This window comes from Sus scrofa, chromosome 2 (assembly GCF_000003025.6).
Source record: "Sus scrofa isolate TJ Tabasco breed Duroc chromosome 2, Sscrofa11.1, whole genome shotgun sequence".
Lineage (NCBI taxonomy): Eukaryota > Metazoa > Chordata > Mammalia > Artiodactyla > Suidae > Sus > Sus scrofa.
The window spans coordinates 83733068-84021425 of NC_010444.4; the positions used below are offsets into that span (position 1 = coordinate 83733068).

The window sequence follows — 288358 nt, forward strand, 5'->3', positions numbered from 1 at the left end:
ACATCAGGGAACCCAGAAACAATGGAGGGCCGAATAATTCTTAAGGATAAATTCATAGCTCAATCAGTGCCAGATATATGGAGAAAGCTCCAAAACTTGGCTTTTGGCCCTGATCAGGACCTGGAGCACCTCCTCAGAGAAGCAACTCAAGTATGCTATAATCAGGGCCAGGAAGAATGAAAGGAGAACAAGAGGAGAGACAGAGAAAAGGCTGAGGCTCTAGTTATGGCCCTACAGGGAGTCAACCTGGGAATTTCCAAGGTGAGAGGACTAGGGCAGAGACCTATGCCTGGAGCCTGTTTCCTCTGTGGAAAAGAGGGACCCTTTAAATGGGAATGCCCCAAGCCTCAGACCACAGCACCTAGGCCATGCCCCATGTGTTGGGGAGATTGCTGGAAGAGGGACTGCCCCGAAGACGAAGGTCTCTGGGGTTAACCCCCTCAGGCCCAGGATCAAGGCTGACAGGACATTTCCATAATGGCTCCTGTCCTTATCACCACTCAGGAGCCCTGGGTGACTCTAAATATAGGAAGACAGCCCATTGACTTCCTCCTGAATATGGGAGCCACTTTTCAGTCCTCCTCTCCAATCCTGGGCCCCTCCCTCATGAATCTGCCACATTTATATTTCTGGCAAGTCGGTTACAAAATTTCTTACACAACCTTTGAGTTGTGACTGGGAATCCATTTTCTTCTCTCATGCCTTTCTGATTGTTCCAGAGAGTCCAACTCCTCTTTAGAAAGAGATATTTTGTAAGAGGTTAAAGCCTCAATTCACATGGCAATGGAGCCTAATCAAGGTTTATGCCTGCCTTGGATGGAAGTATATATTGATCCAGAAATCTGGGCCATAGGAGGAAACATAGGAAGAGAAAAGAATACTCAGCTGGTGGAAATAAGTCTTAAAGACCAGAATTTATTTCTTTGCCAAAAGCAGTATCCTCTGAGACCCAAGGCATGACAGGGACTTATCTCAATTATAGGAAGCATAAGAGAACAGATTTTTAATTGAATGTAACAGCCCTTATAACACTCCTATATTGGGAGTGCAAAAACTTAACAGGGATTGGTTCTAGTACAAGACCTCCATCTAATAAATGAGACACTGGTCTCATTACATCCAGTGGTGCCCAATCTCTACACTTTTCTTTACAAATTCCAGAAACACAGCATGGATTACTATATCACATTTAAAAAATGCCTTAATTCTGCATTTCCTTGACAAGGCTTTGCATATATAAATTCTCAAAATATGGAAGGTAACTAACTGACCAGAATTAATTTTAGGTTCAAGTAAACTGGGAAATATTCAGTATTAATACCTTAAATTAGAATTGAAGTTTGCTGATCTAATTAAAACACATGTAGTTACAGCTGTCAACATTAGGTATAATATCTTATTGTACCTAGGTTTAACAGAAGTCAAATGAGACACTGAGACATCAGTTACTAAACAGAAACTAAAGGTATTTAGAATAATTAATCAATAGGATCGGTGCCACCCTGAATGGTCTCCATTAGAAAAACATGTGTTTTTAGACATTATAAAGGATAGTCTGTGGTTGCTTTAGAAAAGTAGAATGTGTGTGCTTTCAATATAGAAGGAATGAGGGATGGAACTGCATTTTATTAAGGCAAAAGAAAGTCTATCTTCAGCTGACTGCTCTGGTTGGAAAATAAGGGACAGACTAATATGGATACCGAAAGTGATAAAAGGTGTATGGGAAGTGGACACTGAGAAAAGAATTTTGTGCATGGTGGGGATTGTCTAGAATATATTTGAGTAAGTTAACTTTAAAAGTAAGGTGGTGCCATAAATCATACTGCTCACAAGGACATAAGGTAGCTTTCAATTACATGTTGACCAAGGCATACAAATATGTCATAACCAGCCAGAGAAATCAGAAAAATCATACAAGTTATCTGTGCTGTTATAAAATCTAAATGTTGTATTCCTGATAGTTCACAGAATGTGTCTAATTCCCTGCTAGATCTTCAACAGTAGATTCATGAGCTGTCCTATCCAGCTCCAGCTTTTGGAGCTGCCCTGTGGAACCAGATGACCTCCTCCTCCTGGTGAAAATATTTCTTCACCATATCCTTTTATTCAGACCCTGTATAATTAACTGTATTTCTTGCTTCATTACATCCTGATTAAAAGCTATCAACCTTCAAATGTTGATAGAAGGAGTACCCAAAGCAATGTATCAAAGCCCACTTGACCGTCCCATGAGTGGAGACCTAACTGCTTTCCCTAACAAAGCCCCTTTTCAGCAGGAAGAAGTCAGAGCAGTCCTCACCCCTTTTCCCCACAGTTAGAGTCTCCAACTCGCAGGGGGAATTGAGGCAGAATATTAACTCAGGTAGTCAGTGTAGGAACATGGGCTTCGATACATTCTTTGATGTGGCTGTTGGTTAACATTTGTGAATTAAGGGTCGCATAGCAACCCCAACTGCTATAAAGGTTACAGGTATTACCCCATGGATCATCACACCAGAATAAAGAAGGCTGCTCCCACCACTGACACAGATAACTGGGAAGCTGTCTGGCACCCTGAGAACCGCCCCCCTCCTCAGATCAAGTTCCAGAGACATTTGGCACCGGAAGATGGCAGGCCCTGCTCTGGTCACACCCAGAAGCTGGCCAGTCTACACATGGCAGAAACTTGAGGAATCTACAGCACTGCCCCAGCCACATACTGGAAGTTGGTTGGTTTGTACAAGTGGAGGCCAGAGGATCTCCATGCAAACTTGAACTGAACTCATGCTCTGGTGGGGAATATTGGTAATTGAAATTGCCATAGCCCTTATATTTGGAGTGGGGCTATATGCAGTATCCCCTTCAGAATGGGGACAGGGAGCTCGGCTACTCATCTGTGTGATGTGTCTGACTGTCAGTTTACTAGAATCCCTGTTCATAATGGGTCAGTGAAAAGGATTAAGGGAATCATAGTTCTGCTAACACTCACCCTGCTGCTTACTCCAGGGGCAACAGACTGGGATGATGATCTATGGGATGGGACAGGATTAACAGATGTTTACCAGTGCCTCCCTGCTAATTGGACAGGGACCTGCACACTAGCCTTTGTCACTCCTCAAACAGATATTGTCCCTGGGAATCAGTCTCTTATGGTGCCCATAGAGGCACATGGCAGAACAAGACAGCAATGCAAATTCTGGTTTGGGAATTTCAGCAGGGACAGGAGCAGGAGTGGGAGGAATAGCATCCTTCACTGCTTATTATCATCAGTTATCTAAAGAATTCACAGATGAGTGGAACAAGTAGCCCCTTCCCTAGCAGCCTTACAGGATTAGGTAGACTCTCTGGCAGAAGTGGCCCTTCAAAACAGGAGAGCACTGGACTTATTCACTGCTGAAAAGGGGGGACTTTGCCTGATGAAGAATGCTGTCTTTATGCCAGCAGATCTGGAATAGTCAGAAACATGGACCAACAACTAAAAGAACACATAGCAAAGAGAAGGGAAGAATTAGATAAATCCTGGTTAAATTGGGGTAACTATTGGAGTTGGGTGGCATGGCTCATGCCTTTGGCTGGGCCCCTCCTCATGCTCTTCATGGCCCTCACATTTGGCCCCTGTATCCTGAACTGTCTTGTCAAGTTTGTCTCCTCACGCCTAGAATCTATAAAGCTACAAACGGTGGTGATGTCTGGGCTACACTTATATTGGCCCCTGGGCCAAGAGGACCAGGAAGGTTGATGCTTGTTCCAAAAGTGTGAAAAAGCATCAAGAGGGGGGAATGTAGGAGAAAATATCCCAATAAAAATGTAGAAAGGAGAGACCCCGGCCATGGTGACTAAGCAAAGTCTAGCCAACTGTCCCAACCACCCCTCCCCCACACATCTGCTTCTGTCAATTTGTTTCCACATCGACTACCTTGCCGGATGTCACTCCAATCCAACTAGCCAAGCTTGGACCCGGAAGACGTTGCCCATAAAAGCCTTATGAAACCCTTCTTCCAGGCTCAGACTCTGGAGCTCGATCTCCTCCGAGCCTGCCGGCGTCATAAACCTGAGTTCTTCACCTCTCCAAGGGCTCGCTTGGTTTCTCACCAGGTAAAAGAGCTGATCCACTACAGCCACAAAGCTGCTGGAGCTGGTACACTAAGGCCACGGGGGTGTCATCAGAGCTGATATACTGCAGTGCAGGGCTGCTGGGTATCTGCCGTAACAATATTAGTAAACATTTCTAAAAATTCCCAATGTCCTCAGATAAACTAGTTCAATAAAAATGGTCTTTCCATCAAGACCTGTATTTTGGAGTTCCTGTTGTGGCTCAGAGGTTAACAAACCTGACTGGCATCCATGAGGACTCAGGTTCCATCCCTGGCCTCTCGCTCAGTGGGTTAAAGATCCAGCACGGATGTGGGCCTGATAATAGAAAAAGACAAAAAAAAAAAAATTACATATATATATATATATATATATATATATGTCTTTTGTCTTTTTAGGGCCACACTAGTGGCATATGGAGGTTCCCAGGCTAGGGGTCGAATCAGCCAGTGGCTACAGCAATGCCAGATCTGAGCTGCGTCTGCGACCCACACCACAGCTCACGGCAACGCCAGATCCTTGACCCACTGAGCAAGGCCAGGGATCGAACCTGCAACCTCATGGTTTCCAGTCAGATTCGGTTCCAGTGTGCCACGCCGGGAACTCCAACGACCTATATTTTAAAAGAACATTTAATGAAAGGAAAAATGTTTGTGGTATTTGAGATGACAAAATAGTATATAGAGCAGCATTGTAATCTTATAAAATGAAAAATACCACCTATGTAAGCTGTGGTAATAGCTGGCTATGGTTACAGATGATTTTTTAGTTTTCTTCTTGTACTTTTGTTTTCCAGACGTTCTAAAATAAATGTGCGTGCATGTTTACGTGTGTGGGTGGATGGAGGGGTGTGTGTGTCTTTGGTGGTGGTGTGTTCTGGGAGATTTTTGGAATAGTAGCCTAGTGGACAGTGTTCTAAATAATTCCGTCCCCCTCCCCCCATACACACACATGTTGAAAACATCTTGTCGGAACCCCACAAAGGGCCTATAAAATGGAGACTACACAGGTGGGTTACCAGCTAAGCTTTCTTAATGAGAAATTGGGAAGAAGTGAACAGCAAGTTTGATGAAATCATTTTTTCATACAGCTGTAAATATTACAGAAGACAGATAAGAACTTAAACGATGGCAAGATCAAAGCCCATGGAACAAATCCACTAGGAGAGAAGGTAAAATTTATAGACTGAATTCTTTTTCTTCAGCCAGTTCCCTGTGAGTGTCCAGTTTAATGACTGTTTAAATTATATCTGCAATTTTCTGAGCGATTCGCTTACTTTTCAAGTTTGTAAACCGACACATCAACAATTCCCAATCAATGGGATAGCATTTCCCCAGGGAGCTATGAAAGTATACCTTGCATTTAAATGCAATAAAAAGCATGACTCAACATGCCTCTGTTCTTCATAACTCAGAAGTATCACATCTGGTCATAAAAAAAAAATGTATTATACGGAGTTGTAAGGATGCCAGATACTTATTATAGAGAACTGTTTTATCCATTGAGCCCAATTTTCCAGATGTTTTATTACTTGGAGACAGGACAATTGTTGAAACTGGTGATTGAAGCCCATTTATTTCAAGGGGCTCGTCTGCAAGCCATAGGAAGCATTTGAGGGACAAGTAATTTATGCCAGGCTACAAGGCAGTGATTGAGGAGGGCTGTCAACTCACTGGGTCACAGATAATCCCAACAAAGGACAAACTACCCAATTTTGTTAACACCCAGCTTCATTTGCAAAAATTGCCTCTCAGGCAAGCACTTAGTTGTTCATTTCACATGCAAATGTTGTGCCCATAATTGGAACAATCTCCATAATAGTAGGTCAAGTTGACTGTGACAGGAAAATGGCCTAGGAGGCCTGGTTCTCATTGTTTACAGGCAACAAAATTCTCACTTGGCCCCAGTTGGAAGTCTTGTCCTCAAAAAGACCTTGGGATCGGGTTCCAGGAGAGCAGGTGTTGCTTCCCCTACCCCTTCCCCAGGCAGGTATCCAACCCCCCTTTCCTCCCCATGCCCCTGACACTGTCAGAACCTGCAGAGCACTAGCCTTGGGACAATAGCAAGCTGGCCCTGGCAGCCACAGTCACTGCAGCTAATTAGAAGGCAACTTCCTGCCATCAGTCTGTCCACCTGTCAATCAAAATAGGGAACTGAGCCGGGAGGGAAATCCTTTTTTAGCTTCGCATCTCTGAAGTTAGCATCTGTGTCTGCTTCACACACATATGTAGGAGATCTCGGGGTATCACAGGAATGTGCTTTTAGGTGAAAAGGGCCATGTTGCAAACCGCCCCAAGCCAATGTGTTCACAAGCCAGCCAGTGTTGGGCAATTTACCTGTTGTTTCATTATTCTTGTAAATGCCAGTAGCCTCTGGCATTACAGAGAGCTTGGAGACCATACCTCTTGCCCCTGACAACTTTGCTACCAGGTTGTTTATTGCAATGAAAGGGAGTCTGAGACCAAACTCTGCTAAATGCTCCAGTGTTCATTATCAAGCAGGTATAAAAATGATCGTACAGTGCACTCTTGTGAGTGGAGGAAAGGTTTCCCCCCCCCTTCCGGCATTCCAGCTAGCTCTTTGCTTGAGAGGTTCACTTCAAGGAGGAACAATTATTTTTTAACCAGACTAACCAATTTACTCGTTGGGTCAGGAGGCATTGGGCACAGGAATTTGGAAGAGTCCAAGGTCAAGTGAACGTCTGAAGGTCAAAGGCTTTGAACTGGGCTGGCTGGTTCCTCATCCTGGCTCGGGTGTGGGCAGTCTTCCCAGACAGCCGCAGATTTCAACTCTGCATTTCAGTGGGGAATCATTCCAGTCACTACTTCTGCTCATTAACCAACCCACTATTGAAATGCCCACTTCGGGAGCTTCTCTTCTTGATGAGGGTACTTCGTGTGGGAAGGAACATAATGTCTTTTCCATCAAAGGAAATCGTGGTTACTCCATTTTGCTCCGGTTTCCGCCTTCCTTCGACCCCCGCTCCTCTTTCCCTCTTCTCCGGTAACAATTTGTTTCACATTAGCCAACCGGGAAGAATGTGCACCCTGACCTGACCCATGGAAAGGGGACAGGTACATCCCCTGCATTAGGGATAAATAGGGGAGGGTCCTTGTTGAGCGCATGCACTTTTTGGAGCGCCCAAGCCCTCTGCAGAAGTAAAGAGACTTGTCGAGATCTCCCCGTGTTCATGTGTCTCATTTTTTGACACTGACGATCCGAGCCATGTCCCCAACACTTCGGAGGCTCGCTAATCATCCCTGAGTGTGGGTTCCTGATTAGGGGTCTTCAAATGCTAACTGGCCACACCAAGACGCGGTTTACAGTGGATAACATTAAATGATCTCAGGTTATATGACATCCACCATCCATAAGGAGTGGGGTGGACAGGGACAAACCAGAGAACGGACAACTAGTCCTATTGCTCCACAGAGGGATGGGGCCTGGCTCTTTGATATCCAGCCATAAAATGCCTTGATTGTGATGTATTCAGAGGCTGGACCCAGCCCAGGCAGGGTTACCTGTCGGAGATAGGAAACAGTTTGCAGGCCTTGGGGGGAGGGGACATCCCAAGAGCCTAGCAGCGTGCCTCCTCCAACAGCTTGTCTTGTTTTGTGTTTTTCTCTGCAAAACGTGTCCTTTGATTTTGAATTCTGCTTTTCTCAGAGGCTTCATTATCTTCCACTGTGTGCAGACGTTCTTCCGAGTGGTTGGTGGGGAGGTAGCACGGCAGGGCTCCAGGAATCTGGTGCTCAGCCTGAAGTTGCCATCCTCCACTTAGGGGGCAGGAGGTGGGGCTTAGTTCCTGCGGAAGAACTCAAAGATGTTGTTATGTGTATTCCTTGAGAAGGAACCAGGACCCTGCCCCGTCTCTGCACTATTGTTTCTTGACCACTGTCCCTTTATTTCTGCATTCCCTCCCTTCCCTGATAAGCAACTGTTTTTGAATCTGCCCTTTATTCCTCAGGGAAGGTCAAGGAGGCTGGATGAAATCTATTTTCTACAAATAAGAAATGAGGGACAGGGGAGTTCCCGTCGTGGCGCAGTGGTTAATGAATCCGACTAGGAACCATGAGGTTGCGGGTTTGGTCCCTGCCCTTGCTCAGTGGGTTAACGATCCGGCGTTGCCGTGAGCTGTGGTGTAGGTCGCAGATGTGGCTTGGATCCCGTGTTGCTGTGGCTGTGATGTAGGCCGGCGGCTGCAGCTCCGATTAGACCCCTAGCCTGGGAACCCCCATATGCCTCGGGAGCAGCCCAATAAATAGCAAAAAGACAAAAAAAAAAAAAAAAGAAAAGAAAAAAGAAATGAGGGACAGGGAAAGGATTTGTACTGGTGGGGGGGTGGGGGTTCGGGGACCTGCGTGGTTTCACCAGCACTGTCCAGAGCACTTCTATGAGTGCCAGCTGCCTACAAGTCCTATCAAGAAGTGAACCCTCATTCTATGTCTTGGTTCCTCCCAGCCTCTGAAGCTACAGACAGACCAAATGCTAGTTCCTAACCCCCAAGAACTTGACTTTCCCAAAGACAAACTCCTCATCTCTCTCTAGACCTCTTCATGTGAAGGGCAGGACAGGCTAACATGCAGGGCTGGCAGCAGTGCCCTCCTAGCAAACCCTGAACTGGGTAGCTAGTGCCATTTCTTCTCACTTAAGAGTTGTCCTCTGACAGGCCCTGGTTCATATCTATACATACATCAAATCAAATTCTTTGGTCATTACATTTCTCAGTCCCACTTCAAATTCTTCCATCATGACATCTCACATTCCATGAGAAATTGGGGATAATGGGAAGAGGATAAAATAGACACATTTTTAGGAGAGGTAGGAGATGTGTAATTGCCACCATGACCTTTGCCCTCAATCTGGAAATTGTGGTTTCAGAAGTCTTACAAGTTTACCTTCTTGTGGATCTTTGCATTTTGTGGCATCACAGCAGCCTTTGGTTCCCAAAATGTTTCCAGATGGATTTGAGGGGTTTTTGGGTTTTAGTTTTTAGCATCTTGGTACTTGGTCTGCATGAACAGATTAAATGAACAGTCACATTAAAGAACTATTATTCATCGATCAAGGAAGGTGGACGTGGAATATTGAAGGAGAGCTGGGGTTCCCACCAGGTTGCACTGGGTAACAGATAAGGGAGTGAGACAGTTGTTTCTAAGGCTAATCTGAGCAAAATAGGGAGAAATGCTTTCCAGTTGCTGAACCAGATTTAACTCCAAACCCTCCTGCCTTCCTGGGGAGCCCAGTTTAGTACTACTGTGCCAAGTGGCGCTCAGTCTGTTTCCATGACTGCAGTGTCAGAATGTGCAAATATTTTAGGATTGTTTACGGATATGCTATGAGATCAGGGGAGATCCACATCCAGTAACAGGAGCTCCCTCCCTCCCTCACACAGGCTCCCCACACTTCCTCAGGAGTTAGGCTGTTTTGCCCACCTGCCTGCCTGGGTCCTTGGCTGTCCACCCATTTCAATTGATTATGTCATATTCTGTGAGGATGCTGAATTTGCTTACTCAGCATCCATCCATTTCAACTTCCTTTTAGTATAAACTACCCTTCCCAGACTCCTTTGCTGCTGAGATTCCATTTTCATTTCTGTCATTACACGTAGTTACTTGAGAGTGGAATTAAGAAGTGAGTTAAGCAGGGACAGAGACAGTGAATGCGGTTTCCCTTTTCTTGGTGCAGATTGGAGCCAAATGGGGGTGATTCTAGAGTTAGCAGCCGTAGTAGAGGCTTCTCTAATAAGTGGTTGGCTTCTAGTCACAGTGTGATCAGTCGTTCAGGGAATTTCAGCCAAGAGTCAGGTACAGGATTCTGTGAGCTACTTGATATTCTGTAGTTAATTCCTTTTTGTTCAAACTACAGGGAGTGGATTTTCTTCTCTGCGACTAAGCCTTAAATGACTGATAAATAATCTATCCACAAGCCTGAGCTAGAAATATGATAAATTTCCTAAATGCTCCCTTCCCTCTCACTCCTCATGGCTAACTGATCTATAAATATTGTATGAATAAGTTGTTTATTATTTATTTTTATTTTTGGCTGCACCTGCAGAATGCAGAAGTTCCCGGGCCAGTGACCCCAGCTGCTGCAATGACAGTGCCGGGTACTTAACCCACTGCTTTACAAGGGAATTCCTGGGTAGGTTGTTTGCAGAAAAAATTATTCTGACACTTTTTAAAACCATAAGACTTTATTCAGGACTATTGCAATAGGTATCCAGACAATCACAACAAAGGAGAGAGATTGGGCAACTCTGAATACAAGAAAGACAGCTGGGGAATTTATAGCCAGCGAGCAGACAGGAGGGTGGTCAGTGAATGAAGCCTTATGAAGGAGACATCAAACTAGGGTAGGTTCTTGCCAAACCAGCTTAATAGGGTGCTTGCTGAAGGAGGCCAGGGTGATTGGATACCAAGGGTGGTGGGCTTCTTATCAGGATTCTTGCTAGAACTGGGTTGTGTTAGTGCAGAAGAGGGCTTAGGGGAGCCTGACTAAAGTTTGGTAAAGGGGAACCTCTTTGTCAGTGTAGACACTAGGCTGCACTCGTTCTCTTTCCCTTCCCTACTTCGCTAACACCTTAGATCAGGCTGTGAAGGAGGAAAATGCTCGGTGGATTCAGGTCACTGAAGGCCAGGGTGCTGGAACAGGGTAATCAAAGGGAACAGGGAAGTGATGTAGTCAGAGAGCTGGGCAGATGCCAGATTCTGCCATACCATGTAGATCAGGTTAAGGAACTTGTATTTTTTCCTGGGGACAGTGGGAAAGAAGCCTTTGACATGTATTGAGTAAGGAAGTGGCAAGGCCTAGTTTATGCTTTACGAGGAAGACTTTGGCAGCTGAGTTTTCACGCTGTTTGAGGTAGGGGTGAGGTCGGTAGAATATGCAATAGGTGGGAAGATCTTTCCAGGCCAATACCTAAAGGTCTCCTCATTCTTTTATAATTTCTGGGGGAAACTCAGGGTCAGGAGGGGTTTTATTAACATTGGCAACAAAGAAATGAAAGATCTAGGAGTTCCTGTTGTGGCGCAGCGGAAATGAATCCAACTAGGAACCCATGAGGTTGCAGGTTCGATCTCTGGCCTCACTCAGTGGCTTAGGGATCGGGCATTGCTGTGAGCTGTGGTGTAGGTCGCAGACATGGCTTGAATCTGTCTTTGCTGTGGCTGTGGTGTAGGCCAGCTGCTATAGCTCCAGTTGGACCCCTAGCCTGGGAACTTCCATATGCTGCAAGTGTGGCCTAAAAAGACAAAAAAAAAAAAAAAAAAAAAAAAGATCTAGGAAGTTACATAACAAGAAATAAGAAAGCCCATGTAGACCTCAGGGACAAGCATAAAACAACTTTATAAATTACGATATTATTTCTAAATTGAAAGATTCACTATTGCACATTCTCTCACAGAGTATCTTCTGCCTAACGTGTGTGTACGTGTGTGTGTGTGTGTGTCCGTCCCCCGTCCTTTTCTAGGGCTGCACATGTGGCATATGGAGGTTCCCAGGCCAGGGGTCTAATCAGAGCTGTAGCCACTGGCCTACACCACAACCACAGCAAGGCAGGATCCCAGCCGCTTCTGCAACCTACACCACAGCTCATGGCAACGCTGGATCCTTAACCCACTGAGTGAGGCCAGGGATCGAACCCAAAACCTCATGGTTCCTAGTCGGATTCGTTAACCACTGAGCCACGATAACTCCTCTTCTGCCTAATTTTTAACTTCCCATCTGTTCAAAACTCTGCCGTAAGGCGTTGTGATGGGAAGCTTTAATAATTAGAGGTGAACTGTGTTATAGAAAAGTCCAGACTGTGGGGCAAATAACCACGCAGGTTATCTGGTGGTAGGGTGGGAGGAAGTTGGATGTTCTGTGGCGGGCACTCTCCAGTTTCACGAGGCCAGTGTCCCAAAGAAGAGCCCGACTGCTGCAAGCCGGAGGGCGGTCAGCATCCAGCTCTGCGCCTGGAGGAAGGAAGCCGGCTGGGGGTGAGTGGAGAGGGGAGCCAGAGACTGGCGCCGGCCCCTGAGGCGGTCCCACTGGCTTGGAGGCGTAGCCAGGGCGGAGCGGTGCCCCAGGGGCGGCCTCACTGGCCTGGGGGCGGTAGCGGGGCGGGGCGCACAGTCAGCTGATTCCGTGACTTGCGCCCTCCAAGCTCCCTCCTTCCCGTCTGGGGGTGGGAAGTAGGTACCGAGCCAGCCCCGGCAGACAGCGGTAGGATGGCTATGGAGCGCCACGGATGGAGGTGGCTACCCGGCCTCCTGGCGCTGCTGGCGGCTCTGGTGGTGCCGAAAGGGTGGGCCAGGGACACCTCTGGCGCGGAGAGCCTGGGTCTGTGGCCCTTGCCCTTTGCCGTGGATATATCCCCGCGCTCGCTTCACCTCTCTCCCAACAACTTTTTCTTCGGCCACAGCCCCACTTCCAAAGCCGGCTCCTCCTGCGAAATCCTTCAGGAAGCGTTTCGGCGGTGAGCCCTCCTGACGGGCAGACGGGCGTGGAGGGAACCCCGGGGGGACCCCAGGACGGGGGTGCGGTGGGACTACCCCGGGACTCAGTGCAGGCGCGGGGCGAGTGGAGGAACGTTGGAGCTCCTCTTTATCACTCGCACAGTCTCGGAGCCGGCCAGTGATCTGACCAAAGTTACAGGTCTAGAAGAGAGCAGAGCCGGCTCGAACCTACACGGACTGAAACCCAGGCTCTATACCCTTCCCCTCCTGCCTCCTAAGGGACTTCCTTCCTGGTGCTCTGGAGTCCTGGTTTGCACTGGGGATACTGAATGGAAAGAGTAGGTTGGTCAGAGTCTGTAGCCCCGACCCCGTGGGAGGGGAGACTGGGGTGGATGGAGAGGAAGGAGGGAGATGGCATTTTATTTGAAGGGAGTTCTAGGAGGAAGTTGAGTGCTTAAAGCTTGGGGTTCCCCAAAGTTGCTTGCAAGTTGCTATACCGTCTCCACCTCCGCGCGCCCCGCCCCGCCAGTCAGCTAACAATTCAGATGGCAGAAAATCCTCAGGTTGGGGCGCTGCTGGAAACTTGGCTTCCCTTCCAAATTCTCTATTCAGGCAAAATGTTGGATATTTTCACCTAACTACTTTGATATGGTCCCTGCAGTATCTCCTTCTCTTTTTCGTTTTCCAGAACCATTGGTGTTCTTTTCTCCCAGCTTCCTGTTTAGTTCTTGAGCATCTCAAGATTTCCAAAGCCCTCATATCTGCAGCCTCTTTGGCCATGGGGTGAACAGTGTAGTGAGGAGGCAGCCCAGAGCGCTAGCTTGTTTTTAATTGAAATATAGTTGATTTACAGTGTTGTGCCATAGCGCTAATTTTGTTGACTACACCATGCACAAGGCAGATTGCACTTCAGAAGCTATTTCACCATGCCACCTGCTGTGCCCTCACTCTGAGACCTGCCTGGGCAGGACTGTCCTGAAGGTTTGTGGTACCCTGAGGCTTATAAATTGATGCTGACCCTTTCTTCCCTCGGATTTTGGCCTCTGGTCCTTGTAGTCATTGTAGCTTAATTGTGCCTGCAGAATACAGGCAGCTGATGGGAAAATGCAAAACGAGTTTAATAGCACCTGCTGGTCCCAGGTGGGCCTGGAGCTTAGGCGGGGAGACTCAAGATGGTGATGGCAGAGGTGGTTTTTCTCCTTCAGTTGTGTACATTGTTAGTCTCATTTCAGATGCATACTGTAAGAAGCCTTTGATGTTGAATCTGCTAACGTGTCAGGACTAGAATTTGGGTGAAGAAGTCAAATCTAGGCATTTGGTTGCCTTGGGCTATTGAGGAGGAAAAAGTCCCTGAAGGTCATCTAGTGGAAGATCATGCCTGACTAGGAGATCTTTTCAAAATAAACACGCTGTACCTGCTTCGGGGCTCACTCTGCAAAATTGGGTTTTCCTCCTGTGCCATACTGCTAGTAAAACAGGGACTCGGTCATCAGCTGAAGGGATAGGAGTGTGGCAAGAAAGCATGGAGGATGTACAGGAACAGTGGTTAACTTGAATCAGCTGTGAGGTGGTGTCCAAACAAGGCTTGGCATCTCGAGGAGGACGTGCAGGCAATTATCGGAAGAGTTTGCCTAATTGGTGCCCTTTGTGTGAAGCAGCATTAATTGCACCCTGCATTGTTAGGAAGCAGGTTATAAAACATTAGCCTAGCCCGTGTGGCTAAGACTTGAAAGCATTCAGGTGAGCATTCTAGGAACTCAGGAGGGGCAGTATCACTTCAGAATAAAAGCGTGATTTAGAGGTGATGACGGTGTTCCAGAAGCTCTAGGCCTTGGGGAACACATGTAGCCTAGGCCCCAGTTGGTTCAGAATCTCCTGGTTCCTGTCTCTAAAGAGCCCAGCTTCTATCTCAAACTCTGCTTTGAAACAGTATATGTACGTTTCTTACTGTTTGGTGCATCGCTGCTTCCTCAGCTTCTGGAACAAGATCTGTCACATGCTAGTTACTCATTTTTTTTAACCAGTGAATAGCTTTGCTCCCTCAGTTTCTGAAAGCTAAATTAACCCAGAGACCTTGAACACCACTGCCTCAGAACTCTTGGAGTTTTCTGTTAGAGTTTAATATCCAGGGCCAAGATTTTCCTTACTTGGAACAAGCCAGCACCTAACTCAAATCTCAAAGCTGCTGGCAGCTTTAGTTCTCTTAAATTTTTTATTTTTTATTTATTTATTTTTATTTTTTTTTGCTTTTTTAGGACCACACCTGCAGCATATGGAAGTTCTCAGGCTGGTGGTTGAATCGGAGCTACAGCTGCTGGCCTCCACCGTAGCCACACGGAATCCGTCTGCGACCTACACCACAAGTCACGGCAATGCTGGATCCCCGACTCACTGAATGAGGCCAGGGATCGAACCTGCATCCTCATGGGATACGAGTCAGATTTGTTTCTGCCGTGCCACATTGGGAACTGCCTAAATTTTTTTATTACAGTTGATTTATAATGTTTTGTCAGTTTCTGTTTTACAGCAAAGTGGCCCAATCATACATGCATATGTATACACTCTTTTTCTCATATTATCTTCCATCATGTTTGGTCACAAGTGACTAGACGTATTTCCCTGTGTTATGCAGCAGGACCTCATTGCTTATCTATTCTAAATGTAATAGTTTGCATCTGCTAACCCCAAACTCCCCATCCATTTGACTCCCTCCCCCTCCCCCTTGGCAACCACAAGTCTTTTCTCCATGTCTGAGTCTGTGTCTGTTCTGTAGGTAGGTTCATTTGTGCCGTATTTTAGATTCCATATAAGTGATATCATATGGCATTTGTCTTTCTGACTTACTTTAGTATGAGACTCTAGTTCCATCCATGTTGCTGCAAATGGCATTATTCTGTTCTTTTTAATGGCTGAATAGTAAAAAAATTTTTTAATTGGAGTAAAATAGACTTCAGAAGATTGGCTTAACCATTTTTTAGCACACAGTTCAGCGCTTTAATTTCCTTTTGAGTCTGTCCGGTTTCGCCATGAAAAAGGCCCTCAGCACTTTCCACTGTCTCTTGCTGGTTAACTTCCATACACTTAGGATCAAGGTCTTTGGAATTTTCCCAGCCCTCCTTACTTCCCTGGAAAAACACAGGATGTTCTTACATATAGGTAGCATACACAAACTTTCGGCTTATTCAAATCTATTAAATAACACTTCACCAATTGCTTTGAGGCCTGCGTGACTGTTTATCTTTTAGCACCTTCACATGTTTATTTAATATCCTCTTTCTCTGATACTTGGGTATCAGCAAAAGGTCAGCTTTCAAGGCCATAGTGAGAACTCTATGGTCTGGTGACCTTTTGGGGTGTTTTTGTATTAGCTAGGATACTTTTGTTAGATGGTAGCAGGAACCCTGACTCAGTCTGGCTTAAGGGGAAAAAAAAAAACAAAACAACAGTTATCTCACATGTTAAGTCCAAAAGCAGGGAGAATTTCAGGGCTCGTTGGCCAAGTGCCTCAATGGCGTGATTAGGGAATCTTTATTCTTTCCATCTCTGCTCTGCCATCTGTTGTGTGGCTGCAGCTGGTCCAGATACCATAATGTACTCACTTAGAAGAGAAAGCTTTGTCTCACCTTTCTCTACATCCGCCGCATCACTGGTCAGAATTGGCCTGCGCACCCAGGATTGTTGGTTTTACTACTGGTTTTTAACGGGGCCTTCCTAGGAGTCACTGGGAACCGTGGCAGGGGGACTTTTAAAATTCTTACACCTTAAAAAAAAAAAAAAAAATGAGGGGGGAGTTTGCGGGTGGTTCAGTGGGGTAAGGATCCGGCGTTATCAGTGCCGTGGCTTGGGCTGCCCCTGTGGTGTCAGTTCACTCCCTGGCCCTGGAACTCCTGCATGCTGCAGGCACAGCCAATAAATAAATAAAGTAATTAAATGTCTTGTGCCTGGATCACATTCTCAAGAGATTGTGATTCTGAAGGTCTGGCCATCAGTATGTGTTTGTGAAAAGCTCCCCAGGTGAGTCTGATATACAGCTTGGGGCAAGAGCCTCTAGTTGGTTAATATGAGGTAGCAGGGATTTGAGGAGTCAGCGACAGTGGCCACCACCACATATGTATCTGCAACTTGGCTACAGTGCCTTAAAAATGTATTTGAATTTTTTTCTCACACAGATATTATGACTTTATTTTTGGTTTCTACAAGTGGCATCAAGGCTCTTACCAGTTATGTTTTGGCACGGAATTGCAGCAGCTTCAAGTCCACGTGGAGTCGGAGTGTGACACTTTCCCCAGCATCTCTTCAAATGAGTCCTGTGAGTACCTGTGTTATGCGAATGGATTATATTCACAGCTGCTTGTTACAGACTCGAGCGCTGGAAGCTGGTCCCACGCCATGAACTATTGTGAGCTCTTGGCCACTGAGTTTATAATTCCTGTTTTTAAAATGACTCTTAAAGTCTGATGGTACAACTTACTCATAATTGTTGTAGGAAATCTCGAAGTACAGTAAGTGAAGAGGAGGAAGTCAGTCACACGTGACCCCAGCACTCAGAGTGGACCACGGTTATTTCAGATTTTTGTTTCTTTGCTGAGTAATACATTTCAATATTTTACATAGATATAAATATAAGCACACAATAAACAGTGGCATGACAATGGGGTAATTCTCTGCATGTGGTTTTGGTATTTTTCTTTATTACATAACAATGCATTGTAAGTATATTTCACGGAGTGTTTTTTGTGACAGCATTTTTTTTTTTTCCCACTGTACAGCAAGGGGATCAAGTTATATATTTTTTTTCCCCACCCTTTGCTCTGTTGCAACATGAGTATCTAGACAAAGTTCTCAATGCTACTCAGCAGGATCTCCTTGTAAATCTATTCTAAATTGTGTCTGATAAACCCAAGCTCCCGATCCCTCCCACTCCCTATCCCATCTCGGGCAGCCGCAAGTCTATTTTCCAAGTCCATGATTTTCTTTTCTGTGGAGATGTTCATTTGTGCTGGATATTAGATTCCAGTTATAAGTGATATCATATGGTATTTGTCTTTGTCTTTCTGGCTCATTTCACTCAGTATGAGATTCTCTAGTTCCATCCATGTTGCTGCAAATGGAATTATGTGTGACAGCATTTTTAATGGCTAAGTAATGTTTTGCCAACCATATGGATGTGCCATAACTCAACTCGGCTTATCCCCTATGTCTGGACTTCTGGGTAGTTTATTTTAAAGATAAAGTCTATGCTTAGAGCCAAGATCTGTATTTATAATTAATTTGACACAAAGATAATACAGAACTGGGAGAGGCGAAGCTTTTTATTTTCACTTTTGTTTATATTTCATTTTCACTTATATCAGTTGACAACATAATCAGCATTTAGCAACATGGGTTTGTTTTGTTTTGTTTTTTTGGTTGCCTAAAACATTATTCTCTAAGGCTTTTCCTCAGTTGTTCCAGAGGAATAAACAAGTGGGCAGGCCTTTTCCATAGGGCATACTGACTGGCAGTGTGGACTTGTACCAAGGAGTGGAAGAAGAGCATTATCAGGATATGGGTGGTAGATTAGTGCATAGCCAGCAGACTGGTGAGTTGGGTGTAAAAATAGAAAGGAAACTATCTTAGAGAAAAGAGTGACTCCTTTGTCCTCAGACTGCCTCATAGATGGTTAAGTACCTCTTTTCATCCTCTTGATATAGATGAGATTTCTTTTTCTTTCTTCTTTTTTTTTTTTTTTTTTTTGTTTTAAGGGCCACACCCATGGCATAGGGATGTTCCCAGACTAGGGGTCAAAACGGAGCTGTAGCCACTGGCCACAGCACTGCCAGATCTGAGCTGTGTCTGTGACCTACGCCACAGCTCGAGGCAATGCTGGATCCTTAACCCACTGAGCAAGGCCGAGAATCGAACCTGCCTCCTCGTGGATAGTAGTCATGTATGATCCCAGTGGGCCGTGATGGGAACTCCTAGATGAGATTTCTTAATACATCTCTTTGAAAAAAAAGTCACTTCTCTGTAGTTTTGTAGCTGTTCTTAGACAAGAAACAGGATGATTTGCCAGCATTAGCCATGTGATTGTCTCTGACAGCCAACACTCAGACACTGTGTGAATTAGGCTTTGCAGTCTGAATTGAGAAATGGTCACTAAACTACCAAGGAATCTGGCTGCAATACAGTGACATATTGTAAATTCCCCAGAATGGAGTATTTGGATTCTGGGGAGTTATATCCTATTTTCCATTCAACTTGGCAAATCTGCTTTGTCGTGAAAGGGAAGCTTTGTGAGACACGCTGATTGTGAACTTTTCTGGTTGAAGGATGAACTAGTTTATGATGATGAACATAAACATAACATACAGGAAAGAAGATACCAGCTGTTGTCCCAGAGTATGAGGAAATCGTGGAGGAAGTGACAAGTGTTACAGCAGCATCATCAGTTAAATATAAAAATATGCATACCTTCAACACCGGAAGTGGACTAATTTCTACTGTAGAGGAATAATTACTTTTATTAGGGATGTTCCATGCAGTTTGCCTGCAACATTGAAGAATTGGAAGCACAACTAAAAGTCTAAAGGATACTCTGCAACAGTTAAAAATAAAGAAGCAGTTACAAAGAACAGATAGAAACTTGCCAGGTTAAATTGCTGAGTTGGATAAAGGAAGTTGTATAATAACATGTACAGGAGGGTACCAGTTACATACCAACCTACACACAGGAAGGTGCACATAAAATGATACTGTATTTTCTTGTTACACTTACATGTATAAAAATGTCTAGGAATGGAGTTCCCATCATGATTCAGTAAATAAATCTGACTAGCATCCGTGAGGACACAGGTTCAATTCCTGGCCTTGCTCAGTGGGTTAAGGATCTGGTGTTGCTGTGAGCTGTGGTGTAGGTCACAGATGCAGCTCAGATTGCATGTTGCCATGGCTGTGGTGTAGGCCAGCAGCTACAGCTCTGATTCAGCCCCTAGCCTGGGAACTTCCATATGCTGTGGGTGCGGCCCTAAAAAAACAAAACAAAACAAAACAAAAAACCCAAAACCAAAAAAACCACATTTTTTCCTCGCAGTTTTATTGAGATAGAATTGACCTCCAGTGCTGTATAAGTCTAGGTGTACAGCATAATGAATTGAGTCAAATACATCATGAAATGATTATCACAGTACGTTTAGTGAACATCCATCATCTCATGCAGATAACAAAATAAACGAGAAAATTTTTTTTCTTGTGCTGAGAACTCTGAGGATTTATTCTCTTAACTTCCATATATAACATACAGCAGTGGTGGCTCTATTCCTCATGTTGTCCATTGTAGCCCTAGTACTTATTTATAACTGGAAGTTTGTACCTTTTTTATCTTTTTGGTAGCACTCTGCAGTATGCAGAAGTTCCTGCGCCAGGGATCAAAGCCATGCCACAGCAGTGACAACGCCGAACCCTAAGTTTTGTAACTTTTTTTTTTTTTTTTTTTTTTTTTTTGTCTTTTTGCTATTTCTTTGGGCCGCTCCCACGGCATATGGAGGTTCCCAGGGTAGGGGTCTTATCGGAGCTGTAGCCGCTGGCCTACGCCAGAGCCACAGCAACGCGGGATCCGAGCCGTGTCTGCAGCCTACACCGCAGCTCACGGTAACGCTGGATCGTTAACCCACTGAGCAAGGGCAGGGACTGAACCCGCAACCTCATGGTTCCTAGTCGGATTCGTTAACCACTGCGCCACGACGGGAACTCCTTTTTTTTTTTTTTTTTTTTTTTTTTTTTGAGTTTTGTAACTTTTGACTGCCCTCATCCAGTTCCTTCTGCCCATCACTCGCCCCTGATAATCACAAACCTCATCTCCTTTCCTATGAGTTTGTTTGGTTTTGAAGTATGATTGACTTACGGCACCATGCTAGTTCTGGTTTACACAACATAGTGACTCGCTATTTCTTTTCATTTAAAATAATCACTGCAGTATATCTAGTCACCATCTATCACCACACAAGAAACTTTTCTTTGTCTTCAATACAGATGTTTTACATGTAAAAGGACCAGAGGCCTTGCTCAGGGCCAACACAGTTTGGGGAGCTTTGCGAGGTAAGTTCTATGTAGTTTCATTGTTATTTTTTAGTATAAAAAATATTTCAGCTGTCACTCTGGGAAATCAAGCATAGCAAAACTTTGCTTCCTTGGATCCTTTATAGGATGATTTGTTGGGTATTTCCAAAGGGATTTTCATTAAATATATGCCACTAATGCATGGGAGACAGATCATTTGACCTTTAAAAATGCTTGAAGGTTATTACATTTATAATGCTGTAATTCATTGATGTTCTCGGGACTATAATGTTTATGGTTATAAATGGCCCCAACCTGCTCTGATTAGGGGATTTCATTTCATCACTTGCTCCCTTTAGGAGTAAGCATCTCCCTTCGTTCATTTTGTTTATTTATTCAAACAAAAGTTCATGCGTATTTTTTTCTAAACTAACCTTTTAGTGCAGAGGCCTAATAGCAAAGAGAAAAATCATTTTCCCAATAAAACATATCTAATTGTCCCTGTAGTGGTGATATTTTCAGCTTGATGTGGTAAGATGCTCATGACCTTGGTATAGCATAAGGGCATGTGCCCCCTCAGGGGAGAGTCCTTAGTGACTCACTCCCATTCTTCTCCAGTGTCTCTTCTTGGAGTTGTACTTGATTTTATTAGCAGTTTTCATCTGAATCTATTGGGACATGGAACCATTCTGCTGCTGTTTCTTGGCCAGGAATGGTTTGATCCTAGGAGACTAGTAAAAATCCAGGGTCAGGAACAGAGCCATCCACACGTACCATAATAGCAAAGAAAGTTTTAAAACCCTGTCCCCCATTTGAAATTCCTGTGGAGTTAGAAATAGAACTAAGTTTGCAGGGACAGTGGGAAAAGATAAAAATAGACTCTGGACTGGTTGGAGGCAGTGGTCAGAGGGGAACCTTAAAAGCTTTTCCTGTGACTTTGAGTCTGAACTTCAAAGTTTGGGCCTTGGGACATTTGTTTTTGCTGTTCAAAAGCTGCTTTTTATCTCTTAAGTAAATAAGATTTTATTGTACTGACCTACACGTCGGGTATGGTTTTTAAAAAGGAGAAGGACAATTTTCTTTATTTTATTTTTCTTTTTTAATTAATTTTTTTGTTTTTTTTTTGTTTTTTTTGTCTTTTTGCCATTTCTAGGGCCACTCACGTGGCATATGGAGGTTCCCAGGCTAGGGGTTGAATCAGAGCTGTAGCCGCCGACCTACGCCACAGCAACTCAGGATCTGAGCCATGTCTGCGACCTACACCACAGCTGACAGCAATGCCGGATCCTTAACCCACTGAGCAAGGGCAGGGACCAAACCCTCAACCTCATGGTTCCTAGTCGGATTCGTTAACCACTGACCACAACGAGAACTCCAGGATAATTTTCTTTAATGTGAGTTAGTCAACCAAAGTTGCAGTAATTAAAAATAAAGGCTTTGGATTTGACTCAGGTTGAGTGTTATCTCAAATAAAACCATCATTGTTAATACTGTGTATTTTATAGTCATAATGGTATGATTATGATCTTGTTTCAAAATATAACATGAAAATAGTTATAGATATTTACCACAAATGTAGCTGCTAACATTATTATCTAAATCATTTATGTATGTTATGTGATTTTAAACTTTTATCAGTTTAATCTGCCTGTCTTGTCTGGGGCATGTTAGGGACAATAGAGCTTTATTGATGTTTTCTCTGATGCATATCAAAATGATAAGACCTTTTGAGAGCATTTCATGATTATAAATATAGTCCAAGAAGTCCTTATTTTCTGCTTACCATCACACTTTCAAAGTAATGTGCTCTAAGGGATAATTGAATGTATTGCCACTTAAAAGAAAATTTCAAAGTTATGCTTCATGATATGGCCCTGTATTTGGGGGTAGGAAGGAGGCATAGCAAAAATGCCTTTGAATTTTCGTTTCCCTATTTCCTGTATCATCTTTTTTTTTTTTTTTTTAGGTATAATTGACATTATATTATTTCAGGTGTACAACATCATGATTTGGTATATTTGTATATATTACAAAATGATTACCACAATAAGTATAGTTTACATCCATCACCAAACATAGACAAAAAGTGGTTTTCTTATGAGAACTTTTAAGATTTACTGTTAGTAACTTATAAATAGACCAACACAGTATCATTAACTCTAGGTCACCATGCCATCCCCTTACATCCAGAGAACTTAATTATAAGTGGAAGATTGTACTTCTTGACCCCCTTCACCCATCTTGCCCCACCCCGTGCCCCCGACTCTCATAACTACCAATCTATTCTTTATGGGCCTGGTTTGGTTTTGTTTTTTTTGTTGTCATTTTTTTTTTTTTTTTTTTTTGCTTTATGCCTTAAGTTTTATTTATTTATTTTTTAAATGATTTTTATTTTTTCATTATAGCTGGTTTACAGTGAACTGTCCAACTGTCCATTTTCTCCTGTACAGCAAAGTGACCCAGTCACATGTACACGCACACACACACACACACACACACACACACATTCTTTTTCTCACATTATCCTCCATCATGCTCCATCACAAGTGACTAGTTATAGTTCCCAGTGCTATACAGCAGGATCTCATTGCTTACCCACCCATTCCAGATGCTTTGCATCTATTAACCCCAGATTCCCAGTCCACCCCACTTCCTCCCTCTCCCCCTGGCAACCACAAGTCTATTCTCCGAATCCATGAGGTTATATTTGTGAAAAGGTGCATTTGTACTATGTATTAGATTTCAGATAAGTGATATCATATGGTACTTGTCTTTCTCTTTCTGACTTACTTCACTTAGTATGAGAGTCTCTAGTTCAATCCATGTTGCTGCAAATGGCATTATTTCATTCTTTTTTATGGCCGAGTACTATTGTATTGTGTGTATATATATTTACATCTTCTTAATCCATTCATCAGTGGACGTTTAGGTTGCTTCCATGTCTGGCTATTGTGATGGTTTTTGTTTAAGATTCCACATGTAAGTGAGATCTTTTGGTATTTGTCTTTCTCTGTCTGATTTTACTTCATTTAGCATAATGCCCTCAAGTTCCATCCATGTGGTCTCAGATAGCAAGACTTCCTTTTTACTATACTGAATAATATTCCTTTTTTTGTGTGTGTGTATGCACACACACATATACACAACACATCTTTATCCATTCATCCATTGATCTTATTTCAAAGAATAACATGAAAATAGCTATAATGTTTACCAAGTATTTGGACAGGTTCTTTCCATATCTTGGCTATTGTAATTAATGCTGCAGTGAACATGGAGGTGCTTATATTTAGGAGGTTTGTGGTTTTGTTTTCTTTGGATAAATACCCAGAAGTGGAATTGCTGGATCATGTGGTAGGTTCTGTTTTTACTTTCTAAAGGAACCTCTATACTGTCTTCCATAGTGGCTGCACCAATTTATATTCCCACCAACAGTGTTCAAGGGATCCCTTTACTCTACATCCTCACAATTGCTTGTTATTTCTTGTCTTTTTGATAATAGCCACTTTAACAGTTGTGAGGTGATATGTCATTGTGGGGTTTTTTTTTCCCCACTTTGGGGTTTTGTTTTGTTTTTGTCTTTTCTAGGGCCGCTCCTTTGGCATATGGAGGTTCCCAGGTTAGGGGTCTAATCGGAGCTGTAGCCTCTGGCCTACGCCACAGCAACTCGGGATCCGAGCCATGTCTGCAACCTACACCACAGCTCATGGCAACCCCGGATTCTTAATCCACTGAGCGAGGCCAGGGATTGAACCCACAATCTCATGGTTCCTAGTCGGATTTGTTAACCACTGCGCCACAACGGGAGCTCCTGGGGTTTTTTTAAAATGCATGTTTACTTCATATTTTATTTTACTCACTTATTTTTTGGCCATGCCTATGGCATGCAGATGTTCCTGGGCCAGGGATTGAACCTGAAACACAGCAGCGACAACATCAGCTCCTTAACCACTGGACCACCAGGGAACTCCTCATTGTAGTTTTTTTTTTTTTTTCATTTCCCTTATGGTTAGTGATGTTGAGTATCTTTTAATATATCTGTTGCCTATATGTCTTCTTTCAAAAAATATCTATTTACATCTTCTCATTTTTTTAATGGGATTATTTGGGGGTTTTTTGGTGTTGAGTTGGGTGAGTTCTTTATATATCAACTCTTTATCAGATAAATGATTTGCAAGTATTGTCTCCCATTTAGTAGATGGCATTTTCATTATACTGATGAGGTCCTTTGCTGTACAGAAGCTTTGTACTTTGAAGTAGTCCCTCTTGTTTATTTTTGCTTTTGGTGTCACACCCCAAAATTATCAAAACTAAGAGTTTACCACCTTTGTTTTCTTCTGGAAGCTTGATGTTTCTAATCCATACTTAAGGTTCAAGTCTGTAGTCCATTTTGAGTTATTCTTTGTGTATGGTGTTAGAGAGTGGTAGTTCTTTCACGTGCAACCGTCCAGTTTTCCCAACACTACTTTTTTTTTCCTTTTAGGGCCACACCCACAGCATAGGGAGGTTCCCAGGCTAGGGGTCGAATCTGAACTGTAACCACTGGCCTACTCCATAGCCACAGCAACTCAGGATCTGAGCTGTGTCTGTGACCTACACCACAACTCATGGCCCATGGCAACACTGCATCCTTAACCCACTGAACAAGGCCAAGGATTGAACCCGCGTTCTCATGGATACTAACTAGTCAGGTTCCTTAACCACTGAGCCATGATGAAAGCTCCCCAACACTATTTATTGAAAACACTGTCCTTGCCCCATTGTATATTCATGGCTCCTTTGTTGTAAATTAGTTAACCATAAATGCATGAATTTATTTCTGTGTCCTTTGTTAACTTCTGTTGATTTTTGTGCCTGTTGTTATATTAATACCATACTCTTTTGATGCTATAGCTTTGTAATATAGTTTAAAATTAGGGAGCATGATGCCTCCAGCTTTATTCTTCTTTCTCAAGTTTGCTTTGGCTATTTGTGATCTTTTTTGATTCAGTAAGAATTTTAGGATTGCTTATTTCTGTGGAAAATTCCATTTGATAAGTTTACATGAATCTGTAGATAGCTTTGGGGCCTATGGTTATTTTAACAATATTAATTTTTCCAATCCATGAGCATAGAAAATCTTCCATTTATGTATGTCTTCAGTATTGTTCATAAGTGTCCTAAAGTGTTCAGTGTAGAGGTCTTTTCAACTTGATTCAACTATAAGTGGGATTGTTTTCTTAATTTATCTTTCTCCTAGTTATTGTTGTATAGACATACAACAGAATTTTGTATATTGATTTCATATCCTGCAACTTTACTGAATTTGTTGATTAGTTCTGACAGGTTTTTGGTGGTCTCCTTAGGGTTTTTTACATAATAGGTCATGTACAAATAAGTGACAGTTGTACTTCCTTTCTGATTTGGATGCCTTTTATTTCTTTTTCTTGACTAATTGCTCTGACTAGGACTTCCAGTAGTTTGTTTTTAAGAAGTCACAAGAGTGGGCATTCTTTTCTTGTTCCTGATCTTAGAGGAAAAACTTTCAGCTTTTTACCATTAAGTATGATATTAGCCGTGAGCTTGTCATAAATGGCCTTTATTATGCTGAGGTGCATTCTTTCTGAACCCACCTTGTTGAGAGTATTAATCGTAAATAGATGTTGAATTTTGTCACTTTTTTTGCATCTGTTGAGATGACTTTTATGATCTTATGCTTCATTAAAAATTTTTTATTTCTGCTTTTGAGGGCCACACCTGTGGCATATGGAAGTTCTCCTCAGGCTAGGTGTCAAATTGGAGTTGCAGCTGCCATTCTACACCACAGCCACGGCAACACAGGATCCCAGCCCAGTCTATAACCTGTACCACAGCTCATGGCAATGCCAGATCCTTAACCCACTGCATGATGCCAGGAGTCAAACCTGCATCTTTACAGGTACTAGTTGGATTCACTACCACTGTGGCACAGTAGGAACTCCATGCTTCATTTTGTTAATGTGGTGAGTCATGTTTTTTGATTTGCAGATATCAAACCATCCTTACATCTCTGACTGCTGTATCTTATATGATCATTTCAGTGTATTTTTAAATTAGGTTTACTGATGTTTTATTGAGGATTTTTGCATCTGTGTCATTAGCATACCAGCCTATAATTTTCTTTTCTTGTAATGTCCTTGTCTAATTTTGATATCATAGTAATGCTGGCCTCAGAAAATGAGTTTGGGAGTGTTCCCTCCTTGTCTGTTGTTTTTGTTTGTTTGTTTGTTTGGTCTTTTTGCTATTTCTTGGGCCGCTCCCGCGGCATATGGAGGTTCCCAGGCTAGGGGTTGAATCAGAGCTGTAGCCACCGGCCTACGCCAGAGCCACAGCAACGCGGGATCCGAGCCACGTCTGCAACCTACACCACAGCTCACGGCAATGCCAGATTGTTAACCTATTGAGCAAGGGCAGGGACCGAACCCACAACCTCATGGTTCCTAGTCGGATTCGTTAACCACTGCGCCATGACGGGAACTCCCCTCCTTGTATATTTTGTGGGAAGCTTGAGAATATTTAATATTCTTTCTTATAATTAATTAATTTAATTTATTTACTTATTTTGCTTTTTAGGGCCACACCTGTGGCACATGGAAGTTCCCAGGCTAGGGGTCTACTTGGAGCTGTAGCTGCTGGCCTACACCACAGCCACAGCAACACTATATCTGAGCTGCATCTGCAGTCTACACCACAGCTCACAGTAATACTGGATCCTTAACCCACTGAGCAGAGCCAGGGATCAAACCCATGTCCTCATGGATACTAGTCGGATTCGTTACCACTGAGCCACAATGGGAACTCCCTTAATATATTTTTTATTTTATATTGGAGAACAGATGATTTTGTATTAGTTTCAGGTGTATAGCAAAGTTATATATATCTATCTGTCTACACACATGGACGTTCTTTTTCAGATAATAATATAGGATATTACAGAACATTGGAAAGAACTCCCTGTGCTATACAGTAGGTCCTTGTTATTTATCTATTTTATGTATAATAGTGTGTATATTTTAATCCCAAACTCCTGACTCATCCCCCGCACCCACCTGTCCCCTTTGGTAACCATAAATTTATTTTCAAAGTCTCTGAGCCTATTTCTGTTCTGCATATAAGCTCATTTGTATATTTTTTTAATATTCCACATATAAGTGATACATGATATTTGTCTTTCTCTGTCTGACTTCACTTAGTGGGATAATCTCTGGGTCCATCTATGTTGCTGCAAATGGCATTTTTTCCATTCACTTTTATGGCTGTTGTGTATGTGTACCACATCTTCATTCCTCTGTTGATGGACGTTTAGGTTGCTTCCATGTCTTGGCCACAGTAAATAGTGCTACAGTGAACATTGGAGATCATGTATCTTTTTGAATTAGGGTTGTCTCTGGATAGATGCCCAGAAGTGGGATTGCTGGATCATGTGGTAGTTCAGTTTTTAACTTTGTGAGGAACCACCATACTGTTCTTCAAAGTAGTTGTACCAGTTTACATTCCCAGCAACAGTTGTAAGAGGGTTCCCTTTTCTCCACACCCTTTCCAGCATTTATTGTTTGTAGATTTTTTTTTTTATTGTCTTTTTAGGGCCCCACCTGCAGCATATGGAGGTTCCCAGGCTAGGGGGTGGAATCAGAGCTGTAGCCACCAGCCACAGCCGTGCCACAGCAATGCTGGATCCAAGCCGTGTCTTTGACTTACACCACAGCTCATGGCAATGCCAGATCCTTAACCCACTGATCGAGGCCAGGGATTGAACCTGTGTCCTCAAGGATACCCGTCAGTTTGGTTTCTACTGAGCCACCAGCCACCGTGGGAACTCCTGTTTGTAGACTTTCTGATAATGGCCATTCTGACTGGTGTGAGAAGATACCTCATTGTAGTTTTGATTTGCGATTCTCTCATTAGCAATGAGAATGATTATGATAAGCTAATCACTAGCAATGTTGAACTCTCTTCTTGAGCCTGTTGGCCTTCTGTATGTCTTCTTTGGAGAAATGTTTATTTAGATCTCCTGCCCATGTTTTTGATTGGATTGTTCATTTTTTTGTTACTCAGCTGCAGGAGCTGTTTGTATATTGGGGGGAATTAATCCCTTGTTGGTAAATAACTTCATTTCTAAATATTTTCTCCCATTCTGTGGATTGTCTTTTCATTTTGTTTGTAGTTTCCTTTGTGATGCAAAAGCTTCTAAGTTTAATTAAGTCTCATTTCTTTTGTGGTTTTTGTTTTTACTTTTAATTACTCTAGGAGGTAGATCCAAAAAGATAATTGCTGTGTTTTTTGTCAAAGAGTGTTTTATGTTTTCCTCTAAGATTTCTGCAGTATCTGGCCTCATATTAGGGATTCAATCCATTTTGAGTTTATTTTTGTGTATAGTGTTAGTGCTTTAATTTGATTCTTTTACATGTAGCTGTTCTGTTTTTACAACACCACATATTGCACTTACTGAAGACACTGCCTTTTCTCCACTGTATATTCTTGTCTCCTTTGTTGTAGACTAGTGTTTATTTTTAGGCTTTTTATTCCTATTCCACTGATCTAAATGTCTGTTTTTATGCCAGTACCATACTGTGTTTGTTTGTTTTCTTTTTTTCTGGCCACCGAGTAAGGCCAGGGATTGAACCTACATCCTCATGGATACTAGTTGGATTTGTTACTTCTGAGCCACAATGGGAGTTCCACCCTACATTTTTTTTTTTTTTTTGGCTTTTTAAGGTCACACCTGTGGCATATGGAGGTTCCCAAGCTAGGGGTCTGATTATTGGAGCTACAGCTGCCAGCCACAGTCACAGCCACGCCAGATGTGAGCCATGTCTGCAACCTATACCATAGCTCACAGCAATGCCAGATCCTTAACCCACTGAGCAAGGCAGGGATTGAAGCCACACACCTCATGGTTCCTAGTCGAATTTGCTTCCGCTGCACCACAACGGGAACTCCTCCACCCTACTATTTTAATGACTGTAGTTTTGTACTGTAATCTGAAGTCAGGGAGCCTGATTCCTCCAGCTCTGTTTTCTTTCCCAGGATTGCTTTGGGTATTTTGGGTCTCTTGTATTTCCATACAAATTTAGAAAGCTTTTTGAGTTCTCTGAAAAATGCCATTGCTAATTTGATAGGGGTTGCATTGAATCTGTAGATTGCTTTGGGTGGTATAATCATTTTGACAATATTGATTATTACAAATCAAGAACATGGTATATCTTTCCATATGTTTGAGTTATCTTCAGTTTCTTTCATCTGCATCTTATAGTTTTCAGAGGACAGGTCTTTTGCCTCCTTAGGTAGATTATTTCCTCAATATCTTATTGTCTTTGATACGGTAGTAAATGGGATCATTTCCCTAATTTCTTTTTCTGCTCTTTCATTGTTACTGTATAGAAATGCAGGAGATTTCTGTGTTTGTATCCTGCAACTTTACTGAATTCATTGATGAGCTCTAGCATTTTTTTTTTTTTTTTTTTTTTGTCTTTTTGTCTTTTTGCCATTTCTAGGGCCGCTCCTGCGGCATATGGAGGTTCCCAGGCTAGGGGCTGAATCTTAGCTGTAGCCGCCGGCCTAAACCAGAGCCACAGCAATGCAGGATCAGAGCCTCATCTGCGACCTACATCACAGCTCATGGCAACACCGGATCGTTAACCCACTGAGCAAGGGCAGGGACCGAACCCACAACCTCATGGTTCCTAGTCGGATTTGTTAACCGCTGCGCCACGACGGGAACTCCTGAGAATTCTGTTTGCTAAGAGAATGTATTGCTATAAACTTCTCTTAGAACTTCTCAGGAGTTCCCGTCGTGGCGCAGCGGTTAACAAATCCGACTAGGAACCATGAGGTTGTGGGTTCGGTCCCTGCCCTTGCTCAGTGGGTTAACGATCCGGTGTTGCCATGAGCTGTGATGTAGGTTGCAGATGCGGCTCTGATCCTGCATTGCTGTGGCTCTGGCGTAGGCCAGTGGCTACAGCTCCAATTAGACCCCTAGCCTGCGAACCTCCAAATGCCATGGGAGCGGCCCAAAGAAATAGCAGAAAGACAAAAAAAAAAAAAAAAAACTACTCTTTCGGCATCCTATAGGTTTTTGATTGTTGTGTCTTTGTTGTCCTTTGCCTCTAGGTATTTTTTAATTTCCTCTTTGATTTCTTCAGTGATCCATTAGTTTTTTAGTGGCATGTTGTTTAGTCTCCCATGTGTTTGTGTTTTTTGCGGGTTTTTTTTTCCTTGTTATTGATTTCCAGTTGTATAGCATCATGGTTGGAAAAGATGCTTGATGAGATTTCACTTTTCTTAAATTTACTGAAACTTGACACAGTCCCAGAATGTGCTCTATCCTAGAGAATGTTCTGTGTGCACTTAAGAAGAATGTGTATTCTGCTGCTTTTGGATGGAATGTTCTATAAATATCTTTTAAGTCCATCTGGTCTAATGCATCATTTAAGGCCTGTGTTTCCTAGTTGATATTCTGTCTGGGTGGTCTGTCCATTGCTCTAAGTGGGCTATTATCTTGTTACTGTCAATTTCTCCTTTTAGGTTGTTAGCAGTTGCCTTGTGTATTGAGGTGATCCTATGTTGGGTGAATTTATATTTACAATAGTTATATTTTCTTCTTGGTTTGAACCTTTGATTATTATGCAATGTCTTTGTCTCTTGTTCTTTATTTTAAGGTCTGTTTTGTCTGATATGTGTATTGCTACTGCAGCTTTCTTTTGATTCCTTTTTGCATGGAATATTTTCTTCCATCCTCTCACTTCCAATTTGTATGTGTCCCTAGAACTGAAGTGGGTCTCTTGAAGACAGCATATATATGGGTCTTGTTTTTGTAAACCTTCAGCCAGTCTGTGTCTTTTGGCTGGGGCATTTAGTCCATTTACATTTAAGGTAATTTTTGATATGTATGTTCTTATTGGCATTTTATTAATTGTTTTGGGGTTTTTTTTTGTTTGTTTTTTTTTTTTTTGGTCTTTTTTCTTCCCTTCTCTTGTGGTTTGATGACTATCTTTAGTGTTGTGTTTGGATTGCTTTTTCTTATTTGTGTATGTATTTATGGTGGATTTTTTTTTGTTTGCAATTTCCATGGAGTTTTGATATAGAAGTTTATATATATACAGATTGTTTTAAGTTGTTGGTCTCTAAATTGCATGTGCATATCCAGTCTCCTGCATTTGTACCCTCCTCACAATTTCTGGTTTTGTTAACATATTTGTGTGTGGATGATTCCCTACCTTTCCTACCTATATATTTGCCTTGGCTGGTGAGCCTTGTCATTTGTAATATTTTTGTTTCTAGTTGTGGCCTTTTTTCCACCTGCAGACGTTCCTTTAGTATTTGTTGTAAAGCTGGTTTAGTGGTGCTGAATTTTCTTAGCTTTTGCTTGTCTGCAAAGCTTCTGATTTCTCCTTCAAATCCGAATGAGAACCTTGCTGGGTAGAGTAATTGTGGTTGGAGGTTTTTTTCCTTTCATCACTTTAAGTATATCATGCCACTCCCCTCTGGCCTGCAGAGGTTCTGCTGAAAAATCAGCCAATAACTTTATCAGGGTTCCCTTGTGTGATTCGTTTCTTTTCCCTAGCTGCTTTCAATATTTTCTCTGTTTTTAATTTTGGTAAGTTGGATTAATAATTGTTTCAGGGTGTTCCTCCTTGAGTTTATTTTGTGTGGTACTTGTGCTTCCTGGATTTCAGCGAGTGATTCCTTTCCTATGTTAGGGAAGTTTTCAGCCATTACCTCTTTAGACATTTTCTCTGGGCCTTTCTTTTTTCTCCTTTGGGCACCCTTATAACACAGGTGTTTGTGCATTTAACACTGTCCCAGAGTTCTCTTAGACTGCCTTCATTTCTTTTCAGTTTTTTTTTTTTTTTTTTCCTCTTTTCTGTTCCATGGCACTGATTTCCTCTAGTCTGTCTTCCACTTTCAATCTTTGTTCTTCTATCTCCTATATTCTGCTCTTGGTTCCTTTGAGTGAATTTTTTATTTCAGTTACTGTATTTACATCTCTTCTTGCTTAATCCTTAAATTAAATCTTCTATTTCTTTGCTCATTGTTTCTTGTAATTTATCAGTCTTTGCCTCCAGTTTATTTCCAAGATCTTGAATTGTCTTTATTATCATTAGTCTAGTCTTTTTCATGGAGGTTGGTATCTCCAGGTCACTTAGCTGTTTTTCTGGGTTTTTTCTTGTTCCCTTATCTGAGTCATAATTCTCTGCCTTTTCATTTTGTGTAGATTTTGGTTCTGGTCTCCTTTTTGTAGACTGCAGGGTTGTAGCCTCTCATGCTTCTGCTGTCTGTCCCCCTTGTAGCTGAAGTTGGTAGAGGGGCTTGCTGGTTTCCTGATGGGAGGGACTGGTGCCTGCCCTCTGGTAGATGGAACTGATTCTTATTTCTCTGGTGGTTTGGGCTTTGTCTCTAGGAGTGATTAGATGCAACTGTTTGCTTGGGAGGTCTTTAGGCAGCCTTTTTGCTGATGGGTGGGGCTGTGTTCCCACCTGGTTTGTTGTTCAGCCCTGATGGTTGGGGCCGGATTTTTCCAAAATGGCCATCTCTAGAGGAGTTCATACTGATGATCATTCCTGAGATCTTTGCCTCCAACCTCCTTCCCCCATGATGAGCCACAGTCACCCCCTATTTTCCCAGGAGATCCTCCAAGAACTGAAGCAGGTCTGACCCACATTTCTATGGAGTCTCTACTTTGCCCTGGGACCCACTGCACATAAAATGTTATGTGCATCTTTCAAGAGTGGAGTCTCCATTTCCCCCAGTCCTGTAGAGCTCCTGTGCACAAGCCCCACTGGCCCTCCTTGCCAAATGCTCTGGTTGCTCCTCCTCTCAATGCCAGATCCCTAGGCATGGGAACATGACATGGGGCTCAGAACTCTCTCTCCCATGGGTGAGCCTCTGCAATATAGTTACTTTCCAGTCAGTGGGATACCCACCCAGCAGGGATGGGGTTGCTCCTCCTACATCTCAGTGTGGCCTCCTCTTTGTCTTCTGGAGTAGGCTATGTTTTTTGATAGTATCTAGTCTATTTTGTTGAAGATTATTCAGTAGTTGGTTGTAATCTTGTTGCTTTTATCAGAGAAGGTGAACTCCAGTCCTTCCTTCTGCCATCTTAATCCCGTTTACAGGGTCCTCTTGTTTAGAGGTTTTTCTCTTTCATCTCTTTAAATGTACTAAGCCACTCCCTTCTGGCCTGCAGTGTTTCTGCTGACAACCTTATGGAGATTCCTTTGTACGTTATTTATTACTTTTCTTTTGTTGCTTTTAATATTTTTCTTTGTCTTTTTTTTATCAATTTGATTAATATGTGTCTTGGTATGTTTCTTCTTGTGTTTATCCTTGTATGGGACTCTCTGTACTTAGTAAACTTGACTGTTTCCTTTCCCATATTAGGGAAGTTTTCAGCTGTAATCTCTTCAAATATTTTCTAAGGCTCACTCTCTCTCTTTTCTTCTGAGACTTCTATAATGTTAATGATAATGTGTTTATTAATATTGTCCAAGAGGTCTCTGAAACTGTCCTCACTTTTTTTCTTTTTTTTATTCCATGGCAGTGATTTCCACCAATCTGTCTTCCATCTCACTTATTCGTCCTTCTGCCTCATTTATTCTCCTTTTGATTCCTTCTAGTGTGTTTTTCATTTCCGGTATTATATTGTTCATCTCTCTTTTAAAATCTAGCTTTTTGTTAAACATCCCTTGAATCATTTTGGTCTGTGCTTCCATTCTTTTTCCAAGATCTTGGATCATTTTTACTATCAATACTTTAAATTATTTTTCAGATAGATTACTTATCTTCATTTCTCTTAGTTGTTCTTCTGGGGTTTTATCTTGTTCCTTCATCTGGAATATATTTCTCTGCCATGTCATTTTGTCTGACTTTGTAGTCTCCTTCCTTAGGCTGCATGATCATAGTTTCTCTTGCTTCTGGTTTCTGCACCCTGATGGGTGAGGTTGGTTCTTGGGCTTGTGTAGGTTTCCTGGTGGGAGAGACTGGTGCCTGCCCTTGGGTGGGTGGAGTTTTGTATTGTCCCTCTGGCAGGCATGGCCATGTCAGGGGTGTATTTAGAGGCACCTTTGGGCTCAGGCTGACTTTAGGCATCCTGTTTGCTGATGGGTGGGTCTGTATTCCCACCCTATTGGTTGTTCAGCCTGAGGCCTCCCAGCATTGGTGCCTGCAGGCTGTTGGGGTGGAGGGGTGGGGGAGCAGGGTTTCAGTGCCAAAATGACAACCTCCAGGAAAGCTCACACCAGTGAGTATTCCCTGAGTTCTCTGTCTTCAGTCTCTTTGTACCCAGTGAGTCACAGCTGACCTCTGCCTCCCACAGGGACCCTCCAAGACCTGCAGGTAGATTTGGCCATAGTTTCTATGGAGTCACTGCTTTTCCCTGGGTCCCAGTCAGTGTATGGGAAACCTTGTGTGCACCCTCCAGGAGTGAAGTCTCTGTTCCCCTAGTCCTGCAGAGCTCCTGCACTTAAGCCCCACTGGCCTTCAAAACCAGTTGCTCTAGGGACTCTTGCTTTTGGTGCCAGCCACTTAGGCTGGGGAGCCTGATATGGAGCTCTGAACTCTCATTCTGTGAGAGAAAGCTCTTCAATTCAGTTTTTTTCCAGCTTGTAGGTCTCCCACCCAGCAGTTATGGCATTTGATTAGATCGTGAAAGTGCCCCTCCTACCATCTCATTGTGGTTTCTTCTTTGTCTTGAGATGTAAAATATCTTTTTGGTATAATTCACCACTGAAGCCCAGTGATTGGACATTTGTTTGTTGGGAGATTTTAGATAACTGATACAATCTCTTACTAATAATCAGTCTGCTCACATTTTCTGTGTCTTCATAGTTCAGTCTCTTTTTTTTTTTGGTCTTTTTAGGGCCACACTTGTGGCATATGGAGGTTCCCAGGCTAAGGGTCAAATTGGAACTACAGTTGCCAGCCTACACCGCAGCAACAGCAATGCAGGATCAGAGCTGCCTTTGTGACCTACACCACAGCTCATGGCAACGCCGGATCCTTAACCCACTGAGCAAGGCCAGGGATGGAAACTACATCCTCATGGATGCTAGTTGGATTCATTTCCACTGAGCCATGGCAGGAACTCCCCATAATTCAGTCTTTGTAGGTTTTCTCTCTCTAGGAATTTATTCATTTCTTCTAAGTTGTCAAATTTGTTGCAGTATAACTGGTTATTGTAGTATCTTGTGATCGCTTATATTTCTGTGATAATGTTGTCACATCTTCTCTTCTATTTGACTTTGAACTACAGGTAAAACCTGGCAATATTGTGAGTTTGGTTTCATACCACTGCAAAAAAAATGACTATCTCAATAAAGCGAGTCACAAATTTTTTGTTTTCCCAGTGCATGTAAAAGATATATTTAGACTCAACTGTGGCCTTTTAAGTGATCTAATAAAACAGCCAGTGTGCATATATTAATTTTAAAATACTTTATTGCTAGAAAAACAATCATCTGACAATGTAGGGTTGCCAAAAATCTGATTTGTAAAATGCAGTATCTGTGAAATGCAGTATAGTGAAGTGCAATAAAATGAGTTATGCCTATATTCTTAAGTTAATATTTTCCTTGGCAATATAGTTGTCAGCTAGAATGATAAACTTTGGTAAAGTCAAGACCAGATAGAGCAATTGGCCTGTAATATAGGGAACAGTCCTCTTGAATAAAACAGGGTCAGAAGATAGTCTTTGTGGGTGTGAATAAAACATTAGGTTGGGCCTTATTTATAATTTCATGGTGTTTCTGAGCTTCTTTGCTCTATATTAAGTTTAGGTACTTTCTAACATGCCTGTGATATTTTATCATAAAAATTCTTTTAATGCTATTAAGGGACTAGTATTTTGTTTTTTTTTAAATCACTATTTTTGTGGGTGTGTTTATCATTCAGACAAAAGCTGGGATATGGGTGGGTACAGTGAGGTAAGACATTTTTATAAGATGGCAAAAGGGATTTTTTTTTTTTTTTTTGGCTTTTTAGGGCCACACCCGCAGCATATGGAGGTTTCCAGGCTAGGGGTTGAAATGGAGCTGCAGCTGCTGGCATACACCACAGCAACGCTGGATCCTTAACTCACTGAGCAAGGCCCAGGGATCAAACCTGCAACCTCATAGTTCCTAGTCAGATTTGCTTCTGCGCCATGACAGGAACTTCGAAAAAGGGATTTTTTTTTTTTCAATTTTTATTTTTGGCTGCACCCATGGCTTGCAGACATTCCCAGGCCAGAGATCAAACCCATGCCATAGCAGTGACAATGCCAGATCCTAAACCACCAGAGAACTCCAACAGGGTTTTTTTTAAATTGAACTTTGATGTTAGAAACTATGGTACAAGGTATATACATATGTAACATGATAGTTTTGTTTTTTCTGATTATGGTTCTGTGTTTAGATAGTACATCTTTTATTGTTGGTTTTATAAATTAATTAAATAAATTATAAATTTTATTTTTGCTAGGTTTAGAGACCTTTAGCCAGTTAATTTATCAAGATTCTTATGGGACTGTAAGTATGATTATATGTTACTACTATTGTTGGTGGGTAGACATAATACTGTAGGAAAAAATGTAAATTTTTTAGCTGTTTATTGCATTATTTACATTGTTGAATGTTTCCTCTCCTCAAGTATTCATCTTAGGTGATAATTGTGTATTTTATATTTTTTGTCCTAAATTACTTTTGTATGCAGTACTTGCATAGATAGAGTTCATTGAGCTCAAATTAAGAGAAAATTCTAAAAATAAATCAAAATTTTATTTTGTCTTTTAGTTCACCGTCAATGAATCCGAAATTATAGATTTTCCGAGGTTTCCTCATAGAGGAATTTTAATTGACACAGGGCGACACTTCCTGTCAGTAAAGACCATTTTTAAAACTCTGGTAGGTAATTATTTTAATCCATCGTCTATTCTGAGGTTGTATCTTTTTCTGTTATTACTTTATGTTGGTTCCATCTGCTCTTGTGCAGGTTGGAACAGGGGATTCATTGTCCGTATACTAAACAGAAACACTGGGCTTTCTTCTCTCCTTCCCCTGGGCAGTATAGTTCCTCTGCTGAGAAGTGGAGGCTCCCCTAGGGAATCACCCTTCTGTTTGTATTGGGGGGGGGAGCGGGCGGGGCTCAACAAAGTATCAGCCTTGTTAAGAGACTCAGTTTTAATACTGCCCTTGGCTGTGTATACACATCATGGGTCTAGACTTTTGGTAGGAATACAGGGTCCTTGTACCTCTAGTTAATGTCTTTTAACTTTGTGACCGCTACTTACTGTTTTTTTAAGTGGTCTGGAAAGGAATCTGAGAGCAGCTCTATACAGAGGGAAGTGTTCCATAGGAATATGGAACCTCAGGTGGTGGGAGTTGGGGGCAAAAGTACAATAATGCTTTTCTCTTGTGGACTTTTTATTGGTTCACCTTCATCATCGCTGCCAATGTTTAGGGGCGGGGAGCTTTTCCACGTTTTCGTGTACCTTCATCTGATCATTTATGAACACACCGTTACTAGAAAATTATTTTTACATGTATAGTAAAACTGAATTTTTTCCTCCAAAAGACATTATAATTTTTTATGAAATAGGTGCTCAGTGTAAAAAGTGGGAAAGTAGATATGCATAAAATGAGTAGTGATCCTATAATTTCATTTATCAAAGGTTGATATTAATTTTTATGTCCCACTTATCTTATTGTAGACTTAAACATGAATATCTTAACAGTAGTGATTTTACATTAGCAGACATTGTGAAATGATCACAATTAGTCTAGTAATCATGTCCCCATTCAGAGCTATTATCTCGCATTGACCAGGTTCTTTATGCTGTGTGTTACCTTCCCATAGCTTATTTATGATATAGCTGGCTTATTTATTATTTTATTTTGAGGACTCCAGAACAGCTCTTGCCACCACCAGTGTACTCATGGCAGAACAAGCTCCTCAGAATGGCTCCTGCCAGTGTCACTGTCCTTAGGAGCAGTCTCAGTGGTCTCCTGCCTCTCTGGGAGGCTAAGATGAGTAAATGGGTCTGACCCAGACTTCGTAAAAAAACTACTGCCTCTGTCTTGCAACTTGGAGCCTATGAAGTTTTACATGTACTTTTTGAGAGCAGACTCTCTGTTTCCTGCAGCCCTCCAGTTCTCCCATATGCAGGCCCTGCTGGCTTTCAGAGCCAGATGTTTTAGGGGGCTCCCAGCATTGGGCCCCCAGGCTGGGGAGCCTGATGTGGGTTCACATCCCTCACCCCCTGCGGAGAACCTCCACAGCTGTGATATCCTCTTTTATTTGTGGATTGCCTACCCATGGAGGTAGGTCTTGACCCATCTACCTATTTCCTTGGAGTTTCTTCTGTATGTTTAGTTTGGGAAAATCTTTTCTGCTAGTTTTCAGGTCATTCTTATCAAAAATTGCTCTGTTAATAGTTGTAATTTCAGTGGATCCATGGGAGGAGATGAGCTCCAGGTCTTCCTACTCTGCCATCTTGACCAAATCATAATGTGACTTCTTAAAACACTTAATGGGATTAATGTACTTTTGCGCCCTTAAAAAAAAAAAGAAAAAGAAAAACAAGTTTGGGGCATTGTTTTAATGAAAGCATATGTTTTTCCTGGATCATCATGTTAAGCATTGACCATTCCACTCTGTATACAATGACATGTATGTAACCAGTGTTAATTTGATGGACATTTAGGTTAATTGAGCATGACAAACAACACTGCAGAGTAAGCTTAATATTTGCATACTCATAAGGGTTACTTTCTGACTATACATTCTTACAAGTGAGTTTCTGAGCTTAAAAGATATATATATTTCATCTTTGGGTACATTGTGTCTTTGGTCCACACTGTCTGACTGCCTTCTAGGGAGGGCATACCAGTGACCAACAGTGGGGCTATACCTTTGCCCTATTTGCTAATCCGGGGATAAAGTCTCTTTGTTGTCGATTGTACTTTGATTTCTAATGAATGTAAGCCTCTTTTACTTACTAGCTCTTTGTATTTTTTACATTGCAAACTGCAAGTTTTTTATCTTTCGTAAAAAATTATAGTTGACTTACAATGTGCCGGTCTCCACTGTACAACAGTGACCCAGTCATACATGTACATACATTCCCTTTCATATATTATCATCCATCATGGTCTATCCTAAGAGACTGGATACAGTTCCCTGTGCTGTACAGTAGGACCTCACTGCTTATCCAGTCTAAATGTAATAGGTTTGCACACTTAATAAACTACACTATGGTATACACGTAACTTTTATACATGCTGAGAAACAAAGTTCATGTGACTCGTTTATTGCAGTATTTGCTTTTATTGCAGTGGTCTGGAACTGAACTCGCAGTATTTCCAAGATATGCCTATAATTTCCCCACTGCTCTTCATATCATGACTAGCAGATACTAAACTCCCATAAACACACAAGTCAGTTTCTGGACTCTCAGTCTATCCTAGTTACCAATTTATCTGCTTGGACTAGTACAGATGGTTTTAATTTCTGTAAATTTAGGTATTTTGTGTGTTTGTCTTTTTGTCTTTTTCAGGGCTGCACCTGCGGCATGTGGAGGTTCCCAGGCTAGGGGTCTAATCAGAGCTGTAGCCGCCGGCCTTTGCCACAGCAGTGTGGGATCCAAGATCTGCGACCTATACCACAGCTCACGGCAATGCCAGATGCTTAACCCACTGAGCAAGGCCAGGGATCAGACCCGCAACCTTATGGTTCCTAGTCGGATTTGGTAACCACTGAGCCACAAGGGGAACTCCGGATATTATTTTCTTTTGAAGTAATTTCAAACTTACAGAGAAGTTATAAAAAGAGTACAAAGAATGCCTATGTATTGTTTACCCAGACCCTCTAATTATAAAATTGTATCATATTTGCCTTAGTCTCTTTTCTATTTAAACATTTTTTTCTAATTCATGCAAGTTGCACATATGATGCCCTAATACCCCCTTAATATTTCCATTTGGCTTTCCCACAAAATAACACTTATCTCAATAAGTACAATACACCCATCAAAAATCAGGAAATTGACATAATACTACGACCTACTCCACAGGCCTCATTCAGATTTTGTCATTTGTTCCCATAGTCTTTATAAGCTTAGCATCAACATGGGATATGGGATCAAGTTTTGTGTTATGTCTCTTTAGCCATCTTCAATTGGAACCATTAACCTTTTGTCTTTCAAGACCATGACAATTTTGAAGAGCACAGGCCCGTTACTTTGTAGAATAAAATACCCTTCAGCTTGCCTGTTTTCCACAGGATTCAATTCAGGCTCTGCATTTTTGGCCAGGAATGCTCTGTTCTCTGTGCAGATGCAGTGGCACAGTGCTTTATTCCACTATGGGTAATGTGAATTCATAACTTGGCTAAGATGTCATCTGCTGGGCTTCTCTATTGTAAAGTTAATTTAAAAAGTATTTTGGGGAGTTCCCGTCGTGGCGCAGTGGTTAACGAATCCGACTAGGAACCATGAGGTTGTGGGTTCGATCCCTGCCCTTGCTCAGTGGGTTAATGATCCGGCGTTGCCGTGAGCTGTGGTGTAGGTTGCAGACGCGTCTCGGATCCCTCGTTGCTGTGGCTCTGGCTTGGGCCAGTGGCTACAGCTCCGATTCGACCCCTAGCCTGGGAACCTCCATATGCCGCAGGAGCGGCCAAAGAAATAGCCAAAAAAAAAAAAGACAAAAATAAAAGTATTTTGTACTTATTAATAAAGAATTAAGTACTGTTTTGAGACTGCAAAAATTCCAGTCACTTCTCCATTCCGGTCACTTCTCCAGTGTTTACCCCCTTAGTTTTTGCACACGCAAATGATTCTTGCCTAAATCAGTTATTAGTAAGATGGATGCCAGGTGGTGACTTTTCTAATTCCATTTATTAGTTGGCATTCATTATTTTTTATTAGTATGCACTCGGGGATTGCTGTTTTACTAGTGGGTTATAATTGGCTGCTCTTCCTATTTAATGGTCAAACTGTCTCAGCAATGGCCAGCCCTACTCCTTCCAGATGGCTCTTGCATCCTTTTGACAGGTGCCCTTCTGTCTTTGAGATTCTAGGCTCTTTCCCAACTAGACTTTTCTCCAGGGAACCCTTTGGATAGTGTGTGATACTATTAAAGCAAAATATGGGCTGCCAAGTACCCACTGCTCCTAAGCCTGGTCTCAGGTGACAGAGCTAGAAATATATGTATGTCCTTACACATTTATATGGTCACATACCCACCGATCCTTACCTATTTTCATATCTGTCCATGTGAGGAGTTGGCAGACTATATATCCTAATGACCAAATCTAATTCGTCATCTGTTTTCACTAATGAAGTTTTTACTAGAATCTAGCCACATCCATTAGTTTGTATAGCATCTCAGTAACGAACAGCCAGATCATGTTTGACAGGAATCATCTGACTCACAAAACCAAAATATTTACTATCCAGCCCATATATAAAAGTGTACTAATCCGTTTTCTATTAAGATCCATGAGGGACTCTCTTGTCTGACAGTGAAAATCCTGCCATTATTCTCAATATATTTACATTTACTTCTTTGGACTATTCCCTTGTGTATAAGCTATTTCCAAAATGCATCAGCAAATCTCTTCAGCCTTGATAAAGGAGAATGGAGGCAGTAAGTTTTGACTGTCAGGTAGGGTAAATCCTTCCCCTTATGATTTTTTATCTTTGTCATGTAGTCTTTTATACTCTTAGATACATATTGTTTCTTCCTACAGAGTATCTATAAAATCAATGTCAGTTTCCCTCAGAACTTATGACACTTTTAATGAGCACTGTAAGGAAGGGCTGGCACGCCAACCTCAGAATTGTGGGAATTATGTCTCACTTTCCCTCTGCTGTTCCCAAACACAGTAGTAGCAACCAAGAAGTATTATCCATTCTTCCCTAACCTCTAAATTCTTGGAATTTTAAGCTTCCCTCCACTTAGGGCAAAGCTAGAACTGTTTAAAATAAATATGAATTCTGCATAGACCTTTGTCTTTTTGCCATTTCTTGGGCCGCTCCTGCGGCATACGAAGGTTCCCAGGCTAGGGGTCCAATCAGAGCTGTAGCCGCCAGCCTACACCAGAGCCACAGCAACTCAGGATTTGAGCCGCGTCTGCGACCTACACCATAGCTCACGGCAATGCCGGATCCTTAACCCACTGAGCAAGGTCAGGGATTGAACCAGCAACCTCATGGTTCCTAGTCGGATTTGTTAACCACTGAGCCACAACGGGAACTCCTGCATAGGCTTTTTGAAGACCAACATGCCATATAAATATTTAAGATAAATAATTTATACTTTACATCCTTTCCTTGCTAAAAAGAAAAATTTAAAAGGAAGCAGAAACATTGGAAACAATCCTAGATGTAGATCAGTAAATTAGATTGTATAATATATATGGTATGTAATTTTTTTCCTTTCCTCTCCCCATTGGTAACTGCTAGTTCTCTGTATCTGTGAGTCTGCTTTTTGTTGTTGTTGTATCCACAAATTTTATTTTTTAGATTCTGTATAAAAGTATTACCATACAGCATTTCTCTGCCTTACTTCGTGTGGCATAATGCTCTCCAAGTCCAGTCACCTTGTTGTAAATGGCAAATTTTCATTCTTTATGGCTGAGTAGCATTCCATTGTATATAGACATACCACATACTGCTTATCCTTCCTTCTGCTGATGGACCCTTAGATTGCTTCCATATCTTAACATTTGTAAATAATGCTGCTATGGGCATTGAGGTATCTGGATGTTTTTGAATTAGTGTTTCTGTTTTTTTCTAGATATCTACTCAGGAGTGGAATTGCTGTGTCATGTGGTAGTTATGACTTTAGTTTTTTGAAAAACCTTTATACCCTTTTCCACAGTGGCTGCACTAATTTACATTCCCACCAACAGTACAAGGGTTTCCTTTTCTCCACATCTTAGCCAGAATTTACATTCTTTTTGATGATAGCCATTCTGACAAATGTGAAATGATAATCTCACTGTGGTTTTAAGGTATATAATTTTTTAACATGTTTGCTTCCAGGATGCCATGGCTTTTAATAAGTTTAATGTTCTCCACTGGCACATAGTTGATGACCAGTCTTTCCCTTATCAGAGCATCAATTTTCCTCTACTAAGCAGTAAGGTGAGTGATTCCTATTAAAAATGTCTGTATACAAAATTCTGGAGTATAGTTTCTTTAGAAGTTTGCAGCTTAAGTGTTTCTTATGGATAAAATTAAATGTAAAAGTTAGATATTTGTGGTTTTAGATTTTTTTTAAATAGGCTGTCTGAGCATTTTAGATCCACAAAACTGTTACGGTTTTAAAATCATAATGTTATTGTAAATGTGTATGTATACAATGTACATATAAATGTATACAAACACACATATATATATTTATATATTTCTACCTTGAGAAATGTGCCACAGTAACACCTTTAATGGACCTTTATCTTTAGTTACCACCAATATTGAGTTCTGATTTTTTTAAGGGCCATTAAAAGGATCAAGGGTAATCTTTAAAAAAAAAAAAAAATCATCATCATCAAGTCACTTATCAGAGCATTGTCGGGGGGATTTTTTAAAGTTAACAGTAATTAAAGTAATTTTGAAAGACAGCACGTTACGCTTTATAGTAATGTGTGAATTTTGATTCTAAAACTGATAAGAGCACTGTAAGTAGAATTTTCACTTTGGAGTCAAACATTTTATTGCTCTCTGCTGTATGATTACCTGAGACTGAAATAGCGTGATGGTAGACATTCCTGAAACAAGAGGTGCCGGTAGAGAGAGTTCCATCAGTACATCCAGAATCAACCCAAAGTGTGCTGAGAGCTTATTAAGATACAGTAAACAATTTAAATGAGTCATCCACCATCACATGGAACTATTTAATACTTTGTGGTCCTTGAAAAAATCTGCCAGCAGATATCAAACAGAACTGTAAATAATGTCTAAGTACACTTCGTACATTTTAATGTTAATAAATGTGACTTTTACAGGGAAGCTATTCTTTGTCTCATGTTTATACACCAAATGATGTTCGGATGGTGATTGAATATGCCCGAATACGAGGGATTCGGGTCATGCCAGAATTTGATACCCCTGGCCATTCACGGTCTTGGGGAAAAGGTAAGGAGTGGATTTTTGAGTTGCAAAAAGTGAACATTTGCGGTCCTGCATCTCTTGACTTGGTGTTTATGTTTGCTCCTTTTGTTCCTGCGATTTGTAGGAAGGTAGTACTCTTGATAATTGTAATTCAGTAACCATTACGTGTCTGTGGGGAGCAAGTCACTCTTACCTAGGCATTGCCTGAAGCATAATCACAAGGGATAAGGGATGATCAAAAATGGTTACAACTAGAAGGTAGTAAGTGAACTACACAGTATCATGAATGACGTCAATCTGGTAGAGGGAATAACAGGAAAGGCATTTATTTGGAGTACAGCACAGCAAAGAGTAGGAGGTATGGAGTTCCCATCCTGGTGCAGTGGTTAACGAATCCAACTAGTATCCATGAGGGTGCGGGTTCGAACCATGGGCTCACTCAGTGGGTTAAGGATCTGGCGTTGCCATGAGCTGTGGTATAGGTTGCAGACACTGCTCAGATCCTGCGTGGCTGTGGTGTAGGCCAGTGGTTATAGCTCCGATTCGACCCCTAGCCTGGGAACCTCCATATGCCACGGGAGCGGCCCTAGAAAAGGCAAAAAGAAAAAAAAAAAAGTAGGAGGTAGGGTAGGGTGGCAGAGAACTGGCTCTGGAGTTCAGCTGCCTGGGTTTGAATCCCACTTCTGCTATTTAGAAGCTGAGTGACCTTGGGCAAGTTACAGAACATCTCGTTCTCAGTGTTCCCATCTTTAAAGTGGAGATATTTGCAGTAGCTATCACGTAATCTTTTCTGAAGATTAAAGAATGAATGAATTTTTTTTTTTTTTTTTTTTTTTTGTCTTTTTGCCATTTCTTGGGCCACTCCCACGGCATATGGAGGTTCCCAGGCTAGGGGTCTAATCGGAGCTGTAGCTGCCAGCCTATGCCAGAGCCACAGCCACGCAGGATCCAAGCCAAGTCTGCAACCTACACCACAGCTCACAGCAACGCCGGATCGTTAACCCACTGAGCAAGGGCAGGGATCGAACCCGCAACCTCATGGTTCCTAGTCGGATTCGTTAACCACTGTGCCACGACGGGAACTCCTAAAGAATGAATGAATGTAAAGCACATAGCAGCACACCTAGCATTTATAATTGTTAAATAAGTATCATTAGACATGAAGAGTGGGAAGTGAGTCTGAAGAAATACAGTGTAGAGGGCCCTGGTGAGGAGTGTGGGCTTCATCAGGACACAAGAAAACCAGTGGAAGTTTGAGGGGTGTGATAGGCACCACACTTCAGGGAAATGTATATACAAGTGGTGGATTGGAAGGGGAAAGAGATGGAAGGTCCTAGCTGGAATGCTGATTGCAGGGATGGAAAATAATATTCAGAACTGAGAGATGTTCTGGAAATAGACTCCACAGAACTTGACAAATGACTAACTCCAGGAGGAGAGGGAGGACTGGCCTACTGGAATAAGAAAATCAGGAAAAGCAACAGGAGGAGATCGGGGAAGAGAATTTGGTTTTTATTAGGTCGTATTTGAAGTGAAGCTAGGATGTCTAATTGTGTTCGATAGGGAACTAAAGACTGAAGCTCAAGAAAAAGGATTGGAGCAAGTTGAAAGATCTCGGAGTCATTAATATTTGAAATAATTATCTGAAATGGGTAAAATTCAGAGAGAGGCTGATGGAAGGGAAGAGAGGGGTACAGAGATAGTATTCAGGAAGCAATTCTCTCTTTTATTTGGAAGAAATGACATAGTAATTCTTAGTAAACATGCTTATCTTTGTATAAAGTCTCTTAGAGCTTCCACAAAATAAAGTAGTATAATCATGCAAAGCCATTTCTTTGTGACGGAAAATACTTCTTTACAACAATTCTTCATGTTTTCCTCCAGGCCAGAAAGACCTCCTGACGCCATGTTATAGAAAACAAGTTCTCTCTGGGACTTTTGGACCTATTAACCCTATTTTGAATACAACTTATAACTTCCTGTCTAAATTTTTCAAAGAAATTAGTACCGTGTTTCCAGATGAATTCATTCATATTGGAGGAGATGAAGTAGACTTTGATTGTTGGTACGACCACTTGTTAAAACTTTTTTGAACTGTGGCACACGAAGTAAGGTAGAGAGGTCTCCACGTGAAAGGGGAAGATGAGGGGGTAACATCTGTAAGGTTTTAACTTGGCAGCACAACTCCTGAGATGGTGAATTTTTGCAGAATGTACATACGGGTTATGTGACAAGGTAAAAGATTTTAGGAAGGAGAATTAAGATGAAGAAAAAAACGGGAGAGTTAAAAAAAGGCTACATATAAAATTGTTTTGCAGTGGAAAACTAAGATATCTCAAGTTTTTAAGCTTACTTTACTCTCTACAAACCTAATAGTTTAAAATCTGTACAGATAATGTGAGGGGTATATGTTGCTTTAAGAATACTGGGCATATTAAACTTTTACTGAAATTTTCATCACTATTTTTGTTTAAGGGCATCCAATTCAGAAATCCTGCAGTTCATGCAGGAAAAAGGCTTTAGCAAAAATTTCACTAAACTCCAATCTTTCTACGTGTTCAAGTAAGTTACTTAAAAGCTTCCTTCTGTTTTTATTTCATCAGTGCCTTTTGTAGGAGTTTGAGCTGTTACTTAGTACTATTTTAATTTCTCATTTTCTCTTTACCCACTGCCAAAGTAAAGGTGTTACACTCTTTGTCATACATAGATGAAAAATCATAAAGGAGGGAGCAGTAGCCACTCTTTTCTTTAAATCAGTAACACGGTGACTCGGATCCTTTTGCAGTAACTGTTGAAACATAGGACAGCAGTCATCTTTTACAAGAACGCAAAACCCTGACTTTAAGCCTGCAATTCTTCGTCACCATCCAGCCCCTAGAACACATTCCCTTTGTCAACTCCAGCAGCTTCTCTTTTACTTTATACATATCCTGTCTGGTACAGGAGCCACAGCCACTGTTCCTATTTCAATTAAAGAAAATTAAAAATTCAGTTCCTTAGTCCATATGCCACATTTCAAGTGTTCAGTTAACATCCCCATGAGGCTAGTGGCTCCCATGTCAGAATGTACAGAAGGACATTTCCATCACTGCAGAAAGTTACACTGGGCAGTGCTACTCTATACTAGGAAGCAGTAAACTCATCCTGTAAAGGGCCAGACAGTGGGAGTTCCCAGTGTGGTTAAGAACCCAACTTAGTGAACGTGAGGGTGTAAGTCTGATCACAGGCCTCGTTCAGTGGATTAAGGTTGCAAATGCAGCTCAGATCCTGTGTTGTTGTTGGTGTAGGCCAGCAGCTCTGATTCCACCCCTAGCCCAGGAACTCCGTATGCCCCAGACCCAAAAAGAAAAGGTGGGGGGCAGTCCCAGATAATAAATATTGGGGACTTTCTGGGGCATATATGTTCGTGTATTTTTATATTCTTTTTAAACAATATTTTACAAATATAAACAGCATTCCTAGCTCCTGAGCCATTCAAAAATGGGCTGCAGACTCTAGTTTGTGAACCCATGCATCGAACAAGCCTAGATTCTAGCTTTTTCCGTTAAGCTCTTTGTGTGATAGTCTAATTGTTATTATCCTGCAGAGCACCTGCCATTGTCTGAATATCAGGGAAAAACTGTGGATTGGTTGTCACCACTGTTGGAAGTTATTTAGGTGACATCTCAAGCTGGTTTCTAGTTTCCTTTATTCTAAGATACCCATGAGATCACCAAACACTGCTTTTGTACACTCTTCGGAGTTGCCATATCTACCTGTCTTTGGGGCATGTGTAGCTCATTCATTCAGCAAATAACAAACTCATCTGCTGGGTCAGGTTCTGAGCCATGTGCTAGAAAGAAGGACCCAAGTGGGCCACCACCCAACTTTAGCTAGATCTGTTGTAAAGCTGATCTGAAAGGCACTACTCCGTGTTGCAGTCCTTGGTATAAAATGCGCATCCCTTGGACATATCAGTAAGCTTTTGTGATCTGGAATAACTTTGTGATTTTTTTTCAATGGTAGGATTTCAAATATGATTTCAGCCATGAAGAAGAGACCCATAGTCTGGCAAGAGGCTTTTGATGGCAGAGACAAGGTGAGACAAATGAAGACTGAATTTGATTCTGAAGATATGTGAGAGATGTAATACTCTAACATCTTACATGGCCAGAACCCTAATGAGGCTATCCTCATAATGTTGGGGCAATGAGCTTACTTATTAATTTAAGCTTTTGTTAGGCAAGAGCTGTATGCTGAGACCAGTGATAGGGTATCTGTTGCATTTCTTCCATGTACTTCATTCTTTAGTGCCTATCCTGACTATCTCATGAATCACAAATTGAAGGGCTGTGAAGAGCATTCCCTTTCTCAGAAGGGCAGAACAACTATGTCTTTATTGCTGTTATTTTAAATGGCATTTCTGACATAGAATTCTTTTTCCTCTAGGGCAATTTTCTAAAGTAGATAAAACAATACAGAAGAAATGGGACTAAAGCCTTAATTCATTATACCTGTATGGTATCACATATGGACAAAAGTTAAATATCCAACTTTCAGGATATTTATTTTTGGATAATTTTAAGTCCCTATAACAAATAGTGTTTGACATTAAGAGGAAAGGAGGAAATGTTGCTTTTTTCAAGGATCTTAAGTTACTTTCTTAGCTACAGTGCCTTTGAACTTTTAATTTTTTTCCACTGTAGTTGCTAGACCTAATAATACATATTGCAATTTTAACAGTTTATGCCCGGCACAGTAGTTCAGGTATGGAAAATAGAAGACTATAAATGGGAACAAAGTCTTATTACGAAAGCTGGCTTCCCTGTGATCCTTTCTGCTCCATGGTACTTAGACTTGATCAGTTATGGACAAGATTGGAAGAATTACTATGAAGTGGAACCTCAAGATTTTCCTGGTAAGTGAAGCAACAACCATCATTACTTCATTTTTAGGTTTTTTCCCCTATCTTCCTACCAGGAAATCCTTCCTAGATACTGCCTACTAACTATCCTTCCTTTCAAATTTGATCCTTGATTTTGCTTGTGTATACTTAAACAGACTGACCTCAGTCTTGTTTTAAACTTTATGGAAGAACTTCCCTTAGATTTTAGCTCCATTTTTACTAAGACTTGTTATCACTCAACATTTAAAGACACGTGACTGCATTAACCTCTTATCTCCTGAGCTCCATCTCTCAGGTATGATACCTAAGCAGGGATCTCGTCCTACTCAGCGATTTCCAGGCTCTCAAACCCCTTTCATAATAGAGCAGTTCTCTTTGTCTAGTTTTGTACACTAGACTTTTATATAAAATTTCTTTTGAGGAACAGGATTCTGTTAAAAGTTTCAAAACTGGAGTTGTCACTGTGGGTCAGCAGTATCCATGAGGACAGGGGTTTGATCCCTGGCCCCACTCTGTGGGTTAACGATCAGGCATTGTGGTGTAGGCTGCAGGTTTTTTTTCTTTTTTTTTGTTTTTGTCTTTTTGCCATTTCTTGGGCCGCTCCTGCGGCATATGAAGGTTCCCAGGCTAGGGGTCTAATCAGAGCTGTAGCCGCCAGCCTATGCCAGAGCCACAGCAATGCAGGATCCGAGACGCGTCTGCGACCTACACCACAGCTCACGGCAATGCCAGATCATTAACCCACTGAGCAAGGGCAGGGATCGAACCCACAACCTCATGGTTCCTAGTCGGATTCGTTAACCCACTGCGCCACGACGGGAATTCCTAGGCTGCAGTTTTGATTCGACCCCTAGCCTGGGAACCTCCACTAGCCTTGGGTGTGGCCCTAATTAAAAAAAAAAATTGTAGGCCTATTAGGAATTTACATAACTCTTCCTCTAAAAAAGCATTTGCTGAGAATCAAAAAGTCATAATTACTCTAAGACAAAGTATTAGATACTTAGTCTCTTTAATACCAAGAGAAAGATTTTGAAGGCAGGAGTGGTGGTTACTAGTAGTCCCTGCCATACTATACACAGGCAACCAGGGGATAAAGGTTTCTGCTGTCCAAATAAGTTTGCATAAAACCAAAATACAGTGGTATCTTTAACACTGGCCCACCCTCTTACTTGACATATACTGGCTACTGGTTCAGTGTGGGAATAGCTTCTCACCTTTTTTTTGTGCCATACCCATGAACATCTCCCAAGGTCCTGTTGACTACACAGGAGAAAAAATTGTCACCCTAGGATAACAAGAGAAATCAGCATTGCCTCATACATAAGCCTCAAGTTGCAACTTCCTAACAATGGTTTTAATGTAGGTTCTGACAAAGAGAGAAAGCGTGTCCTTGGCGGAGAAGCTTGCCTATGGGGAGAATATGTGGATGCAACCAACCTTACTCCAAGACTATGGTATGAAATTTAAGTGATAATATTTGAATTAAGGTGCCTAAGCCTTGCGTTTCTATCCACTAGGAATTTCCCAAGCATCTGGTTTGCCTATTTAAGAAAAAATGCATTTAAATTGTGTTGGGAGACATGTGATTTAAATTTTAGGCCTCGAGCAAGTGCTGTTGGTGAGAGACTCTGGAGTCATAAAGATGTCCGAGACATACATGATGCCTACAGCAGACTAACCATTCACCGCTGCAGAATGGTCAGGTAAGACGAATTCATTTTTCAAGCTAGGCTATGATGAAATACAGCCTGGTTTTTAACCTTATTTAGTATTAGCTAATATAAACAGAAAGAGTGATTTAATCAAGAGAAATTGGGAGCTATTTTTTGTAGCTGAGAGAACAGTACCTCCAAGGAGAACATGTTTGGACTTTCATCTGTTTTTTTCAATAATTATTAGTATGGTTTAGTGATTCTGAGTTGAGCTACTAAGTTCCTCAAGAGATGAGTTACATCAACCAAAAACATCTTTTGTATTTTATCTGTCCTACAGGCGAGGAATAGCTGCAGAACCTCTCTTTACTGGCTACTGTAACCATGAGCACAGAATGTAAAAATGAGCTGAAACAGAGGAGGGAGAAGCCCACAGTAATCTGTACTACAATCAATATGAATGTAATACCATGTTTTTGAATAAAATATCTTTTTTGTTGATTAAACCTCTGTCTTATTATATATAAAGACTGACACCTTTCTTGTGAGAGAAGCTTAAAATCAACCAGCTAAAACGTTGTGCTATTACTCAATATATTCTAAAGGACCGAATCTTGACTACTGACAATAATAACTGCATAGATATACAAACCTTCACCATCTGTGCCACTGTCCATTTGCAAGTTCTATCATTTAAACTGTTCTCACTGGAAGGAGGTAGGGGTGCTCCTGCGTTTCTCTCCAAGGACCTCATGTACTTAGGTCAAGCCACTTCTCCGGCTGAGCAGCGTACTTTGGTCTTGAGGATTCATGGCTTGATAATTAGACAGCTCTAAGGCAAAAGTAGCCGAGCCTGATGTTAACGTCCGAAGCACAGTAGAATAACCCTAATCAAAATAATTGATTTTAAGTCAGTTTTCTCAGCAAAATTAAGCCTTAAGTCTCTCTCCCTCCAGATCTTTTGTCCATTATCAGGACAGGTCATGAAAGTGCGCAAAAGGAGAAGTAAGATAAGTGCCTGGAATGGGAAAAGTGGTCGTTTCGGCTGGTGGCACCTTTTGGTACAGCTCACCTCAACCTTTGTGGTGGACTGGAAAGGACTCCCAGCAATTTATGTCCAAAGTCACAACATTTCCCAATGACTAAAACTTTGCATCAGAGCTTTGATGCTTCTTTCAGGTTTACTTATTATCTTTTTGCTAAGCATATATATATGTACCCTTGATATGAGAAAAGGGGGGGAGTACTTTTCAGTCACAAAGTACCTACCATAATTTCTGCTAAGGGAACAAATCCAATAACAACTTTGTTGTCCTGACGAGTCTGGATTTCCTGAATATTCCCTCTTCTTTGTGCCAGATCTGCTAGGACAGGGCTGAGATAATCTCTAGGTACTGTAACCTCGAGATTCATCAGGGGCTCCAAAATTTGCTTATCAGCTTTCTTCAGAGCCTATAAAGAAATCACTGAATGTTAACCCCTCTTCCTTAAATTGCAGATCAAATTTGTTACAAAGGTAAGATGCATAAAAACAAATATTGTTCATACCCCTAAACCCAAACCTTTAGCAAAAAGATGCAAGCCTGCTTTAAAAAATCCAAAACTTCACTCATTATACATGCATGATAACAGCAATATATCTCCAGACCTCTTGTATGGTGTGTTGTAAGGGCATGCTTGGCAAATTCTGAATATAAAGAGCACCTGTGAACATGTGCCCAGAGATAAAGGGAAAAAAATGTGTTTGCCCCTTCAGAGACATTTCTTCATATTTAAACTTTGTTTTGTTTTTGATGCTTATAGTCTGTGCTACAAGTCAAGGCAACCAAAAAGAGAAATAAAGGGGATAGCTAAAAAAGACACTAAATTTAGAAGCACATTCTCCTTTTTAAAAAAAAGATTGGAATCTAAAATTCTGAACAGATATCTAAGGCCAAGAAGAACAAGCACATGGAAAGGAAAGAGCTAAAACACCGTAGGGGTGGATAGGAAGTGAACAAAACCTGGGGAAGCAGCAGAGGTACAAGGATTATTGGAGTCCCAGGCAGATGCACCATTACATCAGGCAAGGTGGTAAATGGGTTTTGGATGGCATTTGTAAGCACCATACTAACTACTGGTGGGTTTGATTTTAAAAGCTATCTAGCCTACTGCTCCAGCCTGTCAGAGTCAAAAGTAAGTAAACAATTTCCTATAAATTCTAAGCCTTTGTTTGTCAGGTGGAGGTAATAAATTTACTTAGGAATGGAAACCAGATAAAATAGCCAGGGCTCTGGAAAGTGCCCTCTGCTTTCTCTGGGTTTGGCTGATCATGTCTTTCTGCTCCCTTGCCACTTACTCACTTATAAAGTCCCAAGGGCTTTAGAACTGGGTGTTATCATTGCCTATATTGCCAAGTAATGCTTTTTCACCACCTCCTCCTTCCTCCCTGCCTCCTACCCTCACTATCATGAAAAATGGTCAAATTAGTAAAAGCAACAGTATATGATGCCCTCTATCATAGAAGCTTCAAAAAACACAGCACACATACATGGTCAAAACAGCTATGGTATGAACAAATGGTAATCTCTCAGTTCTTCATAGCTGATGAAGCCTTTGAGATCCCTAACAATAGAAACAACGGAATTATAGAAAAAGTATCTAATAGTCCTTGAATGAAAAGATTACTAATAAATGACAGGTACCAGTAAACAACTAAACATATCCTCGGTATTTCTGCAATTCTTTCCAAAAGCTTTGTGCTGCTTTACATAGTATCTTTTAGAAACAACACACTAACGTGGGAAAGAGTTAAAAATTAAGAGGGAACATGCCACAACTAAGGAAAGAGCAGAGTTCTCTGTTAGTGAACGGGACATAATGTGCTCCCGGGTCTGTCCTTAGTCCTCTTTTTCCACGGCACCACCGCCTAGTTACAAAAATAGCTTCTCCACAAAAAAATATATGAAGCATTATTAACTTCTTCCAGGTGGAAGAAGCTTCCCCACTAGATGAAGTTTAACAGGAGCCACAGTACTTCTATTGGTAGCATTTTACTTAATGAATTAAAGAGTATTCTCCTCTATGACTTTTTTTTTTTTTTTTGACCACACCCACAAGATGTGGAAGTTCCCAGGCCAGGGACTGAACCCATGCCACAGCAGTGACAATGCCAGATCCTTAACTAATAGGCCACCAGGGAACTCCTATTATGATCAGATTTTGAAGACTGGCCCATACCCTGGGGCTTTGGGTTAATTGAGAAACATCTCATCATCTTTCAGGTTACTGTTATTTCAATATTAAAACCAATGTCAGGAAAAACTCTTAAGAACTACTGGAAGGTAAATATTTTCAACAATTTAATCATGACCACAGGTGAGATTTCTAACTATATGCTTAGGAAAACAAAACTTAAATAATTTTTCTTGTGGCTACACCTGTGGCATATAGAAGTTTCTGGGCCAGGGATCAAAACTACATTGCATTTGCAGCCTGTGCCACAGCTGTGGCACCACCAGATCCTTCACCCATTGTGCCAGGAGAAAACTTCCAAATAATTTTTCAAAGTGTAGGTTTTTTTAAATCAAAAAAACTCGTTAAGAAATATGAATTTGAACTTACATGAAAAAGCCATTAAACTTCAGCCTCCCTAAGTCTAGGGCTTAGGGTGTCTAAATTAACTTTATAACTATGAAATCAGATAAGGCTATGGGAAAATCAAGTCTCAAACACAGTCCAAAATACTAGACAATAGTTATAAAACCAAGTGTGTTAATGTAAAATCAGTCACCCAGAAAACTAGAATATTCCCACACTGAGAACGCACGTAATCAGCATTCATCACCCTGAGGTCCTGGGGGTTAGTCCAGCTCCAGTAAATAACTGGGCAAGATACTCAAGGACATATCCCAGGTAACCACACCAAGATCAGACTCCTTTATGCTCAGAAAAGGAAAATGCTTATCTGATCTGTCATTCAGCAGGACTTACTAAACATGAACTTCTACATTGGAACTAACATTAGACCTTCAATATTCTTTATATTATAGCCTATTTTGGGCCAAGCTGACCCTAAAAATGTCTTTTACTCAAATCTACCAAGCCTGCCTCTAATGGCTGTGTACCCAGGATGGGGAAAGCAGAGATAGCACTGAAGTTTTTAATATCTGTGTATTAAACAGTAATTTCTTAGATACTCTTTTGAGTAAAATCCTAGTGATTAAGAAATTAAAGATTCTCTACAGTAAAAACTCGTGTTGACTATAAGGCTCAGGATGCAACGATAAAAACAAGGTCAGGCACTGCGAGCACAGCTGTCTGTGGATCAGTAGTACACTACTGTCCAGAGAGTCAGCTTAAAGCAAAAAGGGATTGGGACACTTGCATACCTTTTGCATGCATCTTGAGACACAAGCAGAAATCATAGTTGTAGAGGTACCAGGATGAATTACCAGTGAATGTAAAGTAACTGCCACATCTTGAATTGGGGATCCAAGCAATGGTCCTATGTAAGGGAGAAGAATTGTTTTGTGTTAGGACTCAATATACAATGAGGAATAAGTGATAAATGTAAAGACATAGGCAGAGGAGTTCCCATTGTGGCTCAACGGAAACGAATGTGATTAGTATCCATAAGGACGCGGGTTCGATCCCTGGCCTTGCTCAGTGGGTTAAGGATCCAGCATTGCCGTGAGCTGTGGTGTAGGTCGCAGACACGGCTCAGATCTGGAGTTGCTGTGGCTGTGGTGTACGCTGTTGGCTATAGATCCGATTTGACCCCTAGCCTGGGAACCTCCATATGCCCCGGGTGAAGTTTCCAGTTCCACACATAAGGAGCTTGGAAGTCATCCCTCTGTCCTAGCAATAAATAAAAAGCAACAACTCTTACTGGATTGGTAAGAAATGGGAAGACAAAGGGCAAACCACTACCCCCAAGACTAGAGGGACAGACAGGTGACTGCAGGACAAGTCAGAGTTCAAAACTCTAGGGGGGGTCCCAGTCTTGGGAGTGGGAAAGGGCACAATTTTGTGAGATTTACCTCTAGGAGCGCAAGCAGGTTCTCAGAGTAAAATCAGATATTCAGGGGGTGGGGAAAGTAATCCACTCTGAAATACTTCAAGGCACTTGTTACTAACACGGCATGCCCTCAGAAAACTAGTTAATCACAGCCTGACTGACTTGGAAGTACCCAATTCCAGTCTACTCTGGCCATCCTATCCTACCTAAGGGGGATGAAAAAAACTGAGTAATACTTGCACAGTTCTAAGTCCAGAGGCACAGGCCCACTAGAAGACCGAGACCTAATCCCAGGAACACAGACTGCTTCCCTCCCCCCACACCTCACATTACTAAAGGCGGTTTATAGTAGTTCCTTTTACCTAGTACATCATATCTAGCTATCCAGGAGAAATGATAAGGCACACTGAAAAGCAAAAACCACAATTTGAATACACAGAGCAAACATCAGAACCACACATGGCAGGGATGCTGAATGATCAGACTGGGAATATAAACAACTATAATTAGTATGCTGGGGCGCTAATAAAGTAGAGGGCACACAAGGACAGATGAGCTGTGGTAGCAGAGAAAAGTCCTAAGAAAGAAACGAAAAGAGATGCTTGAGATTAGAAACACTGTAACAGAAAGGAAGAAAGCCACTCATGGGCTTAGATGGGACATAGTTCAGGAAAGAGACTGCGTTGGAAGATGTATCAGTAGAAACCTCCAAAACTCAAGTGCAAAGTGAACACAAGACTGAAAAGGACAAAACATCCAAGGACTGTAGTACAACTATAAAGGTGTGACATATGCAATGATGGGAAAAGACAGAGAGAAACCACTACCAAACTTAGAAAAGAAGAATAGGGATTAAATCCCTGCGTGTGATACTAAAGGCTTCCTGTGATTTGGGTACCTTACCTTGGAGGCATGCACTATGAATGCCGTTTTCAACGGCCTCTTGAGAGGCCTGCGAAAGGTCTTGGGTAACGCTTTGGGCATAATCGATCACTGGCTGAAGGGATGATGTTTCAAGTGGCTTTGCTTCCAGTTCCACAGTCACAAGATGCCGTTTGTCTCCTAAAGTTCTATCTAAGGCATCTATAAACAAATTGAATATAGAATCTCAGAGATTTGTGCTGGAAAGGTGTCAAAGTGCCATAACTGGCAAAATTACAGTAAACAAATTCAAGGCCTCGTGGAGAATAAAGCAGAAGAAAATAACAACAATGTATTAAAATGTCAGAGTAAATGTTCTACCAACAAAGCATCTGTTTCTCTGTTTACCAAATTCAAAAACCTGCTCTCAATCACCTATTAATGCTGTTTTACTGTTAAAATGTGTTGAGGCAGGCAATCACACAAGTTTTTCTATGTGGATTACACTTTTAAACATCTCTTACGTGACTGAAATTCTCTTAATTACAAAATTTCCTGTATTTTTTTCACAAACCGTATCCGTGTTTTCTGTGGGGCAAGAGTAATAATTATCATGTTCTTTTGATTAAAGGAATTAAATTGAAATTATATGTAGGGGAGTTCCTGTCATGGCATAGGGGAAACGAATCTGACTAGGAACCATGAGGTTGCAGGTTCAATCCATGACCTCACTCAGTAGGTTGAGGATCCAGCATTGCTGTGGCTGTGGTGTGGGCTGGCAGCTGCAGCTCCAATTAGACTCCTAGCCTGGGAACCTCCATATGCCATGGGTGCAGCCCTAAAAAAAAAGATGAAAGAAATTATTGTATGTAAGAAAAAAATGATTTCTTACAGTCGGGACAGAAATATAAAAACTGCACTTTCTCAAGAATATGAGCAGCATAGGACTACCATATTTATTAAATAGTGGAAATTTCCACCTTTTAATTTTTTTTTAATTATATCTCTAACTTTGAGATATAAGTGACATACAGATAGCACTGTATAAATTAAGGTGTATAGCATAATGATTTAACTTACACAGATCATGGATTGATTACAACAAGAGGTTTAGTGAACATCCACCATCTCAAATAAAATGTTATAAAGAAATAGAGAAAAAAAATTTTTCCTCGTAATGAGAACTCTTAGGATTTACTTTTTCATTTATAATGTATGCGGTATTATCTTTATCATGTTGTATATTACATTCTTAGTACTTACTTATCTTGTAAGTGGACTTTATACCTTTTGATCACCTTCATCCATTTTCATCTTCCCTACGCCCATATTCCACACTTTGTAGAGTAAAAATAACACACTGACTTCAAATTCTAATACTCATGGGAGTTCCTGTCGTGGCTCAGTGGTTAAGGAATCTGACTAGGAACCATGAGGTTGTGGGTTCGATCCCTGGCCTTGCTCAGTGGGTTAAGGATCTGGCATTGCCGGGAGCTCTGGTTTAGGTTGCAGACACGGCTTGGATCCCATGTTGTTGTGGCTCTGGCGCAGGCCGGCAGCTATAGCTCTGATTAGACCCCTAGCCTGGGAACCTCCATATGTCACGGAAGCAGCCCTAGAAAATGCAAAAAGACAAAAAAAAAAAAAAAAAAAAAAACCTCATTCTGGTAGTGAGGGCTGGGATAAGGCATCTACTAACATGGCTCATCCCACTGCACACTTGCTTGATGAGTGGCTCAGCCAATAGGATGTAATGAGTGGTAATGAAATAGGGCTATGATTAAAACAAAACAAATCCTAAAAAGCAAAAACACACAACATAAAACCTGTCTCCACTGATGGAAGACACTAAACTTGCTTTACACAAAAGTAAACGAAGAGATTTAGAAAACAGATACTGGAGAGAAAGACAGAAACAAAACCAGTGAAGTCTAAATGTTGTATTTACCTGTGGCACGAACTGAATTTAGGATGGTCTCGCGGTATGCTACCTGCAGGGGTCCTAGATAGGTTTCCAGTCCATATTCCCTCTTGATTCGGTCATGAATAATTTCAATATGTAACTCTCCCATACCACAAAGGATAGTCTGGTTGAAAGAGGAAGAGAACAAAGATCAAAGAAAAAACTTAATGTTTATCACAAAATACTATTAAAGGTCTGATACAGGAGTTCCCATTGTGGCTCAGCAGGTTACAAACCTGACTAGTTTCCATGAGGAAGCAGGTTTGATCCCTGGCCTCGCTCAGTGGGTTAAGGATCCGGCATTGCTGTGAGCTGCAGTGTAGGTCACAGACGTGGCTCAGATCCTACATTGCTAGGACTGTGGCATAGGCTGGCAGATGTAGCTCCAATTCGACCCCTAGCCTGGGAATGTCCATGTGCTGCAGGTGCAGTCCTAAAAAGCTTTAAAAAAAAAAAAAAGGCGTATCAATATATTTTATCTTTCACTACTTACAAACTTTCTTCTGTAATTTTCTTTTACTCTTTTTTTTTCTTTTTAGGGCTATGCCTGCAGCACATGGAAGTTCCCAGGCTAGGGACTGAATCGGAGTTGCAGCTGCTGGCCCTACACCACAGCCACAGCAACATCAGATCCAAGCCGCCTATGCAACCTAGGCGATGGCAGATCCTTAACCCACTAAACGAAGCCAGGGATCAAACCTGCATCCTCATGCATGCTAGTCGGGTTCTTAACCTGCTGAGCCACAATGGAAACTCCATTCTATAATTTTTTAAAAGCAGTAAAACAATGTTTTTTAATTTTTTGATTGAAATAATAAAGCAATTAACAGTGAATTACGAGATGATTCTCTTATTCCTTGATAGCTGAATTATCAGTTGGGTAACATCTAACTAGAACTACACTTCCCAACCACAGAGCTAAGTTCTGGCCAACAGAATATAAGTATAAATGTTGTTGCCAACTTCTGTGTTATGTCTTTAAGGAAAGGGTAGCTACAGCCCTTCTCTTAATGAAGATGTAGCCTTCTTGAAACATGAATGAGGGCAACATCTTATAAATGGGAGGACTAACCCCTTGGTCAAGCACTCCTATGCGGCTATTTCTCAACCATTCTGGGTACCTTATAGTTCTGGGGGCACTCAGAATTTCCAGAGTAGCTTGGACCTTGATGTTATAGAGAAATTGACTTTTATCTTCTTTGAACCAATGTTATTTGGGTCCTTGTTAGAACAGCCAAATTTGCATCAAAACATTTTTTTTTTTTTAAAGCAACAGTGGTTATTCCTGAAGGTCTTCGTGTATGAAAGAGTACAGTGCAAGGAATCCCTGATTGCCCCATCTTATTCATATGCCATCTGTGCAGTAAAAAATTAACTTTACCCCAAGAGAGATCTGGCCCCTGCCTTCAGCTACCAGCAAGTTATCTCTAGGCCGAGATGCTGTCTGATAGAAGTGTCTTCTTGTCTGAGGCCTTCGTCCACCAGATAGTCTAACAATGGGATTTATGATGTAGGCTTTGGAATAGTCATATCCATTTACAACCTAGAGAGTAAAGGTAGTAGCCTAATCCTACAGGAGGCACTAGAGATTAAAGGTCAACCACATAGGCAGTATGTGACTCTACTCCAGTAAAAACCCTGGACGCCAAAAACTTGGGTCAGCTTCCCTGAAAGGCGATACTCTATGCCAGGAGGGTAACACATCTCTGAGGTTGAAGAAAACTCTGCATTTAGAACTCTCCCAGACTTTGCCACATATGCATCTTTTTTTGGCTAGTTCTGATTCATACCCTTTCACTGTAATAAAAATGTAATTATAAGGAACAACAACAAAAAATTGGTGCACGATTGCTAAAGATTTAATATAAAGTTAAAGAAGTGGATTATTTAGGGAAAAAGCAAGGACCAATTAAACTAAATTGCTGCCTCATTTAGCTGGACTTTGGGAAAATAAAGTATTTCATATTTTTCAAATTAATCAGTTTATCCTTTTTAAAGACAAATTTACCATCTTTTAAAGTAACTTTTTCTATAATCTTACATAAACTATATCCTGCCCTCCTAAAAACAAGATACAGAATGAACATCTGTTCTTTTACTGTACTATAATATTCAGTAAAGTCCTGTATCTTTATGACTCTGTTTCCTCCCACATTGTTAGGCTGTAATCTCTCAGTTTCAGTTCTCACCCATTTTATCTGTGTTATCATCATGAAGATGATAGCATCCTCCCTTTAGTAAAGCTGCTTCTATAAGTTTTAGCACAAGGGTCTCAAGGCTTTATCTTGGGGTTGAACCTTATTTCAAAATCCCACAAAAGGCTGTATTCTATAATGCAGAAATGTTGGAGATTATTTAAATAAGTGAGGTATAATTATACTGAGGAACTAAGGAGAATTTAACTTCAGTCAACATAATAATCAGAAATTTAAATTACAAGAGAACTGAAAAAAGAAAGCTTTTTTTTTAGAGGCAGAGGCCAGTCAAAGGTTAGGATATATGCACTTAACCACTCTCTCTGTCTCACACACATACCAGTGTTATTATTCAAAAACTTTGAGGATTAAGTAATATGTGCATACTTGTCCAGAGTCAGGATCTAGCTTCACTTTCAAACTGGGATCTTCGCGCTGAAGGCATTTCAATGCATGATCCAAATCTGGAAGATAAACAATATCTTCATATTTGTGGGAAAAATATTTTAGTGGGAAAAATAGATGAACGAGCAAATGAACTTTGAAAAAGAAAATCTCAAACAACCAGAAATGTTTGGAGAGAATGGAACAAGGTGACGAGAGCGATGGAAGATGACTTAGACTGGGTAACGTGGGAGGACCTCTCCAGGATAATTTGGATAAAGACGCAAACCAAAAAGAACGACCTTTTAGGTAAAATCCTGAAGTAGAAGAGTTTCAGACAGAGGAAATGGCTGTGCAAGGAACGGTTTCTACTCAAGAAACAAGAAGGGCAGTACAGCTGGATATTGGTGGGCAAAAGGAAAGTAGCATCAGGTAAGGAGGGAGATGTGTGGTGGGGCCTTAACGGCCACAGTGAGGAGTCTGGATGTGGCCTTCACAGGCAAATTCTATCAAACATTTAGAGAAAAGTTAACACTTCCTTCTGAAATTCTTTTAAAAAACTGAAGTGAAAGGAACACTTCCAATCTATGAGGCCACCATCACCCTGGTCCCAACTCAGCAACACCACAAAAAAAATTACAGGCCAACATCACTGATGAACATAGATGTAAAAATCTTCAAAAAAATACTAGCAAACCAAATCCAACAGTACATTAAAAGGATCATTCAACATGATCAAGTGGGATTTATCCCAGGGATGCAAGGATTCTTCAATATTCACAAATCAATTGGTGTGATACACCACATTAACAAACTAAGGAATAAACACCATATGATCATCTCAAGAGATGCAGAAAAAGCTTTTGACAAAATCCCACACCAATTTATGATAAAAACCATCCAAGAAGTGGGCATAAAGGAAACCTACCTCAACATAATAAAGACCATATACGACAAACCCACAGATAACAACATCATTCTCAACAGTGAAGAGCTGAAAGAATTTCCACTAAGATCAGGAACAAGACAAGGATGTCCACTCTTGCCACTTTTATTCAACATAGTTTTGGAAGTCCTAGCCATGGCAATCAGAGAAGAAAAAGAAAAATCCAAACTGCAAAAGAAATTAAACTGTCGCTGCTTGCAGATGACATAATACCATACCTAGAAAATCCCAAAGATTTTCTAGCAAAAAGTCACTAGAGATCATCAGTGAATCAGTTGCAGGATTCAAACTTAGTACACAGAAATCTCTTGCATTTCTATACACTAACAACAAAAGATCTGAAAGAGAAATTAAGGAAATAGTCCCATTTACCATCACATCAAAAACAATAAAACACCAAGGTATAAACCTACTTAAGGAGGCAGAGGACCTGTACTCTGAAAACTATTGAGATGTTCATGAAAGACATTGAAGAGACACAAACAGATGGGAAGATATACCATGCTGGAGTTCCCGTCGTGGCGCAGTGGTTAACGAATCCGACTAGGAACCATGAGGTCGCGGGTTCGGTCCCTGCCCTTGCTCAGTGGGTTAATGATCCGGCGTTGCCGTGAGCTGTGGTGTAGGTTGCAGACGCGGCTCGGATCCCGCGTTGCTGTGGCTCTGGCGTAGGCTGGTGGCTACAGCTCTGATTCAACCCCTAGCCTGGGAACCTCCATATGCCGCGGAAGTGGCCCAAGAGATAGCAACAACAACAACAACAAAAGACAAAAAAAAAAAAAAAAAAAAAGATATACCATGCTCTTGGACTGGAAGAATCAATATTATCAAAATGACTATACTACCCAAGACAATCTACAGAGTCAACATAATCTCTATCAGATTACAAATGGCATTTTTCACAGAACTAGAACAAAACATTTTTTAAAATTTGTATGGGAACACAAAAGACTGAATAGCCAAAGTAATCCTAAGAAAGAAAAATGGAGCTGGAGAAATCAGGCTCCCTGACTTTGTAGACTATATTACAAAGCTATAGTTATCCAAACAGTATGGTGCTGCCACGAAAAAAAATATAGATCAATGGAGCAGGATAGAAAGCCCAGAAATAAATCCACATACATATGGTCAACTAATCTATGACAAAGAAGGCAAGAACATATAGGGGAGGAAAGTCTCTTCAATAAGTGATGTTGGGAAAACAGGACAGTTACATGTAGAAAAATGAAACTAGAATACTTTCTAACACCATACACAAAAATAAACTCAAAATGGATTAGATCCCAGAGTTCCCATCGTGGCACAGTGGAAATGAATCAGACTAGGAAACATGAGGTTGTGGGTTTGATCCCTGGCCTCACTCAGTGGGTTGAGGATCCGGTGTTGCCATGAGCTATGGTGTGGGTTGCAGACGCGGCTCGGATCTGATGTTGATGTGGTTGTGATGTAGGCCAGCAGCTGTAGTTCTGATTCGACCCTAGACTAGGAACCTCCATATGCCGTGGGTGCGGCCCTAAAAAGACAAAAAAAAAATGGATTGGATCCCTAATGTAAGATCAGATCTATAAACCTCTTAGAAGAAAATATAAAACATTCTTTGACATAAATCAAGTCTTTTATGTCATATCTTTTATGCAATATCTTTTTGAATCCATCTCCTACAGTAATAAAAATAAAAACAAAAATAAACAAATGGGACCTATATTAAACTCAAAAGCTTTTGCACAGCAAAGGAAATCATTAAAAAGAAAAAGAAAGAGATAAAAGAAAAAAGCAAAGAGAGAAAAAGAGAAAAAGAAAATCAAAAGAATGGGAGAAAATATCTGGAAATGAAGCAACTGACAGAAAATTAATTCCCCAAATATACAAACAGTTCCTATAGCTCAATATCAAAAAAACAAACAACCCAACCAAAAAATAGGCAGAAGATCTAAATAGCTATCTCTCCAAAGAAGATATATGGCCAACAGGCACATGAAAAGATTCTCAACATCACTAATGATGAGAGAAATGAACATCAAAACTATGAACATCAAAAAATGAACATCTACCACCTCACACTGGTCAGAATGGCTATCATCAGAAAGTCTGCAAACAATAAATGCTGGAGAGGGTGTGGAGAAAAGGAAGGTCTCCTTACACTGTTGGTGGGGATGTAAATTGGTACAACCACTATGGTGAACAGTATGGAGGTTCCTTAAAAGAACTAAAAATAAGACAACTATATTATCCAGCAATCCCACTTCTGAGCATCTACCCAGAGAAAACAGTAATTTGAAAAGATACATGCATCCCAATATTCACTGCAGCACTATTTACCATAGCCAAGACATGGAAGCAACCTAAATGTCCATCAACAGAGGAATAGATAAAGAAGATGTGGTACATAGATACAATGGCATATTACTCAGCCATAAAAAAATGAAATAATGCTATTTGTAGCAACATGAATGGACCTGAAGATTATTATACTCAGTGAAGTAAGTCAGACAAAGACAAACACCATATGATATCACATATATGTGAATTCTAAAACAATTATATCAATGAACAAACAAAACAAAAACAGACTCACGCTTCGAAAACAAATTTATGGTTACCAAAGCAGGACATATGGAGGGGAGAATGGATTGGGGGTTTTGGGTTGGCATTATGCACACTGTGGTTTACGGAATGATTGGCCGAGGACCTGCTCTATATCACAGAATACTGGAAATAGTTCCCTGTGCTAATCTGTTTCAAGAAAAGAATCTGAAAAAGAATGGATATGTGTATATGCATAAATGAATCACTTTGTTATATAGCAGAAATTAACACAACATTGTACATCAACTATACTTCAATAAAATTAGAAAAAAAATCAGGGAAACTAGGGAGGGGAGGGTTTTGACTGGGTATATGGGAACTCTTTTATGCTCAATTTTTCTGTAAACCTAAAGCTTCCCCTCAAAATAAAGTCTATTAATTTGAAAAAAAATTTTTTTAAATGATGATGGGAAGCTGAATAAGTTATGAATTGGTTACTATCTAATCTAATATAATAGGAGGGCAATCCTAAGGTCAATTACTTAGAATCCCATAGTTAGCACCATAGGAGCAAGAGTATAAATAGGATAAAAGAAAAACGGCCAAGATACAAGAAAAAATGAAATTTTGTAAAAGTGAAGACATCTCAAATAAAAAAGTAGGCCATCACAAAAAATACCAATAAATACTGATAAAATTGAACTCAATGAGGCAAAAAAATCTTTAGCAGTTAACTACGTAACTATTTTATCTAAATTATCAGACCACCTATTAATTGATACACCAAGACCATTTGTACCTGGCTGCTTAGCCACTGAAGGAGGTTCTATGGTACAGAAGAACACAGGCTCTGGAATCTCTACCCCAGCCAATAAAAGCCTCTCTGCTTCATTGTTTTCTCTATGCTTCTTTTCTCCCTTCCTCTCGGCTCGACGAGCTGCAGCTAACGCGCTGGACTTGGATGAGACGATGGTGTCTCCAGTGGCAGTCTGCAAGCAAACAAGATGCCATGGGTCAAAGTAAGCTGTTGGCAAGCACTCAGCTTCCACCAAAGAAAAATTTTAACGTGGCACCATCTTTTCATCAGAGCTTGAAAGAGAGACAAATTCATAAAGCTGACTATAAATTTACATAGGTAAAGCTAATTAAACTTGTAGAAGAAATTCTATCCAGCTGCAGGCAAGGCCAAAAAAAAAAAAAAGATTTCTATTCAAAATACTGATGTAATAAAATCTAACAATACAACACATACATACAAACTATATCCAAAATTCATTCAGCAAAACAAGAGACAAAAAATCCTACCCCTTACGAAGCCTTCCTCGGGAAATATCTTCACTTTTTACCTGATAAAGTTAAATTTTCTGCAATAATCCAGATGGAAAAAAAAACCCCAACAGGATACTCATTATTTTATATAAACTTAAAACATGTATATAACCATAAATATTGTATTATTTTACTCGGATTTAAATTTTATATGAATACAATCCATACTATTTATAACCCCGTGCAATTTACTTTTCTTGAGATTCAATCATACTGATAAAGATGCTACAATATTCATTATTCCAATACTGATCATTTTTGTATTGTCTGTCGGATTTTGCTATTACAAAATACCTACTTTTGGAGTTCCTATCATGGCTCAGTGATAACGAACCTGATTAGTATCCATGAGGATGTAGGTTCCATCCCTGGCCTCGCTCAGTGGGTTAAGGATCCGGCATCGTTGTGAGCTGTGGTGTAGGCTGCAGATGTGGCTCGGATTCTGTGTTGTTGTGGCTCTGATGCAGGCCAGCAGCTATAGCTCTGATTCAACCCCTAGCCTGGAAACATCCATATGCCACAGGTGCAGCCCTAAAAAGACAAAAAACAAAGACAAAACCTACTTTTAATTAAACATTTAAGCTGTTACTTCCTAGAGGAACCATTTGGTCACTTACATGTTTAAGCCCAACAGTCAAAGCAATGTTACCAGCAGTCAGTGAAGGAATTTCTACATGTTGATCAGCAAATGGCAAAAGCAGACGACTTATTCTCTCCCTGTAAAACCATGATTTGTATTAGTAAAAGTTTATTTACAGAAATGAGTGAAGCTTTAGAAAATAACCTAGGTTTCTACTTACGTGCAGTTTCCATTAATATTATGGATGGCCAACTGGGGTTTTATCATGCCTGAGTAAATGCGCATAAAAACCAGTGGTCCTCGCTGTTTGTCATGAAGAACTTTAAATGCCAATGCACATAAGTCACCCTTATACCACTGCCTATAAATAAAATTAAGGAGAAATTCCAGAAAAGCCGTTAAAATACACTTCCTAAGTATCTATATAGATCAGGTCAGAATCACCACACAAACCTAACCCTGCTTTCCTCCAAAGATTCTTCAAATCTACTTTTGCTACCCAGGCCTACTAAATAATGTATTATGTATCTCTCTTCCTCCACTGGACTAAATTATTTAATAGCGATCATACCATTAATTCCTCAAAACTAAAAACAATGGAATCTCCTCCAAATATTACCCCTATTAGCAAATAATTCTTTTTTTTTTTTTGTCTTTTTGCTATTTCTTTGGGCCGCTCCTGCGGCATATGGAGGTTCCCAGGCTAGGGGTCCAATCGGAGCTGTAGCTGCCAGCCTACGCTGGAGCCACAGCAACGTGGGATCTGAGCCGCGTCTGCAACCTACACCACAGCTCACAGCAACACCGGATCGTTAACCCACTGAGCAAGGGCAGGGATCGAACCCACAACCTCATGGTTCCTAGTCGGATTCGTTAACCACTGCGCCACGACGGGAACTCCAGCAAATAATTCTTGCTGAGACTTCCCTCCTCAAAAAACATACCTACGAACATCACATCACTTTATTTATTTATTTTTTTTTTTTGGCTTTTGTCTTTTTAGGGCCACACCTGAGGCATGTGGAGGTTCCAGGCTAGGGGTCAAATCAGTTGTAGCTGCTGGCCTACACCACAGCCACAGCAACTCGGGATCCAAGCCACATCTGCGACCTATACCACAGCTGATGGCAATGCTGGATCCTTAACCCACTGATCAAGGCCAGGGATCGAACCTGCATCCTCATGGATACTGGTCAGGTTCATTAACCACTGAGCCATGACAGGAATTCGCCATCACTTCTTAAAACCCTACATGGGGTGAACAAATAGGTACTTTCCAATTACTGCTTTCACTGTCTCTGACTTTCTCTTCAGTTGCACAGCTGCATACATCTACACTACAGACTTGAATTTATTTACTTACACAGCCAACACTTAGAGAATGATACCCTTAAATTGGTATTCAATGACAGGTTTCAGAAAGTTTAAATCTCTCTGAAATTGCCCTATTTTGTACATAGGTACATTTTTTCTGAAAAAAGCTCTACATTTTCATTAGTTGCAAAGGAGTCCATGACTCAAAGTAGGTTAGACACTTCTATTACAGAGTTTCTCTAATCTTACTACTGTTCTCTCCAAGTTTTAACTTTGACAAATCCTTATACAGAGTTGATCATATACTAGGCAGTGTTCTATGTGCTTTTATAAATTTTAGCTCATTTCATTCTTATTAACAATCCTATGAGAAGTCCTATTCTCTGCCTCTTACAGATGAGAAGTTAAGCAACTTGGAAGACCTGAGATGTCAACCCAGGTAGCACATGGTCCATAATCCAGGGAGTACACCGTCCATGCTCCTAATGCTTCACCATATTGCCTCTCCAATTGAGAGGTATGAAAAGTGACTAAGGTCCTAGCTAAGAGGATGAATGTCTACCTCTTATGTGCCATGTTGCATGCAACTCACTCAGATTTTTAGAGGATTTATTACCAAGGACAAAGCTATTAGGGGACAATTGTAAAACAACAGTAAAACAAAGGACCTTTCCTTATAGTCACAAAATATTTTAAGCCTATGAAAAATCTTGAAATTTAGAATAAACATATCTATAAATTATTTAGCAAACATCCCCAGTATACTACTTTTTTATTTTTCAACTAAAATGGCAGGATCAACACTTACACTTTTACACAGCAAAAGAGCCACATATTCTTAGGTCCCTCTGTGAACACAGCAGGTTACAAGAGATGACAAATGTCCCTTTCAGGCAAAAATTACTACGGCTCCATATTATATTATTTACAATAATATCCTTTAACAATGTAATTAAAAAGCAGTAATTCAACTACTCTTTGTGAAACAAGATCTACTGCCTACCTGTCTTTTTCAAGGCTTTTCAAGAATTTAATCTATGCACTTGCATACTTACAAAAATTCATAGTTGCGCTCTTCAGGTGAAGGCAAATACATGGTGATAGCATCTAACAAGGGCTGGACCCCTTTGTTTTTCAGGGCACTTCCACAAAGCACAGGCACTGCTGTCTGAGCAAGCGTTACTCTGTGTATTGCAGTTTGTAGCTACAAGGCAGAGGTATAAATAAGTGTTTAACGTGTTGTTTACTGGTCTCAGCCAAAATACCTCAGAATTAGGGAGTTCGAGTCATGGCTCAGCGGTTAACGAACCCAACTAGCATCCAAGGAGGATGCATGCGGGTTTGATCCCTGGCCTCGCTCAGTGGGTTAAGGATCTGGCATTGCTGTGAGCTGTGGTATAGGTCACAGACATGGCTCAGATTCCATATTGCTGTGGCTCTGGCGTAGGCCGGCGGCTATTGCTCCAATTGGACCCCTAGCCAAGGATTCCACATGCCACGGGTGCAGCCCTAAGACAAAAAAAAAAAAAAAAAAAAAGGAATTAGATGCCTTCCCTAATCAACAGCACTCCTCAGCACACTTCCATCATTCTTTACGGCCTTATTCTTCATTTGTCATTGCAAGTAACATTAACCACTAGCTGGTATATTAGATGCATATTTATTGGTTTACTGTCAACTCACCCACTAGAATGTAATATTCATATGAGCATGACAATAAGTCCTATAAAAATATTGCTAAATCACCACAAATTAGAAATGCTTAAAATAAAGGAGGTGCACAAACATAATTCTTGAATATTGTGATTAATTCTGATAGTCTAATAGAGGAACTTGTTGGAAATTAGACACATGACTTACAGTTTCTTCAAATGAATTAAATGCACATTAAATAAAAGCCAAAGGAAAGTGAGATATCAAAGTAAAAAAAATGTTAAAAAGACCTCAAAAACCAAAAAAAGCTTAGGTGTGCTTGTAAGCTATTAATAAGAGAGGTGGTGGGTCAATTTCATTTTAGATTGTAAGCTCTTTTAAAATAGAGGCAGTTCCCATCGTGGTGCAGTGGTTAACGAATTCGACTAGGAACCATGAGCTTGCAGGTTCCATCCCTGGCTCGGTGGGTTAAGGATCTGGCATTGCCGTGAGCTGTGGTGTAGGTCTCAGATGCTGCTCAGATCCCGTGTTGCTGTGGCTCTGGCGTAGGCCGGTGACCACAGCTCTGATTAGACTCCTAGCCTGGGAACCTCCATATGCCGCGGGAGCGGCCCTAGAAAAGGCAAAAAGACAAAAAAAATAAAAAAATAGAAATCACATTGTGTGACTATGGGGCATAAGAAACATCACATTTATGCATTCAAATACTAAACAAGAAAAAAAATTCAAAATTCTGGAATTTCACTTAAAAGAAAAAAATCACTTTTTGCACCTCTAACTTCAAATGGCTTGAAATTAATCTACAGACCTTGTATTTTCCTTTAATTCTTTTCATGAAGAAGAGCCACGTGAATTTGCTGGGCTCATCTTGAACCCCGTTATGTACATTACCCCTTAAAAACACTTTTCATCTGGGAGATGTCTGGCAGAAAAAAACCAGAAGTGCCTTGAAGAAATCTGTCATAACTCAAATATTATCAGTATTTTACTTGCCTATTCTCTGGTTTAATGTATTTCAAAATAAAACTAAAAAAGGGAAGACCTGGAATGAGTTTCTTCTTATTAAAACAGATTCAGAAAAAATGATCATTGTAGTAGCCTGAAAAAAATGAGTAAATTAAAAAAAAATCTATCTCTGATTTACCTAAAACTAGGCAAATGATCACAATGAAAAGGCTGCAGAAAATGAACAACTACCTTATCCTGACTCATTATAAGAAAAAAGTTCCAGTTTCTATTTTTGTAATGCCTATCTGAAAAGAGTAAATCACTGCCATTATTTAAATACTTGTATTTGCAGTAACTTTCTTTGCGTCCTCCTAAACTTAAGTCTGCATCTTATAATGGAATGCAAAGTTGAAGGAAAAAAAAAAACCACCCATGATAGAATCAAAGCACATCCAATAAGTAAAATATAGTCAAAGTAAATGAAAAATAAAATTTACCTTTTCAGCTGGTAGTAAATCAAAATTTTCACTAAATTCTCCTAAAACCAAGTTAGCAAATTCATCATCCAAATCTGCAACCTATAAAGAAAGGCTTTAGTTCTATAACTTGCATTCAGTGTCACAACTCTGAAGTCTACATACCACAAATATATACTATCCAAGTATTTCAAGACAGTTACATGATCTAATTATGCAGGGCAAGCAACTCTTCACATCTTTTAAAGAAACACGAGTTTTCTTTCAAAGGAAAGGATGTTGGAGACCATGAAACAGCAGAACTCTGCAGAAGGCAAATAACTGGACTCAGAGTCCTAAAGCACAGAGTCTCCTTCAAAGATGAAGGACTTGCATTAACCATGTCATTCTATAAACAGTTGCACTAGGTCCTAAGGATACCCCCTTTTGATATTATAAAGAAGAGAATCATTGCCTATGCCTGTCCCTGCTCACTTATCTTGTCACCTTCATTACTGCCATCAATAATAATCTCACCACCTTCCTTAACAAAAAGATAGGGGTGAAAGCCTAGTGGCCTTTTTTCTGCGGAACAGAGTGCCTCCTGGTCCCCTACTTTCTAAATTTAAGAGTCTTGTGTGTTCTGTTAGGCCGCACTGTCCCTCTTCCAGGATTCCCTGTTTCCCTTCAGCGCTGGACACAGCAGAATGGCACCCAACGTGGGGCTGGAAGAGAAGGTCTGCCACAAGCAGGAAAAGGTGAAACTACAGACGGCAGAAACAGTAGCCTTGCACTCGAGGATGGAGTCGACCTCACCTCGAGTAGGCAAGCAGAAACTTTAAACCAGGATAACAATGGGGCAGAATCAATCACAGGAAACTAAACACTATATTCAATTGCTTAAATGTATGTTAAGACAGTCAGAGGTTCAGGTAGCAGAGCCTAAAATAGAGGAATTGTTAGAAGCCGTGATCAAATATAAACTTTGTTTTCCAGGCGAGGGTATTGCGGACCTGGAATGTTGGGATCTCGTGGGAGAAAATTTAAACCGTGCCCCTCAGTCTGGGGCCTATCTTTCCGTTTCTATTTTTTCTAAATGGGAATCTGTCATTCCTGGAGGCAAAAGGAGACCGAAGATATGCTCTCCTGAGTTCCCTAAACTCATGCAAAGTCAGAGTCAGATAAAACACCTCAATAAAATGCTACTACTAGGAATGCTCAAGAGCAATAAAACCCACAACTTACAACCAATGATAATATACAAAACGAGGTACTGTTTTTAGATAAATTTGAGGGGCCTAGTTCATTAAAAAAAGTTTCATTTGGTAGTCCTCTAATATTCTGAATGTTTACCAGATCTCCTAAGACAGTCAAAGAATTCTTACTGAGGTAATAAGTTTAAGTTTAGAGTACCGAGGTGTTATTTCAAAAATAAAAACGCAATTATCCAATTCACATTCTTTTCATAATCATCTTCCTATATGACAGAATTTAACTTACAATAGAAATAAAAGAGTTTCAAAAGTTTATAATGGTACAAGGGAGCAAAAAAGTCAAACTTGGTGAGAAAAAAACACATTTAAAAGCTAACTACAGGAGTTCCCGTCGTGGCTCAGTGGTTAACGAATCTGACCAAGAACCATGAGGTTGCAAGTTTGATCCCTGGCCTTGCTCAGTGGGTTAATGATCCGGCGTTGCCGTGAGCTGTGGTGCAGGTCACAGATGCGGCTCGGATCCCGCATTGCTGTGGCTCTGGCGTAGGCTGGCGGCTACAGTTCCGATTAGACCCCTAGCCTGGGAACCTCCATATGCCACGGGAGCGGCCCAAGAAAAGGCAAAAAGAAAAAAAAAAACAAAACAAAAAACAAGCTAACTACAGCAGAAATGTACTCAATCATCCTCTCAAAAAGCTGCAAATATGATGGTTAAGCATAGCTTCTTGAGTTAAATTGTCTGGAAATGGCTCCACTACTTATAAACTTGTTCAAAATAACTTTGGTCAAGTTACATCATCTTTCTTTATCGTTGTTACTCATGGAGATACTATTACTTACCCCATTTGGGCTGCTGTGAATTTTAAATTACCAATTCAAATTATGTTTCCAAAACATACAGTAAGTATATAATCAGTATTATTTTCATCATGGTTCACCTTTAGAACAAAGGCAACTGATTCTAGTCCACACTAATCTTACTAATTATAAATTTTTTAATTGTAGTCAAATATAAGAAACATAAAATTCACCAACTTAACCAATTCTAAGTGAAAAGTTTAGTGGCATTACGTATATTCATATTGTTGTAAAACTAATCTCCAGAACTCTTCCACATCACAAAACCAAAACTCTACACCCATCAAACAACCCTTCCTCATTCTCTCCTCCCCCAGCTCTATCATTCTACTTTGTTTTTATAAAATCAAACACTCTAGCTAACTCATGTAAGTGAGATCAGACAGTGTTTGTCTTTCTATGATTGGCTTATTTCAATTAGCATAATGTCCTCAAATTTCATCCATGTTGTAGCATATGTCAGAATTCCCTTCCGGAGAGTTCCCATTGTGACTCAGTGGTAATGAACATGACTAAGATCCATGAGGATGCAGGTTTGATCCCTGGCCTCGATCAGTGGGTTAAGGATCTGGCATTGCCTGAGATGCAGTGCAGGAGCTGCAGTGCAGGTTGCAGATGCAGCTCGGATCTGGCATTGCTGTGGCTATGGTGTAGGCTGGCAGCTGTAGCTCTGATCTGAGCCCTAGAGTGGGAACTTCCATATGCCACAGGTGTGGCCCTAAAAAAAAAAAAAAAAAAGTCCTTGCTTATTAAGGCTGAATAATTAACATATACATATGTGTTTTATATATATATATATATATATACATATATATATATACATATACATATATATATATATATATATATATACCTGCAGCATATGGAAATTCCCAGGCTAAGGGTTGAATCAGAACTGCAGCTGCTGGCCTACACCACAGCCACAGAAACATGGATATGAGCTGTGTCTGCTATCTACACCACAGCTCACAGCAATGCTGGATCCTTAACCACTGAGCGAGGCCAGGGATTGAACCCATGTTCTCAGGAATACTAGTCGGGTTTGTGACTGCTGAGCCACCACGGGAACTCCCAAGGCTGAATAATGTTCTACTGTATGTATGTAGCACATTTTGTTTACGCATTCATCTGGTGGTGAACATGTGGACTGCTTCCATCTTTTGACTATTTTGAATAATGCTGCCACGACCATTCATGTACAAATACCTTTTCGAGACTCTGCTTTCAATTCTTTTGGATATACCCAAAAGTGGAGATGCTAGATCATATGATAATTTTATTTTCGATTTTCTGAGGAATCATAATATTGTTTTCCACAGTATTTGCACCATTTTCATTCCTACAAACAATGCATAAGGGTTCCCATTTCTTCACATCCTTATCAACACTAATTTTCTGTGTTTTGTGTTTTTGGGGGTTTTAAAATTTTGGGGGGGGTCTTTTTTTTTAGGGCTGCACCTGTGGCATATGGAAGTTCCCAAGCAAGAGGTCAAATCAGAGCTATAGCTACTGGCCCAGGCCACAGCAACACCAGATCTGAGCCACACCTGTGACCCATACCACCCATGTCCTCATGGATATTAGTCAGATTCATTACTGCTGAGCCATGACAGGAACTCCCAGTTTTTTATTTTTTTAATGGTAACTATCCTAGCAGGTGTGATGCCGTCTTATCCTCTGTATGTACTCGTTGTAATTAGCATTTCATAACTATCTACTGATAGTTTCAAATTTTCTTTGTTTTCATTATATACTACCGTGTCCCAAAACAACGTGAATGAAATATGCATTCAAGTGTGTGTTGGCTCTTCAACTAGACGACAAAAATCACTTAGGTTTATTCTGATAGCCCTTTTTTATAAAACAAAACAAAAACCCTCAAAGTTGGAAGCAATTATGTACACAATTACTGATTAATAAATGTCAATGCCACTTGTATTCTCTTTATGTCCCTCCAAATTAGAGAAGCAGTACAGCAAGTACAGGTAAGAGCTCTGGCTCTTAACTGAGAAAGACCTGGAATCAGATTCCGGTTCTGCTGCTTATGAGCTGTGTGACAACTATTTAAGCTTTCAAAGACTGTTTCCTTACCTATGAAATGGGGATACAGCAGGCTGTTATGAGAATTAATATATGTGAGGCATTTAAGCTAGATCACAGTAAGTCTTTGATGACTACTATCCATTAATAAAAAATAACAATGAGGAGTTCCTGTCATGGCTCAGCAGAAACAAATCTGACTAGCACCCATGAAGACGCAGGTTCGATCCCTGGCCTCGCTCAATGGCTTAAGGATCCAGCATTGCTGTGAGCTGTGGTGTAGGTTGCAGATACAGGTCAGATCTGGTGTGGCTGTGGCTGTGGTGTAGGCCGGCAGCTGTAGCTCTGATTAGATCCCTAGCCTGGGAACCTCCATATGCCACGGGTGCAGCCCTAAAAAGACCAAAAAAAAGTAAATAACTATGAACATTACGTTAAATGATAACGTTAATGATGACTATATATTAAAATTGGAAAAAGATCACTTCAAAAATAACTTCATACAAAAGGTGGGCAAAAAAATTAATGAGAAGAGGATCCATTTTTTTTTTTGCTCTTCTTGGCTTCAAAAGTCCTAGGCCAGGGATCAAACCCTAGCCCAATAGCGACCTGTGCCACAGCAATGAGTTTTGAGACTCAGGCTTTTCTCTACCATAAGATTCTAGCACTATATTTAAGATATATATTTACTTGGAGTTCCTGTCGTGGCTCAGTGGCTAACGAATCTGACTAGGAACCATGAGATTGTGGGTTTGATCCCTGGCCTTGCTCAGTGGGTTAAGGATCCAGTGATGCTGTGAGCTGTGGTGTAGGTTTCGGACGAGGCTTGGATCCTGGGTTGCTGTGGCTCTGGCATAGGCCGGCAGCTACAGCTCCGATTAGACCCCTCACCTGGGAACCTCCATATGCCATGGGAGCGGCCCAAGAAATGGCAAAAAACAAACAAAAAAAAAGATATATATTTACTTATTACTCTATACACTACTAATACCATATAGATCTTATAAATATTAACAATGCTACTATTTCTTTATTAAAATTTTGAAGGTGGCTAAAGTCCAGAGTTATAAACTATAAAATTGATTGTTTAGAGGCGAAATCAAGATGGTGGAGGAATGGGACATGGCTCTCACCTTCTCCCACAAACACATTAAAAAAAAAACCCATCTACATGTACGATTTGCACAGAACAGCTACTGAATGCTGGCAGAAGACCTCAGATTTCCAAAAAGGGAAGAAACCCTCCACAAAAGTAGGTAGAGAAAAAAAAGAGAGAGAGGGAGAAAAAGAAAACAAAAAAAGGAAACAGGACAGGACAAGGACTCTTGAGAGAGAGCTGTGAAAGAGGCAAGAAATTAGCACCATGGCAGGCCCCCTAACTGAAGGGAGATCAACCTGAACAGAGGGCTAACATCAAAGCCTTGGAGCAAAGCAGAGCGGCTGGTCAGAGGAGGGCAAAGCAGAGAAAGAGCCGTACAGACAAAGGGCACCACAGTCGGAAATATTCATGACAGGGGCTGAGCGCTGAGACTCGGGGTACAGAGGTCAGTTCCAGGGAAAGGACTAAAGGTGGCTGTGTCGAAACAGCCTGAGTAGGCTAGAGAGTGGGACGCCATGGCTAGGGAGTGGATTGCCACAGCCCAGAGAGTGCAGGAGGAGGCCTCGGCCTTCACGGAAAGCAAGGAGCCACTGTCGGGGAGGGTGAGAGGAGGAAGGGTGAGACCACCACAGAAACTTCTTTCTCAGTTCACACCTAGGCTCTCAGGCAGTGATGTGCTTCTTGTACGGTCTAGGAGAGCTGGTGCAAACTGCCACAGCCACTTCGGACTCCTGAGGTGGGCATAGCCCCCATCACTAAAGGTCCTGTGAACTGGCACTGCTTGCAGCCCAAGTCACATCAGGGGTTACCACAGCAGAAGGCCCTGAAACTGAGCACTGCCCTTTGCCCTCACTTCCCTGGGAACACAGACTCCACCACTGCCATTGGCAAAGCCCCTGAGGGTCCCTGCTGCTGCCCAGGGCCCTGTAGCCAAGAACAGCCCACCACCCCGATCTCCCTGTAGATCCTTACCACTGCCAAAGGCCTGGCTGTCAGGCACTGCCTGCCAGCACTGTCCATTGCCCCCCGTCCCTGGAGGCACACACCCAGGCCCATACACCTGCACCACCTCTGTCAAGAGGATAACAGCCTGCACACACTAAGGAAAAGAGACAAGCAAGTTTCCAAACCAAAAGCAGCCCTCATGCCAAAAAAAATAGTAAGCCCTCACAAAATACCTATGGATCAGGAACACTCCCACATATAAATTGCCCTCCAAGACTACGATAGATTACTATCTTCCCCAAACTGACAGAGTAAGAAAAATATAAGCAAAATTAACAAGCACAGGAAACATTCCCAGTGAAAAGGAGAATTCCCTTGAAGGAGAAAGCAATGAAACAGACCTCTGAAGTCTTAACAGACACACCCTTAAAAAAGGGTGTAATGAAAATACTGAAGGAATTAAGAACAGATAGCAACAGTAACACAGATTACAAAAGGAACTAGAAATCATGAGGAGCAGAGGAAAATTAAAAATTCATTTGCAAAGACAAAAGCTGAGTTAAATGATGATAAACACAAGGAATAGCAAAAGGATAAACATGAAGATGTAAAAAAGGATAGCGAAAAAAGCATAAAATGTGGGGAAGGGGTGTAAGAAAATCTAGACTTTTTTTTTAGTGTTTTTTTTTGCTTTGTAGGGCCACTTCCAAAGCACATGGAGGTTCCTAGTTGAATTGGAGCTACAGCTGCCAGCCTACACCACAGCCACAGCAATGCCAGATCCTTAGCCCACTGATCGAGGCCAGGGATCGAACCTGCATCCTCATGGATGCTAGTCAGATTCATTTCCACTGAGCCATGATGGAAACTCCTAGACTTTTTTTTTTTAGAATGTGCTTAAACCTATATGACTATCGGTCTAAAGCAAGCAGATACAGGAAGGGGTTAACATACTTGAAAAACAGGGCGGGAGTTCCCATTGTGGCTCAGTGGTAACAAACTCAACTAGTATCCATGAGGATGTGGGTTCAATCCCTGGCCTCGTTCATTGGCTTAAGGATTTGGTGTTGCCATGCACTGTAGTGAAGGTTGCAGACATGGCTTGGATCTGGCATTGCTGTGGCTGTGGCACAGGCCAGCAGCTGCAGCTCTGATTCAACCCCTAGCCTTCCATATGCCATGGGTGCAGTGCAACAAAAAAAAGAAAAACAGACCAACCGCAAATCAAAATCAAACAATACATTCACAAAAAACAAAAAGAAGAGGACACAAGTATAAAAGGAAATCATCCAAACAAAAAAGAAAAAGAAAGGAAGGAGAAACACAGAATCAACTGGAAAACAAGGTTTAAAATGGAAGTAAGTTCATATTTGTCAATAATTACCTTAAATGTCAATGGAATGAATGCTTCAATCAAAAGACACAGAGTGGCGGACTGGATAACAAATAAGAGCCTACAATATGCTGCCTACAAGAGATCCACCTTAGGGCAAAGGACACATATAAATTGAAAGGGGATGGAAAAAGATATTTAATGGAAGGGAAATAACAGGAAAGTGGGATTTGCAATACTCATATCAGACAAAGGCCATAAAGAAAAAGGATACAATTTAATGATAAAAGGATCAATTCAAAAGAGGAATTTACACTTAATATCCTAATTATATGCCCCTAATACAGGAGCACCCGAATACATACAAATACTAAAAGACATAAAAGTAGAAATTGGAGTTCCCGTCGTGGTGCAGTGGTTAATGAATCCGACTAGGAACCATGAGGTTGCGGGTTCGGTCCCTGCCCTTGCTCAGTGGGTTAACGATCCGGTGTTGCCGTGAGCTGTTGTGTAGGTTGCAGACGCGGCTCGGATCCCGCGTTGCTGTGGCTCTGGCGTAGGCTGGTGGCTCCAGCTCCGATTAGACCCCTAGCCTGGGAACCTCCATATGCCGTGGGAGCAGCCCAAGAAATAGCTAAAAAGACCCAAAAAAAAAAAAAAAAAAAAAGAGTAGAAATTGATGGGAACACAATAGTAGGAGACTTTAACACCCCACTCACATCAATGGACAGATGCTCTAGACAGAAAATTAATAAAGCAACAGAGATCCTAAATGACGCAACAGAAAAATTAGACCTAATTGATATTTTCAGGATATTACATCCAAAAAAAAGGCCCAGAATATACATTCTTTTCAAGTACACAAGGAACATTCTCCAGGATTGCCCACATATTGGGGCACTAAACAAACCTCAACAAATTTTAAGAGTACAGAAATCATTTCAAGCATCTTTTCTGACCACAATGGCATGAAACTGGAAATCAATCATAAGAGAAAAAATGACCTCATGGAGACTAAACAACATGGTACTAAAAAACCAATGGGTCAACAAGGAAATCAAAAGGAAATTAAAAATACCTTCAGACAAACAAAAATGAAAACACAACCATACAAAATCTATGGCATGCTGCAAAAGCAATTCTTAGAAGAAAGTTGATAGCAACACAGGCCTTCCTCAAGACAGAAGAAAAATCTCAAATCAACAACCTAACCTGCCACCTAAAAGAATCAGATGAGAAGAACAAACAAAAACTAAAGTCAGCAGAAGGAAGGAAATCATAAAAATCACAGAGGAAATCAAGAAAATAGAGATTAAAAAAAAAAAAAAACAATAGAGGGAGTTCCTGTTGTGGCTCAGCAAAAATGAATCCAACGAGTATCTATGAGGATATGGGTTTGATCCCTAGCCTCACTCAATGCATTGAGGGTCTGCCGTTGCTGTGAGCTGTGGTGTAGGTTGCAGAAGTGGCTAGGATTCTATGTTGCTGTGGCCATGGTGTAGGCTGGCAGCTGTAGCTCCAATTTAACCCCTAGCCTGGGAACTTCCATATGCCACAGTTGTGGCCCTAAAGAAAAGAAAAAGAAAAAGAAAAAAGAAATCAATAAAACCAAGAGCTGGTTTTTTGAGAGGGTAATAAACAAAGCACAAACCTCTAGGCAGACTCACCAAGAAGAAGAGAAAAGAGAACCCAAATAAAATTAAAAATGAAGAAAAAGAACTCTCAATGGATACTGCAAAAATACAAAAAAAAAAAAAGAGAGAATATTATGAACAATTATATGCCAACAAATTTGACAACCTAGAAGAAATGGACAACTTTCTACAGATATATAGCCTACCAAAACTGAATCAAAAATAGGTAACTTGAACAGACTGATGACCAGAAATGAAACTGAGTATGTAATAAAAATACTCCTACAAACAAAAGTCCAGGACCAGATGGCTTCACAGGCAAATTCTACCAAACATATGAAGAACTTATACGCATCCTTCTTAAACTCTTCCAAAAAAATGAATAAAAAGAAACATTCCTGGAGTTCCCGTCGTGGCGCAGTGGTTAACGAATCCGACTAGGAACCATGAGGTTGCGGGTTCGGTCCCTGCCCTTGCTCGGCGGGTTAACGATCCAGCATTGCCGTGAGCTGTGGTGTAGGTTGCAGATGCGGCTCGGATCCCGCGTTGCTGTGGCTCTGGCGTAGGTTGGTGGCTACAGCTCCGATTCGACCCCTAGCCTGGGAACCTCCATATGCTGCGGGAGCGGCCCAAGAAATAGCAACAACAACAACAACAACAAAAGACAAAAAAAAAAAAAAAAAAAAAGAAACATTCCCAAATACATTCTATAAAGCCACCATCACCCAAATACCAAAACAAAAGATAGTATCAAAATAGAAAATTATAATGTCTGATGAATACAGATGCAAAAATTCTCAACAAAAATTTTAGCCAACCGAACCCAACAACATATAAACAAGACCACACACCACAATCAAGTGGGATTCATCCCAAAGTCACAAGAATGATTCAACTTATTCAAATCAAACAATGTAATGTAAAAAGAAAAGTCAAAAACCACATGATTATCTCAATAGATGCAAAAAAAGCATTTGACAAAATCCAACATCCATTTATGATAAAAACTCTTTTCAGAGAACATACCTTAACATAATAAAAGCCATTCATGACAAACCCACAGCCAATATAATATTCAACAGAGAAAAGGTGAAAGCTTTCCTGCTAAAATCTGGACGAAGACAAGGATGCCCACTCTTACCACTTTTATTCAACATAGTATTGGAAGTCCTAGTCACAGCGATCAGAGAAACAGAAGAAATAAAAGGTATTCAAATTGGAAGAGAAAAGGTACAATTTTCAAGCTATATAGATGGCACAATACTATATATAGAAAACTCTAAGGACTCCACACAAAAACTACTCAACCTGATCAATGAATTCAGTAAATTAGCAGGATATAAGATTAACATTCAGAAATCGGTTGCATTTCTGTATTCTAACAATGAAATATTAGAAAAGGAATATAAAAATACAATACCTTTTAAAATTGCACCCCCAAAAAAACAAATACCCGGGAATAAACCTGACCAAGGATGTGAAAGACTTACATGCTGAGAACCATAAAACGTTAATCAAGGAAATTAATGAGGATTCTAAGAAATGAGAAGATATTCCATGCTCCTTGACTAGAAGAATAAATATTGTTAAAATGGTCATATTACCCAAAGCAATCTATAGATTCAATGCAGTCCCTATCAAATTACCCAGGACATTTTTCATAGAACTAGAACAATCCAAATATTTATATGGAAACATAAAAGACCTAGAATTGCCAAAGCAATCCTGAGGAACAAAAACCAAGCAGGAGGCATAACTCTCCCAGACGTCAGACAATATCACAAAGCTACAGTAATCAAGACAGTGTGGTACTGGTACAAAAACAGACATACAGACCAGTGGCACAGAAGAGAGAACCCAGAAAGAAACCCAGACACCTACGGTCAGTTAATCTTTGACAAAGGAGGCAAGAATATAAAATGGGAAAAAGATACCCTCTTTAGCAAGTGCTGCTGGGAAAACCAGACAGCTGCATGTCAAGCAATGAAACTAGAACACACCCTCACACCAAGCACGAAAATAAACTCAAAAGGGCTTAAAGACTTAAACATAAAACAAGACACCATCAAACTCCTAGAAGAGAACGTAGGCAAAACAGTCTCTGACATAAACCATACGAATGTTTTCTTAGGTTAGTTTCCCAAGGCAATAAAAATAAAAACAAAAATAAATCAGTGGGACCTAATCAAACTTGAAAGTTGTGCACAGCAAAGGAAACCATAAAAAAAAAAACAAAAACAAAAAGACAACCTACAGAATGGGAGAAAATAGTTGCAAACGATGCAACTGACACAGGCTTAATCTTCAAAATACACCAACTCATACAACTCAACAAAAAAACAACTCAAAACATGGACAGAAGACCTAAACAGACATTTCTCCAAAGAAGACATATAGATGACCAGCAGGCACATGAAACGATGCTCAGCATCACTAATTATTAGAGGAATGCAAATTAAAACTACAATGAGGTGCCACCTTACACCAGTCAGAATGGCCATCATTAGTAAGTGTACAAATAACAAATGCTGGAGAGGGTGTAAAAAAAAAAAAAAAAAAAAAGGGAATCCTTCTACACAGTTGGTGGGAATGTAAACTGGTACAACCACTATGGAAAACAGTATGGAGGTACCTGAGAAAACTAAATACAGAACTACCATATGATCCAGCAATCTTACTTCTGGGCATATATCCAGACAAAACTTCAATTGAAAAAGATACATGCACCCCTATGTTCACTGCAGTATTCACAACAGCCAAGACATGGAAACAACCTAAATGTCCATCGACAGACAAATAGATTAAGAAGATGTGGTACACACACAAACAATGGAATACTACTCAGCCATAAAAAAGTATAAAAGTAATATTTGCAGCAACATAGATGGAACTAGAGATTCTCATACTAAGTCAGTCAGAAATAGAAAGATAAATACTGCATGATATCATTTATATCTGGAATCTAAAATAGGCACAGATGATCCTATCTACACAACAGAACAAACTCATGGACATAGAGAACAGACCTATAGCTGCCAAGAGAGAGAGAGGTGGGAGGGAGTAGGATGGACTGCAAGTTTGGGTTAGTAGATGCAACCTACTGCATTTGGAGTGGATAAGCAATGAGGTTCTACTGTATAGCACAGGGAACTATATCCAATACCTTGAGATAGAACATAATGGAAGGATGTATTCATATATATGTATGACTGTATTGCCATAGGGCAGAAATTGGCACAGCACTGTACATAAACTATAGGTTTTTTTAAAAAAAAAGAACAAAAGAAAAAAGAAAATAAAAAACTGTTTAAAAAATTTCTAGGAGTTCCCATTGTGGCTCAGCATAGTGTTTGTAAGGATGCAGATTTGATTCCTGCCCTAGCTCAGCGGGTTAAGGATCTGGCATTCCTGCAACCTGCAGCATAGGTCGCAGATGCAGTTCATATTCGGTGTTGCCATGACTGTGGTAATATAGGCTTGCACTACAGCTCCAATTTAACCCCTAGCCCAGGAACTTCCATATGACATAGGTGCAGCTGTAAAAAGAAAAAAAAAAATGTTGTAAATAATTTGACACCTGCTAATGTAAAAGATGGACATAGCCTTTGACCTAGCAATTCCACTCCTAGATTTAGTAAATTCTTGCACATGTGCACAAAAAGATACCTCCTAAGATGTTCACAGCAACCTTTTTTATAATAGCAAAAAAGAGGAAACAACCTCAAAGTCCATCCACAAGAGAACAGACAATAAGCTGTAGGAAAATCATATACTGGAACATTATTCAATATTGAAAATGAATCAAGTATAACCGCACGTACCACATAAATAATCTCCAATATAATGATGAACAATGTAATAAAATACAAACAGTATCATTCCATTTAAGTAAAATTCAAAAACATGAAAAACTATGTTCTTTAGATATCATACACATCTGTAATAAAGTAAAGCAAATGAAAGATAAACACTGCAATTAAGGTAGCAGGGTGGTGGGGCTAGATGATTAGTGGAAGGGAGAAGAAAGAATAGAAAGCAGCACACAGAAATTCAAGACTATTAGGAGCTCCCATTGCGGCTCAGTGGTTAGTGAATCCAACTAGGAACCATTGAGGTTGCAGGTTGGATCCCTGGCCTTGCTCAGGAGTTAAGGATCCGGCATTGCTGTGAGCTGTGGTGTAGATCACAGACACAACTCAGATCCCGCGTTGCTGTGGCTCTGGCGTAGGCTGGTGGCTACAGCTCCGATTTGACCCCTAGCGTGAGAACCTCCATATGCCACAGGTGTGGCCCTAAAAAAGACAAAAAGACCAAAAAAAGAAAAAAAGAAATTCAGGAGTATTAATAATATTCTATTTCTCAAGCTGGGTGGTAATTATAATAGTGTTCACTGTATTTATTCATTACACTTTGCATTTTCCATACGTAATTTTATATGAAACTTCACAATAAATCTTTCTTCAAGTTTCTAAATATTTCTGCAATTTTAAACTCAAAGTATTTTTTTTACTTGTTCAATTAAGGCATTCCTTGCTTCTGTTGTCTCCTTCAGCAATTGAGGATCGCTCACTTCCAAGAGGGGTTTTCTCTCAAAGTTTTTTCCATCATCTGAATTGAGATTCCAAAGAAGTTTTTCTTTGTTTACTACATCCACCACTCCTTTGAAAGTTTTGGCTTCACCAATTGGTAACTGTAAGTCCAGAGTGAGAGTAACATTTTATTAAATGATCATCAGATCTCAATAGAACTGCACTGGTAATAAAACTTATCTTTCCCCCACTTCCTCCCAAATGTCTCATAATCTATGTCTATTTTTATTTATATCCTAACTTCTTTGAAAAGGAATCTGAGATACACCTTCAAAAATGTATTCATCACAGTAAAATAAGTTTATGAGGAAATTGAGGAGCTGTTTCTATTAATCAACCAAAAATTAATCAACCAACCTGTAAAAGTAAAGGTTTTGCCTTCAACTTCTCTCTGATGCTTTCAACTGCATAGTTAAAACTGTAGAAAGTAAAATAGTTAAAAATGTTAAGATTCTTAAAACAGGACTTCAGGATGTTCTCTAAAATTATAACCCTTTTTACTGTCCCTAACAGTCACCACTTAACAGTTTTCCACATAACATCTTCTCTAAAATTTTAACATTAATTTCAGATAACAGTGATTGAGTTTCTACCATAATTCTGACACACAAGTAATATTCTGACACAAGTATTTAGAGTTTACATTATTGTGAGCTTCATTTAACTAGAGTTTGAGGTTAAGGTTGAAGGAATTGATTAAGGCCACAGATAATAAACTGGAGTTGGGATTCAAATGCAAGATTCATGATTACAAGTCAGAGATTCTTTCTCCTAACAACTGCATTTGTTATCACACATCGCTATCCACTTTCTTCCAAGAGCCAACCTGACTAATTTTCCTATACTTTTACCTTAGGCATTCTTCATATCATATGCTGTGCTGTTCATTCCCGTGCTAACTTTAGGGCACACATGCCATCTTTGGCACATGGGCTGATTCATACAAACATGCAGTTCATTCTGCTCCCAATGTCTTTCCCTCAGTCATCATTAGTCATCTCCCTCCTCCTTGTCACCGGTGCTATCAATCAGTATAGGCAGAACTTCCATCCACCTCAAGGAACTCCAAACAGAAAAGGTCAGAACCTGAGCCTAGCACACTTTGAAGGCTGCTATGCTTTACTAATCAAAACAAAGGTCCTTTAATCCAGCAGCCCTAGAATTACTGTAGAGAGAGGTATAGAAACACAAAACATACTGTGTGGTTCTAGGAAAGACAGTTTGTTTTCTCATTGCCACTCTCATAGCACACATCAGGATCTCTCTGTATCACATTCCCCGAGATTTCTTTGTATCTTAGTTCTCACCACCTTCCACATTTTCTCCAAATCCTTCATATATTCTTGATACTCTAAATTCTGAATTCTGTTCTCAGAAGAACCTATCCATTTTCAATTACCAGTCTTTAAGTTTGGAGTATTATCACCACATCTCAGCATTACCTCTTTTGCCTATATGCCAGTCTCAAAACATCTGTGTTCTCCTCTCCTGGTGTCCCGTCACTGAGACCAGGTATAGACAATGAGGAGACAAGGAAGAACACTGTTCTCTGAGGCAACTACAGGAAATAATTCTCTACCCTCTACTGTCAGCAATGATGGGGGGGCAATGAAACATTCAGCAATAAAAGGACAGCTCAAAACAGAACCAGGCAATCAGCAAGAATCACTCTGTCAGAATGATTCATCATCTACCAGCTCTCTGTTAACCCCACTCTGTAACTTTACCTAGGAGTTGGCTGCTTGGAAATTTATTTTAAATGGGAATGAATTGGGATTCCATGGAATATGTATACCTTACAAGGAATAGCTATTTATAAATTTAGGTTATAGGAGTTCCCGTCGTGGCTCAGTGGTTAACGAATCTGACTAGGAACCATGAGGTTGCAGGTTCGATCCCTGGCCCTCCTCAGTGGGTTAACGATCTGGCGTTGCTGTGAGCTGTGGTGTAGGTCGCAAACGCGGCTCGGATCCTGCGTTGCTGTGGCTCTAGCGTAGGCTGGTGGCTACAGCTCTGATTGGACCCCTAGCCTGGGAACTTCCATATGCTGCAGGAGTGGCCCTAGAAAAAGCAAAAAAAAAAAAAAAAAAAAAAAAAAAGACAAAAATAAATAAATAAATAAATTTAGGTTATAGTGCATTAAAAGCTCAAATTGTACTCTTACTTTGATAAGCCAAAGAAACACTCTAAATACCTTGCTCCAGTTTTGTCCATCTTGTTTAAAAAACAGATTCGAGGTATCTTGTGTTTATCAGCTTGCCTCCATACTGTGAGAGTTTGTGCCTAAAGCAAAGATCAGGAAAATAAACCACTTACTTGACAAAAGCAACTATGTTACTACACATGGAATAAGCAGACCTAAGAACCTATAACAACATGAAATTGGGTCCTATTCTAAAATAGAATTAGTGCCACTGCATTAGGCCTAGTACCTGTAGGCCCACTCTAATTCTATCAGGTTAAAATAGCTAAGAAAATGATCATGTATGACAGAGGACTGTGCTTCAAACTGAGAATAATACTTTGGGTGAACTCCCTCAGAGAATTAACAACTGAAAAGTACTGGGAGTCACAGAAAAAGGACTTAACCAAAAATTACAGGACCTTGGAGTTCCCGTCGTGGCGCAGTGGTTAACAAATCCAACTAGGAGCCATGAGGTTATGGGTTCGATCCCTGTCCTTGCTCAGTGGGTTGGGGATCCAGCTTTGCCATGAGCTGTGGTGCAGGTCGCAGACGAGGCTCGGATTCCGTGTTGCTGTGGCTGTGGCGTAGGCCAGTGGCTATGGCTCCGATTAAACCCCTAGCCTGGGAATCTCCATATGCCGTGGGAGCTGCCCTAGAAAAGGCAAAAAAAAAAAAAAAAAAAAATTACAGGACCTTTTTGTTTGGTTCCACCTTACTTAGCACATCACATAATACTGAACTCTTCAGTTTTCTGATCTGTGAAATAGAATCTTTCGCCTTAATTCAGACAGCTGTGATGTAAAAATAGGTATGTACTATAAAAATGTTACTATGAAAAAAATTATGTAATTTTATTCTGAATATTTGAATATTCATATAAACTGAAGAGGATTTAAGGGGGAAAAAAAGAAGCCAATACCTGTATTTCTAAGTTGCAATTCTCACATGAGTCTCCATTTGGCTTGGCTTCTTTTAATTCCACTTTCTGTACATGTTAAATATAGTTTGCCCAGGGGAGTCCCCAAAGCCCTCAAGTGGAGCATTAAAAGCCTAATGTGAAGACATTAGTTAAAACAGAAGCCAGTTTGTCATCTATTTTATTAAGTAAAATGTATATAATAAAATACAGTTGACCTTTGAACAACACAGAGGTTGGGGTGCCAAACTCTGCAAAGTCAAAAATCCACTTATAACTTTACAGTTGGCCCTATCTGCAGTTCTGCATCTGTAGATTCAACCAACCATGGATTGTGTAGTTCTGTAGCCCATTAAAGAAAAAAAAAAAAAAATCCATGTATAAGTGGACCCACAATTTCAAACCCATGCTGTTCAATGGTCAATAGTATATAGATTTTAAGTGTATCACTCAACGAATTTTGATATTGTATATATCTGCATAATTACTACTCCAATCAAGAGGCAGAACATACAGAACATGAAAGATTTTTATGTCTCACTCCCCAGAACTACCTGTTTTGATTTCTGTTGCCATAGACTCAATCTGCCTATTCTTAAACGTCATATAAATAGCATGGCTTCTTTCACTCAACATGTTTTTGACATTCATTCATGTTGTTGGGTATACCAGTTCATTCAATTTTATTGCTGAATTCCTTTGTATAAATGTGCCAGTTCCTCTATCCATGTGGGGATGTGCACTTGGGTTGTTTCTAGGCTGGGGCTAGGAATTTAGCTGCTATAAATACTCTGAACAAATCTTTGGTGCACAAGTGTTTTCATTCCCTTGGACAGAGGAGTAGAATTGCTGGGTTAAAGATCAAGTGTATATTTAACTCTATATAAGAAACAGCCACCTACTGTATAGCACTAGGAACTATTAGCTAGTCACTTATGATGGAGCATGATAATGTGAGAAACAGAATATATATATTTATCTATGTGAGACTGGGTCACCTTGCTGTACAGTAAAAAATTGACAGAACCCTGTAAACCAGCTATAATGGAAAAAATAAAAATTATTTAATAAAAAAGAAAAAAGACACTGCCAAATAGTCTTCCAGAGCGGTTATAATATTTTATAGTCCCACGAACAATATACAGGAATTTCAGTTACTCCACACCCTCAACCAAGATTTGCCATCTTTAACTTTAGCCTTTTCAAAAAAAAAAAAAAAAAAAAGAGTTCCTGTGGTGGCGCAGCAGAAACAAATCCAACTAGGAACCGTGAGGTTGAGGGTTCAATCCCTGGCCTTGCTCAGTGGGTTAAGGATCCCTGGCATTGCCCTGAGCTGTGGGGTAGGTCACAGACACGGCTTGGATCTTGCATTGCTATGACTGTGGCATAGGCTGGCAGCAACAGCTCCAATCAGACCCCTAGCCTGGGAACCTCCAAATGCCACAGGTACAGCCCTAAAAAGACAAAAAAATAACTTTAGCTATTCTTGCGGGTATGAAATGGTCTTTCTTTGTAATTTTCATTTCTCTAACGGCCAATGAGACTGAGCTTCATGTGCTTAATGGCCGGCCATTCACATGTCTTTGGTGAAGTAGCCATTCAAGTCCTTTGTCTATTTTTTAATTGGGTTGCTAGTTTTTATTATTGATATGCAGTTCTTCATATAGTCTGGATTTAAGTCCTTAGGCATACTCATATGCTGTGACAATAAAACAATGACATTCTTTTTTTTTTTTTTTTTTTTGCTATTTCTAGGGCCACACCCGTGACATATGGAGGTTCCCAGGCTAGGGGTCAAATCGGAGCCGCAGCTGCAGGCCTACACCAGAACCACAGCAAAGCGGGATCCCAGCCGCATCTGCAACCTACACCACAGCTCATGGCAACGCCAGATCGTAAAACCCACTGAGCAAGGGCAGGGATAGAACCCGCAACCTCATGGTTCCTAGTCAGATTCGTTAACCACTGCACCATGACGGGAACTCCCAAAACAATGACATTCTTTACATAATCAAGTGTTACTGCACTCTAGAAGTTTAACATTCATATAATATTTTATCTAACATTACAATTTTTTCATAGCTTAAGCTTGCCTTTTTTTCCCCTTTAATTGCAAATACATAATTTTGAAGGGGCCAATGAATCATTTTTCTTTGTTTTACGCTTGTGTATTCTCAAAGAAATCGTCACCTACCTCCTCTCAAGACCGTGAAAATATCTTTCCCATAGAAGGTACGTAAATTTAGCTTAACACCATCATCCACCTCAAACTAATTCATGTGTATGTATGGCGGGGGGGGGATATATTATAAATTTCACAAGAACAAAACATATTAAAAAATAAAACTCCCATCATCCCACTTGTTAGCTAAAAGCTCACCTACTGTTTTAGCAAATAAAAGCCTCCTGCTTCACAAATTCAGAAACTTCCTATTTGAACATATTTCAGTCTTATAGATAATTCAATCTGTCTGAATGACTGTGTCAAATTTATGTCAAGAAATTATAATGACAGGAAGGATACAACCATTAGGAAGTGAAATGACTCAAAGGAACAGAAATAATAGTATATAGTCAACCTCAGACATCAGTGTCAGGCTTTCTATCAAGCAATTGTCATTGTCAGGGGTCCTCAGGTGGGGCTTTCAGTAACTGTATTATTTCCCCTCCAACTTTTCATTTTGAAAAACTTCAAATCTACAAAAAAGGTGAAAGAATAGTACAGTAAATATCTATGTACTCTTCACCTAGATTCACCAAATATTAATATTTGTCACACTTGCCATTTCTCACTCCCTGTAAACACATGCATATGCACACATCATGTGTGTGGCAGCTGTGAAAACGTGCCATTTGGAACTACATGAAGAGCAATGATCAACTGATGGCTACAACTGTTACTCTTCCAGATCTACCATCTTGTTCTCTCAAGGCCCAGCTTCTTGGGGGCTGTTTCTAGCTAATGACTGAGCTCAGCAGAAGTACTAACCTAGGTGTGTTTCCACAAGACATGGGTTTTTCTAACATGTAACTTTGGCTTGAGGACTCCCCATGAATAGAGCCAAACCCGTTTTTAACTGTGCTGCAGCCTGAGATGATTCCTGCCCAATCCCCCCCTCGCTCCCCTCCTCCTTCACAGGTGTCAGCCGGCCCTGTGGTCTGAACACTCCCTCCCACTTCGCTCTTTTCTCCCTTATTCTTCACAGTCTTTTCTCCCCAATAAATCCCTTATACATCTAATCCCATCTTAGCATCTACTGCTCAAAGTACCCAAACTAATACCATGCATGTGTGGGTGGATGGGTGCTGAACCATGAGAGCAAGTTGCAGATACCATGGCTTCAATCTTAAGCACTTCAGCACACATTTCTAAGAATAAGAATATTTTCCAACAAAATCAATTACAGAGACTATGTTCAGAAAAATCTGACAATACTTTAATGTAATAATACAGTCCATACTTAAATTTCTGATTTTTTCCAATGAAGTTCTTTTAATATTTTCCTTTTGATCCAGGATTTAGATGAAGAGAATGTTACATTTAATTTTCCTATCTTTTTAGAATCCTTTCATCTACAACAATTCTCCAGCTTCCCTCCAACCTCAATTATTCATTTTCATTACATTACCACATTTCTTTCAATTTCTAAAAAGTCTTGGCTAGCTGTTTTGCAGGACGTCTTTCAACTTAGATCTATTTGTTTTCTCCTGGTTTGGATCAAATATTTTTGCCAGGGAGTTCCCGTCATGGCGCAGTGGTTAACGAATCTGACTAGGAACCAGGAAGTTGCGGGTTCGATCCCTGGCCTTGGGTTAAGGATCCGGCATTGCCGTGAGCTGTGGTGTAGGTCGCACACGCGGCTTGGATTCCGAGTTGCTGTGGCTCTGGCGTAGACCGGTGGCTACAGCTCCGATTAGACCCCTAGCCTGGGAACGTCCATATGCCGTGGGAGTGGCCCTAGAAATGGCAAAAAGACAAAAAAAATTTTTGCCAGGAATACAACATATGTGACGTTGTACCCTTCTTAGTGCATCATTATCAAGAGGCCCATGGTGTCCACTTGTCCCATTTGGGGGGATTTTGATTTTGATCACCTAATTAAGTATCCTTTTAGCAATTTAAAGATTAGGAGAACTAATGTGGGTTCTATATTCACTATAGAGTCAATCCTCAGATTACATGACAAACAAGGTATCAGCTAATAACTGACCCTAGTTGCAATAATTTATTATAAACTCATTCTCAGGGGAGTTCCCATCGTGGCTGAGCAGAAACCAATCTGACTAGCATCCATGAGGACACAGGTTCGATCCCTGGATCTGCTCAGTGGGTTAAGGATCCGGCACTGCCATGAGCTGTGGTGTAGGTCTCAGATGCAGCTTGGATCTGGCGTTGCTGTGGTGTGGTGTAGGCCAGCAGCTACAGCTCCAATTCCACTCCTAGCCTGGGAACCTCCACATGCCGCTGGTACAGCCCTAGAAAGACAAAATAAACAAATAAATAGAATAAAATAAAAATAAACTCATTCTCAGGATTTATTCAAGGAGCTTTAATATTAAGTCTTAGGAGAAATTTCTTCAAGGGTCACTCACATTTCTGCATGTTTTGTTAGAAAAGGCACTGACCGTTCTGGACTATCCTTTCAAAGACGTTTGTATAGTGAAGAGAGACAGGGTCTCCCTCCAGAGTAAAAAGTAGGCTGGCTTACAGTACTGGAAGATGCTTCCCTCCAGAGCAAAGAGCAGGCATGCTTACTGCTCATTATACAATACCTGCTTTCTTTAAGCACAGAGTTCCAGCTGCATGTACAGCTGGTACCTGACCTCCCTCTTGTAACTCTATGGGAATTAGGGCTTGGGGAACCAACACAAGTAAATGCTGAGACTTCAGATATTGCTATTGCAATGACTAAGAAAAGTCCTTTGTCTCTGACTCAGGAATCTCAAGTCCTCTGTCAGAATCCATAAAACTATGGCACACTAACTTCCTGGCTTGAAAGTAAGATGAAATCTCAGGCTCTTCACAGTTCTCAAAACTAGTGTTCATATTTCCTATAGGAAAGCAAACTTTACTTTCCTATTATATGTGAAGAATCTCATATGCAGTATATATAGGTCATAGCTCAACATTCAATTCCAAGTCCCTTTAACCATAATTTGATTTATAAGAACTTACCAAATAAAAGGTTATGATTAAACCAATCTGATATATTCTATTTTTTAAAAAATTATGTTGTTCTATCTTCACTTTACTTGGGCACTATTTTTTACCTCTACACCAGCAGAGGCATCAAACACAGCCACTGCACCATCCAACACTCTTAGGCAGCGCTCAACCTCCAAAGTAAAGTCCACATGACCTAAGAAAAAGATGAGAAATACATCACTTAAAATCTTTAAACCACCACCACATGATCCAGGAGAGCCCACACTTGGGTATGTACCCAAAACAATTCAACAGAAGATCTCAAAGAGATATTTCCACCCCCATATTCATAACTGCACTATTCACAACAGCCAAGAGGTAGAAGTAACCCAAATATCCATCAATGGATGACTGGTATACACACAACATTTTTTATGTATACAAAATGTGGGGAATTCCAGTCACAGCTCAGAGGAAATGAATTCTGATTAGCATCCATGAGGACGCGGGTTTGATCCCTGGCCTCGCTCAGAGGGTTAAAGGATCTGGCGTTGCCCTAAGCTGTGATGTAAGTTGAAGACACAGCTCAGATCTGGCGTTGCTATGGTTGTGGCGTGGGCCGGCAGCTACAGCTCCGATTGGACCCCTAGCCGGGGAAATTCCAGATGCTGGAAGTGCAGCCCTAAAAAAGCAAACACGAACACATACACAAACAAAAAAACCAAAATGTGTTGTATATGTGCAAAGAAAAACTAAAGAAGAAGGAAAAAGGAAGGAAACCCTATCATGTGCTACAACATGGATGAATCTTAAACTGTTAAGTGAAAAAAGACAGTCGCAAGAGGACAAACTGTATGCTGCTTCTTAAAAGAGGTATCTAATGTAGTGAATATTATAGATCTAGAAAGTAAAATAATGGTTACCAGGGGTTGAGGGAAGGGACTAAGAAGTCATTGTTTAACAGGTATAGAGTTTCAGTTCTGCAAAATGATAAGTTCTAGAGATCTATTTCACGATAATCTAAGTGTATTTAACACTACTGAACTACACACTTAAAAACGGTTAAGACAGTGAATTTCATGATCTATAGTTTGGGTTTTTTCAACCATTAAAAAACACACAAAAACATACACAAACAAAAACCTCAAAGAATACAGCACCTCTGCATGGCTAAAACAGAACCATACCTGGTGTATCAATTAGATTGATTCTATACCCCTTCCAATCGAATGTAACAGCAGCTGATTGAATAGTTATGCCTCGTTCTCGCTCTTGAGCCATGAAATCTGTCACTGTATCTCCGTCATCAACATCTAACCAAGAAAAAGATGATGTAGTTAGGCTTAGTAGCAAGGGTATTTTATCGGTATTTGATATCTATCCAACAAAGTTTAATTTGCTTAAGAAAAGCTGTTCATTGGAATTCCCGTGGTGGCTCAGTGGTTAACCAACCCAACTAGTATCCATGAGGATGCAGGTTCGATCCCTGGCCTTTCTCAGTGGGTTAAGGATCCCTGGCATTGCCCTGAGCTGTGGGGTAGGTCACAGATGCAGCTCAGGTCCCAAATTGCTGTGGCTCTGGTATAGGCCAGCGGATATAGCTCTGATTCGACCCCGAGCCTGGGAACTCCATGTGTGGTGGGTGAGGCCCTAAAAAAACAACAACAAAAAAATTTTAAATATGTATATATATATTTGGTTTAATATTTAGATCCCTTAAATCTTTCTCTAAATAAATCAACATTCTAGAAAAAGCTATTTTTAGCAGGAGTAATTTTTCCATAAAAACAATTTTTCTGCAAAAACTAAGATTAATTTAACTATTTTAATTTTACTGAAACATACTTTTTTCATTTTTTTCCTAGTTTAACTTTATCTGACATTCCTCACACCTGATCCCTTGACAGGAGGCAGAGTAGTGTGATCAAAGAGTATAAACAGGAGTTCCAGTTGTGGTGCAGCAGAAATGAACCCAACTAGGAATCATGAGGTTTCGGGTTCAATCCCTGGCCTCACTCAGTGGCTTAAAGATCTGACATTGCTGTGAGCTGTGGTGTAGGCGTGGCTCAGATCCTGTGTTGCTGTACCTGCGGTATAGGCCAGCAGCTACAGCTCCGACTGGACCCCTAGCCTGGGAACCTCCATATGCCATGGGAGTTTGGCCCTAAAAAGCAAAAAAATAAAATAAAAAAATAAAAGAGTACAGACAGACCAAATTTAAACCCCAACTTTATCACTTACTTCTTTATGATCTTGAACAAGTTACTTAACCTAGTATGGAAAATAAGGCTAATAAAGCCAGTCTTGCTGGGTTGTTAGAAGAATGAAATGACTAGAAAGATCAAGATGGCAGAGGAACAAGATGTGGTGTTCACCTTCTCCCACAAAAACATCAAAATAAAAAAAAAAATGTACATGTAGAACAATTTGCACTTATTAGCAACTGAATGCTGACAGAAGACCTTAAACCTCCAAAAAGGGCAAGAAACCACCCATATAACTAGGTAAAACAAAAGGAAAAAAGAGAGAGAGAGAGAAGGGAATCAGGATGGGACTAGCACTCCTGAGAGGGAATCGTCAAAGAGGAAAGGAACCTAGATCCTGGGAAGCCTCCTGACATGGAGATCAGCACAGATGGGGTGATTGCAAAACCCCAGAAAAAAGCACAGCACCTGCGCTGAGGAGGGCAAAGCAGAAAGAGAGTTCCACAGACCACTGGGCCACTGCCCCCAGACACCACAGCCTGAAACACTCAGGTGGGAGCTGGGCACTGATACTCAGGCTACAGAGGTCAGTTCTGGAAAGAGGACTAGGGCCAGTGGTGTGGAGACAGCCTGGGGAGCTAGGGAGTGGTGTGCCACAGGCTGGGGATTGAGTACCACAGTTGAGGGAACCAGGAAGAAGGTCTGGGGCTGCAGGAGAGGCAAGGTGCCATTGATGGGGAGGGCAAGAGGAGGAGGGGTGGACCATCATAGGAATATCTTTTCCTGCATGTGCAAACTCTTGGAAGGTGGGGCTACAGGCAGCAAGGCACCTCTTGCATGGGTTACAGGTGGTGGCACATCCTGTGTGGGATAAGCACAAGAGGACTCCTCTTTTTAAGAGAATTTTTTGTTTTGTTTTGTTTTTTTGCCTTTTTTCTAGGGTTGCTTCCACGGCATATGGAGATTCCCAGGCTAGGGGTCAAAACGGAGCCAGAGCCACCGGCCTATGCCACAGCCACAACAATGAGGGATCCAAGCCACATCTGCAACCTACACCACAGCTCACGGCAACGCCAGATCCTTAACCCACTGAGCAAGGCCAGGGATGGAACCGCAACCTCATGGTCCCTAGTCAGATAAGTTAACCACTGAACCACAACGGGAACTCCAACAGGACTTCTCTTGCATGGTCTACAGGCGGTGGGAGCAAGATCAGTCATCTCAGACTCCAGAGGTGGGTGTGGCCCACAACCAAGGGAACAGGAACCACCTACAGCCAGAGTCACCTCAGAGATCAGCATAAAGAAGGGCACTGCAACCAAGTACCACCTGTTGTTGCTCTCACTCCTCTAGGAACACACAGGCCTTGCCACTGCCCCTGCCAAATGCTCCAAATGCTGCCTTCATCTGCCTGAGGGTCAGCGCCACCTCCAAGGGCCCTGCAACTAGGAGCAGCCTGAGCCACTTTCCCATGGGTCCTTGCCACTGTGAAGGGCCCAGCAACCAGGCACTAGCTATTAGCCCTACCCACTGCCTCCATCTCCCTGGAAGCACTTCAGCACCCTAAAAACAAATAGTAAGCCCTCACAAAATACCCAGAGGTACTCTCACATTTAAATAGCCCTCCAATATTGCAGTAGTTGGTTTCCCTAAACTCACAGAATAAGAAAAATACATAAGCAAAATGAAGAAGCTCGTAACCATTAAATAACAGGAGAATTAACCTGAAGGAGCCAACAACGAAACAGACCTCTGCAGTCTAACAGATACCAAGTTCAAAAAGGAGATAGTGGAGTTTCCATTGTGGCTCACTGGAAACACATGTGACTAGTATCCATGAGGTCGGAGGCTCAACCAACCAGTGGGTTAAGGATCTGGTGTTGCCTTGAGCTGTGGTGTAGGTCACAGACGCAGCTAGGATCTGGTGTTGCTGTGGCTGCTGTGTGGGTCAGTGGCTGCAGCTTCAATTTGACCCCTAGCTTGGGAATCTCCATATGCTGTGGGTACAGCCCTAAGACAAATTTAAAAAAGAAAAAGAAAAAGAAAAAGAAAAAGAGAAAGAAAGAAAGAAAGAAAGAAAGAAAGAAAGAAAGAAAGAAAGAAAGAAAAAGAAAACCAAATGAAAGACCAGGAAAGCAATATAAGAGATCTATGGGATAATATAAAGCAGGCCAATATACATATAATAGGGATTTCAGCAGGAGAAGGAAAAGAAAAGGGAATTGAAAATATATTTGAAGAAATTACGGCTGAAAACATTCCAAATCTAAAGGAAAGACACATCAAGATACAGGAAGCAAAAAGGGTCCCAAATAAGTTGAACTCAAACAGGCCCACACCAAGACATATTATAATAAAAACGGCAAAAGTTAAAAGAGAGGTTTCTAAAGACTGCAAGAAATAAAAAAAGACTTAACTATAAGGGTACTCCCATAAGGCCAGCAGCTGATTTCTCTACAGAAACACTACAAACCAGAAGACAGTGGCAAAATATATTTAAAGTTCTAAAAGGGAAAAATTTGAAGCCTAGAATACTCTAGCCAGTAAGAATATAATTTAAAGTAGAAGGAGAAATAAAGAATTTCTCTAACAAACAAAAACTAAAGAATATAGCAATTCTAAACCCATTCTAAAAGAAATACTGAAAGGGCTCCTCTAAATAAAAAAGAAGAAACAGGATTGACAAAATCACTACTGGAAAGTAATTACTTAAGCCAGCATAAAGATTTAAAAGAAAAAAGAAAAATCTACTGTAAAAGCAACAATAAACACAAGGAAGGGCAAAAGGATAAACACAAAGATGTTAAAAAGGACATCACAAATCATAAAATGTGGAAAAGGACAGTCAGGAAATCTGGACTCTTTTTTTTTTAGAATGGGTGTGAGCCTGTTTGACTATCAAGCTAAAGCAAGCAGGTATGGGAAGGGGTTAACATACTGGAAATTCAGGGCAACCATAAAACCAAACCAAACATACATTCACAAAAACTAAAAAGGTGAGGACACAAGTGTATCACCCAACAACAAAAAGAAATGGAACAAAGGAGAAACAGAATCAATTGGAAACAAGGTTTAAAATGGCAATAAATATATAATTATGAATAATTACCTTAAATGTCAATGGATTGGATGCTCCAATCAAAAGATAGAGTGGCAGACTGGATTTTTAAAAAAAGAGCATATAATATGCTGCCTAAAAGAGGCTCACCTTAGGACAAAGGACACCTAAATTGAAAGTGAGGGAATGGAAAAAGGTATTTCATGCTAATGGAAAAGATGGGAAAGGAGGAGTTGCAATACTCACATCAGACAAAATAGACTTTAAAATGAAGGCCTTAAAGAAAGACAAAGAAGGACACCATTTAATGATAGAAGGATCCATTCAAAAAGAGGATATTATACTTGTCAATATATATGCCTTTAAAATAGGCGCACCCAAATACATACAGCAAATACTAACAGATATAAAAGTAGAAATTGATGGGAATACAGTAATAGTAGGAGACTTTAACACCTCACTCACATCAATGGACAGATCCTCTAGACAGAAAATTAATAAGACAATGGAGATCCTAAATGACACAATGGAAAAGTTAAACTGACATTTTCAGTACATTACGTCCAAAAAAATCAGAATATAATTTCTTTAAGTGCACGTGGAACATTCTCAAGGACTGGCCACATACTAGGGCACAAAACTAACCTCAACAAATTTAAGAGTACAGAATTATTTCTGGTAACTTCTTTCACCACAATGGCATGAAACTAGAAATCAACCACAGGAAAAGAAATGAGAAGAAACTGACTACATGGAGACTAGGCAACATGCTACTAAAAAACCAATGGGTCAATAAGGAAATCAAAAGAGACATTAAAAAATACCTCAAGACAAATGATAAGGGAAACAGAACCATTAAAAAATCTATGGGATGCCCCAAAAGCAGTTCTTAGAGGAAAGTTCATAGAGATACAGGCCTTCCTCAGAAAAGAAGAAAAATCTGAAATCAATAACTTAACCTAAGACCTAAAAGAATTGGAAAAAGAACAAAACCTAAAGTCAGCAGAAGGAAGGAAATTATAAGATAAGAAACAATAAATCAGAGATTTAAAAAAAATTAAAAAAACGAAAGATAGGTCTTTGAAAGGGTAAACAAAATTAACCAACCTCTGGCCAGACTCACCAAGAAGAGGAAAGAATTCAAATAAACAAAATAAGAAATGAAAAAGGAGAAATCTCAACAGATATTGCAGAAATAAAAAACAAAAAACAAAACTATTAGAGACTACTAGGAACAATTACATGTCAACACATTTGACAACCTAGAAGAAATGGACAACTTCACAGGCCGCCAAAACTGAATTTAGAAGAAACACATCAACTGAACCGACTGATCACTAGAAATGAAATTGAGTATGTGATAAAAACATTCCCTACAAACAAAAGGCCAGGACCAGATGGCTTCGCAGGCAAATTCTACCCAACACACAAAGAACTTACACCAATCCTTCTTAAATTTTTCCAATAGGTTGAAGAAGGAATACTTCCAAAGACATTCTATAAAGTTACCGTCATTCATACCAAAACCAGACAAAGACACTACCAAAAAGGAAAATTATAGGCCAGTATCTTTGATGAATATAGATACAAAAATTCTCAACATTGTAACCAACCAAATCCAACAACATATAAAAAAAGATCATACACCAAGGACCAAGTGGCATTCATCTCAAGTTCACAAAGATGGTTCAACATATGTAAATCAATGTCATACATCACATTAATGAAAGAAAAGCCAAAAACCATATGGTCATCTGAAAAGATGCAGAAAAGCATTTGACAAAATCTAATATTCATTCATGATAAAAACTCTTACCAAAGTGGCTACAGCGGGACTATACATTGACATAAGAAAAGCCATTTAGGACAAACCCACAGCCAATATAATACTCAAAGGGAAAAAGCTGAAAGCCTTCCCACTAATATCTGGAACAAGACAAGGATGCCCACTCTCACCACTTTTATTCAACATAGTGTTGGAAGTCCTAGCCACAGCAATCAGACAAATAGAAATAAAAGATGTCCAAATTGGAAGGGAAGAGGTAAAACTGTCACTCTGTGCAGATGACATCATACTATATATATAGAAAACCCTAAGGACTCCACACAAAAACTACTCAACCTGATGGATGAATTCAGCAAGTAGCAAGATAAAAAGTTAACATTTAGAAACCTTGCATTTCTGTATGGGAACAATGAAATACTACGAAAGGAATATAAAAATACAATACCTTTTAAAATTGCATGCAAAAATACTAAATACCTAGGAATAAACCTGAATGAGGAGGTGAAAGACTTATATGCTGAAAACCGTAATATAAAACATTAATCAAGGAAATTAATGAGGATTCAAAGAAATGTAAAGATATTCAAGTTCCTTGATTGGAAGAATTAGTATCATTAAAATGGCCATACTACCCAAAGCAATCTACAGATTCAACGCAATCTCTATCAAATTACCCGTGACATTTTTTAAAGAACTAGAACAAGCAATCCAAAAATTTATATGGAACCATAAAAGACCCAGAATTGACAAAGCAATCTTGAGGGACAAAAAACAAGCAGGAGGCATAACTTTCCCAGACTTCAGACAATATTACAAAGCTACAGTAATCAAGACAATGTGGTACTGGTACAAGACTGGGGGAGTCCCTTTGTGGCTCAGCAGTTGATGAACCTCCCTAGGAGCCATGAGGATGTGGGTTCGATCCCTGGCCTCGCTCAGTGGGTTAAGGATCCAGCATTGCTGTGAGCTGTGGTGTAGGTTGCAGACACAGCTTGAATCCCATGTTGCTGTGGCTGTGGTGTAGGCCGGCAGCTGTAGCTCCAATTCAACCCCTAGCCTGGGAACTTCCATACGCTGTGGGTATGGCCCTAAAGGGAAAAAAAAAAAAAAAAAAGACTGTCACTGGTACAAAAACAAACATACTGTAGCCCAGATAGTTTTGTGAGTCTGAATGTTTACTTGAACCTAAAAAGACTCTTTGATGAGTATTGCAACTACCTTATGTTGTGGTTTAGATTTCAGTGCCTCCATGCCACACCTGAGATCTTCTAGATTGATTTTTTTTTTCCCCTTTTCTGGCTGCACCTGCAGCATATGAAGTTCTTGGGCTAGGGAATGAATTCAACCCCATCTATAACCTACGTGACAGGTGCTGCAACACTGGATCCTTAACCCACCACGCCGGGCAGAGGATCAAACCAGCAACCCCAGAGACAAGTGGGGACTTGTGTAACATTAACTCGGTGTACCACAGTGGGAACTCCTAAGTTGACTTCATTTTTTTCTGGCCACGCCCACAGCATGTACAAGTTCTCAGGCCAGGAATCAAACGTGCACCATAGCAGCAACCCCAGCCACTGCAGTGACAGTGCCAGATCCTTAATCCATTGAGCCACATGGGTACTCCCTAGGTTGACTTCTTAATCAAATTATCTTCCAATATTTTCTCTAATGAAGCAGTGGGGTAGGGAGAGGAGGAATCATTCTAACCTCCCAGTGATCTTGTGTATCCAGAATAATACAGTATTCTTTCTGTGGTGGTAGTTTTGCCTGCATCAATATGAGCCATAATTCCAATATTACGGATTCTGTTTAAAAGAGGAAAAGATGACATATATTACATTGTGAACATTACTAAAATTATAAAACCAAAATATCTGTTGTGCAAATTTCAAAGTTGGTTACTATTTCAATAGTTTATAAAATAGTGTAAAAACTGGAAAAATGAAAAACCTCACTATCACATTAGTCTAACAAAACAGCTAAGTTACAAAAGAACTAACTACAATTTTGTGAATATCTTGTATTTATATCCATGAAAAATGTGCTGTTGCTAAATTAAAAATGTTTAGCACTCAATTGATACAAAAAAATAGCTTTTAAGATATATACCAACACCTATTTATAGTTAATTAGCTAGAACTGAAGGTTACAGAAATTAGAGCATTCACTAAATGCTGAACTAAGCCTTTGTGAGAAAGCTCTTACTTTTCATGGAAGCCTCTAGAAAAGACAGTATCAGTGACAGTACTTACTTAGTAATAGGAGGACTGATGATGGAATGAAGGGACTTGACATCATTTCCTATTATACCTAATGGAAAAAGTGTTAAACTGTGAAATTTAAAGAAATTTTCCATTAATTTACAAACAAAAGAAATTAAAATAATTTTAAGCAAATAGTGTAATTCCAATTAAGGTAAAATTCAAGCTAAATGAAACTCATTTACCTAAAACTTATTTTCTTGCAATCTCTAAATAATAGGCTGTGGATGGCAATAATACAAGGTAAAGTTTTTAAACATTCATTTCTAGATAGTCTTAGATATAGATAGATTTACCCCAATCTCTGCCATGTTCTACAATTATATAATAACTAAATAGAATTATAAAAGTGGAATTAATGTTTATAACAAGAATCTTAAGATCTTGAACCAAAATGAAAAAAAATTTTTTTTTTTTTGTCTTTTTGCTATTTCTTGGGCCGCTCCTGCGGCATATGGAGGTTCCCAGGCTAGGGGTCGAATTGGAGCTGTAGCCACCGGCCTACCCAGAGCCACAGCAACGCGGATCCAAGCCGCGTCTGCGACCTACACCACAGCTCACGGCAACACCGGATCGTTAACCCACTGAGCAAGGGCAGGGACCGAACCCGCAACCTCATGGTTCCTAGTCGGATTCATTAACCACTGCACCACGACGGGAACTCTGAAAAAAAAATTTTAAAGAGCACAGTCCGGGGGAGTTCCCGTCATGGCTCAGTGAAAGTGAAACTGACTAGCATCCATGAGGTTGCAGTTTCGATCCCTGGCCTCACTCAGCTCAGTGGGTTAAGGATCTGGTGCTGCCATGAGCTGTGGTGTAGGTTGTAGACTCGGCTCAGATCTGGCATTGCCGTCACTGTAGCATAGGCTGGCAGCTACCGCTCTGATTCGACCCCTAGCCTGGGAACCTCCACACGCAGCAGGTGCAGCCCTAAAAAAAACACACACAAAAATAAGAAAATAAATAAAAAGCATAGTCCTATAATTCTACATCATCAAGCCTTGAAGAGCTAACAGTGATACTCATATCAGCTGATAATGTTTCTGTACAACTTGGAACCTACCTTCCCTCAGGAATTCTAAGGATGCAACACCTTTAAAAATAGCCTGGGAGGGCATTCCCGTTGTGGCGTAGTGGAAACAAATCCGACTAGGAACCATGTGGTTGCAGGTTTGATCCCTGGCCTCGCCCAGTGGGTTAAGGATCTGGCGTTGCTGTGAGCTGTGGTGTAGGCTGCAGATGCGGCTTGGATCTGGTGTGGCTGTGGCTGTGGCACAGGCCAGCAGCTACAGCTCCAATTGGACCCCTAACCTCTATAAGCCTCGGGTGCGGCCCTTAGTATAAAAACCAGAAATGAACGAGGAAAATCAACATTTTACAAGAGCAGTCTACAAGTAGACTCACCTGCTATAAACTTTTGAGCCAGCTACTCAAGCCGTTTACCCTTCCCTTTCTTTCATTCATGGGGATGACTAGCAGGTGAGGAGCTTAAGTCTCCTGGTATCACCTCCTAGCATCAGAATACTCCAACTCCTAATAATCTCAAGGAAATAGCTAAGAAACAAAACAGAGCCACTACTTTCAAAATGTTTGGAGACCTCTAACAAGGGAGATGCTTGCAAATGAGAGAGGGATAGAGAGGGAGAAAGAGAGAAAGGCTAAGAAACAAAACAGAGCCACTACTTTCAAAATGTTTGGAGACCTCTAACAAGGGAGATGCTTGCAAATGAGAGAGGGATAGAGAGGGAGAAAGAGAGAAAGGAGAAAGCAAGCAATCAGTTTATGTAAACGAGAAAAAGCTAACATGTGTACCTGGTAGGGAACTATAATTTCTTCCATGAGGCAGATGTAGCTTTAATCTTCTTAGATTTGCTCTTATTTTAGAGCAACACACATTCTAGTGAGGGGAAAAAGAAACTTGATATTAAATTTATTTTACCATGACTTATTACTATAGTTTTAACATCATAATTATGTTTTGTCAGAGGACAAAATAATTTCAATCTCTATAAAGTAGTCTCAACTTAATAACTCCAATTCTTTTAACAAGCATGACACAAAATTATACTATGAGAATGCTGATTTGCTCTTTTGAGCTGACCTTAGATGATGGCTCTCTTAGACCTACAGCATTAGCATTATAAGAATCTTATCTGGAGTTCCCGTTGTGGCGCAGTGGTTAACGAATCCGACTAGGAACCATGAGGTTGCAGGTTCGGTCCCTGCCCTTGCTCAGTGGGTTAAGGATCCGGCGTTGCCCTGAGCTGTGTGTAGGTTGCAGACGCGGCTCGGATCCTGCGTTGCTGTGGCTCTGGTGTAGGCTGGTGGCTACAGCTCCGATTCAACCCCTAGCCTGGGAACCTCCATATGCTGCGGGAGCGGCCCAAGAAATAGCAACAACAACAAAAGACAAAAAGACAAAAAGACAAAAAAAAAAAAGAATCTTATCTGAAAGACAAGTTCTCAGGACCTGTTCCAGACAAGAGAATCAGAAACTCTAGGGATAGGGTCGAATAATCTTTTTTTAACAAGCATCCCCAGGTGATTCTGATAGCTGCAGTTTGAGAATCACGACCCTCAAGTTTCCAGAGAGTCAGGAGGTTAAATAAGGTCACTCATCCTGGATACTCCTGGGTTCTCCCTTAAAGCTGTTAAGAGCTGGTGGGGGTCATGAACTCTGAAACCATTAGGTGTTTTCACTTAGATTTATAACAGAGGCTACACATTAGAATCAACTGGAAAGCTTTTTGTAAAAACATTTGGGAAACGAGAGTAAGGGGGATATTGGAGGAACTAGGAACCAACTGTTTTTTTTTTTTTTTTTGGCCATGCCTGCAGCATGCAGAAGTTCCCAGGCCAGGGATCGAACCCTCGCCACAGCACCGACCCCAGCTGGTGCTGTGACAAAGCTAATCCTTAACCCACTGCACCACAGAAGAACTCCAGAATTAGCATTTTTATAAGTTTCCTAGGTATCTTCTCCTAATGTTCCCACATAGAGGTTGAACATTCTCCATCAATTTGTCCCTAGACCACTAGAGACACATTTAATGGCTGCCAATACACTTGGAACTGTTGAGTAAGTGTATGTCATGATTTGGGGCTGCCACCATCTTTCTTTCATTAAGTCACTGAATGTCTAACCATGTCTTCTCTATTACCTCTATATGAGCTACTGAAGTCTCTAGCAATAAAACATTCGTATCCTAAGTACAGTTTTAAGAGTAGAGACACAAACTATCTAAATTTTCACTTCATAATGACCAGGGTAAGACAGTATCATCTGTCACAGGGAGTGTAGTCTGAAAGCATCACAAATGAAAACACTGAAGAAAAAGTGTGTAACTCCTTGGGCCACTAATGGAATAGAGTCTCAAAATGCTGCACAGGTGATTCTAAAGCAGCAAAATGAATTTACAGACTAATAAAGGATAAGGCATATTTGATTATAGGTTCTTCCATACTCCCCATTAAGAAACGGCTGATATACTAGTATATGAGATATACAAGGCCTTCAGGGAAGTCAGGCAACTGACGCTGCTGAAGTACAATTAATTTTACAAGAAAAGCTTACGTCAATGTGCAAGCTGGATATTTTCTTATGATTCACTGCAAATATTCTCAGGTTGGACATCTTGGCCCTCTCAACTGTTATTCTCTGAAAAAGAAATATAAAAAATATTAAAAAATAAAGAAATATAAGAAATATAAAAACTTATAAAACTAAGTTTATGTATTGCATAAACTTTTGTAAAGCACATGCAATACATATGGTAAAAATGCATTACTTTTTTAAAGTATTTTTAGCTATCAAAAGGTCAATGCATTATTCAGAAAATGTAAACAAACTAAACATGAGAAATATGGTTCTCAAGCTTAAAATGTCCCATATTATCTCAACATCCTTTAATTAAGATATGAATACATTGTAGAAAAAGATATATTGAAATTACAAAAATACAGCATACGAACAAAAGCGCATTTTTAAGTAAAAATTTAAAAGAGAAATAAGTATAGAAAGGTAAGCATCTACATGTTAACTTGGTAATTTTTCATTCGTAGTACAACTTTTGGTTTATCTGTATATACTGTTTTTTCTATCATGATGAAAAAATAAAATCACGTAAAAAATACACAACAACAAGTCCTCTTCTATGATCTTAGCATCGGGCACATTTAGTTTAAAGACATTTATTCTTCAGACAATATTACAAGGCCACAGTAATCAAAATAGTGTGGAACTGGTACAAAAACAGTCATATAGACCAATGGAACAGAACAGAGAGCCCAGAAATAAACCCAGACACCTATGGTCAATTAATCTTTGACAAAGGAGGCAAGAATATAAAATGGGGGGAAAAAAAGTCTCTTTACCAAGTCATGCTGGGAAAACTGGACAGCTGCCTGTCAAGCAATGAAACTAGAACACACCCTCACACCATGCACAAAAATAAACTCAAAGTGGCTTAAAGACTTAGACATAAGGCAAGACACTATTTCTTCATACACTTCAACCAAAAACAAATAAGTAACACATTACAGAAGCAGATGTAAGCTGGTTTCTATTAAGGCAGACATTAAAAAGACTTGTAAAACTGTAAAGCAATGTAAAACACCCTTAAAACTAAATCATTTTTTAAAATGTAGGCAGTTTTCATAAAACTGTATTACTTACATTAATATTTGATACATTATTTTTAATGAACTACTAAAACATTTAACCTGATGTGTGGCTCATCAGGTTAAGGACCCAACCCATTTTTTCTGAGGATGTGGTTTCAGTCCTTGACCTCACTCAGGGGGGTAAGCACTCAGCATTGCCCAAGCTGAGGAGCAGGTCAGATGCACCTGGGATCCTATGTTGCTGCATTACAGGGCTCAGCTGCAGCTCTGATCAGACCTGATTAGCCCCGTGGCTCAGGAACTGCCATATGCCACAGGTGCAGCTGTTAAAAATTTTTTTTAATTAAAATGTTTTAATTTCCAATATTTGAACGTTGATTATAACCCACATAAACAAAACTGAAGTTCTAAATCTTTTTTTTTTTTTTTTTTTTTTTTTTTTGTCTTTTTGCCATTTCTTGGGCTGCTCCCGTGGCATATGGAGGTTCCCAGGCTAGGGGTCGAATCGGAGCTGTAGCCACTGGCCTACACCAGAGCCACAGCAACGCGGGATCCGAGCCGCATCTGCGACCTACACCACAGCTCACGGCAACGCCGGATCGTTAACCCACTGAGCAAGGGCAGGGACCGAACCCGAAACCTCATGGTTCCTAGTCGGATTCGTTAACCACTGCGCCACGACGGGAACTCCCTGAATCATTTTTAACAGTATGAAGCATTCCTATAGACCAAACTTTTTTTTTGTCATTTCTTAGGCCACCCCCGCGGCATATGGAGGTTCCCAGGCTAGGGGTCGAATCGGAGCTGTAGCTGCCAGCCTACAGCTAGAGCCACAGCAACGCCGGATCGTTAACCCACTGAGCAAGGGCAGGGATAGAACCCGCAACCTCATGGTTCTTAGTCGGATTCGTTAACCACTGCGCCACGTCGGGAACTCCTAGACCAAACATTTTTAAAACTTACTCCAACGCTGCTTCCCAAAGTCAACACCTATAATTACTTTAGGTTATAGACCCCCCCCCCAAAAATCACTTAGTAAATAAATGTTAGAAAAAACAGCCAACAAAATCTGTGATTCTGTAGATAAGTGCGGCTTACAATGATGTTAAAGTTATTTACATTAAAATATGAACTTAAGGAGTTCCCGTCGTGGTGCAGTGGTTAACGAATCCGACTAGGAATCATAAGGTTGCGGGTTCGGTCCCTGCCCTTGCTCAGTGGGTTAACGATCCGGCGTTGCCGTGAGCTGTGGTGTAGGTCGCAGACACGGCTCGGATCCCGAGTTGCTGTGGCTCTGGTGTAGGCTGGTGGCTACAGCTCCGATTCGACCCCTAGCCTGGGAATCTCCATATGCCGCAGGAGCGGCCCAAGAAATAGCAAAAAGACCGAAAAAAAAAAAAAATGAACTTAAGGAAAACTATTAAGTAATTAATAGCACAGGTGACATTAAGCTGTCAGTCTTAAAAAGGTAGTACTCAGATCACTCAAGTGGGAAATACTGTTTTAATCTATATTTGACCTATACCTTTCAATTAAATAACCTCATCTCATCAACTCCCCACTTAAAAACCTGTAAAGCTTTTTTGTTTGTTTTTGGCTGCACCCAGAAATTGACTCCAAGCCCCCTGCTAAGACCTATGCGGCAGCTGCGTCAACACTGGACCCTTTCGACCCACTGTGACTGCTGCCAAACTCGGCCTTTGTCTGCCACTGCCGAATAGAAACGTGGAGTTAGGATTGTGGGTGAAGGAGGGAAAAAAAAAAAAAAACCCAGCTTTATTGCTTTGCCAAGCGAAGGAGGGTAACAGCAGGCTAATGCCCTAAAGACTGTGCCCCCCCCCCCCGTTAGGAAGAATTTGGGGGAGTTTTATAGTAAAAAGGAGAAAAACAGGTTTTCATATAGGAATCAGGATTGGGGCAGACATGAATTCTTTCTTTCTTTGAGGGAATCAAAGCTGACATCAGGGGCTCATGATGGTGGTCTTCTGGGTTATTGCCTAAAATAACAGTATTTGCAAAAAGGGCATATTTACATTGTAAATCAAGTACAATCAAAAAAAATTTTAAGGCACTATTGATCAGAGATTAAAACTGGAAAAGTTCCAAAAAAACACCATGTGCTAATGATTTTTAACCCACAGGCAACTGTGCTCAGGGTGCCTAATCTTTAGCTTACAGGTGACTGTGTTCAGAATGCAATCAAGCCAGTGAGAAGGACAAGGAAGGACTTTAAGCTGTTCAATTTTAAAGTATTCACTTCTAAAAAAAAGCGGAAGGAATATAACTTTTCTCTTCGGTATATAAGATCCCTATATAATTATGTGTATCCCTTGAGAGGGAACCAGGATCCTGCCCCAAGGCTAATGTTTCTTGATTGCTCCTCCCTTGTCTTTGTATCCCTTTCCTTCCCTGATGATCAACTGTCTGAACCTGTCCCTTGGAACTTAGGGAGAATCAGGGGAGGCTGAATGAGGCCCATTTCCTAAAAACAAGAAAGGGGGGATAGAGAAAGGCTTTTGTGCCCAGGAGCCCCACAGGGACATGCTCAGTGACATGACTGGCTGAGAATAAAACCGTAGCCTCAGAGGGCCACCCCACACTGCAGTCAAGTCCCTAACCCACTGCACCACAGGGGGAACTCTTGTAAAGTTTCTTAATATAACAAATCTGATCCAAACTACCTTCACAGCCTTGTACCCTACCTTATACCAGCAACTCCCACCAAAATTCCCCAGATACACCATGCTCTGACATCTTGACACCACTGCCTGAAAGCAGTCCTGGAATTGACAATGCCACACACCTGGTAAATTTCTATTTGATCTTCAAGGCCCAGCTTAGAAGACTTTGCTAATTTCCTACAAATTTACTTCCTTCTCTGTGCTTCATAACACTTGGAACTTATATTTACTCATGCCAAATACATTTCCAAGTTTTCTCCACTACCATCAGCTCCCCAAAAGAAGGGATCTTCTTAAAACAAATCCACTCAACATCGTCCTGTGCACCAAAAGTCCTCAGGATTTCAGAAATTAGTCCCCGAAAACAGGACGTTGTCTTTTCTGACAGTAGAGACCCAGTAATTTTACTTTCCTCTACAATAAGTTTTCATTCCTCGTCATTCTTCTCAATCATGAACACATTACACACGCCGACAGGAGCAAAGATCAGTCGCTCTCGCTTAAAAGAGAGAAAAGCCTACACGTGGGCGGACACAGGGCTGGGGAGTGATAAGGGCGAGACCTTGCTGTCCTCATATTTTCCTGGCTATAGCATCCTAGAAGGTCGCCGGTGGCCACTGTGGGGCATAGTCCTAGGCACGCTGGAGTAGCAATAAGCGGCCCGGTACGCACCTGGCATTCGGTCGCATTCCGTATTTCCGCCTTTCCCCGCCGGGCTGGTGAGAGCAGAGGTGCCGGTGGCACTCACGCCTGCAAAGGCCTCACGTCACTATCTCCTACCTGCCTGAACGCCGGAATACCGGTGAATGGAACCTCAACCTTTTTTGCTCCGCCTCCACAGGCGTGGCACTTCACCACTTCCGGCGGTACCTCTCCCAAATGCCGCCGGCCAGCAACTTCCGCCCTTCGAGCTGAAACTGAAGAACGACGGCTCGGAACGGCTGCTTTGTGCTTTCTGTGAGGTCGGTCGTTCTAGAAGCGACCCTTTCCTGTCGCGGCCGGCGTGGAGTCGGCTGGTGAATCTCTGAGATCCGAAAATTAAGAGTTTCTTCTCGTCCCCGCTGCTCCGCCGGGTGGCTCGGCGGCCGTCACCATGGTGAGGAGGTCGCCTCCGGCACTCGCACTCTTGTCCTAGAGCCTCAGAGGTGGCGGGGCCCAGGGGCTCGGGCTGGCGGTGAGGGGTGGTAGGCGGAAGTGAGGTGCTGCTGAAGGAATGAGGGTGGACTTTGAGGTGCGCTCTGTGCAGCGAAAACTTCACTTTTGGGACAGAGTAGAATTTTTACCAGAGAACGAGCTGTGGAGCCTGACAGGTTTCACTGTGTTAAATTCCTGGCTTCGCCCAAAGTTGTGTGGCCATCAGTGCCAGAGACTTGTGATTCCTCTATAGGAATCACTTTAATCGGGCTTTAATCGCGCATCACTCTTCAGCTCTAGCAGCTAATGAATTGCAGAGCCAGGTTTACAGGCCGCAACAGACTGCCAGAGACTTTGTTTCTGCTCTGTGTTTAATGTTTTTCTCTACAAAATGGCATTCCACATACCTTTTTCACGGTTGCTGCGAAGTTTATGTGACAGAAGTAAAAATGTACAAATAGCGATGATATTGAAAACACCACACCTGATAACGTAGTACTTTGTTGATTGTTACTTACTCTCCGTGCTGGAGTCGGGTATACACCTTTTATTTTTTAGTCTTAAAATACAAATGGACTCTGGTGGTGTGTTTAAAATAAAACAAAATTGGCATGTGAAATTAAAAATGCACTTAAAAAGCAAAAAGGGATCCCATACATTGCTAATGAAACGTAGCAATAATACAGCCACCTTGAAAACAGTTCAGCATAGGTCTGCAGAAAGACTTATGTGCAAATATTTATTCACTATAAACTGAGAACAGCCAAAGTATCCATCGGTTGACAAATGAATAAACAAATGGTGGTATATCCTCCAATGATTGCTTGTCAGTAACAGGGGTTGAAATAGGATACGTGCAACAACCTGAGGGAATCTGACAAGCCTTGGGGTAAGTGAAAGAAACTAGATGCAAAAGTCTGTACTGTAGATTCCATTTACATTTCATTCTGGAAAAAGGAAAACTAGAACAATAGGTATCAGGTTGGAGGTGGGAAAAGAGGACTGATTTCAAAGTGACAAGGGAAATTTTAGGAGTGTTGGAAATATTTTTAATCTTGATTGTGGTAATACAGAGCTGTACAGCTTGTCAAAACTTATATAACTCTATACCTACACCTCAGAAGGGCACATTTCATTGTATGTATGTAAATTATGCTTCAGTAAACCTGAATAACATTTTAGATTTTCAAATAAAGTATACAAATAATGATGGTATTGAAAAGCCAGGTTACTGATGTTCAGAAAAGAGAGATTCTGGCATCAGATCGTCCCATTTGTGGTCCATTGGATTTCAGACAGTTCCCTTCACAGTAACTTCCACTGAGATTATTACAGATGTTAATCCTGATGTGTCATGTTATCCAGGATCAAAATTTATGTAACCTACATCATGCGAATTGGATTAATAGATTAATTTAATCAAGTGAACAGTGGATGCCATAGGACTTTCTATACTTCTTATGCTGTTCAAGAGAAAATATTTTAGAATAATTGTCATTAATTTTTTTAAAAAGTAACACTTCTTTCATCATTATAGCCACAAAATGAATATATTGAGTTACACCGTAAGCGCTATGGATATCGTTTGGATTACCATGAGAAAAAGAGGAAGAAGGAAGGTCGAGAGGCCCATGAACGTTCAAAGAAGGCAAAAAAGATGATTGGTCTGAAAGCTAAGCTCTACCATAAACAGCGCCATGCTGAGAAAATACAAATGAAAAAGACGTAAGTGATCATTTATTTGTTGTACCAAGTTAATGTCTCTTGAGTAATAGTTATTAAAACTGATAATCTTGAATCTTTTTCTTTCTTGGTAGTATTAAGATGCATGAAAAGAGAAACACCAAACAGAAGAATGATGAAAAGACTCCACAAGGCGCAGTACCTGCATATCTACTGGACAGAGAGGGACAGTCTCGGGCTAAAGTACTTTCTAATATGATTAAACAAAAACGAAAAGAGAAAGCGGTAAGCCATAAAAATTGAAGTCTTTGTTTTTGTTGTTCTTGTTCAGGAGAATCATTTAAATTCAAATTTGAGGTTCTTGGTTTGTTTCTTCAGTTAAATGGAAAATTGAAGTCCAACTCTTTGTATTATTTAGATGTTGAAGCCTTTGTAAATTTTATTTTTAATAAAATGTTTACATAATTTAAAGAAGTGCTTTCTCATCACCAGAACATTCAGTGGCACTTAAAGAAATTTTTTTTTTTTCTTTTTTGGCCACTCCAGGACGTATGGAATTCCCAGGCCAGGGATCAGATCCAAGCTGCAGTTGTGGCCTAAACTGCAAGTGCAGCAAAGCCTGAACCTTAACCCACTATGCTGGGCTGGGAATTGAACCTGCATCCTGGTGCTCCAGAACGCTAGCCCATCCCATTGTGCCACAGCAGGAACTCCAAAAAAAATTTTTTTTTTTTTAGAATTCCATGCATCTTTAGTTTTAAAAAAATATTTAGGGAGTTCCCACTGTGGCATAGTGGGTTAAGGATATAGTGTTGTCTTTGCGGTGGCTCAGGTTGCTACTGAGGCATGGGTTTGATCACTGGCCTGTGCAGTAGAGTAAGGATACACTGTTGCCTCATATGTGGCATAGGTCACAGCTGCATCACAAATTCAGTCCCTGGCCTGGGAACTTTTATATGCAGTGGGCGCAGCCAAGAAAAAAGAAAAAAAAAATTTAAAACAGCTTTTTATATTGATAACTTTTTCGGCCCTTCATTGCCATAACTGGTAGGATAGTGGAAAGCATCGTAAGTGCTTTGACTTAGATAAAACTTGAGCAATTTTTATTTGTTTTGGCTGTAGCATGCAGTAGCTTGATGCAGGATCTCAAGTTCCCAGACCAGAAATTAAACCCAAGCTACAGTGGTGAAAGCATGGAATCCTAACCACTAGATCACCAGGGAACTCTCAAAATTCAGATTAAAGAAAAAGAAAATACTTCTGGGTTGCACTTGGTGTGAAATTAAGTTAAATTCTGCTAAAAGCAGAGAAAAAGACATAGACACTCTTTTTAAACACCTATGGATGACAGAAATCTAGGTAGCCGCAGAATATGCTGTATCATATTCATGAGTTTAAAAAACTTAGTCTGCAAATTTGGTTTTAAATATCTTATTGCTTGTTTTTTGGTATGTAATTATCAAAATTAGAATGGTAGAATTTCAGCATCAAAAGAAACTTTAGAGGTTATCTACTTAACGCCTTCATTTTACAGATGGAAAGGCTGAAGTCCAGGAGGTTGGAAATCACTTTCACAGGCACCTATCTGAGTTGCTTCTAGAAACTCTACCTTAATATTAGCTCCAGTGATTTTTCCACTGCCTTGCACTGCTTACATTTTCCATGGAATTTGCATTCTAGGCAGGTACAAAATAGCAGGTGACAATTTTATATTACTAGTAACATAATATAAAAATCCATTCATGGCAGAAATACAAAGATATGTTAAAGAAATGGAGACACTCTTCCAGTTTTACACTATTAACTATTTAGTAGCAAGCATGTATACTGCTTAGAGAAATTACTGCCTTATTACAGGTGGTATTTGTTGTCCACAACAAGGCATTAAGATTTTAGCTTAAGCAAATCACTTAATGTACTCATCATATGTAAACTTAACTAGTTCGAACTAATTTGGGGCTTGTGAAGAGACAGTGCACACCTCTAGAAAACAATTGAGCCAAAATCTTTTTGGTTAAGAAAAATAGGGAATCTGCTACTTTGTACAACTAAAAAATATTGGACTTTGTATACTCATTATCTATCTTTTACTAACAATATAAATTTTAACTGTGGTCTATTTTAGGGAAAATGGGAAGTCCCTCTGCCCAAAGTTCGAGCCCAGGGAGAAACAGAAGTATTAAAAGTTATTCGAACGGGAAAGAGAAAGAAGAAAGCCTGGAAAAGGATGGTCACTAAAGTCTGCTTTGTTGGAGACGGCTTTACTCGAAAACCCCCTAAATATGAAAGATTCATTAGGCCAATGGTAAGTCCCTGCTAGAGTGCAGTGGCTAAAATATCAGGTCCTGGGTTAAAGTGGATCAAGTACTTGACATTTTCCTGAAATTCCTAAAACTGAAAGATGTTTTTAGGCTATTCTTGCTTTTTAATTGTGGTTACTAAAGAAAGAATCTTAATGCTTTTGAAAATACTTAGTACGCAATCACTGAAAAAAGAGAATATAACAGTAAAATGGGACTTTAATTTCTGTTGACAGCAGTGATGGTCAAAAACCAATCTCCTTACCTCCCCAAATATAAGTGAAGATAGATTTTTGCAGAATCCCTTTAAACAGACTGAATTAATCTCTCAACTGGATATCAGCCTGCTTAGGAAAACAAAGAATCAGAGGGGAAAGTTGGCAGTTACTCTCTCAAACTGAATAATTTTCAGTGGATTAAAATGTTGTCAAACAGCTTGCTTCTATAAACAAAGTTCTGTTGGAACACAGCCATGCCCATTCATTTACACACTGTCTATGGCTGTTTTCCAGAGTTTGAGTATTTGTAAGACCATGTGGCCTCCAAAGCCTAAAATAAAATGTTCATTTACAGAAAATGTTCACCCATCTCTGGATTCCATCGTGGACTCCCCTTGTTTTGATTTCATATTCATAATCTTCTGAATATGTTTTTCTTAATCTTCCCAAGCTCCACAAGGAGAGAGTATGCTAGTTAAGCTCTTCTAGGCTTTCTGTAGCTTGGCAGATATGCTTCTAATCGAGAACTATAAGGCATTCTGAATAGTATATAAACTTAATTAATGACTCTGTTACTAAGAATTTGAGTTACTGCTATTTGCCCCCTACCCCCATACAGGCAAAAATCAAATTTAAGAGACTGCAAAGTGTTGTGGCCTCTAAAGTGCTACGCCCCAAAAGACTGTATCTAGGTGACTGGGTGAAGCTGAGAGGTCTGTAACAGAGACGTCTCTGGGCTCTCCAGTTTTAGACCAGTATTAACCATCAATCAACACAAAGGAAGTTGTCTTTTTCATCATGGAAGGTGACTGAAATATATAAAGACTTGAAATCAGGATAAATTTGATTCCATCCTCAAGCCTCTTAACCTGGGAACAAGTCCTCTAACCTGCTGATCCTTGTTTTGGCATTAAAAAAAAAAAAATAGGGGGAGTTGTTAAGGGTATGTTTATTTTTTTTTTTCAAATTTGAATATTTATCTTCCCAAGACTCTTTATTTTTTGTTTGTTTGTTTTCTTTTTAGGGCCACACCTGTGGCATATGGAAGTTCCCAGGCTCTGGGTCAGATAGGAGCTACAGCTGCTAGCTTACACCACAGCAACACCAGATCCAAGCTACATCTTTGACCTACACCGCAGCTTGGGGCAATGCTAGGTCTTTAACCCACAAGCAAGGCCAGTGAGAGAACCCAGTCAGGTTCCTAACCAGCTGAGCCACCACAGGAACTCCCAGGTTATCACATTTAATTCGCAGTTGGTGAGCTCTTGCATAGTGCTTGGCATGCAGCAAGTCCTCAGTAAGTACGCATATGCGGACAGAGGAGAACCTGAGTATGACACTAGGTAGCTAGGTTCTGGTTTTCAGGAGTCCATGTTTGGGGTTTTTCCCCCACATACTTTCCTATAACTGTCCGATTTTTAGTCTGTAGAACTAATTCTAAGTATTTCCTTTGATCCCTTAAGGTTCATCTAGGTATTATTCAATCCTGTTTTAGGGGATAAGGTAGGGAGATGATTGGGAAAGATCAGCAGAAAGAATCATTATTCATCACTGTTAACATTTTCAACTCAACATGTTCTTGTATTTGCCTTATCAGGGCTTACGTTTCAAGAAGGCCCATGTAACACACCCTGAACTGAAAGCCACCTTTTGCCTGCCAATACTTGGGGTAAAGAAGAATCCCTCTTCCCCACTGTATACAACTCTGGGGGTTATCACCAAAGGTACTGTCATTGAGGTGAACGTGAGTGAGTTGGGCCTTGTGACACAAGGAGGCAAGGTCATATGGGGTAAGTAAAATTTTGAACATGGGGCTGCTGGTGTTACAGTCCTGAGGTAGAAATTTTCAAGCTGACATAAAGTACATGGCAAATTTTAATGTAATTAAACTTGATGTGAATCAAATTTAAATCTTTAGAAGAATATTTTTTGTAGAAAGTAGTTGTGAATACAGTTTTTCTTAGTTTACTGGTTTAAGTTACATAAGGTATACTGCATTGCTAGATATTTTTTATGCTGTTTATTTAAAAAGCAATTATGAGGAAAGCAGATGGGAAGTTAAACAACTGTAACTGAAAAATATTGGAAGAAAATACAAATTAACCATGAATGAGGGAAGGCATACATCCAACATAGCCACACTCATTTCAGTAATAATTAAAACGTAAAATGTGAGTCATGTAGCAATCTTAATTCTTTTCATTAGTTTTTTGCTTTTAGTACTCATATTTCTAAACTTTGATGTTCTTTGTAAGAATACCCACTATAGCCACTTGACTGAATCTTCCTGAGTCATTAGTACATACTCATGTTCGCTGACCTCAATTTTAAAATAGGTTGTTGGAGTGATTTGAAACTTATTTAATACTTAGATGCTTTTTCTAGTAAGCATTTTGTAGAAATGTAGCTGTGCTCAGGTCAGTTTGCAAAAGCTTGTTAATAGAAAATAGTAACAGAATGGAGCTGACCACCATTTGTAAAAACAGTATTTATATAAAAATTGTATTTGGAACTCAAGTTTGGTCTTGAGTGATTTCATTTTATAAAATCTTATGTATACTACTATTGTTCATTTAAAAAAGTGGTAATTATAAATACCTTGGGCAAAGGTTAAATGTATTTTTTAAAGTTCATTTTTATTAGTTAACATCCCTCTTCTTTGTCTTGTTTTCCTTAGGAAAATATGCCCAGGTTACCAACAATCCTGAAAATGATGGATGCATAAATGCAGTCTTACTGGTTTGACAGCAATTGAATATAGACAACTGCTTGTAATTAATGAAGACTACACACCATCAGCAAACTATTAGTCTCATGTTTCTGAATCCTACCAGTCAGCCTTTCAAGTCTGCTGTCATCAAGAAAACTATTTATTGTTTACAAAAAAAAATTAAAACAGCCTCGTTTTACAAATTGGTCTTTTGTGTCTATTTAGTGTCTAAGATGTTTATGAAACTGAATGATTAAAAAAATCAGCTACAGAACTACCCTACTTCTTCAGTATCTGCATTCATCAGTGGTACTGAGTAGTACAGAGCTGTAATTAAAAATATCTTTTATCATAAAGGTTCGTGCACACTGAAATGTGAGGGATAGGCCAATAAACCCATATCGAAGACCTTACCTGAGGTCTCTTCCACCTCACAGATTATTAATCCTAAATTAATACAGCATTAACACAAAGTTATAATGAAAATACAGAGTATATGAACAAAGGCACATTACACTATAAAGTTCAGAACTTAGACAACTTTTTACTGCTTAACTAATCCTTAACTTCTTACAGTAAGGAAATTAGTATTTTAAACATTTTCCCCTTCTCATTCATCATATATAATATTCTATACTTGAAACTGTATTTTCTACTCAAGACATGAAAGCAATATTTACAATTTTAGCATTTTCTATATTCTAAACTTGGGTTTTTTGTTTCAACTTGTTTTTGCTTTTTAGGGGCACGCTTGCCACATACGCAAGTTCCCAGGCTAGGGGGTAGAATCGTAGCTACAGCTGCTGGCCACAGCCAACACCAGATCTGAGCCTCGTTTGCAATGTTCACCACAGTTCACGGCAAGGCTGGATCCTTAACCCCTGAGTGAGACCAGGGATCGAACCCCACATCCTCATAGATACTAGCTGGATTTGTAACCCACTGAGCCATAACAGGACTCCCAAGTATATATTTTTAAATGGTAAAAATGTGTTTAAATGATTCTAGGTAAAATAGTTTTAAAAAGACTGCACTTACACCATTAAAGAGAAATGTATTTATAGTTACTTAAATAATATTTTAAAAGCCATGTTTTAGAGTTGTCAAAAGCAAATCTGTGATCTGAGTTATGTTTGTGACTTTGAGCTTTAAGATGTCCATATTACATTGATTTATAATCACATTAATTGCTTTAAATTCTGTTTATTTGTTAAATTCTGTCTTGAAAGTACAACCAATGTGATTAATTGTGCCTTTAACAAAATCAGTGTCTAAACAAATTCAACATCTCAACATATCTTCACCAATGAAATTAAGGAAAAGGGAAGGAATTTCAAAACACCAGGAAACAATCACAAAATATAGATTTAATCACTACTGTTAAACGTAAAAACTACCAAGAAAACAAACGTCTTAGGTTAAGTCTTGCCATTCTGAATAATGTAAGATCTTTTCTAAATTCTATAAACATAGTAGAAGTTTTAGAATACAGAGACACTTAGGAAAAGCAAGGCTAGTTCCTTGGGAATAACTATCCTTTACGATACAATTATTTCAGGATAACAGAAACTGAGCCTTCCTTACAATTAGATTTTAACAAATGATTTTGCCACTAATAAAAATGGGTAATGTGTGAATGACAAGTATTTGGAGGGTGAAAGAAAAAAAAATCAACTAAAGGTAATAAGCACTGGATACAGAACTGAGGTTAGCTTATTTTTCAGAACCAGAAATAAGCAAGTTAACTATCTTGTACAAATAAAGCTTGATACTCGTCGTATAAACAGAAGCACAAACATTTGTGTAACTAATCACACCCATAAAAGACTGGATAACACTTTAAACACCATATTGCTACTAGTGGACATACAAGGCAGAAATTTCTAAAATACTGTTATACAGATGAGTAATGTCAGTATAAATTCTTTATTTACATTAAGATCTGTTTCAGTTTGCTGGTGTGACCAAACCTTAGAAGGTAATCCCTAAGGGTAAAGCAGAATGTAAGAGCAGATGTGTAGGTACCAGGTAAAGGCTCAATTGATGCAATCATAAACCTTCAAGGTATTTTTCTAAAGTCACTGAAACCATTTTAGGTGATGTTCTGGTGGTCAGCTAAAAGTGAATTTTAAATCACTAGTAATTTTTATCCTTGCCAGAATTCTCTGCACTGAATGGAAACACCATGAATATAGACACATTTTAAGTAGTAGAAGATTGACATTCTGTCATGCTATTTGATTTTATAAAAAATCATAATAGACCCTCTCACTGTTAAAAGTTGTAGAGGAACTTTATAATAAATTCTTAAATATATTTCTGTGATATCTAGCAATTGAATAATTTAAACTTGAAAGTAGAACTAAAATTCTGCTAGTATCTGTCTGCTTTATATTACACAAGGAAATATATATGTATTTACACAAACCGAAGTGAACGCCCTTCTCCACGAATAAGACTTCTAAACAAAAAAACAGTTCACAAAGGACTCTAGAATGTGACTGGACACTCAACTAGACTACCTGGTTGAAATCAAATTTCAGTCCTCTGCAATTCTCAAGAGTTTTTCTAATAACTTTGCAAAAAGTAGAAGTAATCAGATTTTTATTTAGATTCCTTATTGAGGATAAATTTTGTTACAAATTCTGTACTCATTATTAGAACCCATTGTTACTGAACAATAGGTTGTTCCATGGGACCTAACTTTTTTGTCTACTATCTATAAACGCTAAAACATTTTGCCCGAGAAAATATATGACAAAAATTTTCTTGTGTGCTGAACCCAAAGTTTTAAAATTGCTTAAAATGCACTTACTGTTTACCAAACAAGTTTACCAAGTATAAATTGATACTGTTAGTCATCAGTGCTCACGTATGAAGTCAACATTTCTTTTTTGTAAACTCAGAGGCTATATTCACACATCAAGAGTTGTCAGTGAGCTCAGTCTTAAACTAAAAAAAAAAGTATTTTAAAGAGAACAAGGAAGAATCCAAGTAAAAAATTTACTATCTAAACGTTAGGGGTTTAAATCTATTTTAAGAAATTAAAAATGGAAAGGTTAAGAATTTACTACATCTTTATTTCCCTAATTGTGGTATGAACAAAAATTGCTCACAAAATGTATAAAACAGCATAAACATTTCATAGATACACTAGTATTAGTCACACTTATTCTTTCACTTGATTAGCATCTGTTAAGAAAACAAATGGCCCAAGTGCTTAATTTTCACACAGAATGAAATAATCTGGCTTACCTCTGACCAATAACAAAGAAAATGTAGGGGATACAAATATTCAACATTTTATGTGAATAAGGAGGGTTTGCTATTTTGCCTGCTGAAGATTTTACCTCAACTTTAAATCTCTAATATGCCAACATCTCAAAATAAAACTTAATGACATCACAACTGCAGACTGAATAAACCTTTAACATCAATCTTTAGCACCTCAAACAATGAAAAGTCCTAACACCTTTCTTTTCATGTAAGGACCAAGTAGTTTAAAAAATAATGGTCTCAAAGTTCAAACTTAAATGAAAATCTGAGTACACATAATACTTCCAAAGAGGAGGGCTGTTTCAAGATTCGCTTCGGATTCTAAAAATAACCATTTTATTCACTTTTAAATAAACTGCTATACAAAAATAAAAAAATTGAGTTTTTTTGTTTGTTTGTTTTTAGTTTTCCCAGGCAAAGCCTTTTGCTGTAGCAACACAATGTACTCACCTAGGATAGCTTGGAACCTGTCCTCACAAAACAGGTCAAGCCCAAAGGGAGAAACAAGACTCCAACCTGACTTAAGTTCTTACAATCATAGGTTAAGACCTGCTCCTCGGGCAGGTTTTCCTGCCATCCAGGTCTAAGATTGGGGGCGCAGTTTCAAACCTACCAAAAGAAATGGAAGCCAAGGGCATAAGCTGACAGGCAGGCTGATCTTTTCACAGGAATCACTACTCCACGTGTTAAGCGAAGTGGAAGAAAGCGGAGGGGAATATAAAGAAGATTCTAGAATAAAGGCAGTGGCAGGATTAAGGAGAAGCCTTAGGAAGGGTTCTCACCTGTGGAAAGTACTACGCATGTTAGCTGGAAGAGGACGAAAAGACAGTTCCCAGCTTCAAATGAAATATTAAATACTAGTGCCTACATGCCAGAGTTAAATCTCTAGTGGTGCCATTAACATCAGATGTTGTAAAGAGTGAGCTGGAAACAGCTTTTGTTTGGATCTTTCCACAGCCATTGAAGTCAAAGGAAGAAACTGCACCTCAGCTAAGAATTAAGAGGCCAAAATACCACCTTCATGAACCTCTGACCATAGATTTCCGAATTTGTGCTCTCATTTAGCTGAGGTTATATTTATCCTAATTTACTGACCTTTCTGCTTAAGCATGCCTACAATTTAAAAAACAGTGATTAGTTTTGATATTTAAGATAAAACTTCTAGAACCTTCACCAAGTTTACTATTAAAACCCTTAGTATAAAAGATTTCAGTGATCCTTACAATTGATGGAAACCCTATGACTCTCATAGTATTTTCATTTATATTTTCTGAAATATTAAGGGTCAGATATCCCCAACTGCTAAAGAAAATATAGTATGATCTGGTTTCCCAAAATTGAAACATGGTTAATAAAAATTAAAAAAATTGTACTTACACAAAATAGCCTGAAAAATTAAAAAGAACGGTGACTCCTAGGTCCTACTGGGGAGGGTGGGGTGGGAAACGGCATCACAAATAAGTTCAAATTGAAAATTTGGAATTTTTGTCCTATGCCCCATGCTATTTATTAATTGCCATATTTTAAAAACAACAGTTAGGTTACAAAGAGGAGGATTTATCATCTGCCTTTCTTCTTCATTCAAGTCAGCTTGGCTTTCTTCTTGGCAGGTCCTTTGTGCCCTTTGGCCTTTCTTCTTAAATTCCGCCTGTCGACCACAGGCACTTCCACTTCGATCTCCTCGGAGCTGCTATCCACAGTCTTCTCTGCTGATTGTGTAAACTGATCCAGCTGCTCAGAAGATGCTTCAGACTGCTCCTCCGACTGGTTCTTCTGTCCCGCGTTCTGCGAAAACGGCACATCTTCGAGTTCGACTTCTATCAGAGAACTCTGAGGAAGAGCCGTGGATGTTTCCTGGGACTCAGCGACCCCCTCCTCACCCTGATCTTCCAATGAGGAAGTCGTGTTGGGCGACACATTTTCAGAGATGGACTCTTCAGAGAATTCAGCTATCACAGAGTTTGGAAAACCACTGTCGGACCGTTCTTCGTTTGGGATGGTAGTAACATTGTCTGAACTCCCAAAATGGGCTTTCTTCCGTGAGACTAGAGGCAGCTTCTCCTCACTGTGCCCCTTGTCATCAGATGGGCCTTCATCTAGCAACATTTCTGAGTCAGTTATATGTGAGGTCTAAAAACAAAAAGCCCGATGAACAACTTTTGCAATCTAGTTCTTACGTAAATTATTCTCAGCCGCTAATATGCAATGACCCTGAATGCATTTTAAAGAATTCAGTACTCATTACTTTTGTTAATCATGTGTGTTCATATTCTGAACGCAGCTCAACTTTTGCAAAAGAGTCTTAGATTGTAATATGGATACGTTAAGTTCTTAATTTAAAGGTACAATAAAAGTAATGATATTACCTCAAAGAGTACTTAAGGCATGTTAAGATACTTCAAGACCATAAATCAATTCAGATTTTACTTTGTTGGTGTTAATGGTGCCACAACCAAGAATCCTGGGACTTTACCTTGTGCCATCCCACTGAGGCTGACTATTACGTGTCAGGTGAGGGCAGTGCAAACTTTAGTCATATAATTATGTGAGACACTAATAAAATAATGCTATACAATAGTTTGTTAGCCTTAAATGAAAATATTCAAAAATAAAAATGAAATTTCTTTTTTGAAGTGGTACATATATATAACAGAATATTACTCGGCCATAAAAAAGAATGAAATGATGCCATTTTTCAACAACATGGATGGACCCAGAGATTATCATACTAAATGGGGGAAAAAAAAAAGCTTAATTTATAAGTGAGTCAGACAAAGACCAACTGATTTCATTTACATGTGGACTCTAAAAAATAAAACAGGGAGTTCCCATTGTGGCTCAGTGGGTTAAGGACCTAACATTGTCTCTGTGAGGTTGTGGGTTTGATCCCTGGCCTCACTCAGTGAGTTATGGAGCCAGTGTTGCCATGGCTGTGACACAGGCCTGCAGCTGTAGCTCTGATTTGACTTCCTGGTCCAGGAACTTCCATATACTGCAGGTGTGGCCATAAAAAGAAAAAAAATTAAAATTAAAAAAATTGTTTTTAAATTAAAAACAAAACAGAACAACAACAACAACAAAAAAAAAAAAAAAAATGAAAAAGAGACTCAAAGAGAACGAATGGGTGGTTGCCAGAGGGGAGGGAGATAGTGAGGGGACTGAAGCAGGTAAAGGAGATTGAGAGGTACAAACTTTCAGCTATAAAATAGGCAAGCCATGGAGATATAATATACAGCACAGGAATATGGTCAACAATATTGTAACTCTGTACAGGGATAGATGGTTACTGGACTTACCGTGATCATTTCATGTGTGCAAATCCAAATCACTATGTAATACATGTGAAACTAATGTAACATTATACATCAACTATATTTCACTAAAAATAAACAATTAAATTTCTTTTAAAACACTCTATCTACTTTTCCCCGCTAATATGATCTGTTCTCAATTAAAACAAATGAAAATGACTGTATTGGTTGTAGACTATGTAAACAATAAGTATTCAAATACTTGATGAATAATGCTTTATCCATTTTTCTAAGCATTTCCTAAATCTATAAAGTAGATTTGTCACCAAACTCATTTTGTCACCAAAAGCCAGATATGAATGAAGTTACAAAGATTTGAATTATTACTGACTACATCTTCTTAAAATACCAATATAGTTTAATTTTGCAGAAAGTCTGTACATGTTCAAGTAGAGGAAAATATATATCGTACATGGCCCTGGCCAAGTCCCCAACATTGGACCACTTTAACTATAAAAAATTAGGTTATTTCCCCATTACCTTATCCTGGGCAACAGCCTCAGGGGGTTTTGAAGATTCTACCACCAGTGGAACAAGATTTGTAGAGTCTTCACTGGAATTAAAAGACTGCAATTTTAATTCTTCATCTAAAACTTCACTAGTGGAGTCCTCCTCTTCTGTTATAAGTGAAGTCTTAAGAGTGTCATCCATTATCTCACCATTCATAGGCTCTAATTCAGATTCCTACACCATCGAGGGCAAAAAAATCAGGACACAATTACAGATTAACTCACTTGTCAGGCAAGATGGGTCCATTCTCAGTACCTCCCTGTCATGCACCAGGACTCTACATTCTACCACATTATTGAGCACAGGGTAAGGAAGAGTAAAGTCGATAAGAGAAAAGAATCCCTCAGGGTCCAACTGCCCCTGTTCTCGTGGAGAGAGGACAAGACCAGGATGCTCTGTGGACTCAGTGTGGGTCTGAGATTCGGGGAAGGGAACCTAACTCTTTCTTGCTTTTCCTAATTACAGGGTAATCACAGGAAGCACCCTTTCAATAAAAAGGCACCAGGTAAAGTCTAGATTTGGTGCCAGATTTACCAGGTAAAGCCTAGATTTGGTGGCAGCTCTTTAGAGAACACATTGGCTGTTCAGCACTTGGAACCTGTGGGGACTGTGGGAAGGAAGTTACAATTCACCCCACCTGGGGGAGAAGGCGCTACTGGCCTTGGGAGATGCTGAGTGTGGGCACAGCTTCTTGCTAGGAGAAAAGTGCCCCAGTCTCAGTTAACTTATTGTCCAGTCAACACAGGCTCATTTTTCAACATAAATCAGATTAAAATATGGGAAAGCAACTTGATAACACAAACTCTCCAATTTCTGAAACTCTTCCTTCAATGTTTCCTCAATTTACAAGACTTCCACCTAGTGTCTAATACTTCTAAATAATCCTAGAGATATTCTAATAACTAGAGGTCATTTTATTTTATTACCATTTTAAAAATTGGAACACAAATGCACTCAAATTTTAATAAACAGATCTGGCTGGATTACATAGGACCCCTGAAATCATATAAGGAACATTTTCCTGAGAGATATCGAAGTCAGTACCTTAGAAATAATTAGAAAAGTTAATCTGGCCACACAGTATAAAGAATAAATAGCACACAGAAGGAAGTTATAATAAAACTCACAAAAGGATCTGCTTAGGGTAGAAGAAATGTTAAAAAGAAGCAAAAGAAACTACATCACAAAAGTTTTTCTTAAAAACCAGAGCAGAATTTTGGTGACTACAAGTGAAAAGCAACAGAGGAAAAAAACTCAGTGCTTCAAGTTTTGAGTACAGAAAGACAAATAAGAAACAGGAAAAAGGGCTTCACTGAGAAGTGACAGCAAAGAACACACATGTTGAATTTAAGGTGATAAAGACACCTGTCTAAACTGAAATATTCAGAAGGCAGTAACAGTAGGGGACTACAGCCTGGATCGATATTCAAAATCTACAGTTATTGGTCATCCCCACAAAGATGAAAATTGAGCTATCAGACTGGATGCAATTTCAAAAGAGAGAGCATCACCAAGAAGCAGAAAGTCAACAACTTAAGTTTTCCAGAATGTCCACAAATACAGGGGGAAACATTCAAAAAAACAAATAAATAAAACCAGAACAAAACTTCAGACAGGAAACCAAGAAACCAAAGAATCCTGAGGAAGACACAGTTGTCAGTCTAGGTAAGAAAAGCCAATGGTACTGAATGAAAGTGTCAGTGGTGACCTCCAAGAGTAGGTGCTCAGTGTATTGTTGAACAAAAGAAATGGGTCTTTAATAAAAGAGAAAAAAACAGCATAAATATACATTCCCATAAACATCTAGAAGCATATAATCCCCTTTGTAAAATATATGTTTATTTCTCAATTTTCTACAAGAAAAAAAATTTCCATTTAAAAATAGAGGAAAGAGGACCTAAATTAGAGCAAGTTAAGGAAACAAAATGGATAATGCAGTTTTGTTTGCTTAGCTCCTAGCAGGACCTGACAAACAGGTAAAAGGTTTTTAAAGAACTTAAGCGCATTTGAAAAAAGAAATAAGGAATGGGTTTACAGGAAGGACTGAAGATATTAAGAGAAAGAAGTGCAGGAAACAGAGAAAAATAAGAAAGAAAGGGAAAAATAATTAAGACGCTACAGAAATCAAGCCAAATGAAGAGTTTCAGTCACAAAGGATTTTCCTATTTTCTAGTGTTTAAAAAAAATGAACTTATTTTTCCAGGAATTTATAAATCAACTGTAGTTAAATAAATACATGTATTTCTGGACAACTAATTATATTCTTCTCTCCAAAATAGGGGTTCAATTGAGGGCTTCTTGGACCTTACTTAAGGCATTCTAACTGGTTTTATAAGGTAAACCTCTTATAGTCACATCATTTGTGTCACTTCTTAAGTATTTTTTTCGTTTTTTTTCATTTTTATTTTTTGGCCACCCCAACGGCATGCAAAAGTTCCCAGGCCAGGAACCCAATCTACGCCACAACAACCTGAGCCACAGCAGGGACAACGCCGGATCCTCAACCTGCTGACCCACAAGGGAACTTCAAATTAATTTCTATTTTATTTTAGTTTTTTGTTTTGCTTGTTTATTTTTAGGGCCGCACCTGTGGCACACGGAAGTTCCCAGGCTCAAGTCAAAACTGAGCTGCAGCTGCCGGCCTATGCCACAACCATGGCCACACAAGATCTGAGCCGCATCTGCAACCTACACTGCAGCTCATGGCAATGCCTAATCCTTAACCCACTGATTGAGGCCCAGGGAGCAAACCCACATCCTGGTGGATATGTCGGGTTCTCAATCCACTGAGCCACAATGGGAACTCTTTGTATTTAAACACATTGAGAGACATTACTTTCTAAACATCCTCTTTTTTATCTTTGCAGTAAGATAAAAAACTTTATAGACTCAGTTTGAAATAAAAAATATATGTAACTTTAACCTCCACTACCTGACCTTGCTTAAAACAAACATGTATGCTTTTCAATATTAACTACAATTTCTACTAAGAGTCTAAAACAATATATCATTACACTTTTCTAATAATACATGATGGAGAAAGTTAAAATTCACTCCGTTCATTGTATTTAAAGGTGACTCTCATACCTTTTCACCATCTTGCTTTTCCAGCTGTGGCTGGGCTTCTGGTGCTGGCCGAACATCTTTATCACTACTTTCATCCTCAAAGTCAATCACACTCTGTTCAGGTTCTTCCAAGAATTCTTCTGAGCTCTCTGATGTGTGTGCCGTAGACTCCAATCTAGAAAACCAAAGAAAACCATTCCTGTTTTATTAAAGAGGAATATAAAATATGAGGAATCTGTTAATAAAGTTCACATAATCAACTAAGTGTTTTCAGTAACAACTTCAAATTTTACAAGTCCAACAACCCATCTCTTCATCTTCTTACAGGTATATTCTCATTCCCACCATGTTCTCCACTTCAATCTCCATCTTTTCAATTTTGTAAGCTAGATCTTTCTCTTACACTACCCATACTGATTGGATCTTACTGTCTTAAAATAAACGTATTTTTCAGCTTACCTACTACAGTCTAGTTCACAGCTTTTATCCCAGCAGTGGAATAATTCTGGGCATCTCTCATTTTATTGCCGTTTGCAGATATTGTGTTTTTACTAACTGAAGGTTTGTAGCAAGCCCACGCTAAAGCAAGTCTATTGGAGTTATTTTGCTTTTTTTTTATTTTTCTTTTTGTCTTTTTAGGGCCACACCCACAGCACACAGAGGTTCCCAAGCTAAGGGTCCAATCGGAGCTATAGCTGCTAACTACACCACAGCCACAGGAACACCAGATCAGAGCCAAGCCTGTGACCTACACCACAGCTCAGGGCAACACCAGATCCTTAACCCACTGAGCAAGGCCAGGGATCAAACCTGCATCATCATGGATGCTAATCAGATTCACTTCTGCTGAGCCACTACAGAACTCCTGGCGTTACTCTTCTAACAGCATTTGTTCACTTCACGTCTGTGTCACATTTTGGTAATCCCTGCAACACTTTAAACTTTTTTTGTTATTACTACATTTGTTATGGTGATCTGTGATTAGTGATCACTGATGTTACAATTTTCATTGTTTTCAGGCACCACAGGCTACACTCATATAAGATGGCAAACTTAACTGACAAAGGTTGTATGTGTTCTGACGACTGCAACTGACAGGCCGTTCCCCATCTTTCTCCCTCTCCTTGGGCCTCCCTATTCCCTGGGACACACCAGTGTTGAAATTAGGTCAATTAATAACCCTGTAAAGGCTCTAAGTGTTCAAATGAAAGGAAGAGTCACATGTTTCTCACTTTAAATCAAAAGCTAGGAATGATTAAAGTTTGTGAGAAAAGCAAGTTGAAAGCTGACACAGACACAAAGCTAGGTCTCGTGTGTCAAACAGTTAGCCAAGCTGTGAATGCAAAACAAAAATTCTTAAAAAAAAAAAAAAAATTAGCAGTGCTACTCTAGTGAACACATAAATTATAAGAAAGCAAAACAGCCTTATTGCTAATATGAAGAAAAAGTAGTGGTCTGAATGGAAGATCAAACCAGCCACATTTCCTTAAGCCTAAACCTAACCCAGAACAAAGCCCTAACTCTCTTCATTTCTATGAATGTTAAGAGAGGCGAGGAAGCTACAGAAGAAAAGTGTGAAGCTAGAAGAGATTGGTTCATGAAGTTTAAGGAAAGAAGCTGTCTCCATACCCGTACCACACCAGTGCTGATGGAGGAGCTGTAGCAAGTTATCCAGAAGATCTACTAAGACAATAAATGAAGGTGGCTACACTAAACAACAGATTTTCAATGCAGACAAAACAGCCTTCTATTGGAAGAAGATGCCATCTAAGACTTTCAGAGCTAGAGAGAAGTCAAGGCTTGGCATCAATGCCTCAAAGGGCATGCTAGGTGCTATGCATCTGGCGACTTGAAGCCCATGCTCATTTATCATGCTGAAAATCCTAGGGCCCTTAAGAATTAAGCTAAATCTACTTTGACTATCCTCCAAAAATGGAACAACAAAGCCTGAATGACAGCACACCTGCTTACAACATGGTTTACTTAATATTTTAAGTCCACTGTTAAGACTTACTGCTCAGGAAGAAAAAAAAAAAAGTCCTTTTAAAACATGACTGCTTATTGACAATGTATCTGGTCACCCAAGAGCTCTGATAGAGATATACGATGAAATCCATGTTGTTTTCATGCCTGCTAACAAGCATCCATTCTGTAGCCCATGGATCAAGCAGTCATTTCAACTTTCATGTCTTCTTATTTAAGAAATAAAGTTCGTAAGGTCCCTATCAAATTACCTGGGACATTTTTTACAGAACTAGAACAAACAATCCAAAAATTTATATGGAACCACAAAAGACCCAGAACTGCCAAAGCAATTCTGAGGAACACAAACCAAGCAGGAAGCATAACTCTCCCAGACCTCAGGCAATATTACAAAGCCACAGTCATCAAGACAGTGTGGTACTGGTACCAAAACAGGCATACAGACCAATGGAACAGAATAGAGAACCCAGAAATAAACCCAGACAGCTATGGTCAATTCATCTTTGACAAAGGAAGCAAGAACATAAAATGGGAAAAAGAAAGTCTATTCAGCAAGTGTTTCTGCGAAAACTGGACAGCTGCATAGAAATCAATGAGACTGGAACACACTCTCACACCATGCACAAAAATAAACTCCAACTGGCTTAAGGACTTAAATGTAAGACAAGACACCACAAAACTCCTGGAAGAGAACATAGGATAAACATTCTCTGATATCAACCTTACAAATATTTTCTCAGGTCAGTCTCCCAAAGCAACAGAAATAAAAGCAAAAAGAAACCAATGGGACCTAATCAAACTGACAAGCTTTTGCACAGCAAAGGAAACCATTAAAAAAAAAAAAAAAAAAAAAAAGGCAACTTACAGAATGGGAGAAAATAGTTTCGAACGATGCATCTGCAAAGGGCTTAATCTCCAAAATATATCAATAATTTATACAACTCAACAGCAAAAAAGCCAACAACCCAATGGAAAAATGGGCAAAAGACCTGAATAGACATTATTCCAAAGAAGATATAGAGATGGCAAACGAGAACATGAAGAAATGCTCAACATCACTTATTATTAGAGAAATGCAAATCAAAACTACTATGAGGTACCACCTCACACCAGTCAGAATGGCCAGCATTAATAAGTTCACAAATAACAAATGTGGAGAGGGTGTGAGGAAAAGGGAACCCTCCTGCACTGCTGGTGGGAATGTAAATTTGTACAACCACTATGGAAAACGGTATGGAGGTATTTTAGCAAACCATACACAGAACTACCATACGACCCAGCAATCCCACTCTTGGGCATATATCCAGACAAAACATTCCTTGAAAAAGATACATGCACCTGCATGTTCAATGCAGCACTACTCACAATAGCCAAGACATGGAAACAACCCAAATGTCCACTAACAGATAAGTGGCTTAAAAAGATGTGGTACATATACACAATGGAATACTACTCAGCTATAAAAAAGATCAAAAGAATGCCATTTGCAGCAACATGGATGGAACTAGAGACTCATACTAAGTGAAATAAGTCAGAAAGAGAAAGACAAATACCAAATGACTTTACTTATATCTGGAATCTAATATAGGGCACAAATGAACCTTTCCACAGAAAAGAAAATCATGGACTTAGAGAAGAGACTTGTGGTTGCCAAGGGGAAGGGGTAGAGAGTGGAATGGACTGGGAATTTGAGCTTAATAGATCAAACTACTGCCTTTGGAACGGATTAGCAATGAGATCCTGCTGTGTAGCACTGGGAACTATGTCTAGTCACTTATGACGGAGCATGATAATGTGAGAAAAAAGAATGTATACATGTATGTATAACTGGGTCACCTTGCTATACAGTAGAAAATTGACAGAACACCAACTGTAATGGAAAAAATAAAAACCATAAATGAAAAAAAAAGTTCATAAGGTATAGCTGCCATAGGGATGATTCCTCAGCTGGATCTGGGCAAAGTCAACTGAAAATCTTCTGGAAAGGATTCACCATTCTAGATGCCACTAGATTCATGACTCATGAGAAGAGGTCAAAATAACAACTTTAATAAACAGGAGTGTGGAAGAATTTGATTCTGACCCTCATGGATGACTTGAAGGACTCAAAACTTCAGTGGAGGAAGTTACTGCTGATGTGGTGGGAACAGCAGGATACTGGAATTAGAAGTGGAGCCTGAAGATGTGACAGAATTGCTGCAATCTCATGATAAAATTTTAATGGCTGAGGAGTTGCTTACTATGGTGAGTAAAGCGATTTCTTGAGATGGAATCTCATCCTGCTCAACACACCATGAAGACTATTAAAATGACAAAGAATTTAGAATATTATGTAACTTTAGTTGGTAAAACAGCAGCAGAGTTTGAAAGGAATGGCCCCGATTTTGAAAGAATGCCTACTGTGGGTAAAATGCTATCAAACAGCACCATAGCCTACAGATAAATTAGTACAAGGAAGTCAGAATTTGTCAATCTGTGTGACAAATTCGTGGCTATCTTATTTAGGAAATGGTCACAGCCACCCCAACCTTCAGCAACCACCACACTGGTCAATCAGCAGTCGTCAACACTGAGGCAAGACTCTCCACCAGCGAAAAGATGACAACTCACTGAAGGCACAGATGACGGTTAACACTTTTTTTTTTTAATCCATTAAGTTTTGGATTTGTTTTTTTTTTTCTTTCTTTTTTCTTTTTTTTTTCTTTTTAGAGCCGCACCCGAGGCATGTGGAGGTTCCCAGGCTAGGGGTCTAATCGGAGGTACAGCTTCCAGCCTACGCCACAGCCACAGCAACACAGAATTCGAGCCACATCTGTGACCTACACCACACCTCATGGAAACACTGGATACTTGACCCACTGAGTGAGGCCAGGCTTGAACCCACAACATTACGGTTCCTAGTCAGACTCGTTTCCACTGCACCACAACAGGAACTCCATAAAGTATTTTTAAATTAAGGTATACACTTTTTTCCTTGGACATAATACTACTGCACACTTAATAGACTACAGAATAATACAAACATAACTTTTATGTGCACTGGAAAACCAAAATATTCATGTAACACACTTTATTGGGATGTTTGCTTTATTGTGGTGGTCTGGGAGTGAACCCACAACATCTGAGGTACGCCTGTATTAATAAAGCCCCTTTCAATTTCAAAAAAATTATCTGTCTGGACAATAAGTGATATGGATCAGTTCAACCTCTGAAATCTTTTCAAACATTCATTCCCTCTCTCACCTTCTTACTTTAGGCCCAATTCTATCTGGACACTTTAACTTTTTCCAAACTCATCTTCAGACTCGAAGTACATACTTATTTTTTTTTTTTATCTTTTTGTCTTTTTAGGGCTGTACCCACAGCATATGGAGGTTCCCAGGCAAGGGGTCGAATCAGAGCTGCTGGCCTATGCCACAGCCACAGCAATGTGGGATTCGAGCCACATCTGTGACCTACACCACAGCTCACGGCAACGCTGGATCCTTAACCCACTGAAAGAGGCCAAGGATCGAACCTGCGTCCTCATGGATACTAGTCAGATTAATTTCCGCTGAGCCATGATGGGAACTCCATACTTATATTCTTTAGTGAGATTTTCAGAGCTGAGTTTCTAATACCTGTGCCAATCCAGCTCAGAAAATTCTGATGGTTCTCTACAGATTGGAGGATAAAGTGTACCTCCTTTCCAAAGCCTAACATGATCAGACCCTTACTTTTTTCTCCCCTACTAGATGCTGTTTGCCTTATGTATCAGTAATCCTTAGTAACACTCCTCCTAGCTTTCTGCCTTTGCCCCTATTATTCCTGTAGTTTAGAACTACTGCATAGTTCAAGACAGCAGCCACAAGACATGTGTCATTATTTAATGGAATTAAAACAAAGTGAAATTAAAAACTGAGTTCCAGAGTCCCCCTCGTGGCTCAGCAGTTAACGAATCTGACGAGGAACCATGAGGTTGTGGGTTTGATCCCTGGCCTCACTCAGTGGGTTATGGATCTGGTGTTGCCATGAGCTGTGGTGTAGGTCGCAGATGCGGCTCGAATCCTGAATTGCTATGGCTCTGGTGTAGGCCGGTGGATACAATACACCAGATATAAATAATCTAAATAAAAATATATATGGAAACAAACATAAAAGACTCAGAATAGCCAAAGCAAACCTGAGGGGAAAAAAATGAGGCAGGGGGCATAACTTTCCCAGGCTTCAGACAGTACTACAAAGCTAGACTAATCAAAACAACATGGTATTGGTACAAAAACAAACAGGCAGATGAACGGAACTAAATAGAGAGCCCAGAAATAAACCCAGATGCCTACACTCAATAAATCTTCAACAAAAGAGGCACGAATATAAAATGGGAAAAAACGAGTTACCGTTGTGGCACAGAAGAAACAAATCTGACTAGTATCATGAGGATGTGGGTTCGATCCCTGGCCTTGCTCAGTGGGTCAGGGATGTGGTGATGCCGTGAGCTGTGGTGAAGGTTGAAGACACAATTCAGATCCTGAATTGCCTTGGCTGTGGTGTTGACTGGCAGCTGTAGCTCTGATTCAACCCTTAGCCTGGAAATTTCCATATGCCGTGGTTATAGCCCTTTAAAAAAGCAAGCAAAAATAAAATAAAAAATAAAAATAAATGAAATGGGAAAAAGACTTAAGCAAGTGGCACTGGAAAAATTGAACAGCTGCATGTAAATCAATGAAAGTAGAACACACACTCACACAATGCACAAAAATAAATTCAAAATGGCTTAAAGATATAAACATAAGACATGACACCATAAAACACCTAACAGAGGAGTTCCTGTTGTGGCTCACAGGAAAACAAATCTGACCAGCATCCATGAGGATACAGGTTCGATCCCTGGCATTGCTCAGTGGGTTAAGGATCCATCATTTCCATGAGCTGTGGTGTAGGTCACAGACATGGCTCAGATCTGGCATTGCTGTGGCTGTGGTATAGGCCGTCAGCTACAGCTCCAATTCAACTCCTAGCTGGGCAATCTCCATATGACAGAGGTGCAGCCTTAAGAAGACAAAAAAATAGTAATAACAATAAAAAAACACTTAGCAGAGAATATAGACTAAATATTCTCTGACATCAATAGCACAAAAGTTTCTACATATCAGTCTCCCACACAAGAGAAATGAAAACAAAAATAAACCAGTGGTACCTAATCAAACTTAAAAGCTTTGCACAGCAAAGAAAAGCATAAAAAAAAATAAATAAAAAGACAACCTAAGGAATGGGAGAAAAGAGTTTCAAAAGATGCAACTGACAAAGTTTAATCTCCAAAAGACACCAACAACTCATAAAACTTAACAACCACAGGAGTTCCCATCATGGCGCAGTGGTTAGCGAATCCAATTAGGAACCACGGGGTTGCGGGTTCGGTCCCTGCCCTTGCTCAGTGGGGTTAAGGATCCGGCATTGCCGTGAGCTGTGGTGTAGGATGCACACGCGGCTCGGATCCCGTGTTGCTGTGGCTCTGGCGTAGGCCGGTGGCTATAGCTCCAATGTGACCCCTAGCCTGGGAACCTCCATATGCCGTGGGAGCGGCCCAAAGAAATAGCAAAAAGACCAAAAAAAAAAAAAAAAAAAAAAAAAAACAAAAACAAAAACAAAAACAAAAAAAAACCTTAACAACACAACAGCAAAAACTCTAAAAATGGGCAGAAGATCTAAATAGACATTTCTCCTAAGAAGACATACAGATAGAGAGTAGGCACATGAAAAAAATGCTCAATTATTAAGAGATATGAAAATAAAAACTACAATGAAATAGCATCTCACACCAGTCAGAATGGCCATCATCAGTAAGTCTACAAATAACAAATGCTGGAGAGGGTGTAGAGAAAAGGGAACCCTCCTACAGTGTTAGTGGGAACATAAGTTGGTACAACCACCACAAAAACTAAATATAAAACTACCAGACGATCTAGCAATCCCACTCCTGGGCATCTATCCAGACAACACTTTCATTGAAAAAGATACACGCACCCCTATATTCATAGCAGCACTATTCACGATAGTCAAGACATGGAAGCAACCTAAATGTTCATCAACAGATAAATGGATTAAGAAGATGGGGTACAAATACACAGTGGAGTACTACTCAGCCATAAAGAATGAAACAATGTCATTTGCAGCAATATGGGTGCAAGTAGAGGTTATCATACTAAGTGAAGTAAGCCAGAAAGAGAAGGACAAATACCATATGATTATCACATATATGTGGAATCTAAGGTACAAATGAAACCACCCACAGAACAGAAACATACTCACAGACATAGAGAACAGACTTGTGGTTGCCAAGGGGGAGATGGGAAGGGGAGGGATGGACTGGGAGTTTGGGATTAATAGATGCAAACTATTACATTTAGAAGGGATAAGCAATGAGATCCTGCTGTATAGCACAGGGAACAATACCCAATCTCCTGGTACAGACTATGATGGCAAATAGTATTTTTTAAAAAAAAAACAGTGTATACATTAAAAAGTACAAAGACAAAAAAAAAATTTTCAAAGTTGACAATAATGACTCATTTGGGATAATATAATCATTAGAATATTGGATTTTCATAGAAGAAACTAAATCATCTTTTATTTTTCTTTTAGGGCCACACCCGCACATATGGAGGTTTCCAGACTAGGGGTCGAATCGGAGTTGCAGCTGCCAGTCTTGCCAGCCTACACCACAGCCACAGCCACAAAGGATCAGAGCTGCATCTTCAACCTACACCACAGTTCATGGCAAGGCCAGACTCTCCACCTACTGAGTGATGCCAGGGATCGAACCAGCAACTTCATGGTTACTAGTCAGATTCATTTCTGCTGTGCCACAACGGAAACTCTTAAATCATCTTTATTCCATTATCTCACAAGCAACTTCCCCTATAACACTGTCAAAGTGACAGTTAGCAAGGGTAATCAATAATCTTGTAGAACTCAAATACCAGTATCTATACCAAGGTCATGTGCTATACAAACAATATAATAACCTTCACCTTAATGTATAACTGAGTGACTTTGTTGTACAGCAGAAATTGGCACATTGAAATTAACTATACTTTAATAAAATTTTTAAAATAAATTTCACCTTAAAAATAATATGAAAATAAGAGTAAACAAAATAATGAGAGCAAAATAAACAATACTTGTTTACTGAAGCTGTAGGTGAAGTCTGGGGAGTCTTTTCATCTTCCCCTTGAGAACCGCTAAATTCAGAATCCTGAAATCGCTTTCCAATCTTTGGCCGTTTTAAATGGCTACTTCGAGTACGAGTGGAAACAGGTGTTTTACCATGACCTGAGGCAAAAAAAAACCAGCAAAATTACAAATAGTTGATTATGTATAAACAGGATTACCCACTGAAATACAAAGAAATGGAAGAACTAAGCAAGTTTACCTATATCCCCATCATTACACATTTCTTCCCTCACACATCAAGCTAAGAAATCATGTGTCTTTTTCTAAATTATAAATATCCTGATGTATAGCACTGGGAACTACATCTAGCCACTTAGGATGGAGCATGATAATGCGAGAAAAAGAAGGTACATATGTATGTTTCTACTTGCTGTACAGCAGAAAACTGACAGAACACTGTAAACCAGCTATGATGGAAAACATAAAAATCATTAAAAAGCAAAAAAAGGAGTTCCTGTCGTGGCTCAGTGGTTAACAAATCTGACTAGGAACCATGAGGTTGAAGGTTCAATCCCTGGGCTACTCAGTGGGTTAAGGATCCGGCGTTGCCGTGAGCAGTGGTGTAGGTTGCAGACGTGGCTTAGCTGGCGGCTACAGCTCCGATTCAACCCCTAGCCTGGGAACCTCCATATGCCCTAGGGAGTGGCCCTAGGAAAGGCAAAAAGACCCCCCCCAAAAAAAATTAAAATAAATTATCAAATAAGTTTGTCAATATTCACTCCTCACATTTCTGTGTTCCCTTGAGCTTTGCATTTATATCCTCCCCCAATAATACTGGGAAAAAACAAGGCAGGCATTCCTGGCCTATTTTACAGGTAAGAAAATGAGGGAGAGAGAGGTAGCAGAGCTTACCTATCTGTTTATACACCAAAAGCAGTGGTAGTAGTGCTATTAGAATCCAGATATAGATTTTAGAGCTGGATAAGCTTCATTTCTTCGAAGGGACACACACACACAAACACACACTTAATTCTGTCTCAAACACTTACTGACAGACCAGCTGAATTTCTTACCTTCAGAAGTGCTTGCAAAGGCATCTTTTAAAGAATCAATCTAAAATAGAGATAAGGATTAAAACCAGCTTTAGATCCTTTTTGGTCTCTATGGATCTATTTCACTCAGTGTCAAAGAAAATCTTTTAAAAGGTTTTTCAAATAGTACCATCATCAATTAAGAAATAAAAAGGCCAGGAGTTCCCATTGTGGCTCAGCGGGTTACTAACCCAACTAGTACCCACAAGGATGCAAGTTTCGATCCCTGGGCTGGCTTAGCATGTTAAGGACCTGCTGTTGCCGTCAGCTGCGCTGTAGGTAGCAGATGTGGCTTGGATCCAGCATTGCTGTGGCTGTAGCATAGGCCAGCAAATGCAGCTCCAATTCAGCCCCTTAGCCTGGAAACTTCCATATGCCTCAGGTGTGGACCCCCAACAAAAAAAAAAAAAAAAAAAAAAAAAAAGAAATAAAAAGGCTTTATTGTAGCCTGTTTATTTATTTTTTTTAATTACTCAAATGAATTTATCACATCTGTAAGTAGCCTGTTTATTATAAGCCTAAGAACTTATGAAGCCATCTAACACATTATAGTGATATACAATGGAGTCTGAGTGTTCTGTCCTCAGCTACCTCCTCTTCTCAGTCCACATCCTCTTCCTGTATAATTTTACCTACCATTTCAGCATCTATTCGCTGATGAATCCAAATATATAATTTAATCTCCCCAACTTTCTCCCTCATTTCCAAAGCTCTATTTCCAATGAAATATCTAGCCAGTGGCTACACCACTCAACTTCACATCCAACCCGTCCCAAACTCAACTCCCCATATTATTCTCTGTCTTGGTTAATGGCAGTAACAGTTAGTATGCCATTCTAACTAAAAACCTGTGAGGCAATAATGACTTCTTCCTGTTCCTCATTTAATCAACCACAAAGCCTGTCAACACGGACTCTGACGAATCTCTCAAAATTGCCCCCTCTCAAAGGAGTTCCCGTTGTGGCTCAGCAGTTGACGAACCCAATTAGTATCCAAGAGGACGTGAGTTCAATCCCTGGCTTCGCTCAATGAGTTAAGGATCTGGCACTGCCATGAGCTGCAGTGTAGGTCACTGAAAAGGCTCGGATCCCATATTGCTGTGGGTGTGTCATAGGCCAGCAGCTACAGCTTCGATTCAACCCCTAGCCTCGGAATCTGCATATGCCACAGGTGCAGCCCTAAAAAGACAAAAACAAAAAACAAAAAATAAAAAAATATTGCCCCCTCTCTTTTATTACCAATGCTTTAGTTCAGGCATTTATTATGTAACATGACGGTGTACACCTTAAATATGTGCAACTTTTGTTAATTATACCTCAATAAAACTGGAAAAAATACACAGCTAAAGTAAACAAAATCATTTCCCCTTTTAGTTACTTATAAAAAGAGGAAATACAGTTTAATTAGAGAAATATTTCCTTGAATTAAGTAAAATATTAACGTAACATGGAACTATGAATTCTTAAAATGAAAGAAAATCTAATTTATGCTGCTAACCTTATAATATATTGCAATTTCAATATATTCTCATTGAAACGACATATTTAAAATTATCTGGCTTAGGAGTTCCCGTCGTGGCTCAGTGGTTAACGAATCCGACTAGGAACCATGAGGTTGTGGGTTCGATCCCTGGCCTTGCTCAGTGGGTTAAGGATACGGCATTGACATGAGCTGTGGTGTAGGTTGCAAAAGCAGCTCGGATCCTGAGCTGCCCAAGAAATGGCAAAAAGACAAAAAAATAAAAAATAAAAAATAAATAGGAGTTTCCGTCGTAGCGCAGTGGTTAACGAATCCGACTAGGAACCATGAGGTTGCGGGTTCGGTCCCTGCCCTTGCTCAGTGGGTTAATGATCCGGCGTTGCCGTGAGCTGTGGTGTAGGTTGCAGATGCGGTTCAGTTCGGATCCTGCGTTGCTAGGGCTCTGGCGTAGGCCGGTGGCTACAGCTCCGATTCAACCCCTAGCCTGGGAACCTCCATATGCCGTGGGAGTGGCCCAGGAAATAGCAAAAAATAATAGTAATAAAAATAAAAATAAATAAAATAAAATTATCTGGCTTAATATTAAATCATTGCTCTCACTACATGTATGAAAAGAGTAATTTTTCTACTTTCCTTGGTTTTATGGTTTCTGATCAACATTAAATGAATCTGAGCATATCTGAAGACTTTAGACTGCAATACGATGTAACAAGGGATTATTTACTGTGAAGTCTGAAATTCCAAAGACAGAAAAACAAAAAAAATTGAACTAGATTTTTTATTGCATTATTATTATCCTTAAAAATGTTTTTAAAAATGTTTACGTAAGTCAATACTCACACTAATTAAGAGAAAAGAGGCACAAATAACTCCTCAAAGCACTTGTCTCTGAATGAAGATGCACCTAAGTAGACATACTCAACACTCACTAAAAATACATTCAGATATCTGTGTATACGACAAATGACTGTCATAAACTCCATCACGACAGAACACTGCATAAAAATAGATTTCTAGAAACCCATCAATGAATGCATATTTTAAGTAATATCAAGTAGATTCTAGAAAAGTACCTGGTAAATCCTCACAAATTCAGTAATGGGACCTACTCTTCTGCTTCCAGGTGACCTAGTGTTTGCAAAGTACATTACATTCTACAAAGTCCTAACATATAAAGCCTCAAACTTTCCAAAATAACTTCTTAACTTTTGACATATTACTAATTCCACTTCTAGAAATTTATCTGTGCAAGGAAATAATTACATTTGCACAAAGAAATATGGATAAATGTGTTCACAGCTGGGCCACTTATAAAGAACTTAAGTATACTATATTAAGGGAAAAAATGATGGTATTTCCTCCAACAGGATAATGTGCTATTTAACGATCATGTTTTAGAACAGTAAAGCCATCAAAAATGCTTTCAATATTCTGTTAACAGAGAAAAACAAATTAGAAACAGCATAAAATAAAAAAATAAAATAAAATGAATGCAGACACATGTTTTATAATACACATTAAGTATATACACAAAAATGTTACTTGCTATATCTAAGGTACTAAGATTACACATTTTTATTCTCTTCTATATTCATTTGTGTAACCAACTAACGGAAAATGCCAAATATCTAACACAGTACAAATTATGTAAGTTTACTGAGTGATCAATGACAATGAAAAAATTAAAATTAAATATGAACTGAACCAATTTTTTAAAAATAGCAAAATTATGGAGTTCCCGTCGTGGCTCAGTGGTTGGCGAATCCCACTGGGGACCTCGAGGTTGCGGGTTTGATCCCTGGCCTTGCTCAGTGGGTTGGGGATCTGGCATTGCCATGAGCTGTGGTGTCGGCTGCAGATGTGGCTCTGATCCCGCATTGCTGTGGCTCTGGCGTAGGCCGGTGGCTGTGGCTCTGGTTCGACCCCTAGCCTGGGAGCCTCCGTATGCTGCGGGAGTGGCCCAAGAAATGGTAAAAAAAAAAAAAAAAAAACCAGGGAGTTCCCGTCGTGGCGCAGTGGTTAACGAATCCGACTAGGAACCATGAGGCTGCGGGTTCGATCCCTGCCCTTGCTCAGTGGGTTAACGATCTGGTGTTGCTGTGAGCTGTGGTGTAGGTTGCAGACGCGGCTCGGATCCCTCGTTGCTGTGGCTCTGGCGTAGGCCGGTGGCTACAGCTCCGATTCAACCCCTAGCCTGGGAACCTCCATATGCCGCGGGAGCGGCCCAAGAAATAGCAACAATAACAACAATAACAACAACAACAACAACAACAACAAAAAGAAAAGACAAAAGACAAAAAAAAAAAAAAAAAAAAACCAGCAAAATTATTATTATTTCCTATAGCAAACACAGTGTACCTACAGTTAGCTGCATCTCACTTGGCTGATTGTCTTCGGTTCCTACTTCATATTCTGGAACAGATGCAAGCGCATACTCTCCAGGCACAGGTCTTTTAGCTTCATTCTGAGAAACTGCTATGTGTGAAAGAATTTTTAAAATTGTAACCCAATTAGCATTTGGTTTTATAACACTCTTTGTACTGATTTTTACAAATGCCTCAAGAGCAGCCTAAACAGGGTGTTGAAAAATCTAGGTGTTAGGATATCCCTGTCATCAACATCTTAAAATAAAGCCCTGCAATTGCAAAGAGTCTTAATTAGTTATCTCTACTTAGTGACTTCAAGGAGGAATGCAGAAGACTGGATGCCACCTTTGACCCCTAAAACCTAGTCTATGCTGAGTTATCTGTCTATCTGAGTTATCTGTTTCTTTCTGACCCAACAACTCCTACTGGACTGTTACATTCTCCTAGGCTATTCTAGGTCCTCCTATTATAACTGATACAAATGGTTACACAGAACAAAAATTCAAACTTTAGAGAAGAAGATCTGCTACTGGAGAGATCACATTACAATGTACCGCTACACTGGACTATAAGACACAACCACTAAGCACTGCTTTTAAGCTGGACTTGTGTCCAAACTGAAAACATTCTTACCAGTCATTTTAAGTGCTTCTCTTTGCAATGCTCTGGTGACTGGTATTCGCTGGTACCAGTGTCCAACACCTTCAACTTCCCAAAGGAGTTCATGGTCTCCTGGATACTTTTCAAAGTACTGCTTGCAGGCTAAAAAACACAAGAATTTTCTAAAAAATCCCAAAAATCAACTGGGCAAACAGAAGATGAAAATTAAAACTGCCCAACTCAGAGTTTCCATCGTGGCTCAGCAGAAACGAACCTGACTAGCATCCATGAGGACGCAGGTTTGATTCCCTGGCCTCATTGAGTCAGTTAAGGATCCAACGTTGCCGTGAGCTGTGGTGTAGGTCGCAGATGTGGCTCGGACCCCACGTTGCTGTGGCTGTGATGTAGGCTGGCAACTGTAGCTCTGATTCGACCCCTAGCCTGGGAACTGCCATATGCAGTGGGTGCAGCCCTAAAAAGCAGAAAAAAAGGGGGGGGATAATATTCAGGATAATTTTGAAAGAAAAAAAAGAGAGAGAAAGACTTACCCTAACAGATATCAAGAATGATCATAAAGGAACAATAATTTTGGAGTTCCTGTTGTGGTGCAGTGGCTAACGAATCTGAGTAGGAACCATGAGGTTACAGCATCCCTGGCCTCGCCCAGTGGGTTAAGGATCTGGCACTGCCGTGAGCTATGGTGTAGGCCCCAGATGTGGCTTGGATCCCACATTGCTGTGGCTGTGGCATAGGCCAGCGGCTACAGCTCCAATTAGACCCCTAGCCTGGGAACCTCCATATGCTGTGGGAGCGGCCCTAGAAAAGAGCGGAAAAAAAAGGCACAATAATTTAGAACAACCTGGTATTGCAATAAGGATATGGAAGACAAGGAAGAGGAAGAAGAAAATTTAATACCAGAGAGAAAAAAACACACCCAGAAAGAACGACACATACACAAGAAACACGGCAAATGACAGAGGAGGCATTAAATCTCAGTAGAGAATGAATAAACGATTAAAATGATGACGTTAGGGAGTTCCCGTCATGGCACAGTGGTTAACGAATCCGACTAGGAACCATGAGGTTGAGGGTTCGGTCCCTGCCCTTGCTCAGTGGGTTGACGATCCGGCACTGCCGTGAGCTGTGGTGTAGGTTGCAGATGCAGTTCGGATCCGGTGTTGCTGTGGCTCTGGCGTAGGCTGGTGGCTGCAGCTCCGATTCGACCCCTAGCCTGGGAACCTCCATATGCCTTGGGAGCGGCCCAAGAAATAGCAAAAAGTAAAAAAAAATAACAATAATAAATAAATGAATAAAATGATGATGTTAGAATATAAAGGTCATGTAGACCTCACATTAACATCGTTCACAAATATAAATTCTAGATGGAGTCTAAAACCTATCATTAAAAACAAAACATTTAAAGGAGTTCTGCTACAGCATAGCAGATTAAGGATCTAGTGCTATCTCTGTGGTGCTGTGGGTTTAATCCCTAGCCCCAAGCAGTGGGTTAATGATCTGGCCTGGCTGCAGCTTGTGGTATAGGTTCCAACTGCAGCTTGGATTCAATCCCTGGCTGGGGGACTTCCATGTGCCACAGTTGCAGCTGAAAAAAGGAAGAAAAAAAAAAAGTTTAAAGAAAACATAAGAGAATACACCCAGGATATTAGGGTTCTGTAGGATTTCTTATAAAAGATACAAAAATCACAATTCATGATGGAATATTATGAAAACCTCACTGTCAAAAGTTTTAAACTTTCTGGAGTTCCCGTCATGGCTCAGTGGTTAACGAATCCGACTAGGAACCATGAGGTTGCGAGTTCGATCCCTGGCCTTGCTCATGGGTTAAGGATCCAGCGTTGCTGTGAGCTGTGTTGTAGGTTGCAGCCACGGCTCAGATCCCGCACTGCTGTGGCTGTGGTTGAGGATGATGGCTACAGCTCCAGTTAGACCCCTAGCCTGGGAACCTCCATATGCCACAGGAGCGGCCCAAGAAATGGCAAAAAAAAAAAAAGTCTTAAACTTTCTACATAGGACTATACAACAGAAGTTCCTGTAGTGACGAAAATGGCCGAGACCAGCACTGTTCAATACAGTAGCCACTAGCCATATGTAGCTACTGAAGAACTGAATTTATATTTTTATTTAGTTTTGTAGTTCCCATCATGGCTCAGCAATTAACACGAACCCAACTAGGATCCATGAGGATATGGGTTCGATCCTTGGCCTCGCTCACTGGGTCAAGGATCCAGCGTTGCCATGAGCTGTGGTGTTGGATCTTGCATTGCTGTGGCTGTGGCGTGGGCCAGCAGCTGTAGCTCCAATTCGATCCCTAGCCTGGGAACTTCCATATGCCATGGGTGCAGCCCTAAAAAGCAAAAAAACAAAAAAACTTAATTTTAACTAACTTATATCTTAATTTATATTAGTGGCTGCTTTATTGGACTACATGGTTTATATTAAAAAGATACCATGAAGACAAAGATTAGGAGACATTATAAAATAAAGGATTAGTATTTGGAGCACATGATAAATTCCTAAAATTGAATAAGAAAAACAAAACAATCCCAAAGAAAAACTGGCAAAAGTTATGAACAGGAAATTCACCCATAATGAAATGTGAATGGTCACTAAACAAAGATAAAGATAATTTAGCTGCCAAGGAAATATAAGATGAAACAGCAAGACAGCCATGAGATAACAATAAGCATTCATAAGGGAAACGGAAACTCCCACACTGCTGGTTTAAGAATGATTTTAAAGTGGTTAGGAAAGTTGAAGAGGAGTATTTTATGATCCAATTCTAGTTTATACCACAGTGATTTATACATACACAGAAGATGACATGTACAATTTTCATTACAGGACTGTTTTTGAACTGGGGTGGGAGTACAAGCTAAGTGCCCATCATTGGGGGATGTATGAATAAATTATAACACGTGTACAATAAAATACTATACATTAACTACAACAACTAAACTAAAGCTACGTATAATCAACATTGATAAATCTAAAAAAAAGTAAAAAAACAAATCTATACTGCAAAATGATGTCATTTTATAAGTTTAAAAAGACATTAAACAGGAGTTTACACTAAAGCACAAGAAGATCACAGCATCTCTGCAGCACCAGGATGCAGGTTCGATCCTTGGCCCCTCACAGTGGGTTAAAGGATCTGGCATTGCCGTAGCTGCAGCACAGATCACAACTGCAGCTTGGATCTGATCCCTGGACCAGGAACTCCACACCCAGCAGGACGGCCAAAAATAAATAAATAAATAAGCCACATTAAACAAAATGATGCAGCCTCTGTGGAAAATAGTTCGACAATTCCTCAAAGTTAAACACAGAATTATAACCCTACAATTCCACTCTTGTTTACATCCGTAAGAATTGAAAGCAAGAACTCAAACAGGTATCTGCACACCAATATCTACAGCAACATTATTCATAGAAACACAGAAAGGTAGAAACAACCCAAGCATCCACCAATAGATAAGTGAAATGTGATCTGTTCACACAATAAAAATCTACTCGGCCATAAAAAGAAAGTAAATTCTGCTTTATGCTATAGTAAGAATGGACCTTAAACATCATGCTATGTGAACTAAGATACAGAGGGGCAAATGCTATATAAATTCACTTAGGTGAGGTGTGTAGAGTGGGCAAATTCATGACAGAGACACAAAAAAAGTTAGAGACTGGAGGGAGAGGAGAAAGGAGAATTACTGTCTCAAGGGTACAAGAGTTCAGCCTGGAGATGATGAAAATGTTTTAGTATCAACGTGATGGGTGCACAGCACTGGGAACATGATTAATGCCACTGAACTATACCCCTACAAATGGTTAAAGTGATAAATATTATACATCTTTTATCACCAGAAAACTGTTTAGGAGACACTACTGCAGAGAATAAATCCTTCCTTCTTCTACTCTCTGGCATGTTAATGTCTTTTGGCTTAACAGCCACCAAGAGATGACCCCAGTTTTCAGGTAACACCTCTGATGGGGCAAATGAGGGGAACTTCCATGCTATTTAAGTTATATCCATATTTTGAAAGTGTCAAAATTTAATGTAACTCTTTAAATATAAATATATACAAAATAAATCTAAAATTATTACCTAAAAAACTGTATATACATTTATTAAAATAGAAAATCATACTAACTAAAGATTCAGAGTGTTTATGGACTCAGACTGAAGTATGAAACCATGGGCGGGAAGGCGATACACCAATTGAAGGAACACACTTTCCTCTGGTGAGGAAGCGGGAATGGAATTAGGGCAGCATCCAAAGAGAACATCAACTGTATTCACAGTGTTTTGTTTAGGTCTCCCGAAAAACAAATGAAAACCAATATGGCAAAGTCTTAACATTTGTTCATCTGGACACTGTACACTAGGACACCAGGATACCATTCTCTCACTTTTTTCCCATCTATTTGACAGTATTTCTCATGTTTTCTGGTTGTATTTTCCAAACCTATTAGGAAGGGAAAGCTGGAGAAAACCAGCCGGCCATACCAAGTCCTTTCTCTGACATACAATGACTAAAATAGGAGTGAATATCTTACATAATACATATGCACCTTTGGTTAATTTGGTATTCAATTTATTTATCATAGAATCCTAGAAAAGGATAAGGGATAAGAGATTCTGCCTGCAGTATATGTGTTTGCATTTTTTCCCAAATTCAGTAAAACCATAATTATATTTTAAGAGGAAAATCCATTTTTAGATTATCCAAGGTTATACAAGGTTTGTTCCATTCTCATGTATGGGTCCAGAGAGAAATATGATTCCAGATGGGCATGCAATATTTGCTCCTTGTTTTCTGGATTTTTCATATTAAAAAGGGGAAGGAAACTTAGAACAAAAATATTTTCTCAGTGGAAATAAATATCTGATGTTTGATTAAAATCAACGGTAAATTATATTTTATAAATGTTATCAAATAAATTACTTTCCAAGGTTAAATCTTACTTAAGAAAAAAAATAGTGCTATGGCCTCTACATAAATGCAAATATAGATCCACTAATAGTTTTTAAAACACAATATATTCACACCATGGATACTAAACAGCATAGATAAAGAATAGAGCTACATGAATCCACAGGAATGAATCTCATAATCATAAAGATGAGCAGAAAGAGCAAACAACAGAAGAATTCATATAGTACATATCATTTACATAAATGTTTCTAAATATGTAAAGCAATCTGACATTGTTGACAGATATACACATATATATTAAAAGTCTAAGAAATGCATTGAGGGGACTTCTCCTGTGGTACAGTGGATTAAGGATCTGGTGTCACTGCAATGGCCTGGGTTCGATCCCTGTCCCAGGGAACTTTCAAATGCTGCAAGTGGGGCCAAAAAGAGCAAAAAATAAAAAGAAAAAAGAAAATATTTATGTAAAACCAAAGAAGCTAGACACAAAGGGCTTTCAATGTAATTATATCATACAATTCCATTTGTATGAAATGTCCAGAATAGGTAACTCCAAAAGAGAGAAAACAAATTAGTGGTTGCTCAGGAATGGAAGAATGGGGGAATTCTACTAATTGGGGCAAAATTTCTTTGCGGGTTAATAAGAATATTTTGGAATTAGAGCGTGAATATGATTGCATAGCTGTGAATATAATTTTTAAAAAATGAACTGTATACTTTAAGAGGGTGAATTTTATGGTATGTGGATTATATTTCCTTTTTTTTAAAAAACAGCTATCACACCCACAAAATGCCATATATGTAAGTTAAAGGCATATTTGCAAAATTAAGCCCTAGAAAGCCAAAGAATATGATTTATTTAATACTGATCTATGTACATTTATAATATTTTGCAGAAACAAATCAGAAGTGACACTGAGACAACCATAACTTACAAAAATGTAATCTAATTACCTGTGTACATGAGAGAGGTCAGTGGATACCGCAAGCCAAGTGCATCTTCTGTAAAGGAATCAACAAAGTCCTCCAGCATATGAAGGCCAAAGTCTTTGCCTCTGTATTTCTTTCTTACAAACATCGTATCAAGAACTGGCAATTGGTAACTTTGGGTAAGAAACGAGGCACATATGCTTCCTGTAGTCATAAAACAGAAACCCAACAATTTTCACATTTAAAGGGCCATATATGTATATACATTTAGAGAACATGAGTTAAGTGTTTCTAAGATAAATTTTTCTTTTTTTGTCTTTTCAGGGCCGCACCCACTTTTTCTTACATTTAAAATGTTAAAGAAATATATATAAATTGCATAATATAAAATACTTTCTAGATATTAGATATACTGTATACAAGATGATAAGAGCTATACATCTTCTACATTTCAATATAAGACAAGATGATAAGAGCTATACATCTTTTACATTTTAATATGATTACATTTTAATGGTAATATAACTATTACCATTTGATGAACTATATATCTGAATACATGTCATTGTCCACAGACCTGCACAACTTTGAAGCTCATTGACTACTAAGTTTTCAAATTTAGGAGTATTTGATGATTGGATATAACATAATACACAAAGCACCTAATTCCAACCTTAGCACCTGAACAAACACCTTTTTCCTTTTACATTTTTCCTGAGTGAGTACAGTCTCATTTTTAGCTATTTAATGACAGCAAAGAAGTGAATTATTTCTCCAAGATTTTAAGGGCCATGGATTAGGACTAAATGGATACATCTGTTTTAGAAATGCTGGTCAGCAATCTTTTTGCTGTGAATATACTTTTAAAAATATCTCATCCGTGTGAGGTTTAAGAGACTAGGCTCAGATCTGGCATTGCTGTGGCCGAGGTGCAGGCCAGCAGCTATAGCTCTGATTAGAGTCCTAGCCTGGGAATTTCCCTATGCTGCAGAAGCAACCCTAAACATAAATAAATAAATAATTAAAAAAATAAACAGAGATCAACAGAAGTTCCAAAAACAAAACCTGTTATTTATGGTCAATTGATTTTCTTTTTTTTTTTTTTCCTTTTTGTCATGTTAGGGCCACACCCATGCCATATGGAGGTTCCCAAGCTAGGGGTCCAATTGGAGCTGTAGCCAACCACCTGTGCCAGAGCCACAGCAACTCAGGATCTGAGCCATGTCTGCGACCTATACCACAGCTCACAGCAACATTGGATCCTTAACCCACTAAGCAAGATGAGGGATCAAATCCACGTCCTCATGGATGCTAGTCTGGTCTGCTAATCACTGAGCCACGATGGGAACTCCTATTTATGGTCAATTGATTTTCAATAGTAGTCCCAAGGCAACTCTATGGAAACAGAATCGTCCTTTCAAATGAATGGGACAACTGGATATCCACACATGCAAATGAATGACAGTGGACCTCCTTTCCTCAGACCAGATACAAAAATTAACTGTAAATGGATCATAAATATAAATGTAAAAGCTAAAACTACAAACTCTTAGAAGGAAAAAAAGCAGTAAATCTTCATCACTTTGGGTTAGGAAAAGCCTCCTCAGCTGCAACAACAAAAGCAAAAGTGACACATAAAAACAAGATACATTGGGAATTCCCGTCGTGGCGCAGTGGTCAACGAATCCGACTAGGAACCCTGAGGTTGCAGGTTCGATCCCTGGCCTTGCTCAGTGGGTTAAGGATCCGGCATTGCCGTGAGCTGTGGTGTAGGTCCTAGACGCAGCTCAGATCCGGAGTTGCTGTGGCTCTGGCGTAGGCCGGTGGCCACGGCTCCAATTAGACCCCTAGCCTAGGAATCTCCATATGCTTCGGAAGCGGCCCTAGAAAGGGCAAAAAGACAAAAAAAAAAAAAGTAGATACACTGAATTTTATCAAAACTTTAAACTTGGAGTTCCTGTTGTGGTTAAGAACCCAACTAGTACGCATAAGGATGCTGGTTCCATCCCTGCCTTGCTCAATGGGTTAAAGATTCGGTGTTACCGTTACCTTCGGTGTAGGTCGCAGATGCAGCCCTGATCTGGTGTTGCTGTGGCTGTGGCAGAGGCTGGCACCTGCAGCTCCAATTCAACCCTAGCCCAGGAACTTTCATATGCCGCAAGTGCAGCCCTAAAAAACAAACAAGAAAACCCTAAAAACTTTTCTACTTCAAAGGGCACCATCAAGAAAGTGAAAAGGTAACCCACAAAAAGAAAATACTTTCAAATTATATATATGATAAGGAATTTTTATCTAGAATACATGAAAAATAATTGTAATTCAATAATAAAGAGACAAATAAAACCCAACTTAAAAATGGACTAAGGGGAGTTTCCATCGTGGCGCAGTGGTTAGCGAATCCAACTAAGAACCATGAGGTTGCGGGTTTGATCCCTGGCCTTGCTCAGTGGGTTAAGGATCCGGTGTTGCCATGAGCTGTGGTGTAGGTCACAGACATGGCTCGGATCCCGAGTTGCTGTGGCTGTGGCGTAGGCCGGTGGCTACAGCTCTGATTAGACCCCTAGCCTAGGAACCTCCATATGCCACAGGTGCAGCCCTAGAAAAAGGCAAAAAGACAAAAAAATAAAAAAATAAAAATAAATAAAATAAAAAAATAAAAATGGACTAAGGATTTAAACATTTCTCCAATGACATACAAATGGCCAATAGGTACAGAAAAATATTCCATAGCAGTAATTATCAGGAAAACAGCAAATCAAGTCACAATGAGGTATCACCTCATATCTGCCAAACTGAGTACATCAAAAAAAAAGAAAAAAGACAACATATGTTGGGAAAGACATGGAAAACTGGAACACTTGTATACTGTTAATGGCAATGCAAAATGTACAGCTACTATGAAAAATAGTGTGAAGGTTTTTCGAAATACTAAAAACAGAACTACCATATGATCCAGCAATCCCACTTTTGGATACTTATCCAAAATAATTGAAATCAGGATCTCAAAGAGATATTAGCAATCTATTGTTCATTAAAGCACTATTTACAACAGCCCGGAAGCGGTAACAACCTAAATATCCACTGATGGATGGATGAATGGCTAAAGAAAATATGATACATGCACACACCAGAATAATATACAGCCTTAAAAAAAAAAAAAAAAAAAAAAAAGCAAATTCTGCAGTATGTGATGAAACAGATAAACTTTGAGGATATTATACTTAGTGAAATAAGCCAGCTACAGGACAAATACTGCATGATTCCAATTATATGAGGTATTTAAAACAGTCGAACTCATAGAAGCAGAGAGCAGAACAATGGTTATCAAGAGTACAGTGAGGGGTAAATGAGCTGTTAATCAATGAATTTAAAGCTTCAATAGTGAAAAATGAGTTAAGTTCTGCTAGGTAACATTACAGCTATAGTCAACAATACTGTAGTCTACAGTTACCATGGGCGCAGCCAAAAAAAAATTGAAATACATAATCCAGACAGGAGTTCCCATCGTGGCGCAGTGGTTAACAAACCCGACTAGGAACCACGGGGTTGCAGGTTTGGTCCCTGGCCTTGCTCAGTGGGTTGGGGATCCAGCGTTGCCATGAGCTGTGGTGTAGGTCACAGACTTGGCTCGAATCCCATGTTGCTGTGGCTCTGGCTCTGGCGTAGGCTGGCAACAACAGCTCCAATTAGACCCCTAGCCTGGGAACCTCCACATGCCTTGGGAGTGGCCCTAGAAAAGGTAAAAAGACACACACACATACACACACATACATACACACACACACACACACACAAAATCCAGACAGAAAATAGATTAGTGGTTTCCAAGGTAAGAGAAATGAGGAGTGATGAATACTGGGTACAGGAATCCTTAAGGTGATATCCTGGAATTAGACAGTAGTGACAGTTATGCAACTCCCAATATACTAAAAATCATTTCAGGAGTTCCCGTCGTGGCGCAGTGGTTAACGAATCCGACTAGGAACCACGAGGTTGCGGGTTCGGTCCCTGCCCTCGATCAGTGGGTTAACGATCCGGGTTGCCGTGAGCTGTGGTATAGGTTGCAGACGCGGCTCAGATCCCAAGTTGCTGTGGCTCTGGTGTAGGCTGGCAGCTACAGCTCCGATTCGACCCCTAGCCTGGGAACCTCCATATGCCGTGGGAGCAGCCCAAGAAATGGCAAAAAAACAAAAAAAAAACAAAAAAAAAAATCATTTCAAAAGAGTGAATCTGATGATATACGAATTATAACAGGATGGATCTCAAAATAACTATACTAAAAGAACCCAGCTCCCCCCGCAATGTACCTACTGCAAGATTCTATTTTATAAATTTCCAGAAAAAGTAAGCTAATATATAATAATAGACAGCAGAGAAGGGTCTGCTTTGGGGACAAATAAAGAGAAGGGATGGTTACAAAGTAGCACAAAGAAACTTCTGGAAATAACAGATATGTTCATTATTCTTGACTGTGGTGATGTTATCATAGCTGTACACATAAGTCAAAACACATTAAACTGTAAACTTCAAATATGGGCAATTTTTTGGTTATGTCAGTTATACCACAATAAAGCTGGGGTGAAAATATTAAAAAAAAAAAAAAAAGATAACCCAATTTAAAAATGGGCAAAGGCATACTCAAAAGAGTCTCTTTCTCAGACTCGCAGATGTAGAAAACAGACTTGTGGTTGCCAAGGAGGAGGGTGGTGGGGAAGGGATGGATTGGTAGTTTGGGATTAGCAGGTGCAAACTAGCATATTGATAAATTACAAAGTCCTACTTTATAGCACAGGGTTTTATTCAATATCCTGTAATAAACCATAATGGAGTGAGCTCCTGTCATGGCTCCAGGGAAATAAATCTGACTAGTATCCATGAGGGAATAGAGAGTGACTACTAATGAGTACAGGGTTTCTTTTGGGGATGACAAAAGTGGTCTAAAATTGAGTATGGGGGAGTTCCCATCATGGCTCAGCAGAAATGAATCTGAGTAGCATCCACGAGGACAATGGTTTGATCCCTGGCCTCACTCAGTGGGTTAAGGATCCAGTGTTGCCATGAGCTGTGGTTGTAGGTCACAGACGTGGCTCAGATCCTGCATTGCTATGGCTATGGCATAGGCTGGCAGCTGCAGCTCCAATTCAACCCCTAGCCTGGGAACTTCCATATGTCACGGGTGCAGCCCTACAAAGACAAAAAATAAAAAATAAAATAAAGTTGGGTATGGTGATAGTTGTACCAATCTGTGAATATAAAAAATAATGGAATTGTATACTTTACATGGGTGAATTGTACGGTATATAATTAGACCTCAATAAAGCTGTACAAATGTAAATAAAACAAAATAATTTATACATGTGACTCTAATAAACCACTTATAATCAGATTTTTTATACACTCCACAAACCTACTCCTCCCCAGTTTACTAATTTTTCAGGAAATGACATCACCATCCTACCATCTGCTTAGAGCAAAACACTGAGAACTCATCCTTGACTCTTCATTCACAGCTCATCCATTAGAAACAGTGCAGCAATAACTTCATCATTTATCTCAAATATGATGCCTTCTATTTCTGTCTCCTCTGTCCAAGCCACCACCATCTCTCACCGGGGTTTTTACCAATAGCCTCTTAGCTAGCTTAGCTCTTAATCCTGACATAGCTCTCTGTAGTTTTCAACACAGCAGAGCTACCTTTTTAAAAAGCCAATCGTATTGTGTTATCCCATGTTCAACACCCTTCAACGGATTCCCGTCACCCACAGAATGCAATTCAGACACTTCTTGACCTACCACACCTGTCAGGATATGGAGACCTGCCTCTCTCCATCATCACTCACTCCCCTCTACTCTGGCCCCACTGGCTTCCTGGCTGTTTCCGAAACACCCTGAACTTGCTTCTGCTTCAAGGCTTTGGCCTTTCAGTTCTCTGCCTGAAAACCTCTTCTCTGGAAACTTCACATACGGCATCATTCCCTCACTTCCTTCAGGGATGCTTCTCCTGACCACTCTATTTCAAACAGTACCCTCCCAGAACATTACTCTCTATTCTTTTAAATCCACTTTTTCTTCATAGCACCTGAGAGCATATTGTGTATTTGTCTATTCATCACTATCCATCCCCCTTTTCTTTGGCTGTGGCATGCGGAAGTTCTAGGGTCAGGAATCGAACCCATGCTACAGCAGTGACCCAAGTCATGGCAGTGACAACCCTGGATCCTTAACCGCTAGGTCACCAGGGACTTCCTATCACCTCCCCTTAAATGGAAGTTCCATGAGAACCGAGTTTACAAAATTGTTATTACTATCTCTCAATTTCTCCCTCTTGCTCTTTCTCCCATTCACCTTCCTCCCCCTCTCCCCTTCCTTCCCTACTGATATGGTACGTTTAACTTTTGAATAAATGAATAACTTTTGACCATTCAGGATCTATGCATCAAATTCAAGAAGAGATATTCTCACACAATCGAGTGGCTCTCTCTTTCCATGGAATCATCATTTCTTCCTCGTCCAACCAGGAATAGGCCTTTCCTCACCTTCATAAAATCTGGCTTGGTGCTTTCTGAGGCCATCAGTGTGTGACTGTCTCCAGAGGCCACACCATAAAGTGAATTCTACATGAGTAATGTGATTACCTTTACTTAAGAGACCCTGTCATATACCACTAGGCAAGTATTCTCATTACAGTCTTCATACTTTATAAATCAGTTAAGGTAACATTAGCTGGTATTAACAAGCCAAATCTGGCAAGTTTAGCCTAAAAAATGCTTCATTTTTAAGTAACAGTCCCACATGGTTGTTCCTGTATGAGTTTTTTCCCCCCACTTTTATATAAATGGATTCATAACATAATGTTTTGGGATTGGCTTTTTCATTCTGCATAATTCTATGGAAATGTATCCAAACTGCTGCATATATCACTAGTTCATTCTTTTTATTGCTGAGTAATATACTGTGGTATGAATGTACTATATAGTTCATTTGTTTAACTGTTCATCTGCTGGCTTTAATTTACATTTCCTTATGGGCAATGATGTTGAACATTTTCATGATTATTCACCACTTGCGTATCCTCTTTGGTCAAATGTCTCTCTTCATGTCTTCTGTCTATTTTCTACTTGAATTGTTAATTTTTCACTTTTGATTTTTGAGTGGATGACTTTCTGACTCACAATCATCCAAGAACTTTTTCAGTTATCTATTAGGGCCTAACAAACCAGCCCAAAATATACTGGCTTCAAACAAAATTTATTATTTCATTATTCACTGGAACTCCCCTATGGTATCAGATGGGCCCCTGGAATAGCAAAGGTCCAAATGGCTTCACTCCCACAGCAGTAGCCAGCCTGCTGCTGACTAGAATCACTGCCGGGCCCACCAGCCAGGTGCCTTGTCCTCTTCAGTGTAGTTGCCTGAACTTTCTCACCTCACGAGGGGCTTAAGGCAGAGCTTTTCAGAGTACCAAGTAGAAACTGGTTAAAGCAAGTTACAGGGCAGCACAGACGCAAGCAGGCTATACAAGGGCATAAATACTGGATGCATGGTTCACTGGGGGCCACCAGAGTAACACACTAGCTCAGGATCCTTCTATCTTGTGGCTTCTCCATCCCCTAAGTCTTCAGAATCCTCTGCACTGAGCAGACAGATGAGGAAAAGGAAGGCATTGTAACTACTCTGATCTGATGTCAAACATATCATTTCTCCGTTACTGGGGGGAGAATGTGTCACACAGTCGCATCTGGTTGTGAAAGAGACTGAAAAACAATCCACAACTGGACAGCTGCTGGCCAATGACAATATAGAAGAGGAAACACAAATACTTGGTAGACAGCTAGCAGCCTCAGCTAACTTTCTGCCTTCTCTTATCTCCAGTAGATTAACATTTCCTTTTCAACTTTCAGGAAATCAATCGCATCTCAGCAGATAATACCTTTTGCAGACAGACTCCCACCACAGTTATGTCTGATTATCTCAGGCTACTTTCAGTACCTTATATCCTAACACCAACATTCACAAACACACATACCCAGGTTACACAAGTTTTGACTGATCTCATCCACAGTTCAGGATAACACTTAGTTCTGTGGCCCACATAAATATCCACACCTCCCCCATGTGGTTCAACTTACATTTGTAATCACGTATTTCTACGTATATGTCCCATAGGAACACAGAACTTACATGTCAAAACTGAACTTAAGTATTACCAATCCCAGGAATTCCCGTTGTGGATCAGCAGTAAAAAAAACCAACTAGCATCCATGAGGACGGGAGGGGAGGGGGTTCGATCCCTGGTCTCACTCAGTGGGTTAAGGATCTGGCACTGCCATGAGCTGTGGTGTAGGTCGCAGATGCATCTCGGATCCTGCATTGCTCTGGCTGTGGTGTAGGCCAGCAGCCACAGCTCCAGTTCAAAAGCTTGCCTGGGAACCTCCATATGCCGCGGGTGCAGCTCTAAAAAGACACACACACACAAATTACCAAACCTCCAGTTCAAAGGCTAGCCTAGGAACTTCCATATGCCATGGGTGTGGCCCTAAAAAGACACACATACACACGAACAATTACTAAACCCACTCCTCCAATATTTCCAACCTTAGTTATTAACAGCTTCCCGCCTATGTCCCAAGCCAAAACCAAGATTCATCACTGGTTCCTCTCCTCTCCTTCCTACACACAATGGAGTTACCCCACTCAGTCCATCCAGAAATCGCCATCAAACCTGTTTCCACTTTCCTAGTGTTGGTCCTTCTTTCACCTGGATTACTGAGAGAGCTCTTTTAATTGACTTCCCCTGACTTCAGAATACAATTTCTCTATCCATCACCGAGTACTAAAAAAAAATCATGTAAAATATTTAATCATGTTGCCCCTAAATAAAATTCTATGATAGCTGCCTTGCAACAAGATAAAGTTTCAACCTTCAGTATGGCATCTAAGAACCTTCACAAGGGGACCTCCATCTTCACCTCTCCCCACTCTACAACCCCTGCAGTCTCACCAGCTTGTTCAAGGTGATGTAACAAATACACCCTGAACTTCTGTGCCTTCATATATTTATACTCCATTCATATGTTTACTACGGGTTTTCCTTTTCTTTCCCCTTCTCTATCTACTGATGTCCTACTTACCTTTCAAAGCCATTTTTAAATATCACTTTTTTCTTTTTTTTGGTCTTTTCTGTCTTTTTAGTGCCACACCTGCGGCATATGGAGGTTCCCAGGCTAGGGGTCTAATCGGAGCTGTAGCTGCCAGCCTACACCACAGCCACAGCAACACCAGATCCGAGCCACGTCTGCAACCTACACCACAGCTCACAGCAATTTTGGATCCTTGACCCACTGAGCAAGGCCAAGGATCGAACCTGAAACCTCATGGTTCCTAGTCAGATTCGTTTCCGCTGCGCCACGACGGGAACTCCAAATATCACTTTCTCAGTGACGCCTTCCTCCAGGCAAAATTAACTGCTCCATTCTTCAGTGACTGCTATTGCTGATACCTCAAATACAGTACTTATCAAACTCAATTTTGATTAGGCAACTATTGTTTTCTGTCTCATCCACTAGATTTCTGGTGTGATGAAGGTTGACCCCATGACCAATTCTCTTTGGGTCTCCACTGAGAATGGACTCAGCCCTATCTCCCCAATAAACAAAAACCTTATTGGGAAATATGTGCTTTTTGGCATGTGGAAGTTCTAGGGCCAGGGATCAAACTCATGTCACAGCAGTGACCTGAGCCATAGCAGTGACAATGCTAGATGATTAACCCACTGCGCCACCAGGGAACTCCCAGCATGTGCTTTTCTGAGATGGCTAAAACTTGACCTGAAAACAAAGTACCCACCCACCTCATTTCCCCAAAATACATTTCAGGTAACCAAAGTGTAGAGTGGAACTCCCCCATGCCTCCACTCTGTGCCTTAAGAATTAAACTAGACAGTCTAAAGCCCTAAAATACAACCTCAGCTCTTCCCAAATACACATTTCTGCTGTTTTGCCTTTAGCTATATGTACTATCAATCCTCACTATTATTTTAAAATAATCTTAAAACAAAAGGATCAGAAATCTGAATGTCAATGAATAGAGAGTGAGTGACCTGCCCAAAAAAGAAGGTAAAATCTTAGCTATAGCTCCAGGGAAAAAGCTGGAAAGTTTAAGGAAAGCTAACTAGCAAATGGGGGGGGGGGGGAAGCTTCCACTATAAATTACCTCGAACTGAAATTAGAAAAACTATGTCCCCTGGTATTGATCATAAATCCCTTTATTAGTGAGTCAATAAAGTGATTTTTAAGGAGCTGTTGTTTAAACGGTGTTTCCCACATATGGTTGTTTTATTGCAGTTTTTCCAAAACATAAGTCTTCAAATTGGATCAAGGCGGTTCACAGTCAAAGCCAAATAATAATGAACATTTTCCAAATAGCACCCAATGATAGTGTCAATTTTTTTTCTCAGCTTGTCTACACTAAAATGTGATATTTGCTTTATACACATTAATATCTTTTCTATGTCTTTTTGTTTTGGGTTTTGGGTTTTTTTTTTTTTTGGTCTTTTTGCCTTTACTTGAGCCGCTCCCAAGGCATGTGGAGGTTCCCAGGCTAGGGGTCTAATCAGAGCTGTAGCCGCCAGGCTACACCACAGCCACAGCAACACAGGATCCAAGCCTTGTCTGTGACCCACACCACAGCTCACGGCAATGCCAGATCCCTAACCCACTGCAAGGCCAGGGATCGAACCCACAACCTCATGGTTCCTAGTCAGATTCGTTAACCACTGTGCCATGACGGGAATTCCATCTTTTCTATTTCTTGACATAGGACAGTTAACAAAACTTCCACTGAATTAACAAGTGGTTTTACTTTTAAACCTGTCTGAGATTTTTTTCATTAGCAGTTTTCTTGTTTAGCACAGTCCTTTTAACAGGTGGACCTGATCATCATAGGCCGTGAGAGGCTCTATAAACTTCAGCTAGTTTTGTGGTAGACACTGATCAAACTCTGGGTATAGTTCCATTTTTGACAATGTTCACTACTTTTTTGTCTTTAATCAAAGTTTTACATGTACTTTGTTTAGTACAACTCTCTGGGACTTGCTGAGAAAAAAGCAGTCTTGTGACTGCCTCCCTGATCCAAACACACTTTCCATGCACCAGAACAAACATTTTGATCTTGCTTTCACATCTCTAAATAACTTACTATTTCTTGATTTTTCCATTTAAGGTATAATCAGCTGACTTCCCAGTATGGAAGATGAGAATTTAGCTCTCCTATGCATTCACACATGCCACTCCCAATACCACCATAACCACGATTCCTATACATGTCTGCCCTATTACCCCAATATAGTAATTTATAATTTTGGTGAGATCAATTTTCAGTATTTACATTACACACACACACACTTTTGACAACTGAGCCATGTAGTATATACCATGACTGTTTTTATTTTCCTGCACTGCTTTTTGATTTGCCTTAATAGTTTACCACTATTTAGTATTACATTTATATTTAACCCCCAAAGTCTCCCATAACTGTAAAACTTATCTCGAAAAGTACAAACACATGAGCTACTTCATACTCTTGAATTGATGTCCCAGAGCTTTCTGACCTACTACAATCTGGATTAGTAAATCTCTAGAAAAGTGCTATCCAAAAAACCTTTCTGCAATGATGGAAATGTTTTTATCTATTCTGTTCAATGTAGTGGCCACTAGCCTCCTATGGCTGTTGAACACTTACAAGGCGGCTAGTATGACTGAGAAACTGAATTTTAAATGTTATTTCATTTTAATTAATTCTCATTTAAATAGCCACATAAAGTTTGTAGCTATCACTGTGGACAGAGCAGCTGCAGAACCGTATTACACAGCTGTGATTTGGCAGTCTTTCTCTCCTTATTTTCCTGATCTGCTATCTTTTGTGATTTACTTCCTTATTTTAGTGGAGCACAGGCTCTACCAGGTTCCTGAAAAACAGTGCATGAGAAGGTAAAAAAAAAAATTTTTTTTTAATTTTTTTTAATTGACCATATAGAAGTTTCCTTCTTTTACTCTCATACTTCATTTTTAATTTGGGTATAGAATTATTTTGGAAATCATTTTCTCTATTTTCTAACTGATTTTTTTTTTTCATCACAGCTGGCTTACAGCATTGTCAATTTTCTACTGTACAGCAAGGTGATTCAGTCACACATACATCTACACATTCTCTCTCAGTATTTTATTTTATTTTATTTATTTATTTATTTATTTTGTCTTTTTGCCATTTCTTGGGCCGCTCCTGCAGCTTATGGAGGTTCCCAGGCTAGGGGTTGAACTGGAGCTGTAGCCGTCGGCCTACACCAGAGCCATAGTAACACAGGATCCGAGCCATGTCTGCAACCTACACCACAGCTCACGGCAACGCTGGGATCCTCAACCCACCCGAGCAAGGCCAGGGATCAAACGGGCAACCACATCGTTCCTAGTCGGATTCGTTAACCACTGCGCCACGACGGGAACTCCCTCTCTCAGTATTTTAAAGGCATTGTTCCTCTTCTAGTATTCCGTGTTGCTTCTGAGAAATCTAAACATTAGGATTCTTGTTCCTAGTCAGATTTGTTTCCGCTGAGCCTTTCTATAAATTCTCTTTCACTCTGGAAGCTTACAAAATCTTTACTCTATCCCAGATGTTCTAAAGTTTCAGTCATCTCCCTCAGTATGGGCTTATTTTAATTCATTGTGATGGCGGTTCAATGGGTCCTTTTAAACTTGGAAATGTAAGTTCTACAATTGAGACATTTTCTTGAAGCACTTCTTTGATGATTTCTTCCCTTCCAGTTCCTCTGTCCTCTCCTTCTCAAACATCTACTATACAGATTGTTCCTCTGAATTTTATCTTTTCTTTCCTATTTCCTCTTTTTTTTTGCTTTTTAGGCCATACCCGCAGCATATGGAGGTTCCCAGGCTAGGGGTCCATTCGGAGCTATAGCCTCCAGCCTACGCCACAGCCACGTCAGATGCCAGCCATGTCTGCGACCTACACCGCAGCTCATAGCAACGCTTAACCCACTGAGCAAGGGCAGGGATCAAACTCGCAATCTCATGGTTCCTAGTCAGACTTGTTTCTGCTGAGCCTCGACGGGAATTCCCTCCTTACTATTTTCAATCATTTAGGAGTTTTTGCTGTGGTGGTGGTTGTGGTTACTCTCCTTCCTAATCAGCATCAACTTTATCTTTCTTAATATTAAGTTTTTAATTTCCAAGAGCTCAATGAACATTCTTTAAACCTATCTTGTTCTCATTTCATGAATAACTACTCCTTCCTTCTTTTTTTTTTTTTTTTTTTTTTTTGTCTTTTTGCCATTTCTTGGGCTGCTCCCGCGGCATATGGAGGTTCCCAGGCTAGGGGTCGAATCGGAGCCGTAGCTGCCGGCCTACGCCAGAGCCACAGCAACTCGGGATCCGAGCCGCGTCTGAGACCTACACCACAGCTCATGGCAACGCCGGATCCTTAACCCGCTGAGCAAGGGGCAGGGATCGAACCCGCAACCTCGTGGTTCCTAGTCGGATTCGTTAACCACTGCGCCATGATGGGAACTCCCCTTCCTTCTAAAAATATTGAATTGTTTTGTTTTTGCATTGTTGGTCCCTTCCAAATTGCTTTTATTTTTTTATTTTTTTGCTTCTTAGGGCCACACCTGTTGCATATGGAGGTTCCCAGGCTAAGGGTCAAATTGGAGCTGCAGCCACAGCCTATATCACAGCCACAGCAATGTGGGATTCAAGCCATGCCTGCAACCTACACACAACTCACGGCAACTCGGGATCCTTAACCCACTGAGCGGGGCCAGGGATCAAACCCACATCCTCATGGATACTAGTCAGATTCGTTTCTGATGCACCACAACGGGAACTGCCACATTGCTTTTATTCTTTGTTTTGATCTCCATCTTTCTTATTTGCAGCTTTCCCTAAGCTTATCGTTCACAGTTAAGAATGAGACGTTAAAAAGCTGGTGAGAGTGCAAGGTGGGGATTGCTGATGATGAGCTGGGACTGTTCCCAGGGGAACCATTTATACTGCTCTCTTTAGAATATCTTTTCTCTTGGCCAAATTCGAAACTTTTTTGCTCATGTAACTGTTAAATAATTTTGAAATACATACCATGCATTCACATATCTTTGATAACATCTAAAATTTCCATCTTAAGTGTCAATAATTACAAAGGATGTAATTTCTAACATTTTATCAGTATTAACTTTCTAACAACTTTTTAAAAATAACTTTAGAATTAATGAAAGTTACAAAAACATACAAAAAGCATTCTCATATACATTTCACCTACATTTCCCTAACATTAAAATCTTACAAAGCACTAATCAAAATCAGGAAATCAACACTGATAAAATACTGTGAACATAAACTACCTTATTCAAATTCTACCAGTTTTTCAATTAATGTCCTTTTTTTCTGTTTCAGAATCCAATCCAGGATTCTATACTGCATTTATTTTAATGTCTCCTTAAACTCTGGCAATAATTCCTCCATTTTTCCTTATCTTTCATGATCCTGAAATCTCATTTTGGGAGGTTGCTGATCAGTTATTCTGTAAAATAACCTTCAGTCTGGCTTTGTCCAATGTTTTCTCAAGAGAAAATTGAGGTTATGCATTTCGGGCAAAAATACCACAGAAATGATGTCATGCCCTCCTCAGTATAACATAAATCAGGGTCTCTAATGATGCTTACTGGTGAGGTTAATCATAATCTATTAGTTAGCATTTGTTTCTGCCAGGATTCTCTATGTAAATTTACTATTTTTCCCCTTTCAATTAACAAACAATATTGGTTAAAGAAAAACTAAAACTGGGAGTTCCCATCGTAGCTCAGTGATTAATGAACCCAACTAGTTCGTTGGGTTTCGGATTCAATCCCTGGCCTTGCTCAGTGGGTTAAGGATCCAGTGTTGCCATGAGCTGTGGTGTAGGTCACAGACACAGCTCAGATCTAGCACTACTGTGTCTGTGGTGTAGGCCGGCAGCTACAGCTCCAATTTGGCCCCTAGTCTGGGAACCTCCATATGCCATAGGTGCGGCCCTAAAAAGACAAAACACCAAAAAAAAAAGTTTAATAATTAAAAAAAAGAAAAATTAAAACTATTACATCATCCTTTTTAATCCTCTTTTAAATGTATTAAATGGCCCCTAAAAACTATCACCAATTTGATTAACTGTCATCATCCATTGAACAAATTACTCCTTTACTACTGAACTAACCATTGCATAACCCTCAAAAAGTTCACATTCTTCTTTTCTCCCTTAAACTTCTATGATGCTCATACTAGAGACTGCTCTCCTGATGTAATGTATTTTTATACCCAGATTATATACTGATTTTCTAATCATTCTTCTCTGCAAAAACATAACTGTATATAAATATATATTTTTAAATTTCCTGTAACCGTAAGGTTCTAAGTACCAAAAGAAATTCTGAGTTATCATTATAATTGATATCAGTACATGATGGATCAAAACACACGTATATTATACATTTGGAAAACTGAAAACATCTCTTAAATGAAATAAATGGAGCTTACCTTTTTTTTCTTCTCGGTTTATGAGTCCATGAATGAATATTACTTACTACCAGAATAAGACAGGTTCAACATTATTCCTGTTCCTATTTTTTATTTTTTTTAGATAAAAGTGCTTAATAACGGTAGAAAGTACCAGAAAATCTTGTCACAGTGATGTTCCTCAATTCCTCCAGCTCCCTTAGGGTTATGAGCCAGGTAGCACACAATGATTTCCTAAAAACTATTTCTAATGATCTGACATCTACCTAATCCTAAAACCAAACAAACAAGCAAACTATAAATCCCTCACAGTAATGTCTTTATTTCAGGCAAAAAAAAAAAAAGAAATACATATAGTTTCTTGAATTTCAATATACTCTAAAGGAGCTGACCTCATAAATAGTATCCTTATAACATCAAGGCTATTTTTAATGTTCCAACCAATATCCCTATATGTTGATTTGCTACTTAATTCAAAAATCATACATAACAGGTGATTCCATAAGGCTTTCATTCAACAACAAATGTATGCCATAAAGATTTTATCTCTTTGCTTCTGGTACAGTTTTTTCCTGGTATGTATATTAGGAACACTTCTATCACAAAGTGTTTCAATATCTGTTTTGGACAATTTTTCCAAAATATTTTATGTCTGGGTTTCCTTTGTAGAAAAAATACTTCAGGAATGAATCAGATGGTTACTGATTCAAAGGCACAACTAATTCCTTTGTTATCTGGTAGATGAGAGCCAGAGCTTACAGTGGGAAAGAAGTGAAATAAAGACTAAGGATGTAAGCCCATTAGTAGAGAGGTATGGAAGGTGCTAAAAGGGAGAGACAAGCAGCACTCGGAAGCTCAAGCACAGAAAATCGAGTCGACTACCAGAACAAGCAAAAAGAGAAGCCAGGTCCAGAGAAGAGGAGGAACCCCAAATACAAATAAAACAAAGAGGAGACCAGTCCTGGAATCAAATACCGATCAGAGATACTGAAAGGGGAATGCTCTGCCCTTTACTCACTGTGTGTAGTTCATCTAAAGAAGCTATAAATAAAAAAGTATAAATTCATATGTGTTGCAAAAGTCTATGAGCTAGTTTCAAGGTGGAAACTCTGCTGCAGCCAAAAGCCTTCAGTTCCCAGAGCAATTATCTTGTATAAAATAAAGCACAAAGTAATTAACCAGACTCCAGCCCCAAACTTACGAAAACATTTTAACAACAAAGTGATGCTTTTTACACAAGGCAGCGCTAAGCTTCCATTGAATAAACTTGATTATTCTGCCTCTGTATGATCGCTTTCTGGTGTTACATAAATCATTGGTTCTACTTCAAATTTTCACAAGAATAAAACAGCATATTAATGGAGAACTAAAGTATTTACTAAACAGCAAAACCATTTAGAACTACAGACCACCGTTTTTTAATTCTTTAGAAAAAGTGACCTTCCTTTTATTGACTACATGTCCTAATTCTCATCCTAAATATGTCCTAGTTATGTGATTAAGGTATTAGTCACACTGTCCCCTTCAATTCAGCAGTGAATTTGATATGATCTTTCAACTGTATCTGACCAAAAGAGCTACATTTGGAAAGTCTGAGATAAAAAAAATGACAGAAAAATAATGTGAGAGTTCTCTGTGAAAGATCTTTCGGTCAAGGTACAGAACAAGGCCAACACTGCTATGTGGTGGTTTTAAGGGGTGAGGTATGTGTGTACATGGAGTAAGCAGGTTGGAGCTGTCTGGCTCCAGGAGCTCTGGGGAAAAGGATGAACAGGCAAAACAAGACGAAGCTGCACTAGTCTTTCAGGAATAGGATAGAACAAGGAATGAGAAATCCAAACTTTACAAGATTAATGATTTCAAAGCTGTTTGGATTCTCTAAATATATTAAAGTGCTTTGTTTTCCATGGTGATTAGCAAAGCTGCCTTTGATATGTCAGGCAGAATCAAATGCACTGGAAGAAAAAGGCTATGCATCTGGTCCACAGGTACACAAAGGATTTAAGGAAGCCAGTAGCAGTGACAGCAGCAGGAATCAAAGTAAAACAAGAACCTTTAACTAAAGGGAAGGACCTGGGAGGGAAAGATGACATACAAATTTGAGGCTCAATATACAACTCTCCCCCCACAAGTGGAAAATCTTCCTCTCTGTCAAACGGTTGATTTTTTTTTTTTCCAAGACTTTCCTAACAAATCCTCACTTATAGAATCAAAGTACGCCCAAGAAATACTGAGTAAAATCATCTCAATGTGTACTCTAGATAGTAATTTAAAAGGGACATTGATACAGTTGGGGTCCAAAGACTGGGTTTCCATAATATATATTTTAAATAACTTTTAAAGACTCACCTGTAGGCTTAACTGAATAAAACCCAATGGCCTCTCCTTTCTTCCACAGAATCTTAGCATAATCAGTACTGCTATGACACAGGAATGGGATCTCATTTCTCTCCATTTCCTGCTTTCTATAAATAATTCGATTGAGAACATACAGAACCACTCTCTCCCCAAGAGTTCTCACCTACAAAGAGAGTCAGACACCAGGCACAACAGTTATAATATGCATCAATTCAGAGATGCAGTTTACCTTGCTCCCTGCTTCCATACCTCTTACTGACATTCAAAGCACTTTGAATACATTCAAAATGATTTGTAAGCCATTTTATTATCACAAAGATAAGACTAGTCTTTCATACCAAAACAACCCATTTCTATAGACAACATTTATGCATGAAATAATGCCTCCACCAAAATTCTAAAACAGGCAAAAGAGGTTTTCAATATACCAATCCCCAGCACCTCCTCTTTAGGAGTGTTTTCTTTCTGCTTCCGGCTGCCCAGACCCCAGGTCTCCCCTATTCTAACTGCTGCCCCTCCATCTCTAGTGCTTCAACTCTTTTGCACCCATTCCAGCCTAAACATTTTTTAAAAAATAAAGGAAAAAGGGAAAAAAGACTTCATGTTATCCCCTGAAGACTTTAAAAACAATTGTCTCATTTGATAAACAAAGCCATAATTATGCTCTTGGGGAAGGAATCTCATCTTTTCCAAGTAAAAATGGTCATTTTACAGCTGTATCTTTGCTGTCTAACTTTAAGGAGTACCTGTCTCCCCTGACACACATACACACCCCTCTGCCAGACCAGATGAGGGATGACAGCGGCAGGAGGGAAGTCTGATGAAAACAAAACTTAGGGTGATCACAGAATGGAAACAGAAGCCCAATTCCTGTAAGTCAGGGCCACATGGTCACAGGGACCCGCTCATCAACTGTCTGACATCGAACAGTGGGGTTTTCCCCAAGGGCATCTTTCACTGCTAAAAACAAGAGTCTGTCCATGAAATCTGTTCCCTCCGCCTCAAGTCTCCTTTAAGAAAAACAACAATGTCCATTAATTAGGTAAAGGGAGATAAAAAGCATTAGGCATACACACCTTACTCTCCAAAGCCTCCCTGGTAGTGGGTTTCCAACACCAACCACCACAGGAAATGACAAAGCTCACGTGTTTACAAGGCAACCCATGGCTTTCTTGAACAGCTCTGACCAGCATAGAACTCTTCCTCATACTGAGCTGAAATCTTTCTCCAAAACCATACCTGGATATTCTGGACCCACACAGTCTACAAATATTGAAAGACAGTCCTGACATGCCCTTAAGTTTCATACCAAAGCTAAACAAAGGAAAAGACTAATTAAATATAATTTGGGGTACTCATGCCATTCCAGTCTTCTCCCTTGAAATTGCTTCAGATCGCCAAGATCTCTCTTCATGTTGGGCTTGCAGATATTACAAAAATACAAACACTGAAGATGATGGGGCTTTTCCCTGTAATCTTAAGGTTTTTATCAGCTTTTTTGCTTATCTTGATTTCACTTCTAATTGAACGAAGCCCCATCTTTTTCACCTGTGCTGCTGTTTTAGTTTGATCTTCATGGTATACAAGTACAGTCAATTTTCTAAACCCACAGATAACTACTTTACCTTTCTCGCTAATTTATTTTCATCATGTTAGATCTTTTTCTTTGTTCCTTAATTCTGCCTTTACAGACTGGTCCTGCCATTTAGCACTGGGGCTGCAGAACATGCCCACCCACTATGTCTTCCTCTAAGTAACTGATGAAGTTGTGACTGGAACAGAAAAAAAAGGACCATGTTTTACAGAACACTACTCAAGAGCTTCCTCCCACTCCACTGGTCTGGAATCCTGAAGAGACCACCCAAAAAGACCCTAGAGATAAGCAAGTTTCCTGGTCAGTCTTTTCTAGAGACAGTGAACTTAAGCAAACAGAGAAAAGAAGCTGTTTCCCAATCAAAAAGAAAATCAGAAGCTGAAAGTGATGTAACTACAGCTCAACTAACCCACAGATATTCATTCTGCCTCCCCAGTTCTCAGGCACTTTCATATAAAATCAAGGCAGCCCAGTCTAAGTGCCAGTGTCACCATAACAACAAAACTCTATGGGTTTAACATAACCTGGTTATACTAAAGTGGAACAGAGCTCAACAACTTCAAAACCTGTCACTGTTTATGGGGAACATATGGTGAAACGGCCTCTTAAATACTTTTAAATTTACAGGATCTTATTACCTGCTTAAGCCCCTCTCTAGAAGGGACAGATGTTTTCACAATATCATCAATAGCCCACCACTGATCAGCAAGGTAAAGTGCCACAGCTAAAAGAGAATACATGGTTATTAACATGTAGGTCTTAGCTATACAATATTACTATTTGTTAAGGCTTACACAGGTGCCTTTAAATATACTCATAATTTACAATACAATGTGGCCCCATTTATACCATTTTTATTTTATTTCACTCACTAAACATTTAATGATAAGCGACTGAGAATTTTATTTCCCTAAATTTACAGTTTGAAAATTTTTCTTTTTAAAAATTCCTGGGAGTTCCCACTGTGGCTCAGCAGTAATAAACCCAACTAGAATCCATGAGGTTCAATCCCTGGCCCTGCTCAGTGCATTAAGGATTGTTGTTGAATAATCACATTGTCATGAGCTGTGGTGTAGGTTTCAGACGCAGCTCGGATCCAGCGTCGCTGTAGCTGTGGTGTAGGCTGGCAGCTGCAGCTTCAATTTGAACCCTAGCCTAGGAACTTCCATATGTTGTGCGTGTGGCCCTAAATTTAAAAAGAAAAAATAAAGTGTCATTTAAAAAATTCCTTCATGTAACTATCTTTCAATAAACTTCTAATTATTTTTTTTTAATTCCTCAATTTATAAGATTAAGCAAAATAGAGACCTGTGAGTGAGTCCTCAGGTGAAAAAAGAGCAAGAATTTTCTGGGTCTGGTCTCCACCATAAAGAGGTACGAAGCCTACATTTGACAAGCTAATAGGAATCTGAAATGAAAAATGATTAGAGATTAGTGAAATGACAGTAAAAAGTCAGACAAAAACAGCATGCTTCTACCAAAACTTTAAACATACATTAATACTAATTATGTAATTTCATTTTATAGGAGATATTTCTAGTCTCACAAAAAAGAGTAAATCAGGTAGACCTCACTTTTGCAGTACTTTTACTATCTTAGGAGAAAATTGAAAGTCTACTTCAATAAATATTACTGTGCATTTGAATTTAAAAAAAAGCATGATATGACCCATCAAGTTGTTTAAAAATTTTATGTTATTTAGACCACTTAAGGGAGAAAAAAATGTATTTTATTTATTTATTTATTGCTTTTTAGGGCCACACCTGCAGCATACAGAGGTTCCCAGGCTAGGGGTCCAACAGGAGCTACAGCTGCCAGCCTACACCACAACCACAGCAACATCAGATCCAAACTGTGTCTGCAACCTACACCACAGCTCATGGCAATGCTGGATCCTTAACCCACTGATCAAGGCCAGGGATCAAACCCAAAACCTCATGGTTCCTACTCAGACACCATGACAGGAATTCCAAAAATTCCACTTTTTAGTAAAAGACAGGAGTAAATTCCTTTTTAAAGTGAGATATATTCAATATTTTAAATTTGTTCTGCCTTCAGAGTTCCCATTGTGGTGCAGCAGAAACGAATCCAACTAGAAGTCATGAGGTTGTAGGTCCGATCCCTGTGGTGTAGGTCACAGACACAGCATGGATCCTGGCAGCTGTAGCTCCAAGTGGACCCCTAGCCTGGGAACATCCACAAGCGTAGGTACAGCCCTCAAGAGCCAAAAAAATAAAAATAAACTGGTTCTGCCTTCATTAATTCAACATTAATTCCGTATCTACACACAGTATTGCAATTCAGAGAATTACAAAATACTGACACTGGAAAAAACTTCAGAGAATCCTTTAAATAAATATCATTTCTCTGAAGAAAAATCTGAGGCCTAGAGAGGTTAGAGAATTTGTCTATCATCAAATTCAGACTAGAATTCTAATAATTTCAAGTCTAATGATCTTTCCTTCAAAATATATCTCTATTGGAGTTCTCCTGTGGCACAGCAGGTTGGATCTGATGTTGTCACTGCAGTGCCTCAGATTACGCTGGCAGGGGAATGTCCACATGCCACAAGTGCAGCCCAAAAAATATATCTCAGATCACTAATTGAATTTTTTATTGTAATATATTGGGGAAAGGAAGATTTGTGACACAAAAATGCTCTGGTTTTTTAATTTAAAAAAATGTCTAAAACCACAAATTCCAAATCAATAGTAAATTTGGGTTAGCTCAAATATGGTAATCAGTCTTAGCAAAACTGGTAAACTACTTACATACAATTTTAAAGGCGCAACACAAATAATAAGCAATAGCCTACAAAGTTTATCTTTTTAAAACTTGACCATGCTCTGATACTAATTAATCAATATTTATCCATTTTACTGAAGTTTTCTGTCCAAACTTTCAAAGTGCTTAGTTAATACTTTAAAATGGTAATAACAAAAGGATACATAACACTCAAGTGAAAAGACTGATAAAAATCACTGCAGGATGCCTTACCGTAATATTGAGAAGAGAAAAACATTCAGGATTTTCAGGGTCCCCACACCTTAAATCTGACATGTAATCTTCAGCAGAATTTTCCAATTCCTCCTGACTGCAATTATCCAGCATATCCACAGGGAATGCCATCCTCTTTAACAAACAACATGGGACAAAATGTTTCAGAATATGAAATGCTATGTTCCTTTACTAAGAAAAAAACTTTTTATTGTACTAGTGCAGCTTTTTATTGTAAGGACAGACTGTGCCACAACAGTCTACAAACTGAGCCTGCTGATTTAAATCAATATCAAAAAGAAACTTCTAAACATTCACATGTACAAAAAACAAGCAATGAAATAAGAATGCCCATGAACCTATGGCCAATTAATCTATGACAAAGGAGGCAAGAAGAACCAGGAAATTTTGACAACTACATATAAAAGGATGAAATTAGAACAATTACTCATAACATGTACAAAATAACTCAAAATGAATTAAAGACCTAAATACAAGAAAACACAAACAGAATACTCATTGACTTAAATCATAGTAATATTTTTTGGATTTCCTAGAGCAAAGAAAACAAAAACAAAAATAAACAGGAACTAATTAAACTGAAAAGCTTTTGCACATCAACAAAACAAAAAGACAACTTACTAAATGGAAAAAAAAATATTTGCAAATGATATGACCAATAAGGGGTTAATCTCCAAAATACATAAACATCTCTTACTATTCAGTATCAAAAAAAAAAACAAAAACAAAAACAAAACCAATTTAAAAATGGGCAGAAGAGATGAATAGCCATTTTTCCAGAGAAGACATATAAATGGCCAACAGGCACATGAAAAGATGCTCAACAGGTTAATAATCAGATAAATGCAAGTCAAAACAATGAGATGTTTGATCACACCTGTCAGAATGGCTACTGCCATAAAAAACATATAACAAATGTTGGCAAGATATGGAGAAAAGGAAACCCTCGTACACTGTTGGTGGGAATGTAAATTGGCAGAGCCACTATGGAAACCAGTATGGAAGTTCCTCAAAATAACTAAAAACAGAACTAATATACGATCCAGCAATTCCATTCCTGGATATATATCTAAAGAAAACAGACAGAGTCATTCGAAACAACACATGCACACAAATGTTCACAGCAACACTATTTACAATAGCTAAGATATGGAAGTAATCCAAGTGTCCATCAACAGATGAATGCATAAAGAAGGTGTAGTGTGGAGTTTCCTGGTGGCCTAGTGGGTTAAGGATCCAGTTTTGTTGCTGCTGTGGTGCAGATTTGATCCCTAACCCAGGAACTTCCACATGCCACAGACATGGCAAATAATATAAAACTAAATAAAAATAAAATAAAATACAATAGGGGAGTTCCCGTCGAGGCGCAATGGTTAACAAATCCGACTAGGAACCATGAGGTTGCGGGTTTGGTCCCTGCCCTCGATCAGCGGGTTAACGATCCAGCATTGCCATGAGCTGTGGTGTAGGTTGCAGACACGGCTCGGATCCTGCGTTGCTGTGGCTCTGGAGTAGGCCGGTGGCTACAGCTCCGATTCGACCCCTAGCCTGGGAACCTCCATATGCCGAGGGAGCGGCCCAAGAAATAGCAAAAAGACAAAAAAATAATAATAATAAAATAAAATAAAATAGGAGTTCCCGTTGTGGTGCAGCGGAAACAAATCCGACTAGGAACCATGAGGATCCTGGTCTTGCTGAGTAGGTTAAAGATCTGTGTTGCCGTGAGCTATGATGTAGGTCCCAGAAGCAGCTTGGATCCTGCGTTGCTGTGGCTGTAGCATAGGCCAATGGCTGTAGCTCCACTTCGACCCCTAGCCTGGAAACCTCCATATGCCACAAGTGCGGCCATAAAAAGCAAAACTAAACTAAAACAAAAATAAAATAAGATGTGGAAGTTCCCTTGTGGTGCATCAGATTAAAAATCCAGCACTGTCACTGCAGTAGATCAGGTTCAGTCCCTGGCCTGGTAACTTCCACGTGCTATGGGCAAGGTTGAAAATAAACAAACAAATAAATAAAGGAAGATGGGGGGTGCATGCAAGCACGCGCACTCGCGCGCGCACACACAAAATGGAGTAGTAAGACATTAAAAAAGAATAAAATTTTTCCTTTTAAAAAAAAGAAAAAAAAAAACCAGAAATGGACCTAGAAGGTATCATGCTTAGTGAACTAAGTCAGAGAAAGACAAATACTGTATATGTTATTAGTTTTAAGTGGCATCTAAAAAAAAAAAAATAGAACAGGGAGTTCCCATCGTGGCGCAGTGGTTAACGAACCCGACTAGGAACCATGAGGTTGCGGGTTCAGTCCCTGCTCTTGCTCAGTGGGTTAACGATCCGGCGTTGCCGTGAGCTGTGGTGTAGGTTGCAGACGCGGCTCGGATCCCGCGTTGCTGTGGCTCTGGCGTAGGCTGGTGGCTACAGCTCCGATTCGACCCCTAGCCTGGGAACCTCCATATGCTGCGAGAGCGGCCCAAGAAAATGGCAAAAAGACAAAAAATAATAATAATAAAATAAAATAAATAAAAAATAGAACAAATGAATACAACAAAATACAATCAGACCTATGGATATAAAGAAAAAATTGGCAGTTACCAGTGGGGAAAGAGAAAAAGAGATGGGCAAGACAGAGGTAGGCAATTAAGAAGTAAAAACTACCACGTATAAAATAAGTTACAAGGATATATTGTTCAACACAGGGAAATATAACCATTACTTTATAACAACTTTTTTTTTTTGTCTTTTTAGGGCCGCACCCGCGAGATATGGAAGTTCCGAGGCTAGGGGTCTAATCAGAGCTGTAGCGGCCGGCCTACACCACAGCCACAGCAACTCGGGATCCGAGCCGCGTCTGCAACCTACACCACAGCTCACGGCAATGCCAGATCCTTAACCCACTGAGCGAAGCCACGGATCGAACCTGCAACCTCATGGTTCCTAATCAGATTCGTTTCCGCTGCACCACAACCAGAACTCCTGTAATAACTTTAAATGGAGTATAACCTATAAAAACATTGAATCACTATGTTGTACACCTCAAACTAATACTGTAAACCCACTAGACTTCAATTTTTAAAAATAAATCATTCCTTAAAATGATAGGAATAAATATCCTGACAGGTACAGGATATAAACACACACATAAATACATCCCTATATACCTGTCAACATAAAAGTAACTATAAAGGGACATACACACAAATATATCCTTATATACCTGTCAACACAGAAGTCACTGTAAAAAGACATAAGGGAATTGTTTAGAATGAAAGAAGTGGAGTTCCTGTCATGGCGCAGTGGTTAACGAATATGACTAGGAACCATGAGGTTTCGGGTTCGGTCCCTGCCCTTGCTCAGTGGCTTAAGGATCCGGCGTTGGCGTGAGCTGTGGTGTAGGTTGCAGATGCGGCTCAGATCCCGCATTGCTGTGGCTCTGGCATAGGCCGGTGGCTACAGCTCTGATTTGACCCCTAGCCTGGGAACCTCCATATGTCGCGGGAGCAGCCCAAGAAATAGCAAAAAGACCAAAACAAAACAAAAAGAAAGAAATGTTTACAACTAGATTGTGGTAATGGTTGCATAACCCTATGGATTTACTAAAAAATCACTAAATTGTACAGCTGCAATGGGTAAATGTTATAGTGTGTAAACTATTATGTCTCATGTATACAACTATTTTTTTAAAAAAAGCCAGCACCATAATAAGGGGGAAACAGTACAGACTTTTTCACTAGAGTCAAGAAAAATAAGGATTTCACTAATGTATAACACTATGTAAGAACTTGCCAATGCAATTAGACAAGAGAAAGCAGGTAGAGGCTAACAACTGGCGGTCGGTTATGGGGAGGGAAGACTATCTCCACCTTAATCTGCAAAGAATACATTTAAATAAAAAACTGTATCAATGGAAAAATTATCCCAAATATTAAGAAAATGTAGTAAAATGGCAGGATATAAAATTACATCCAGAAATCAAGCCCTCATATATAACAACTAGGAAGAAGAAATAATAAATAGGAAAAAAAAAAGTAAAAATAGAACAGACCAAATTTACAATGGCAAAATTTTTTTTTGTTTTTTTTTTTATTGTTGTTGTTGCTATTTCTTGGGCCGCTCCTGCGGCATATGGAGGTTCCCAGGCTAGAGGTTGAATCGGAGCTGTAGCCACCGGCCTACACCAGAGCCACAGCAACTCGGGATCCGAGCTGCGTCTGCAACCTACACCACAGCTCATGGCAATGCCAGATCGTTAACCCACTGAGCAAGGGCAGGGACCGAACCCGCAACCTCATGGTTCCTAGTCGGATTCGTTAACCACTGCGCCACGACGGGAACTCCTACAATGGCAAAATTTTAAAAAGACTTAAATTTGACAATGAAAATATAAAACCTACATAAGGAAAACTATAAAATAACATGACTGATAAAAAGCAAAGTAAACAACAGGGAAGACAACCAACAAGGAAGATTTAGAATCAGAAAGGTGGTAGTTTCCTCTAAAATAGCCTATTAATTTTTTTTAATTATTTATTTATTTTTGCGTTTTGGGCCTGCACTTGCAGCATATGGAAGTTCTCAGGCTAGGGGTCGAACTGGAGGTACAGGTGCCCACCTACGCCACAGCCACAGCCACAGCCACACCAGATCTGAGCCGCATCTGTGACCTACACCACAGCTCACGGCAACACCCGATCCGTAATGTACTGAGCGAGACCAGAGATCAAACCTGCATCCTCATGGATACTAGTCAGATTCTACTACAAACTTAATGCAATCCTAACGAAAATGTCTTTAGGATTATTTTTCCTGAAGACAAACAAACTGATAACAAGGTTAATTTGAAATAACATGCAAAAATAGCTAGAAAAAATCCTAAAAAGGCAAAGCAATGATTGGAGAAAGACTCCAGCCATCTTAACTACTAAAACATATTGTAAGAATTCCTTGGTGGCCTAGTGGTTAAAGATCCAGTGTTGTCACTGCTGTGGCTTAGGTTCCATCCCTGGCCTGGGAACTTCCCGCATGCTGTGGGTGTGGCCTCCCCCTCCAAATATTATAAAACTCCTATAATACAGGCAAATATAAAACTTCTATGTGATACAGGCCTATAAATAAATCAATGGAACAAGACATAGAAATTTGCCTTATGTCTATGGAAACTGAGTTTATGTTCAAAAGAGAAATTAATTTTGTGCATTTAACTTTATATATCTGAAATCATACAGTATGCTCTCTAGTGCGTCAACTCTTTTCACTCACCATTATTTCTGTGAGAAACATGAGTGGTGTTGGATCTATCACTTAATTTGTTCCCTTTTATTGCTATGTAATATTCCGCCACTCACATATACAGCTTATTTCCCATTCTACTAATGATGGGCATTTGGCCTGTGACCTTACTGCACAAGTATTTGAGTGAATATATGCACTCATTTGATTGATATAGGTCTGCATACACACTTATCAATCTTACTAAAAGTTAAGACAAGCAGATACTACATGTATCTTAATGTATCTTGGTTAGACCCAAATCTAACCAAACCATTAGACAAACATGTGAAATGGCATCTGAAGTATGCAGCCAGTCAAATTTAGAATAATTCAGTTTCTTCAATAAATATATAGTATAGAGTTTAAAGAAAAGAATAGAAACGAATGTAAATCAAAAGAAACTTAAGGGACGTATCAATGAGATGCACAGAGGAGAGGATCCTGATTTGTGTATTCTTGAATCTCCATGATAAAAAGTTAAATAAAAAATAAACTTGGAGTTCCCGTCGTGGCGCAGTGGTTAACGAATATGACTAGGAACCATGAGGTTGTGGGTTTGGTCCCTGCCCTTGCTCAGTGGGTTAACGATCCGGCGTTGCCGTGAGCTGCAGTGTAGGTTGCAGACGCGGCTCAGATCCTGAGTGCTGTGGCTGTGACATAGGCCGGTGGCTGCAGCTCTGATTCGACCCCTAGCCTGGGAACCTCCATATGCCGCAGGAGAGGCCCAAGAAATAGCAAAAAAAGACAAAAAAAATAAATAAATAAACTTATGGGAGTTCCCTTGTGGTGCAGCAGGTTAAGGATCCAGCACTGTCACTGCTGTGGCCCAGGTGGCTACTATGGCATCGGTTTGATCCTGGCCCAGGAACTTCCACATGCCACAGGCATGGCCAAGAATTAATTAATTAATCTTATCTGTGTCAAATATTAATCTACCACAAGGTTGCAGGTTCAATCCCTGGCCTTGCTCAGTGGGTTAAGGATCTGGCATTGCAGTGAGCTGTGGTGTAGTCACAGACACAGCCTGGATCCTTTGTTGCTGTGGCTGTGGTGTAGACCAGCAGCTGTAGCTCTGATTCAACCCCTTGCCTAGGAACTTCCACATGCCGCCAGTTCAGCCCTAAAAAGATAAAAAACAAAACAAAAAAAATATATTGATCTACCAGTTCTTTTTTTTTTTCTTTCACTTTTTAGGGCCGCACTTGCTGCATATGGAAGTTCCCAGGCTAGGGATCAAATTGGAGCTGTGGCTCACCTACAACACAGCCACAGCAACAAATCTGAGCCTCATCTGTGACCTATACCGCAGGCACAGCAAAGCAATTCACTCAACACCAGATCCTAAACCCACTAAGCAGGGCCAGGGATCCATCCCCACATCCTTATGGATACTAGTCTGGTTCATTACCGCTGCGCCACAACAGGAACTCCTGACCTACTAGTTCTTAAAGGAGGTATGAATAAAGCTAGCATAGACAATCATGTTTTAAAAGTTACCTACTTTATATTTACCCAAAATAAAACTACAGAGCCTAATAGCTCTGCTAATAACTTTTTCAATTTTAATTATTAAAAATTTGTAAATAAATGGAAAAGCAGAAAAAAAGCGAACTGAGAAAAGCTACTTTTCTCTAAAGTGACCTTAAAATCTATTTTAGGAGTTCCCGTCATGGCGCAGTGGTTAACGAATCTGACTAGGAACCATGAGGTTGCGGGTTCGGTCCCTGCCCTTGCTCAGTGGGTTACGATCCAGCATTGCCGTGAGCTGTGGTGTAGGTTGCAGACGCAGCTCGGATCCCACGTTGCTGTGGCTCTGGCGTAGGCCGGTGGCTACAGCTCCGATTCAACCCCTGGCCTGGGAACCTCCATATGCCTCGGGAGCGGCCCAAGAAATAGCAACAACAACAAAAGGCAAAAAAAAAAAAAATCTATTTTATCACAACCAAATTATTAATAGACAAGGCAGAGAAAATCTAATGGAAATATGAGATAAACACATAAAAGAACAGACATAAATAAATAGCAAGCTGCAGTTATATATATTCTTCTGAATTTTGAAGATACAACGAAATAAACTTTTTTTTTTGCTCTTTAGGGCCACACCTGTGGCATATGGAAGTTCCCAGGCTAGGGGTCAAATAGAAGCTATAGCTGCCAGCCTACACCACAGCCATAGCATCACATGCATCTGAGCCGAGTCTGTGACCTACACACCACAGCTCATGGCAACACCGGATATAGATATATAGATATATATATAGATATATAGATATATATTTTTTTTGTCTTTTTGCCATTTCTAGGGTCGAACTCGCAGCATATAGAGGTTCCCCGGCTAGAGGTCGAATCGGAGCTGTAGCTGCCAGCCTATGCTAGAGCCACAGCAACGTGGGATCCGAACTGTGTCTGCAACCTACACCACAGCTCACGGCAACACCGGATCCTTAACCCACTGAGCAAGACCAGGGATTGAACACGCAACCTCATGGTTCCTAGTCGGATTCATTAACCACTGAGCCACAATGGGAACTCCCACAAATATGTATATATTTTTAATTAAATTTATTTAATTTAAAATTTCAAAACCCAGAAATAAAACACATATATTCAGCCCATCTATTAATAAATATAAATGTATAAATAAAAGGAGAACACAAGAAAAATTTATGAAAGCAATACCACAGGATTTCCAGCCAACTTATTAAAAAGGGAAAAAACACGCATTTCAAGAGAGAACTAGGAGCTTATCTAAATTAAAATGTTATAGTTAGAAAAGGATCATAAAATAGTAGCTCTACACTGAAGGAAGCTTATTTGTTAGCTGGCAAATCTTTACATCCCTATCAAAGTCAGTAAGCCAAAGCAAACCAAGGAAATACAACACTGTGCTCCACAGTCAGATCTAACAATTGTAATAGAGAGTAAAATTTTAGACAAAACTAAAAACACAAAGCTAACAGTCAACAGTGAGGAAAGAAGCATAATGAGGACACTAGTTAAGAGAATGTTTTAACTGTTTTTCCTCTTTTCCTAGACAAGATCCCAGCTTTGTATCCAAGTAAACATTCAAAGACATTTAATACACCATACCTCTGCCTAGATCAAGTTTAGCAAAGATTAATATCACAGTATTCCCCTTAAATCAACACAAATGACTCTAGAATATTAACTACCAAAATAAGGTATGAATGAAACATAAAATTTTCATTTGTTAAGAGTAATCATGATTTAAAGGATGAAACGTAAATTAATATTTGAAGACTGCTGTCAAAAACTTGATCTACAAAAACACAGTTGATTACAATCACATAAAAATATGGTATTCTAGACAAAGAATACAAAATGGACACATAAGGAAAAAGAATGATAGAACAGCAAGTTTGGGGTGATTTTCTTTTCATATACTATTACAAAATTAACTTTCTTAAAAGATTTTAAACACTAATGTCATGCTTAAAATATATTTTTTATTTTTTGTTGCTATTATTATTAAAAAGAAAAAAAAAAATCTATTGAATAGGCAAACTAGGTCACCTGAATGAAGAACTCAATGGCAGAGCCCAAATCAGAGAATTTTAGGATATTAAGTAGACTTAAAGGTCCTGGTTTCTCACCTAACACATCTTTTAGAAAGAGTTATGTATTGGAGTTCCCTCTGTGGCACAGCAGAAATGAATCCAACTAGTATCTGTGAGGATGCAGGTTCAATCCCTGGCCTCTCTTAGTAGGTTAAGGATGTGGTGTTGCTGGCTGTAACTGTGGCATAGGCCAGCAGTTGTAGCTCCGATTTGACCCCTAGCCTGGGAATTTCCATATGCTGCTAATGCCACCCCAAAAAGCAAAAAAAGAAAAAGAAAAAAGAAAAAGAGTCATGTAGGGGTCCACCCTGCCAATGCCTTGAGGTTCATTCACACTGTAGCATGTATCAGAATCTCAGCTTACCATTTTAGAAACATTTATTCACTCTAATAAATTATAAAACCTATGAAACCACCAACTTGATGTATTAAATTATATTATGTATTTTCCCAATCAGCATTAAAATTTCTACCAGAACTTAAATATCCACCTGAGTACCAATTAAAAACATCTCCTAATTCATCAGCAGTATGTCAGCACACTTTAGAAAACACTACACTATTAAGTACAGGATTGCTTACCACAAGAAGACAACTGCTACAGATCAAAGGCAAGTCGAACACAACTAAACTAATTAAAGCGTAGAAAGAGAAACTCATTATCCTTCAGTCTTAAATCTTTTTTTTTTTTGTCTTTTTTTTTTTTTTTTTTTGCCATTTCTTTGGGCCGCTCCCACGGCGTATGGAGGTTCCCAGGCTAGGGGTCCAATCGGAGCTGTAGCTGCCGGCCTACGCCAGAGCCACAGCAACGCGGGATCAGAGCCGCGTCTACAGCCTACACCACAGCTCACGGCAAGGCCGGATCATTAACCCACTGAGCAAGGGCAGGGATCAAACCCACAACCTCATGGTTCCTAGTCGGATTCGTTAACCACCGCGCCACGACAGAACTCCCAGTCTTAAATCTTTTTAGATTGAGGTTTTTAAATAGAAAAATCATCGCTTCTGGGCTTATTTTTATTATTAGCTGAAGATTATTCTTTTATTTATATATACACACACACAAAATGAAACAATCCTGTTATCCTGAAATCTGATCTTTTAAATACTTTAAAATTTGCATAAAGGGCATAACTGGAGGGAAAAAAAGCCTTTACTTAGAAGACGTGATTTCTTTTTTTTGGTTTTTTAAGGGCAACATTCACAACATACGGAGGTTCCCAGGCTAGGGGGTCAAATTGGAGCTGTAAGCTGCTGGCCTACGCCACAGCCACAAGCAACACCAGATCCGAGCCACGTCGTGACCTACACAACACGGCTCACAGCAACGCCAGATCCTTAACCCACTGAGCAAGGTCAGGGATCGAACTTGCATCCTCATGGATACTAGTCAGATCTGTTTCTGCTGAGCCACAACAGGAACTCCCCCTTTTTTTTTTTTTTAAGCTAACTTTTAGTAAGTGCCAGAATGTGTTAAAAACTGTACTAAAAGCACGTCATTCTCTCATTCAAGCCTTGTAGCAAAGATATGTGGTGGACCCAATTAATATTCTTATTTTATAGAAAAGTAACCATGGAGAGGTTAATCATTTCCCCAAAGTCACATGGAGAGTGGTGGCCAACCTCAGATCCAGGCAAGGATCTGACACCAAGCCAGTCCTAAGAGAGAGCAGAACACCCGGTACTGCCTCACATGCAAGGCCCCTTAAGAGCAGTTTATAGTGAAAACCTTTAGCCCTAGAGCGCTAGAAATCTGGCAATTTCCAGATACATTTGACTTGATTTTAATACCATGGATCTAAAGTACTTTGGAGGGGGAGGCGGGGGGGCACAGCATGTGGAAGTTCCCTGGCCAAGGATCAAATCTGAGCCACAGCTGCAGCAATGCCAGGTCTTTGAACCCACTGTGCTAGCCTGGGATAGAACCTGTGCCCTGTGCCACAGAGATACAGTGGATCCTGTTAAAACGCAGTAGGAGGAGTTCCCGTCGTGGCGCAGTGGTTAACGAATCCGACTAGGAACCATGAGGTTGCAGGTTCGGTCCCTGCCCTTGCTCAGTGGGTTAACGATCCGGTGTCGCCGTGAGCTGTGGTGTAGGGTGCAGACGCAGCTCGGATCCCGAGTTGCTGTGGCTCTGGCGTAGGCTGGTGGCTAGCTATGGCTCCGATTGGACCCCTAGCCTGGGAACCTCCATATGCCGCAGGAGCGGCCCAAGAAATAGCAAAAAGACCAAAAAAAAAAAAAACGCAGTAGGAACTCCTTAAAGTATGAATGTATTTCTTCTTCACTACAAAAAGAACTATTTCATTGTCTTCTCTCTCATCTCACATCCAGGCCATCTTCTAAAAAGTTAAAAGTTGTGATTTCTGAATATAGTTTAAAAACTATAGAGTGTTAGTTTTTAATACAAAAAAATAGAAAATATTTCCATAATTCCAAAGGCCCAGACACATACATACACATAACACTTCCAAAGTATTTGTTTTTAAATTTGTCCTTAAATCCATTAATTTGATTAATGGTCACTCTCAGTGCCACATTTTATTGGTGAAATAATCACATTAGTATTTAGAAGTACAGATTATCATAAATCAGTAATAGAAGCAGGTAATATTTACTGAGAAGTGACCACATACCAGATTTTAAAGAGACTGTTGCATTTAATAAACAATAAGGTACTATGAGCTCCATTCAGCAGATGAAGAATGGAGCTTTAGAGATTATCAGACCACTAGTGAAGCTAGAAGACTATGAATCCAATCAGATATACAGTCCTGTATAATTCTCTTAATATGCAAAATCAAGCATCACGGTCTTTGTCTTGGCTATATGAAATTTCCTTCTGAAAAATACTGCACTAATTACCTTGTTATTAAATATTCAATCTGCATATTACCCCAGAAAGGGCACTCCGATTGGAATCCTATGACCTTGGCTCCAGGTCAGTTCTACCACTAGCCAGCTCTGTGACCCCTAGGCAAGTCACTCACCCTCTTTAGGCTTCTGTATTCTCACTGGTAATGTGATGAAACTGGACAGGATAATCCTAAGAGCCTTTTCACCCCTGAATGTTTACAATTATTTAAGTGGTTAACTTAAGACTGTATCAGTTACTAGCCTTATGCTGGTTCCACTAGTTTAGAGAGGCAAGAGAAAGATGCTAAGGTTCTAGAGAGAAATACAGGTTGCTGTGGAAAAATCACTCCTCCTTTTGTTGTTGTTTTTAAGCTTCTGTTCTATGTTATGTAACGGTAAAGCTGTCAGATCAAATTTTGTCAAGGTCTTTGTGCTACTGTCCATGCGATAAACCGAAAGGCCTAACCAGATTCAACATGAATGAGAAAGCTTAATGCCACCTTAAGCGAACTAACTCATCAAAAAATTTACACAGAATAGACAATGAAGTGTAAAAAAGTGTCCAAATTAATTTATAAATTGAGCAAATGGCATGGTCATTAATCCTGGCTAACCTGTCTAAAAATTTAACTCACACCTCTTACATAAGTACTCTTAAGATGCCCACCAGCTATATTTTACACCCATCTTTTAATAATTTCATCCCTTTTCCTGAAAAACTACGTATTTGAAGGAATGAATGCCCTTAACAAAAAAAGAAAAATATGAGCAAGAGTTAAAAAATCAAATTCCTATAGTGCTTTTTACCCCTGTTTAAGGTTAACTGCTGGATTTCAATCACCTTCTTAAAAAGGGGGAAAATTCCTAAATGATTTCAAGATCCTGGTAGATCACTGCTATTATTTGAGGGGCTTCTGGAAAAGGAGATTCCCCCCAAAATTGTGGATATTTTAGAGCTCAAAGAGTTCTCAAAGGAAAAATAATGATCTCAGCCAATCCAAGGCATGATCCTACCTCTCCTGATTGTTTCCCCAACACCGAAAATAGGTTAGGTATCCAGGCAACGTAATCTGCAATGCTCTCAACCTTTTACACAAAAAGCCTGTTTCTGGTCCTTATTATGATTCTTCTCTTAATTCTCCCCTTGTCTCTTTTCTAACATCATGTCCCTTCCTAACTAACATAGCCCCAGCACCACATCAGCCCAAACCCATTTCTCTCCTTACTCACCTTTTATTCCCCTCTCCCTCCTGTTCTACACAAGACCAGAACCTCCTACAGTCATCCTTCTCCACTCTTGAAGCAGAGATTCTGAGCATGACAAAAACGAAACCATTCGAGCAGACTGCACATCTCAGGTAGGCTCAACCTGCTCACAAATCCTTTTCTGCCCTCTGAGAAAGGAGAAAGAGTTGATTACTGATAGGTGAGACTGCCTAGACGTTTACAGGTAACAGAGTAGGTAGGAAATTAAACAGGGCTCATACCTGTTACCTCTTTTTATTTTCAGAAAAAAAGAAAATCATCTTTTGAAGTAACAACCACTGGGCCAACAGTGGACTACGTGCCTGGTTCTATGTGAAACTGGTTCTATGCGAAACGTTTCACTCGTAGCCCTGGACAGTTTAAGTCCCAAACCCATGAAGCGGGTAATTTAATTGTCTAATTCGTCAGATGAGGAAACTCAAACACAAAGTGGCAGAATAACGTGTTCAAGGCACACTACAGTAAGCAGCAAAGCTAGGATTTGAACTGAGACCCTCCGGCTCTGCATTCTCTTCTTTGAGTCACTACACTATGTCTGAAAGCAGAGCATCTTAGAACCCTAAGATGGTATAAGACTGCTTACACGTATTAGAGACATCTTACCGGTTGGCTTTCTAAGGGTTTAATGCCTTTTTCATCTCCAGAAAAATGGTTCTAGATCTAAGAAATCATTTAGACATTAAGGTACTAATGTTTTACTAAGGTAAAACATTTGGTGTGTTTTAGGACTTACAAAAATGAACCCGTCATACGGCATAGAATTTTTTTCACCTCAAAGGTAGGGTATGGAAAAGACTAGTTAAGGGAACAAGATCTTGAGACAAACTGCCAGGATTACCAGCTGTGTGACTGTAGGCAAATTACTTGAACAGATATAGAAAAAGGATCTGAGGAGGGAATAAATTCCAAGGGTAAAAACTAATACTTTGAACATATATTAAAATGGTACTTTTTGTCTTTTTGCCTTTTCTAAAAAGTCAAAGAAAAAAAAAAAGAAAAAAGAAAAATAGGAGTCTAAAAATATGCATATTGTTGTGGATTTTTTTTTTTTTTTTTTTTTTGCTTTTTAGGGCCTCACCCGCAGCCTATCGAGGTTTCCAGGCTAGAGGTCCAATCGGAGCTACAGCTGCCGGCCTACACCACAGCCACAGCAATGCCAGATCCAAGCCGCAACTGCAACCTACACGGCAGCTCATGGCAATACCAGATCCTTAACCCACTGAGCGAGGTCAGGGACTGAACCTGCAACCTCTCGGTTCCTAGTCGGATTCGTTTCCACGGGATTGTGGGTATCTTTGACATAAAACATCAGAGAAATATGTCTCATTTAGAACCACCAAGATGGATATTATTAAACGAAATACATCTCTAGCTCAAAACAAGACCAAAAAATGAAACTCAGGCTTAATTTGGCATACAATTTACAAAATATTCTGCTGAATCACTATCACCACCGCCACCACCACAACCACTATCTCACTGCATTCCCTATTTATTTTCACTACATAACAAAGAAGTGTAACCAAGGGTCGCCATTATCTGCAGAGGATCACCTCAACTTAGAAAAACTGCAGCTTCAGAACCACAAGCTGACATTCCTCATTCTCGTTCAGGCTTCTCAAACTCTGCCCTCTGAGCCACAGCCTTCATGCAAACTCAGGTGGGTATGCTCACCCAGATCAAGTGAAACTGTTTTCTTACCTTTCACTGGCAGCAAGCCCAGGGGAAAAAAGAGAGAGGAGTAACTGCCTTCCTATCTGGCTTCGGTACCTATAAACTAAGTAAGTGAATGACTGAACAAAGGTTTGTATAAATAAACCACACACTGGTGCCAGGAGAAAGAGCTACCACAGAGGAAACACGCGTGACGTTCTGCTGCTAGAGGAAGAGCAATAGACAGTTTTCAACACGAGGAGATAAAAGGGGAGGCCCTCTAAGAAGATGGGAAAGCATGCTGAGAATGGCAAGTAGCTGGATTTACCAAGAGTTAAGTACATAAAAAAAAGTAGTGGTAGGTACACTAAGAAAATTAACTGAGGATAAAACATCATAGGCCAGAGTTCCCATCGTGTCTCAGCAGAAATGAATCTGACTAGCGTTCATGAGGACACAAGTTCGATCCCTGGTCTCGCTCAGTGGGTTAAGCATCTGGCATTGTCCTGAGCTGCAGTGTAGGTTACAGACGTGGCTCGGATTTGGCATTGCTATGGCTGTGGCTACAGCTCCGATTCCACCCCTAGCCAGGGAACCTCCATATGCTGTGGGTACAGCCCTAAAAAAACAAACAAACAAAAATAATGATAGACCAATACCAGACTAAAGAGTTTGGATGTTATTTGGTACAGAGCAGGAGGCAATTTAAAGATCCCGAGCAGGAAAGAAACATCCAAGGCTATGCTTTTCGACAACCTACCCAGCAGCTGTGTGTAGGATGGATTAATAGGTAGAAATAAAGGGAGACAAGCTGACAAACTCATGAGCTTCTCATAAATACTTTTTATGAGAAAATAAACTGAGGATAAAACATCATAGGTCGGAATTCTTTTACCATACTTATCACAGAAGTGCAATTTACTTTTCTTCATCTATCCTACCAGGTTCATGTGTCCATGCTTGATTACTTAGGGAAAGAAAACAGGGAAAAAAGTCTTAATTTACAAAGGGGTGGTGTCATCAAATCCATTTATAATCTTTTTTGGTAACTCAGCATGTTTTTCGATGATAACAGAATTATCACTTACTGCTGCTTACCCTGCCTGGGGCATTATGCTCAGCACTCTACACATATTACCTCATTTATCCCTCAAAATGACCCATGACGCAGGTATTTGTACATCCATTCTCCAAATGAGCGGCCTCAGGTGTGGAAAGGTTAGGTATACTGCTAGCCCAAGTTCACACAGCTATTAAGTGGCAGAATCAGCCCCTCTCTAAAGCTAAGCAATCTGAGAGTTCCCATCATGGCTCAGCAGAAACAAATCTGATTGGCATCCAGGAGGACACAGGTTCAACCCCTAGCCTTGCTCAGTGAGTTAAGGATTGGCCGTTGCCATGAGCCCTGGTGTAGGTCCCAGACACAGCTCAGATCCCTCATTGCTGCAGCTGTGTAAGCCAACAGCTACAACTCTGATTTGACCCCTAGCCTGGGAACCTCCACGTGCTGCGGGTTGGGCCCTAAAATAAATAAATAAAGCTAAGCAAAATCTGTCTCCAGAGGCATTTAGCATGGTGGCCAGACTCCCAGGTCAGAACAAAGGGCCCACATAACCCATAATGTATCTGAGTACACAATTATCAAAAAATGTATCAAGCATATTGTTCAGTCACTCCTTAGGCATTCGATTTTTTAAATATCACAATACCCTTTATTCAGACTTCAGATGCTTATTCTAATCATTCTGATCCAGCTTCAGAATTTTTAAATGTGTGCTATATGATAAATGTAAAGGGAACTGTTCTAAAGTTAAAAAATAAAAGGGAAATGTAAAAGCTGACAACGTAAAATGCTTACCATATATTTCTTTAACAAATTACTACAAAGTAGAGCTAAAAAAAAATGAAATTTGCTAAGATGCATTACCTTTTTTTTTTTTTTTTTTGATTACCCACTGCTTAAGGAAAGAGACAACTAAGACCATGAGATTCAGATAGTACTAGGAGTTCCTGTCATGGCGCAGTGGTTAACGAATCTGACTAGGAACCATGAGGTTGCCAGTTCGAATCCTGGCCTTGCTAGGGTTTAAGGATCTGACGTTGCCGTGAGCTGTGGTGTAGGTCACAGACGTGGCTCCAATCTGGCGTTGCTGTGGCTTTGGCATAGGCCAGGGGCAACAGCTCCAATTAGACCCCTAGTCTGGGAACCTCCATATACCGCAGGTCCAGCAGTAAAAAGACAAAAGAAAAAAAAAAAAATTCCGATAGTACTAGACTTAATATGAACTATGAGCCAGTTTTTCAAGTTAAATCAAGATGACCCCAGAAGAGGGCTTCATTATTAGGGTTCCGACTGTCCAGGTGCAGAGATGGAAGAGGATCCCTGCCCACTTTGTGAGCCAGACAGCACCCACAGTTTTTTATTCCATTCGGATGATCACATTTTAAGAAAAATCACACTGAAAAACTGGAATGTCTCCAGTGGAAAACGACCAGGATGGCAAAGGATCTGGAAACCACACGGTACAACAGATGAGAAATAGGAACTGGGAGAAATCGGTGGGAGCAGGTCTTGGGAAAGTCTTGGAAGGGAAGCAAGAAAATTACCCTTGAAGTATGTGAAGAGCCAATATGCAGATGAAAATTTATTCTACACATCTCTAAAGAGTAAAGACAATGGCATGTTGGAAACCAACAATTAGTTCTACCCACAGGAAATGAAGCGGAAACGAATCCGACTAGGGACCATAGGTTGCGGGTTGGATCCCTGGCCTCGCTCAGTGGGTTAAGGATCCAGTGTTGCCATGAGCTGTGGCGTAGGTCACAGACACAGCTCGGATCCTGTGCTGCTGTGGCTGTGGTATAGGCTGGCAGCTGTAGCTCTGATTCGACCCCTAGCCTGAGAACCTCCATATGCGGCAGGTGGGTCCACAAAAAAAAAAAAAAAAAAAAAAAAGTTCTACCCACAAATGCATCACACCACATGAAAACACAAACCAACCAATCAGCTGCTCTAAGAGCACTGTTATTGACAGTTAACACTTTCCAACTCTGGTTGGAGTAACATCTCTCTGCCCCACTGTAAATAAAGCAAAAGAACCATCTCCATCTAAGCCAGTTCTAGAAAGAAGAGCCAAGAGTCCACAGACTTCAGTTGAGTGGTTGTTTGTATATAAAACTGTAAAATCATTCTATAAAATAAAATTACATCTTTTTTGTTGTTGTTGCCATTCTGAGATGCTACTCAGAGAGTAGAAGTTAGTATTCTCCTAACAGAATTTACTCAGAACCACTTTCTTTTCCATACTTTAGAAAAAAGGATCAAAAACCTCCTCAGCCTTGAAATTAGTTTCAAGTACTTTTTTTTCTTTTTAGGTCTACACCCGTGGCAAATGGAAGTTCCCAGGCTAGGGGTCAAATCAGAGTTATAGCAGCCACAGAAATGCCTAATCCAAGCCGCACCTGTGACCTACACCACAGCTGGTGGGAACACCAGTTCCTTAACCTACTGAGCAAGGCAGGGGATCCAACTAGCATCCTCATGGATACTAGTCAGGCTCAAGTTACCGCTGAGCCACAACGCGAACTCCCTCAAGTACTTTTAGATATTTTCAAAGCTAAATATCAAGACTTCCAATGTGACTACTTTGTGCTAAAAATAGCTCTATTTTCCACTCGTGTTCATAAATAATTAATAGAAAATAAGACCAGATCTAAAATTAGAAGATAGTCTGGGATCCCCAAAAGCTATAAAGGGGTCGACCTGAATTCCTTTCAATTTTGCAAAAAACCATGCATTTCCCCTACATTAATATAAGCACTGGAACATGTGTGTAAAGATTTTAGACTATAAAATTCTTTAAGTACAGTTTATTATTTTATCAATCACTGTACTACAAAAAGTCAAGCTCAATGACTTTTTCTCCACAGCTATTCACTCCTAAATGGCTCCTCCCCTTCTCTCTCCACTGATATTACTCCTCTCAACTCCCAAATTCAAGGGATTATATTCATTCTCACCACTCTTATCCTTAGGATGGACCAGACCCAATTGACTACTTTCTGCCATTGAAAAGCTTCTCTCCCTCCTTGGACAACACTCTCTCCATTCTATTTCTTAGTTTCTTTCCCTCCTCAGTTTCTTTCAGCAAATGAACCCTCTCTGCACAATCCACTGATGTGCATCCCCTCACCCCCTCCTCCTGGCCCCACATGCAATCTGGCACTTTTTTGTTCATTTGTTTGTTTTTGTGGAGTTTTTTGGCCATGCCAGGCATGTGTGAGTTCCCAGGTCAGGGAACTCACTGCAGCAGCAACACCTGAGCCATAACCTGTGCCACAAGAGAACTCTAACCTGGCACTTTCTAAAAAAATACAATTTACTAAGTTGATTTGTTCTCAATATGTATTTGCAAAAGTCTCTGTGCATTTAGATTTTAAGGATTTTTCTCTTTTTTTTTTTTTTTTTTTGGCCCTTGCCCACAGCATTTGGAAGGGATCAAACCTGGGCCACAGCAGTGACAATGCCGGATCCTTAACCAACTGAGCCACCCAGGAAACTCCAGGAATTTTTTAACATTTTAATCCACAATACTTCACTAAACTATAAACACCATGAGGGTGAAGATCTATTTCTTTTTGTACCCAGTAACATAAAATAGACACTCAGTGTTTACTGAGTGAATAAAATGCATCTTTGGTGTAAACTGAAACCAACATCTCATTGGAGCAGTTAGTCACTGAAACAATACCATATTCTTAAAAAAAAAAAGTTAGGTCACAAACTTTTTGACCCAAAGGTTGGACTAGATGAGCAGATTCCTCTACAGAGCAGATAAACCTTAGAGTTTCATATACCAGCTCTAAAACTCATTGAGTGTAACAATTATTTTATCATGCCTTTAGTAACTGCCTAGCTTTTCCCTGATTTTTTTAAAATCATCACACCTTTTCCTTAATAAATACAACCTTGAAAGGAAAAAATACAACCCTAAGTAATTTTACTGTTGTTATTGCAAAGAACTATGAAGTACCTCTACTACCAATGAAGCATACCAAATTTAGAACTTTAACTTCAGGGTTAAATACACTAAAGATCAGAAGCCTAATGGTGTGCTAAGAGAAAAATCACTGTAAGGATAATCAAGCAGGTTTTTTTTTTTTTTTCAATTTAGAATCATAGAGTCTTAGATATGGAAGAAACATGAAGGTTTTGTTTACCTTCCTACCCAATTAACAATCCTCTCTACAGAATCCTTTTACTTTTCAAACATCTGCCTGGATGCCCGATACTTTTAGTCTAATTACCCCTACCAAGTCAATCTTTGTGCATTCTAAGGCAGATGACTGAACCTAATACACACAAAAGGCTTAAAGGAGTTAATAAGGTAGTAGCTAAGGAGAAAAGAGTTAGTTTTTTTCCCCCCCTTTTCAATTGATCAGTTGCTGACTGTTGTGCAACGCTCGATCCCGCCTTGGCTCTCGTCCGTTCAATTTCTCTATAATAATGCTCAAAGTCTCAAGCAATGTTAAAGATAAAAAGCAGACCAAGATCGCTTCCAAACTCAGATTAAATGCAACAGTACCAATTCAGTGAACTCCTCTAACATGGGTATGAACAGAGTCAATATAAAGATATTTGACTCCACGCTGAACTCGCTGGCAGGAACAATCTCTATGATAGGTCCAGTCAGGGCACATGCAACCCTGAGCAGGCAACCTTTACTTACTTACTTAAGCTCTCTAAAACAAGAATCCTCTCTCATCTCATCTCTCAATGTCCAAGGTCCTTTTCACCTCCATTAATTCTCCCCACAGACCATGTCATTAAGAAGCAGCAGGACATTTCTGCTAGGGGTGGTACATGATACGGAACCACTTGTTTGCAGAGAGGATAAGTCAAAGAGTCTGCAACTTAGAAAAAAGTTTAGAGTACATTTAATAAAGAGGATGACTCTCAAGTCGATCTAATTATAAAATATTCTGTTTTCTCCAAATCAAAGTAAGCCTTTTGTTTGAAGTATATTGTAGATTCCAATACTATGTCAAAGGTGAGGCTAATTTGGAACTTGTTAGAACCTAAAATCCACAGGTCAAGCATCTTAGGTTATAATCACTCAAGCGGGCAGGCCAATGTTGCTACTCATATAAGTTCCCTGAAACAATCCTCATCATAAATTCAAAGAGAGGAGTCCATCCTGATGCTACAAGCTTCCCATGAAAGACTGATACTTTATCTTTGTTTATAATACTGCAAGTCTTATCACAGATGGACTTTTCCCAAGTTCCTCTCATCACCACATTCCCGGGGCTCGCCCCCCGCATCCCCAAACCCCTCAAAAAACAAGCAAAGAATTTTGTGAACCAAAAACTTGAGTTGTCGATAGACCAAAAACTTCATCTGGTCCATTAGTCACCTAAAATCATTCCTCTTGTAGGAGAAAAGCAAAATATAGTTTGCAAAGATAACCTGCACATCTTTTGTACAGGCATACATAAATGCCAGCAGAAGATACTACCAGGCACATCAAACCCGGATCCATTTTGGTGAATTCCCTCCAGGGCTCAAATGTGTGTATTATGCAACAGCCACCATTCCGGACTTTAATCCCTGTCTGTGATGCAGTGATAAAATACAAATGGCCAGAAAGAGTATAATCTACTAGGTACTTAAGTGTATTGGCGAGGTGATGAGATAAAACAAGAATTACCCAATGCTCAGGAAGCTTGAAAATGATAAAATGTATAACAGCTCTGAATCACAATTACAATTTGTCCTTTGGGGTAGTCTTACCAACCTGTCCTTCCCCCCTCAAAAATCCTCACGAGAGCATTCTGAGGTTTTGAAAGTATATCCCAAAGAGGGAAGGGGTCGTAGTTATTTTAGAATCTCCTACAGGTAAGCACCCTTACCAAGATCCAAAAGCTGAAAAGTCAGTGAGATACTCCCAAAGGGAAATAATGGGAGTAAATGTAATCCACTTTCCTGAACCATAAACAATCCAAAGCTTCACCCAACGACTTCCTAGGATTTAGGCCTCGAAAAATTGTATAAGGTGCAGCGAAGAATTAGAACGAAATTGCAATGACCTGCATTCGAGAAAGGAATCTATACAACACCTACTCCAAAAGTGTTTAAAGGTATGGATGGCAGTCAGAGCATCTTTGGAGGCCACCTGCGTGGCAGAACCCAAGCCTAACCGCTTCCGCTCCACCTGCCACCAGGTCCGCTTCCCCCACGCCTAGCGACCGACCTGGGCGGACGGGCTCCAGGTGGGAGAGGAAGGAGGGGAGTGGGCTCGGCGGCAGCGGCTGGGGAGCGGGCCGAGGCCGGCGGACGAAGAAGGAGGCATTCCCTCACACAAAATGGTGGCGCTGGCGCCGAGGCCGGCGCACCTGGGGGAGCGCCGCACGCCCCTCGGGGGAAGCGGGCCCGCCGCCCGCAGCTGGACGCGCGCCCCGGGCCCGGGCGGCCGGCGTGGGCCTGCGCCGCGGCCGAGTCCTCGGGGCTGCCCGCAGTTGGTGGCCCGCGTTGCTGAGCGCCGGGGTGCGGGGCCGGGGCCGGCGGGGCGCGAGGCCAGACCAGGCAGCCTCGGCCGCGGCCCGCGGCCCCCGCCCGGGACGGACCGCGCACTCACCTCGGACGCGCAGCCGGAGCCCAGGCAAGGAGGCGGAGCCGAGGGAATGAATGGAGCCGGCGGCTGCTCGCTGGTGACCACCGGCCGGGCCCGGGCCGCGCCGCTCGCGGCTGCCGGGGCGGATACGGCCGCCTGCCCCTCGCCTGAGACGCCCGGCTCCTCGTCGGCGGGTCGGCCGCAGCCCACCGTGCCCTCCGCCGGCGTGACGCACTCGCGCCGCAGCGCCTCCAGCCTTTGCAGCCCGCTCGGCGCCCGCGCCCACCGCGAATCCCCCCGCCCTCTCGCTCGCGCCGCGCTCGGCCCCGAGGACGCCGCCCTACCTCCCTCCCGGGCCGCTAGTCAAGCGGGCGCCAGGCAGGTATGGGTTCGGCCGGCCAGGGGACGCCACGCGGCCCCCGCCCCGCCACCCGCGCCCCCTCTGCCCGCCCGGGTCGCCCCCGCTCGGCAGAGCGCGTCGCCCCAGCTCAGGCAATGGCCCAGTATTAAAGAGTGACCTTGGCTTAGGTATAAAAATAGGTGCGAGTAAGCTGCGGGGACCACGACGCTGAATTTGCGTATTCCTTTAATGTCAACATTCGCAGAATCCCGTTTGCACGCGTCTCGGAGTTCTCCTCAAGCGAGGGGCGGGACCTCCGGGAATTTTCCCAGGGTGGGCGAGGCCAGTCCGGCCGGGTTCAGGGAGGCAGGGGCAAAGACCGGGGGCCCCCGCCTGCCACCTCCCTCCTAAACCCACTGCCGCCCAGGAGGATGCAAGGGAAAAGGAGGTCGAGGGCCCGCTTCACAATCTGGACAAGCCCAAGAGCCCAGACTTCCATCTTGAGATAATAAGGAACCACCAAATTTTCTTTGCCCTTTCAGAATGTAGAACTGGCAAACTATCCCTGACTCCACCCTCCTTTCCTCCCCCAATCCTACAAACTCATTTCCTCTGCCTCAGCGCCCAGGGCCCTTTTGCTAATTACACTCCCAAGGAAGAAAACCCAAGTATTTAAAGCAGGGTAGATTGCTTTAAAGTAATGCACGCCACGGTTTAAATGTTTAATATATGTATTGAGGAACAGAATTGTATGAGTAATTTTAACTTACTGTTATCCATAAACTTTGGAAAATAAACGCATCATCCAAGAACCCTGGCATTTTTTTTCCCAGTTTAACCAGTACAATTGAAATTGTTTAATTTCTCAGAAATATTTAGCATAGTACCAAACTTTCATGAATTTAGTAATGATCAAGGAATTCAATAAATACTTCAAAAAATACTTTTTGATAGAAATTTTACTCTTTTTTTTTTCATCAAATAGACTTTTCTGCCTCATAAGAAGCAACGTCACATCTGTTATGTTTAATTTGTAAATTTTTTTTTTTTTTTTTTTTTTTGTCTTTTTAGGGCCACACCCAGGGCATATGGAGTTTCCTAGGCTAGAGGTAAAATCAGGAGCTGTAGCCACTGGCCTATGCCACAGCCACACCAAGATCCAAGCCATGCCAAGTTCCAAGCCTTGCCTGCGACCTACACCTCAGCTCTTGGCACCGTTAGACCCTTAACCCACTGAACCAGACGAGGGATTGGACCTGCGTCTTCCTGGATGCTAGTCAGATTCGTTTCCGTTGAGCCATGATGGGATCTCCTAATTTGTAATATTTAATTAGCCAAAATCTTAAATGTTCTACATCAAATACCATTTTTAGTGGGATTTAACAATGAATTGGAATTTCGAATAGTTTCTATCCATAGCAAATCTTTTTTTTTTTTTTTTTAATTTTATCACCACACCCAGGGCACTTGGAAGTTCCCAGGCCAGAGGCTGAATCTCAGCCACAGCTTCTACCTATGGCCCAGCTGTGGCAACTCAGGATCTTTTAACCCCCCTGCGCAGGGCTGGGGATCCCACCACACCTCTGCAGAGACCCCAGCTAGCTGCACACAGCAGGAACTCCCTACGGCAAATGTTGAATGAATGAATGAAGTTAGATAACTTTTGAATGTATGTTTCTAGAGCTGTGTGTAAGTAGGAGTCCCAGGGTAATTACAACTGCCACTTTGGGAAGATATTCTTTTGGCTACCAGACCACAGATGTTGAAGCCTTGGGCCTTAGAGTAAAAATAGCTAATGCAACTTTTCATAACGTTTGAAATCCATGTGTCAACTAAGAAAAAAATGCACAACCTAAAAGTTGAGAATGATGTTTTATTTGGCAGACAAAACTGAGGACTTCAAGCCCAGCAGGCAGCCTCTGAGATAGCTTTGAGGGACTGCTCCAAAGAGGTAAGGGAAAAGCCAGAACATTTAGGGTGCTGTTTTTTTGTTTTTTCTTTTCCAACAAAGACCAGGTAGTCTGAGCATCAAAAGACTACTGTTAATTAAAGAAAACTGAAAAAGAATGTATATATGTATGTGACTGGGTCACCTTGCTGTACAGTAGTAAACTGATAGAACACTGTAAACCAGCTATAATGGAAAAAAATTTTAAATCATTCAAAGAAGAAAAAAAAAATAAAGAAAACAGGAAGGAGTTCCCATTGTGGCTCAGTGGGTTAAAAACCCAGCTGTTATCCATGAGGATGCAGGTTTGATCCCTGGCTTCACTCAGTGGGGTAAGGATCTGGTGTTGCCATAAGTTGAGGCATAGGTTGCAGAGGCAGCTCAGATCTGACATTGCTGTGGCTGTTCTGACTTTCCGTTTTGGCTGAGATACTTGCTTGTGTGTTTACCCATATTCTGAGGATCCATAAGCTCTTAATGGGTAAAGAACCAAAAAATGACTCTTTGGAGTTCTCTTGCAACGCATTGGGTTTAAGGAATCCAGTGATGTCACTGCATGTTAAGAGTTCTTGCATTTTTAGTATGTGACAAAAGAGAACAGAACCATCTTAAGAGAATCTTGCCACAACACTGGACTTTGGAAGTTGCGCATACAAATAACCCAGAAGGGAGTTCTCAGCAGTAATGAACCCGACCAGTATTCATGAAGATGCAGGTTTGATCCCTGGCCTTGCTCAGTGGGTTAAAGATCCGGTGTTGCCATGAGCTTTAGTGTGTCGCAGACACGGCTCAGATCCCACATTGTGGCTATGGTGTAGGCTGGCAGCTGCAGCTCCAATTCAACCCCAGCCTGGGAACTTCCAGAAGCCACATGTTCAGCCCTAAAAAAACAAAAAAACAAACAAACAAAAAAAAACAGTGAATAACCCAGAAAAGAGCCCTTACATTGTACTGGTAATTGTAACGACTGTTTTTGACTATTACCGAATTGGCAGGCACACTATGAACTTCTTTGTGGAAATTAACTCATTTAATGCTCATAACCATCCTTCAAGATATGTATGTTATCCCCAGTTTACCTGACATTGAGGCACACAGAGAAGCTAATTGATTTCCCAGGGTCACACAACTAATAACCTTGACAGTATGGCTCAGGAGCACACTCCCATAACCAGTGCTCTAGCCTGCATTTCAAGGGCACAAAATCCTGGGTCATAGTGTTAAAGTTTGCTTTTGAAGCCCTCAAATATACCAAATACCCAGTGCCTTCAGGTTTAAATGATTTCTTAGATCCATTAGTATTTTCCTAGACATGAAGAGAGAACTAAACCCCTGCAAAGAAAACTTGTAAGACTTTTGCCTATTTATATATACATAAAGCAAAGTTGTATAATCTGTTAGTTTTCTTTTTTTCTTTTCGTTTTTTTTTTTTTTTTAGGGCTGCACCTGTGGCATATGGAAGTTCCCAGACTAGGGAGGCTGGCCTACACCACAGCTCCCAGCAACGCCGGATCCTTAACCCACTGAGCAAGGCCAGGGATTGAACCCACATCCTCATGGATACTAGTTGGGTTTGTTACTACTGAGCCACAGTGGAGACTCCTAATCTGTTGGCTTTTGAAAAAAAAGAAAAAAAAAAAAAAAAAACTCTTCACATCTTTTAAGGGTAATTGCTGTCTTTTTTTCAGGTTCCAGTGTAGCTCTAAGTTTTATTTATATATTTATTTAGTGAATGGAAGAAACGCATTTCCTCAAAAGAGGGTCATCACCATCTTTGACCCTCCATTAGACTGAAATGCATAGAATTAGAATCCAATATATACAATATGTGTTTTAAATTCGTAAAATCACAGTGAGACGGTTGACACGACTGAGGTAGCCAAGGGACTTCTAGATCTAAAATGTGAGCTGTGAACTGGCCATTAGTTAACTAGTTAGCAAATAGTGTTAGCCATGGCACAGGGGAATTTTTTTTCCTACTCACACCAGAAGAAAAGGAACTCCATATCTCAGAATGTCTTATTCCTTCCTCAAGTATATAAAGTATGTCACAGGAATGCTTTCAGGATTAAAAGCAGTATTTTGATGGGGGTTTCCTTTGTCAAAATTTACTACTATCTGCTGATTTCAAATTCCTGAGTGTCACCAAACATTGAGAAAGGAGGGAGGGGAAAAAAGAACTCAAAGAACAAGAGAAATAACAGGTTTGAGAAGGCCAGTTACATTTGCTCTTCTGGTTTGGTTTGATCTAATATGAGATACAAGTTTAAGCACAGAGTATTTGGTAAGTTTAGTTTCCATTTAAAAGAAAGGATACATGGTGTTTTTCACATCACTAAAGAAAAATTACATCCTTTTTTTTTTTTTGCCACACCCATGGCATATGGATAGTTCCCAGGCCAGGGATCGAATCTGAGCCACAGCTAGGACCTATGCCTCAGCTGCAGCAACACCAGATCCTTAACCCACTTTCATTGGGCTGGGGATGGAACCCAAGCCTCAGCAGTGACCAGAGCCCCGAAGAGACAGCACCAGATCCTTAATCCACTGCACATGGCAGATTACATATTTACACCCATACATATCTACGTCTGCAGCAGATACTGCAAGTTGCCTGGTCAACATCCATTTTCCCCTTTTCTCTGCCAGACTCAGTTTTGTTCAGCGTGGCAACCAAAACTATTTTCCTCCCCGGGCTCCTCTTGCAGCTTATGATCATTATGGCCAGTGAATTGTAAGCAGAAGATTATCTGGTATGGCTTCCTGGAAAGCTTTTGGTTTTGTGATAACAGACACACTGAGCTATCACTTTGCCTTTTACCATTTGTACGTTTTCCCTCTTCTTGCTTGAAATAGAGACTTACATCTGGGATCAGAATAGCCACCTTGTAACCATGAGCTGACCATGAGAATGAGTTCCATGTGTTTTCAATGCCAGAGCCAAGAGATAGGAACATGCAACAATGATGACACTGTGGAGCTACCACACCGATTCCAGACTGCCTACCTCCAGCCTTCTCTGTCACTTGCCAACAAATGAATTTTTCACTAAAATTCCAGATTAAACACTGTCTCCTTGATAGGGCTTGGAAAAAAGAACACTCTTCTATAGTACACATACTATACAGATGCTACTCTTTGATTTTTTAGTTTCTTTTCCTTTTTTCGGAAGCTGCACCTATGGCATGCATGCAGAAATTCTGAGACCAGGAATTAAACCCATGCCACAGCAGTGACAACACTGGATCCTTAACCACTAGACCACCAGGGAACTCCTTTCTTAAATTGGAGTATAGTTGATTTACGATGTTGTATTAATTTTTGCTGTACAACAAAGTGATTCAGTTATACATATATCTATCTATATATTTTATTATTTTTATTTATTATTACTATTTTGCTTTTTAGGGTTACACCTGCAGGATATGGAAGTTTCTAGGCTCGGGATTGAGTCAGAGCTACATTTGCCAGCCTACACAACAGCCACAGCAATGCCAGATTCTAGCCATGTCTGTGACCTATCCCACAGCTTGTGGCAATGCCAGATCCTTAATCCACTGAGCAGGGTCAGAGATCAAACCCATACCCTCCGGGATATTAGTCGGTTTTGTTACCACTGAGCCATAATGGGAATTCCTCTTTTTAATATTCTTTTCCATTACGATTTATCTCAGGATATTGAATATATTTCTCTGCCCTACACAATAGGACCTTGTTGTTGGTCATCTTTGATTTTGCTACAGTCTTAAGTAACCACATTTTGCAGAAAGCAGTATCCCCTTTATTTACCTATTTAGTATTTGATGAAGAAAACACACTACTCCCTGACCAGGAAAAGAATATCTTATACTTAATCATAAAACACATTTGGGGAGTTCCCATCATGGTGCTACAGAAACAAATCTGACTAGGAACCATGAGATTGTGGGTTCAATCCCTGGCCTTGCTCAGTGGGTTAAGGATCCGGCATTGCCATGAGCTGTGGTGTAGGTCGCAGACGCAGCTCGGATCCCGAGTTGCTGTGGCTGTGGCATAGGCCTGCAGCTTCAGCTCTGATTAGACCCCTCGCCTGGGAACCTCCACATGCCATGGGTGTGGCCCTAAAAGGACAAAAGACAAAAAAAAAAAAAAAAAAGGCATTTGATTTTACACATTTCAAACATGACCTCAGTAAGTCTCAAATATCACTGAAAGGAAGGAACACAAGTGACTATAATAGTCTAGAAACAAGTTATTGGCCAGAGTAATCACCATGCCAAGTATGAAAGAACATACAGGAGTTCTCCTTGTGGCTCAAGGCAACACTGGATCCTTAACCCACTGAGCAGGGCCAGGGATAGAACCTGTATCGTCATGGATACTAGCCGGGTTCATTTCCGCTGAGCCACAACAGGACCTTTCAGAAAGAAGAAAAATTAAACATAATCTAATGTTTCTCATTGAGTGTATTTCCTAAGGTATCTATTGAATAATTAAATGACAAGAAAATAAAAAAATTTCAAAAGAATGAGAAAAAGAAGAAAGTTATGTGCATGAAGATGTCACTGAAACTTTTTTTTTTTTTGTCTTTTTGCCTTTTCTAGGGCCTCTCCCACGGCATATGGAGGTTCCCAGGCTAGGAGTCAAATCGGAGCTGTAGCCGCTGGCCTACACCACAGCCACAGCAAAGCAGGATCCGAGCCGTGTCTGCGACCTACACCACTGCTCATGGCAATGCTGGATCCTTAACCCACTGAGCAAGGCCAGGGATTGAACCCTCAACCTCATGATACCTAGTCGGATTCATTAACCACTGAGCCACGACGGGAACTCCCTGAAACATTTTTTTAAGAAAGCCAAAAAATATAAATTATACCATGAGTGCCTATAGGAAAATTGCTAGGCAATAAAAGGTATTATTTTAATCACTGATAGCAACCTCAGGGCTTACTGAAACAGCTACTCCTCTATAATAGGTTTCAGGTTTCGTGCAAAGTGGACCACCCATCTGGAGGCAAAGTATCAGGATCACTGCTGTCATTGTTGCTGGGTTACATTTATTAAACTCTTATGTGCCAGACATTGCACTAAATATTTTACTTAAGTTGTCTTGTTTAATCTTCAGACTGAGGTAAATACTCTATACTTATTTCAAAGATGAGGAAATAGGTTTAGAGAAGTGAAGAAATTGACCCAGGGTGGTGAAGCAGGAATTTGACCATTGTCCTGAATTACTCTAGACTTTAGACCCTGGACTACAGATTTAACTATGCTGCTTCTCAATTAGTACATATCCTAGGTTCTAGAAAATATTTATATTAAAAACCTCTCACCCAACCTTATACCTTTATTAACTCAATATGTATCTTTCAAAAAGTCTGTCACAGAGTTCCCACAGTGGCACAACTGCATCAGGGGTATCTCTATAGCACCAGGACACAGGTTCAATCCAGGCCCAGCATGCTGGTTAAAGGATCCAGCATTGCTGCAGATTGCAAATGTGGCTCAGATATGATCCTGGCCCAGGAACTCCATCTGCCTCAGGGTGGCCTAAAAAAAAGTCTGTCATGCCAGACACTGCGCTGGATAGGCCCTATGATGTGATAAAGTGACACATGTGACAGGCAGAACCAACAAAAAATGTGGATGTGCCTGTAGAGCAACGGCAGAACTGAGAAGACAGACGAGGCTTTTAGCAGAGTGCTGGGTTTCAAGAAATGAGGCCAGAAAAACAGGCAGGACCAGTTATTCCTCTAAAAAAGCCTGGTCAGTCATGGTCTCCTTCTGAAAAGCAAGATAGAGACAAAAAATTTAAGTTTCATGAATCTGAGGATGCAGGTTTGATCCCTGGCTTCGCTCAGTGGGTTAAGGATCTGAGCTGTGGTATAGGTGGCAGATGCGGCTCAGATCTGGTGCCGCTATGGCTGTGGTGTAGGCCAGCAGCTACAGCTCCAATTGGACCCCTAGCCTGGGAACCTCCATATGCTGCAGGTGGGGCCCTAAAAAAAAAAAAAAAAAACCCAAAAAAATTAAGCTTCAGAGTGACAAACCACATTTGCCTTTTAGCAGACTTTCTCAGGTTGCAATGTGGAAAATGAGAAAATAAGACTGGAGGCAGGGAGCCAGCTATGGCACTGATTAGTTAATCCAGTGAGAGACGACAGTCTGCTCTGGAGGTCACAGTGAGGATGAAGGAAAAACATGAATTCTAAAGCTCAAAGGTGGGAAGTGGAATCAACAGGACTTGGCAGAATGGACAAAGTAATAGAAGAAATGATCAAGATCACCAGGTTTCTGGCTTGAACCAAGGGCAGCCATGGGTGCTGCTTACTGAAATAGGCATTGCTGGAGAAAGAGGGTTTGGGAGGTAAAGTCATGAATTCCATTTTGGCTCTGTTGAGTTTTAGGTGCTCTGAAACATCCAAGAGGGGACATCTGAAATAATAGTAAGAGCTTTAGGAATGGAGCTCAGGGTGGTCGACGATGCTGGGGCGGGGGTGGATTTCCCCCTCTACCCCTCTAGAGTTCCGGTGATATAAAGGAGCAGGACTCTACCAGCCCCCTCCCCCATATCCTCTGCATAGCTCTTCTCTGAAGTACCTAGATAATAGGATCTGATGCACATTTCCTGAGTTGTTTACAGATGCTAAAACCTCCACCAAAGATGTTAAAGACTCAAAGATCAGAAGCATATAGCGCCCCGGGGCCTATTGGAACTTAAGGATAGATAATGTTAACCCTTGTGACAGGGCCCTGTGACCTCACCACCAACCAATCAGAGAACTGTACATGAGCTGATCACATGCCCTGACTCTTCCACCCCCCCCTCCCCCCGCCCCCACTTCACCTGGCCTTTAAAAATACTTGGCTGAAAGCCATCAGGGTGTTTGGGTTTTTTCAGAACTAGCTATCCCACACTGTTTGAATGGCGCTTTATAATAAATGCTGCAATTTCCTTCACCACAACCCAGTGTCAGTGGATTGGCTTTAAGGTGCGGGTAAGCAGACCCTTTTGGTTTTGGTAATATCACCGGCAGCTTCATTTACTGATTTAAAAAACAAAAAAAGCTACACAGTAGAAGGCGGCAACATTATCATTTGGCTCTTCTTATGCCAGTTTAGTTACTAGAATGAGGGACCTGAGTAACAACTAAATTCTAACCTACAGCTAAAAGTGCTTTCAAAGTAAAAATATGCATGTGCAAGCAATAGTTGTCATCAAGAAAACATAAAGCAGAGATTCCTACACTCCAACTTCAAAACCAAAATTCAGACAGACAAAAACTTGTGAAATTCCGAATACTCCGGCTCAGCTAGGATGACTTGGGGGGGGTGGATATCGGGCAAATCACTTGATTTCTTTTATATTGGAAAGGAGCAAAAAGAGATGAACCCTCATTCCAAACAAAGGCACATCCGGCTATGAAAGGCATGTCCTGCTGAGGCTTAGAAGAGGGACAGCTTTCTGCTACCCCCACAGCAAGGCTGAAACAATACACAATGTCTCTCAATTTTTCAGCTTGGCCTTGGTTTGCAAATGTTACAGTGGAACTGATTGGCGCTGGGGGTGGGGGCTAGGCTGGCCTTCAGCGTGCAGGCTCCCTGTGCTCTCCCGCTTCATGTTAAAAAGGCACAATCTTGAGTCTCTTTTCTCTAAAGATTCCTATCCAGGACATCTAGAATGGGACCAAAGAAGCTGCATTTTGAACAAGCACCATAGAAATCACCTTCATTAAATGTTTGTGGACCAAAAAAAAAAAGTTCTCTTGTGGCACAGCAGGTTACGGTTAATGATTGGGACATTATCACTGCAGCAGATGGGGTTCGATCCCTGGCCCCAGAACTTTCATATGCCACAGGCACAGCCAAAAAAACCAAAAATAAAAACAAAAGCCAAAACTCTATAGAGGTTGTGATTATTCACACAACAGAAAAACTGAGAGGAGACGAAGTGACAGGATTTAAACTTCGAATATTTGTTTGAACTAGGGCATCACATTTACAGGGAAGTGTATAAGGTCTCTAAAATTAATCATACAGTTCGATGAATTTTTAATGTATAGACACCTAGATAACCACCACCCTGCTGGGTGTCACTCTGCAGGTCTGCGAGTCCTGTAACTGCCCAGCCTCAACACTAGCCTCAAGAAAGAGCCCAGAGTCAGCAAGAGAGACATCAGCAGTTTAATGGATAGGGGATCTTACATGTCTGAAAAAGGTCCTGCAGCAACACCCCACTGTGTGTGCCACGGATGGCAAGCAGGACATGGCAGTAGTCTCTGCTACTAGGGGCAGGGGAGGTTATCAGTTATAGGGGGAATTAAGGTCAGGTCCACTCACTGGTTACCAGGGAAACTAGTAACCAGTGGCACTAGTAACCAGTGGCACGACCCTCGCCGCCCCTTTGATAAGCTCTCATGATAGAGATGGTCCTGGATTTCCCATCGTGGGTCAGTGGTTAACAAATCTGACTAGAAATCATGAGGTTGCGGGTTCGATCCCTGGCCTTGCTCAGTGGGTTAAGGATCCGGCGTTGCCGTGAGCTGTGGTGTAGGTGGCAGACGCGGCTCGGATCCCAAGTTGCTGTGGCTCTGGTGTAAGCCAGCGGCTACAGTTCCTAATTCGACCCCTAGCCTGGGAATCTCCATATGCCATGAGAGTGACCCAAGAAATGGCAAGAAAGACAAAAAAAAAAAAAAAAAAAGATAGAAATGGTCTGATCTAAAGATTAGAACAATCACTGGCTGATGCCAGAGGCAAGTATGTAGGAAGATCAGTCATTTGAGTAGGTGTAGTGGAAGCAGGCACTGGTCAAGCAGGGAGGTACAGAGAGCAAGAGAACAGCCATCGTGGGCAGCCTGATCACACACCCCCACATCAAGAAAGGGGACATTCCCAACTTGTCCATAGGCTCCCTCATTCCCCCTCCCAGAGGTAAGCATCATTCTGAAACATTCTGACACCATTGATTTGCCTAGTTTTGAACTTCATGTCAATGGAATAATATAGTATGAAATTTTTGTCTAACGTTTTGGCTCAACATTATGTGTGTGAGACGGGTCCATGTTGTTGAGTGTAGAAGACTTCTTTTTGGTTTCTATGTGAAATTCTACTGTATAAAAATGCCACCGTGTATTTGCCCCTTCTCCTGTTGATGGATATTGGTAGTTTCAAGACTGCTTGCCTTTCCACGTTGTTGCGTAGTGGGTTGATATGTTTTAAAATCTACTTGATTATGACAAAAATGTAGGGTTTTTTTTTTTTTTTTTTTTGGCCTCCCCGAGTCATATGGAGTTCCCAGGCCAGGGATCAGACCCTAGACAAAGTCATGAGCTAAGCCACAGGTGTGGCAACACCGGATCCTTAACCCACATTGTCCACCTGGTTATCAAACCAGCATCCTAGCCTTCACAGGTTGCCACCGATGGATCCCGTAATGCCACAGTGGGAACTCCAAAATTGAAGTTGTTTTGAAAAGTGAAGTTAGGAGTTCCCATTGTGGCGCAGCGGAAACGAATCAGACTAGTATCCACAAGGATGCAGGTTCAATCTCTGGCCTTGCCCAGTGGGTTAAGGATCTGGCGTTGTTGTGAACTGTGGTATAGTTCGCAGACACAGCTCAGATCCTGAGTTGCTGTGGCTGTGGTGTAGGCCAGCAGCTGTAACTCTGACTTGACCCCTAGCCTGGGAACCTCTGTATGCTGCAGGTATGGCCCTAAAAAAAAAAAAAAGGCAAATAAGCTCTCAATAGCTCAGCTGCTGAGGGGACCAGCGGGTCCCCTGATAAGAACGTATGAAGAAGCAACTATGGTAAGGGGGCATTTGGACTCTAAACACCCAGAGTTTGTGAGGATGACCTCTGAGTGTTCATCTGGGTAAGGCCATTCTTTGCTGATTTAAATAGCCCACTGAAGACCTTAGGACATTAGCTCAGTCATGGCAAAGGCAACTCTTTTATCTGCAATGGAAAAAGCCATGTAGCAGCCCCAAGAAGATCATCTTGCCAGCCAACGCCAGTGCTGTGGTTCCCTAGCAACATGTTCCAGCAACAGGGGACTTTTCAGTTTTGTTTTACTGGCAACTGGATGTTAGCTCCTGGTTGATTAAGCTGACTCTCCTAAGAACCAATTTGTATAAAGGTACACCTTGAACTAAATTTGGACTATATTCCTTTTATCTCACCTTGCCTGGAACAACAGTATCATTAATTTGTTTAGAGTATGTTATTTCTTTTTTTCTTTCTTTTTTTTTTTTTGCTTTTTAGAGCCATGACTGCAGCATATGGAGGTTTCCAGGCTAGGGGTCCAATCGGAGCTACAGCTGCCAGCCCACACCACAGTCACAGCAATGCCAGATCCAAGCCCTGTCTGTGACCTACACCATAGCTCACAGCAACACCAGATCCTTAACCCATTGAGTGAGGCCAGGGATTGAACCCACCACCTCATGGTTCCTAGTCAGATTCCATTCCGCTGCACCACAATGGGAACTCCATGTTTGGAGTATATTATTGCTTTATGGGCTTATTCAGAGGCATTTTCCTCTATCCTTCTGGCTTGCAAAGTTATTATAATTCCTACTGTAAATCTGTGTCAAATAAATAAATATTGGCAAGACAATCTCAGTCTCTAAGCATAGTTTGCCATCACTACCCCTAAGCAAAACACACAAGAATTTTATAACCAGTTTGTCCATTTCTGTAAAAAAGGTGGTTGAATTCTGGATACAAGTTCCTTGAATCTATAGATCACCTTCAGGAGTACTGTTATCTTAACAATATCATGTATTTCAATATGTAAACACTGGAAATCTTTTCATTTCTTCAGATCTTAACTCTTTTTATTTTTTAATTTATTTTATTTTACTTTTTGGCTGCACCTGAAGCATGCAGAAATTCCTGGGCTAGGGATCAGAGCCACACTACTGCTGTAACCAGAGCCACAATAATGACAATGCCAGATCCTTAACCCACTGAGCCATGAGGGAACTCCTCTCTTAACTTTTTTGTAAAAACATTGTTAGAGTTTTCATTGTACAAGACCTGTACTTCCTTAATTTTATTCTTTCAGATGCTATTGTACATGAAATTATTTTCTTTTTTCTTTCTTTCTTTTGTTTTCTTTCTTTTTTTTTTTTTTTTTTTTTTTGTATTTTTAGGGCCACACCCGCAGCATATGGAGGTTCTCAGGTTAGGAGTCAAATTGGAGCTACAGCTGCTGGCCTACACCACAGCCACAGCAATGCCAGATCCTTAACCCACTGAGCAAGGCCAGGGATGGAACCTGCGTCCTCATGGATGCCAGTCAGATTTGTTTCCGCTGAGCCATGATGGGAACTCCTGAAATTATTTTCTTTTTTTTTTTTTTTTTTTTTTTTGTCTTTTTGCTATTTCTTTGGGCCACTCCCTCGGCATATGGAGGTTCCCAGGCTAGGGGTTGAATTGGAGCTGTAGCCACTGGCCTACACCAGAGCCACAGCAACGCAGGATCTGAGCCGTGTCTGCAACCTACACCACAGCTCACGGCAACGCCGGATCGTTAACCCACTGAGCAAGGGCAGGGACCGAACCCGCAACCTCATGGTTCCTAGTCGGATTCGTTAACCACTGCGCCACGACAGGAACTCCTGAAATTATTTTCTTTTTTTTTTTTTTTTTTTTTTTTTTTTTTTTTTTTTTTTTTTTTTTTTTTGTCTTTTTGCCATTTCTTGGGCCGCTCCCGCGGCATATGGAGGTTCCCAGGCTAGGGGTCAAATCGGAGCTGTAGCTGCCAGCCTACGCCAGAGCCACAGCAACGCAGGATCCGAGCCGCGTCTGCGACCTACACCACAGCTCACGGCAACGCCGGAACCTTGACCCACTGAGCAAGGGCAGGGATCGAACCCGCAACCTCATGGTTCCTAGTCGGATTCGTTAACCACTGCGCCACGAAGGGAACTCCCTGAAATTATTTTCTTAATTCAATTTTCAGATTGTTCATTTCTAGTGTTTAGAAATAAAACTGACTTTTGTGTATTGATCTTGGGTTCTGCAACTCTGATTAACTTTTTTTTGTCTTTTTAGGGCCACATTTATGGTATATGGTTTCCAGGCTAAGGATTAAATCCAGGCTTCAGCTGCCAGCCTAACCACAGCCACAGGAACAGGTCCAAGCTGCATCTGCGACTTACGCTGGGGCTTGTGGCAATGCCGGATTCCCAACCCACCGAGCAAGCTCAGGGATCGAACCCGAGTCCTCATGGATACTAGTCAGATTCATGACCACTGAGCCAAAAGGGGAACTCCTGATTAACTTGTTTATCAGCTCTAATCACTTTTTTCTGGATTTTTTTAGTTTTCTATGTATAAAATCATGTCATCTACAAATAGAAATAGTTTTATTTCCTCCCTTCCAGACTTGATTCCTTTTTTTTTTTTTTTTTTCCCCTTGCTTTGTTGTTCTGGCTAGAAGCCCCAGTACAACATTGAAGAGGAGTGATGAGAGCAGATAGCTCTGTCTTGTTCTTGATCTTAAGGGGAAGTTTTCAGTCTTTTACCATTAAGTGTGATGACAGCTGCGGGGTTTTTCATGGATGCACTTTATCAGGCATTGGAAGTTTCCTTCTATTTTGTTGAGTGGTTTATCAGGCTAGGGTATTTGATTTTGTCAATTTTTTTTTCTGTTGAGATGAACCTGTGGTTTTCCTTTCTTTTATTAATATCATGTGTTACATTGATTGACTTTCATATTGCATTGCTTTTGATATTGCATTTATCCCAAAAATGAAACCTTGCATTCTTGGGATAAATCCCACTTGATCATGGTTATAATCTCTTTTTTTTTTTTTTTGTCTTTTTGTCTTTTTTTTGTTGTTGTTGTTGTTGTTGCTATTTCTTGGGCCGCTCCCGCGGCATATGGAGGTTCCCAGGCTAGGGGTCGAATCGGAGCTGCAGCCACCGGCCTACGCCAGAGCCAGAGCAACTCGGGATCCAAGCCGCGTCTGCAACCTACACCACAGCTCACAGCAACGCCGGATCCTTAACCCACTGAGCAAGGGCAGGGACCGAACCCGCAACCTCATGGTTCCTAGTCGGATTCGTTAACCACTGCGCCACGACGGGAACTCCGGTTATAATCTTTTTTATGTGATGCTAGATTTGGCTTTCCAGTATTTATAGAGGATTTGCACTCAGTTTCAGAGGTGATAGCCTGTGAACCTGGTGCTGAGAGCAGTTTGGAGTTTGAGGGCTGCAGTCTCCAACCTATGCGCCATCTCTGTGCCCGCAGCAGCCTGCCTGCCATGGCCTTGGGGGCTATGGGCGGGCGCCATCTGGTTGCTGCGCACCGGCCCTGCTCTGCTCTCAAGCAGCTAGGGAAAAGAAACAAATAACAGACAAGGGAACCCCGATAAGGTTATTGGCAGATTTTTCAGCAGAAACTCTGCAGGCCAGAAGGGAGTGGCATGATATACTCAACGTGATGAAAGGAAAAAACCTCCAACCAAGATTACTTTATCCAGCAAGGCTCTCTTTCAGATTTGAAGGAGAAATCAAAAGCTTCACAGATAAGCAAAAGCTATGAGAATTCAGCAACACTAAACCAGCTTTACAGAGATAATATTGGTCTGCAGTTTTCTTATGATGTCTTTTTTGACTTTGTTATCAGAGTAACTCATAAAATGAGTTATGAAGTAGTCTCTCATCTTTTTTTTTTTAAGTCTTTCATTTTATTTTTGGCAGTGTGTGAGAAGGATCAATACTAAGTCTTTAAAGAGTTTTGTAGAATTCACCAGTGAGTGTTGTTTAATATTCACATATTTATTGATTTTCCAATTTTTTTTTTTTCCCCATTTCTAAGGCCGCTCCTGCAGCATATGGAGGTTCCCATGCTAGGGGTCTAATCAGAGCTACAGCTGCCAGCCTACGCCAGAGCCACAGCAACACGGGATCCAAGCTGTGTCTGCAACCTGCACCACAGCTCATGGCAATGCCGGATCCTTAACCCCCTGAGCGAGGCCAGGGATCGAACCCACAACCTCATGGTTCCTAGTCAGATTCGTTAACCACTGAGCCATGACGGGAACTCCAATTTTCCAAAATTTTTTATATTATTAGTTTCTAATTTCACATCATTGAGATCAGAAAATATAATTTATATGATATCAATCTTTCAAAGTTTATTGATATTTGTTTTATGGGCTAAAATATAGCTTATTCTGAAGAATGTTCCGTTTGCACTTAAGAAGAATGCGTATTCTGCTGTTGTTTGGTGTACCATTCTGCATGTATCTATTAAATCTGGCTGATAAAGTAGTATAGTTGAAAATTTCTATTACCTTGCTGATTTTCTTTTTACTCTATCCATTTCTGAAAGTTGAGTGACTAACTATTATCACTGAATTGTCTAATTCTCCACTCAGCTCCGTCAAGTTTTGCTTCATTTGGTGCTCATTTTTAGGTAAGTATTATGTGTATAACTGTTAGATCTTCCTGATCCTTTTATCATTATAAAATGTGACTTTTTATCTTTAGTGACATTTTTTGTGTTAAGATCTACTTTGATATTTATGGAGCCAATTCAGTTTCCTTTGCTGTTTGTATGGTATATTTTTACATCCTTTTACTTTCAAACTATTCATGTTTTTGATGAATAACATCTTTTATATGCTTATTGGCCACTTTTGGGCTTCTTCAAGTCTTTGCCTAATTTTTTTCTCTTTTTCTTTTCCCTACTGGTTTGCAGGAGTTCTTTATTTATTTTTATTTTTTATTTTTATTTTTTGGTCTTTTTGCCATCTCTTGGGCTGCTCCTGTGGCATATGGAGGTTCCCGGGCTAGGGTTCGAATTGGAGCTGTAGCTGCCAGCCTACACCAGAACCATAGCAACGCAGGATCCAAGCTGCATCTGCAACCCACACCACAGCTCATGGCAACGCTGGATCGTTAACCCACTGAGCAAGGGCAGGGATTGAACCTGCAACCTCATGGTTCCTAGTCGGATTCGCTAACCACTGAGCCACGACGGGAACTCCAGGAGTTCTTTATATGTTCTGGATATAATCCTTTGTGTGATATATTATTGTAAATGTCTTTTCCTATTTTGTAGATTCTCTTTTTACCCTTTTAATACTGTTAATAATCAGTTGATGAAGTTCAGCTTACCAGTGTTTTCTTTCATTTCCTTTCATTTCTCTTTTCTGTCTTTTTAAAGGAATATTTGCTTATGTGGAGTGGTTTTGGTTTGGTTTGGTTTGTTTTTTACATAGCATTATTATGACTATGGCTGACTAATACATGAAATACTGCCGACCTGTTTTCCAAATCAGTTGTACTAACTTAAGTCAGTAGAATTTTAACTTTCCATTGCTCTGTATCCTTCTCTTGGCAGACTTTTATTTACGATTTTGTCTTTTGTCTTTTTAGGGCTTGCACCTGCGGTATATGGAGGTTCCCGGGCTAGGGGTCCAATAGGAGCTGAAGCCACTGGCCTATGTCACAGCCACAGCAATGCAGGATCCAAGCCATGTCTGTGACCTACACCACAGCTCATGGCAACGCCAGGTCTTTAACCCACAAAGAAAGGCTAGGGATTGAACCCGCGTCCCATGGATACAAGTCAGGTTCTCTAACCACTGAGCCATGGTGGGAACTACCCCCTGCCAGACTTTTAAACTTTTGACAGGATAGTAGCTATAAAATGTATCCTTACTGTTGTTTGAATATGCATTTATCTAACCTCAATGAGATTAAGGATATTTTTAAATATTTATTGGCCATTTGGATTTATGCTTTTATTTACTGACTATTTACTTCTTATATGTATTCTTCCACATATTTCAAAAATACCAGAAGAAGTTTAGAAAAAAGCAAGGTATAGAACAGTAGATATGGGGGTACATATATGTATGTGTGTTTGTGCTTATATATAGCAGTATGTCTTTATTTAAATAGTGCATTTTTGAAAATCGGATCAAATAAAGTTGGAAGAGTTATTTAAAAGACATTTATAATGAACTGTCAAAGAGAAATGACAAAATACATTATGATTTATCAAACTTATGAGCCAAGATTTTACAAAGTGAAATAAGAAAAAAGCTCCTTTCCTGTGTGGGTGTTAAGGAGTTAAATGGATGGGGGCTTAAATATTGTTAGAATTTTGATGGAAATGAGGAAGACGCAGAGACTCATTCAGAAGGCCAAGTGAGACTGGCCACAAGTGAACCCATGCGAAGTCTTTGATCTCCTTCTGGTAAAGGAGTTCAAAGGAAATCCCTTGGGGATAGACTACCTCAGTTAAACTTTAACCTTGGCTACATGCTAAGATCACCTGAATTGCTTTTTAAAAAAAGGCTTAAGCTCAGACTCATTGAGGCAAAATCTCTGGAAGTAGCTCTGAAACTGCTTTTTTTTTTTTTTTTTTTTTTTTGCCACACCCACAGCACACAGAAGTTCCCAGGCTAGGAGTCGAATCCCTGCTGTAGCTGTAGGCAGGCCCACCACAACGCTGGATCCTTAACCCACTGAGCAGGGCCAGGGATCAAACCTGCGTCCTCATGGATGCTAGTCAGTTGTTACCACTGAGCCACAACGGGAATCCACTACCTCCCATGATTCTTATGAGGAGACAAGGTTGAAATTCCATAAAGTCAACACTGATATGTACAACATTAAATTATACTGTTTAGGAAAGTAAGCTTTTATTTTTTGGTATGCAGCCATTACAATCAGTTTTTTTTTGTTTTTGTTTCTCTTTGGCCATGCCCAGAGAATGTGGAGCAAGTTCCGGGCCAGGGATCAAACCTGCACTATAGCAGCAAATCTGAGCCTCTGTAATGACAACCCTGGGACCCTTAACCTGCTCTGCCAGAAGAGAACTCCAATCAAGATTTTTTTTTTCTTAAAGGCCGAAACTATGGCATATGGAAGTTTCTAGGCTAGGGGTTGAATTGGAGCTACAGTTGCAGGTCTACACCACAGCTAGAGCCAACATGGGATCCAAGCGGCATCTGCAACCTATACCACGGCTTGCAGCAATGCTGGAAACTTAACTCACTGAGCAAGGCCAGGGATCAAACCCGCATCCTCACAGACACCACATCAGGTTCTTAACCTGCTGAGCCACAAGAGGAACTCCTAGGTTTTTTGTTTTTTTTTTTAATTGAAGTGTAATAAAATTAGGAAAAAATTTGTGGGTATATCATAAGTGACATCAACTGAAGGAAAAAAAGGAGATATGATTTCTATCTCAAGATATAGTTCTTTTGAATGATTTTCATTCAAAGAGTATTTACTGAGAAAATATGACCTACAAAGCCATGCGCTAGAATCCTGAGGCTGGTTTTTTTTTGTTGTTTGTTTAGTTTGGGTCTTTTTTTAGGGCCACACCTGCGGCATATGGAGGTTCCCAGGCTAGGGGTCGAATCAGAACTACACCTGCCAGCCTTCACGACAGCCACAGCAACGCCAGATCTGAGCCGAGTATGTGGTCTTCACCACAGCTCATGACAATGATGGATCCATAACCCACTGAGCAAGGCCAGGGATCGAACCCATGTCCTCATGGGTACTAGTCAGATTCGTTTCTGCTGAGCCATGATGGAACTCCCATGCCATGGGACCACTGAAGAGGTGACTCAATAAGAAGACTGGGATTGGGGAGGTTTTATGAAGAAATTAGGATTTGAGCTCAGCCTTGAAAGATAAGTGGAATTTCAGAAGGTGGCGAGGTGGGGCTGGGACAGACTCCCAATCTGGGGAGGAACAGGAGCAGAGCCTCAGCAGTGAGAGGCATGTAATCCACACCTCATCTTCTTCTGGGTCTGCTGCAATGACCTCCTGTCACATCTCCAGCCTGATCCTCCTCCACCCTGTGGAAAGTAACATAATGTCTTTTCTATCAAAGGAAACTGTGGTTACTCCATTTTGCTCCAGTTTCCACTGAAATGGGACTTCCTGCGACCCCCCTCCTCTTTCCCTCTTCTCCCAGTAACAATTTGTTTCAAATTAGCTAACTGGAGAAGAATGTGCGCCCTGACCTGACCAATGGGAAGGGGACAGGTACATCACCTGCGTTAGGGATAAATAGGGAGGGTCTTTTCCTCTTTGCGAGCTTTTTGAGCACCCATGCCCTTCTGCAGAAGTAAAGAGCCTTATCGAGATCGCCCGTGTTCATGTGTCTTATTTTTTGACACTGACGATCCAAGCCATGTCCCCAACAACCCTCTGCAGCCCCCACCACTCCCAATCCCTACCTCACACCACTGCCTCAGCTCTCTTATTTCCATAGAACATCAGGGATTTATACTAAAAATGTTCATTATTAGCCTATATCTACATAATATTCTCTAAATGTTTATGCTTTGAAGATTTTTATATTACAAAATCAGTGTATCAAATTCAAACAATACTGAAAGGTACAGAACAGGAAGTGAAAGTCCCCCCCTCCAATCTGCCGTCAGAGGGAACCACTGTTAATAGTATGTGTAGCGATCTTTCCAGTTTCTCCATCTCTCTGCCTCTCTCTCTCCAACTGTTTGTTTCTCCCTATATACAGTATATTAATATATAGATATAGGAATACATATACATATATGGAACAGAGCAGAACACTGCAAACCACCTTCCCCCCAAGTACAAAATCAAGCAGGTAATGATTTTGACAAAAGAGTCAAAGATTCAGTGTCTGATGCCCACTCTTGAGTGGTTTTACAAATGCTCTAACTGCCACTGCACAGTGGGAAACAGCTAACTTCACGGTGCTGGTCATACTAGTCTTATCTTTGTGGATATCAAAATACTTGAAGCTTGCTCTGCCCATATATGTAAGAGCATAACTAAAATTGTCAGCAAAGAGATGCTACAGACCCATGTTGACATCTATCACTTTGAGAATCCCATGGAAATGGAATGATGTTCTGACCATTGGGGATTTGTAAGCAGCTCATTACAGGAAACTGTCCTCAGTAGGAAGCCCCTTTTCTTATCATGTTGGCAAAGCTATATGATTACTCACTTAAACCAGGCACCCAAGCCCAAGCAAACCTATGAAAGCTTTTCATCACACAATACCTTGCCTAATTTTTGGCTTTTTCCCTAGATCAAAGAAATACAAATGGGAGCTCCTCCTGTGGGTGCAAGGGGGTTTGCAGCATCTTAGGAGTGCTGGGATGTGGGTTTGATCCCCAGCCTGGCACAATAAGGATCCAGCATTGTTGCAGCAGTGGCTTAGATCACCACCGTGGCTTGGATCTGATCCCAGCCCAAGAGCTCCATATGCTGCTAGGCAGCCAAAAATTAAAAAAAAAAAAAAGAAAAAAGAAAAAAAAGAAAGTACAATGAAAAATAAGTAATTAACAGATGATCAGATCTCTTCCCTAGCTTCCCCATCAGTAATCTCCTGAAGAAACTCTGACCAAACTGTGTGAACAAGATAACATCTAGAGGAATATCTTGAGGCATGGACAAGCCTGCACACCCTGGGGGATGGTGACGTTCACCCCCATCTCAATGATTAACGGAGATCACTTCCCTGGTTCCCTTTAAAAGCTTTCATGGCCCAGCAGAATCTTCAGAGGTGGTTTTTGGAGGATGCTGAGGCCACTATCTCCCCAGGTTGCCAGCTTTCTGATTAGAGCCACCTTTTTCTTCATCATTTGTGAGCATGTAATTGGTTTCTGTAAGCAGTGAGCAGCAGAACCTAACTTGTGTGATTTATTCAGTAACACACACATACGTTATATATACACATATATATCATATTCTTTATGTGTACACATACCAGGCTGTATATATGTATATACATGCATGTGTATGTATGTATATGTATATGTACATATAGATATATCACACCTTGTGTGTGTGTGTGAGTACAGTAAACTCAGCCATTGTATGTGTATTTATATACATATTTGATACATTTCTAGAAATTCCACCTAAGGCCTCTAAATACAGTGTGTCTATTAATCTATATGCACACGGAAGTATATGTGTGTGTAGGCGTGTGTATCTGCTCTCGTATGCGTGGGCTGTTTTGGATTATCCTTTGCCTAAGACCTTTTGCTGGGCACATCGCAAATTGGGTTAGTGGCAGCTCTCAGCATGTTGTCCCAGCCCCACGTGGTCAGGTCACTGCCCACGCCTCTCAGCCAGCCACCTTTCAGAGATATCCAAGGAAGTGGGGACCAAAAGAGTGCTTCTCCTGATCACCTTCCTCCAAAGTGGGGTCACCTCAGCAATTAGTTTTCAAGATCAGTATGTTGACACAACTTGTAACGGTGATGATGAGAAAAGTTTAGGGGAAGGAGTGTGAAAGCAAGAAGAGTGGGAGTTCCCATCGTGGCTCAGTGGTTAACGAAGGCGACTAGGAACCATGAGGTTGCGGGTTCGATCCCTGCCCTTGCTCAGTGGGTTAAGGATCTGGCGTTGCTGTGAGCTGTGGTGTAGGTTGCAGACGGGGCTGGGATCCCACTTTGCTGTGGCTCTGGCGTAGGCCTGCAGCTGCCGCTCCGATTCGACCCCTAGCCTGGGAACCTCCATATGCCGAGGGAGCGGCCCAAGAAATCGCAAAAAAAAAAAAAAGAAAAAAGAAAAAAAAAAAGTAAAAGCAAGAAGAGTGAATGTCCAGGAAGGAAGCGGAATGCCTGTTTTATGTGCTCCCCTCCGCCTGGAGACACAAAGCCCTCCAGCTTCCGTCCCATCTGACACACTCATATTCGGGCTTGGCCTTGACACTGCTGTAGCCACACTGAGAGCTCCATAAACTGCTCCTAGATCCTGCAACAATCTGGCTGTTCCCCATCTCTGTGCATTCATCTCGTTTCCTTCCTCCAGCTGGAATGCCCTTACCTGCCAGAGTCTGCTAGGCAAACTCTAATCAGCTTTCAAAATTCAGCACACATAATGGTGTTGTTTCTATATGGAAGCCACAGTCAGATGTCTCTTACCCAGTGATTTAGAAAAAGGGTGCCATAGAATAAAACAGGCAAACCATGTACACTGCGGAGGTTGTTAGCCCTCCAGAGGAGAACGCGCAAGTGGGTATAAATATGTGATCGAAGACTTTAGAGACACTCCAATTTATTTGTTTATTTATTTTATCTTTTCTAGGGCCACACCCTTGGCACATGGATGTTCCCAGGCTAGAGGTCGAATTGGATCTGTAGCCACCGGCCTACCCCACAGCCATGGCAACACCAGATCCTTAACTCACTGAGCAAGGCCAGGGATCGAATCTGCAACCTCATGGTTCCTAGTTGGATTCGTTAACCACGAGCCACAACAGGAGCTCTAAGACACTCCAACTGAAAAGAAAAAATATTGGGTAATCTGAGGGAGAAATTATGGGGAAACATGGTCATTTAATAAATAGAAAGACAATTAATTGTATCTGCCTTGTTCACAGTAAGCCCATGTGAAGAGAAGGGGCTGGTGAGCCCAGGAAGCAGTGAGGAAGGGGCAGCTGGGAGGGTCACAGAGACAGGCTGGCAGACGCCCATCATTAACACTCACTGCTATGTATTGGTCCAGCGATGGATGAATCAATGACAGTTTATCTCCTATTGGTAGAAATTAAGATGTTTCTCATTTTCTAGCCTGTTCAGAGGGCATTCCTGCCTTATGTCTCCTTATGCTCATGAGCTTGTTTTTCTAGAGTATATGACTCATAAGGGGTGAGTCTGTTCAACTCTACTAGATAAGGTCAAGTGATTTTACAATTGAAATTTCCTGTAAACACTCTTCAAAGCGGTCTTGACAATTTCTGCTGCCACCGGTGTAATAAGGTTCCAGTTCTATATTCTTACCAAAACTCAGTGTTGTCAAGTCTTGTTTGCAGGTTGGATACACTGGGAATGCTGCAGCATCGTTGCTCTACTAGGCATTTTATTTCTTGGATTGCTTCTGAGATTATGCGTCTTTTTCATTTATTGGCCTCTTGGGGCCTCCTCTTCCATCCATACCCTTTGCCCATTTTTCTATTGGGTTATTTTTATTGTTTTGCAGGAATTCTGTGTGTGAGGGTGTGTGTGTGTGTGTGTGTGTGTGTGTGTTGGATATATTTTCCTTGTCTTTCACTTAAAAGACAAAAAAAGGAGTTCCCGTTGTGGCCCAGTGGTTAGTGAATTTGACTAGGAACCATGAGGTTTTGGGTTCGATCCCTGGCCTTGTTCAGTGGGTTAAGGATCCGGCATTGCCATGAGCTGTGGTGCAGGTCGCAGACATGGCTCAGATTCCAAGTTGCTGTGGCTGTGGTATAGGCCGGTGGCTACAGCTCCGATGAGACCCCTAGCCTGGGAACCTCCATATGCCTCTGGTGCAGCCCTAGAAAAGACAAAAAGACAAAGCAAAACAAAAAAACCTCTGCTACAAATGACATTATTTCCTTGGTGGAAGGACCTAGAGATTATCATATTAGGTCAAATAAGATAGACAGAGAAAGACAAATATCATATTATATGACTTACATGGAATCTAAAATATATATATATATATATGAACTAATATAAAAAATAGAGACAGACTCACAGACATAGAAAACAAACTTATGGTTACCAAAGAGGGAAGAGGGATAAATTAGGAGTATGAGATTAAGATATACACACCGCTACATGCAAAATAGATAACCAAAAAGGACCTACTCTATAGCACAGAGAACTATACTCAATATTTTGTAATACTCTATGAGGGAAAAGAATCTGAAAAGGAATAGATATATAGATGTGTAACTGACTCACTTGGCTGTACACTGGAAATGAACAAAACACTGTAAATCCACTATACTTCAATTAAAAAAAAAAGAATAAGGAAAAAAATCCCCTGTGCCTCAATTTCCTCATCTGTAAAATGAAGGTGATATTATTAAGCAAGTATGTATTATTGTTACTACGTATTAAGTATTATTAAGCAAATATGTTAACATATTTAGAACAGTGCCTCATATCTAAGATGCACTATATAAACCTTGATTACTGTTATCAGTAGGTTTTGATGAAAATAATAATAATAATAATTATTATTATTATTTTTGGCCACCCTGCAGCATATGGAGTTCCTAGGTCAGGGATTAGATCTGATGTCAGATCCCTAATGCACTGTGTGGGGCCAGATTTTGACTATTCTTATAGGATCTTTTGATGAATAGACGTTTTTAGTTTTAATATCTACATGTATTAATCTTTTCTTCGATGGTTTGTGTTTTTTGTGCCTACCACTGGCTTTTCTTTTTTTTTTTTTTGTCGTTTTGCCTTTTCCAGGGCTGCTCCCACAGCATGTGGAGGTTCCCAGGCGAGGGGTCTAATTGGAGCTGTGGCCACCTGCCTACACCAGAGCCATAGCAACAAATGATCCGAGCTGCGTCTGCAACCTACACACAGCTCAGGGCAACGCCGGATCCTTAACCCACTGAGCGAGGCCAGGGATTGAACCCACAACCTCATGGTTCCTAGTCGGATTTGTTAACCACTGTGCCATGACGGGAACTCCTACCACTGGCTTTTTATACCTGTTCTATGTTTTGCCAATTCTATGAGTGTTTTTACAATTGAAGTTTCCTGTCAAACACTCTGGAACCCATTATAGTTGGGAGAACAAGAAGAACACTTAATTAAATCATTGCATTGATGTTTTAAGGTACTGTGTGGTTTTCCTTTTAGACATTATCATGAATACCAAAAACATGCTTTAGTTGACTTAATTAACAGTTACTACACAAAAGGACTTTTATCATGGCATCTTACCGAGCAGGTATTGGTGGTTCTTGTATGGTAAAATACATACCTATTTTTTATGATTTTTTCCACTTTCTTTTTTTTTTTATTTCTTTCTTTATTTTTTTGTCTTTTTGCTATTTCTTTGGGCCGCTCCTGCGGCATATAGAGGTTCCCAGGCTAGGGGTCTAATCGGAGCTGCAGCCCCCGGCCTACACCAGAGCCATAGCAACGTGGCATCCGAGCCGCGTCTGCAACCTACACCATAGCTCATGGCAACGCCGGATCCTTAACCCACTGAGCAAGGGCAGGGACCGAACCCGCAACCTCATGGTTCCTAGTTGGATTCATTAACCACTGCGCCACGACGGGAACTCCGATTTTTTTCCATTTTCTTTCCTTTGGTTGCTTCTTTCCCCAAAAATGCTGATATTTTACATATATGCCAGAATTATTTTTTCACTCTCATAAAACTTACTAGACCCCAACAAATAGCATGAATGACCATGTCTGCTCAGTGAACTGAGTGGGTTGGCTGTTCTGTGAAAGAAAATCCTACACATCACATTAGCTATGTATTGTAGTCATCTTGCAATGTCATTCTCCATGATTAAAATCACTTCTAGGCCCCTTTGTGGTCAATTATTCCCTTCTGCTCTATTGAAGACATTATAATGCTTGTTGGGAAAGTTTTGTGGCTACAAAAGCAGTAGTAATCACTATTCATCGGAGATGCTGGCAAATACAGAGCAGCACTGTCCAAACTCACGATCAAGATGGGCTATAAGCCACAAAATGTAACTTCACAGGACAACTTAGATCGTGAAAATAGATACTGGGAAAGTTTCAAAGCTGCTTCCTGGAGAAAAGCCTACTTTGCCAAGATACCCCGGGATTCTCTTCCATTTGAAGTTCCTCAGATAATATACGTTGAATTTTCAGCCATTCAATTTCTATCAGAATTCTACCCCAAAGCAATGATACCATAAATTAAAAGAATGTAGATTTTAAAAAGGGTATACATATGTATAACTGAATCACTTTACTGCACAGCAGAAATTAACACAATATTGTAACTCAACTCTTCCTCAATTAAAAAAGAAAAATGATGCTCAGGGAAGATGACCCATAGTTTTCCAAATTTCTGAGGGTCATGAAATTTTTTCTCTAAAACCGTATTATTCAGAAACTACTCTGATGGAAATGGGAAGAAGACATTTAGAACTTTAGTTTTTTGAAGGAACTGATATACTTTATTCCTTTCCAAGAGTGAGAGTCCTGTATTAGAATAAGTGTCCTTTGTTTCCCTGGCCAGGAAGCTTAATGCCCAATTTAAATTTCAATCATAGGAATTCCCTTGTGGTGCAGCAGGTTAAGAATCCCATGTTGTCACTGCATCGGCTTGGGATCCCTGCCTTGGGAACTTTCATCTGCTGTGGGTACAGCTAAAAAAAAAAAATTCAGTCATGTTAAAATGGCCATACTAGGAAGTTCCCCACCTGTGGTGCAGTGGGTTAAGGATCCAGCATTGCTGCAGCTGTGGTGCGAGGCCAAACCTTAGTGTAGTTTCTTTCTTTCTTTCTTTCTTTCTTTCAACCAATAGCAATATATGAACTTTATTTCAACCTTGTTTTTTTTGTCATTGTTGCTTTTTTTAAATTATTACTCTACGAATTTATCACACCTGTAGTTGTACAATGATCACAGTGCAGTTTCCATTCCTGGCTTCAGAATTTCCGCATGTCACAGGTGCAGCCAAAAAAATTAGCCATACCGCCCAAGGCGATTTACAGATTTAATGTGATCCCTAACAAATCATCCATGACATTTTTCACAGAACTAGAACAAATAATTCTAAAATTTACATGGAACCATAAAAGACCCAGAATTGCCAAAGCAATCCTGAGGAAAAAGAACAAAACTGGAGGGATAACCCTCCCAGACTTCAGACAATACCACAAAGCCACAGTAATCAAAACAGCATGTGTTGGTACAAAAACAGACATGTGGGTCAATGGAACAGAACAGAGAGCCCAGAAATAAATCTACACACCTATGGTCAATTAATCCTCAACACAGGAGACAAGAATATACAACAGAGAAAAGACATTCTCTTCAGCAAGGGGTGCTGGGAAAGCTGGGCAACTGTATGTAAATCAATAAAGTTAGAAAACTCCCTCACATTATACACAAAAATAAACTCAAAATGGCCTTAATGGCTTAAATATAAGACATGACACCATAAAACTCCCAGAAGAGAATGCAGGCAAAACATTCTCTGACATGAATTGCAGCAATGTTTTCTTAGGTCGGTCTCCCACGGTGACAGAATAAAAACAAAAATAAAGAAATGGGACCTAATCAAATGTATAAGCTTTGGCACAGCAAAGGAAACCATTAACAAAAGAAAAAGATAACCTATAGAATGGGAGAACATATTTGCAAATGATGTGACAGACGAGGGCTTAATTTTCAAAAAATACAAACAGTTCTTACAACTCAATAACAAAAACAAACAACAACCGAGTCAAAAAATGGGCAGAAGATCTAAATCGGCATTTCTCCAAAGAAGACAGAGATGGCCAATAGACACATGAAAAGATGCTCCATAGTGCTAATTACTGGAGAAATGCAAATCCAAAGTCCAGTGAGGTCCCACCTCACACCAATCAGAATGGCCATCATTAAAGAATCTTCAAATAACAAATGCTGGAGAGGGTGTGGAGAAAGGGGAACTCTTCTACACTATTGGTGGGAATGTAAATTGATGGAGCCACTACGGAAAACAGTATGGAGGTTCCTCAGGGAATTCCCCTGTGGCTCAGCAGGTTAAGGATCTGGCATTGTCACTGCTGTGGCTCGGGTTGCTGCTCTTGGGTGGGTTTGATCCCTGGCCTGGGAACTTCCACATGCTTCAGGTGTGGCAAAAAAAGAACCAAAAAAATCCTAAAAATAGAGTTGCCATATGAGTCAGCAATTCTACTCCTGGGCGTATGTCTGGGCAAAACTATAATTCGAAAAGATATAAGCACCCCTATGTTCACAGCAGCACTATTTATAATAGCCAAGACATGGAAGCAACCTAAATGTCCAACGGATGAATGAATAAAGAAGACGTGGTACATATACACAATGGAACACCAGTCAGCAATAAAAAAGAATGAGATGATGCCGTTTGTGGCAACATGGATGGATCTAGAGATTGTCATAATAAATGAAGTAAATCAGGAAAAGACAAATACCATATAATATCACCTATATGTGGAATCTAAAATATGATACAAAAGAACTTATTTATGAAACGGAAAGAGACTCATAGACACAACACACAAACCTAGGGTTACCAAAGGGGAAAGGAGGTAGGGGAGAGATATTTTAGGAGTTTGGGATTAACAGGTACAAACTACGATGTATAAAATATATAAACAACACAGTCCTACTGTATAGCACAGGAAACTATAGTCAATATCTTATAATAAGCCATAATGGAAAAGAACATGAAAATACACACATATATATATGTCTCCAAATCATTTTGCTTATACACCAGACATTAACATTGTAAATCAACCATATTTCAATCAAAAAATTTTTTTTATTTTAATCATAGCATCTGTGTTCACGTTTATCATTAGCACCTATGCATTCTATTTTTTCCTTGGTCCTGATTTTCTATTCCTATTTTCCTAAATTGCTGCTTATGTCCCACATATCTGTCTCCAGCTGAGATCACTTTCCAGAGATGCAGAACCAGTTGTCTTCTTAACATCTCAGTTCAGATTTCCACAAGAATCTCAAACTCAAAAAATGTCTAAGAGTGCACTTAATTCCCCACCTAAAAAAACAAACACATAAATCCAGCTCTTCCTCCTTTCTCAACCCCAAAGAATGTTAACTCCATCCATCCCATAGCCCAAGTCAGAAATCTTAGTCATTCTTGGCTCTTCTCTTTTTTTTTTTTTTTTGTCTTTTTGCTATTTCTTGGGCCGCTCCCGCGGCATATGGAGGTTCCCAGGCTAGGGGTTCAATCGGAGCTGTAGCCACCAGCCTACGCCAGAGCCACAGCAACAGGGGATCCGAGCCGAGTCTGCAACCTACACCACAGCTCACGGCAACGCCAGATCGTTAACCCACTGAGCAAGGGCAGGGACCGAACCAGCAACCTCATGGTTCCTAGTCGGATTCGTTAACCACTGCGCCACGACGGGAACTCCTCTTCTCTTTTTCTTATTCTCTATATCCGTCAAGATAGGCTAGGTTGCATTGCTATATTGCTAACAATCCCCGACTCTCAGTGGCTTGACACAGTGGAAGTTTATTTCTCCTCTGATTACCGAGCCCTGAGCCCAGAGCTCTGCTCTGCTTTCTTACAGAGCATCTAGGTTCCAGGCTGAGAGAGCAGCCACTATCTGGAACATTCTTGGTCATCACAACAGAGGAAAAAGAGCTCTGAGGGTTGCCTCTTGGAGACTTAATACTCAGCTCAGAAGCAACACGTATCACCTTGGCTAGAGCTGACCACCCAACCACAGAAGGCCAGGAAGTGCAGCCTTCCCAAGTGCCCAGAACAATGACCACGCAGCCTACATGACCATCACACTGTCTTAGGATGGACTCCCCAGGGGCAGATCCTGAGATGAGGATTCCTGTGAAAATGACTAATTAGGAAGTGTCGCTAGGAAAAAAACCGCAAGGGAATGAGGAAGAGAGACATGGAAGAGAAGGACATGAAGCAAGTGTTTGACATCAAACGAAGTCCCTTGGAGGGCAGTTTAGGCTCAGCTCCACGGAAGAGTCTGGACACTGTCCTACCTGAGAGGAGCCTGGACCAGGAGCAAGGAAGCTGGAGGAGGTGTGCTTCGGTGCCAGGAGTCATTTGCTTTGGCTCTTCCCCAGACGCGTAACCCCAGATAGGCCTGGCTCTCCTCGCAGGGGTTGGCTGTTGGAAGTGAATGCACAGCAGGAGCTTGGGAAAGGGATCCAAATGCATACAGGTGGAGCATTAACATCAGCTGCCACACTCCCACTCCCAAACCAATAAACCCCAGTATCCCATTAGCTCTACCTCCCAAGTGTTTCCTAAATTGTTCCATTTCTCTTACCCTTCGTTACCCCCTCCCTCAGGCACCCCTTGAGCCCCTCATTCTTTTTTTTTTTTTTTTTGTCTTTTTTGCCATTTCTAGGTTCCCAGGCTAGGGGTCTAATCAGAGCTGTAGCCACTGGCCTACACCAGAGGCATGGCAACGGCAACGCAAGATCCGAGCCGCTTCTGCAACCTACACCACAGCTCACGGCAATGCCGGATCCTTAACCCACTGAGCAAGGCCAGGGATCAAACCCGCAACCTCATGGTTCCTAGTCGGATTCATTAACCACTGAGCCACGACGGGAACTCTGAGCCCCTCATTCTTGATCTCTCGCACTATTGCAATCAGAACATTGAGCTTCCGTCCTGACATCTCTGATCTCGGCCTCATACTCTAGCCATGAAAAAATAGTTCCTGATTCCTTGGTGACGTCTTTTTTTTTTTTTTTTTTTTTGGCTCTTTAGGGCCACACCTGCGGCATATGGAAGTTCCCAGGCTAGGGGCCAAAGCAGAGCTGTAGCTGCTGGCCTACACCACAGCCACAGCAATACGAGATCCAAGCTGCATCTGCGACCTACACTACAGCTCATGGCAATGCCAGATCCCCGACCCACTGAGCGAGGCCAGGGATCGAACCTGCATCCTCCTGGATACTAGTCGGGTTTGTTTCCACTGTGCCATGATGGGAACTCCCACGCTTGCTTTCTAATCAAGATACAATCCCTGTTTTGCAGATGAGAAAATGGAACTTCAGGGAAGTAATTAGCCAAGTCGGTAAATGGTGGAGTCAGAATAGGAATCCAGTATATGTTTTTGTATGTTTGTTTGTGGGCCACACACTCCGCAGAGATTCCTAGGCTAGGGGTCTAACCAGAGCTGTACCTGCCAGCCTACGCCATAGCCACAGCAACGCAGGATCTGAGCCGTGTCTGCAACCTACACCAGAGCTCATGGCAACACTGGATCCTTAACCCAGTGAATAAGGCCAGGGATTGAACCTGCATCCTCCTGGATGCTAATCAGATTCGTTAACCTCTGAGCCATGACGGGAACTCCAGGAATCCAGTATATGTTAACACCAAAACCTTTCCCATTAGATACCACTGTTTCTAGGATCACAACTAACTGTCCATTTTACCCTGATTACTACCCAATTCTATAGTCTTCAAACTCAATTTGTTTAAAGCCAAATGTATCATATTCCTTCCCTCCCTCACCAAATGCTCTGCTCTTGGGTTCCCCCTGTCAGTAACGGCCCTGCCATTTTTTGGTGTCATCCTTTACTCTTTCCTTCCTAGTTTTTCTGCAGTTACTATACCTCTGGCTTCTACATGCCCATCACTGCAGGTAGGGCTGGCGTTATGAGCCTGACGAGTACCCACGTGGAAGGTCCTGGAGCTGGTCCCGAGGAGGGCTCATTAGTCGTGGATATCACTCCAACGATACTCTGTGCCAAGAAATGAGATCAGAATCCAGGGAATGAAGCCAAATTGGCCAGTCAGTTTGCCAACTGGAAGTTCTTGGATACAGCAAAGGGAAAGAAGCCACTGGAGGGAGCCAGACTGACTGAGGATGGAAGTGAAAAAAGCAGTGATGGATGGAACAGGGTCTTGAGAGAAGCAATGGAAGGCATCGTCATGCAGCTCTTTGGGAGTGAACTGACTCTGACAATTGGGGTCTTAAGGAGAAGAAGGCGCATGCCTGACACATAGCAGGTGCACAAAATAATATTGAAAGGTCTTAATGAAAACGTCTATCCCCTATTCCTTGGAGACAACTATTTTGAAATAACTTAGCTTTTCCCCCCCAAATCTGACATTTATTTTCAAATTTCTAAGTAATATATTTATATTGCTATTTCTCTTTTTTTTTTTTTTTTTTTCAGGGCCACACCAGTGGCATATGGAGGTTCCTGGCCTAGAGGTCTAATCAGAGCTACATCTGCCGGCCTACACCACAGCCACAGCAACGTCAGAGATCCAAGCCATGTCTTTAACCTACACCACAGCTCATGGCAATGCCGGATCCCTGACCCACCTAGCCAGGCCAGGGATTGAACCCATGACCTCATGGTTCTTAATTGGATTTCTTTCTGCTGTGCCACTACAAGAACTCCTATACTGCTATTACCTTTTTTTCTTCTTAGCTCTATCTGATGCATATTGAAGTTCCTGGGCCAAGGATCAAACCTGTGCCATAACAGCGACCCAAGCCACAGCAGTGACAATGCCCCGTCCTTAACCTGCTGAGCCATAAACGAACTCCTATACTGCTAATTTTTTTTTTTCCAGCTGTACAGCATGGGGACCAAGTTACACATACATGTATACATATTTTTCCTCCCATCGTTGTTTTGCGATGTAAGTATCTAGACATAGTTCTCAAAGCTACATAGCAGGATCTCATTGTAAATCCATTCCAAGAGCAATAAATTGCATCCGTTAACCCCAAGCTTCCAATCCCTCCCACTCCCTCCTTCTCCCCCGACCAGGCAGCCACATTCTTTTCTGTGGAAAAGTTCATTTGTCCAGTTATAAGTGATATCATATGGTATTTGTCTTTCTCTTTCTGACTTATTTCACTCAGTATGAGAGTCTCTAGTTCCATCCATGTTGCTACAAATGGCATTATGGAATTCTTTTTATGGCTGAGTAGTATTCCACTATATATATATATACCACATCTTCCTAATCCAATCATCTGTCAATGGACATTTGTGTTGTTTCCATGTCTTGGCTCTTGTGAATAGTACTCAAATGAACATGCAGGTGCATGTGTCTTTTTTAAGGAAAGTTTCGTCCGGATATGTGCCCAAGAGTGGGACTGCTGGGTCGATGGTAGTTCTATGCATAGATTTCTAAGGTATCTCTATACTGTTCTCCATAGTGGCTGTATCAGCTTACATTCCCACCAACAGTGCAGGGAGGTTCCCTTTTCTCCACACCCCCTCCAGCAGCTGTTATTTGTGAACTTATTACTGATGGCCATTCTTACTGGTGTGAGGTGGTATCCCATGGTAGTTTTGACTTACATTTCTCTAATAATCAGGGATGTGGAGCATTTTTTCATCTGTAGATCTTCCTTGGAGAATGGACTATTCAGGTCTTTTTTCCATTGGGTGATTGGCTATTTTGCTGTTGAGTTGTATAAGTTGCTTATACAGTCTAGAGATTAAGCCCTTGTCTGTTGCATCATTTGAAACTATTTTCTCCCATTTTGTAAGTTGTCTTTTTGTTTTCCTTTGCTGTGCAAAAGCTTGTCAGTTTGATTAGGTCCCATTGGTTTCTTTTTGCTCTTATTTCTGTTGCCTTGGGAGAATGACCTGAGAAAATATTCATGAGGTTGATGTCAGAGAATGTTTTGCCTATGTTCTCTTCTAGGAGTTTGATGGTGTCTTGTCTTATATTTAAGTCTTTAAGCCATTTTGAGTTAATTTTTGTGCATAGTGTGAGGGTGTGTTCTAGTTTCATTGATTTGCATGCAGCTGTCCAGTTTTCCCAGCAATTCTTGCTGAATAGACTTTCTTTTTCCCATTTTATGTTCTTGCCTCCTTTGTCAAAGAGTAATTGACCATAGGTGTCAGGGGTTATTTCTGGGTTCTCTATTCTGTTCCATTGGTCTGTATGTCTGTTTTGATACCAGTACCATACTGTTTTGATGACTGTGGCTTTGCAATATTGCTTGAAGTCTGGAAGGGTTATGCCTCCTGCTTGGTTTTTGTTCTTCAGAATTGCTTTGGCAATTCCGGGTCTTTTGTGGTTCCATATAAATTTTTGGATTGTTTGTTCTAGTTCTGTGAAAAATGTCATGGGTAATTTGATAGGGATGGCATTGAATCTGTAGATTGCTTTGGGTAGTATGGCCATTTTTACAATATTAATTTTTCCAATCCAGGAACATGGAACATCTTTCCATTTCTTTGTCTTCTTTAATTTCTTTGATTAATGTTTTATAGTTCTCAGCATATAAGTCCTTTACCTCCTTGGTCAGGTGTATTCCCAGGTATTTGATTTTTTTGGGGTGCAATTTTACAAGGTATTGTATTTCTGTATTCCTTTTCTAATATTTCATTGTTAGTATACAGAAATGCAACTGATTTCTGAATGTTAATCTTATATCCTGCTACTTTGCTGAATTTGTTAATCAGTTCAAGTAGTTTTTGGGCTATATTGCTATTTCTTGATTTATCAGTTTGAAACTATTAACTTCCTATTAGGTAGATGATAATTTAATCTATCGTTATTATCACCTCCTATTTACCTCTCCTTCAGAATAAAAAATTCTAGATAGATCAGAGTCAATATATTATTTTGTCTTTTTATATAGTTTAGTGATGATCCAGTGAATTATGTATTGTATCTTGTACGAATTTTTATTTTTTTCCTGGAATTAATTATTTTTTTTTCTTGTTTGGCTGACCCATGGCATATGGGGTTCCCAGCCAGGGATCAGATGTGAGCTACAGCTGTGGCAAGCTGGATCTGTCAACCCACTGTCCCGGGCCATGTATTGAACATGTGTCCTGGTGCTGCAGAGACACTGCACTACAGCAGGAACTCCTCTATTTCTATCCTTTTGTCTTTTTCTTCCACTTCCTGGATGATAACTTTGACTCCTGGCTTGACGTTCCAACTCTTCTACCAAAGTGTTTTATTTCAGCTTTCACATTTTTCAAATTTTCAAATGTTTTTTGTTATTTATCTTTTTCATAGTATCAGTATCCTATTTTTCTTTTGTGGATGAAAAATCTTCTATTGTTTTTCCAAGAATATTATTTATTGGTTGGTTTTGCTTTACCCTGTTCTTATTCACTTACATCAGGTTCCTTTTCTTCTGTTCATTTTATTCTATCTTTTCATCTTGGGGTTTATCAAAAGTTTATTGCTTCTGGTTTGCAATATGCAGAATCCAGATAAATGCCACTTAAATATGTATGTGAATTATGACCTGAAAAAAAGGAAAAAAAAAAGGAAAAGTTACTGTATGATCAAGTTCTCTCGGTCTTTTGTTTGTTTGTTTGTTTTGCCTTTTAGGGTCGCACCTACAGCATATGGAGATTCCCAGGCTAGGGGTCTAATCAGAGCTATAGCTGCTGGCCTATTCCATAGCCACAGGCATATCAGACCTGAGCTGTGTCTGCGACCTATGCCACAGCTCATGGCAACGCCGGATCCTTAACCCACTGAGCAAGGCCAGGGATCAAAACCACAACCTCGTGGTTCTTAGTCGGATTTGTTTCCACAGCGCCATGATGGGAACTCCAAGTTCAAAGAGGATTAATAAGAATAAGATATATATGAGAAGAATCATGTGCAGTATTATTAAAACAACCTTTAATTGGTTGGCAGAAAGACATTACCATATCTTGTAAAAGCCAAAAGAACCCACACCATCTAAACAAGGAATAAATAAAAGGCTACAACTTACATGGAGAGTGAGGTGGGATAACAGATTCAAATCAGACAGAAAACCAGAAAATGGGTATTTTAAGTTTAGGGGCTGTGTTAGCCCCAGACATTCCCTTTAAGGTACAGAACTGTATAAAATGTCTCACAATGTCCCATTAGTGAATTATAAAAAATCAAACTCCAAGTCCCAAGTAAAGAAAAATCTCTGATTGATAGATTGATATCCGACCTCAGTTGGCTGAATTAAAATAAGAACTCCAGGAGTTCCCGTCGTGGCGCAGTGGTTAACGAATCCGACTAGGAACCATGAGGTTGAGGGTTCGGTCCCTGCCCTTGCTCAGTGGGTTAACGATCCGGCGTTGCCGTGAGCTGTGGTGTAGGTTGCAGACGAGGCTCGGATCCTGCATTGCTGTGGCTCTGGTGTAGGCCGGTGGCTACAGCTCCGATTAGACCCCTAGCCTGGGAACCTCCATATGCCACGGAAGCGGCCCAAAGAAATAGCAAAAAGACAAAAATAAATAAAAAATAAATAAAAAATAAAAAAAATAAAATAAGAACACCAGTTTGTTTAAATGATACAATTGTTTTATAGGTATCTTTTGACTATAAGATTAGAATTAAAGTAAAAAAATAAAGTAAATCACACTCCTAATATTGGTATTTGCATACTAACATTAAAAATATATGTTTTCTATTGCTGTGTAAGAAATTACCATGAATAGGAGTTCCCGTCGTGGCTCAGTGGAAACGAATCTGACTAGCCTTCATGAGGATGCAGGTTTGATCCCTGGCCTAGCTCAGTGGGTTAAGGATCTGGCGTTGCCATGACCTGTAGTGTAGGTTGCAGATGTGGCTTGGTGGCTTGATGGCCTGGATCCCGTATTGCTGTGGCTGTGGCATAGGTCAGCGGCTATAGCTCCAAAAAGACCCCTAGCCTGGAAACATCCATATGAGAGAGTGCGGCCCTAAAAAGCCAAAAAAAAAAAAAAAAAAAAAAAAAAAAAAAAGAAAGAAAGAAAGAAAAAAGAAAAAGAAATGACTAGGAACATAATGACTAAAAAAACCACCATTATTATCTCACAGTTTCTGAGGATCAGGAATCCCAGCTAGTCTTCTCAGACTCTCATAAAGCTTCAATTGGGTGCTGGCTGACTGCATTTTCATCTGGAGGCTCGACTGAGGAAAAATTACTTCCAAGTGCATTCATGCTGTTGGTAGAAGGCATTTCCTTGCTGCCCTATGACTGAAGAGACCTTGACTCTTTGCTGTCTGTCAGCTGGAAGGCCCCTGTAGATTCTAGAGGCATCCACAGTTCTAAATGACTCCAAGTCCCTTTTTCTTAGTTTACTTGGGCTGCTATAACAAGGTATTATAAATTGAGTGGCTTTTAAAAAAAAACCCAGCAATTTATTTCTCCCGGTTCTGGAGGCTGGAAGTCAGGTAGCAGCATAGTCAGGTTCCAGTGAGAGCCCTCTTCCAGGCTGCAGAAATGGTGAAATGGTAGAGAAAACGGAACCGGCATACATGGCTGAGACAATGTAAAATGGCTTAGCCACTTGGGAGAGCAGTTTGGTAGTTCCTTGAAAAGTGAAATGTGTACGAAGCATGTCTTTTTACTCTGATGTTTTGACATCTGGGGTCTTTTGCAGACCCTAGGTGGGGGGTCTGCTCTCCTAGCCAATTCATCCAGCCAGTTTCTAGAGAGAGTAAACAGCTCCCCAGATGGGCACCTTTCACATGCAAACCAACCAGTTCAAGCCCAGTCCCACTCTTCTCTTTTTAACTTTAAACATTTAAAATATTTCTTTTTCATTTTTTAAAGTTTTATTGACGTATAGTTGATTGACAATATTATGATAACTTCTGCTGAACAACAAAGGGATTCAACTATAGATGTGCACACACACCTTCTCTTTCAGATTCTTTCCCCACATTGACCATCACAAAATATTGGGCAGAGTTTCCCACTCCTTTCTTGAAGCACTGCACACAGAGCTGCTATTCTCCTGCTCTAATCACATCAGTGGCAGGTAACAGACAGCTAGGGGCAAACCCCATGCCCAGTGCCCACTGGAATTATTTAAAACAGCCATTCTAAACCTGTTTACCCTGCCATGCCTGTACCTTTCTGCAGAAGCCACAATAAAGTCCTAGCCCACGTTTTCTCTTTCTGTTTCCAGTGCCTCCCTATGTGGCCCTGCCTGGTTGGTGCGTCCCCTATTCCTAGAAATTGTGACTAACAGACTATCTTTTCTTTCTTTCTTTTTTTTTTTGTCTTTTTGCCTTTTCTAAGGCTGCTCCCGTGGCATATGGAGTTCCCAGGCTAGGGGTCTAATCGGAGCTGTAGCACTGGCCTATGCCAGAGCCACAGCAACACCAGATCCGAGCTGCATCTGCGACCCACACCACAGCTCACAGCAACGCTGGATCCTTAACCTACTGAGCAAGGCCATGGATCGAACCCGCAACCTCATGGTTCCTAGTCGGATTCGTTAACCACTGCGCCACAACGGGAACTCCCAGACTATCTTTTCAATGGAAATTTTCTCTTGATCCATTGGCTTCACTGTACATGAATAAAAATAAGACCAACATTTTTATTTTAATATTTTATTTTATTTTATTTTTTGCTTTTTAGGGCTGTGCCTATAGCATATGGAAGTTCCCAGGCTCAGGGATGAATTGGAGCTGCAGCTGCCAGCCTACGCCATAGCCACAGTAACACCAGATCTGAGCCACATCTGCGACCAATGCCATAGCTCACAGCAATGCTGGATTCTTAACCCACTGAGGGAGGCCAGGGATTGAATCTGCATCCTCATGGGTACTAACTAGGTTCATTTCCACTGATCCACAACAGGAACTCCAAGACAAACATTTTTAAACAATATGTTTACCACATGATCTAATAATTCCATTCCTGGGTATTTCCCCAAATGAAATGAAACTATTTCCACACAAATATTTGAAGATGAATTTTCATAGGAGCCTTATTCATAACAGTAAAAAAGTGAAAACAACCCAAATGCCCATCAGCTGATGAGTGGATAAACAAAATGTGTTATAGCCTTACAACAAGATAGTCACCCAGAAATAAAAAGGTTTGAACCACTGATAAATGGGCAAACTTAAAAATAATTATGTTGAGGGAGTCCCCACTGTGGCACAGCAAGTTAAGGACCTGGTGTTGTCTCTGTGGCGTAGGTTGCAGCTGTGCCAAGGCTCATTTCCTGGCCTGGGAACTTCCATATGCCATGGGTGTAGCCAAAATAATAATAATTATTATCTTGAGTGAAAGAAGTGAGGCATGAAAGACCGCATACTGTCTGATTCCCTTCATAGAAATATCAAGAGGAGACAAACTTATAAAGAAAAAAAGATGGAGTTCCCGTCGTGGCGCAGTGGTTAATGATCCAACTAGAACCATGAGGTTGTGGGTTCAATCCCTGGCCTTGCTCAGTGGGTTAAGGATCTAGTGTTGCCGTGAGCTGTGGTGTAGGTCGCAGATGCGGCTCGGATCCTGCTTTGCTCTGGCTGTGGTATAGGCCGGCGGCTACAGCTCCAATTCAATCCCTAGTTTGGGAACCTCCATATGCAGCAAGAAGCAGCCCTAGAAAAGGAAAAAAAAAAAAAAGAGAGAGAGAATGTTTGTGACTGTCTGGGGCGGGGATGCGAACAGGGTTTGATGTCGAATGCGAGTGAAAGTTCTCTTTGGATTGATGATAATTTCTAAAAGTGCAGTCATTGCGGTGATGGAAACAGAACTCTAATATTACTAACCATTGTTGAATCGTGAATGTGAGAAAATTTACAGCATGTAAATTATTCCTTAATAAAGCCATTTAAAAAATAACAAAGTCGCAGAATTCCCACTGTGGCTCAGCAAGAACCCAACTAGTTCCATGAGGATGCACTTTGATCCCTGACTTCACTCAGTGGGTTAAAAGATCTGGCATTTCTGAAAGCTGCAGCACAGGTCATAGATGCAATGTGGATCTGGTGTTGTTATGGCTGTGGCTGTGGCAGGCGCTTCAGCTGCCTCTAGCCTGGGAACTTGCACACGCCACAGGAGCCCCCCTCCACTGGCTCCTGAAGAAGAGAGAGAAAGTCTAAAATAAGGAAGTCAGTGCCTTGTTCCTGCATGGGATGCATATGTTTCAGGAGAAATGTCAGGGCCCTTTCAGTCTTCCTACATCTACCAGAAATGTGAGACGTATTATGGGACACCCGAGAAGCAGCCCTCACTGGACCACACAAAGTCTGTGCAGACACAGTGGATTCTCAGTGTGGAACCGTACTGCCTCATGGCTTGTTGTATGTACATGCAGAGAAAATGCATGCTTCAAAGGCAAACCATAGCACACCCTTCCACATTCCAGATACTAACTCTTTTTTTTTTTTTTTCCCACACTCAGGGCATATGGAAGTTCCCAGGCCAGGGCTATCCACATTTACCCACAGCTATGGCAAGGCTGGATACTTAACCAGTGTGCCCAGTTTTGGGCTGGGGATCAAACCCACACCTCAGCAGTAACCTGAGCCACTACAGAGACAACATGAGATCCTTAACCCACTGCACCACAGTGGAAACTCCCCCAGATGCTAATTCTGTGGGAGCTATTTTATACCTCTGTACTTTGTCGAAGATAACAATTGCAAATTGATCTTTCTAGGCATGCACATGTCTATAGGCATGCACATTCTGTCCTATCCAACAGATTTTTTTTTTTTTTTGTCTTTTTGCCATTTCTTGAGCTGCACCCGCGGCATATGGAGGTTCCCAGGCTAGGGTCTAATGGGAGCTGTAGCTGCTGGCCTATGCAACTCGGGATCCAAGCCATGTCTGCAACCTATACCACAGCTTACGGCAACACTGGATCCTTAACCCACTGAGCAAGGCAGGGATCGAACCCGCAACCTCATGGTTCCTAGTCGGACTCGTTAACCACTGAGCCACGATGGGAACTCTGCAACAGACTTTCAATTGACTTCCTTCCCCACTGGGGAAGATGTTCATTTGCCTGCATTTGCACTTTCACTGCAACATTCCCACCATATAAATGTGCCTGTTCTTTGACTTTTCCTTTGAACCAATTTTAATATTTGCTCGACTCCCTAATTCTCAATGAAATGTAATCTTTAACATGTTCGTTTTGTTTCTGAATGAGAATAATAATTTTTTTTTTTTTTTTTTTTTTTTTGGCTGTGCCCATGCCATGTGGAAGTTCCTGGGCCAGGGATCAAAACTGAGCCAAAGCTGTGGCAATTAACGCACTGAACCATGAAGGAACTTCAAGAATCATGGTTTTATGTTTTGTTTCAGTTATTTTTAACATATTGTTGTTTTGTTTTTATGTTTATGGCCACATTTGCAGCATATGGAATTTACTGGGCCAGCGATCAAATCTGAGCCACGGCTGTGACCTACACTGCAACCATGGTAACGCTGGATCTTTTAACCCATTGTGCTTGGCGGGGGATCAAACCCACACCTCTACAGTGACTCAGACCCCTGAGGTCAGATTCTTAACTCACCGCATCACAGCAGGAACTCCTAACATCTTTTTGTTTGTTTGTTTGTTTTAGGGCTGCACCTGTGGCATATGGAGGTTCTTAGGCTAGGGGTTGAATTGAAGCTGCAGCTGCTAGCCTATGCCACAGCCACAGCAATGCCAGAGCCGAAACGCATCTGTGACCTACACTGCATCTCATGGAGATGCCGGATCCTTAACCTATTAAGTGAGGCCAGGGATCAAACCTGTGTCCTCATGGATACCAGTCAGATTCCTTTCCCCTGAACCACTATGGGAACTCCCATATTGTTTTTAATAGAATTTATGTTTTTATTTTTATTTTTTGTCTTTTTAGGGCCATACCTGTGGCATATGGAGGTTCCCAGGTTGGGAGTAAAATCAGAGCTACAGCTGTCGACCTACGCCAGAGCCACAGCAACGCAGAATCTGAGCCATGTCTGCGACCTACACCACAGCTCACAGCAATGCCAGATCCTTAACCCACTGAGTGAGGCCAGGGATTGAACCCCCAATCTCATGGTTCCTAGTCAGATTCGTTTCCGCTGTGCCACGACAGGACTCCGCATATATATATATATATATTTTTTTTTTTTTAATTATCAAGAACATTTTGTCAACTTCTTGAAATCTCAAGACAACATTTTGAGGAATTATTCCTTCTAGAAACAATCTAAATAGGTTCCCCAAAGGAGCAGAGTCAGCCTGGCCTTTTGGAATTCTGCCTTAACACAACATTTTTGCCTCAGTGTGCTACATGTTCTAACAGGATGGCAAATTCCATCTGCAGAGGAGCCTGTGGCTATCCTGAGAGAGCCAGAGGAGAATGGACCTCTTCTAAATCGCCTTCTCATGCCTGCACATATCCTCATGTTTTATTTCATAAGAGAATTAAATGGAATTGAACTGAACTGAATTTCACAATCCACCTAGTTGCTTATGCCAGAAGCTTGATATTCATCCCAGACTCCCTCTTTTTTCCCTCTATTTTTTTTTGTAATCAGCAAATAGCTATCAGCAAGAATTATACAATGGAGATAAGACAGTCTTTTTCAGCAGAGAATATTGGGAAAGTTGCACAGCCACATGTACATCAATGAACTGAAAACATACCCTCACACCCTACACAAAAATTAACACCAAATGGCTTAAAGACTTAAATATAAGACATGACACCATAAAACTCTTAGAAGAGAACATCGGCAAAACATTCTCTGACATACACTGTAGCAATGTTTTCTTAGGTCAGCCTCCCAAGGGAATAGAAATAAAAGCAAAAATAAGCAAATGGGACCTAAGCAAACTTACAAGCTTTTGCACAGCAAAGGAAACCATAAACAAAACAAAAAGACAATCTGTGAACTGGAAGAAAATATTTGCAAACGATGCAAGCATATGATAAGGGCTTAATTTCTAAAATATACAAACAAATCATACAACTCAATGACAAAAGACCAAACAACCCAATCAAAAAATGAGCAGAAGACCTAAATATACATTTCTCCAAAGAAGACCTATAGATGGCCACATGAAAAATGCTCAGTATCGCTAATTATTAGAGAAATGCAAATCAAAACTACAAGGATGTACCTCCTCAAATTGGTTATCATTAAAAAAATCTACAAATAACAGGAATTCCTGTCGTGGCTCAGTGGAAAATGAATCTGACTAGCATCCATGAGGATGCAGGTTTAATCTCTGGCCTTGCTCGGTGGGTTAAGGATCCAGCACTGCTGTGAGCTGTGGTGTAGGTCACAGACGTGGCTCAGATCTGGCGTTGCTGTGGCTGTGGTCTAGGCCGGCAGCTGCAGCCCTGGTTGGACCCCTAGCATGAGACCCTCCATATGCCTCAGGTGTGGCCCTAAAAAGATAAAACAAAAAAACCTACAAATAACAAATACTGGAGATGTATGGAGAAAAGAAAACTCTCCTACACTGTTGGTAGGAATGTAAATAGGTGCAGTCATTATGGAGACAGTGTGCAGGTTCATCAAAAAACTAAAAATGGAGTTGCTATAGTTGCCACATGATCCAGCAATCCCACTCCTGGGCATATATGTGGAGAAAACTATAACTCGAAGAAAGTACCCCTATATTCACAGCAGTACTGCTTACAACAGCTAAGACATGGAAATAATCTAAATGTCCATCAACAGATGAGTGGATTAAGAAGACGTGGTATATATACACAATGGAATGCTACTCAGCCATAAAAAAGAAATAATGCCATTTGCAGCAACATGGATGGAATTAGAGATTATTACACTAAGTGAAGGAAGTCAGAAAGAGAAAGACAAATACCATATGATATCACTTTTATGTGGAATCTGAAATATGACAAATGAATTTATTTACAAAGCAGAAACAGACTCACAGACATAGAAATCCGACTATGGTTGCCGAGGGGCAGGGTTGGTGGGTGATGGATGGACTGGGAATTTTGGATTGGCAGATGCAAACTACTATATATAGAATGGATAAATAACAAGGTCCTCCTGCATAGCACAGGGAACTATATTCAATGTCCTGTGATAAACAATAATGGGAAAGAAGAGGAAAAAGACTATATATATATTTATATATACACACACACATATAAAACTAATCCCTTCATTCTACAGCAGAAATTTACCAGAATTGTAAATCAACTATACATTAATAAATTTTTTTTTTTTTGCCATTTCTTGGGCTGCTGCTGAGGCATATGGAAGTTCCCAGGCTAGGGGTCTAATCAGAGCTGTAGCTGTCAGCCTATGCCAGAACCACAGCAACTCAGAATCTGAGCCACATCTGCAACCCACACCACAGCTCATGGCAATACCGGATCTTAACCCACTGAGCAAGGCAGGGATCGAACATGCAACCTCATGGTTCCTAGTCGGATTCATTAACCACTGAGCCACGACGGCAACTCCTAATAAAAATTTTAAAAATAGCCATCAACTGCCCACTGTGGGCAGGCACACTAGAGACCCTGGAGAGACAATGATGAGCAGGAATCCTACTGCATGGAACTTAAGATAGCAGACAATCACATAAGTATATATGGAAAAGTTTCTATGAAAGAAACCCAGGACTTAAAATCAGGTTCCTGATTTTACTGGGCACTGGGGTGGTATCAAGGAAGGCTTTCCTGAAGAAATGACATTTGGCCTGAAACCTGGAGTTGAAAATAAATTAGCCAGGGTGTGTACTACACAGAGGTCCCTGAACAAGGACACATAAGGCGTTCTCTTGTGGTGGAGCAGGTTAAAGATTCTGGTGGTGTCACTTCTGTGGCTCAGGTGGCTGTTGTGGCTCCAGTTCAAACCCTGGCCTGGGAAGTCCTGTATGCCACAGGCATGGCCAAAAAAAAAAAAAAAAAAAAAAAAAAAAAAAATCTTAAAATGGGGAAGAGTAAATGCTGGGAGAAAGAAAGACACTGGGTAGGAAAAAAGAAGTAGGAAGGCAATGGGATACATGGTCCTGGAACTCAGAGGAAGGGAAGTCATCTCTCTGATGATACTTCCTTGGGATTCAATTAATTCCAAGCCCTATTAATCCTTGGTATCTTATATGTTACTCTTTTTTTTTTTTTTTTTTTTTTTGCTTTTTAGGGCTGCACCCACAGCACCTGGAGGTTCCCAGGCTAGGGGTCAAATCGGAGCTACAGCTGCCGGCCTACACCATAGTCACGGCAATGCAGGATCCTCAACCCACTGAGCGAGGCCAGGGATTGAACCCGCAACCTCATGGTTCCTAGTCAGATTCATTTCTACTGCGTCACGACGTGATCTCCATATCTTACAAGTTAACCTGTCACCTATAGCTTCATTTCACTGCCTTAGTTTGGAGTGGGGGATGGGTTCTCATTGCTTCACCACTGGCATTGCTGCAGTAACAACTGCATTGGGATTGCGTTTGGCTACATGTAAAAGAAGCCCAAACAGAGAGCCTTAACCAAACAGAAATGAATAGTACAGAGCTGGTGTAACAGAGCAAGTACGTTATCAAGGACAAACCAGCAGCCTTATAACTGTTCTCCAGGTGGGACACATGGTGAGAAGGGAGGGCAGTATCCTGGTCAGGTTTCTGGTACAAGCAACTTGGTGAATTGCAAAATTCAATTCAGCTTAATTCAGTTTAATTCTTTTATAACATAAAGCATGGGGATATGTGCATACATGATAAGGAGGTTTAGAAGAGGTACATTTTCTTCCAGTTTTCTGAGGATTACACAGACTCCTCTGGGGCTGGAATGTGTCATCTTACTGTAACCTATGTTCTTTACTTACATTTATTTATTTTTTGCTTTTTAGGGCCACACCCATGGCATATGGAAGTTCCCAGGCTAGGGGTCGAACTGGAGCTACAGCTGCCAGACTACACCACGGCCACAGCAACATGGGATCTGAATCGCATCTTCGACCTACACCACAGCTCACGGCCACAATGGATCCTTAACCCACTGAGCAAGGCCAGGGATGGAACGTGCATCCATATGGATGCTGGTCGGGTTGGTTAACCACTGAGCCACAATAGGAACTCCTAACCTATGTTTTTTTAATTAACAATAAGGTTTTTGCCATCTTGATAAAAATCTGAAGATAACCTGTTGAGGAATCATCCCATCCAGAGAGAGTGGAGATGGGTGCCCAGACAAGCACGTCCTACCTTTCACAATTCACCTTGACCCACAGTTCTCCTGCCCAGGTGGGCGACCTGTTATAAGAGCCTTACCTGAATTGCCTTTCCCCTCTCCTTCCAAGCTTGACCCTAGTTTTCTTCAGCTTCAACTGGGTCTGGGTCTTTTCTGGATCTGGGTCTTCCATTTTCTGGGTCTTTTCTCTCCTAGAGTTCCTGGAGTTTACCTCTATCGCTGATGGCACTTCTCACATGACTGTCTTGTCACTGGTTTTCTGGGCCATGAGCTCCTCCAGGGTAGAGGCGGTGTTTCCCTCATCTCTGTTCTCAGGGCATGTGTCACCAGTCACTGTGTTCAAAAAGAATGAATCCGGCCCTACTTGGAACTGGTGCTCCTCTGTCGAGTAGATGGATGTAGACAGTAGTCCATGTCATATGTGTTTAACAACCTGCTTTCCTAGAGAAGAAGCCAGAAAGTGAGAGATGATGCTTCAGTGTGTGTGGGTGTGTGGGGGGGAGGTCCTTTAAAGTAGTTAAAAGTTTCAGCCTCATTTCCCAGAAAAGTTTTCCAAACCAAAAGGGAATAAAACTTTCTTGAATCTCCCTTCCTGTCCTTATCTCATACATCCAGCCATGGTAGAAATCCCAAAAGATATAAACAAAGCACAAAGAGACAGAAGCAGGGTTTGCACCATGAATTCCTACATAAGTGGAAGTGGGCAAACCTTATGCCTCAGTGATTGATAGAGACGTCACAACCTGTTATGGGCTGAATGCTTGTGTTCCCTCTCCCCCATTCATAGTTGAAGCTCTAACTCCTAGCATAAGTATAATTGGAGTAAGGAAGTAATTAAGGTTAAATGAGGTCATGAGTGTGGGCTCTGGTCAAATAGAATTAGTGTCCTCTTAATAAGAGGTACCAGGAGTTCCCATCGTGGCGCAGTGGTTAACGAATCCAACTAGGAACCATGAGGTTGCGGGTTTGGTCCCTGCCCTTGCTCAGTGGGTTAACGATCCAGCGTTGCCGTGAGCTGTGGTGTAGGCTGCAGATGCGGCTGGGATCCCACACTGCTGTGGCTCTGGCGTAGGCCGGTGGCTACAGCTCTGATTCGACCCCTAGCCTGGAAACCTCCATATGCGGTGGGAGTGGCCCAAGAAATGACCAAAAAAAAAAAAAAAAAAAAAGAGGTACCAGAGAGCTCTCCCCATCACCCACACTTGCACAGAGGAAAAGCCATGCAAAGACAAAGCAAGATGGGAGCCGTTTGCAAGCCAGGAAGAGGCTCCCACCAGACACCAGGTAGACTGGACTTGTTACCTCCAGAGCTGTGAGAAAATACATTTCTACTGCTTTTGCCACCTAGCCTATGATATTTTGCTATGACAGCCCGAGGAGACTAAGACAGTCCTTGGAATATGCTTTCTCTATATTCAATAGTCAATAAATATTTGTCAAGGGTGCACATATACAATGATACATTTTTAAAAGCCAAAAGACAATGAAGTCTCCCTGTAAAGCACAGGCAACTATGTCCAATCACTTGTGATGGAACGTGATGGAAGATAATATGAGAAAGATAATATGTATAGATGTATGACTGGGTCACTTTGTTGTAGAGCAGAAATTGACAGAACAATGTAAATCAACTATAATACAAAATTTTACAGAAAAGAAAAAAATGTAAATTGTATTGTATACCTGTAATATAGAATATTGCATGTCAACTACACTTCAATGAAAAAAAGAAAAAATCCAGGAGTTACTGCTGTGGAGCAGTGGGTTCATGATCTGGCTTGTTTCTGTGGCCTTGCCAGTTAGATTCCCCACCTGGTGCAGTGGGTTAAGGATCCAGCGTTGCTGCACCTGAGGCATAAGACTGCGGATACAGCTTGGATTTGATTCTCCATATGCTGTGGGTGCAGCCAAAAATGAAAAAAGAAAAAAGGAATTCAAAGATGATTAAAAAAAAAAAAAAGGAAGGGGTTCCCCCTGTGGCACAGAGGGTTAAGAATCCAGCTTTCAGTGGCTTGGGTTGCTGCTGAGGCACAGGTTCAATACCTGGCCCAGAAACTTCTGTATGCTGCTGATGCATCCATAAAAAAAAGCAGCAGAAACAGAAGAAAGATCTCAAAACAACAACCTAAACTTCCACTTCTTCCACTTTAAGCAACTAGAAAAAGAAGAGCACACTATACCCAAAGCATACAGAATTGAGAAAGCAGTAAATACTAGCAAGAAAATTAATGAAACAGAGAAGAGAACAACAGAGAAGATCAACAAGTCAAAAACTAGGTCTTAGAAAAAATCAACAAATTTGATAAACTTTGAAAAGCCCATCATTTTTCTGGTTAAATATAGAGTGATAAATATTTGTTGGACAATCAAGTGAATGACCAAATGGCATCCCAGCCTTCAAGTGATTATATTTCTTTTGAAATTTGAGAGTGAGTCAAGAGGAGTCAAGTTATAGGAGATTTTGATAGAGAGTGAAGGAGGGTGGAGGTGGAGTGCACAGTTCAACCTAGCTTTCAGAATTACTGAGCTATTGTCCCTGGTTCTCGTCAATAATTTTTGTTAATTTCAGAAGGCCTGTTCTCATGAGGCCAAGACAATTGTTTGGAGGCTCCAAGAATAGATTTAATGAACCTGTCCACCAATGAACATGCTGATTTGTTGGGACTGGAACCCAGCGCATTTGGATATGATTTGTGTGTTAGGGACCTCTTGTGGCCACTCTGTGTACTTCATCTCTCAGCACCTAGAAAAACATAATCAGAAGTGAAATGATGATAGTTATTTGGAGAATAGTAGAAATGTTGAGTGTTAAAAATGTAGAAATACAGATAGCAAATATCTAATGTTTTTCAATATCTCTATAGTAATTAAAGACGTTTAAGGAGTATGTCTGTGCACGTGTGTGTTTAGTACAGAATTTTCTTTATTTATTTAGTCTACATACGGCCGCACCCATGGCATACGGAGGTTCCCAGGCTAAGGGTCCAATCAGAGCTGTAGCTGCCAGCCTGCACCACAGGCACAAACAAGGCTGGATCTGAGCTGTGCCTGCGACCTATACCACAGCTCACAGCAACACTGGATCCTTAACCCACTGAGTGAGGTCAGGGATTAAAACCATGTCCTCACTGACGCTAGTCAGATTCGTTTCTGCTGAGCCAGAACAGGAACTCCAGTATGGAATTTTAAAGAGCGTTATGCCCAGTGTTGGGATGAGGAAAATAGGCATTAGGCTTTCCTATGGTGGGAATGTACATTGACACAACCATTAATAAATTAGGCCTTAAAATTGCTTTGAAATGTTCACATTTCCTGACCAGTAATTCTACTTCGAAAAAAAATTCTAATGGAAATGACTGCAGATAGAGAAAATTTTTTCACGTTAGGATTTCAATTAAAAAGGAAACGTGGGAGTTCCCACTGTGGCACAGGGGAAATGAATCTGACTAGTATCCATGGGGATGCGGGTTCAATTCCAGGCCTCACTGAGTAGACTGGGGATCCAGCTTTGTCGTGAGTTGTGGTGTAGGTCACAGAAACGGCTTGTGTCCCGTGTTGCTGAGGCTGTGGCATAGGTCGACAGATGTAGCTCTGATTCAACCCCTAGCCTGGCGACTCCCATATGACGTGGGTGTGGTCCCAATAAGCAAATAAATAAATAAATAAATAAATAAATAAATAAATAAATAAATAAAAAAGGTAAAAGTGGGGAGTTCCCGTCGTGGCGCAGTGGTTAACAAATCCAACTAGGAACCATGAGGTTGCGGGTTCGGTCCCTGCCCTTGCTCAGTGGGTTAACGATCCGGCGTTGCCGTGAGCTGTGGTGTAGTTTGCAGACGCGGCTCGGATCCCGAGTTGCTGTGGCTCTGGCGTAGGCTGGTGGCTACAGCTCCAATTGGACCCCTAGCCTGGGAACCTCCATATGCCGAGGGAGCGGCCCAAGAAATAGCAAAAAGACAAAAAAAAAAAAAAAAAAGGTAAAAGTGCAAAAATAGGAATATGGCTAAATAAATATTTCCACATAAAGGAATATTACTTAACACTTAAAATTGCTTTACCAAGAAATATTTATTATATTATAGAAAAATATTATATGATAACATGGAAGCACGCTTATAATGCTAAGAGAGTAAAGCGGAATTAGAACTGTAATCCACTTATCTATAAACATATGTATCTATATCCATACATACATGTGACAGAAACTTGAAGGATACAGAAAGAGAGGAAGAGACAGAGAGAGACAGAGAAAGGGGAAGGAAATCTACCAGTATGGTAACAGGAATTATTTCTGTTAGGAAGTGTTATGCTTCATTTTTAATTTCTCTATCTAAACTTTTCTGTATTTACCAAAATCTAGACAATGAATATTATATTAAAGAATCATAGAAGCAATATCGATAGATTCTTTTTTTTCTTTTTACAGAGGCACCTGCAGCATATGGAAGTTCCCAGGCCAGGGATTGAATCAGAGCTGTAGCTGCAACCTATGTCACAGCTGTGGCAATGCCCACTGGCCAGGCCCAGGATGGAACCAGTGCTGCCACAGAAACAATGCCAGATCCTTAATCTATTGTGCCCCAGTAGGAACTCCTTTTTTTTTTTTTTTCCTTTTTCAAAAAATTCCCAAGGCATGCAGAAGTTCCCAGGCCAGGGATCAAATCCATGCCGCAGCAGTGACAATGCCAGATCCTTAAATTTTAGGCCACCAGGGAATTCCATATACAGGTATATTCTTACTACAAAACACTAGTTTGGGGTTTACTTTAATATATAGTGGTACTATGTATATCATATTATTCTAAAACGAGTTTTTTCATTGTATATTTTGGAGCTATTTCTATGCTAGTACTAATAGCTCAAATTTACTTCAATGAATATTAATTTTTATTTACAGAAAAAGATATCACTTAAAACTGAAAGTGTCTCCTAAAGCAATAAAAATAAAAACAAGAATAAACCAATGGGACCTAATCAAACTTATAATCTTTTGCATGGCAAAGGAATCCATTAAAAAAAGCAAAAAGAAAACCTATGGAATGGGAGAAAAGAGTTTCAAATGATGCAACAACAAGGGATTAATCTCTAAAATATACAAACAACTCACACAATTCAACAGAAAAAAAACAAACAAACAATTCAATTGAAAAATGGGCAGAAAACCTGAAGAGACATTTCTCCAAAGAAGACATAGATACTCAACAGGCAAATGAAAAAATGCTCAACATCACCAATTATCAGAAAAATGCAAATCAAAACTACTATGAGGTACCACCTCAAACTGGTCGGAATGGCCATCATTAATAAGTCCACAAATAGCAAATGCTGGAGAGGGTGTGGAAAAAGGGAAGAGGGTTCCCTTTTCCCACTGCTGGGGGGGAATGTAAACTAGTACAACCACTATGGAAAACAGTATGAAGGTACCTCAGAAAACTAAATATAGAACTACCACATGACTCAGGAGTCCCACTCATGGGTGTATATCTGGACAAAACTTCCTTTTTTATTTTCTTTTTGCTCTTTTTTTTCAGGGCCACACCCACAGCATATAGAGGTTCACAGGCCAGGGGTCTCACCAGAGCTACAGCTGCTGGCCTACGCCATAGCCACAGCAACACCAGATCCAAGCTGCATCTTTGACCTATACCATAGCTCGCAGCAACACTTGATCCTTAACCCACTGAGCAAGGCCAGAGATCAAAACTGCAACCTCATGGTTCCTAGCTGGATTCCTTTCTGCTGCATCACAATGGGAACTCCTGGACAAAGCTTTCATTGAAAAAGATACATGCACTCATATGTTCATCATAGCACTATTCACAATAGCCAAGACATGGAAACAACCTGTGTCCATCAACAGGTGAATTGATTAAGAAGATGTGGTACAAAAACACAATGGAATACTACTCAGCCATAAAAAGAACAAAATAATGCCATTTGCAGCAACATGGATGGAACTAGAGACTTTCATACTAAGTGAAGTAAGTCAGAAAGAGAAAGACAAATACCATATGATATCACTTATATCTGGAATCTAATATGTGGCACAAACGAACTTTTCCACAGAAAAGAAAATCATGGACTTAGAGAACAGACTTGTGGCTGCCAAGGGGGAGTGAGTGGGATGGACTGGGAGTTTGGGTTAGTAGATGCAAACTATTGCATCTGGAATGGATAAGCAAGGAGATCCTGCTGTATAGTATAGGGAACTATATCTAGTCACTTGTGATGGAACATGATGAAGGATAATGTGAAAAAAGAATGTGTATAAATGTATAACTGGGTCACTTTGCTGTACAGCAGAAATTGACAGAACATTGTAAATTAAGTATAATAAAAAAATTAAAAAATATTTTAGGACAAAGAAAAAAACCCAATAAAGTATTTTTTGTTATCAGTTCAGTTTCAGATACATCCTTTCAGGGAAATGTCTACTTCCACCAAAGAGGATGTGAGAGGTTTGATAAGGTCATTCATTTCATTTCCTCTCTAATGAGAATCTAAGATTGTATCTTAGAAAGACATGCACTGCCTAGTGAGCAGATAAAGAAACAGAGAGCAGGATGATTCTGCCCATCTTTCCTCTGACTCAGATGAGCCCTCAGCATCTTGTTCAGGCTCCTTTGTGAAGCTGGAAGGTTAAAGTTTGAGGTTAAAATAGTTCCCTAAAGGAGAAGTTTGGGTGAATCTATTTTTTTTTTGTCTTTTGTCTTTTTATTTTTTAAAATTTATTTTATTTAATTAATTTTTATTGCTCAATGAATTTATTAAATTTATAGTTGTACAATGATCATCACAATTCAGTTTTATAGGATTCCCATCCCACAACCCCAGCATATTCCCCCACCCTCCAAACTGTCTCCTCCGGAGACCATAAGTTTTTCAAAGTCTGTGAGTCAGTATCTGTTCTGCAAAGAAGTTCATCCTCTCCTTTTTTCAGATTCCACATATCAGTGAAAGCATTTGATGTTGGTGTCTCATTGTATGACTGACTTCACTTAGCATGATCATTTCTAGGTCCATCCATGTTGCTAAAAATGCTGGTATTTCATTCCTTTTACCGGCTGAGTAATATTCCATTGTATTTATGCACCACATCTTTTTAATTCACTCCTCTGTCAATGGACATTTAGGTTGTTTCCATGTCTTGGCTATTGAAAATAGTGCTGCAATGAACATCAGAGTACATGTGTCTTTGCGAGTCATGGTTTTCTCTGGATAGATGCCCAGGAGTGAGATTGCTGGATCAAATGGTAGTTCTATTTTTAGCTTTCTGCAGAATCTCCATAATGTTTCCACAGTGGTTCCACCAATTTACAATCCCACCAACAGTGTAATAGGGTGCCAGAGTCCAGCTCCGGCAGCCAGGGAGTGCACTTTCCCCGAAGGAGAGGGACAGTGTTGGCGAATGCACATAGAGACAGTCTCTTTGCCCCTTCTTTCAGGGTGCTGGACTGCTCAAATTTTATTGGCATAAGTGGTTGATTATATAGACAGTTTTTAACTACAGATTACATCATAGTGTTAAAAGTACATTGGTTAACTTTAGATTTTGTTTTTTGATCACATGGTACAACAGCAATATGTCATGTTTTAAAATCTTCAACTTAACTAAACTTAATGAGTACAACTGGAAATGAGGAGACTCAGTACAAATCGTCTCATGGCCAGCCAGTTTTTACAAGTTGAAAAGGTCACAGACACAAGAATTTGGCATTCATAAATCTTGTATTTTAGACTAGTGTTTATCTTTAAAGCGTTACGGCAGGAAAACAGTATAAGAAAATATAAATCAGCTTAACTAGCTTTCACTTATAACCTTCTAAAATCAAGGACAAAACTCATAGCTAAGTTTCTTTTGATCAAGAATAATATATGTCTAACTCCTATGAACCTCATTAAAATCCTAACTCTAAAGTTTACTGTATAACTAGTTAGTAGATAAACACTATGTTTTAATTAAGTTGGATTTGAATAGGGGAAAGTCCTTCAGGATGAAATTCTTATTATGTTATTGTTGTAATTTTGTTAAATCACAAATCACCACAGGAAAATAAGAATAATAAGTAAATAATCAGGAAAGACTGAGGAAAACTGAACAGCAAGTGAATAACAGAAAAGACTAAGTCATCCATGGAACAATCCCCACTCAGCAACGCAAAATGGAAATTGCTTCCTGTACAATTTAATTCCCCACCAAGGTCAGCGGGTGAGCCTTATTGTCTTCTAGGGCCTATCCTTGGAATTGTGCCGTACAGGCAGGTATCCCCTTGTTTAGGAACCTGCCCTTGGAATGGCACCATTCAGACAGGCCCCTTTTACTGTTCAGGAGCTTGCCCTCGGAACTGTACAGTTCAGGCAAGCTCCCTTCCTCGGCTCCGCAGTAGGGTTCCTTTTTCTCCACACCATTTCCAGCACTTACTGTTTGTAGACTTTTTGACGATGCTGGCTGGTGTAAGGTGGTACCTCATAGTGGTTTTGATTTGCATTTCTCTAATAATGAGTGATGCTGAACATCTTTTCATGTGTGTTTTTGGCCATTCAAAATTCAACTTAGAACTGAACTCTTTTTTATTAAATCTCATGTACATTAAAATAAGCAGTTTACTTATTTAGAATTCGCCTGTGAAGCCATCTGGTCCTGGACTTCTGTTTGTTGGAAGTTTTTTAATCACAGTTTCAATTTCATTTCTTGTGATTGGTCTGTTCATTTTTTCTATTTCATCTTGGTTTAGTCTTGGAAGATGGTACCTAAGAATTTGTCCATTTCTTCTGGGTTTTCTGTTTTATTGGCATATAGTTGCATATAGCAGTCTCTTATGATCCTTTGTATTTCTGTGATGTCTGTTGTTACTTCTCCTTTTTCATTTCTAATTTTATTTATTTATTTTTTTAAATTTGTTGTTGTTGTTGTTGTTGTTGTTGTTGCTATTTCTTGGGCCGCTCCCGCGGCATATGGAGGTTCCCAGGCTAGGGGTTGAATTGGAGCTGTAGCCACCGGCCTATGCCAGAGCCACAGCAACGCGGGATCCGAGCCGCGTCTGCAACCTACACCACAGCTCACGGCAACGCCGGATCGTTAACCCACTGAGCAAGGGCAGGGACCGAACCCGCAACCTCATGGTTCCTAGTCGGATTTGTTAACTACTGCGCCACGAAGGGAACTCCTCTAATTTTATTGATTTGAATCTTCTCTCTTTTTTTCTTGATAAGTCAGGTTAAGGGTTTATCAATTTTGTTGATCTTGTCAAAGAACCAGCTTTTTGTTTCATTGATCTTTTCTATGGTTTTCTTCATTTCTACTTCATTGATTTCTGCTCTGATCTTTATGATTTCTTTCCTTCTACTAACTTTAGGTCTTGTCTGTTCTTCTCTCTTGAGCTGCTTTAGATGTAAAGTTAGCTTGTTTATTTGAGCTTTTTCTTGTTTCCTGAGGTGGGCTTGGATTGCTATAAACTTTACTCTTAGAACGGCTTTTGCTATATCCCATAGATTTTGGAGTTTCGTGTCTGTGTTGTCATTTGCTTCTAGGTATTTTTTAATTTCCTCTTTGATTTCTTCATTGATCCATTGGTTGTTTAGTAGCATGCTGTTTAGTCTCCATGCATTTGTTTTTTTGCAGTTTTTTCCCTTGTTGTTGATTTGCCTTTGTCTTTTTAGAGCTGCACCCACAGCATATGGAGGTTCCCAGACTAGGGGTCTAATCAGAGCCATAGCTGCTGGCCTTCGCCACAGCCACAGCAATGCCAGATCTGAGCTGCCTCTGTGACCTACACCACAGCTCATGGCAACGCCGGATTCTTACCCCACTGAGTGAGGCCAGGGATCAAACCCACAACCTCTTGGTTCCTAGTTGGATTAATTTCTGCTGTGCCATGACAGGAACTCCAGGCTGGATGAATCTAAAGTAGTGTGGTTGCAACTTGCCACAAAAGATATACTATTTAATGCATTTTCAGCAGAAACTAGAAGTAGGAGACTGCCCTCCCTTAAAAATTTAGGTAGATTTTTAAAATTAAATACACACACAGTAAAATATTCAAGCAATATAAAAATGTTCTACACTGCTGGTGGGAAAGTAAATTGGTAGAGCCACTATGGGGAACAGTATGGAAGTTCCTTAAAAAACAAAAATAGAGTTACTATATGATCCAGCAATCCCACTCCTGGGCATATACCCAGACAAAACTATAATTTGAAAAGGTACATGCACCACTATGTTCATACCAGCATTACTTATAATAGCTAAGACATGGAAGAAACCTAAATGTCCATCAACAGATGAATGGATAAAGAAGATGTGGTATACACACACATATATATACACAATGGAATAATACCCAGCCATAAAAATAATGAGATAATGTCATTTGCGGTAACATGGATGGATGTAGAGATTATCAAAGTAAATGTAGCAAATCAGAAAAAGACAACTATTATATGATGTTGCTATATGTGGAATCTAAAAAAAAAAGATATGAATGAACTTATTTACAAAACAGAAAGAGACTCACAGACATAGGAAATAAACTTATGGTTACCAAAGAGGAAAGGGGGGAGGGGTTAATTAGGAGGTTGAGATTGACATATATAAACTATTACATATAAAATAGATAACCAACATGTATGGATGGCATAGGGAACTATACTCAATATCTTGTAATAACTAATAAGGAATGAATATTATTCTAGAAGTATGTAAAAGTGAACACAAACATATACTTGTCCCTCTTTACTGAAACACAACTTGAAGCATACTGTATACTTACTTTTTGGTACCATGCGATTAAAAAAAAAACTCTAACAATATATTTAATAAATGTTTTGTGTGTGTGTGTGTGTGTGTGTGTGTGTGTGTGTGTGTGCATGCGTGTATGTGATAAAAAGCATAATGGGACTTCAGTGGAATTTTAAAAGATAAGCTGGGAATATTTACATTTCTGGAAATATGATAGATATCCTAAAAAATGCTTCGCTGTATAAATACCTATAAATGCTAAATAAAATGAAATAAATACATTTTATATATATTGCAAATGCATGGCTTAGCAGGTAAGAGTAAGAGAAATAAAGCAAGGGTAGGGATCCAGAGAGATTCAGCAGATCCAGAGAGACTAGCTGAAGATGGTAATTGCCCTAAGGCATTCGCCCACCCTATATGCCACAGAACTCCTGTTTTGTTTAGTTTTGTTCTTTCTCTTTTTTGGGGGCCGCACCTGAGGTAGGTGGAAGTTCCCAGGGCAGATATCAAACTGGAGCCACAGCTGTGACCAGAGCCACAGCAATGATAACACTGGATCCTTAACCTACTGAGCCAATGAAACTGTTTGGTTTCATTGTTAATTGTGGTAAAATATACATAACGTGAAGTTTACCACTGTACCACATTTTAAAATTTTAGTATTTTTAAGTGTGCAATTTGGTGGCATTAAGTACATTCACAGCGTTGTATAACTATCACCATTATCATCCAAACTTTATCACCTGAAACATAAACTTTAACACCCAAATGTAAACTCTAACCATCATGCAACACCTCCCCACTCCTCTCTCCACACCTGCCCCTAGAAAACAACTTCTCTTTCCCCAGCCCCAGGAAATAACAATCCTACCTTCTGTCTCTATGGATTTGCCCATTCTGGATACCTTGGGTGGAATCATATAATCTTTGTCCTTTTGCGTTTGGCTTTTTAATGTAGAGTGATTTTTACCCTGTTGTATCATGTATCACCAATGTATTCATCCATAATGAAGCAAGCAAGGTTCACCCTTGCTGTAGCATACATCAGAACCTCAATCCTTTTCACAGCTAAGCAATATTCCATTGTTTGTATATACTACATTTTGTTTATCCATTCATCTGTTGATGGACACTTCATTTGTTTCCATATTTTGGCTATTGTGAATAATGCTGCTATGAACGTTGGCACACCAGTATCTCTTTGGGCCCCTGTTTTCAAATCTTTGGGATATGTACCTGGGAGTGGTGTAGGTCGCAGGCATGTTTTGGATCTGGTGTTACTGTGGCTGTGGTGTAGACTGGGAGCTGCAGCTCCTATTAGACCCCTAGCCTGGGAACCTCCATATACCGTGGGTGCGGCCATAAAAAGACAAAAGGCAAAAAAAGTCTTCATGACATTGGATTTGGCAATGATTTCTTGAATATGACACCTAAAACACAGAAAACAAAACAAAAGATAATTTAGACTGCAACAAAATTTCAAACTTTTGTGCATCAAAGGACACTATCAAGAGTGTGAAAAAATAACCCACAGAATGGGAGAAAGATATTTGCAAATCACATATCTAATAAGAGGTTAATAACTAGAACATATAAAGAACTCCTAAAACTCAATAATAACAGCAAAAACAATCTAATTCAAAAATAATCAAAGCACTTGAATTTCTCTAAAGAAAAATATACAAATGGCCAATAAGATACTTAACATCATTAATCATCAGGGAAATGCAAATCAAAAGCACCATGAGATATCACTTCACATACCCTAGGATGGCTCTTACTTGAAAAAAAAAAAAAGGAAAAAAGAACATAGCAAATATTGACAGATATGGAGAAATTAAAACCCCATGGTTGGGAGTTCCTGTCGTGGCACAGTGGTTAACGAATCCGACTAGGAACCATGAGGTTGCGGGTTCGGTCCCTGCCCTTGCTCAGTGGGTTAACGATCCGGCGTTGCCGTGAGCTGTGGTGTAGGTTGCAGACGCGGCTCGGATCTCGTGCTGCTGTGGCTCTGGCATAGGCCGGTGGCTACAGCTCCGATTCGACCCCTAGCCTGGGAACCTCCATATGCCGCAGGAGCGGCCCAAGAAATAGCAACAACAACAACAACAAAAAGACAAAAGACAAAAGACAAAAAAAAAAAAAAAAAAAAAAAAAAAAACCATGGTTGGAATGTAAAATGCTACATTCACTCAAAAAGTTTAGCAGTCCCAAACAAAAATAAAAATAAAAAAGAAGTTCCCTAGTGGATCAGTAGGTTGAGGATCCACTGCAGTGGCTCTGGTTATTGCTATGGTACAGGTTTGATCTCTGGCCCAAGAATTTCCCAGGCATGCTATGGATGTGGCCAAATAAAAGTAAAAATTTAGCAGTTCCCCAAAAACTTAAACACAGAATTTTTTTTTTTTTTGTCATGCCTGCTGCACGTGGAAGTTCCCAGGCAAGGAATTGAGCCCGAACTACAGCAGTGACCACACCAGGTCCTTAACCCTAGTGATCACCAGGGCACTCCCATCTCAACAACTCTTAAGTAGACAAGAAATTAATAAATGTATAGAAGATGTGAAGAATGCAATTAAACAAGTTCATAAAATGTATAAACTCAATGCCCATGATTTGAGGAATATGCATATTTAACACAAATGAAGCAGTTATGTGCTAGATCAGGGCTTGATAAATCTTTTCTATAAAGCCCAGTAATAAATACATAGACCTGGAGAAACATAGGGTCTCTCAACTACCCAATTCTTGCTTTCATGGACACAGCCAATACGTAAATAAATGAATGTGGCTGTGTGCCAAACTTTATTCATGAAAACAAGCAGCAAGATACATTTGGCTCACAGGGTGCAATTTGCCAACTCCCATTCTAGACCATAGAGCGAATCTCACCTATTTCGAAGACTCAGTTTTATGAAATCTATGCTCTTTGACTACAATGAAATCAAGCTTCAAAGCAATAACATATATCAAAAAAAGGAGTTCCTTTGTGGGCAGCAGGTTAAGGGTCGAGCGTTGTCACTGCAGTGGCTCAGGTCACTGCTGTGGCACAGGTTTGATCCTTGGTCCAGGAACTTCCACATGCTATGAATGCAGCAAAAAATAAAAATAAAAATAAAAAAAATAAAAAATTAATAAAAAAACATCACAGATGTCTTAAAACAACAATCTTTATTTTTTGAAATTTAAAAGATTTCTAAGTTCATTGTTATCTATTGCTACAGAATAAACAACTCCAAATCTTAATATATCTGGAATCAACTGGAAGGGGTAATTCCGGTCTGGACTGAGCTTGGCTTATCTAGTTTGAATTGTACCTGCTTCTCTGGTCAGGTGGGCAGGATAACTGGAGGCTGGCTAGTCTGAAATAGCCTCCCCCATTGGTATTTGGATGTCTGTTGGCTAGAGTGATGAGGGTGACTAGACTGCAAGTTAATAAAATTGAAGGTTGGTATATTATAAGGCCCTCAAATTCCATTCCAGGGATCCTAGAGAAAATACTGCATGTGCATAACAGGAGAAAAAGGTAAGAATTTGCACTAAAGTGGTGTTTATGTGAACAAAAAAATGGACATCAATAAGAGCATGGATATATCTTGTAATACAGATACAAGGGAAATGTTATATGGCAGTAAAAATGAACCATATTTATGCATGTAATAAGTGAAATAGAACAGAATGAAAGAGAAGAACATGTTACAGAATGAAACCATTGATATGAAGTTTTAAATAATATTAAACTATGGAGTTCTCCTCATGGTGCAGTGGAAACAAATCCAACTAGGAACATGAGGTTGCGGGTTCGATTCCTGGCCTCGCTCAGTGGGTTAAGAATCTGGTGTTGCTGTGAGGTGTGGTGTAGGCTGCAGACAACGGCTTGGATCTGGCATTGCTGTGGCTGTGGCGTAGGCTGGTGGATAGAGCTCTGATTAGACCCCTAGCCTGGGATCCTTCATATGCCATGGGTGTGGCCAGCAAAAGACAAAAAAGACAAAAAAAAATAATATTAAACTAAAAATCTATTATTTAGGTCACAAACATATGGGGCAAAATTATAAAGAAAATTAGAGATTCATAAATACAAGGTGATCAACTAAAAAGATCAAATAGGAGTTCCTGTTGTGGCACAGCAGAAACAAATCTGACTAGGAACCATGAGGAGGTGGGTTCTGTCCCTGGCTTCGCTCAGTGGGTTAAGGATCTGGTCTTGCCATGAGCTGTGGTGTAGGTCGCAGATGTGGCTCGGATCCCGCATTGCTGTGGCTGTGGCGTAGGCTGGTGGCTACAGCTCCAATTAGATCCCTAGCCTGGGAACCTCCACATGCCGCGAGTGCGGCCGTGAAAAGACAAAAACAAAACAAAATTAAATAAAAATAAAAAAATAAAAAATAAAAAGATCAAATAGAAATGCACAGAGAACATCAAAAACATTGGTAATTTTAATTTCTTAAATGATTGGTGAATACAATGCTCAGTTATTACGACTTACATACACAATATATATTTGGCACAGATAAAATATTGTATAATGAAAAAAATGATATATAATAAGGAAAGAAAACTGAAAGGAGAGTTATTGAAGTAGGTAAAAAGTGATGGTATATTAGAAAAAGAATAATTACAATAGCAAAGAGTTTAGCAAAATCAGTTTATAATTAAATATTCTATACACATATTTTTAAAGCACATGAACAGTTACTGAAGTCAGCAAACACCTTTGCAAAATTACTGTTTCCACCTTGGAAACAAATAATAGTAATAGTTATAAAACAATTTCTCTAGTTTTTATAGTTGTATGAATATGTAATCTATATCAATAAGCCAAAAAAAATGGTTGGGTTCAAACTCATCCTCTAGAGAATAAAAGAAGATGAGAACAGTCAAATCACCTTTAAAGTTGTTTATCATGGAGTTCCTAATCATAGCTCAGTGGTTAATGAACCTAACTAGTAACCATGAGGCTTCCAGTTCGATCTCTGGCCTCACTCAATGGGGTAAGAATCTGGAGTTGCCATGAGCTGTAGTGTAGGTCACAGATGCGGCTTGGATTCCGCATTGCTGTGGCTGTGGCGTAGGCCAGAAGCAAGAGCTCCGATTCAACCCCTAGCCTAGGAACCTTCATATGCCATGGGTGCGGCCTTTAAAAAAAAAACAGACAAAAAAAGACAAAAAACTGTTTATCATGTTTAGCTATAAAAATATGTGTGGGAGTTTCTTTGTGGCACAGGGGGTTAAAGATCTGGTGTTGTCATTGCAGTGGCTTGGGAAGCTGCTGTGATGTGAGCTGAATCCCTGGCTCAGGAACTTCCACATGCTGTGGGCATGGCCAAAAATGTGCATAAATTACCCAAATGAAGTCACGAGTTTATTGACTAAAGATCTAAACATTTGTATTTAGTGAAGAGTATTAATATCGGGTGGGGTTTTTTTGGGTTTTTTTTTTTTTTAGTCTTTTCATCCGCGGCATATGGAGGTTCCCAGGCTAGGGGTCCAATCAGAACTGTAGCCGGCCGGCCTACACCACAGCCACAGCAACGCGGGATCCAAGCCATGTCTGCGACCTACACCATAGCTCACTGCAAAACGGGATCCCTAACCCACTGAGCAAGGCCTGGAATCGAACCCACAACCTCATGGTTCCTAGTTGGGTTTGTTTCTACTGCGCCACGACGAGAACTTCCTAGGTGTTAGGTTTTGCTCTGGTTCACGCTGATGCATGCTGTGCTACACATTCTTGACACTTATTCCTGATATTAAAAGTTCTTATGGGTTGAGGGGAGGATGAGTGAAATAGGTGGGGGAGATTAAGAGGCACAAATTTCCACTTATAAAATAAATGAGCCACAAGGTTGAAATGTACAGTATGGGGAATACAGTCAATAATATTATAATAACTTTACATAGTGACAGAGGGTAACTAGACTTACTGTAGTGATCATTGTGTAATGTGTAGAAATACTGAATCACTAAGGAGTGTACTAGAGCTTACATAGTGTAGGTCAATAGAACCTTCAACTTAAAAAAAGAAAGGACACATAATCACAATATTCTAATCGGTTCTGCTGTGAACAATACTTATATTATAATAATGATGCAAACATGTACTGATATAATTAAAAGTATGATAAAATTTGGGGGAGAGGATGAGGAAGGAGATTCAGAGGTATTAAATTTTCATCCCATAACATTTATAACTTTAAAAATTGCGTTTTTGTTTTCTTTTTATTGTATCTATATAAGACGATGTTATGGGCAAAAGACCTGAATAGACCATTCTCCAAGGAAGATCTACAGATGGCCAACAAACACAAGAAAAAATGCTCCACATCGCTGATTATTAGAGAAATGCAAGTCAAAACTACCATGAGATATCACCTCATACCAGTCAGAATGGCCATCAGTAATAAGTCCACAAATAACAAGTGCTGGAGGCAGTATGGAGAAAAGGGAATCCTCCTGCACTGTTGGTGGGAATGTAAGCTGGTACAGCCACCATGGAGAATAGTATGGAGGTACCTTAGAAAACTATATAGAACTACCATATGACTCAGCAGTCCCACTCTTGGGCATATATCTGGACAAAACTTTCCTTAAAAAAGACACATGCACCTGCATGTTCATTGCAGCATTATTCACAAAAGCCAAGACATGGAAACAACCCAAATGTCCATCAACAGATGAATGGATTAGGAGGATGTGTTATATATATACACAATGGAATACTACTCAGCCATAAAAAAGAATGACATAATGCCATTTGCAGCAACCTGGATGGAACTAGAGACTCATCCTGAGTGAAGTAAGTCAGAAAGAGAAAGACAAATACCATGATATCACTTACAACTGGAATCTAATACACAGTACAAATGAACTTTTCCACAGAAAAGAAAATCACAGACTTGGAGAATAGACTTGTGGCTGCCCAGGGGAAGAAGGAGGGAGTAGGAAGGATCAGGAGCTTGGGGTTAATGGATGCAAACTATTGCTCTTGGAATGGATTTACAATGAGATCCTACAGTGTAGCATTGAGAACTATGTTTAGATACTTATATCGTAACACAACAATGGGAGGAAAAACTATGTATACATGTGTGTGTAACTTGGTCCCCATGTTGTACATTGGGGAAAAAAAAAAAAGATGTTGTTAAGTAAACCTACTGTGGTCGTCATTTCATGATATATATAAATCAAACCATTATGCAGTTTATCCTAAATTTATGTCAATTATTTCTTGGCGTTCCCATCATAGTGCAGCAGAAAATAATCTGACTAGGAACCATGAGGTCGTGGGTTTGATCCCTGGCCTCGCTCAGTGGGTTAAGGATCTGGCTTTGCTGTGATTGTGGCATAGGCCGGCATATGTAGCTCCTATTTGATCCCTAGCCTGGGAGCCTCCATATGCCTGGGTGTGCCCCTAAAAAGCAAAATAAATAATAAATAAATAAATAATATTTCTCAATAAAACTGGGGAGGGGGAAGTACCTTGTATTTTTTCCTGATATAAAATAAAACAAAAAGTACTTATATTTTAAGAGGTTCTGCTGTCCTAGTATTTTTGAAAAATTTGGTTGTGGGGGATGTTTCTTTTTCCTTCTTTCTGTTTCGGCTTTTTAGGGCTGCCCCCACGGCATATGGAGGTTCCCAGGCTAGAGCTCTAATCGGAGCTGCAGCTGCAGGCCTACACCAGAGCCACAGGAATGCCAAATCCAAGCTGTGTCTGTGACCTACATCATAGCTCACAGCAACAGTGATCCTTAACTCACTGAGCAGGCCCAGGAATCAATTCAGGATCCTCATGGATCCTAGTCAGGTTTGTTTCCACTGATCCACAACAGGAACTCCCTGGAGCTGAGATTTTAAAAAGGCAAATACCGCCCCTGGAGAAGAGAGGCTAAATGGTTATGGCTGTAGAGGGGGAGGTGGGAGGGAGGGTTTATAAAGAGTTAAGTATTGGCTAGAACAGGTCACGATAATGCAGGAGGGCAAAGTAGAATAACACAAATCTTACAACATCTAGTTTGGGATCAACAACAAGAAAACTTTGCTTTCTAGTTGTACAATGCAAGGAAATCAGCCTAAAACAATAAAATTATGTCATTTTCAAAATTTTCTTTTGGAAGCCAACAAAAACTCACAAAGGGATTGTAAGACTAGTCTATATCTCTTTAATCACACCAACAATCATCTTCATGCAGAAGATGACACCCCAAAATGGCTTTTGTATTTTAGACATGCCTTTTTTTTTTTTTTTGCCTTTTCTTGGGCTGCTCCCACGGCATATGGAGGTTCCCAGGCTAGGGGTACAATTGGAGCTATAGCCACTGGCCTATGCCACAGATACAGCATCACCAGATCCCAGCCAAATCTGCAACTTACCACAACTCACGGCAATGCCGAATCCTTAACCCACTGAGCGAAGCCAGGGATCGAACCTGCAACCTCATGGTTCCTAGTCAGATTCGTTAACCAGTGAGCCACAACGGGCACTCCTATTTTTCTTTTTTTTGTTTGTTTGTTTTTGTTTTGTCTTTTTGCCTTTTCTAGGGCCACTCCCACAGCATATGGAGGTTCCTAGGCTAGGGGTCTAATCAGAGCTGTAGCTGCTGGCCTACACCACAGCCATAGCAACACGGGATCCAAGCCGCGTCTGTGACCTACACCACAGCTCACAGCAACGCCGGATCTTTAACCCACTGAGCGAGGCCAGGGATCCAACCCGCAACCTCATAGTTCCTAGTCGGATTCGTTAACCACTGAGCCACGGCGGAGACTCCCAGAGCTATTTTCTTTATAGTAGGATTCAAACACAAACTAGCTTGGAGAAAGCACATATGCGTTATTATAAAAATCCTACAAAGACTTTACCTACAATGAAGGTACTTGTTAAGATTAGACAAAAATGTTCAAAGACATATATACAAGAATGTCCAAAACATATACTCTTCAATTCTTTCAGGATGAGCCAAAAGGAGGCATTCAGGTTAAAAAAAAAAAAAGCAAAAAAACACCCAAACCAATTTATTTTGACTGAACATCATATAAGAAAATAAGTGACTGCAAGTAACAGAAGCTGAAGAATGAACATTTAAGTGCCATGAAGACTACTCTTAGAAAATCCTTCTACTCAGAAGTTCATTTTGAGGATGTGTTAGCTATTGTTTCGTTGCCAGCCAGCACCAGTCTTGCCCACCACTTCCTAACAGATGCCAAACAGACCTCAAAACAACCAAGGCACTCTGGTTAGGTACGTGTGGAATTATATTTTTCACCTCTAGATGGTGCAAGCTAAGTAATTTCTCTTTTTTAAGGTTTAGCTACCTGAAATGATGCATAATATCTTTAGGTTTACATTTTCTGCATAGTCATAGAAAAGGCATTTGATTTTATTTATTACTGTTTTCTTAGTTTATTTCATATATATATGTATATATATATTCTTTTTCATATTCCTTTACCTTATGGTTTATTATAGGATATTACATATAATTGCCTGTGCTATACAGTATGTGCTTGTTTTTTTTTTTTAATCTCCTTCATCTATTTTTTTTTTTTCCTTTTTTGGCCTCATCCATGGTATATGGAAGTTCCTGGGCCAGGGATCAAATTCGAGCCTCAGCAGCAACCTGAGCTACTGCACAGACAATTCTGGATCCTTAACCCATTGTGCCACAGCGGGAACTCCTGCTTGGTCTATTTTTTTTTTTTTTTTTTTTTTTTTTAATTTTAGGGCCACAGCTGCAGCACATGGAAGTTCCCAGGCAAGGGGTCAAATCAGAGCTACAGCTGCCAGCCTACACCACAGCCACAGCAACGTGGGATACCAGCTGTGTCTGCAAGCTACATCACAGCTCACGGCAACACTGGATCCTTAACCCACTGAGTGAGGCCAGGGATCGAACCCACCTCCTCATGGGTACTAATCAGGTTTGTTTCTGCTGAGCCACAGTGGGAACTTCCATATTTCTCAACACACTTATCTATGATCTACAGAAATCAATAAATCTGGGAAAGAAATTTTACTAAATGTTCCTACCAACCACTTCCTATCAGACTCAACTGAGTTAAATTTTTAATGCAAAACAATTATTTTAAATGTATATTCTGAGAAAAAAAATCTTTTTTTTCCCTTAAAGTTTTTTTTTTTTTTTTTTGCTGTTTCTTGGGCCACTCCTACGGCACATGGAGGTTTCCAGGCCAGGGTTCGAATTGGAGCTGTAGCCGCCGGCCTACACCAGAGCCACAGCAACGTGGGATCCAAGCCATGTCTGCAACCTACACCACAGTTCACAGCAACACCAGATCCTTAACCCACTGAGCAAGGCCGGGGGTTGAACCTGCAACCTCATGGTTCCTAGTCGGATTTGTTAACCACTGAGCCACAACAGGAACTCCATCCCCTAAAGTAATTTGACAATAAAATCTAGTAGAATCTTCTTAGAATATTATTCAACATAACAGATTCAGATCTTTTTTTTTTAATTTTTTCAAAATCACTTTTATCTTTTTATTTTAGTTTTATTTATTTATTTATTTTCTACTGTGCAGATAGTGACCCAGTTACACATACATGTATATATTCTTTTTTCTCACATTATCATGCTCTATCGTAAGTGACTAGACAGAGTTCCCAGTGCTATAGAGCAGGATCTCATGGCTAATCCATTCCAAAGGCAATACTCTGCATCTATTAACGCCAAAATCTCAATCCATCCCTCTCCCTTCCCCTCCCTCTTGGCATCCACAAGTCTATTCTCCAAGTCCATGATTTTCTTTTCTGTGGAAAGGTTCTTCTTTGCTGTGTATCAGATTCCAGATATAAGCGATATCATGTGGTATTTATCTTTCTCTTTCTGACTTATTTCACTCAGGATGAGAGTCTCTACTTCCATCCAGGTTGCTGCAAATGGCATTATGTCATTCTTTTTTATGGCTGAGTAGTATTCCATTGTGTATGCATACCACATCTTCCTAATCCAATCACCTGTTGATGGACATTTGGGTTGTTTCCATGTTTTGGCTCTTGTGAATAGTGCTGCAATGAACATGTAGGTGTATGTGTTTTTTTTTTTTTTTTTTTTTTTTTTGTCTTTTTGCTATCTCTTGGGCTGCTCCTGTGGCATATGGAGGTTCCCAGGCTAGGGGTCTAATCGGAGCTGTAGCCACCAGCCTACTCCAGAGCCACAGCAACTCGGGATCCGAGCCGCGTCTGCAACCTACACCACAGCTCACAGCAACGCTGGATCGTCAACCCATTGAGCAAGGGCAGGGACCGAACCTGCAACCTCATGGTTCCTAGTCGTATTCATTAACCACTGCACCACGACAGAAACTCCTGTATGTGTCTTTTTTAAGGAAAATTTCATCCAGATATATGCCCAAGAGTGGGATTGCTGGGTCATATGGTAGTTCTATGGATAGTTCTCTAGTTACCTCCATACTGTTCTCCATAATGGTTGTACCAAATTCAGATCTTCTGAAGGTCAAATTATTATCCTGGTTGGCAAAATTTTCTATGAGAGGCTAGATAGCAAACCTCTGAGGCTCCACTGTAGCACAGAAGCAACACAGACAATGTAACCAAGTGTGTGTAGCTGTGTTCCTATAAAGCATTACTCATGGAGAGGAGACACTGGATTCCTCTGCCCTGTAGTTTGCTGATTCCCTGTTGTTTATGGTGAAAGGCTGATTTTATATAAAGTCACCATCATTTTTAACCCCCTCCCACAAAACTGGATACCTGAATATGTCACAGGTTATAGACATATTTGGTTTTGGTCATGAGAGAGTTGAGTTCACATAAAAATCCAGATTTCCATCTTCTTTTGAAAAAAAACCTGAGGACCTGGAAACACTAAGTCCAGATAATGAGCTGGAGTTGCATGTTCTGTTCCCTCACTGGAGAGATCAGGTGCTCTTCAGCTGCCCCTGTTCCCACAGGCTGGCTTGTTCACATACCTTTTCACACGCTGAGCACGGGAACCGAAGCCACTTAGAATTGAAAAACCTCCATTCATTCTGTCCCCTAACTCTCTTCCCTTGGCCACTTTACAGGCTACCCATTTATTTTCTCAGACTCTGGCCTACATTTATCTGTATTTCACCTCTCACTGTTTTCTTTAAATGTATCAAAAACACTGATACATTAATATCATTAATGTACATTAGTATACATTAAAATACAATATCATGCGTTATAATAACACATGATATGGAGTTCCCGTCGTGGCGCAGTGGTTAACGAATCCGACCAGGACCCATGAGATTGAAGGTTCGATCCCTGGCCTTGCTCAGTGGGTTAAGGATCCGACGTTGCTGTGAGCTGTGGTGTAGGTTGCAGACGCGGCTCGGATCCCGAGTTGCTCTGGCTCTGGCGTAGGCCGGTGGCTATAGCTCCGATTCGACCCCTAGCCTGGGAACCTCCATTTGCCACGGGAGTGGCCCAAGAAATGGCAAAAAGACAAAAAACAAACAAAAAAACCCCACATTATAACAATATGCAATTTTTTCTAACATGCTTTTGCTGCAAATATAAAAGCAAGAATTCTTATTAGTAAAAAAACCTTTGACTGTCTTTCCTCATATGCATTTTTAGAATGAAATAATATACTGTGTCTCATACACAAACCAGGAAACATTCCCGCCGTTAAAAATTTTCTCTGGAAAAAAAAAAGGAGAATCCCTTTTGTGTTAAAAAAGTAATCTATATATAGTAGTCTATGTTTTATTTCAAAAAAGCTCTTATATACATGAATTAACTTTAACATCCATGAATCTCTGGAATTAGAATTGAATAATAAATTTGAATAATTTATTAGATTACTCAGATTGTATCATTATCTCATTCATAGGTTTTGCTTTGTATTTATCAGGACATGCCTGAATAAATGTGAGAAAAGATTTCCAGATCCATGCCTTTATGAGAAAGACGTTTAGCCTGATAATCAATGAGGACCTGCTGTATAACACAGGGAACTCTGCTCAATATTCCTTTTAGGGCCACACCCACAGCATATAGAGGTTCCCAGGCTAGGGGTCTAATCAGAGCTGTAGCCGCCGGCCTATGCCACAGCCACAGCCACGCCAGATTCATCTGTGACCTACACCACAACTCACAGCAATGCCAGATCCTTAACCCACTGAGGCCAGGAATTGAACCTGTGTCCTCATGGATACTAGTCAGATTCATTTCAGATGAGCCACGATGGGAACTCCCTCTGCTCAGTATTCTTTAACAACCTATATGGGAAAAGAATCTGAAGGAGATTCTTATAAGTATATCTCTGAATGACTTTGGTGTATTCCTGAAACTAACACAACATTGCAAATCAAATATACCCCAATATGAAATAAAAATTAAATTTAAAAAGAGCACAATAAAACGTTTTTTAAAAAAGTGATCCTTAGCCTTGCATTATGTAACCCTTACGCACTTTTACCATATTTGCTCCTGTTTTTCTTTCCTCTTTCAGTACTGAGGAAGAAATCAAGTATTTCTCCTTCTTCACAGCATTTTCCTAAGTTTATGTCAGTTTATATCTCAGTTGAAGGTTCCCGTGTGCCCGATACCACGTGTTCCTCTCCTTCACTTTTGAAGGGAGGTGCAGTTTAAGAGGCTTTAATTTGAAACACTTTGGTTTTGAAGTAGGTGGATTATGACTGAGGCTTTGCTGGATGCACTGTCTTTTCTTTTCTTTCTTTCTTTCTTTCTTTCTTTCTTTCTTTCTTTCTTTCTTTCTTTCTTTCTTTCTTTCTTTCTTTCCTTTTCTTTTCTTTTCTTTTCTTTTCTTTTTCTTTCCTTCTTTGGTCTTTTTGCCTTTTCTAGGGCAGCTCCCGCGGCATATGTAGGTTCCCAGGCCAGGGGTCCAATCGGAGCTGTAGCCGCCAGCCTACACCACAGCCACACCAACTCGGGATCCAAGCCGCGTCTGCAACCTACACCACAGCTCACAGCAACGCCCACTCAGCAAGGCCAGGGATCGAACCTGCAACCTCATGGTTTCTAGTCAGATTCATTAACCACTGCACCACGACGGGAACTCCGAGCTGTTTCTTTCTATTTATGGTAGTTTGACATTGTCCAACTCTTATTTTCCAAACTTAGCACTTGTTTTTTAAATTAAGAGTGTCTCTTTAGAAGTCTGAAGGATTTATGGAGAAGGCTATGACAAAATGCCTTGGGTTAGAGATTTAACTGACGTCCTTAGAAACCATCTATTAATTCATACATGATCCAACTGTACTTTGTTTTGTTGTTCTAGAGTTATGAGTTTGTCTGATTTTTTTCCTCTTGGTTTTTGACGTTAAATGTATTCGAGGGTATTTTAACATTGCTGTGGATTTCTGGAGGGGCAATGTTTTAATTGAAGTGAGTGGCTCTCTTTTGGATGAGTTGGAGGAAATGTGGCAGACCAGAGAAATATTTTTGGGGAATGGGAGGGAGTGGGATGGACTGGGAGTCTAGGGTTAACAGATGTAAACTATTGCATTTGGAGTGGGTAAGCAATGAGATCCTGCTGTCTAGCACAGTGAACCCTATCTAGTCACTTATAATGGAACATGATGGAGGATAACGTGAGAAAAAGAATGTATATATATGTGTGACCAGGTCACTTTGCTGTACAGTAGAAATTGACAGAACATTATAAACCAATTATAATGGAAAAGTAAAAATCATTATTAAAAAAAAGAGAAATATTTTTGGAAAAGGGGTGGTTCAAAAGTAGTCAAGACTTTTCTGGTTACAAGTTACAGAATCCAAGTTAGACTTGTTTGGTAAAAAAAGAAACTTGTTGACTTATAGATATAAACTGGAGGACTGAGGAAAATGAGCCTCAAGGACCCTCAGAACCAGAGCCTTGGGTGCAGCTGGGACTCCCCCTAATTTCTCATCTCTGCTTCCCTTTCTGCATTAGCCTCATTCTGTCAAGTCAGCTTCTTCTGTGTGACTGGAAACCTACCCACCTGCAGCTCCCAGGATCTCTTCTCTCATCACTGATATCAGAGGGTAAGCCTTACTTCTCTCAGCGAAAATTCAAAAAGATCTACAGGAATAACTAGGATTGACCCAGATCTTATATGCTTAGCCTGGACCAATTGTTCATTGGCAGAAGGTGCTATGGTTCTGACTGGCAGTTTGTAGCAGATGCTGAAGGCCCATATCCCTTCACACTTGCCCTGAAAGTCCCTGGAAGATTGCTGCTGAACTCACCTACAGCTCCCTCCATCTCTCTGGTTCAAGTGCATGCTCACCCTGCATATGCAGAAGACCACGGGTGCAGAGAGTTAAGATGCATGGAGCATCCTTAGACAAATGATAGATGGTTGTTGGGAGATAAATACCCCAGCTCCTCACCTCACCTCCTGGTGGGACAATTCTGAAGCATGCTCTAGTTTCTCAGAGGATCCCCAGTGGGACTGAAACCTAGATATCCACAGCAGTAACCCACTTGGCAATGTACACCTTTTTTTTTTTTTTTTGCTTTTTAGGGCCACATTCATGCATATCGAAGTTCCCAGGCTAGGGGTCAAATCAGAGCTACAGCTGCCTGCCTATGCCACAGCCACAGCCATGCCAGATCTGAGTCTACATCTGTGACCTACACCATAGCTCACCGCAATGCCAGGTCCTTTACCCACGGAACGAGGTCAGGGATCAAACCCGCATCCTCATGGATACTGGTTGGGTTCACAACCTGTTGAGCTACAACGGAAACTCCAACAATGTGCTCTTTTTTAAAAAGCTTCATAAATTTTTAAAAATTAAAAAAAAAATCTTAATCTTTAAAATTTTTATTGAAGTATAGTTGATTTACAATGTTGTGTTAATTTCTGATACACGGTTTTATATATATATATAACTGATTCATATATTTATATATTATATATGTTATCTATATATTATATATCTATATATTATCAGTTATCTATAAATTAAATATATAAGAATATTTCATATTTTTTCCATTTTATTTTAGCAAAGGATACTGAATATAGTTCCATGTGCTATCCATTAGCACTTTGTTGTTCATCCATTCTACATGTAATAGTTTGCAACTGCTAATCCCAAACTCCCACTCCATCCCTCTCCCACCCTCCTCCCCCTTGGCAACCACAAGTCTGTTCTTTGTTTGAGTCTGTTTCTGTGACAATATACTCTTTTTTTTGGTCCTTTTTTTCTTGTCTTTTTAGGGCCGCACCTGTGGAACAGGCCTAGGCTAGGGGTTGAATCAGAGCTGTAGCCACTGGCCTACACCACAGCCATAGCAACTCAGGGTCTGAGCCGTGTCTGTGACCTTCACCACAGCTCAGGGCAACACCGGATCCTTAACTCACTGAGTGAGGCCGGAGATTGAACCTGTGTCTTCATGGATACTAGTCAGATTCGTTTCCACTGAGCCACGATGGGAACTCCCTGTGACAATATATTCTTGACGACTCTTCCCTCTTCCTGCCCCACTTCCCTATTTGCACACAGTGCTATCTGGGATCTCCTCCCAAATACGCTGCTCACACCCAGAGCCTTGCTTCACTATGTCCTTTTGGAAGGACCCACACTAAGGCACAGCCCCAGACCAGGACTGCCACAGGGGAAGAGGAGAAAGGAACAGTTGCCACAAAGGAAGAGAGTATGATTCTCGGAAGAAGGGAGGGGTGATGTATAAGCGATGGCCATCCAGCCTGATGGAGGCTATTCTACTTGTCAATCAGTGCTGAATGGGACCCTCCATCCCCTTAGGACATAAATAGCATACTGTCCAAGAAGCAGGGTTGCTCGTCTCCTAGTTGCAAGGAGATTGAATCTTCAGGACACCAAAGTGTGGATTCTTACTGCCAGAACTTAGAATCACAGTGTTTGGGCTGGATGCAATCTTTCTTATAGGTTAGTACTTTTCAAGCTTTGGTCGTTTGGGTACCAGTAGTGAAGAATAGGATTCCCATTTCTTTCTTTGCTCATAATCACAATATTTCTGACATTATATAGGTTGAGTTTTTTTCCTCACAATGATCACTTCCCTGACATCAGCTGGAGATCTTACAATTCTGTTCAGTTCTGACTACCTGGAGTTAGTGTCAACTCCCACAGTTTAAGGGCTCAGACCCACAAGATTGCCTCCACTTCAGACACCAACAGCAAGTCCTAGTTGTCACCTGTACTTCTGACTGATGGTTATAAATGGGGGTTCCCACAACCTCATCCTTGGGTTTGGTGATTTGCTACAATGACTCACAGGACTCAGGGAAACACTTATGTTCGCCAGCACTTATGTTCTATCAATAGAAGGATATGATACACGATCCAGATGAACAGTCAGAACAAGAGATCCACAGGGTGGGGTCCCAAGGAGACCTGAAGACAGGAACTCTGTCCCCATGGAGATGAGGTGCACTCTCCTCCTAGCACCAGGGTGTGTTCACCAACCTGGAAATTTCTCCAAATGCCAGAGTTTAGGGATTTTTTTATGGTGGCTTCATCACATGGGCCTGATCGATTGTTAATTACATCTCCAGCCTCTCTCCCCTCCCCAAAGAATGGAGGTGGGGTTGAAAATCCCAAGCTTCTAATCATAGCTTAGTCCTACCAGGGACCAGTGCCCATCCTGAAGATACAGGAGCCCCCCAAGAGTCACCTTATTAGAAAAAAAGACATTCCTATCACCCAAGAAAGTTCAAGGGATGAAGAAGCCCTGTAGCAGGGACCAAGTCAAAGACCAAATAGTAGAACAAAAGGTCATTTAGGAAACTACAAAGGTTTTAGGAACTCTGGCCAGGAGCTAGGGATGGAGACCAAAATATTTATTTCTTATAATATCAAAATATCATATCACCTTAAAAATTTTGCTATAAATATATATATCATCTTAATTTTCTTTTTAATTTTTTGTCATTGCTTTTTAATTAACTGATTTCTTTAGCCATGCATTGATTCATGTGTGTGTGTGTGCATGCGTGCTCAGGTCTGGTTTTTCGTTCGTTTTTGTTTGTTTTTGGCTGTGGTATACAGTGACTTGCTGCAGGACCTCAGCTCCTAACCAGGGATCACACCCGGGCCACAGTGGTGACAGTGCCTAATCCTAATCACTAGGCCACCAGGGAAATCCCCACTATTTGAATTTTTAACTGATTTATACCTATGTAAATTGCTATTTAAAAAGGAAACATTTGATGGGAAACAAAAACCAGGATTGCTTATCATGAATAGAAGATAACTATAGGAATAAACATGAGACCATAAAAATTAAGATATTCTTTAAATATACCAACAACGTATTTTATCAAATATGCCCCTGAAATATTTGAGAAACACTCTTAGAACTCACCAGCTTCTAAATCTAGTGTGAGAAAACTTCCAAGTTCTCCTTGGGCACAGGTAGTCTGATGGAAATGTTTTTATTAACCCTTTCCTACAACACATCTGCCTGAGAAGATGCCCATGAGAGAGCCAGGATTTCCATTTTCTCCTCCTCTTTCAAAAGCCCTCTTCTCCAAAGGGAATCCTCCTGCACTCTCAGAGGGAAAATTGGTACAGCCACTGTGGAGAATAGTATGGAGATTCCTCAAAACCTAAATATTGAACTACCATACAATCTAGCAATCCCACTCCTGGGCATGTATCTGGACAAAATTTTCACTGAAAAAGATGCATACACTCCTATGTTCATTTCAGCACTATTCACAATAGCCAAGACATGGAAACAACCTAAATTACCATCGACAGATGAATGGATTAAGATATGGTACATACACACAATGGAATACTACTCAGCCATAAAAAGAACAAAATAATGCCATTTGCAGCAACATGGATGGAACTAGAGATTCTCATACTAAAAGAAGTAAGTCAGAAGGAGAGAGACATATACCATCTGATATTACTTATAGCTGGAATCTAATATACAGCACACATGAACCTTGCTACAGAAAAGAAACAAACTCACAGACATGGAGAAGAGACTTGTGGTTCCAAGGGCGAGGGGGGAGGGAGTGGGATGGACTGGGAGTTTGGGGTTAGTGTATGCAAACTATTGCATTTGGAATGGATAAGCAATGAGATCCTGCTGTATAGCACAGGGAACTATACCTAGTCACTTGTGATGGAACGTGATGGATAATGGGAGAAAAAGAATGTATGTGTGTGTGTATAGCTGGGTCACTTTGCTGTACAGCAGAAATTGATACAACACTGTAAATCAATTTTAATAAAAAAATTAAAAATAATAAAAAATAAAAATAAATGAGAACAAAAAGAACCATAATATCATCTAGCAATTCCACTCCCGGGCATACATCCAGAGCAAGCCATTAATTCGAAAACATACATGCAGCTCAACATTCATTGCAACACTATTTACAATAGTCAAGACATGGAAGCAACCTAAGTGTCCATCAACAGAGGAATGGTTAAAGATGTGGTATATCTTATACAGTGAAATAGTACTCAGCCATAAGAAGAATGAAATAATACCATTTGTAGCAACATGTACGAACCTAGAGAGTATCATGCTAAATTAAGTAAGCCGCAAAGAAAAAGACAAATACCATATGCTATCATTTATATGTGAAATTTAAAATGTGATACAAGCTCCCACTGTAGTGCAGTGGGTTAAGAATCTGGTGTTGTGTCTGTAGTGTCTTGGGTCACTGCAGCGGCACAGGTTCAATCCCCTGCTTGGAGCAGTGGGTTAAGGATTCGGCACTGCTGCAGCTGTGGTGTAGGTCACAGCAATGGCTTGGATTCAGCCCATGGCCTGAGAACTTCCAGATGTCGGTGCAGCCCCCCCCCCAAAAAAAAAATCCCCCTTCTCCTACTTTATATAAAAAAAAGAGCATTGTTTTATGGTGCTTCACCTGGGGGACATGAGTTGTATTGAGCTAGAAAAAAAAAGAGCTGTTTGAAATATTTGTGCTGATTTTCAAAAAAATGAATGAGTCTGATGACTGAATTTACTTATTTATTTAATTACTTTATTTTTTTTCTTTTTAAAGCTGCACATGCAGCATATAGAAATTGCGTGGCTAGGGGTCAAATCAGAGCTGCAGCTGCAGACCTGCATCACAGCCACAGCAATATCAGATCTGAGCTGCATCTGTGACCTACACCACAGCTCATGGCATCACCAGATCCTTAACCCACTGAGAGAGGCCAGGGATTGAACCTGCATCCTCATGGATACTAGTCAGGTTTGTTACCACTAAGCCACAGAGGAAAGTCCTAATAACCAAATTTAAAAATCCTTTTGTCAATCTAGTGGTTTCCAGCTTTTTACTTGCGACAAATAGATGAATATAATTTAAAATAGCTTTCAATAATAGCTTACTATGTTCATTTTGGCATAAAACTCAGTAATTCACAGAATTGAGTGATATTGCTCTTAAAGAAACCTGTTTTCGTAATTTTAAACATATTTGTGTGAATAAAGTTTCTCAGTGCTATTATCTATAAACACCAAATATAGGCGAGAATTGAACACTATCTTATTCTAGCAATAAGTAACATTCTTCCACAAAGACATGAGCTGAGGGTAAGAAAAAGCAACTGCATCCATTTCTTCAAGAGATGCACTTCCAATATGCATTTTTCTTTTTATCAAAATTGGGAGTTCCCGTTGTGGCGCAGCGGAAACAAATCCGACGAGGAACCATGAGGTTTCGAGTTCAATCTTTGGCCTCACTCAGTGGGTTAAGGATCCAGTGTTGCCGTGAGCTGTGGTGTAGGTCACAGATGCGGCTTGGATCTGGCATGGCTATGGCTGTGGCGTAGGCTGGCAGCTACAGCTCCAATTGGACCCCTAGCCTGGGAACCTCCATATGCCGTGGAAGCAGCCCTAAAAGGACAAAAGGCAAAAAACATTAATTAAAATTTGTAATATATTAATGTTTTTGTCACTTGTCAATTAATAAAATTCAACTGATACACATATTTTTATTGCAGAGAAAAATAAAATGACCAATAAAAGATTTTCAAGCACAAGTTTTATTAGGACTAAATTCTGTATGAGAATGGAAATATGAGTTCAAAGACAAAAGGAATGATGTCAAAGAGCTTGCTCATGTGTATTTATTTATTGGCTGGGCTTGTGTCCTGTGGAAGTTCACTGGCTGGGGATCAAACCTGAGCCACAGCAGTGACAATGCCAGCTACCTAAATTGCTGCACCGCAAGGGAAATCTGCTTATGTATTTTTATTTTAAAAAATTTTCCTCTCTTTTTTACTGCCGCACTTATGGCATATGGAAGTTCCTAGGCTAGGGGTTCCAATCAGATCTGTACCTGCAGTCCTGCAACCCAGCCACTGCAACACTGGATTCGAGCTGCTTCTGTGATTTTGCAGCAAGCTGTATCCTTAACCCACTGAGTGAGGTCAGGGATTGAATCCACATCCTCACAAACACTATGTTGGGCTCTTAACCCACTGAGCCACAGCAGGAACTCCTATTCATGCATTTTTAAAATGGAGATTGGTAGATATCAAATTGCTATGATATTCAGATTCCATTGGCTACTTTAAAAACAGTAAAGGGGAGTTCCCTTGTGGTGAAGAGGTTTAAGGATCTGGCATTGTCACTATGGCGGCTCAGGTGGCTGCTGTGGTGCAGGTTTGATATCTGGCCCAGCAACTTCCACATGCCATAGGCATGGCTAAAACAAAAAATAAAAACAAAACCGGTAAAGGGATAATCTCATTGAAAACATATTATACATACCTTATGTTGGAAAATATATACTTTGTGGCTATTTAAACTTGTAATATAAACCTTCATATGTTAATTTTATTATTAATTTGTTTATTTATTTTGCTTTTTAGGGCTGTACCCGTGCATATGGAAATTCCCAGGCTAGGGGTCGAGTCAGAGCTTCAGCTACTGGCCTATACTATAGCCACAGCAACACAGGATCTGAGCAGCTTCTGTGACCTACACCAAAGCTCACAGCAACGCCAGATCCTTAACCCACTGAGCGAGGCCAAGGATCAAACCCTCATCCTCATGGATACTAGTTGGGTTCATTACCACTAAGCCATGATGAGATATGTTAACTGAGCCAATATGTTAATTTAAAAATGTGTGAGAGGGTAGGCCGGCAGCTGTAGCTCTTATTCGACCCCTAGCCAGGGAACTCCATAGCCCCTAGGTGTGGCCCGCAAAGACCAAAAAAAAAAAAAAAAAAAAAAAAAGATTACACAAGCGAAATAATTTGAAAACCACTGTAGAAGAAATCTTAAATATACCTGAGCTTTTAAAATCTACTAATTGTAAAATGAAAATTCTCTAGAACTACATATAAAATGTAGCTCTATAAGAACCAAGTCACTAGGCACTACAGTTGCTGACTTACAATACGCCTTGAAAAATATTTTAGGAGAAGTTTTTTGTGAACCTGGATTCTTGCATCTTCCATACGTAGAAAAGTACTAAAATCATTAACTGAACATCTGTTCTTTGTGACTAGCAGGAAGCTTCTACTGAGAGGTGTGCTTGGGTGCAGGTACCATTTTACCAAAATCCCACAAAATCTGCCCCCACGACTTCTTTGGAACAGTTCTTCAGAGCTACCTGAGAGGCCGTCTCCCAGGTTATTGTCCTCATTAAGTCACTGAATAAAACTGAAAGTCATAGTTCTCACATTGCATTTTTTATTTCAGTCAACATAGTCGTGACTCCTTACTGAAAAAAATGACTCAAATGCAAATTCCAACCACCAGAGCAATACTCAAAATCAAGAACTCATGACTGAAAAAGTCACAGTAAGAAAAAAGAAGTGGAACACTGAAATGAATTCACCTCGCGAAACGGAATTTAAAATTGGTTTTCAAATTTAAAAATTTTCAAAACTGAACTCCCAATGCATGCAAAGGCTAAAGCAATACCCGAAAAGGACTTAGGTGGTGAAAAGAACATACTGTGTGCATACAACCCCAGGTCATTTTAACAAATGGAGTAGGAGTTCCCGTTGTGGCGCAGCAGAAACGAATCCGACTAAGAACCATGAGATTGTGGGTTCGATCCCTGGCCTTGATCAGTGGCTTAAGGATCCAGTGTTGCTGTGAGCTGTGGTATAGATCGCAGACTTGGCTCAGATCCCCTGGTGCTGGGGCTGTGGCATACACCAGCGGCAACAGCTCCAATTCAACCCCTAGCCTGGGAACCTCCATATGCCGCAGGTGCAGCCCTCAAAAACCAAAAGACAAAAGCCAACACAAAACAAAACAAACAAACAAGTGGAATAATGGAAAGTAAACGCTTGACAACTTTTTTTTTTTTTTAAATGGCTGCAACTGTGGCATTTGGAAATTTCTGGGGCAGGGATTGAATCCGAGCCGCAGCTGTGAACTATGCCACAAGTGTGGCAAGGCCCGATCCTTTAACCCACTGTGCTGGGCCAGGGATTGAACCTACACCTCTGCAGTGACCTGAACCAGTGCAGTCAGATTCTTAACCCACTGCACCACATCAGGAATTCCTTGACAACTCTTGAATGCATTCATTTGCTGACAGAGTACATGAGTGTTGAGTGCCAACAATGTATCAAGCCCTGCCACTAAAACAAAATAATCAAAGATCCATACCCCTGTAGAAATGAGAATTTCCTTCTTGTAGATCTGATTTCCTTCTTGTAGATGTGTTTAGGGAAAGAGGCATCAAGAAAAGCCGTTCTATTTTTTAACTATGCTAATTAAAGACACAGAGTTTTAAGTTGGTATTTAACATATCAACCTTGCAGCTGAAGAAATACATCATCAAAAAAGGAGCACAAAGGAATGCAGGGAAAAGGAGATTTCTTTATTTTCAAGTATATGAAAATAAAGATATTACTCTGGAGTTCCCTCAGTGGCTCAGCGGTAATGAACCCAACTGGTATCCATGAGGATGTGGGTTCTATTCCTGGCTGGGTTAAGGATCCAGCATTGCCGTGAGCTGTGGTGTAGGTCGCAGACACAGCTCGGATCCCGAGTTGCTGTGGCTGTGGTGCAGGCTGGCAGCTACAGCTCTGACTCGACCCCTAGCTTGGGAACCTCCATATGCCAAGGGTGCAGCCCTAAAAAGACACACACACACAAAAGATAGTATGACTCTATGAAATGCAGGTTATCTGAATGCTTGTAGACTCTTCCTTCCTAGCCACCATATGCTCTCTCTTTTTTTCCCCCTCCAGTTTTATTGAAATATAATCAACATAAGCACTATATAAGTTTCAGGTTTACAACATCATTATTAGACTTATACACATCATGGAATAACTGCTACAATGAGTTTAGTGAACATCCATCATCTCATATAGTTACAACATTAAAGAAACAGAAAAAAAAATTTTCCCTTGTGATGAGAACTCAGGATTTACTTTCCCAACAGCTTTCATATGTAACACAGAGCAGTATTGCTTTTATTTATCATGTTGTACATTACATCCCTAGCATTTATTTATCTTATAACTGAAAGTATGTGCTTTTTGATTGCCCTCCTCTGATTCCCCCTCCCCTAACTCCTGCCTCTGGTAACCACAAATCTGATTTCTTCTTCTATGAGTTTGTTTGTTTTGGAAGTATAACTTCCCTGTGGACCCTATGTTAGTTCCTGTTACACATAAACAATAAAATGTTGCCTGCCTTTGCAGGTCTACAAGGATCAAGTCATTAACTGCTGCCGTCACAGACCTACCGTATACCCTGAAAGGAATTCAGGATGAAGCAGGCTGTGTGCTGGATACATAGGCTCCAAGATAGGTAAAATGCATACCTAAGGAAGTGAAACCTCACTCCTTGGATGGGACTCTAACCCAGCTGCCCTTCAGATTGAGACTTGAACCCACGACCCCTGATTTGGGAGGGGACTCGAACACAAAATCTTCTGATTGAAAACTCAACCTGGTCTCAGGACTTACTGAAACTTGGGTTCTTTTTGTCTTGGTGCAGGAAAAAATTCATTGAGAGGCAAAGTGCAGGCAAAGAGTGAGTTTCTTAGCATAGGATGCTTGCTGTGAGGGATACAAGCAGGCAGGCAGGGGAACGCAGCCCTGAGAACAAAGAGGGCTATGTTGTTTGTGTGGGCGTGTGCTTTGTTTTTTGGCTTTTTTAGCCACACCCAAGGCATGTGGAAGTTCCCAGGCCAAGGATCAAACCTGTGCCACAGCAGCAACCTGAGCTGCTGCGGTGACAATGCTGGATCCTTAACAAAGAGGGCTAAATTTTTATAATTAAAGAAAAAGTGGAGGGGAGTTCTCGTCGTGGCCCAGTGGAAAGAAATCTGAGCAGTATCCATGAGGGCACAGGTTTGATCCCTGGCCTCGGTGTTACCATGAGCTGTGGTATAAGGATCCGGTGTTGCCATGAGCTGTGGTATAAGTCTCAGATGCAGCTCAGTTCTGGTGTTGCTGTGCCTGTGGTATAGGCCAGCGACTACCCTCTGATTCGACCCCTAGCCTGAAACCTCCATATGCTGTGGGAACAGCCCTAAAAAGACAAAAGAAAAAAAAAAGAGAGAGAGAAAGTGGGGAGGGGAGAAGACCATTGTATTCTTCATTTGGGGGTAGATTTAAGGCTAACATTCTTAGCTCCTCCTTTAACCCTCAAGCCACAGCAGTGAAAATACTACATCCCTAATCCACTGAGTCACCAGGGAACTCCTCATGGGACTATTGAAATCATTCGTATATTAGCAAAAAGGCAGTAACATGTACTAAAATATGGTAATTGATTCATCTTAGGTTTCAGTATAATGTCACCTTTCTTCTAGTTTCTTTCACCTTTCCCCCAAATTCCTGTGTAAGCTATGCATAAAAATGCAATTTTTCAAGGTCCAATATCTTATTGACCCACAAGGCCAAAACAGGTCTTATATCCATCTTTCCATGGTAGTGGCATAAGTAAGTCTGTTAAGTTTCCAAATGTTCTGATTGGGAGTTTCCGTCGTGGCGCAGCAATTAACGAGTCTGACTAGGAACCATGAGGTTGCAGGTTCGATCCCTGGCCTTACTCGGTGGGTTAAGGATCTGGCATTGCCGTGAGCTGTGGTGTAGGTTGCAGATGCGGCTTGGATCCCGCGTTGGTGTGGCTCTGGTGTAGGCTGGCGGCTACAGTTCTGATTAGACCCCTAGCCTGGGAACCTCCATATGCTGTGGGAGCGGCCCAAGAAATGGCAAAAAGACAAAAAAACAAAAAACAAAATGTTCTGATTGTTGCTTAGCTGCCAGATATTTTGGGCATTTCTTGGTTGGTGTCTAGCTTACAGTGATTTCCTAAAGTTCCTCTCTTTCTTCCTATAGTGGGATTTCTAGCTGTGTGATTATCTTTTTTTTTTTTTTTTTTTTTTTCTGGCCACAGTTGCTGAAGATGGAAGTTCCTGGACCAGGGATTGAATCCAAACTGCAGCTTCAGCCTACGCCACAGCTGCACCAACACCAGATCCTTAATCCACTGAGCAAGGCTGGGATTGAACCTGTACCTCACAGCAACCAGAGCTTCTACAGAAACAACAGATCCTTAACTCACTGTGCCACAGCAGGAACTCTCTATCCTTATCAGAAGAATTTTTTTTTCTTTTTAGGGCCACACCCAAGGCATATGGAGTTCCCAGGATAGGGGTCGAATTGAAGCCTCAGCTGCCAGCCTACGCCACAGCCACAGCAACACCAGATCCAAGCGACGTCTGTGACCTATGCCGGAGCTTGTGGCAACACCAGATTCTTAAATCACTGAGTGAGTTGAGGGATTGAATCCACATCCTCATGGGTACTAGATGGGTTTTATTTTTTTTATTTTTTGTCTTTTTGCTATTTCTTGGGCCGCTTCCACGGCATATGGAGGTTCCCAGGCGAGGGGTCTAATCGGAGCTGTAGCCACTAGCCTATGCCAGAGCCACAGCAACGCAGGATCCGAGCCGCGTCTGCAACCTACACCACAGCTCACGGCAACGCCGGATCGTTAACCCACTGAGCAAGGGCAGGGATCGAACCCACAAGCTCATGGTTCCTAGTCAGATGCGTTAACCACTGCGCCACAACGGGAACTCCGTAGATGGGTTTTAAACCTGCTGAGCTACAACAAGAAAACTTCAGAAGAATTTTTTATAAATTTTTTTTATTATAGTTGATTTACAATGTGCCAATTTCAGCTGTATAGCAAAGTGACCCAAACATCCATAGGCATACATTCCCTTATTATTTTCTGTCATGGTCTATCCAGAGAGGCTGGGTATAGTTCCCTGTGCTATACAGTAGGACCTCATTGCTTGTCCATTCTAAATATAATAGTTTGCATCTACTAACCCCAAACTCCCAGTCCATCCCACTCCCTCCTGCCTCCCCCTTGGCAACTACAAGTCTGTTCTCTATGTCTATGTGTCTGCTTCTCTTTTGTAGATGGGTTCATTTGTCCCATATTTTAGATCCCATATATAAGTGATATGTGGTATTTGTCTTTCTCTTTCTTACTTCCCTTAGTATGAGACTCTCCAGTTGCATCCATGTTGTCGCTAGTGGGATTATTTTGTTCTTTTTTATGGCTGAGTAGTTTTCTATAGTATATATACCTATATACATACATACATACCCTTGCCACATCTTAATCCATCTTAATCCATTCATGGGCATTTAGGTTGGTTCATGTCCTGGCCATTGTGAATAGCGCTGCTATGAACCTACAGGTGCATGTATCTTTTTGAATGAAAGTTTTATCCAGATATACGCCCAAGGGTGGGATTGCTGGATCATACACTAGTTCTATATTCAGTTTTCCCTGTCAGAAGAATGTCAATACCCTAAATTCTTGCATCTTCCCATACATAGCTAAGCATTAAAATCATTAACTTGAGATACCTGTTTTTGTGATTGGCAGTGATCTTTTCCAAGATGTATGCTTGTCTACATGTATTTCCCAGCTAAACAAATTCATCTGTATATTGGCTCCCCCGCTATGCCTTCAGAGTATTCTTTGGAGCTGTAGAAAAGGCTATCTCCCAGGCTATAGTCCTGAATAAGACACTGAATAAAACTCAATTCATAGCTCTTACGTGGTGGTTTTTTTTTTCGGTCAACAAATACTTCTATACATTTCAAAGTCTAGTTACCATCCACCAGATGCTCACTGAATCCAGTCATTTAGGGTTTTTATGAAGGTCCCACCCCATAGGCATAATTGAGCAAATCATTAATCATTCGTAACAAATTCAATCCACAGTCCCCCTCCCCTTCTGGAAATGAGGGGTAGAGCTAAAAGTTCCAACCTTTTAATCTTGTGGTTGCCTCCTCTGGCAACCAGCCCCCATCCTCCCCAACAGTCACTTTAGTAGCGTAAACTCAGGTATGGGATTACTATGAATAACAAAAGAGGCTGCTCTCACACCACCCAACACCCCCCCCCTCCCCCGCCACTCAGGAAGTTAGAAGGGTCTTAGAAGCTTCCTGCCAGAAACAGGCAAGAAGACCAAACATAAATTTCTCATGATATCTTAACATCACAGGGTGCATGCGTGAGTGTGTACATGTGTGTATGTGTGTGTGTCTGTGTCTGTGTATCTGCGTGTGGGGAGATAAGGAGGAGAACAAGAAAGAGAAAGTGGGGAGAGGGAGGAAACTCTTCCCTTTCTCTTACTCCATCTGAGGAGGTGGGTGGGGGCCCAGGTGAAAGGCAGGGTCCCCCACAGGCCAGAAAACTGCACTACCTTTACCTTGAGGGCCTAAGAGTCAGCTGTCCCGAAGGGGCTCCACCACCCAGGGGGGGCTAGAAGGGAGGCAATGTCTGTCCTTGAAGGCCTCTCTCCTGCTCCAACAGCCTTCCTTCTTCTGGTAACAGAGGAACAACCCAGTGAGGGGCTGGAATCCACGCTCAGCATGAACAGAGGGGTTCTGCTGTTCTGGAAGGCCTGAGGGGCTCCGAGCTGAGAGGGCCTGCATCTGGTTTCACAGAGTCTCACCTGCGAGCGGAGCTGCACTGAGCGGCCCCAAACTAGGACAATGGGAGAAACACATCATTTACAAGCACCAGTTCTCATCAGAGGCCATCCTCGAGCATCTATTGGAATGACTTTAGGAGGAAGGCAGGCACTGCATTGCACAGACTTGCGGGTCGGAAATTCAGGGAAATGAATGCACTACCTGGTGTGCTGGGCTGTGAGGTCTAAAGGCTTTATAAGCAGAACATAGCGGCATCTTCCTAAACCATCATAACTGGGTGGCTGTACTGTGTATACACGCTTGTGAGGAATTAGATAAAATAGAGTAGGTGCTGCTAGAGTATGCCTCTATTTAAAGACACAAAATATTTTGGGTTTCAAATAAGTAGACTTACAACATGCAAGACTGATTGTTATTATTGGTCCCATAGTAATGGTCTTTGCTTTTTTTTTTTTTTTTTTTTTTTTGCTTTTTTTAGGGCCACACCCACAGTGTATGGAAGTTCCCAGGCTAGGGGTCCAATTGGAGCTACAGCTGCCGGCCTACACCACAGCCACAGCAACACAGCATCCAAGCTGTGTCTGCGACCTACACCACAGCCCATGGCAACGCCAGATCCCCTACCCACTGAGCGAGGCCAGGGATAGAACCATATCCTCATGGATACTAGTCAGATTCATTTCCACTGCATCACAACGGGAACCCTCCACTGGTCTTCTTTTCTTAGAATGAAAGTATGGAAGACAAGAAAGTACATTTTAAGCCAATGGCTTAAATGGTTGATGTTTTCTAGTCAAGTCATATTTCCCCCCATTTTTTTTTTTTTTTGGCTTTATAGCATTTTTGGTGATGGGCGAACTCCGTGTGTAGTTATCAAAGGTTTAGTACATCTCTGAACTAAAAAGGCCACCTGCAACATCAGTAAACAAAGGATGTTGCAGCCATCAGACACTGTAACTACCCCCAACAGTGCCTGCCCAGGAGACGCAGGATAAGAAAACTTAGGGTACTGGGCTCAGGCAGCTGAGTGGCATATTAAAGGAATTTCAGTGAGCCCAGACTCTTGCATCTTTCCACACTTAGAAAGGCACTAATTCCTTAACTTCAGATGTCTGGTTTTCTTTAATTAACAGTAATCTTTTAGAGTTTCCTTGTGGCTCAGTGGGTTAAGGAACTGGTATCATCACTTCATTGGCTCAGTTTTCTGCTGTGGGGTGGGTTCAGTCTTTGGCCTGAGAATTTCTGTATGCTGTGGGAGCAAACAAAAAGAAAAACAAATGAAAAAACAGTAAACTTTTTTTTTTTTTTTCTTTTTAGGGCCTCACCTGCAGCATATGGAGGTTCCCAGGTCAGGGGTCGAATTGGAGCTACAGCTGCCGGCCTACATCACAGGCATAGCAACGGGCGATCTGAGCCATGTCTACAGCCTACACCACAGCTCATGGCAATGCTGGATCCGCAACCCACTGAGCAAGGCCAGGGATCAAACCCACAACCTCATGGTTCCTAGTTGGATTCATTTCTGCTGCGCCATGACAGGAACTCCACAAACAGTAATCTTTTGATGTTTTGACTACCTTGTCTATGCTGCAAAAATTCCTATATATCCTGCCTCCCACACTTGACTCTTTGGAGCAGTCTCTCAGAGTTATCTGAGATGCTGTGTTCTGGGCTTAAGTCATCAGTTTTGTCCAACAAATACAACATAATACTCAACTTTAAGGTTGTGCTTTTTTTTTTTTTCCAGTCGACACACCTTTATCCTATCTGAGCAAATCCATCACATTCCTGCTAAAAAACAATGGTGGCCAGTCCTCAGAATCAGGTGGTTTTCCAAAAGTGGTGCCAGGAACATTTATCTGGCATGTGGCAGAGAGTCAGGTAAAAGCTATTTTTTCACCTATCTTCTTCGGTCCTTGTTTTTATTTTATTTTTAAAGCATTTTATTAAAGTATAGTTGATTTACAATGTTATGTTAATTTCTGCTGTACAACAAAGTGATTCAGTTATACACATATCCATTGGTTTTCTCTCTTTATGGCTGTACTCACAGCATATGGAAGTTCCCAGGCTAGGGGTCTAAGCAGAGCTGCTGCTGCCAGGCCTATACCACAGCCACAGCCAAAGCAGGTCCAAGCTGCATCTGTGACCTATGCTGCAGCTTGTGGTAACACTAGATCCTTAACCCACTGAACAAGGTCCTGCATCCTCACAGACACTATGTTGTGTTCTTAACCCACTGAGCCACAATGGAAACACCCTCTTTTTTTTGGGGGGTGCGGGTGCTGCACCTGTGGCATACAAAAGTTCCTGAGCCAGGATCAAGCCCGTGCCACAGCAATGACAAGGTCACCTCCTTAACCATTAGTCCACCAAGGAACTCCCACATATCCATCCTTTTTCAGATTCTTTTCCCTTATAGTTCTTCTTTCCTTGTTGTCTTTCTTCTCTTACATCCTTTTCCCCTTGACTGTTTCTCTGTTTCATACAGCATCCTTTCAGTTATACTGCTAGGGGACCTCCAGAGTTGATGTTGACTTTCCTGTTGTTTGCTTTTTGTTTCCAGGTCTAGACAGTCAAGGTCATGTGTCTCTCACCTATCGGTGGAGGATGATGAGTTTGTTGCCCTGGAAACCGACATGCATAAACTCAAAGCATAAGAAACCAGCATAATTTATTATTACTTCTTTGAGCTTTTATCTTTGGGATTTAAGACATTGTGGTCCTAGAGGAGTCAGCACTTATCCTAAATCCCTCACTTGCTTTATTAAAAATATAAAGACTTTAAAGATAAAAGTTTATTAGTATATCATTAATGGAGAAAGGGGTTATTTTCACAAAAACATCTTTCCTTCACCCCATGTCCATTTGATGCTGATCAAAACATATCACTGGATATTTACTAAAAAAAAAATTAAAAAACCTCCAAACAAATGTGATATGCTTTACACAGACACATAAAGAAGTGGGAAAAGAAAAAATGAAAGATGAGAGAAAATGACACTCTAGTTGGAAGGGTATGGTGGGACCAAATTATAGCTTTCTACCTGAGAATGTATCTTTGTCTATAGAACTGAATTCTGAGGTCAAGTAGCAGGTGTTCTTTTTAACAGACACCTCATTTTTACTACATAACACATCAACTGTCTCCCCTTCCTCTATTTTCAATTGGTCAGGTATCTGTTTCACTGACTGGCTGCTCATCAAATGGGGGTTTGATCTGCCAAACTGATAAAATCCATCATTCACAACAGGATCCAGCATTTGAAGGCTTGACTGGGGATATACGATCCACTTCCAAAGTGCCCCCACCCCAAAGCCTAGCAAGTCAGTGATGGCAGCTGTTGGCAGGAGGCCTCCGTTCCTCACCCGGAGGGCTGCTCGAGAGTCTTAGGAATGACTGGTTGCTGGCGTCCCCCAGAGCAAGTGGTCCAGGGCTCGGGTTTTGGTGCAGAGAAAGGAATTCCTGCTGGAGTAACTCATCTGGCCTATTTTATCACCTCTCTCCCATTCTTGCCCATGGGAGGAGGTGGAATTTCTGATTGGTGAATTTTATGGAAGGAACTAAGCATGGCCTGTCAGCTTCTTGGGGAGCAAGCATGTCTCTAGGATGTAGGCTCTGTAATCTGTTTTTGGCCAGCCCAGAGTCAAGGGCCAGCACTTTGAGAAATCCCTGGCTTGTCCAGGTACGCCAGGACCTGGGTGGATAAGTCCATCTCACTGGGGTAAATAGATGGTAAACCCAGAGAGTGTAGATCTAAAGGCATGATCTCCCATCTGCATTGCCAGTGATATTGTGAGCTCTAACTGGTCGACTTTTTTCTTTTTCTTTTTTGACAGGAAAGTAGGATTTATTGGTAGGCATAAGGAGGAGATATAGCACCAAGGCTCTCATGAATGCAGGGCCCGCCATTTGGCTAAGAGGCCATAATCAGGGATGCATTTGACCCCAACAGCCATGCAGGATGAGCTGCTTTTCTGCTACCATGTTAGCAAATGCATCTATGCTGAACTAGTAAATCCCCACTTCTTGGAGATGTGGATCTTCTGGCAGCCAGGGAACTTGCTTTTGGCCCTGCTTAGGGCCTCAATCACATGCTCTTTGTCCAGCTTGGTGTGGATGGACATTACAACTTGGCCAATATGGAGCCTCACCACTGTTTTGGGGATTTTCAAAGGCACTGGGCATACCTGTCTGGAGGCGAGACTGGGGATGGCATGCCAGACACGAATCCACTGGAAAGGACTACCTCCAAGGCCCTTACGGCAACCCATACAGGCAACAGACTGAATACACTCCCAAGGAGGCCGACTTTGCAGCCATTGCACACAGGGCCCCCATGGGGAAAAGAGTGTATGACTCTTATGTCAATGTGTTCTCAACACTGGAGGGGACAATGGAGCCTCTTAAACCTCCAAATATGCAGGAAGACAGATACAATGAGCGTAATCCAGCCAGCAATTTGCAGAATTAAATTCCTTCCCCACTGGCTTAATTTCAGCATCTTCAAGGCTGAGAGTGTTACAGTGCTTGCCTGCCACCACCCCCCCCATCCCCCGGTTTAGAGCCTAAGAAGATATCTGAAAGCCTTCTTTAGAGAGACATCTAGGTAGGGAGGGCACAGGGAGTGGGAAAGAGAGAGTCATTTTTCTTTATCATTCTTGCCCTCAAATTCTCTCACCTGGTTTGGCCAAATGTCTAGTGGTTGTAACAATGTGACAAATATTCCTAGAGGACTTAACTGACTCCAATTTCCATTCCCTAGTCTGATGATGATGTTGGTGATGAAGATGATACTAACAGCAACAAAAGCAATAATGGCACTATTCTGAGCACCTACCACAAGCCAACCAGTATTCTCAAAGCTTTTGCATATATTGTGTCTCATCTTAATATTGGCCCTAAGAAGCCGATATTTTCATTTCACAGAAAGATGAGGACATGTGCTCCAAGCTACATAGAGCTATCTGTCTCCCAAGCCCGTACGCCTTCAATTTTGCCACGTTTCTCTGAGTCACTGCTCCATCTCAACTTTTCAGGGTGGGGAGGGCAGTTCAGCAAGAGGAAGTCTTGTTTTTCAAGCCTGGCTGACTTCTCCCTGGTGGGGTTTTCCCAACAACTTAGAAACTCAGCAGACATTCAAGTTGAACATTTTACTCGGAGGCTATTTTACCTTTCCAACGCCTCCATCCTGCCCTGCACGCCAACCCCACCCCTCCTCCCCCTCCTTCCTAGTCACGAAGCTGTTATTGTACCTGTCTCAGAGTTGTGCCCAGAGGCCATCTGTTCAACCAGGGGGTGCCATTATCTTTATAGTCCTTTAAAACGGCCATTTCCTAAAATTGCCTTTGATGATGGAAGATGGGGTTCTGCATCTCTGGGGGGCCACATCTGCATTGCTGTTTGGTCTTCCCATGGCAAAAGGAATTTGAAACAACTCTAACCCCGAGAGAGAAAAGCAGCCATGCCCTTCATAGGTGTGGTAGGCAGAATACTGTTTCTCCAAAGATATGACCCTTTTCCCAGAACCTGCAGCTATGCAACACGGCAAAGAGCCCCTGCAAATGTGTTTGAATTAAGGATCTTGAATTAAGGATGTGGGACATGATCATGGATTGTGTGGCGGGTCTAATATAATCACCAGGGTCCTTCCAAGGCAAAGAAGACAGAAAAGTCAGAGGAGATGTGACAAGAGAAGCAGCTGGAGTGATGGGATTGCTAGCTGGAGGCCAGGTACCAAGGAAGGAAGCCTCTAGAAGCTAGGAAAAAAAACAAGGAAACAGATGCTCCTCTAGAGCCCCCCGAAGTGACAAAGTTCTGCCAGCACCTTGATTTTAGCCCTGCAAGACCCATCTCAGACTTCTGACCTCTAGGGCTGTAAGATAATGTTACCAAACTGGACTTGGGTCCCCTCACACCCTGCACCACAAAGTCAGTTTGCTGACACTAGGTTGTGGGGAAGGAAAATACTGCAGTTATTGCAGGTATCAAGCAAGAACAGCTCGTGCTAAAAGACCTGAATGTCCTTTTTTTTTTTTTTTTTTTTTTTTTTTTTTTTTTTTTTTTTTTGCTTTTGTCTTTTTAGGGCTGAACCCACAGCACAAGAGGTTCCCAGGCTAGGGGTATAATCAGAGCTGAGTCTGCTGGCCTACACCACAGCCACAGCAACACAGGATCAGAGCCGCGTCTGCGATGTACACCACAGCTCATGGCAACGCCGGACCCTTAACCCACTGAGCGAGGCCAGGGATCGAACCCACAACCTCATGGTTCCTAGTCGGATTCGTTCACCACTGAGCCATGAAAGGAACTCCTAGGACTCTTGTTTTATTGCTGAATTATTGCTCCTTGACTGCTTTTCCTTTGTTTCTGCATTCCCTCACTTCTCTAATTACTAACTGCTTAAGTCTGCTTTTTGGAACTCAAAGTCCAAGGAGATAAAGCCTTTTTCTACAAACAAGAAACAGGGGACCCAGAGGAACTTCTGTACGTGGGAGGGCCCTGCAGGATTCTGTTTGGTTTCAATCCCCCTTTTTTTTTGGTAATCCTCAATCCTAAGGGGAAAAGGGTTGGGGCAAAAAAGAGAATAAACTTTCAGATAGAGAAGTTAACACTAGACTCAGGCAAGGGAACTCAGTTTTACGGAGGACTCAGTTTCAATAATAAATCTGTGTTGCTTTAAGGCATTAGGCTTGTGGTAATTTGTTCTAGTAGCAACAGGAAACTAAGACAATAGAATATTCTCCATCATCCTCTGCTTCATCATTTATGCAGCTGGCCATTATACATCCTGGTCAGAAACTCTGCGTCAACTAGTGACCCTGCCATTGAAACTTTTCTCACAAAATAGGAGACACCATGGCATAGTTTGTCTGGTGTGCTCTTTTGTTATTGCCTCTTTTCATAACACCTCTTGGGAAAAACGAGCTTAAAGAGTCCTGTTTCATGGTGATAAGACAAGAAATCATTATAGACCAAGACCATTTTGGTGGAGGTCACTGCCAGAGGTCCCTGCATAACCTTGGGCTGACTCTGAGGTATAACAGATACAAATCAGCGACAGCGTAACCAGCAGATGTCACATGTCCATTTACTGCTTGTGCTTCTGGAAGATAAAACATGCCTTATCACTCACTGGTGGGAAGCTCCCCTGGGTTTCTTAATTCAAGTATCAGCAACAGAGCTCTTTCAGTGCAATAGGAACTGAATGAAACAGCCAATGACTCTCCATCAGGTTCCAAAGGAAATTGTGTCCCTCATGCAGCTCCCATGGAAGTTGATCCAGCGTGGAAGTTGGTTTGGAAGGTTAATGGCCCTGGGTTGGGTCACTTTTAGAGAATGGGGGCAGGGAAGGTCTTAATTCTGTTTTCAGCTGAACACATTTGAAACTGCCTTGCTGATTCAAGGCATCCACTGTTGAAATCCAGCCAGCAGGATAATAATTCAATTAACTCCCCCGCTGAAGCCGGTAGGAACCCAAAGCGGTCATTTCCCAGTGGAAACTTTCACCACAAAACAAATTCAATTGATTTCTGCTGGCTCCTCTCATCCTCTGGGGACATCTGAAAGAGCAAACCAGTTCTAGCTGGTTAAACCAAAGATCCCTCCACGAGCGCTTCAACTGGTCACCACTTCTGGGATCCAGAAGGTGCTTGGCCCCACTGTGTGACTACGGTGTCAGGTGTCAAGTCACTTTTGGATTCTTGTGCCCTTTGTTCTCTGGTCTGTTTCCTCCATTCCCTCTGGGGGAAGGGCTCCCATTATTGATTAAAGGCTACGGTTCTCCTTAATGGGTGTTTCTGTAATAGCTACATTGTGAGCAGGGCCATAGAGCATTAGCTATTTGGTTTTTTGTTTGTTTGCCTTTTTAAGGTCACACCCAGGGCATAAGGAAGTTCCCAGGCTAGGGGTCGAATCAGAGCTATAGCCATTGGGCTACACCACAGCCTCAGAGACACAGGATCCAAGCAGCATCCATAGCTCACAGCAATGCTGGATCCTTAGCCCACCGAGCAAGGCCAGGGATAGAACCCATGTCCTCATGGATACTATTTGGGTTTGTTACTGCTGAGCCACGTTGGGAACTGCAGCATTAGCCATTTGTACATGAGGAGGACAGCCATATAAGACCAAGCAGAGTGTGTACTCCCGTGCAACTTGTATCTCTGCCACATCACACTAACAGCTCTAGGTGTGGTCAGCTCAGATCTTAAGATCATCTTCAGATAAGCTGAATACTGAGAAAATGGAAATGGGACAGATAAACATACATGAAAGAGGGAAGCAGCTCTGAAAGCCTGAGAACTAGAGGAGAGAAAAATACAGAGTGTGGAGAAAAGGGAACCCTCCTGCACTGTTGGTGGGAATGTAAGCTGGTACAACCACCATGGAGAACAGTACGGAGGTACCTTAGAAAACTATACATAGAACTACCATATGACCCAGCAACCCCACTCTTGGGCATATATCCGGAAGAAACGCTCCTTAAAAAAGACACATGCACCCGCATGTTCTTTGCAGCACTATTCACAATAGCCAAGACATGGAAACAACCCAAATGTCCATTGACAGATGATTGCATTAGGAAGATGTGATATATATACACAATGGAATACTACTCAGCCATAAAAAGAACAAAATGATGCCATTTGCAGCAACATGGATGGAACTAGAGATTCTCATA

At 40.7% G+C, this 288358-nt stretch overlaps 4 protein-coding genes across 13 annotated transcripts; 2 read left to right on the plus strand and 2 right to left on the minus strand.

Annotated features, from left to right (window-relative positions):
• On the plus strand, positions 12196-51695 carry HEXB (hexosaminidase subunit beta). Its single transcript, NM_213921.2, is given in 14 exon segments — positions 12196-12532; positions 16682-16821; positions 20523-20588; positions 37023-37069; positions 37334-37444; positions 43585-43686; positions 44547-44676; positions 46537-46717; positions 47128-47214; positions 48658-48730; positions 49375-49549; positions 50901-50991; positions 51136-51240; positions 51530-51695. Coding segments are annotated over 14 exon segments (1617 nt in total). The 5' UTR covers positions 12196-12284; the 3' UTR covers positions 51591-51695.
• GFM2 (G elongation factor mitochondrial 2) lies at positions 37451-110829 on the minus strand. 3 transcript variants are annotated; one of them, XR_001307056.2, is made up of 22 exons: positions 110590-110765; positions 106188-106271; positions 104426-104510; positions 102605-102662; positions 102060-102157; positions 94489-94614; positions 93427-93515; positions 87249-87337; positions 85412-85472; positions 84976-85155; positions 71385-71465; positions 69342-69490; positions 67193-67333; positions 67010-67109; positions 65863-66052; positions 61595-61671; positions 58998-59136; positions 57092-57271; positions 55560-55675; positions 52459-52641; positions 51842-52076; positions 37451-39093 (listed from the first exon to the last, which is right to left on the minus strand). XR_001307056.2 is itself a non-coding variant. In XM_013994896.2 (21 exons), the coding sequence occupies exons 2-21, from the start codon at positions 106245-106247 to the stop codon at positions 51948-51950; spliced, it is 2331 nt and encodes a 776-aa protein (XP_013850350.1). In that variant the 5' UTR covers positions 106248-106271; positions 110590-110829; the 3' UTR covers positions 46358-51947. The 3 variants fall into 3 exon arrangements, 2 of the variants coding, with proteins under 2 accessions (XP_013850350.1, XP_020940107.1); XM_013994896.2 differs by lacking the exon at positions 37451-39093 and having other exon boundaries at positions 46358-52076; positions 110590-110829; XM_021084448.1 differs by lacking the exons at positions 37451-39093; positions 104426-104510 and having other exon boundaries at positions 50421-52076; positions 110590-110756.
• Positions 110826-118165, plus strand: NSA2 (NSA2, ribosome biogenesis homolog). The gene is made up of 6 exons (XM_003123703.4): positions 110826-111013; positions 112589-112776; positions 112869-113019; positions 114860-115039; positions 116850-117042; positions 117930-118165. Exons 1-6 carry the CDS (start codon positions 111011-111013, stop codon positions 117995-117997), a joined length of 783 nt encoding a protein of 260 aa, XP_003123751.1. The 5' UTR covers positions 110826-111010; the 3' UTR covers positions 117998-118165.
• Positions 119150-194589, minus strand: FAM169A (family with sequence similarity 169 member A). 8 transcript variants are annotated; one of them, XM_005661485.3, is made up of 13 exons: positions 193957-194589; positions 171182-171316; positions 169493-169592; positions 168823-168908; positions 166582-166753; positions 148703-148882; positions 142830-142958; positions 142193-142302; positions 138334-138373; positions 137269-137419; positions 128147-128300; positions 125030-125233; positions 119150-123368 (listed from the first exon to the last, which is right to left on the minus strand). In XM_005661485.3, the coding sequence occupies exons 2-13, from the start codon at positions 171311-171313 to the stop codon at positions 122820-122822; spliced, it is 2007 nt and encodes a 668-aa protein (XP_005661542.2). In that variant the 5' UTR covers positions 171314-171316; positions 193957-194589; the 3' UTR covers positions 119150-122819. The 8 variants fall into 8 exon arrangements, with proteins under 8 accessions (XP_005661542.2, XP_003123752.1, XP_013850353.1 ...); XM_003123704.4 differs by having other exon boundaries at positions 142193-142305; positions 193957-194584; XM_013994899.2 differs by lacking the exon at positions 193957-194589 and adding an exon at positions 193783-193867 and having other exon boundaries at positions 142193-142305.

Excerpts from the sequence above, each read along its gene's own strand:
- GFM2 (XM_013994896.2), bottom strand. The coding sequence starts at position 106,247 with ATGTCCAACCTGAGAATATTTGCAGTGAATCATAAGAAAATATCCAGC. Across the intron at positions 85,156-85,411 it reads CAAAACCTTTACTTTTACAG|TTACCAATTGGTGAAGCCAA; the intron begins GTTGGTTGATTA and ends CTGGACTTACAG. Across the intron at positions 61,672-65,862 it reads TTCAGTGGCTAAGCAGCCAG|ATTTGGATCATGCATTGAAA; the intron begins GTACAAATGGTC and ends TTTATCTTCCAG.
- NSA2 (XM_003123703.4), top strand. Across the intron at positions 113,020-114,859 it reads AAAAACGAAAAGAGAAAGCG|GGAAAATGGGAAGTCCCTCT; the intron begins GTAAGCCATAAA and ends GGTCTATTTTAG. Across the intron at positions 115,040-116,849 it reads AAAGATTCATTAGGCCAATG|GGCTTACGTTTCAAGAAGGC; the intron begins GTAAGTCCCTGC and ends TTGCCTTATCAG.
- FAM169A (XM_003123704.4), bottom strand. The coding sequence starts at position 171,313 with ATGGCATTCCCTGTGGATATGCTGGATAATTGCAGTCAGGAGGAATTG. Across the intron at positions 142,306-142,829 it reads AGAAGCACTTAAAATGACTG|CAGTTTCTCAGAATGAAGCT; the intron begins GTAAGAATGTTT and ends TTTCACACATAG. Across the intron at positions 138,374-142,192 it reads CAAGTGAGATGCAGCTAACT|ATTGATTCTTTAAAAGATGC; the intron begins GTAGGTACACTG and ends TCTCTATTTTAG.